We start from the raw sequence: 209,700 nt of genomic DNA, 5'->3' as shown, positions 1-209,700 counted from the left end.
GAGAGATGCCCAAATCAGAGCTTCTCGGTCTGCACTTCAGCACCATCAAAGGAGACTCTTTTTTCTTTTGTCCCTTCCCTATCCCACCACTGTCACTGGGCTGGTGTGAGGGGAAAAAGCTGCACACCAGAGGCAAAGGTTGCCTGACTGAAGGGAGATTAAAGGGGAACGTAACAATCACACAAGCAGAAAGCACCAGAGAGAGAGAGAGAGAGAGAGAGAGAGAGAGAGAGAGAGAGAGAGAGAGAGAGAGAGGTAACAGGACACGGCTTCCTGTTGACATTCTGGCAGCTTCTCCCTCTATCGTGTTCCTACAACTGTAAAAGCAAGTTGAGCTTTTTACTGTCCAAGAACAAATGGAAAGTAATAGGCCGGGGAAGGGGCTATGGAGACCCCTATAGTTACTATTGAGTTCCCTCTTATCCATGGTTTCTGGTATCCGCGGAGGGGAGGGGGAGAAACCTATCCCTTGTGGATACTGAGGAATACGTGTACATGAAGTATAATTGAAATTACATTGGGATAAGGCAGGGGTTCCCAAAGTGTGTGTTGTGATGCCTTAGGATGTTGCGGTACACTCACAGAGATGCGTGATGTCCCGGGTTGCCCCTCCTACCTGTTCCCCTTGTAAGATCTTGGATCTCACAAAATCTCGCAAGATCCAAGACAGTGGCATCCAAACTCTCATGAGCTCAGCTGGGAAGAAGAGTCTACAGGGGTATCATGACCCAGGTAAGTTTTGGAACCACTAGCTTAAGGAGAAGAATGTACCAAAGATTATAAGCTGATTAACTCCTTTAATAGGATAATATACTCTGCTGACTGAAGAATTGAATTCATGAAATTTTTCAAACTCCCCTTGATATCTTGGCTGCTTTGGATTGTTGTCTTTGAAATAGAAAAAGACATTTCTTCATGGGACCAGGATTTTTAGAAAAGAATTGGGGTAAATCTTTGTTATTTGAGCATTATATTGATATGTTGTCCATGCTAGGTGTTTCATTTATTGCATTATGTACCCCTGAATTATTACTTCCTCTTTCATCAGGCAAATCAGTTTGCTTCTGAATTTCTCATGCTGTTGTAAATGCAACTTTAAGCTCTTCTGTAGAGGTAATTATGGCTTAAACAGATCTTAAATTAGTAACAGGCTTCTTGTTTTATATAAATAACATATGATGAGTTGGGGAGAGGGAAAGGTGCATGAGCAGGTTGGTTTAAGTGCAAAATAAATACCCAGATGGTAGCGACATGACCTTGCCAGCTGGAAATGCTGAATGGCTGCTCTGTCTGCTGCAGTGTTATACCCAGGCATGTGTCTACTAAGGTGATTAGCAAAGCAGCAATAACTTCACCCTTAAAGACTACCAAATATCAAAAATACCAAAGCTAGCAGCTCAGAACAGAAAAAAAAGAAGAGACTGATGGTAGCCTCAGCCATGATTTTGTGCTTCTTGTGTGGTTTCTCCACTCAATTGCATATCAGTCGGTGCTGAGTCTAGGCACAGAGCATGGAACTTAAGTTTATGGCAGCGTGTATAATATTCATCTCTATAATATGACAAAGATTGGACTTTGTCTTGCTTTTTTTACTAGCATATATAGGCGCTTACCGCTTAACAACCTTCCATTTAATGACAGACCAGATATACAACAATGGTCAAAGCACAACAAAGAGGCTCTCAATGAGGCGGTCAGGTCTCCCATAGCCTGCAGCAGAGTGTCTGTTTACACAGCAAAGAGGCTCTTAATGCAACAAGGAGGCAATCTATCTCTAGCAGCCTGTTCAGCCAGCTAGTGTCTGGCAGGGAGTGTCTGTTTATACAAAAAAGGCAAGAGATTGGGCTGAATGTTCACTTAACGACCTAATCACATAACAGGGATAGGAGAACATATTCCTGTTAAGTGGCGCACACCTGTACCTGATTACCATATAAATCAGTTCACTTGGGAGGGAGTTCTTTTTTTCCATTTAATGAACATTTTCCCCACACTTCCATTTAAGAACTGCACAGTTGGTTGCCCCATCTTCCTAGACCACCAGCCAGACCTACTATCTTGCTTTCAGAGGGTCCCCCAAGGCCTTTTGGGTTCTCTATTATACTGGGATGGAGGTTTTCACAAGGCAACCTCCTTCTGGTTTCCTTTGGTCTTGGGTGGAAGCAGCAGGTATTACTGTTTCAGATTCAGGACTTGGCTTTGGCTTTGGCCAAGTCATAAGAACAGCCCCACTGGATCAGGCCATAGGCTCATCTAGTCCAGCTTCCTGTATCTCACAGCAGCCCACCAAATGCCCCAGGGAGCACACCAGATAACAAGAGACCTCATCCTGGTGGATTTTTCATCCAGAAACTTGTCCAATCCCCTTTTAAAGGTGTCCAGGCCAGACGCTATCACCACATCCTGTGGCAAGGAGTTCCACAGACCAACCACAAGCTGAGTAAAGAAATATTTTCTTTTGTCCTATTATTAACAGTATTTATATACCGCTTTTCAACTAAAAGTTCACAAAGCGGTGTACAGAGAAAAATCAAATAACTAAATGGCTCTCTGTCCCAAAAGGGCTCACAATCTAAAAAGATGCAAAATGAATACCAGCACACAGCCACTAGAACAGACAGTGCTGGGGTGAAGTGGGCCAGTTACTCTCCCCCTGCTAAAAAAAGGAGCACCCACTTGAAAAGTGGATGTTCCCTGGTTCTGGTGTTATGTGAGAGTGTAAAAAACATCTCTCTATCCACTCTGTCCATCCCCTTGTCCATTTGTATGTCTCAATCATGTCCCCCTTCAGGCACCTCTTTTCTAGGCTGAAGAGGCCCAAACGCCGTAGCCTTTCCTCATAAGGAAGGTGCCCCAGCCCAGTAATCATCTTAGTCACTCTCTTTTGCACCTTTTCCATTTCCACTATGTCTTTTTTGAGATGCGGCGACCAGAACTGGACACAATACTCCAGGTGTGGCCTTACCATCGATTTGTACAACGGCATTATAATATTAGCCGTTTTGTTCTCAATACCTTTTCTAATGATCCCAAGCATAGAATTGGCCTTCTTCACTGCCGCCGCACATTGGGCTGACACTTTCATTGACTTGTCCACCACCACCCCAAGATCTCTCTCCTGATCTGTCACAGACAGCTCAGAACCCATCAGCCTATATGCAAAGTTTTGATATTTTGTCCCAATGTGCATGACCTTACACTTACTGACATTGAAGGGCATCTGCCATTTTGCTGCCCATTCTGCCAGTCTGGAGAGATTCTTCTGGAGCTCCTCACAATCACTTCTGGTCTTCACCACTTAGTAAAGTTTGGTGTTGTCTGCAAACTTAGCCACCTCACTGCTCAACCCTGTCTCCAGGACATTTATGAAGAGGTTGAAAAGCACTGGTCCCAGGACAGATCCTTGGGGCACACCGCTTTTCACTTCTCTCCATTGTGAAAATTGCCCATTGACACCCACTCTCTGTTTCCTCGTCTTCAACCAGTTCTCAGTCCATGAGAGAACCTGTCCTCTAATTCCCTGACTGTGGAGTTTTTTTAGTAGCCTTTGGTGAGGGACTGTGTCGAACGCCTTCTGAAAGTCCAGATATATAATGTCTATGGGTTCTCCCACATCTACATGCCTGTTGACCTTTTCAAAGAATTCTATAAGGTATATGAGGCAAGACTAGCCCTTACAGAAGCCATGCTGATTCTCCCTCAGCAAGGCCTGTTCGTCTGCACTCCTGTGTCTGAAAAATTCTCTGTAATACCATTATTTATTAGGCCAGGCTATTTACTGGGTTCGGAATGGGTGCTAGCTGCTAGTCATTGTGTTCTGTGCTCCTTTGTTTAACTACCAAGATCAGGGGACACAAAATAAGTACCCTTTTTTGGGGAGATAAAGGTGGGGTAGAAATTAAATAACTAAATAAAATGAAGTTCAATATTAAAATCCTTTAACTATGTGATAGAAGGTTACAGTTTTTTCCTTCCTCCAGCAAAGACTACCATAATTGCCTTGATCCTTAGAAAGACACTCATCCCATTGCCATTCGAATTAATGTGGCTTCTTAGTTGTGATTAACTTGTCCCATTGATTTGTTGAGCTTTAATTGCTGTTAATTTCCTTGCAGCCTGTGTCTCACTCAAACAACAGTGAGAGTTTGAGTGCATGCTTAACTTGTTGGAAATGAATGTAACTTAAGCGGGTGTAACACTAGCTAGTTCATACCCATAGTTTGAAGTCAGTTTTTTCCTCGATACTTGTAAACTTCCTCAATACACACCACAACTAGACTGTATGTAATTGCAGTGGTGAGTGGAAGCAGAGCAGGAGAGGAAGGATGAAGGAGGTGTTAGAAACATCTCACCTGTGTATAGCATGTAATGCAAAGGCTTTAAGTAACAAGAATCTTGTATGCCATCGTTATGGAGTTATGCAGTGCTGGTCGAGCTGTCTCCATTCTGTAAATTAATTGGCAGTGTTCTAAATTCTGCCAAAGCTGTGAATTTTTTGTACTATATAAAGAGTATAAAGCTTTGTAGCTCAAGTCTTTAAAAACACTAAATGTGGGACAATCTGTCCTCAAGCCATACATTTAGATAGCAACATCACCATGTTGAGTTTGGCTCTTCCATACTGAATGATAAGCTTAAGGCAGGAAAGTAAATATATTTTCAAAATAAAGCCTATTTTTATGTGTTTGTTTGTGACTCCTGCAGGTGGCATGGTGTGTTCTGGGCCCTGGTTTACCACTGCTTGTAATGCAGCCTTTTTCAACCACTGTACTGTGGCACATTGGTGTGCTGTGAATGGTCCACAGGTGTGCCACAAGAATTTGGGAGAAGGTAATTAGTAGGGCCAGTGGAGGATGTGAGCCTTGTCAACTGTCAAAAACTTGATGGTGTGTCTTGACAATTTTAGTGCCATGTCAGTGTGCTGTGAGATGACAAAGGTTGAAAATTGCTGTTGTAATGTGTGGGTGGTTATAAGAGAAGTTGGGGAGAGACTATGCAAAATGAAGTCACTAGTGTAAGCCACCTGTTGGCAACTATAGCCAGCAGGATCCATAAGAACATAAGAAGAGCCCTGTTAGATCAAGCCATAGGCCCATCTAGTCCAGCTTCCTGTGTCTCACAGTGGCCCACCAAATGCCCCAGGGAGCACACCAGATAACAAGAGACCTGCATCCTTGTGCCCTCCTTGCATCTGGCATTCTGAGGTAGTCCACTTCTAAAATGCACAAACTGTAACATTCAAGCAGCCATCTTATTGTGTAGTAACCATGGGGAAAAAAAATAAATTGAGGCTGTGGTTCTATACACATTTTCCTGGAAGTAAGTTACTCAGAACTTACTTCTGAGTAGACATGACTAGGATTGCACTACTAGGGATACACAAAATTAATACTGACACTATGTTGCAGGAGACATTGTCATGTAGTAAGGATATGTATGCTTTGATACATTGTTTTCCACTTGAGATCTTGGTCTTTTAGCTTATTCCAAGAGGGCAGCTTCTTGCTCTGCTGTATTCAGTTCAGGCCTAAATGGAATTCTGGGAAGCTGTATCTGGGGTGGCGAGTAGCTTCTTAGCTGTGTGATGTTTTGCAAAGCAATCCCTGAAAAAATCCTGTGCTTGGACTGTGATACTCAACAATGTCTGTGCAATCTCTTCTTCTGCCATTTGGATTTGCATATACGTATCAATATAGGAATTTCCATAGTCCCTGTGTGAGTTGCAGATGGTGCTTCTTTCAAGTCAACACTCTTGTATTGGAAAAGTTCTCTGTTAAGTACCATTATTTACAACTTAATGAGTTGTTAGAAATCCAAGGATCAGAATATAAATTATTATCCATCTCTAAGATCAGTCCTGCAATGCAAACACCAAGCAACTCTGATTACATAACAAACCTTTAATCTGTTTGTAAAGGCTGGCTAATCTAATATTTTTAGAAATTTACATAACAATATGCAACTACACTTCTCAGCTACACAAGCAGCTGGGTAGACAGCTCCCTCCCCCAACCCCACTTGTGCTGAGAAATCTTTTTTTGTTGGGACTATGTATTTAAAGGATTCAGCACTCCAAAATTATTACCTCTAATTGTCATGCATCTTAATAGATGCTCCTGGCATATCAATTCGTTCCATAAGGGCACGATCCTAACCCACTTTCCAGCACCGACATAAGGGCAATGCAGCTCCAAGATAAGGGAACAAACATTCCCTTACTTTGAGGAGGCCTCCATGAATGCCACCCAACTGCAGGATGCAGCACATGTCCCATTGGCACAGCTGTGCCTGTGCTGGAAAGTTGGTTAGGATTTGGGCCTAAGTTGAATTGTTATTGTTTTTCTGCATACATTTGTGTGTATATCATTTACATAACAATATGGATACTATGCATCCATGTTTGCTTGCATATATTCCTAACATCAATTGAGCCTTTGAAGTATAGGCAAGATATGAATTATGATGACCCCTGTGTATGCTAGTTTGGATGTAAAGCCATGCAGCAGAATGAGTTGCCAAAATAGACTGCAGGTAGATTTTCACATTGTTAAACTGCCATCAAACATAAAATGAGCAAAAGTCTGACTTAGAACATTTCTTCCAGATTTTCTAGTTTTCTACCCTCAGAGTGGTTTTTATGCAGGAAAGTTGGAAAAACAGGTCCCTCCCAGTATGTTCTAGTTTACTGTCTTAGCATTTCATTGCTTCATACAAGGACCAACTCCTCCATGAGGCCAGCTGAAACAGTGGATTGCTAGGCTGTGCCCGTCTTGGTCTGCCTGCTTGTCTCCATTGTTTCCTCCTCCTCCTCCCACTCCCTGGATTGGAATAGGAAGAGGGGAGACAGAGAGGAAGAGGACAAGAGGGGAGATTAGTGCTGAGCTGGAACATTGGAGAGTGGGAGGAGCAGAGACTGATACATCAATGGGAGGCAGCATTTGGTTTGTTGCCTCAGGCTTTGGGAGGTCTTGAGCCAGCTCTGCCTCATAACTGCTAGATGTATAGACTAATTCTCACTAAATTAAATGCAACTTGCTTCTGACTAAGAATACATAGGATTGAGTTATATTCCTTGGATTACATCATCACTATAGACTTACAATTAGCTTCCAGCCTTTTGTTTGATTTCGTATTCACTCAAATATCCTCCTAAGGTGTGTGGCTCCCACATATGGTAGGTAGATATATTGCATTTCTCTGTAGCGCACAAGGAAAGTGGATGTGATGCAGTCCCAACTGGAGACCACTGGTGATATAATCTGTCTAGCCAGAAAGATCATATAACATTTAAAGTGGGACTGTTTTTCTTTCTGCAGAAAGATTCTTCCAGTTCTTGTGGAGTTCCACAGTTTCAGATATGTTAATCAGCTCCTCAGCTTCTTGCTTGAGCCTTCCATTGGAATCTACTAGCACCTTGCCATAGACACAGTCAGGAATCCACATTGACTTATATTCATTGGCAACATCAGGGGGGAAAAAAATCAAAACAGCCTTATTTTTTCTTTGAAAAGGCATAGTACTTAAAGCAAACAAATGACTGCCAAATACATTATTCTGATCAAGTAATTTTGGTTAATATAGGTCAGCAAGTGCAAATTGCCTCCTTTTGGTTTTTCTTTGTCTGCGGATTTTTTATCTGCGGATTTGTCTCGAATGGGGTGGGGGAACTGAAAGTTCACAAACACCTTTGCCCTTCGCTGACTCAGTTTCCAGGCAGCCCAAAACACTGCAAAAAGGCTCCAGACAGGGAAATAGCCCTGGAGCCATGGAAGAGGTTCCCCTTGCAAAGGAACAGTAACACTCTTGGAGCCCCTGAGCCAGCAAAGAGCCTGAAGAGGGGAATGGGGGGCAGAAAACCTCTGTAGCCAGAGCACGTGCAGCAAGGTGAAGTGCGCGTGCTCTCTCTCTCTGTCACTCATTCACACACACACACAGGGCAGATGCAGTAGCAACAGAGGGGATTGCTTTAAAAAACCCAGAGAGTGTTTGCTGAATTTCCCCCCCCCCATGTTGAAGGCTCTCCATGCTCCAGCCCAAAACAGCCCAGCAAGGCTACAATCCTCTCCACACTTTCCTGGGAGTAAGCCCCATTGACTACAATGGGGCTTACTTCTGAGTAGAAACGCATAGGACTGGACTCTTAAAAGCGCAGTATCCCACCTGTGAAAGAAGCTGGACAGCTGGCAATGGGAGGGCTGAGTACAGAGCAGAGGGGAGGGGATTGATAACAGCTGCCTTAGTTTCCTTCCATTCGGAAGTGTCAGGCTGCAGCGTATTTGCGTAACTCTATGGAATTTAGCACAACGTGCTGAGTCATGGAACGGAATACTTTCAAAAACTGAGCTTATCTACAACTGAAAAGCACTGGAAGCAGTCAGCCTTTTCACAGTGGGAGCTCTCCAGCTGCTGCAGTATAACCTTCTAAAAATCTGTTTCAATCAGATTCTAAACAGTTGCTTTACCAACGCTACAGTCTAAGTCCAGTTTAATCTGTGCTACATCACATGTGGGATGCTGGGTATGCATTTGGCTATTCAAGTGGAGCAATGTTTTCTGCAATAGGAGGAGGGTTGGGGGAGTGACATAACTCATGAACAGTGGTAATGCATGTTAACTGAAATGGAAGAAGATTCCCAAGTGATAATTAAAGCACTTTAAAATGCACCTCTGATTTCAGTCTAAGGTGCATTTAGCTGAAGAGAAATTACAATACATAATAAACAGTCTATGATGGCAGCAGTAATTGCTTATGCTGACATGAGGTGGGCAGTAGAATAACAGCAATGAAACATAAGCCAGCTTCTTAATGGTGTCCAAATTGCAAACAAATAATGCGTACAATCAGGCCAAAGTGAAAACTTTTCACATCTTATACATTTCAGTTGGAAAGTGCACTTGACTCACATTGAAATAAATGGGACTTAAACATGCTTTGTTTTGGCTGTATCATGCTCAATGTATTTACATATTGATGGATGATACTGTGCCAAAAATGCAGACGCCCGCCTCAATCAGTGTGGCTCTCTTCCCATTCTTCTTAGAGACTTTGCTGTTGTCATAGAAGGAAAAATAATTACAATCTTCATTTAAAAAAAATAGTGTGTGTTTTAAAGGGAGATGCACAAGTTCATGTTTTCATATAATGCAGTTGCATATTTATATACAGAACAACAAAACAAATCTCTTGGACTCCCTGGCTCTCTTTGCTTGCTGGAAAACCTATTTCAGAAGAGGGTGTTTGGGAATATAAGCAAAGTCCTGCTTTGAAGTCACAGAAGTCCACCCAGCCGCAGACCTCCGCAGCCCCGTGCCCGGGGCAAAGCTCTGCAATGACGCCCCTGCGGGCTATCGCCACCCCCTGTGCAGAAATCTGCCCCTCTACTCACCAGAGGCTCACAGAGCCTCATGCAACCTCCACCCTCAACGGAGAAACCTCTATGAGGTTTCGCAGTGCTATAAACTGTGCTTCTGGCAAACCGGAAACACAGTTTCCACCCCCATTGGGAGCCTCAGAGAGGCTTCCGCGGGGTCCTAGTGGCGTTTGCCCCATCTCACTCTATGGCAGGCACGCAACTGAGTCCATCCAGCTGAAATACCTTTGATATGATGAAGATAGCAGACCTCCATCAGTACGGTGTTCAAAATGATACCGTCTCTGAATTGAGTGGTTCTGTTTAGCTGTCATGTCAAATAATTCTTGGCAGTATATATTTCAGGGTGTGGAGAAGCAGCCAAGAAAAGCAGGCCTTTCTTGCCCTCAGCTTCCTCACTCTAAATAATCCCTCCCCATGTGCCTTTTTCCCCTGTTGGCTTTCAGATGCTTGCAAGTGATAGCAGTCATTAAAAAATTGCATTAAACTATGCTGGGGGCATTCTGCCCCTTCTTGTAGGACATGAATTTTGGATCATGTAATGGCAAATTCAGTGTTGGCCATTCTGATCCCAAGATATTTCAGTATGTGTGCTACTTGTTAGCAGACAGCTTAGACTGACAGAGAGCCTGGTGCAAGGCCACATGATAAATAGGGATTATAACCTAGGTTACCATGGTACAAGTCCATGGTACCCTGCCCATCCTGGCTATCAATTTGCAGTGCAGAAAAGCCCACTGTGTTCCACAAGATAAATGCTTCAGTCAGTACCAATACTGGATATTTTGAATAGAATTAGGAATTAAAAGGGAAGCATAACTATTTTATAAAGTTAACTATCATTTTACCCTTTTCAAAGTATTTTTTCAGTACTTAAATTGTTTTGAGTTTCCTGGATGAAGAGAAGATTGCCATTGACTTGTGTCTCCCTGGTAAACTCCCACTGATGTTCTGACTAGGCTGAAACCTGTGTAGCTTTAGTAATGTAAATGAGCATCATTTGTCCTGAGTATCTTTTGGAAGGTCTATGGGAAGGGAACCCTAAGAAAGAATTTCAAAGTGATTTTGGTTGCATGTCCAATGCCAAGCCAAGGTACCTATCCTTTCAATAGAAAGTCTACAATAACTACTCTTCCCTGAGAGGTCCAAACACTTCACATATGTTGTCTCAGTAATTTGCAAACTTATCCTGCCCCAAAGTATGCTGCTGCTGTTATTATCACCCCCAGATGCGTGCATGGTGGGGGCTAGTTTTGAGAATGAGGCACACTTGAATGTCTCAGGTTCTTCAGTGAATTTATGGCTGAACTGAAAATATCTCGGTGCTTTAACCTCTGCAACAAGCTCTTGGGCAATCCAATTCTGTCCCCTGCCAGTCCATAGCATGTAGCACCACCGATGTCGCTTGCGCTGGATACTGTTATGGGGAGGCTATCCAATGGCCAGCAAGACATAAGTAAAAATATTACCTCTTGTACTTTTATTTAAATATTTAAATATTATTGAAATACAAGTATTTTATTTTTGTAAATATTTGTTACTTAGGTTGCCTGGTCACCAATGACTCTCCTTGGACATACACCAGCTATTTTGCTGGCGTATGTCCAAGGAGAGAAAGGGGTTAGATCTGGGCCTGGAAAGGGGATAAGATCCAGCGTGTGTGGCTGTCGCCGAGATCCACCCACTCCTGCCCTTGAAACTGCCCCTCAGTTTGGGCCACTTCCCACACCAATCTTTCCACAAACCGCTCCCTCCAACACCTTACCTGCACTGGCAAAGAGTCCAGGTGGTTCTGGCATGCAGACAAAGCCTCCAGCTATCTCCGCTGGTGGCTCCGTAGTGCACAATGCTGGCTCAGCATTTGCACTGCCGCAAAGTGACTTATGACAGCAAATTGCGAGATCCACTGCCATTAATTGTCCCATAGGAATGGGCCATAAGAGAGCCTTACATGAACAAACCAGGGAATGTCTTCTCCTGGTGCTGTGGAAACCCTTGTAGAATAACATTGTCTATGTCCATGGTGCAAACGGAAAAACTCTGGTTACTTCATCAGAAAAAGATACCACTTCTTTACACAAAGAGACAATGGCAACAGGGTTTTATTGCTGCATCTATTACAGTCTCTGGGATGAATGCTTATACTGACTGAGAGAACAGTCTATGTGTTATAGGAAAACCTATAAAACAGTGCAGTAAAGAGAAACAGATCCTCAAAGGACTAACAAGAGTAATTCATTGATAGGGGAGATAAGATGCGGGTGTTTGAATAAATAATAAATTATTTATCAAGCCTTTACCAAAGAAAATATCTGGCAAATCTGAGACGTATTTTTCAAGAAAACACGCATGCTTCTGTTTTATATGGCCTGAAGGATGACTTAACAAATGTGAAGTCCTAATAGACATTTCTGAATTCTTAGGAGAGAAGTGCCATGGTTGCTTCAAGTGCCTCGATATAAACACAAGTCCACATTATTGGCATTTAACACTAGTATCAATTATTTTTCATGATATTTTCTTGAATACAATCAGGTTCACATGCTCCCAGGTAATAGTTACGCTGTACAGAGCTCAAAAGCAGTTGCCATAGATTTATGGCTGGCAAGTGGGCCTTAGGATGCACTGATCAAAACCTGTGTCCCGTCAGCCATAGTCCCACCTGTACCCTTTAGTGAAAACTGCAAAGCTACTTGTCAGCAGAGTTGAAGAGACATTTTGCATATTATGGTTTGATAACCTTTGCAGCAAATATTTGTTCTTGTAACGTACATCTTTATATGTCACAGAAAGTCAAATGGCTTAGTTCTTAGACGGTGAACCTCAAAACTGATATATTTTATGTAGTGTTTAAGCTATGAGGAGTTTGCTGTCCCTAAAATAAGAAGCCTGCAGCATTTTACTTCTTATTATACTTGGGCCCCAAACATATGGGTGCCACCGGAACAAGCATTCTGGTGGTACCAGGTGCTTTCTGGCTGTTGCAAACAATGACATGCTGGAGCCTGTGGGCTGGCTGGCTGCTGCAAGCCGCAAGTGGCCAGCTCTATGCACCTGTGGACTCCAAATGCCCACTGGCCCTGATAAGTATGCATAGGGGGTGGAAAGGAGGCAGGAGGTGGGTGGAAAGGGGTGATGATGAGGACAGGGAGGTGGATAGATTGGGCCTGGGAAGGGGATGGGTTTGGTGGCAGTGGCGGCAGCCTAAACCATACCCTCTTCATGGGCTCAGTTTGTCTTCGTTTGCCAAATGGACTTGCTTTCATTTGCTACATGGGCTTGTGCCAGTGATATTGCTTGTGCTGGTCCAAGTAGATCCACAGGGCCAGCAGGCGCTTGCCCTGGGGCAAGAGAACAAATGTCCCCTTATCCTGAGAAGGCCTCCATGTTGGCACTACTGCATCTCCATGTGGGGAGTTCCAGTGGATTGGGCTGTTAAAATACATAGTATTATACTACATAATTATAGCTAGCATTTATTAGACTTTTATCCTGTTTTTCATCCCAAAATTGTCCTTCATAGCAGCACATACCATTTGAAATTCAGTACATGATTCTAGCACCAGGCAGTGTACGCATATTCCAAAAGGGAAAGGCCTCCTGCTGACTATTGCACACTAAAAGACAGTCCAAAACAAGGAAAGGGGAAATGCAGGAAAAAAGTAGAGGAGGGTGTCTACAGAATTTACCTGTCTGTACGATGGGTAGCTCTCAGGGCTTATTCTGAAGAAGAAACAGATATTAATTCCACTTACTGGAGTAGCTGTGGGTATTTTAAAGGGACTCGATGTTGCTTGAAATGCTTCTGAACCTAACGCTATTTCATAAATAAATTAGTAGCACTATGTTATGGACCCTCAATTAAAATGGTATAAAATAACACACACACACACACACACACACACACACACACACACACACACACACAGGTGAAAACATCAAAGGGAGACTGAGGTGGTTTGGTAATGCTGTGTAGTTTTTAAAATATGCACCAAAATTTAAAATTGTGTCGGTAGAATTCTGAGTTCTCTTAACTCTGCTCTCCTGGATATTTAACTGGCTCGCCTTCCACTGATCTTTGTTTTCAGCTGCATTTAATCTATATTTCTCAGCTTTATATCTAAGACACTGTAATAGCAAGGCCATTGTCTCACTCCGGTATTTCTAATCATTGTCCTTTCCTCCTTTCATCCCCACTGTGTGACATCGGCAGTTCTACTTGTAAATGAGTTCAATGAAATATTAATGAACATATCAAGTTGTCATGTGAGTGATTCAAATCCACTTTGCAGTGTTGGTGACTCCCCCTCCCCTGCTTCCAACAATAAACATTGAAGAGGGCTAGATGCATGACTTGATTGGAAAGGTACAAAATCCAACTTAAGCGTATACTAAATTGAACCCAAGGTTACTGTGCCATTTGAGAAACCACAATAATTTTTCCTCCAAATGTAAAGAAGGTGAGTTTCTGTATGAAGTAGGACAACAAAGTAACAATAACAAAGCTACATCTTCAAATATTTATCTCTAACTCTAAGCTGAGGGCCAGTCTTTCAGGACCTGGTTGTGCTATCACCTTTACAGCTCCATATGAATCTACCTATCCATTAATATCTTCTAGAGGCAGACTGCTTTGTGCACTAATTCCTCCAGAAGTTCAGTTGCCATGTATAATGGACACAATCTTCTTGGCTGCACCCAGGTTCTGAAACCTCCTCTGTTGAACAAAATTGACTGTTTTGGTGTTTCTTGAAGGACCTGTCTTATCTGCCGGATAAAGAGGGCTGGGTTTTTTTGGACTGATCATCATTCTGTGGTTTTATTTTATTGTTTTGTTTTCTATTTTATTTTTCCAGTTGTATTGCTTTCACAAGCTTGTGAAAAGTGGCTAAGAGCCCCATCCACTTGGGCCTCACTACTGCAGCAACTACAGTTCCGGCAGAGATACCTGCCTTATGGCAGTTGCAAACAGCACTCCGGCAGCATGCAAGACCACTGATCGGAGGAGATAGCGCAGGTCTGAGGAGACCCATCGACAATTGGGAGGCTTATGGAGGAGTCAAGGAAAATAATTTTCCTTTCCTGCCCAAGCCTCCTATTCTGCCCCTCCCCACTATAGCATACAGTGCAACCCATTTTGGCACAACTGCATGCTATGGTGGGGGAAAGAACTGGGCTCTAAAACATTTAACAACTGAATAAATGTTGGGAATCATATGCAGGTTGGACAGTCATACCTGAATTTTTGTCATGACGAGGATTGTGATCCAACAGAGTGAGCTCTATCCTGCTTCTCTGTCATTTAGTTTCCTGTTATGTGTTGTGTAACCAGTGCTGTGTCCCCTAATGGGTGCAGAAGAAGAGTAAAATGTAGTTTATTTCCCTTTTGCTGCTCATGTAGGTCTCAGTGCTAGTTCTGTTGCTTCTCTTTCCTTGGGAATATAGCAGGTTTCTTAATAGAACTCCTCACACTATACAGAGATGTTGCAAAAGACCTGCAGAGAAACTCTTGTGCTTTCAAACTACAGGTCCAGCACTTGGAGTATCACAGCTCAATCTCACATAAATTCACACACAGTGATGCCCCAATACTGCATCTACTGAATTCTGCAAGGGTATTTCAGCTTTGGGAGGCCTCCCTTCCCCTGGGATAAAATCCCTGCAGGCCTTGTGGGTCAACAAGGACTTGTGCCAGCGATATTGCTGGTGCAAATTCACAATGCCCTCTGAAGTCGGATCAAGTCTGGGAATGGGGTTAGGAATCAGCAGATGCCGCTGCCATCAAACCCACCCCCTTCATGGCCCCTGTCCACCAACAGCCATGCCCCATTCCCATTCTACCCACTCCTGCCCCATTCCACCCCCTCCCTGCCCCTGCATGGCCTTACTTGAGGTGACAGGCACCCATGGTCCCTCGCTGTGCAGACCTGCTTCTGGTGGTGGCCAGGCTGTGTGCTCCAGTGTTGTCATGTTTGCAATAGCTGGAAAGTGTGTTATGCCTCTGGAATGCATGTTCTGGTGGTCGAACAGCCAGTTAGGATTTGGCTGTTAATTAACCATTTTTTGTGTTTGCATGGAAAGGATGGATTGAGTTCTGCTACTTGCATTATTCATTAGACATACTCTTGGAGGAAGTAATGGGGAAATCTTTAAAATTTGTGAGAATATAATGGAAGGGTAGATATTTTGTTTGGTAAAAAAATGATACAGGAAATCTGGAACTGCTTTTGATGTCTTCACTGCTGTTCCTCTTCCCTCTGAGACAGCTGCATTAAGCATTATGTGGTTGTGAATCAAGACTTCACAATGCAATGTTTAAAAAGTAATATGCATGATAGCTCTGATTGAAATAGGCTTCAGCTATGTACAGTTCTTGCAGTGTGAGAAATCCTGAGAATGTGAATGTGATTCTGTTTTGCCAACAACTAAAAAAAAAAGTTTCTAAATTAACTTGAAACACAATCTTATGCTCACTGTCTGTTAACTAATCCATCAAGTCCCAAACACATGGGTGGCGTTTTTGAAGTACATGCCTGGAATGCTGCTTGTAGCTGAAGCAGTTTTTTGTGTTTTCTTAAAAGTAAGAGTAAATAATGTGTGTGTGTGTGTGTGTGTGTGTGTGTGTGTTTAAGGAAATGTCTGCAAGAAGTCTGGGCACCAGCAATGAAAGATGTAACACTTGTCTGTAATATCTGCTGCTACTTTACACAATTTGAAAGTTTGGTTTGATGCTACCTTACGTGGTAATATAGGTTCCACAGAACAGAACAGCTGAAGAACGGTACACTAAACTGAGAACCGGTTCAGATAACAGTGCCAAACTGTGGATTGATGCTATATGAATGAACCTCAGGTTCACACGGCCCCTTCTTGTCTTACGTTTTGTAATCCCTGCCTTTACTTCCTATTTTGTGGAAATCCATAGTTGGCCATAATAGCCAAACTGGCAAACTGAGCACATGAGCCTAAAGCTCAATTTACACACCATCAAACTCTGGCTTGGTACTGCTTTGCAACTGAATCTGAATCTAATTCATCCAAGCTGCATCTTATTATAACTCCACTGACTTGAACCATCGATTGGCTAAGCAAAACCTGTTTCCACACGCTGCTTTGGATACAAGCCAGGTTCCTTGCTATGTTGCATATTACTCATGTTGCCAAAAGGACAGAAAGAAATGCACATCTGTGGCAGCAGCTCTCAGTAGCATATTTCTTTTTAATTACCTTTCCTGCTGTGAGAGGGGAGCATGGAGGAGATTGACAGTACCTGTAATGTTTCTGCTTCTTTATTTGCTCACTTTTCCTCTTCCATATAAGAGAAAAGAATGTCAGTGCCTGGAATAACTTGTGAATAGGCAGCTTTACAGAGTTAATAAGTATACAGACTTCATGTTATTGCCCACAGGTTCTGTAATCATATTCAGAATTTTCATCCTGCATTCTCTGTTCATTATTGTGTAAAATACTGTTTGTGATTATTGAAAAAGTCAATCCCTCTTGCCCTAGGGGTAGTAGTATTAATGGAAGTAGTATTAATGGAATAGGTATTTTTTCCTCCTTTCAAGCATCAGTTGCTAAAAATATCTTATGTATATTTCATAGCTCAAAAATGCACAACAAAGAAGAGGAAATTTATATTTTCCTTCCATAGTTATTCCATCTTGATCAATTCACTCTAACTTTTTAAATAATTTATTACATATGTCAGAGATCAAGTGCTGGAAGAAACCTTTGGTTTCAAATTCTCTAATGACCTAATAATCCTATTTGGATGCCTCACTGACAGCACTCTGACGTGAGCACAATGACTGTTGTATCCTAAGCTCATCCAGGCACTACCACATTGGCTCAGCCCTTCCAAGTAATACTGACAGTGACCATGGAAACCCTGACACAGCCTGCTGCTGCTTGACAATAGCATCAGCCACACCTGTTCTTTGGCTTAAGATGCATATTTGGTGTTTGTGGCACCAGAATGTACAGACGGTTGTGTCCTGCTGGGGATGAGCGCACTGACAATCCTGAAGAGTTATTATTATGTGCATGTGTGTGTGTGTGGGGGGGGGGGGAATAGAGATATGGAATAGCATGCAAACATCGATACTTTGCAGCATGGGATTCCTTCCCCTCTGTCGCTTATATGAGTGAGATGCATTGTCCAAACCTCCCCTGTTGGGCTGGTGAGGCAAGAGGTTCCAGATGGGTGCCTGTTTGTAGAGTCCTCTTGGGGCAGAGTTCCTGTAATGAGAATTCTGAGATGGCAAGTGTTAACAAAATATTTTGCCATTTGTGTTGTGCGGGACAAGAGATTGTTCATGTAAAGTGCTCTTACTGTGTGCCAAGCGCCTTTTCACCATAGTTCCCATCACCAAAGTTCTCATTTGAGAGAACCGCAGAGGTATAGCCCTCTGCTGCACATCTTCTAATTGGAGTTGTAGTTTCTCTGGCAAGGGTTATGTACTGGGGTTGATGTGCTATGATTGGCTGTTAAATGTAGTCTATATCCTATGCTCCATTGTAGGAAAGTGAGCAGGGTGGGAGTGGCACTTTTCTGGTGTTTTTTCCCTTCCCATTGTTCCCTTTGGATTTACTCCTCCTTACACCAGGTATCATTTGTGTAGTATTTCCCAGCATTTGAGTTGTGTCTGTTGGTGAAGGGGAGTTAGGGTATGGCATATGTCAGCTCCTCCTTGTCCCTCCCACATCCCTCCCATGTTATGCCCCAATCTCCTCCCTGTTTTGGTCTGTCCACTGGTAGGGTGTATCTGAGCTACATCAGCCCTGTGTTTTCTGGTGTTCCATGGACATTCACTGGCATATCTTGAAAACAAGATTGGACAGTAAATTGTTTAAGGCTCCTGACAAGTAAATCCATTCTTGAAACATCAATGGAATGGATATCTGCATAAGTTTTTGCTGGTTGTCACAACTCTCTAATGCTAAGGAGAGCCTTTTTCCTCTCCTTTTTTTTTAAAGAGAATTTTTCTTTTTTTAGAGTGGGTTGAAAGTGGATTGAGAGAGGCATTGTTTTCTGTAATGTGAACACACTTTCTCTTGTCCCACTGTCTCCTCTGGTCAAACAGATTTGTAGGCTTCTAAAAAGGTGCATGTAAAAATTGGATAAGCAGCAATCTCCCTTTTGAACTGCCTTCAACTTTCTGAGAAAAACAATCTACCCTCTATCTCTAGTCTAAAGTGGTGTTAAATTATAGGGCTGGTTAATTCCGAGGTCATAATAATTGTTTTCCCACAAAAATGTTATGTCAGTATGAGCAACTGTGTTCTCTGTTGGTCCTTGTTTATCTCAATGTCTAAACCTCGACCCGGGCGCCAAATCTGACCCTCTGGAGGATTTTATCCTGCCTCCGAGCTTTCCCAGCCGCTCAGGGCTAAAAATAATTCAAAAGATGCACTTGCGGGTAAATTCCTCATTCAACCACTAAAGGTGCTGAATGTAATGCAATGGAATGGAAAGAAATTATTCCATTACATTGCATAACATTCAGCATCTCTATTGGCTGAATGAGATATATACCAATGCTGAGAGACTTGGAATATAAATGTAAATATAATGTTAGTTAAACTTAAAATGGAGCAGAAACGGAAACCAAAACAGTTTGAGATTTGCGTCATAGGTAGCTTGATGTTTTTTCAAAATCTATTCCTACCTTTTCCTGTGCAAATCAATTTTGCCCTCTGCTCCCCTCCTCCTTCCACCCCATTCACTTATTATTATTATTATTATTATTTATATATATATATATATATATATATATATATATATATATATATTTGTTTGTTTGTTTGTTTGTTTGTTTGTTTGTTTGTTTGTTTGGCTTTCTCTTGAGCTTCCCTCAGCTGAATGATCAATGCTTAGTCTTTCAAAAAAGACATTTAAGATATACTTTTACCAAGAATTTTGTGACCAAGAATTAAGTATGTAACCCAGCCTTTATCCTTTTTAAAGCAAACAAAATTGTGGATTGGAGAGGAAACATCTGCATTGTCTAATGCAGCCATTTGGTGCCTTTGGCGCTCTTCTCAGGTTCCAGGGCTCCCCTGTCAAACAAGGATACAACATAAACAGATAAACATAAAATCCCCTTTTCATACTTTTCAGTTTATGGCCCCTTTCAGATGTGCCAGGGCTCCCCAGGGGGACATATGGCACCTGTTGAGAATGGCTGGACTAATGTAATCTTTATTTTCCAAGTGAATATAATAGAAAATGTGCCTAATGAACATTTGGCTCTGTATCAGATCAGAGGTTAAGAACATAAGAACAGCCCCACTGGATCAGGCCGTAGGCCCATCTAGTCCAGCTTCCTGTATCTCACAGCGGCCCACCAAATGCCCCAGGGAGCACAACAGATAACAAGAGACCTCATCCTGGTGCCCTCCCTTAAGGTTCCTTGGCTTCCTCAGCATCCCTAAGTCAAAGCAAAATGTTTAAGAGTGCAATGCTGACCTTGTGCCCCGACGGTGCAGTACGTGCTGCGCCGGCCTAGAGTGTTGCAGACATGCCATAAGGCATGTTTCCAATGACTCTGGAGAAAGCTGTGCTGGCAGGAAGGCCTGTGCCATCCCACCAGCACCAGTTCTGGACTTGTGGCTGCTGTTGCAGGTAAAGTCTGTGCCAAGCAGCAGAGGGGTGGGGGGAGGCAGGGAGGGGGTTTTCTGGCTGGGGGGAGGATAGGACAGGAGGAAGATCAGGCCCAGGATGGGGGGTGGGATCAGCTACGCAGGCTTATGCCATATCCTATTACCCCTTCCTGAGCCTTTCCCCCAAGACTGTTTTCTTGGACTTACAGCGGTGCAGGTATGAGAAGTCCCAATGGGAGGCTGGGGCTTACAAATTACCCCAAGTAAACCTCTAGCCTTCTCCTAACCAGCACAGGATATGGTGTAGGCCACTCATCCCCACTGCACCAGTGCTGGTTAGGATTGGGCTGCGAGTCTACAATGCACCCATATCTCCCCAATACAAAGCTATTGGGCAGGAAAATCATTGCCACTTTAGAGTAGAGGTAAGAGCCACATCATGCTCTAGTCTGTGTGTGTTTTTCTCAGCCTGAGAAAAAGGATCAAGCAGGAAAGATACTCCAATTCCCTTAGGAATCATTGGAGGGCTGCTGTCAGTTTGACGACCATGACCTCCCAATATTACTCTAAATCACAGAGAATTATTCACTCAAGTGTCACTGAGGGCCATTTCTGCTTCCAGGGGTGACTACTGGAGGTACCTATACAGTGGTAAGAAATATTAAAGTCCATTGTTTTAGTTATTTTTAAAATGTAATGGATGTAGTTGCATGGATGTACTGTTTTTTAAAAAGTGCTTTATTTTGGGTGTCGGGATAATCATACTTCCTCCAAATATTTCCCTCTATCACTTCACATTAACCAGATACTGTTAACCAGTCTGCCATTAATAATAGTGATTGATTGTTATGATAAACCCGCAGAACTGGGTCATTTCTGGGACCACAACTCTAAAACATTTTACTGTACCTAATTTGAGCCTTAGGATGGCATGTACTGAAGGCTTGTTTATAATTCTGGGGGCTCCCATCTACAGATCTTGTGGAATTTGAAAGCATTCATTCGAATATGCCAGGATTACTTGATTTGAATGTCATGGCAGACATGGTTTGTTCTAAGCCTAGACAGGAAGTAAAATAATTTCATCCCCTCCCACGTGAACTGGCAGGAGAAGCATGTTTATCTGAAGCTAAGAAATGTTGAATAAAACCAAGATTCAGTAGGATTCCGCATGGTGTCTACTGCAAGCTCAAAACATCCTATGTGCCTAAATACTCTTAAGTTACTGATTTTATAGGGAGGGTTGGAGGGATCTCAACATCCAGAAATACTGGAGGGGATGAGTACCATGACTGAGGACATACATCTCAGTAACCCTGCCACAATCTGCTTCTACCTGGGGTAGGATAATATAGGTTTAAGGAGCTGGTAAGAACAGAATAACGTCTTGAGGTGCAGCACAGAGGAGTAGGTTTGGTCAGAATGTGCAACACCCCATGTAAATAGCTCATCTTCTCAAGTGAAGCAGCATTGTTGCTTTGAGCTTAACCATTCCATGACTGATCATAGATAGCCCATATGTGTGAGGGTTGGATCATAATAACTGTTTTGTCCAGAATTTGTCTTGAATTTTATTTTGTTGCATTTTAGGAACCTTTCCAGCCTTATTAAGTGCCAGTTAAGGTTCCATTGGAAGTGTAGAATATTAGTCATGTATTTGCTCACGGTGCTTTTGACACTCATCAGAAGTACACAGGAAAGGAGCGTTGTGTTCTGAAGCTTGTGTGAGGAATCAGCTGGAGCCGACAGGTCTGTAACATTTTAAGGAACCTAGCACTTAATTGCAATTCAAGGACGTGTTCAAAATTTAAAAAAAAAAAAAAAATTCAAAAAGCAACTGACAGAGGTATAAGAACACTGTGGAATAAAACATGAATAGCAATGAAAGTGTTCCTAGTGTGTTGTATGCTTATTAATGTGTCATTTCAGATATCTCAGAATCACTGAATCATGCTGTATCACTGTAGCTGTTAAACTAGACTGAGAACTCAAAAATATTTCTCTATGGATGTCCAGTTTGTAAGGTGATTTTTTTTGTTTAAGAAGATTTTTGATAGCCTCTGATATGTTTTAAAAAAGGGGGGGTAACTCACTCCCACATATGAAACATGATGCAAGAAGAGTTGATGCATTTTGTTATTACCTCTAATAATGAGCATACAACTGATTAATGACGTATGTGACTGTTGCTACCTCAGGGTCAACCCATTTTTGAGACTGACTGAGGGCCCAATCCTATCCAATTTTTGAGCTCTGGTGTAGCTACAATACAGCCCTGTGGTAAGGGAACACATGTTCCCGTACCTTGAGAAGGCCCCAGTGACTGCCCCTCCACCACAGGATGCAGCACAAACCCCAATGACACAACGGCACCAGCACTGGAATATTGGATAGGATTGGGCCCTCAGGTGGTTGTCACACGTGGTGCATTGTCCTGGGGGGTGCCTACCTCCATCACACTTCCTTTCACTTCCCAGGTTTGAAAAGGAAGAGGGGAGCACAGCAGATGAGTAAGTGCAGAAGAGAGGAGAGTGGTCAGTTAGAGTGTTTCTGACAGAGAGAAGCAACAGAGGTGGTGTCTGCTGGGCCTTGAGATAAGGGTTGGTACTCGGTTTTTTGGTGCATCACGTCAGCTGCTGGGATGTCTAAGGGCCAACCCTATCTAATTTTCCAGGACCATTGCAGCTGTGCCAATGGGACGTGAACTGCATCCTATGGTGGGGAGGCAGTCACAGACGCCTCCTCAAGTTATGGGAACATTTGTTCCCTTACCCTGGGGCTGCACTGTGGTTACACCAGTGCTGGAAAGTTGGCTAGGATTGGGCCCGAAGTTGGACCTGCTCCAGGATTGGCGTACCTGGGGACCATGAGGGGCAAATGCCCCGGGATATCACCCAGCAGCCGCAAACCGCCCTCTCACTGTCTGTATTTTTTTTTCCTTCAGGCCCATTTACAGGGCCTTACAAGGCCGTCTGAGGCCTCCAGAAGGCTTAAAAACATCCAGTTCTTGGCAAAAACTGGAAGTGATGTTTTTAGACCTGTAGGCCAGATGGGGGTGGCATTTTGCAGTCCTGGCCCCAGGCAGCACAGGGGCCAGGATCACAATTGTGCTCTAAGTCTGTAGTATGTTAGGACTAGAGATGAGTGAGCTGGTTGAGATGTGCCTCTAAAGGATTTGAAAATAATCTGATCACCAAAAAATTAGGGGGAAAATCAGGTCTTTTACCAAATCATTTTGAGATCTGTTAATTAAATGCCTTTGCCAGCACTCCTCTTTCACAAATGCCCTCCTTACCAGCCTTTCATTCCCCCAAGACAACTGTTATTTACCTCAGTTGCAGCTCCAGGCAGCTCTTCTCTCCCCCCCCCCTTCCTATGAATGGGGCAGCCAGTCTATGAGGTGAGGTGAGGTGGGTTGCATCATCAGTGAAATGCAGTGGGGGGGGCAAAGGACAGTGGATTTGGGGTGTCTTTCATCCACGCATGATGCGTGATGTTTGCTCACAAATCCTATAAAGAAAAATCTATTAGTTGGAGGCTTTGTTTTGTCTGCTGTTGAGGACAGAGCACTACATGGTCTGACTCAGGGCCCAGTTCTATCCAACTTTTCAGCACTGATGCAGCCCCAAGGTAAGGGAACAAATGTTTCCTTTTCTTGAGGGGACCACCGTGACTGCCCCCCCATCACAGGATGGAGCACACGCCCCGTTCGCATGGCTGCATCAATACTGGAAAGTTGAATAGGATTGGGCCCTTAGTGAAGCTATTCTGAGAACAATGGAATTGCAAACAAATTTGGAAATCTTCTTCTAGCCTTGACACTATCTTTGTAGGTTGGTTGCTGAAATATAAACAGTAAACCTGTTGCAGGGTGTTCCCAGATGTTGCAAGTTTCAAAAGCAAACTCAGTAAGCAAGAGTGGTGATCAGTTCCAAGCCTTTATTCCATAATCAACGTCTCAAGGGATTCCTTTCCAAGCATTGAGAGTGAATGTGAGAGTCAGAACGTGGGAAGTTGAGAAGAAGTAGAAGAAGAAGAAGTAAAGTGTTTTCCCAGTCTGAATCCCTCTCTTTTATTACAATTTTGAGTTCCCTCTTGAGACACGTACATTTTTCACTGGCTCGGGATTGGTGAGCTTAAAGTCACCAGTTGTTCAAATTAGGCCATTTCATACATCCATCATATACAAGTTACAGATTTTGAGCAGTCAGTAGGTGGTACTGCAACTTCCCTTTCGCTCAAAACTGACCTTATCTCTTGACTATCTTGATTACTTTCTTTTTCCCACTTTATGTAGCCAAAGTACCCTTGAAATGCAACTTACTTGCCATTGGTTTGCGCGCTCAGCAAAAAAATTGCTGCCTTATGCTTTTTCTCTGGGAACCTGACCTTTGATGTTAACTGGAAATGGCTTTGTTATATCTTCTTAAACCCTTTTAATGAAGTTAGACCACTAAAACTCACTTAAGATACTTTATATGTTAATTTCACTTGTTTAGGCACAAAACTGGGTTTAAAATATTGAAAAGATGGAAAAATCCATAACTAAGCTGCCTAGTGTTCTTCTATAATATAGCTATGTGTTTTGCTATAAATACTTAGCCATACTACTTGTCCCAGCATTTGTACTTTTTGCTCTTCCAAAGAACTTCAAACCGAAAAATTTTCAAACTGCAAACAATTTTTTTTCTCTTCTTTGAAAACAAAGGCCTGTTGTTCTAATGTATCCTTATCAGAATACTGTGTGATATATGGCCATGATTTAGCTTGCTTGTGATTTGAAAATTTTCAGGCCAGAGACAAAAATGATTTCTAGCATACTCTGAAACTGGACGTCTGTTTCAAAACTGCAAACCCTTTGCTCTGCAGACAAAGGCCTTTAACACAAGTGCCTCTTTGTTCGAATGTATCAACCTTGTTCTGTTGTGCGGAGAAGAATGACATGCCACCAAGATCCAGGAAAATGGTTTGACTTTTAAAACAGACAATTTTTTTTCTTTACTCTAACTTACATACAGACTGACCAGAAAGATGCTGTTTACGTTTCAGGTGAGCATTCCTGTTGAACCATAGCATAACATACCTGACAGGCCTTCCATCAAACCATCACTGTACGTCAAACTGAACCAATTTTACAACAGATTAACCTTGTGTGACCATTTTAGAAATTCTCAAAACACCATGGTTTTAAGTCAAAATGCTGAATGCTTCAGACACTGAGTAATTCAGATAATTAGTTTTCTGGTTTACTATCTAGGCACTATTTCTGTTACTAGAGAAAAAATGATTTTGGAGCTATTGTTAATGTATCTGAGGGTTTTCAAGTCTTGGAGTTTGACTTAAAGTGGTACTTCCGAATGAAGTGTTTACTCTGAAATTGCCACTTTTTGTTCACTTAATTTTTATAGGGCTTTAGTGTTGCAGGATACTACAGTTGTGTACATGGTGTTTAGTGCATGTCTAGTGCAGGCCAGTCTCATGTTGTTTTTCTTGGACTGATGGCAAAGAAATATTAGATCCCACAGGTTTTTAGTTAAAACCTTACAGCTCAATCCTATCCTGCACTGGAACAGGCCAACTGACCAGCATTGTATCCAGCACAGGGTAGGAGGCTGCTGCTGCACAACCTAGACTAAGGGAATTTATTTCCCCTTACTCCCATGGCGCAGATCCAAGCAGCCTGGTGTAATGCTGGGCTGGCTGGGAGGGGGTTAGGATACAGCCTAGGTTGCCTACGGCATTCACTCTCCCCTACCCTTCAACGAGTTGAGCAATAGCCAACATGGAGAAATCGTCATCATCAAAACCTTCAACACATTGAGAGATAGCTAGTATGGAGGAAGAAGCATCAGATGTTGGAAATGATGAGCCCTTGCTATGATAGTCCCATAGACATCAAGTAAAAATTGAGGTTCATAAAGTTTGTAGAGTGTATGGTAAAGATGGAACCTAACCCCTGGAACCTAATCCCACTTTCCCCATAAGTTCAATGATTTGGTATCTGCTAATTTGGTATCCATCAGGTTTTCCAGGAACCTAACCCTAGCGGAGAACAAGAACTGACTGTAGTACATTTCTGCTGTTACTGCTTCAGTTCATCCCTATTCTTGGGGGAATTTATGTGGAGAATAAGAAGTTCAGAATATGGACAGGGAAATCTGTGCATCAAATCTATCTATCTATCAATCAATCAATCAATCAATCAATCAATCAATCAATCAATCAATCTTCTCACCTTTCCTCTGCTGAAAGCAGATGCCCAAGGCAGCTAACAATTTATAGATTAAAAAAAATACGCTATACAGTAAACAAAATAGAAAATTCAATACAACAAAAGAAACTGAAAATACAATGGGGGGGCTGAACACCAAGTGGAGGAGGGCAAAAATAGCTCAAGGAACAGCTGTAGAGGCGCAGGAGGCAGGCAACCCCAAAGCAAAACAAAACAAAAATGCTTTAATTTATTAATTTGTTATAGTCATCTTCAAAACAGAGGAATAACTATATGCTGTGTTAATATTTTAGGCTACTGGGCACAAGGCAAACGCGTCCTTAAAATATTAGGCTTGGGGGCAATGTGTTTCTAATAAATTGAACTGGTGATGCCAGAGAAACTGAAACAACATTCAACATAACATCCAGAAACAGAATAATGTTTAATAAAGATTGCCCCTGTAATTTTGCATATGCAGAAGCTATAGGGATGAAATTCAATTTAAATCTTGCAATTTAATTTGTTAATATGTTTTAATAACTTGAATCAGGGTTCATTTGAGACTTTACATATGGTTTGACGTCTGAGTAAGCCTTTTTTTTTAACAGACCATGCTCATGAATCAGATTCCTTTGCTATGCCTCACCTGGCTATCCTGTGTTATCATTTGTACACATGATGCTCTTTTTCCCCAGCAACATGCCAGAGCTGCACATATTCTACTCTCAGACCAGCAGAAAAAGTGGATGGTGTTTTTATAGCATGGTGATAATTAGCTTGGCCTCTGAAGGATAAACAAGAGAGTATCACTGTACTGTATCACAACAGGTTCTAAGTAGAATGGAACCTATGCCATGTCTTGTGATGCATAGACAGACTTGCATGCATATACAGATACTTAAGAGTTTGTTGATTGTATCCTAATATTTGCAGTGCAAGAATATTGAACTGAAAAGCATGAAGCCAAGGCTGGCATTAGGAGAACATTCCTTCTCTGGAACGGTGTCAGTAGATCAATATCAATAGAAGCCAAATAAACATAGAGGGTTATGTATGAGGATTGCTACACACTGCATGTCTGAGTGTTCTTTGAGGCATATTGCCCATTTTGGGCAACTTTGTGATGAACTCCTCTTTATTTGCGGAGAAGAACTTTCATATATTGCTCAGTTAGGCAACTGATAGGTAGCAGTAATGGCAGTGGTGCCAGGTTGCTTTTGTTACTAAACAAAAGCACACACTAAGGCCCAATCCTAAACTCACCCAGTGCCAGCACTGAGCCCTAGCACTGGTGCTGGGTGCTGTAAACATAAATATCTATGGCACCCAGTGAGCAGGATGTGCTGGCACAGCGTCCCCACCAATCAGACCCCAAGCCAGCACAAGGAGGACCCACCACCTTCAGGGATAAGTGAGGCTGTCCGTCGTGATGTGGCCTCTGGGGGGCAGGGGGAGGAACTGAGGCAGGAGGGTTCTTTTTGTCAAATTCACTTTCCACAACTTGGCCTAGAGATCTTATGCCCACTTCAAGCTAATTATTTCCCCTCTTCACTCGAAATAGCCCTAATTCTGCAAAAGGTACTGCTGGGTATTGCCCCCCACTAGGGTGGCTCACCTGTTCAACCTGAAGAGGTCCTCCTTCCTACCCTCTCCCACCAGCATTTTCTCTGGCCACCGCAGCAACACCTTTGTTTCTCAGCAGCTCTTGGGCATGGCAACCACACACTAGTCTCTATCAGTCTTCCGCAGTCTCGGTCTGTCAGTCAGTTTGTCCATCCGCCCACTTTCCTCCAAGCTCCTTCCTCTTGCTCTCTCAGTCTTTCCAAGCTCCTTCCTTCTACAACCACCCACTCTCCCTTCTCCAGGTGCTACTTCTATACTTGAAGACCTTGTTACCCCTAGTAGCTGCAGCTATGCAGCACACCCACTGCTAAAAACCAAGTTTTAAACTCCATGCTTCCCAAATCTGCCAGAGCGAGGGGCCACTGTTGACATCACATAACATCCTATCTCCTTGAGAGATCTTATACATTTCCATTACAGGGGGGTGGGACCAGTGGAGCTCTGCTCTGCTGGATCCAAAACTCTTTTTCAGGCCACAAGGCCAGACATGGAGTCTCTCAAGTCTGTGTTGACAAAATAGCTGGCACAGACTTGAGAAGCCCCATTGTGGGGCTTGGGGCTTTCCTTGAGGAAGAGGACAAAAGTCCAATTCCCTCAAAGAGACTCCCAGTGGCTTCCTGGTGCCTGCTGAATACAGCAGTAGTCCCTTTGGTGCTGCTGCTGTAGTGGGGACCAGGAAGCTTTGGATTGGGCTGTAAATGACCAGGAAAATGACCAGTTACTAACCACACTAAATGATTAGGAAAACAGTATATATTCCTCTGAATAGTTTACAAAAGCATGGCAAAGTTCATGTTTCTTGAGTCACTTGTACTATAGTTCAATTTTCCATGGAAGAAAGCTGCATTGATTTAGGGTTAAGGTACAAATTTAATATTTGGATGAATTTCCCAAATAAGCGTTTAAACTTTGACCATGAAATGTGAACCCCTCCTAACTGGGTAAGATGCACTTTTTCACATGGGTGCTCCTCTTTTATTTAGCAGGGGGAGAGTAAGTGGCCCTCCTCACCCCAGCAGTGTTTTTTTCTAATGGCTGTCTGCTGGTGTCCTTGTGCACCTTTTTAGATTGTGAGCCCTTTTGGTACAGGGAGCCATTAGTTGATTTTCTCTGTAAACCGCTTTGTGAACTTTCTGTTGAAAAGTGGTATATAAATACTGTTAATAATACTTTTGTGATTTTTTTAAATAATATTTTTAAACTGGGGGTTCTTAAAACTTTATGATTACAGATCCCCAATGATTTGTCCAATATGTCCCCGTACCCCTTCACCAGTCTTGAAATCATCATCATTATCATCATCCTATAGGTACCTGGCAAATTGCAAATACCTCAGTAGTGCACTGTGCATGTTCTTGTATCATATTTCAATTATTGTTAATGTTTCACTTCCTAGTTCCAAAGCTCTCAAGACTGCTTATGACAAATTTTAAAACAGTCTCACTTACCCAGTCCATTTTTCCTTTGTCTCCACAGGATTGAAAAAACGTACAAGGAAGGCCTTTGGAATACGGAAGAAAGAAAAGGACACTGATTCCACGTGAGTATACATAATTAAAAAGTAAACAAAAAACCATTTCTGAATGGTAAAAAGATTACCACATGAAAGGTGCTATTTGACAGTCAGTGCAAAATTGGCAAACAAGTGTTCAATTACCCATACTTTTAAATACACTCTAATTGTTACATGAATGAGAAAATCTGAGGCCTTAAAAATCATATTTTTTCAAGTCATGATGGTGATCTTTGGATTTTTTCTAGTCATTTTAAAAGTCTGTGGGTTGAATCATATTCTTCTTCTGTTTATGTAAAGGGGCTTGTGCACATGGAAGAGATAACACAGGGTTCTTGCGCACAGAAGTTCAAATGGAATCTCGATTTGATTTTGTGCTTGCACAATACACCATGCCTGAAGTTGTCAGTAACTCATTGTTGTGTAATTTCTTCTGCATTCAGTTGTGCAATTGCATAAAATGCCACCTTATTTCTATGTGTATGCTATATTTATCCCTTGGAAATCTAACACATCTTTGATGGGTTAGAATCAGAACTATCTTCTTTAACTACTTATGGGAGGGGTCCTCCTGAAAATTCTTGCCCTGCTAACTGGGCAAAAGACACTTTTTGAAGTGGTGTTCCTCTTCTGTTTAACAGAGGGAGAGCAGCTGTCTCCATTCAGCTCAGAGTAACCGTTTTCCAGCAGCTGTATGCTGATATTTCTTCTGCATCTTCTTAGATCAGGGGTGTCAAACATAAGGCCTGGGGGCCAGAAGCGGCCTACGGAAGCTTTTTATCCGCCCTCAAGCTCTCAGCTGCTGAGCAGTACTAAGGAGTTACTGCTGAAAGGGCAGCCCACATGAAAATTGCCTCTCCCATATCTTGAAATATGATCAAGATTTGCATATTTTCTCTTCTGTCATTTGCAGCAAATGAGTTCCTAAGTGAGGAAAAGGTGTTTATTTTTGTTTAAGACCTGTTTAATGACATCACTTCCTGCCTAATGACATCACTTCTGGCCCTTAGCAGGCATCATGAATGCTATTCGACCCTCTGTATGAAATGAGTTTGACACCCCTGTCTTAAATTGTGAATGCTCTGGGGACAGGGAACCACTTATTTTGCTATGCAAACCACTCTGTGAACATTTTTTGTTGAAAAGCGGTATATAAATGTCCATATATTATGCAGTAATTCATAACTGCTTAGTTCTGTCTCAACGGAGAGCCTTGACAGTAGGTGAAGGCCATCTCTTGGAATAAAAAATTGTCCTACTTTTCAGCTGTACTTCAGTGTCAGGGTGATTATTCCACTACTGAGATTTAGAACATAATGGATTGGCAAATAGCTTTTGATGTTATGCTGTTTTATAACATGCAGTACTTTCAGTTCTTGGATGAAGTGGGAAGAAATTATTCTGAGTTTTTCCCATTTTCTGTTTCTTGATGAGATTTTTTTGGTATAAACTAATTTTTTTAAGGGCTTGAATGGAAAATATTGATGCAGAGAGAGCTAAAAAGATTGGACAATAACAAGAAAATGTAGAATGCTTTTAATATCTTGTATTAAGATGTCCTCAGTGATGCTTCTGGACATCCTGTATCTGTCTTTTTTATTATTTATGATTATTGCTGGCCAGTTTGCATGGTTTTTAGACTGGCTATTGGGTTTTTTTCTTGGCAAGTTTAAATTTGACTTAAGTAGAGTAATTTCTATAGATAAAGGTGTGGGGGAGGGATAGAAGGTCTGTGCAATAGCATCTGTCTGTTGCTCATGAAAAAAAGAGAAAACCCATCAAAATCAAGTCAGGAAATTTTTTTTGATGGAGAACCTGAAATGATATACGTTGCAAAGACCATTTTTATGCCACAAGAAATGGCCTATCTGTTCCAGGTACAGGAGACAAATGCTTCACCTGTGTGTGTGCGTATGTGTGTCTGTGTTTATGTGGTAATATATATTATGCTACTGGCCTAACTACTGAACGGGTTGCTTAGCAACAGGTAACAGTAGGTTTTTACAGCTCTACTTGAGGTCCACTTAAACTGACAGGGGAATATCATTCCCAGCCCAGTCCTATCCTTCCCCCCCCCCCCATAATGCAGGCATGCTAAAAGGCACACACTGTATTGGGGGGGGAGGGTGGATTGGGAGGCTTCAGAAGGGAAAATAAATTCCCTTTCCCTTTCATAAACCTTCCGCTCCACAATGGGTCTCTTCAGATCTGCACCAACAAAAGGGGGTAGGGAGGCTGCTGCCAGAAGAGATTGGATCTAGCACACACTATTGCCACCAGACCCAATTCTCCTGCAATCTCCCTGCCCCCATTCCTTCCCACTTCTTGCCCAATTTCTCTCCTTCCCTTCACCTCCCTCTTCCCGTTCCTCCCTCCCCCACCCTTCCTGCCTCTCTCCCGCCTCCCCTGCTGGCTTACCTGCTCCACCAGGTGGCCAGTAATCTGGCGACATGTGCAGGAAAACCCTGGCCTTCCAGGTTGCGCTCCAGCAGTGTGCTAATCTGCACACTGCTGGAATATGCTTATGGATGCTTTGCAGCAGTTTGTGCTGGTGGAATGCAAATTCCAGCACCAGGGCAGCCCAATAGGATTGGTCTGTCAGTGTCACATTCTTTTCTTTCAAGACTGACTTCTAAAACATGTAACATAAAGATGATAGTGCCTCTGAACATGGGCAGAATACCTCTTCCTCACGACGAGCAAAAAACTACTACCATCTAACTAACGCCCATCTAGCCAGCAGAGCTGGTCAGGCATTGGCACATCCATGCAATGACCCACCCGAAATGACCCAGCCATGCAAGTAACAACAATATGAACTAAGAAAAAAGAAATATTCCTCTTCCGGTTAGCCCATTCCCGAGTTCATTTAACTGGGGTAGGGTTTGCATAGTTTGATGTGTGTTGGGAATTACATTAACATCATTTGGATTAATAAATTGTCCTGTAGCTTCTGGATTATATTTTTGTTAGTGAGGAGTAAACATGCTTTAGTGAAGGAAATGGAGACAAATCAATACATGTTTTATTATATTTTTAACATGACATTTCTATCCATTGGGAAAGGAATTTTAAACTTTCTAAGACTGCAATCCTATCCTCACTTACCTGGGAGTAAGCCCCTTTCACTGTATTGGGAATTACTTCTGAGTAGGCTTGCAAAGGATTGGGCTCTTGCTACCCTAGTGGGTCTACTGAGACCTGTGCCAGTGATTCTGCTGGTGCAAGTCCAAGTGCATCTGGCTTCGTGACCAGGAAGGGGGATATTGGCAGAGCTGCTGCCATCAGTAACCATCCCCTTCCTAGCCTCAACACACCATTGTCCCTGCCTGGTTTTTCCCCCTCCCTGATGTACCCAACCCCACACCAACTTACCAGCACTGGCGCACCCTTGGTGGCCAGGCTCTACTCTATGGAGGGTTGCATTTTGCTACGGTCATAAAATGTGCAGTGTCGCTTAATGTCTGTTCTGGAGATGCAACAATGGGATAGGGTTGTGCTGTGAGTTTGCAATCCTATACACAATTTCCTGGGAGTAAGCCCCACTGAACACAATGGAACTTACTTCTGAGTAGACATGCATGGGATTGTGCTGTGCAACTGCTAATTCCAAAGACCATCATGGCTTCCCCATACACGCTTTGCACATGGTGTTGCTGTACTGAAACAGTATAGAGGCAACAAAAACGATCCTAAATATTTTGTTCTGAAGGAAATTAATGAAAGAACAGCTAGATTTACTACATTGTATCAAGTCGGATGCCAGTATAATCTTTAATCATTTATATTGCCCTTTCTATGTGCACTCTGGGAGCTTTAATGGTATAGCTTACAGATAACAAATTGTAAAGTGGAAGTGTGTAATTATAATGGGTTGTTTGAAAGCACAATTTTGAAACATAAATTAGCAGAGGCACTAACTGCAGGAATGCATTGTCCTATTTTCCTGTCCAGACATGAAGCACTTTGTTTCTGTATGCTACAGTATGAATATCTAAATATGGAGATCTACACATTACTAACATTTTTTAGCAGACAGAAGAATAAGCATCTGCTCTTGGGAAGCAGTATAGCGCTGGACGCATTATAAGACAGGTGAAACTGCCTTATACTGAATTACACCGTTGGTCTGGCTACCTTGGTATAATCTAGTTGTCTGACAGTGGCTTTTCAGTGATTCATATCTGGAGATGCCAGAAACCTCGTTCTGCATGTACAGCAGATGTTGTACCACTGTACTGTAGTGATGGCGATACTTCTTGTGTTGTAGTATTGGAATAGACACAATCCCTATTAATGTATAGCACTCTTGATTTGTAAGAAGCTTTACAATCTCCTGTTATGTCCAACCTGAGAATAGCCCTATGCCAATAGTTTGTTGTTTCCATTTCACAGACAGAATTCTGAGCCAGAGAAAGAGTGACTTGGCCCAATCTTCACTTTGCCACCTAATGGTGGTGAGGCTTCTACAACAGCGCTGACTGCTGTAAGGCAGTCAGCACCTGTCATAAGAGGTGCTCCAACTGCATGCGTGTTAGCATGCTGTCGGGACCTCAGCAGGAAGGCCTGTACCATCCCGGCACTGCCAGCAAGGGAATGCCTGCGCACCAGAGGAAGTAGGATGATGGGCAAGATGGGAGGGTAAGGCAGGAGGGCATAATGGAGGTTGGGAAGGGGCAGAACCGGGCAGGGAGGGAGGCATAACAGGCAGGGGGTGAGGAGGCTGTGAGAGGGGAAGGATCTGTCGTGGGTGGCCTGCAATGGATTTTAACCCTTCTGGCAGAATCTCTCTTCGGACTTGCACTGGCAAACTTGCCAGCACAGGGCCAAAGGAATCCATTGTGGGTCAGGAGACTTATGCGGGGGTAAACTCCTTTCTCAGATGAAGCCTCCTGGCCTCCCCCCCCCCCCCACCATGGATGCAGCATTTGCCAGTTTGGCCTGGCTGTGATGGTGGGGACAGTGAAAGAATAAGATTAGGCCCCCAGTAGCTTCTTTCTAATACATATGGATCTTTTGGATCCCAGTCCAGCTTTCCACTGCCTAGAATAGGTTTAAACAGTGAACCTAACTCTGTTTACTTAGATCTAAACCTGTCCTTTGGCTGTGCTTGCAGGTGAATCATAGTTGCTAATAATTTTGTGACACAGCAAATTAAATCAACAAGGATAAAATGCAGAAACTAATGTTGGTTGTTTGATCCTTTATGGTAATGTTGCATACTGTCTTTTTGTTGTAGGGGATCACCAGACAGGGATGGAACTGTAAGTATTTAAAGAAATTTCTTTTATTCTGAATTTTGGATGTATCTAATGGAAAATGCTTCTGCTATCCCGAGAATTGTCATGAGCAATTAACCCTTTGCCCTATTTCTATTTTGCCATATTTAATATATTAAGGTTATTGGTTTCAATACCCTACCTGATTTTTGCAGTGTTAGCAAATCTGCAATCTAATCCTCAACACCTTTATTAAGGACAATATTTTCTCTCCCTTTCTTTCTAACATCTTTGGCCAAAAGGGAGCAATCAGTACATTTTTTTCTTCACATACGTTTCATAAATGTTCTATGTGAAATAATAATTACTACAATGAACAGATATAACTGAATGCATGGAACCTTTTAAAAACATTTACTGTATGAAAGCATTGATAATAAATAGCCCACAGGAAATAACTTGGAAAATTATAGGCAACCTTACTGTAAAGAATAGAAATAGGAGAAGGGTTGTACCTAAGTTACTGTTGCTTTTATTTATGGATTTAGATTTTCTGTCTTGGCTAGAACTGGATTTTAGCAGGAAACCTAACCCTTCAAGCTATTAGACTTTGTTTGCAATGAAGAATGTTGGGCTCAGATATAGACATTACTTCGTTTTCTGTTGATTCTTGCTTTTAAAACTCCTGCTTGAAATTTATCTAGTGAAGAGTCTAAGGGAAATTGGAGCAGCTGTTTACTAGTGCTCTTCACCAGGTTTTCAGCAATGGAATGGAAACACAAGCAGCCACTCTATGTCATTTCTCCCCTAAAATTCCAGGAATTGGACTACTAGAGGGCCTTTCCAGATGATCATTTGTTCAGTAGATGAGCGGCTCTTGCATTGCTTAGAATCCAGATGGTGTCTTTCAAGAAAATGCATCTCCTTCTGAATATTGCATTTTACCAGCATATATACTGTCACTGGGAAAATGTAGTGCAGCTATCATGTCCCTTGCCATTGTGAGTGCTGTCACATGGTAATGCGTGAGTGCCATGGCTGTAGATAGAACCTTGTGGCAACATTAACATACATGCATAAACACATGAGTGTGCGCACACGCAAATCTTCAGCTCTGTTTTTTATTAACTAGTTTTTATTAACTTGTTCAGAGGCTGAATGCCTTCTCTTTGTACAGGTCCAATGCAAGTGCATTTACCTAGCTTACAAAAAATATATAGTGACAAGCACTAGAAAGTCTGCTGCTTATCCCTGCAATGATGTTCCATTGTTAGTGTTTTGTGTCCCCTCCTTTCTTATTTAGTTCTTAAAAGGATATGCTGTTCCCCTTTCTAGCACAGAAGCACAAATCTGCCCAAAGCTCTGGTTCTTAAAGATCTAAACATCTGTTTTCCATACAACAAGATTGAACATCCTACCCTTAGTCTCAATCACTTACAAGGGGATGGATATTATGCTATTGGTGCTGGATTGGGGTTAACCCAACTGTACATTAACAGTAAAATTGGGGGAGGAGTCGTCTTCTGGAAAGGCCCTAATACATACTTTAACAAGCCTTTTTCACTTCTGACCCAAGATCCTTACATCCCAGTCTTAAACATGCTTACTTGCAAATAAATATTTTTGATTTCAAAATTAACTGAATGGAAAAAATAAATGTGCTTAGGATCACAATTGTTGATTGAAAAAAAGAAGAAGCCTGCATTCACCTGCCCTTTTGCATCCCCATTGCATTCTGTCAAGTGCTTTTAGCTTTAAAAAAAAAAAAAAGGCATATCGCATTTGGAACTCTGAACTTTATTTACTGGTTGGATCAAGGCTCTGTTCAGCAGAAAAAAAATTGTCCTCCCATTCTGATCCCCTTGCCTCCACGCCAAGTTTGTATTGCAGACTGGAAGAAATACAGGTCCTGTACCAATGCACCAGTCTAAACAGGAAAAAAGAGACACCACTACCCAGTGCAACAGGTTATGATAAGATCTTCCAATATCTGTTTTTATTGTTTAGAAGCTATTGTGAGGGAAATGATTTTGTAATAATAAAATAATAATATTAACTTTATTTTTACCCCGCCTTTCTCCCTGAAGGGACTCAAGGCGGCTTACAACAGGTTAAAACAGATTAAAAACATTAAAAACCCAGATTAATCTGGGTTATAAAGCTAAGGAACAAATGATTTAACCCTTTCCTCTTATGGCATTTCCCCAATTTAAATTGCCCCTTTCACAACTGCCATTAGTCATGAAGGAGAAATTCAATAATGGAATTTATCTTTTTGTCCTCTGCAGCTAATAGTCCTCTTTTTGTCCTCCGCAGCTAATTTTTTTTTTTTTTTGGGGGGGGGGGGGTTCACCACTTCTGAGAATTATAGCTCTGTAACAAATTGGGCCCCTAAGTGTTACTTTTAGCCAGAGAAAAAGACATTGGCAGATCCAGGCATGGGTCTCCAACTTCATGCCCAATTTGTCTGACAGTCTCTTTGTTTCCACCAGCCCAGCTAAGCGGGTAAAATGGTTATAGTACTATCTCTTGTTTCTTCTGTTTTGCATTGTTCAGGGGAGCCTGCTGCTCTAGGACAGCCCAAAATAATCAAGTCTTAGTCACTTGAAAAGCTATGCAGTGTTAAAGGCAAGCTTAGTAATCAAGCAATGCAGCTTCCCTGGAGTTTCTTATTCCTGAAATATTGGGCATATTTGATATAGGTCTCTGGCCTTGCTTCCCTTGGCCCCCCCCCCCCCCGTTCACTGCAATATACTAGCAATTTTTCCTTTCTTTCAGTATCTGTAGATTTAAGATGTGCACTTCTCTGAAGCTGGTGTTCTTATGTAATCATCTGGTCTTTTCCTTTCTGACATTGTCTTTTGCTGTCCTGAATCTGTGAGAACTGTGGTAACTATATTTCTCATGTATTTCTCGTTTCTCTACTTGTAGAGAAATAACACCATATTTCCTTTTAAAGTATGTGGGAGGAAAAGAACCTAACCTACATTTGTGCTATTCTCTTCCAAAGCTAAATCTAGGAAGAGGTGCTATCTTTGTGAAACACACACTTGAAGAACAGCACTGACTGATGCCCAATATACTACATTTATGATGCTGTAGTTGTTTTTTTATGCTCCTTTTATGAACTGGTTAACTTATCTCTCTTGAAATTAGCCTATTCTTTATTACTTTAGAGTCACAGATGATTATATGTTGTGAAGTGTAGGAGCAGAGCTGGCACAAAGAAAAACTGTATCTCCTGGAACAGTTAAGGATAAAAAATAGTTAATCTCTTTCTTGTTCAAATTCAGAATGAAAGCACTCAGGGTCACCCCTGAGGTGCATGTTCAACTAAAAAGAGATAGGAACCTACCTCATTCTGAGTCTGACCATTAGTCCATGTGATTCAACATTGTCAACACTGACTGCCAGCAGAGCCGTAATGCACTGCCCTGTCACCTGGGACAGTGACATTTTGTGACATCACTTCCTGGTTCTTCCTGGAAGAGGGAGCATTCGCTGATCCAAGGGGAGCCCCCACAGGAGAAGGAACAGGTGGCACAAAGCCGCTAGTGCCTCTTTCATAATTAGGGTGGAGCCTGAGGGATAGTCATGCACCTCCTCTTGGCAAAGCACCCAGGATAGGTGCCCCTCAGGCTACACCCTAGTTACATCTCTGACTGGTGGTGAACCTTTAGAGTTTCAAACAGAAAATTTTCCTTACCTTACCTGTAGTTTGAAACTATAAAAAGTATGTGCCCTACCACTGAGCTACAGCCTTTCCAGATGCTGAATTGTATCACAAGACTATGAGCTCCCAGTGTTAGGTTTGCCAGATTAAATTATAGATTGTTCTGCAGAAGAGAAATTCTACAAGGGTGCAGGTCTAAAATACCTTACTTAATGGTGTGTCTTATAAATATGTTCTTAAATAAAGGACAGTTTTAAAAATCAGTAACGTTTATCCACGCCACTCAGACCTCAGTTCTGCTGAACAGAGCCCTGTGATATACTCTGAAATAAAGTCTGCTGACTACTACATTTAAACTGGTCAAAAAAGACTTTTGAAAAGTGCTTACTGAGCTTGCTTGCTCCATGTAGTTTCATTTCATGTGTTTTTTAAAATCAAACCACCCAATACTTTAACCCTTTTTCTATAAAAACCAAAATCCATTCCAGCCACCCAGCCCTCATCCTCATGAACCATCCTCCAATAGCAAACCAGAGTGTGCACAGGAAGGAGGAAAAACAGTTTCGGTAAGGATATGAATATTAGTTTAAAGCTTCCAGGGGGTTGGTTGGAACAGTGTGTAAGCCTGGCAGAGTTTGTTTACATCTGTTGTTGGCATCCTTCCGTCTCGGAAGACTATGGTGTCACGCTCTGAATGGTGATTCTGGAACAGAGTGTCCTCTCCAGAGCGCGAAGCCTGGGTAAAGTAGGTATGGAGGATAGGCTGTTACCCATGCAGCAAATCCCCCCTCTCCACGTCACTGAAATGGTCCAATGGAAAGGCAGAGGCCAATACGGTTGGTTCCAGCAGCGTCGCAGGAGTTGCCAGAACGTGACTGTGTTCAGCCATGACCTGCCTCAGGGACTCCGGCTCCGGATTTTGCCTCGAGGTTGACTCCTGAAGCCTTTTCCATAACTGGATGTAGCCACAAGGCAGTGGAGATTTGGGATCAGAGTTTTCCTTCTCTCAGATGAGCTGCCTTCACAGGCTAACGAGTCCCATCTACCCGGTGGCTGTTTAGTCGCCTCTTATGACAAGTACAGCCAAACTGAGGGCCTATTCTTATCCCCAGCCCCCAGGGGTAACATATTGTTTACATATACTGTACTTAAGTGCGTGTTTGGAATTGATTAATGTATCACTCATTTTTTTCCAGTGTATTTCTTGCTCTTGGTGCTCCAAATAGGATGCCTATAGTTTTTCCTGTGGTACTGATCTGTTACATACATAGAAATATTGAGTCACCTATTGGTAGAAGCTTCTTCTGTTGGTGGAAGTTTCAGTAAGATTTATTTGGATCATTTGTTATGGATAATGATCAGTGAAAGTGGACTGTCTTTTTTTGATGCCAGGTGTGACTTGTAAATGATATTCATAACAGACAGCTATTAAATGCATAATATACATTTGGAGATTAGTTGATTCTTCACAAACTATTCAATAAAAATGGTCTGAACATGACTGTATTTAAAAGGCATTCTTTAAACTTCAAAACATGTGTTGAAATGAAAGGTCTGATTTGCATCTGCCTAACTTTGTGTCGATAAATTGTCTTTTTCAGTCAATTTGTGAATGGTTCACAAGGGTCTTACTAAGGGCTTGATCCTATCCCCCAGCAGCCCATTACATGCAGTGCCACTGATGGAGTACATGCTGCATGCTGTGGGGGGAAGGGTGACCAGAAAGCCAAAAAGAGATAATGAGAAATCTTTGTTATTTATTTCCCCTTACGCTGCCTGGCCTTCAATGGGCCCCAGCATGCACAAGTCTGGGACTAACAGACTTACAGTGGCGGATCACAAGATCCACTGTACGATCCCAATAAGATTGGACTGTAAGTCACCTCAACTTTCACTTTGAAGACTTTGGAAATGAACCATAGTTTAGGCTCATTTTAATCTACATTTAAATTAGAAGTTTTCTTTTTAGCCATCAGTTTAGACCAGGTTTAACTCATAACACTTTCTGCGTTGCATATAGGCTTGTGTTACCACTGTAACCCCTGCTTGGTTCTTCCAAAACTTCACATTTTGGCTGTTGCTTTCTTAAAGAGAACAGATGGACCAGTAAATGTCTTCATAAATGCAGTTTATTATGAAACCCCAGTCCACATTAATTCAGTAGCCAGGCGGTGCAATTCATATTGAATACTTGTGACTGTGTAATGTTGCCTAAGATATCAGTGCATTTTGTTGCTCTTTCTTTTTTAATTTAAAAAAACAAACAACTCATCCATTTTAACTGTGTATTGCAGAAGAGAACAAATGGTGCGCCAAATGGGTTTTATTCAGAAATTGACTGGGAAAGATACGTAAGTAAAGAATAACCAGTTTTACATTCTTACCCTCCAGTGTTCTCAGGGAATTGTGATATCCTTGTCTTTGCATTTTTATGTAGTTTTCATGGTGACTTTTTAAAAGACTCTTGCAGAGCATGCCACCGGCAACCATTTTCAAGCCGCTGTGGTATAAAGCATCAGCAGCCTGCTGCCATAGCTGGCAGCGTGTCCAGCGCAGGCAAACCAGTGTGAGGAGTGGTTCATGGGCTAGAAGCGGCATAATGGGATGAATTGGGGGAGGGACCAAGGGCTTGTTGGGGAAGGAAGGGGTGGATCAAGTAGCAGTCACGCACACTGGATCTTATCCTCTCTCTTCAAATCTTCCCCCCCTTTCTCTCCTCGAACATATGCCACCAAAATGGCTGGTGTATGTCCATGGAGATATATAGATAATGTTTAGGCTTACATGAAGTGAAGATGCTTTTTTACTAACCTCTTGTTTGCCTTTAAGTTGCCCCCTCCCCCCGTCATCAGCGCATGCCTTTTTGGCTTGGAATTTGATCATGGGCAGCCCAATCCTAACATGTCCTGGCATAACCAGGACACATGGCCTGTGCTGTACCCAGCACAGATTAGGAAGCGGCTAGAGGTCTCCTCAGGGTAAGGGGATATTTTACCCTTTACCCCATGTTGAGCCTTAGCCTGCCTTATGGGGCTTCTTGGACCTACACCCGCTATTTAGCTGGCACAAATATGGGAAGCCTGGTGCACTGCCAGGACGGCCAGGATTAAGAAATGGCAGATGAGGTATCTGCCGATCCTGCTATCCCCTCCTGAGCCCAATCTTCCCCATTCTGCAGCTTGGCATCTTTCATGCTTGTGCCAATGGCCAGGGACTTTGAATGCAGCATCGGCATGCTGGTGCAGTCCTCCCCACCAGTGTCCCTTGAGTCATCGCAGACATGACTTACGGCTCATTTGCAACTCTCTTAGCTGGTGCAGGAACCGCTGTGCCAGCTCAGGTAGGTAGAATTGTGCTCCAAGTCAGAGATCCCTTATGTCACATCTGTTTCAGACCTAATTCTTAGTTTCTTCTTTTTAATTTAATAACCAAATAATCAAGGATATTGCAAAAATACATTCTTATCCCCTCACCTGTTTTTAGAATGTAGTAAGGAGACAGGTTCAAAGTACCAGAATAGATAAAATTAGGAATTGTTAAAGGTAAACGACTAGAGGAAGTAATACATTTGTGGTGCTTCATCACTGTGGGTTTGTATTTGAATCTTCATTTTACTTCTGAATATATATTATGTCTTTATGCTAATTAGATTGGGTAAAACTGCCTTGGAAGAACTGAGCCTATAAAACATTAAAGACCAATTATGCAGATAAGGAGAGTCCCATTTCATCAGACACATTGTGCTGTTGGTGTGGAAGATTGTCCAAACTAATTAGAAGAAATTAAAATTTAGAGTGGAAGACTTTTAGCTTAGTTTAGCTGAAAAGAAGCTAAAAGTATTCTTGCTGGCAATTTTTACCATTAATATACAAACAGCTGAAGAGTTCTTTCATTGTATTTTTTTGGGAATATAGAAATATTACTACTATTTATTAACAGATTTATGGTATTCAAATATATATATTTTGTAAGATGTCTCTGAGGGGATCTGATGATTTGGCTTGGCTAAGATAGTATGTGATAGGATTGATGTCTATTTATTTATTTATTAGATTTGTATTCCGCCTTTCTCCCCGAAGGGCACCCAAGGCGGCTATGCACTGTTTTTGATGTAACAGTCTATGCACTGTTTTTGATGTAATATTTATATGCCACTCTTCTACAAACAAGTTTGCGCTCAGAGTGGCTCACAATGGTATCAGACAGGAAATACATCATAAAAATGATAATAAAAGAAAAATAGAGACTCGACCTGTATATCCCCAAGGCTTTTCGAAGAAGCCCAGGTTCCAGCAATAAAAATAAGCAGGGTTCTCACTAGGATCCCATATCTTCAAGCTAAGATCTATTCATGAACAAATTTCATGAACAATTCAGGTTAAAACATCCTCATCGCAGCCCGAATAATCAAGTCCTCATGGCAGCCAGAATAATGTTTCAAGGGAACAAGTGTTGCCCCCTTCAGTAGTGACCATCTCAGGTTGATGTAGGAGGTTAGTGAGAAAGTAGTTCAAACTGGTCTTTCTAGAATGAGCTTTTGAGGGGGAGCGTTCCAATTTTGTGTGTGTTTCTGTAGAAAAGGCTGGTTCTGTTGTGAAAGGTGAAATAGTCATATAAACTATGGTGGAAGATATATTTCACTATTTATGAATCAACTTGATCTAGTAAATAGGGTCCAACCTGTGCAATCAATTTACTATCCTCTGCTTACTTTTCCGTAAAAGTGCAATTATATTGAAAGGCCTAGCAGGAACTGAAAGATTGCCCTTCTTTAACAAGAGTCATTAATACAAATATATTGCTAACGTTTTCTAACTCCTTTTCTATGTGTGTGACTCAGAAGTAAGTCTCATTGGATTCAAGTTAAGCCCTTGCAGTTGGGGAAGCGTTATGATGCCAAAAGATTATTGAACAAGTTCTTCCCTGTTGAAGAGATATTAGTGGGGAGGGGGGGAAGTGATGGATATTTTGTTTTTCAAATCTGTAATCTAATTGTTATATTTCCTAAAACAGAATTCACCAGAGCTTGATGAAGAAGGATACAGCATCAGACCAGAAGAACCAGGCTATATCCTTCATTGTTGGTTTTTTCATCAGAATTTACAAACTCTAGAACAACTGTGGTTCATGACATAATCAATGTAGATACTCCTCCATATGTAATCACCTGAAACAGAGTGCTTTAACTGTGGCTTAGATTTTGTTGTAAAAATAGCAGTAAGGAATGACCATTAGGAAAATATATTGAGCTCAAATTGGTGCACATGTCACTATAAAAGTCAAATGTGGTAATGACTTCTTTCACTAGAAACCAGTGCCAAACCTGACCTATGAAAGCTTGTGCTACAATTAACACGGCCCAATCCTGTGGGTGTACTGTGCCACTAGAATTTACGTTCTGGTGGCATGCTGTGCTTTACAGCAGTTGCAAAAGGTGGCATGCTTTTCAGCACAGCAAGGCTTCTTGCAGGATGCAGCACACACACACTAGTGGTGCTGTTACATCGGCAGGAGGGTTTAGACAGCATTGAGCTGTTCGTCTTTAACATTCCACTGTACCATTGTAATAAAAACTAACAGTCCAATCCTAACTAGGACTCAGTTGCCCTAACCTGTTCCCTGTCTCCTTCCTTACTGTCCTCAGACTTGTCCCAGCAAAATAGTTGGCGCCGATAAGGGGAAACTCTTTGGTACCGTAGCAGCTTGCCCCGGGATAGGAGAAAAAAAGTTCCCTTACCTTGAGGAGGCCCCCAGACACCCCAACACCCCCCCCCCCGCAGGATACAGCATATGCTCCATTGGTGTAGCGGCATCAGCAGGGGGAGGATTTAATTAGGATCGGGCTGTAACATAGTTATCCCTATAGAACTGATCACTGATAGATTTCTTCTTCCTATGTTTTCCTATTTTATTTTTTACAATCTATTACTGTAATCACTTTTATTCCCCCGTGCCAGTTAATTCAAAGGGTTATATTCCATGCTTTGATTGCTTTTCTCTTTAACTGTGATCTACCTACCAAAGGAAAGCACTTTTATTCCTCAAGTGAATCTGAAGAAGAAGAGGAGGCACACAAGAAATTCAACATTAAGATTAAACCCCTGCAGTCTAAAGATGTTCTTAAGAGCGCAGCAACGGTTGATGAATTGAAAGCTTCTATAGGCAATATTGCACTTTCCCCATCTCCAGTGGTAAGCAGAACGTGCATGTTTTGATCTACGTATATCTTTACAAAGGGAAGGGGATGGAATTTCCCCTCTTCTTACCAATATCTAAAGAAAAGGCATGTGCAGCACATATTCATCAAACTAGATTTCCAGTTCTGTAACTTTCATTATTCACAATCGGGTCCATTCCTCCAGATACTGCTTAATTACAGTGGCCATGAACCAGAGATCCATACAGTGGTTCTGTGAGCCCAGGAAACTTAGACTTTTCTCCCTGGAAAAGATACTGTCCATGCTGATCTATCTTTGGAACTGAAGAAAGTTTCAAAAAGCTGTTGTGATATGAGGCAGAGGGTACAGCAGGTCTTGTTGAAACAGAAAAACGTTTTTAAAAAATTACATTAGTTGTTCAACCCTTTTGGCTTGCTGTAAAGCAGGGATGTCAAATTCATTTCATGTAGCAGACCAAAGAGCATTCATGGTGCCTGCTGAGAGCCGGAAGTGGTGACATTAAACAGGAAGCGACGTCATTAAGCAAATGGTGACCAGAAATACGCACTTTGTCCTCACGTAGCAACTCATTAGCTGAAAATGGCAAAAGAGAAAATGTGTAAAACTTGATCATATTTTCAAGATATGAGAGAGTCCAATTATCATTTGGGCTGCTGTTGCCTCTGCCAAGGCGTCACTTTGCAGCTCAGCAGCTGAGAGGTGGTTTGCAAAGCAATGCGTTGGCAGAAGAGGCACAGTTGAAAGGACAGCCTGCGTGATAATTGGGCTCTCCAAGTGCCTCAACAGCATTCCCTTTCTCTTAACCCCCTTTGGCCTCCCTCTTTCCCCTGTAGCTTTCCTTGCCTTATGAAGCCTCCTTCTGTCTCTCCCTCCCAGAATCTTTGCAGAAACAGTGCTGCTAAAAGGGGTTGGATAATTATCATAGGGGCAGGATAAAGAGCTTCCATGAGCCATATTCTGCCTTTATGCCTTATGGTTGATACCCTTGCTTTAATGGCATTGTCTGGATTTTGGCAAAGAATTATTACTTGAACAATCTGAACAGATGGTTAATCTCTGTGAAATAATCAAATTAGTCATTTCATAAGGAACCAGAGAATGAATGACAATTCTCAGGTTTGGTCTCTTACAGCAGAACTACATGTTGTGTGTAATGAAACACAAGGTGCAGTTTGTAGGGGAAAACTGAAGAATCATTCTTCTTACCCTATTTTTGTACTAAAAGGTGCACACTCATCCCCTAGTTGTTTTTAACTCCATGGGGGAAAAAGAGAGAACCTCATAAACAGGCCAAAGGCCCATCTAGTTTCTTGTATCTCACAGTGGCCCACCAGATGCCTCAGAGGAGCATATGTGTATTTAACAGGCCAATTCTGTCCATTTTTTTTTTTTAAAGTTTGGTCCCACTGAGTTATTGGCTGCTTACTGGAATGTACATAGACTGCCACCCTGATGTGTTTATGGAGATGGATGAGCTCTCCAAGGCCATCTCAAATGAGCTTGGAAAAATTCAGAAAACCTCTGAACTTTTTTCTGAACCATACCAGATCCTGCAAAAGTGATCAATTTCTCCCCTTCACATTGGTGGTGAATTCTGAGGAAAACACTGAAGGTAGGAAAGCAAATCTCACCAGGAGAACTCATGTGAGAATTGGCCCCCCTTCCACCCACAGGCCTCTGCAGCCTCTGAATTCACCATTCATTCACCATCCACTCTGAATTCATTGTTCATTGCCCATTTAGGGTAGGTGGGTGGGTGACATGTCAGAATGGGCCAGATCACATGATACATCCAACTAGCCCTGCCAACTATATAATGATGTACAGAAGCATGCGCATCCTGCTTAGCCTCCTGGGATACTGTTCTGTTTTGTATAATTATATTGGTGCAGTTCATCTGAACTGTCCCTGAAAATACAGGTGGTGCCTTGATCTGCGAGGCATCCATTTCCAGACCCCCTTTGGATACCAAAAAACTGCGGATAAAAACATCCATGGTTAGGCACTCCTTAATGCTACTGAAGGTTACTGGAGCTGTGCTCCAGTCGTCTCCAGAGGCTTTTCTGAAGTCCATGGAAGCCTCTGCAGGCCTTAGAAGGTCACTTCTGGTTTAGGCACAAAACTGGAAGTGACATTTAAAGGCCTTATAAGGCTTTTGGAGGGCTGGGAAAGCCCTCCCAGACCCTCCAAAGGCCTTGTAAGGCCTTAAAGTGTCACTTTCAGTTCTACTTCAAAACAGGAAGTGACTTTCTAAGGGAGCCCTTAAAAGACTTCTTAGGCCTGTGGAGACTTCCTCAGGCCTCAGAAGAGCCTCCAGAGATTATCAGAACACAGCTCCGAGTCACCTTTGGAGACTTTAGGTTGGACCAAATCTGGCTCAACGCGGGTTCTCCCCTCACATTATGCAGTGGCAGGGCAGGACTCTAGGTGGAAGGGGAAACCTGCCCTTATGCATTCCTTTCCATGTGATGCAGAGGGGCTGATGGCGTATTCTCTATATTGGGCTGTGTCGTCTTCCTGGAAACAGAAAAAAAATATATCTGTCATATTTTATGAACTGCGGTCCCTGTTCACTTCTAATAATACTAACTTCTTTATAATTCATGTCTGGTACTGTGATAATGCGCTATGAGGACATAATTGCCTAAGAGCTTTTGAATTTCCAATTGAAGATAATAAATGTTCATTGGCTGTTTTAATTTGCAAGTAAATAAAGATTTTCAGTTTTGTTTGACTTTTTAGCAACTGCATAGGGATCCAACTCTGTTCCAAGAAGTGGATGCCAATGCTGGCTTGGATTTTGTGTTTTCTATTCTGTAAAGCCAAAGTGAGGAAAAACTGAAACTGCATTGTGAATATTGTTTAGCCCTACTGATGAAATTGCAGTTATACTTTTTCAAAAATTTGCTTCTCCAGGAAACCTCTTGCTTCTGTCTCTGAGGTCTTAATGCATATATGGCTGCTGTTTGCCCCACTAAGTGAGTGTTCCAGTCACCAGGCTGTTGCAGCTGGGCTTGGGGGCAGAACAACAGTGTATTATATTGTTGTATGTGGAAGCCAGGTTCAAGCCTTGTTTTGTGACTATGAAAGATGTGGGAACAGTAAATCAGAATGATGACTTTGTTATACTGCAGAGAGTGCAGCTTTCTGATCTACTGATGTTGTATGTCTTAGGGAAGCCTGCATGTGGGTTGAAATACTTTACATAAAATGCAGAAGGAGGCTGGACAGAATAATAGTATAATTACACCATACAGTACCTTGGGGTATATGCCAAGCAAATGGCCATTGATATAAACTCTGTAATGGAGCAAATCTTTGTATGTTTTGGAGGGGGTGACGGTGATATTTCTTCAAATTATCATTAAATGGTGCCAGTTTATTATTCTTGGAGGTACAGCTATGTTTAATGCTAGATACTTTATTCTATTTGACCAATAGAAATAACATCTGGTTTACTAATGGAACACCTAGTTGGCAAAAATTCATTGGCTTTAATCTAGTTTATGAAAGCATAGGTAGGTTTTGTAGGTTTTGTTTTTGATATTCTGATGGTAAATAGTACTTGTAATCAGTTCTCCATGGCACCATCCTATAGTAGATCCACATATATTTTATTTAAAATTTGCCTTTGTTGGAATTTTGACTTGACAAATTTCCAATTGCTACAACACACTTCTGCATTGCACAGATTATAAAGGCCATGTACTTCTGACTGCATACACATGGGTGAGTGTGTTCACACACAAAAGTCATTTGCAATGGTTTGGTGGACATCATTAGGTCACTGGTTCAAATTTAAATAGAATGATAGAAAGTAAGCAAAGCTTAAGGTGGATTGTTCAACAAGGAACGGATTGGCACGGATTGTCCAACAAGCCAACAACTGCATTTTTTGACACAGGCAGTCAATGTATGACTGGATTTCTTCAAATAAGTTATCTTCTTTAAAGTTGCTTTTTTCTTCCCTACTGTATTCAAGTGATCATTCTCACTATTGCAGTGCACTTCAGAGAAAAGTTTTGCTTTGTCTATAATACAAAACCATGTAATTATGAAACTCAGTGGTGTAGCTAAGGGAGTGCAGAGGGTAGCAGTTGCGCCGGGCATCAAGCTTTAGGGGGGCAATAAACTGAGTTTGACACTAGTGACCAAAATTGTGAAAATCCTGGTATGCATGAATAATACCATCATGTTATATATCATTGGAAAGGTAATTTAATGCAGAATGCAATGAAACAAACCGCATTGGAATACCTGTATTCTATTAAAAGTTATGGCCAATTAACCAGAAAATGAAAATACAACTGCCTTGTGGAACAAAAAATGGATTTGTTTAAGTCCAAACTGACCTATGAGACTGATTGTTCTGAGTGCCTGTGAGATGTTGTTATGATACAGCATGGAACCAATAACTTTTTATTTACAGTGGTACCTCGCATAACGAATGCTCCGCGCAGCGAAAAACTCGCATAACGAAAGCGTTTAGCAAAGTTTGGTAACTCGCACAACGAATTTTTATGACCCGTGCTTCGCAAGATGAATTTTTTTTGTTTTTGTTTTTGTTTGTCTTAAGGGGGGGATCTTCATGCCAGTTTATGCTCACATTCACCCTAAGGAAGGGGGAGGATTGTCATGCTGGTTTATGCTCACATTCACCCTAAGGAAGGATGATGAGTTCTTGGGGTTTCCTCGCGCAGCAGCGGGTCAGTCAGCATCCCTTCCTCCCTCTCACACACACACTTACGCTCTCTTCACCACCCCTCACTCACTCACTCACTCACAGGGCCAGGCTCCTGTGTGCCTGTCAGGGGTTGCACATTCTTGCTCCCGCCCGTTTTTGTGCCCCCCGCAAGCCTGGAACATCACAGCCCTCTCTCTCCCCAAGTCTGGAGCATCGCAGCCTCTCTCTTCCCCCCCCCCCGCAATCCTGGAGCATCCCAGCCTCTCTCTCATCTCAGCCTAGGGAGTGAGCTTAGGGAAGGAGCCCAGGGAGTGAGCCCAGGGAAGGAGCCCAGGGAACCCAGGGAGTGAGCCCAGGGAGTGAGCCTAGGGAAGGAGCCCAGGGAGTGAGCCCAGGGAGGCTTCTCTCCTGTCCACGCATCCCTGGAGTGAGCCCCATTGACTCTACTGGGGCTGACTTACCTTTCCCCTGTTTTTGCACTGGTATGTATGGAGATCTCCCCCCCCCCCCAACTTCCATCTGTTGGTTCTGTGTGCAAGGGGTTTTGCACTGGTCTTGCTGTGATGTCTATTTAGAGATCTTCCCTCCCCCACACCTTTCCCTTGTTTTTGCACTGGTCTGTATAGAGTTCTGCTCCCCCCCCCACTTGTATTGGAATCAAGCTCCCCACTCAGCATCCCCCTGTTTTTGAAATCCTCAGTACAGTATGTATGCCTTTAAAGAGCACTTAATAAACACTTTGTAAACCAAATTTGACTTTGTTCTGACTTTTCTTGCCCATAGGAACGCATTAATTAAATTTCAATGCATTCCTATGGGAAAACGCGCTTCGCAAAACGAAAAACTCGCATAACGAAAGGACTTGCGGAACGGATTAATTTCGTTATGCGAGGCACCACTGTACTTAATTAAAATTGATTTTGCCATGCGGGGGGTTACAAAATCTTCTTTGATCCCAGATAGCAGATAGATTTCTTAGCTATGCCACTGACTGGAGGGAGGCAGCAGAGCAAGTGGGTGGTGAGCTGCTGGGGGGAGGAGGTGGGTTCCTCCCAATTTTCACTTTTTAAAAAGCCCAGGCATGATGTCACTTCCAGTTGTGACATCACTTCCGGGGTAACATTTTGAGCTTGGCACCGTGCTACATGATCATTAGCTACGCCACTGATGAGACTAGCTTAAGTATTAAAATGAATTCCAGAATATATTTCTGGTGTAATGGCAGGTTTACTTCTTGTTGACTTGCACCATATAACTTGAATACTTGGTTTGTGTATTTGAGTGCGGGAGAGGTAGCTTTTAGACCTGTCTGGCTAAAGTTTTAAATGCCCCTGGTTATGGTTCTTAGCAGCCTACTCAAATCTTGTGATTCCTAATGCTGTTCCCCACTTCTTTATTATTATTGTTATAGTTTCTTATCGTTGGGTAAGACATTGGGTATGCATTTTTAAATAAATAAATTAATTAATAACATGTTATTTGTGAGTCTCTACCTGACCTCCTGAATGCCTTCCTAAGGAGCAAACGTGCATGTTGCAAACATAGGCTGACCTTTCGTTTCACACCTGCCCAATATATACAGCCCAAGAGGCTAGGGGGCTAATAGTTGGAGTTAGAAAATTTTTGAAATCTATAGCTGTGCTTTCTTCCAAGAAGGCAGAGAACGACTTTTGAATCTAGTCTCACAAGTGCCTCTTAATGTGAATCTTCTGCAGTTATGTAAGATAAAGCATACCTGCCTATTAGATGAGCTAGGATAAGTATCAGAAGTTAGAACCAACATTTAATCATTTACTTACTAGTTTGCAGTTCTATGTTCTATATGGTTTTGTTAATATATCTATCTTTTAAATTAACAAATTTGCTGTGCCCTTATTTAGGGGATTCTAACCTACCTCCTCCTCCTCCTTCTTCTTATTTCACTGTATACGTGGCACTTGACAGAGTGAAAAGACTGGTCCTTGTCCTGAGTGACTTACAACCTAGATACTGATACAAGGGAGGGTGTGCTGAGAATCAGGAGGCAGGGGCCATCAGAGAAAGCATTCACAATTGTACCTCATTATTGTTACTTGCCCCACATTATTGTCACAGGCCTCTTAGTTAGCCTACTATAAAGGTATGTGGTGACCTTCTGAAGCAGTGTTCTTCAACCTTGAGTTTGGAACCCAGTGGGGTCGTGAAACCTCAGTTGTGGTGGCATGGCAACTTATGGGAATGAAAAAGGTTGAAGATCACTGGACTAGAGCATCACCAAGTAAAGGGAGAGGGATCTGATGTACCCCTTCAGGGACAGGGGGCTGTGTCCCAGTCCTGCTCAGGTTCTTGGCAATTGTGCTAAAATAGCTTTCATTTTAGCACAAGGTGCCAGGCTTCATGGTAACTTTTTCTGTTCTCTCTAATAAGAATATTTGGCTATGGTGAACAGTGCAAGGAGAGTGGGGAGTGGGCAGTTAGGGACTGGGAGAGGGGCGGAATCAAAGGTGGGGTCCAAGTCGTTTGCTTGCTTGCTCGCTAAAGTCGTGGCACAAAAAGGTTAAAGACCACTGCTCCAGAGGAGTTGGGTGGGGAAAGACTGGAAGCTGACAGAGCAGTGATTCTGTACCTCAGTTAGGTCCTTCCCCCATAACACTTGGAATTCCTACTGCTCCCTAACTCAGTAGGTGATGGCACATTGATTTTTGAGATACTTTGGGGTAAATCCAGTCCCATTATTACAGCTTATAGTATGCTTCTGTTACCAGGATGTCTTCCTGGATGCTCCAAAGCATTCTAAATGGGAATCAGACATGGCTGAAAATCCAAAGATCCGAAATTTGTCTATAGAGAATAAGAACAGTTTTCCATGTTCAGCGAGACTTGATGCTGTCAATTTAAAAAATGGGTTCATTTTTAACCTTACTTTCACATACTTTTGGATTCCTTCCTTGTCTTCTATCATACTATTTCTTTTACCTAGAATAGCTCCTCTCACTATGACCTTCTTATTCAACAAAGCCTTCTCAGAACCACATTAGCCCTCTCACCTTAAATGCATTCTCTTGGCTCTCCTCAGCCCATCCTTACTGCTTGCTCATTGTTAACTCCAGTCTTTTGTAACCCTCTCTGAGATTTTTAAATAGAAAATTTAGGACTGAAAGAAATGCAGTAATGGCAACTGTGGGTTTTTTGTTTTTGTTTTTTTTAAAAAAAACGTGTCTTCCTTGTTCACCTATAAAAGGGGAGGTGGTGGAAGTCCCTAACAGTGAAATGAGCATGTAGGGGACAGTGCTGAACCTTTCCCCTACCCCACCTTAATCCCCCCCCCTCCACATACACACAGTTAATTGCTTCAGCCACATTTCTCCATTTCTGGTTATCTTCTAGCACTGGAACTGAAAATGGAGAAAAAGGTAAGGAGCAACCAACAGCAAAATGTGACACATGATGGGAGAGTGGTACAGCTCTCCTGTGCCTTCTTTGTCATTTTAAAATAAGACTCACCATTGAACTAGACATGTGTACAGTGGCCCTGCCAAATTTATTTTGACCCAAAAAGCACATTTCATTATGCACTGTTCCTATTTTTATTTATTTAACCAGGCATTTGTATGCTGCCTTTGAGAGCCCTAAAAAGGCAGATCATAATTAATTTAAAATACGTAACAAAAATAAGAAAACAAAGAATCAGTAAAAAGTAATATTTACAGTGTCAAAAAAACAACAACTAATAACTGAGAACCAGTGCAGGATTATACACTCATGGGAGGGGAAGAGTACCATCAGTCTAAATTAAATGCCCAGTGTTCACCAGATGTCAAAAATTCAAAGGTGAGGGATTGGTGGGAGGAGCCTCGTGGAGCAGGGAATCCCACAACCTAGAGCCCTCTCAATTGTGGTACCTGTCACTTGTCTCCGCCGCTAGGGGAACATGGAGCAGGGCCTCTGATTTTAAATAAAGTTGGCAGACAGACTCATAGGAGGAGAGGTGGTTCTTCAATGAAACATGCAATTTCTAAATATTATCAGTGTGGCATAGGGAGTGCAAACACTTATTTTTAAAAATGAATGTACATTATATGAATAACTGAGAGACTGTTGACTGAAAGCGTTTGAAAATTGTGCACGTATGAGACTGTTGCATTCCTTTCTCTACCAAAATCTTATTTCAATGTTTTCTCCATTTCAACCTTTTTCTCCATTTCCAATGTAAATATGTTTGAGTTTTGTATAGTACCACTGTAGATTTTGTATCATTTGTAACATATACAGAACGCATTCCTCCAAGGTGGTTTTAAACTTAGATGGAATTACTGCCAACCTCAGGGAAATTACCACATAACTGGAGTAACAGATTAGTAAACTGAGAATTCTCATATCAAAGTCACCGTTCAGAGATAGAACATTTCTTTTCTGCTTTTTCCATGGCCTATTTTTATCTTTTGGATATGTAGTCACTTCTCCCTCAGTGTCAATTAAGCTAATAGACTTAGTAGTGCTTTGCTCTGCCCTATAGCCTCCTTCAGACAATGGCCATCTGCTCAAACATAGAGAAGTACAGTGGGGGGCCTGTCATATCTGTATTTTGTTGCTTTAGCACATTGGAAGCATTTAGGACTTGTTGGGTATTGTAATATCTGAAAATGAAAAGAATTGGGATAATAGGTAAGAATCGATGTGTTTGAAAATGAAAGTTGTTACCAGAAATGAACATATTAGATAAAACCTCTGTTGGTATGTGAATTGCATGAGAAGAATGATCTTGTGAAACGTGCTCATCCTATTCCGTAAGCAGATGGCCAGTGAATCACTTTTTATTGACAATGAGGTTCAATGAGAGACTTCTTCCTGTGTAGGATGTATTCAGAGCCTTCTGTTGAGCTGTAATCGCTTTCTATTAGATTACCAGAGGAAATGCAGTGCTTTAATGTCCAGTGATGTGGTAGACTTGCAGTGCTAGCCTGCTTAGGCAGAGGACAGAATTATGCAGGGAACCCAAATCCTTTCACTTCCAGGACTACATCACTCAGGCTACAATCCTATGTGAACTTTCTTGAGAGTAAGCCTCACTGAACACAAAGGGACTTAATTCTAAGTAGCCTGTGCATAGCTTTGTGCTGTCGTTCTTTCTGCTATGATAGGCTAGAGTGGGTCAATTACAGAAGATAATATATAAAAAATTTTTTACAATAGGAGAAAAATGTTCTGCTATTCTCATAAAATATTCTCCTATTGCTGTTACTTGCTCTCAAGTACTTGCATGCTCTCGCTCTCCCCCCCCCCCCCAAAGTGGGTCTCTTAGCTAGAGTGACCCAGTCAATCAGTTCCTTCATTGTGTGAGAGGAGTAGGGTGCATGGTGGTGGAAGAGGAAAGAAGAGGAAGGTTGGGGGGGTGTTACCTGGGCGCAGTCCGGGTGGCCAGGAGTTCCCTGGGAGCAGGGATCTCCTCTAGAGTTGAGGCCTACTCGGGAGCAAGCCCCAAGTGTTATCAGGACTGGGGGCTCTTGTAGAACACCTACCTGGGAGTAGGGACAAGGAACAGCTGGGGACAGGCAGACACCTGGTCAGGAGGGGTGGGGCTGGACTGACCTGAGGTTGGCCTCATAAGGAGCCTGGAGAGGGAAGAGGGAGGTTGCTCCTCTCCAGAGGGGTGGAAGGTCAGAGTGAAGCCAGAGGGGGAAAGTCTCCCCTGCCTGAGGGGAAAGAGAGAGGCCTCCAAAGGGAAGGGGCTGTGGTCCAGCCTCTGGAGAGAGGAGGCTGGGGCAGGGACCTCCCTGACCCAGGACCTGCCCGGACCCAGAGGGCGTACCCTGGAAAGACTGGGTTTTCGAGCCAGGCACTTGCTGCCAACTATACCCCATGGTGGCTAACTGACTGAGGATCCAGCACAGAGGTACCGTGGGGCTTCCCAAGGCCAGCCAGCCTGACCCCAGCCAGCAGGGTTGTGGCCCTCCAGAACCCGGGCTCTGGGCCAAGAGACCCTGGCCAGGAAGCTTGGGTTGGAACCGCCAAGGAGCTGGAAGGGCCGGGTCCTGGGCCGATCAGATGACGACGGCACAAGTCAGCATAGAGTGCAGTGGGCCGTGCAGTAACGGTCCACATGAATGTAAAACGGTTGATGCAATTAAACCGCCTGTGTAGAGCTAGCATACCTGCTTCCCATCCTTTAATTCACTGCCAACCACTACTCATCGACTGGGTAAGCCCCTCGTGCTTGGTAACAACCCCAGGGAAGGGGCCTCCTCCCTCCATGGACGTTACAGGGGGATTGCATGTAATTATAATGCTGCAGGGCAGAGCAGGCTGATCAAAATGTGCTGTTGGGCTGGATGCAGTCCATGGGCCAGAGTTTGGGGACCCCCAGTTTATGCATGTGTCTTTCATTGCTTTCTGAATTTCATCTCTTGTTCTCTGATGGTTTATTTTAAAATCCTTATTAGCTGGGGTAAATCGGTTGACAGTAACCAAGGACTGGCATTTTCCAGGTGTTTTCTTGTGTCAAATCAACTGTACCGGTATCTGTTTAGCTGACAAAACAGCTGTAGCTCAAAGCAGAGATAAGCAAAATGCTTATGCAAGAATTAATAGCAAAGGTTTAATTTTAAAATCAAAGAGCTTCTCGTGGATCAGATGCAAATAAACTTTCAGTCACTAGCTTTCAATCACACACAACTTTCTTGCCAGTACCTACTGTAAAGAAAATGAAAACAGGTTCACTATTTTCCAAAGGGCACAACTTCTGAAGATCATCAGACTGACTCCCAATTTGTTTGATGTTTGTCTAGTAATATGGTATCATGGCAGTTTAGGGCTATACGCATATTTTAAAAACATTTTTGTTTGGGGTTATAGTTTTCTGTTTAAATGTAATTAATGCTTCCTTGATATACCAATAATATTTAACTAGGCTGCAAAGTTTAATGAAACTTACTTTGGAGTAAAGATGTATAGCATGGGTCAGGCTGCATATATGTTGTTTGCATTCCTTTTAAATAAGGACTCTTACATGTGTTTCTTTATTCTTGTGCATGTGTTGTTAAACTTAAGGCTGTTAATGTTTTAGCTTGCTTATGTTGCAATCCTAAGCATATTTACCTGGAAATAAGTTCATTGAAATCCATAATATGTACTTCTAAGTCTGTTCAAGATTGGACTATTAAGATTGGACAATGTCTGTTGATGTCCCCTTGGCAACTGCTTGTCCAGTATTGTGGGATTCTTTTCAGCTTGTGCAGCCTGAGGATGTGGACAGACTCCTTTGGAGTGTGAGGCCGTCTGCCTGCCTGCTTGACCCTTGCCCAGCTTGGCTGATTAGAGCGGCCCGGGGGGGACTGGCTGAGTGGACGGGGAGGGTGGTCAACTCTTCTTTGATGGAGGGGACATTGCCGCTCGCCTTGAAGCAGGCAGTGGTTCGCCCCCTCCTGAAGAAGCCCTCCCTGGATTCCACTGTGTTGAATAACTATCGGCCAGTCTCCAACATCCCGTTTCTGGGCAAGGTAATTGAGCGGGTAGTGGCGTCCCAACTCCAGAGGGTCTTGGATGAAGCGGATTATCTGGATCCTTTTCAATCTGGTTTCAGACCGGGCTTTGGGACGGAAACTGCCTTGGTCGCCTTGGTGGATGACCTACGCCGGGGACTGGACAGGGGGAGTGCGTCCCTGTTGGTCCTGCTGGACCTCTCGGCGGCTTTCGATACCATCGACCATGGTATCCTTCTGGGCCGATTGGCCGAGTTGGGAGTTGGAGGCACTGTTTTGCGGTGGTTCCACTCCTACTTGGAGGGTCGGTCCCAGATGGTGGTGCTGGGGGATGCCTGTTCGACACCCTGGCCCTTGAGGTGCGGGGTGCCGCAGGGTTCAATTCTGTCCCCCATGCTATTTAATATCTACATGAAACCGCTGGGAGAGGTCATCCGGGGGTTTGGAGTGAGGTGTCATCAATATGCTGATGACACCCAGCTCTATCTCTCCTTTCCTCCAGACTCCAAGGTGGCGGTTGAGGGCCTGGAGCGCTGTCTGGAAGCAGTGAGGATCTGGATGGGGGCTAACAAGCTGAAATTAAATCCGGATAAGACAGAGGCTCTCCTGGTTCAGAAATCCTCGATGCAGGTGCTGGATTATCAACTTGCTCTGAATGGGGTTGCACTCCCTCTGAAGGAGCAGGTTCGCAGCTTGGGGGTCCTCCTGGATTCGCAGCTGCTCCTGGATTCCCAGGTGGCGGCTGTGGCTAGGGGGGCCTTTGCTCAGCTTCGGCTGGTGCGCCAGCTGCGACCGTACTTGGATCGTGCAGACCTGGCCACGGTGATCCATGCCACGGTGACATCGAGGTTAGATTACTGTAACGCGCTCTATGTGGGGCTGCCCCTGAAGACGGTTCGGAAACTACAATTAGTACAGAATGCGGCGGCCCGTGTGGTCACCGGAGCCAGGCGGTTTGACTCTGTCAGCCCGCTTCTCCGGGGGCTGCATTGGCTGCCCATTCGTTTCCGGGCCCAATTCAAGGTGCTGGTTTTGACCTTTAAAGCCCTATACTGCTCTGGGCCAGGATATCTTAGAGACCACCTACTCCCGTACAATCCGGCTCGCCATCTCAGGTCATCAGAGAAGGCCTTTTTGCAAGTGCTGCCACCCAAGGAGGTCCGGGGGGTGGCTGCAAGAAATAGGGCCTTCTCGGTAGTGGCACCAACATTATGGAACTCCCTTCCCCTTGACTTGAGAATGGCTCCCTCTCTTGAGAGCTTTCGGCGAGGCCTGAAAACACTGTTGTTTAAACAAGCCTTCTGATTTCTGGCCTTCTTAACTTTTTATACATCTTTTAGTTTTACAGGCTTGATTCCTCGGTGATCTGCTCTTTTACTCTTTTAATCTGACTACTGTTTTTATGGCCCTGTAGTGTGTTTTTAAATGTTTTTATCTGTTTGTATTAATGTTTTTTAAATTCTATTGTTTTTTAATATGTTGTTAGCCGCCCTGGGTCCCGTTAGGGAGAAGGGCGGGATAAAAATAAAGTTTTATTATTATTATTATTATTATTATTATTATTAAGTTTCTTAATTTTTCATTTTATGGTAATTGACCTTTTATTTTCATTTAAGTTTCTTCTTGGTAGAAAATACCTTATATTTTTCTTTTATTTGTGAATGCATTCTATAGAGGAAAAGTCCGGTAAGAGAACTTTTATTTTTCCCTAACTTCTCTATCATTTTTCTTGAAAGTATTGTTTACCTATAACTTTTTAAACCTATAGGACAAAGTCTTTGTCTTTCGAATCAAGGATGTAAAATTCAAAATTTTATTATTTATGGGTATTAGCTTCTGTTCATTTGGCTTACACTATGATTGTTTTGACTATATTTTGTGCAACTAACATTGCATGTAAAGAAATATGTAGATTATACAGTAATAGCTTTGGGTTTACTTCTGTGAGGGAAAATACTGAATAGGAAGTTAAATGTTGATATCCTTATAATGTTTGAATAAATGTGTACTCCATACATTTTCTGATCCAACCAGTAGCTCTACTGCTGATTTTTCTAGCTTCTTCAGAAAACATTTGGTCTTTTAAGGCTCACAGGTTTTCTAGGACTTTTATTAGTTGGTGCCATCACTGAAAAGCACCTGTGCTGAGAAGTGCTCAGTTAACAATTTTTCCATAATAAAGGTATTAGATTTATTTGTTTTAAACCTCCCTAAAAGGCAGCTGAATCACACAGTCCTTGATGCTTTGTATCAAAATTTAAAATCCAAATGGTTCTACTCCCCTGGTGGTGAAAACTGAATATTAAACTAAATAATTCACCATGTGCCATCCTTTAATGCCCAAAAACTCTTACTTCAGACACACTGATCCTGGGCTAGTTTTTCTCATTTCTCTACTTTAATCTCTCATGTGAAGTTTCTCAACAATATGAAGGCTACAGTGCAGCTCAGAGACTTGATTGTATCATGCTTTGTTGGAACATAGCTGCTATCTGTGCTGTTATGTAGAAGTAGTAGCCTTAAATTGTATGCGCTTGTGGTCTGGGATTCCACTATTGGGAAATAAAATGTTAATGTAATCTGAGGCTATGGGATTGTTCAGACAACCCAGCAAACTAGTTGTGAACATGGCTCAGAATCTGACAGCTCTCTTCCCCCCTTCCCTTATCTCAACTCCTAAATACAGGTGTGCGCAGCTTAACAACCCTTGGATTAATGACAGTCTGCACCTATGAAGGTGGTCAAAGCACAATAAAGATGCTCTTAATGAGGCAATTGAGTCTCCCATAGCCTGCAACAGAGTGCCTGTCTACACAACAAAGAGGCTCTTAATGCAAAGAAGAGGCTATCTATCTCCAGTAGCCTGTGGAACCAGCTAGTGTCTGGCAGGGAGTGTCTGTTTACACAACAAAAGGCAATAGATTGGATTGAATGTTCACTTAATGGCCTAATTGCATAACAAGGGGGAATAGGAGAACATATCCCCATCCTTAAGAGGTGCACACCTGTATAAATGATCTGTTTTTGTTGAACCACACAACTCTATGTATCACCTGAGCTCAGGAGTTGTGGCTTTCAAACAACAACAAAAATCTTGGTTTCCCATCATGGTTTGTAACCCATAATTAAACCACAACTCCCTGGTTTGGACAATATATGCAACTGTAGTTAAATGAAACCATGATCCCTAATGCACAGGCTCAACAAACTTTGGATCAGGTTGCCTGAATTGGCCTATTTTAGTGGCATTTACTAGTTTGTACTCTTCCCCGAAACATAACCTGAAATGTCACTGTTTATTAGAAATGACAGTCAGTTGTTTAGTGGAAAGAAAGAGGGGAAGATAGGTATTGACAAATTCTTGGCCAGTGTACGTTGGCATAGTTCCATTGAAGTTAATGAAACTGTGTGAGAGATGAGCTGAAGAGCTCACAGCCAACAATACACCCACACTGTAGCTTCAATTGTACTTAATCATTTACTTAGCAACTGTTACCCTGCAAATGCCTGATCTCGTCTGATCTTGGAAGCTAAGCAGGGTCAGGCCTGGTTAGTACTTGGATGGGAGACCACCTGGGAATACCGGGTGCTATAGGCTTATACCATAGTCTTTCGAGACTGAAGGTTGCCAACCATTTACTTGAAATTCTTTGACTTGTTGTTCAGGATGATTTCAGATTGATCCTTGTGCATTTTGAATGCTGTTGTCCTTACAATCTCATCAAAATTAGTAATGAGGAATCTAAGACCCAGAACAAATGTGCAACTATTCCATGAATCACATCCATGCGTTTCAACTCATATGGAATTTATGACCACATTTTCACTGCAGTCCAGAGCTATCTTCATGACAAAAGTCACACTAATCCTTCGTCCTGTGCTGCCAAGCATCCTTCAGCAGCCTTCCTGTGTCTGCATATATCCTGGCATGAATCCTGGCAGCAATCCTATGAGAAATCAACTCTGACTGTTCAGTGGAAGGACAGATGCTGAAGCTGAAATGATTTGGTCATCTCATGAGAAGGAAAAGACTCTAATGGTGGGAAAAATTGAAGGCAAAAGGAGGAGGGGACGGCAGAGGATGAGATGGTTAGATAGTATGGTTAGATAGATAGTTAGATAGCATGAACATGAATTTGGACAAACTCTAGAAATTAGTGGTAAACAGGAAGGCCTGGCATCCATGGGGTCATGAAGAGTCAGACATAACTTAATGACTGAACAGCAACAGCCTCCTGGCAGCATTTGTCAGCCAAAAGGGGTTGGAGCTTCCCCTGAGGGTTTGCTGTTCTGTGGGCCATAAACATCCTGCTGTTGCCAGTGACAGCAGGATTCACATGCTGTTTATTTTCTGTGCTTTCTACTGCGTACACACACAGGATTGTGTCAGAAAACCCCTTTCCTTGCTTTTGGAGAAAAAAGTGTAGTGCCACTGTCTTGCTCTGTGAATCAGTTGGAATTGCAGGCAGGGAGGAGAGCTGGGAAAGCCTTCATCCATTTGCTTTGGAACAGAGGGGGTGAGAAGAGGACACAGCAGTACCTTTTGCACAGAGCTACAGTTCTCACCAGCTGCCCTCTCTTCACCTCTCTGCACTGAGCATGTGTGTGTTTATCTCCATGATGCAAACTTCCCTTTCAGCTCTGGAAAGCTTGCTGCACAGGCTGCTGCTCTGATTGAAGCACTCACCTCCATCCTGTAGTTCATGGCATGTAAAAGAGATCAGCATGGATCTCTTGAAAGAAGGAATCAAATGGAAGTGTTAAGCAAGGGTGCAAAGTACAGTCACACACACCCTGTTCTGCTTTTAGCCATGCTTTGGAAGATGGTTTCTCTGTGAAGGGAACGGAGCATGGGTGCAGGGCAGCAGGGGGTAGGGAGAAGTGATAGTTTCCAAGACAAATTGTGAGCCTCCTTTCCCCCGACTTCCCTCTGCAATGCTATACACCAGGAGTTCTGAGACTGGTGGGACATGACACTGGCTCCTGTCTCTGGCCCCTAAGTCCTGTCTCTGGCCCCTAAAGTGTCAGGGAAGGCAACAACATAATCCCCAGGATCACACTACTGCTAGGGACAAGGGATTTTTTCCACTTACCTACAGCCAGTGCCATCCTCCTGGGGGGTCCGAGAAGGCTGCAAACTCCTGCAGGGCGCCCCAAGCCTCCGAAAGTCTGCGAAAAAAGTAGGAAAAACCACCCGGTTTCACTTTGAAGATAGGAAGTGGGTGGTGTTGTTGTTTTTTTCCAGACATTCAGATGTTCAGGGAGACCTGTAGAGGGGTCTATAGCCTCTCTGAACCCCCTAGGAGGCTGGCTCTGGCTATAGGCAAATGGAAAAAAAACCCTCGTCCCTGGCAGCAGCACAGTCCTGGGGATCACGCTGCTGCGTTCCCCCATCCTCCACAACAATATTACCTTGGTTTTCAAACTCCCTGAGAGTTTGAGAATCACTGCTATACACATTTTCCTGGGAGTAAGTCCCACTAAACACAATGGGACTTATTTCTTAGTAGGTATATGTACAGTTATATAAACAAATGACACTTCCCCCCACAATGGAAAGAGGATTGAAGCACTGTTAACTTCTCCCTCCTTCTCCCTCCCTCCCTCCATCCAATCAGATAGAGCAAAAGATCAAGAAAAGTCATTTTCGCTGCTGTCTCTCCAACTTGCCACAAGCAATGAGAAGAGATACTTGCCCTTTAAAACCAAAAACAGGGAGAAAATGCTGTGTGACTCTGCTGGGAGCCAGTCTAGGGCACCATCTCACCACCTTCAAAGATTCAAAACCACTGGCTTACCTAGAGGGGGGCAAACGGGGCAAATGCCCTGAGCGCCAACCCTCCAGGGGCGCTGCCTCAAGCCTTACCCCTGCAGCCCACCCACCTGCTTTTTTTTTTTTTAAGTGAGAGAAGCCGGCAGCTTTGTCGGCTTCTGTCCCTTTAAGAAAGCCTCCTCCTGACAGAGGAGGGGTGCCCAGGAGCACTTCTGGAGAGGCAGCAAGAAGCTGCCTCTCCGGCAGCGACTCAGGGCTGGACTGGGCTGCCCCCCAACCTCCTCCTTTATAGGAGGAGAAGGCAGGGGCACCCTAGAGCACCAGCACAACTCCTGTCGCACTGATGCTCTGGCCCGGGCACCTCACCCTCTTGCTGCCTCTGGAGGCCTCTACGGTGGCAGAGAGAGGGCGGCCTAGAGTGTCCACGCTGATACTGGCCAGGGCGTGTTTTCTTGCAAAAAACTCGTAGATGTCTCATACATAAGAAATCCATATGTGTTTTGATCAAAAACATGGAGTTAGCCTGTGGGAAATATCCATTGCACATTTGGTCTTGGTTCAAATTAAGGAAGTTTTTAAATAAACAATGAAAAACTTGGATTGTATTTCTGAAATACATTGATTTCAGAGGCATAATTTTCATAAAGGCATTCATCAGATGCCCCATCTATACTCTTCAGCTGGGCAATCATATTACAGCTTGTTAAAGGCCTGTAGCCAAAACTGATTGATATAAATAGTACATTGTTATTAGTGATGTGCAACACCCCCCCCCCCTTATCTCTGAAAACTATCTGAACATTCCTGCTGATTGTTAGCAGATCCTTTAGGGTCATATATAACTACTCTCCCTTGCTAGTTGTCCTCCCCATACAAAAAAAAAATGGTCTTATCTTTATGAAGGGGGAAGACTCAACAAAGGTGGGGAGGACTCCCTAGACAAACGTATCCGCCTGACTGCTGAGTTTAAAATTATACTGCTGAGTAGGAGTGGGACCAGCAAATCTGCATAGTTGAACATGTCCAAATTCAGGATCCTCTGAAACTGTAGATAGCTGACAGCTCTAGCTGATAGTTAAATAGAAGAATTTATTTATTTATTTATTTATTTATTTATTTATTTTATTATATTTCTATCCCACCCTTCTCTCTGAAAGGACCCAAGGTGGCTTACAACATAGCTTAAGTACAAATAAAACATAAATCACAATTAACACAATTAAAACATTAAACCCACCACAATTTAAAACATCTTTAAAAAACAACAGTTTGACAATATACAATAAAAAAGAGCATCAGCAGCAATTTAATAAAACCCCAAGCCTGTGAAAACCAGATATTGAAAAAGATGTTAAAGAGGCTGAGAACTCAGAAGTCTTGTCTAAAAATGTTTTCAGGCTGTGCCAGACCGTTTCCAGGGAGGGAGCAGTTTGTAGGTCAAGAGGAATTTAATTCTATTAAATATAATTCTATTCTATTTCTAAAACTTCTGTTTCAATTCTTCTATTATTCTAAGACGAATAAAAACTTCAAAAGGGTACTGGTACTTTGTATTCTTTTGCTGCCCACAATGGCTGGAAGCAGAACCTTCTAATGATTCTTTAGTCTGATGATGGCCCCAAGGAGCGGTTGTACTACATACATACTCTGGCAGCATTGACTGTAATGGGTTCAGCCTTGATACACTCACTTTTAGGGGACACTTTTTTTGTAATGAACTTGGAATCAAGAATGGAGATGCATTTGTGGGTCTACCTACATAGGGGAGAAGCCTTGGAAATGTCAAGAGGGCTCTTCAGCTGCATTAGACATGCAGAAGCAGATTATTTCAATAATGAACCTGTTTCACTTAATGATTTAGTCTGAGCTTGGTTTTCTATTGATGTCCTGATCTCAGGTCACTTTATGGCTAACTTCTTTCCAAAATTTCAGCAAACAGCTGGGTGAGCCCTTTGGGATGGGGAACCATTTGTTTAATCCTGTAGACTGCTTTGTGAACTTTTTGTTGAAAAGCAGGATATACAGTAATCTTAACAATTATTTTTCTTATTATTTTTAAAAGAACACAAAACAGATTAAATTTCACAGCACTGGAGAGGGGGAAATTCGGCAAAAGTTGCCTTTTGAAGATGCTGCTATATATAAAGTTAGGGGAAGCTCTCATATTATCCAAAGTCATCTTTTGTTTTGGTTTGGTTTAGTTTTTCATTGATCTATCACTCTCTGACTAGGTATCTGTTTTCTCTTTTTTGCCAATCACAGAGGCGTAGCCCGGTAAGTTAAAATTTAAAAGTTAAAAGTTAAAAAAAAGCCCTTTTCAAGTTAAAATCAGTCATGGAAATGACTGGGGGTGATCGTAATCCAATGTTAATTGGTTTCGGCAGCAATCCTAACCATACTTTCCTGAGAGTAAGCCCCATTGAACAAAATAGAACTTACTTCTGAGTAGACCTGGTTAGGATTGTGCCCTTTGTGAACTATAAGTACAGCAAATTAAGCTACATTTAAGAGTGTAAAAATTAAAGATTTTTTCATGGTGTGTATAGCTTTCTATAGCATTACCTGTTTTTATGTGAACATGAAGTGACACAAGGAAGTACTGCAATCAAAGGTTTGAAAGAAAAAAAAATGAAGCCAAAGTGTAGTGACCTGCAAGTTGCATGCCACAGTTGAATCTCTGTTTTTTCTCTATCAAAAGGACTTTTGTTAGGGTTATTTTATCAAAAATGAAGTAATCTGTTAGTTCTCATGAGTGTGGAGAACTATTTCATACCAATATGTGCAGGCCTTCGGACATGTAGACAAGTGAAATGAAGCCCAGGTTCAATGAACTAAAACTGGTTCTAAGATGTTTGAGGGGGTGTGCTTTTGAGGTACTGACAAGGTTTTTCACATTTGGTTTACAGTTCCAGAAATAGAATCAATGTGCAACGTGCACTAGCTTTATCCACATTTGTGTAGCATATCCTGTCCTTATGATTTAGTGTCCATTTCTGATTACAACAATGAAATCGTACATGTAACTAAAATATGTAAACAGTGCTGACTTTGCAGTTCATTCTTGGTTTCAAAAGAATGTGGTGAGTCATTTTTATGAGAGAAGAGAATGAGTAATCTCACTGCCAAGTCACGTGCTTTACATATATTGTAAAAATTTTGTAGTAGTATTTCAAAATAACTGTTGATAAGGTAGGCTTGACTAGGACCATTTAATCAGTCTTCTGCCTTCTCTGCTAGCAATAATTTTATTCTTCTTGATAATATCTCTTCCTTGGTCTTTGGTGTTTCTGTCACTTTTCTCTGGTATAAAAATTCTTCCAGATATTGAGACATGGTAGATGATTTAAAGAGAGCTATGTGCGAGCAAAAGTTTCCTTGAAAAATTCTCACCTTAGTAATATATGCAGAAATGTGGCATGAATAGTGTGCTGTACAACGGTGACCACAGTGTGAAGAACAGTAACTCACAGGAAGTTTGTCATGTGTTTGCCTGATATTATGGAGAGCATATCAGCAATCATTCTGACACTTCCTTCAAAATATGCTTTTTGGTTTATTCTCCTACTGCTTTCAGAAGTGTGTTCTTGTTTGTTTCTCTTATATTTTTATTTTCTGGAATACCTTAGGGCCCAATCCTTTGGAGTGCATGCCAGCTCACCGCTGGCACGCACTGTCGCAAATGTGCCATAAGGCACTTTGGGGGCCCTCACGCTGGTGCTTCACCGCTGCTAGCCCAGCTCTGGTCGAGCACCAGAGCTCCACTGTTCAGTGGTCGCACAGACCGCTGAGCGGCAGAGGTGGGGGGAGGTGGGGAGGAGGCATTCCGGGGCAGGGGGAGGTGGAAGGAGAGTGGGGAGAAGGTGGGGAGGAGGTATGCCAGGGGAGGAAACAGGGAAGGAGGAAGGCCGGTCCGGTGGGGCTTCGCTTGTCCTAGAATCGAGTAGACCCATTGTGGGGCTACTCAATTTAGTTGCAGGAAGGGGACGAATGTCCCCTTATCCTGAGGAGGAGGCAGCAGCTGCCTGGAGTGCGCAAGATGCTGGGCAGCTCAGAATTGCATCTTTACAATTAAAAATGCTGCATATTATACATCTTGTAGTGTTAAGAACCTGAAATCATTAGGCACTGTATGCATTACTGTTTATCAGATCTCCAGAAAAGCTGTTTATCAGCTTTTCTCTTGTGTGTGAATGAATAGAAAAGGTTTCACAAACATGCACACTTGGAGGATATGAAACCAAATTAATATTTCATTTTCTGTCTTTCCAACAGAACCACTGTCTTATACACCTGCCTTGAACATACTCTAGAAGTCCTAGTTTTTGTTTTTAATTTTAGGGTACAATTAAAAGAAGTTTAATTGTATTTTTTGTTTTTAATTTTAGGGTACAATTAAAAGAAATTTATCCAGTAAGTACATATTTTCTAACTTTTAGGGTATTTCTCTGGAAGGTGGATTTGCTTAGGATCTTCAAAGATGTTATAGAATTGCTTCCTAATTTTCAAACCCTAAAATTTCAATAACTAATTCTTGAGAGGTTGCATTCGTTCAATGGTATGGTCCTCAATGGGTTTAGTCCTCAGTTGTCCCACATACTAGTATTTAATTTAGCATGAATTTATAGCACTTTTGACAGTCTCAAAATGAGAGGACACATTTTGAATTGTAAAGCATATGAAGTGTTTCCATTTGGCAAACAGCCCAATCTCGATGGTGGGGGAGGGGTTTATAACAGCAGAAGAGTCTTCTGCTGTTGTAAAATGGTTGCTGGCAGAGCGCACAGTGCTCTGTTGACAGCCATTTTGGGACTATTGTCACAAGCAGCAGTTAGCGCTCCTCATCTGTCACTAGTTCCTGCACACTCACTGGACCAGGTAAGGCAGCAGCAGGGGTGGGCAGGGAGGGGCAGAACTGGGCAGAGAGGGAAAGGAACAGGGGGTGGGGAGGCGGCAGGAGTGGGTGGATCCAGTGACAACAGCACGCACTAGATCCTATCCCTTCTTTTTCAAGCCTTCCATCCTTCTTCTTGGACTTGCACCATGGCTAGCATAGGTCTGAGGAGACCCATTGTAGAGTGAGAGGCTTATGGAGGGCTAAGGGAAAATAATTCTTCTTTTCCCAAAGCCTCCCAAACCACTCCCACTCCAATACACTGCTTGCTTTTGGCTCGACTGTATTAGCCGGGGGAGGAGGATAGGATTGAATTCTAAATGTACAAACCAGTACAATAGGGTCTAAAATAGCAGATGTTTAGATATCTGGAGTGGTGAAAGGTATTGGTGAAATAGTTGTTAAATTTTGTCTGCATACCATTATTGTGTTTAAGCACATCATGGTTCACGTTTGTACCTATTTTATAAGGTACTACATAAGCAATAAAAAATAAAGTGCATTGGATATATTAGGAGCAGACAGCATCATCCTCTATTGTTATTTCTAATACAAATCATTCAAATATCACTCTATGCATACACAATGCTAAATGATGAAAAGGAGCCCATTTGGGGAGGAGGCATACTAAGGTGGCTGATTTTCTTGAATCATCTTGTCTATCCTTTGAGAAAATTGTGTATTTTGTACCAGGTGAGGAGATAGCAAGACCCAGGCGGTCAACACCAACTCCGGAGCTTATAAGGTGAGGATACAGTCATTTACTCAAGTCATGGAAAGTATGGGATCCCTGTATTCAAAAAGAAAAGATGTGTTGGCAAGTCTGTCACCTTTATAACAGTTAACCTACATATTTTTTCCAAAATGCACCCACTACATAACCACTCATAACCATGAGTTGATAACCCATGTGGGTCTCAACTCCACCCAATACAGCACCTTCATTGTCAGGGAGATTGAGAAACTACAGCCAGGTACCAGAGAGGAGGGGTGGACAGAGCAGCTGTGAGGGAGCATGTACAATGGATAGCAGGGTTTAAATGCCTGACGAATGATAATGAAGAGCAGAGGTGGCTTGAAGCTGAAGGCCACTGTAGGTGGACCAGCCTGGAATGGGAAATCTACCCTAGTGCCCAGGGAAGCCTCTGAAGCCCCACTGTGGAGAAGGACAAGGGTGCAGCCACAGTCCCCTCTGAAGTCAGGGGGAAGATGAGGGGTTAAACCTCCCCAGTTTGCCTCACTCATGGTGCAAGAAGCCCAGTGCCTTTGCACAACTGATTATGGGGGGGTAGGTCTTCTAACCCATTGCACCCCAGTACACAGTTAAGAAAAATTTTCCAAATTCCCCCAGATGCAAGAGAAGGGGAGGGAAGTGCATGCTCTGTGAGTAGTGCACATCTTTTACCATGTGAAGCTGATTATACTGGTAAGCATCATCTGAACCAATTCTGTATGATTTAATTTCCTGCTCTTGGGGAAAGACTTCTACAGCCCTTTGGTTCTGTCACAACTGGTGATTGTCAGATTATGCCTACAGCCTACTGGGAAGGGAGATTGCAGTGTCTTTCGTAACAGTCATTGCTGTGTTTATAGCTGGCAGATAGCTGAGGACATTGTCCATTATATGTACCATTTTGCCCATCCATTGTATGCAGTCCCAGTGAGTGATTCCTGGGCACAATTCCTGGTAGGTGTGCTGATAATAATTGAGTTGATAAAATTCATTCTCTTATCAAATCAAGGCAAGCTTGTAACAAAATTGCTTCTCATCAGGTATCAGGTTTTCAGTGTCATGACTCAACCCTGAAAACTATACAGTAAGAATAGATAAGAATGTCTCTAAGAAGTGAATAATTTTTTTTCCTTTACCACGGAGAAATTAGAGATCCATTGCACACCAGGGGTTAAAGGAAGGGCCTTCGAATCAGTTTTTTAAATGTATGGAATCTTTATTGGCGTAAAACAGCATCAACAACCATAGTCAAAGATATGTATACAGACAAAAACACACAAACAAAAACATTCTAACAGCTTTAGCAGTTATACAATAGCAAATGGATCAGACGTATAAACTTTCCCAGATTTGATTTTTCTAGACAATCCCAAACCTATCCCAGCATTTTGATTTATTATTTAGAAATTAAGACACAATCCACTTTCTAACTTCTGAATGTATTATATCTCATACTTAAAAGAATTTTGCAAGAAAAGTAGAGGTAATAATCATTAATCACATTCTAGCATGATTGAGTGCCCCAGTCTCTCTTGGCTCCTGCTGCCTCATGCCATAGTGATGAGCATCTTAAAAGAATATTTTCCCTCTGCAGACATGATGTCCCATTGACTTCCCTTTCCAGATTTAGAAACCTTATGCCCACTTTAGGTTAATTCACTTCCCTTATCCAAATATAGCCAGCCTTAGTTAAATGCAAAGCCCTGGTAAACTCCACCGCCTCTGGAAAGCAATTGGCAGGTAGCTCGCCTGTTCAAGCTGCAGAGGTCCTCCTTTCTCTCCCCAGTCTCCAGTACCTGCACTGTGGCAATCCTTGTTCTACCTCCACCCCCTCCCGCCAATGATTCTTTCACCTTTATCTCCAAAGTCCTCGTTATCCCTATTAGGTTACAACTGTAAACCACACCCATTGCAAGCAAAAGTTCTGGTGTTAACTTTATACTTCCCAGACCAGTCAACACAAGGGGGGCACTGTTGACACCACACACTATCTTCTCAGGAGTATCTTCTGCATTTCCACTACACATGATAAAGGCAAATTTATAAGAAAAAAAATTACCAGCATTTAAAACTAGGTATGCCAGCAACATTTTGTTATGCAAGTATCTGGGATCATAAGCAAAGCCTTGTCTCTTACCATATAAAATAAAATCTCGGCCTCTCCTCTGCTAAAAAAAAGGCTTCCTGTGTGACTAATTATCATGCAAAATCTATATTGCACTGCAGCAAAAAGGCCCCAGAAGATCATGCGGTTCTCGAGCCACTATTTGGACCTCCTCTGGAGTCTGCATTTGAGGAAGAAAAGTTAGAAGGTAGGTGAAAGTCAAGTGTTGCTGACTGCTGATGTTACAACACTGATTTGGCTGTTAACTTTATTTTGGTTTTTGTGTCCGTCTACTCAGTGTGAAATAATCAGAAAATGGTTTATAATTTTTTTATATCAGTTTTTGACTTGTTGCATGGGGCACATTACAAATGGTTGTAAAGCAGTGGTTCTCAAACTGTTCTCAAGTGGTTCTCAAAAAGTAAAGCAGTGGTTCTCAAACTGGGGTGTCACGTCACCCCAACCAGAGAGCCCTGGCCTCTGCCCTGTTAAGGGGTGGGGAATGGGGTAGTCAGCAACGCGATCACCAGGATCGCATCACTTTGGAGAGGCTCAGGACTTGGGCTCAGGACTTACCACTGCAGCCTCCCAGGGGTGTGGGGAGTCCCACACCAGCCTCCACAGGGCTCCCCAACATGCGGAGACTGAAAATAACAATTGCGATCCACTTCCGGTTTCACGATCATTGCTGCCTCCCCCTGCCCCCACAAGGATTTACTGCAGAGCACAAACTTCTTGCAAGTTTGTGAACCTCTGGAGTAAAGGCACAATACCAGGCATGTCTACTCAGAAGTCCAATTGTGTTCAATGTGGCTTACTTCCAAGAAAGTGTGGATACAATTGTAGCCTTTGTGAGATAAACGCAAAAAAAAAAAAGGTGAATTGTGTATCTGGGAACAGAAGTTAACTGGTCAGTAGACATACATGGACACTTGTGGTGATATATGAGTGGGAAAGGAACTGCTTAGCAGTTGCTAGGTAACCATGTGATGCAGCTCCCTCACTGTATTCAATGGGGTTTACTGCCAGGAAAGTGTGTATAGGACACTTTTTCTCTAAAGGTCTGTGGGACATAATGCTTCCTTGCCATCAGCCTTAGCAAAGCAACATGAGACTGGCCTGGGTCTTGCTCACTTGGCATGCACTCAACAACACAAGTGTATATAAATGTATCGGGGAACACCCCTCTCAAGCACCTCAGAATGGCCCAACACTGTCTTCTATTGAATTTCTGCTTTGCAAATGGACAGACTTGCATGAAAGGACAATTAGGTTTTTGAATTTTATGGTGTATTAACTGTGTCCTGGCACTGATTCGGGGCAGTGAATGAGCCAGTTTAGATCTCAATCAACAGCTTCCTGTTTTTAGTATACAAGAGTTTCTTCATACATTTTTCCATATGGATTTTGATATTGGAAAAAGCATGTAACCTATGCATGGACAACACAAAGAGTTTTTTCACCTTGGTTTCTTAGATCACAGAGACATTGCTTTCTGCAGTGCACTACACAATGCATTTGTCCAGGCTGAAAAGGGCATTTTCAATGGAATTCTGCATTTTGAGTGATAGATGCATTTCCAAACATGGAGAGTAATTTGTGATTTAAACAGTAACAGCTTAAACAGGTCTAACAATTCAGCATAGGATTCAGTTGATACTGGAAAAGAGAGACTATAGATGGAATCAAGTTCTCATGTTACTTTTAGATTTATATGCATCATGTGTATATATCTGTGACTTCAGCTCCCATAGATCAACCTGAGGTATGGGGTTCTGTGCGATCAGCAAATCCAAGTGTAGAATCTCCAAATTCATCACGACCATTTCCATCTGGAAGTAAGTTGAAGTACCTCCTATTTGAAAAATTGTTGTTTTTACTACACAACACTGAAACATTGGATGCAAGTAGCATAGTTAAGGGTTATTGCTCATTGTAGCGTCATGGAAACAAAGTGATATTAGTTGAATTATGCATTGGAAACCCAGCTTTTAGAGTGGGCAAAGAGGAGAAAAGACTCTGTTTATGTGATCACAGTTATCAAAGCTAAACCTGACTCCTTGTCAGAAACTCAATCAGTTACCAAGCAGTGCAGCATGCCATAAACATGTGAGCTCCTAATGAACCCCCCCCCCCCCAAAAAAAAAAAATTGATTCACACCTCTGCATACAACACATCAGTCAGCCTTGGAAGTGCAAATAAATGCCATGGGATCAAATACTAGTCCCCTAGCATCACATTTTGGAGTCAACCCTCCAGGTAACAGCCACTGTGTCTCCATTCTCCAACTCATCCCCTAGAAGGATACCATGATGAATAAGTGTAGAAGTCTACTGACTATCTCTAGGAAAATCAGCATGGTCACATTGATCACCTCCTGAACTCAGCCAGCCAATTCCACACCACACAGGCACCCAACATTATTAACCAGAATGGGCAAGCGTCATGTAGTATGTGGTAGGCAGCACCACTCCAAAGACTTTGTCACATCCTAGTAGCATAGCTGGGGGGAAATGGTGTCACAAATCGCCATGTAAGCAGCCCCTCCCACTCACTGTCGGAGCATTCTGGGCAGTGATGGCAATGCACAAGTGCTCCCCAAATCAAACTGCATCTCTTGTGTGTTGCTATCACTACCCAGAATGCTCAGTAATGAGTAGGAGGGGCCACTTACATGACACAATGCAGTGTCTGTAGTACTTACCATTTTGCCTCACTCTAGCTATGCTACTGGCACATGGACTGCAGCAATTGAAAATCATTCCACAAAGCAGAAATGGAAGGGGCTGTGAACACATCTGAAGACCATACTGTTGAATGTCTGTTGTCTAACTTGCAGTGGATGCCAGTGATTTTGTTCTCAAAATGTTTAGTGAAATTGTCCATATGAATTTCTAAGGGCCACTCTGCAAGCCAGCTGAAGTAAACCCCACACCACTGAGAAACTTTTACTAGATGATATTCAGAGGAAGGGTGCAGTGGTAATGGTGAAGTTATCTTCTTTGCCACCACCGCCTCTACATGATCATATGTTTTTACCTGTATGTGGTCATATTCATGTCAGGTTTTACACTGCTAGCCACCTCTCAACCTGCTGTCAACCAAGGAGCTGATCACACTCTGCATGTTTTACTAAGTACCTGAAGTTTGCATAAGAAATTCACAGATATGAATTGTGTGCTAATGGTATTAATAGCTTCTACTGTGAAATGTTAATATGGTTTGGGGAAGGAGAAGGATAAAATAGACCATTACAGAGAGAAAAGGAGTCTGCTTCAGGAAATATTGACATATTCTGACAATATGATACAGCAGTGATACACATTAATTGACCTGCAATCACCATCTAATAGAGAAGCCAGATTAACATATTATGCCATTATAAAATAGCACTTGTATTCCTTATCTTTGGCACATTGCAGATTTGTGACAGGTGTGTTGTAATTAACCTTTGCCGACACTGCCTATTGTTCACTGAGAATGTGGATAGAAACTACTGAAATAAGCTCTTTTTTTTGTCATGCTGACTGTATGTTTGTTGTTTTCTAATATTATTTTTAGAATAAGTTCCTGGATATAAGAACTATATTTGTGTAATACTTATTTCTATGGATTAATGGGAGTGGATGCTGAGAGGGATAAGTGAAACTACTCATGTAGTGGGACTTTCTTGCCCCCCCCCCTCACACACACACACACACACCAGCCCTTCACAGCTCCTGAAAGAATAACATAGGGTGTGGTGGACGGGGGTGAGGCAGGACAGAGAATTGGCAAAAATCGTTGGGGCTTCCTTAAGTGGAAGTGTCTTTTGTCTACACAAGGGATCCTCTGGATTCCAGCCATGGTTTGGCTGAATTTCTCCTTGTGACTGGATTTTATAGATATTTATTTTATGAACTATGTACTCCTCTTAATTTTTTTCCTTTTGTGTCAACATTTAGCACCTCCACCACTTCCACCTAAAAATATTCCAGCTACGCCTCCCCTCCCAGGTTCTCCTTTAACTATCGGAGTAGGTAAGAATATTTGATACAAATATCTATTATAAGGTATAAGGTCTGTATTATGCTACTGGAGACATATTTTACAAATATGTTTTTGTTGGTTTCTGTATATGTTTTGAATTCTTTAACCTAATAAAACCTGAACCCATATAATCACTACTTTATAATCATGTAATAAAACACATTTTACATACATAACACCCATGCATTTAATATATCCATTTGTCTTCAGCTATCTTAGCAGATTTTCCCTTTCCTGGAAAAAGTTTGGTATAAGTCTAATGTGGCATCTTTTTTCAAGACCCTTTGAGGCTCTGAAATGATAATTTGTTATCTGATGTGTTTAGATACTGTACAGATTAACCCTAGAAATGTTGCTATATTAATAAAATATTTCAGGAACAATTTGTCATTAGAGTACTAATTAATGTGCTATACTGTACTCAGAGCCCAATTTTCCCTCACTGCCCAATGACGGCAAGGCTCCTGTGACAAAGTTGACTGCCGTAAAGCAGTCAGCGTCTGTTGCAAACGGCGCTCCAATAGCAGAGCACCTTTACCCCCTGCCATCATCAGAATCCCCGCTTGCTGGAGTAGGTAAGATGATGGGAGAGGCCGGAGGGCGATGGGAGGGCAGAATGGAGGTGGGGGGGCAAAACCAGAAGGAGAGAGGGGCGTAAATGGTGGCAGTGAGGCTGCAGGAGGGGAGGATCCATCACGGAAGGCCCATGTCAGATATTATCTATCCCCTATGGCAGCAACCTCTCTGCCCCTTTCTCTCCTTAAACCTGCACTGGCAAACTTACTGATGCAGGTCCAAGAAGATCAGGAGGCTTACGCAGGAGTAAGGGGATTTAAACTCCCCTTTCTCCGCTGAAGACCTGTGGCCCACCAACCCCACCATGGAATGAAGTGTTTGCCGGTTTTCTGTCACTGCGATAGTGGGAGGGGAAAGAATAAGATTGGGTTGACAGTTACATGTAAAGAAAGGAGTCTGGAATCTTTAGTGAGCTGCCTGTGCATATTCAGGAGTTCTGCTGATATCAGCAGGAGGCCTAATTGAAGAACAGAGTAGTTTCTATCTTGAAGTTAGGACTTTGTATAGAGTTATAAGTAAAATATGTGTAGTTAAAGATGATTTATGGCGCACAGAAGAAACAGGGTTCTGACAGGCATAAAATTCATGAATGTAACTCTTAAGTGTGATCTGTATGTTCCAATAAAATGCAAAGATGGCTTCTGAAAAGATGTTCATAGTATGAAACACAGCTTCTTAAATGCATATAATACTGTGTTAACAGTGCTTGTATATAGATATATGCAGTGCTTTTTTTGTAAAAAAAAAAAGGTGCAGGAACTCACAACTTGTTAATCTTTTATTTATATATATTTTTAAAAAAGATTTTCTATTCACCAATCATTTTTTTGCACAAGGTTGTTGTAAGTCTACAATCACGCATGCCACCCTTGGTGGCTTGGATGGACAAGAAGGTCCAAAATAAAATAGCTATCATACTGCCCTTCTTCCAAGGAGCCCAGGGTGGTGTACATAGCTCCTGTGTTGCTTTTGTCCTCACAACAACCCTATGAGGTTGAGAGACAGTGATTGACTGGCCCAAGGTCACCCAGGTAGCTTCATGGTTGAGCAGGGATTTAAAACTGGATCTTCCAGGTCTAAGTCCAGGGTAACCAGATGTCCTCTTTTTCCAGGACGTGTCCTCTTTTTTAGCCTTGTGTCCTGGAAAAGAACTTCAGTGACCCTGTAGTTAGCTCACAGCTTTCTTGTCCTTAATAAATTCTATGTAATATAGTTTTAAATTTAAATCACAAGTAATCTAGTGTTGAAACTAACGGCAGGAAAGTGTGGTTAGGCTGCAAACCTAACCACACTTTCCTGAGAGTAGACCCCATTGAACAAAATAGGACTTACTTCTGAGTAGACCTGGCTAGGATTGTGCCCCATGAGTATTTTTAGCTTTTATTTGGCCGTGTGCTATATTTTTCTCGGATATCCTACTTTTTGGGGTGCCTGGTCCTCTTTTGGGGTTCTGACATCAGGTCAGCCTGGCTAGGTCCAATTCCCATACACCATCCTGGCGGCCCCCCACCCACCCCACTGTTGTGATGATGAATTTCATCCCCACTTTTGGGGGGCAAATTGTGGCTGTTATAAAGCCACCCCTTTGCAACCAAGCCCTTCCACCTGGAGTGAATTAGATCCCTTCCGAGCATCTCATTGCTGGGGGGGGGGAGGAAAAGCCACTGGCTGCAGTCCTGTGCTCACTTTCCTGAGAGCAAGCCCCATTGACTTTTACGGGGCTTACTTCTGAGTAGACATGCCTAGATTGGGCTCCAAGAGGTCTTTCCTCTCCCCCTTGTCTCTTTCTGGTTAAATCTGGGGGGAGGGAGCCCTTGATTGCCCCCCAGACCTGCCTGGGAGGGCAGCTCAGCCACCAGCAGACGCCCCAGTGCCTCGGAGGGAGGATCCCAGAGAGGACCAGAGCGGAGGCAGTGCAGCAGGAGGAGGAGGCGCCGTCCCAGGCCCCCTTGGAGAGCTCTCCACCGCGCGCCCTGCTCGCTTCTTCCTTCCAAGCGCAGGGCAGGGAGCCTGATCCAGGACCAGTTCCTTAGGCAGTGCCCTGGAGGGAAGGAGGGAAGGTCCCTGGAGAGGCGCGCTGCCCTCTGGGGCCCCTCCAGGGGGAGGTGGGCTGCAGGCAGAGCCCCTCTCCAGGGGGGCTTCGGTGCAGGGGGACTCAGACTCCTGAGAGGGAGGGAGGGAGGGGGGAGATGGAGCCCAATGCAGCTTCTGGGTAGGGAAGCCAGAAGTTGGTGCCAAGTCCTGCTGGCTTCCCTCCCCCCCCCCCGCAACATCCATCCATCCATCCAGTTTGCTGATGACCCATGGCAGTGATACCAAACTTTTTAGCACCAAGACCCGCGGCGCTGCGGGGGACTGCATAAAAAAGGTGCCGGAACGCTGTTCCGGTGCGTTCCATTAGAAAAAAAAGCCCTGGATATATGTAACATTTGAATTAAAATGTATTCTATTCATTTTATTTTATTCAGATACACACTACCATTTCTACTAATATGGTAGATGTAATGAGTACTTGCAAACAGTAACATGTACAAATCAACAGTAAATCAAAGTGTTATCATTTATTTTCAGGACTGGCTTGTTCCACTTTTTACATGAATTGTGAACTGAGTTTTTCTGTTCTTAGCAAAACCCTACATGTATTCTCTGATATAGTCTTCTCTGTGACCATATTGATTGGACACCCTTTTAGACTACACAGAGACAGTACAGACTTCCCATTCAGTGAATCTAGACAAGGGGTGCCCAAATCCCGGCCCTGGGGCCACTTGCGGCCCTCGAAGACTCCCAATCTGGTCCTCAGGGAGGCCCCAGTCTCCAATGAGCCTCTGGCCCTCCAGAGACTTGCTGGAGCCCGTGCTGGTCTGATGCAACTGCTCTCAGTGTGCCAGCCAACTATTCAATCTCTTGTGTGAGTTGTAAGACAAGGGCTCCCTCCATTACTTGCTGTTTCACATCTGTGATGCAGCAGTGGCAGCAAAGAAAAGGCTGCCTTGCTTTGTGCAAGGCCTTTTATAGGCTTTGAGCTATTGCAAGACCTTCATTCATTCATATAAGTTCCATCTCTAATGTATTCATTTATGTAAATTTATTCAAATTTGAAATGTAAATTAATTCCTTTTTTTGCCCCGACACAGTGTTAGAGAGATAATGTGGCCCTCCTGCCAAAAAGTTTGGACACCCCTGATCTAGACCAGAGGTGTCAAAGATAAGGCCTGCAGGCCGGATCCGGCCCACAGAGCCATTTTGTACGGCCCCCCCGGCTTTGGGGCTGCCCCACACCTGCTTGCTGCAACAGCGAGCAGAGCTCTGCGGCCAGAGAGAGGGCTGGAAAAGCCACGTGTAGCGTCTCCGGCCCTCCCTCTGGCTGCAAGTGGGTCTCACCCGCGGCTGGAAGGGGCGACTGAGGGCTGGAGCACCCGCGCGCTGCGTCCCCGGCCCTTGGTCCTCCCTCCAGACGCAAGCAGGGCTCACCCGCAGCGGGAGAGAGTTCCGAGGGCTGGAGCAGCCAGGAGCGGTATCCCCAGCCTTCAGTCCTCCCTCCAGCCATGGCCAGAGTTCTCCCGGGCTTTGGTGACTGGGAGGCTTGGCTGGCTGGCGGGCAGGGGATGTTTTGTGGTAAAATGGGGGATGGGGTGGGGTGTAGTAGCAGAGCGAGGGGGAAGCCTCAGCTGTTTAAAAAACAGGAAGTGATGTTACAAGTGATATCACTTCCTGTGTTCAGGTCAATTCCGGGTGCCACATTTGGAGTTCGGCCCTCAGCAGGTGCCCTGAATCAAATGTGGCCCCCAGGATGAAATGAGTTTGACACCCCTGATCTAGACTAAAGGATAGAAAGCTAATTGCAATAGGGAGAGATGGATGAAAAGTTTTCATTATTTTAGAATTCTTTTAAAACCTTTTAGAACCTTTTAGAATTCTTTGAAAAGGTCAAGAGTCATGTGGATGCAGGAGAACCTGTGGACATTGTATATCTGGACTTTTAGAAGGCGTTCAACACGGTCCCTCACCAAAGGCTACTGAAAAAACTCCACAATCAGGGAATTAGAGGGCAAGTCCTCTCCTGGATTAAGAACTGGTTGAAGACTAGGAAGCAGAGAGTGGGTGTCAATGGGCAGTTTTCACAATGGAGAGAGGTGAAAAGTGGTGTGCCCCAAGGATCTGTCCTGGTACCGGTGCTTTTCAACCTCTTCATAAATGACCTGGAGACAGGGTTGAGCAGTGAGGTGGCTAAGTTTGCAGACGACACCAAACTTTTCTGAGTGGTGAAGACCAGAAGTGATTGTGAGGAGCTCCAGAAGGATCTCTCCAAACTGGCAGAATGGGCAGCAAAATGGCAGATGCATTTCAACGTAAGTAAGTGTAAAGTCATGCACATTGGGGCAAAAAATCAAAACTTCACATATGGGCTGATGGGTTCTGAGCTGTCTGTGACAGATTAGGAGAGAGATCTTAGGGTGGTGGTGGACAGGTCGATGAAAGTGTCGACCCAATGTGCAGCAGCAGTAAAGAAGGCCAATTCTATGCTTGGGATCATTAGAAAAGGTATTGAGAACAAAACAGCTAATATTATAATGCTGTTGTACAAACCTATGGTAAGGCCACACCTGGAGTATTGTGTCCAGTTCTGGTTGCTGAATCTCAAAAAGGATATAGTGGAAATGGAAAAGTGGAAATGGAAAAGGTGCAAAGGAAGGCAACTAAGATGATTGCTGGGCTAGGGCACCTTCCTTATGAGGAAAGACTAGGGCGTTTGGGCCTCTTCAGTCTAGAAAAGAGACGCCTGAGGGGGGGACATGATTAAGACATACAAAATTATGCATGGGAAGGATAAAGTGGATAGAGAGATGCTCTTCACACTCTCACATAACACCAGAACAAGATGTTTAAAAGCCTCTGTGACTGCCCCTCCACTTCAGGAGGCAGCACACGCACCTTTGGCATGGCTGCATTAGCGCTGGAAAATTGGATAGGATTGGGTTCTCCTGTGACTAACTGGGTTCAATCCTTATCCTACTTACTCATGCTGTTCCATGGTCCTGCAGCAAGGTGAGTGTGTGAGCCTCCAATGAAGCATCAGATGCTTCTAACATTGAATCTGAGCAAATGTGCTCAACGGTATGTGTGACCTCGCTTCTTATGACTTGTTGGCTTGAGTATGAGGGTGTAAGCAGAGCTCCTGAATTTCCCACTCTTGGACATTAGGTGGACTTCCCGGTCCAGTGAACTGACTCAAAACTGATTTTGTTTAGTTGGGCAAAAAGAACATGCTCAGTGATAAACAAGAAAGATAATGGCTACTGCATCTGGATAACCCAGCAGCTTTTTAGGATGCTGAGACTTCACAGAAGCCTTGGAGGTGCTAGAAAGGTGAAAACTGGAGAGAAAATTTGAGATTTTCACCATATGTGCTTAAACCCTACTGATCTCAGTGGGGATTAAACCCACATAACTTTCTTTAGATGACATTCAGTCAACACCTGATCCTGATCCCTGGGCAGAATGCTTATGTTGAACATCTAGAGCAGGACAGTCCAATTTCTAGCAGTTGGGGGACAGTATGACCCCCGACTGTGTCCACTTAGAAATAATTGGGGGTGACGTGATGATATCACTGCCAATTACTTCTGTGTTCTGAGCCACCAAAGTCGTTTTGCAGGCAGAGGGAGAGGTGGCTGTGGTGGGGCTTTTCAATTTCCCTACCCCACCATTTTAGCTTCTCATTCTCCAGTGGAGAAGCTGGAAAGATACAGCAGGGAGATGAGAAGATGCAGCAGGAGAAGGCAGTGAGGAGGGGGGGACTGCAGCAGGGCTTTCAGGAGACACCAAAAAGGCTGCATGTTGGACCACCATAATCTAGGTATTTCCTCTCACATATAATAGGGTTTAGTTTAGTGTTACTATTACAAGCCTCAGAATTGTATGTGAAAATCAGTAAATTCAACCCTGGGTTTAGCACAAACTGGGGTGTGCCACTGTATTCAAACCTGGCAAATCCGGACTTCTTCACATATTGGAATTTGCCAGATTCAGGCACATTGGCAATCCCTGTTTTGTGTTAAGCCGGCACTGAAAGTTGCAGGTTTTCTCTCCTTGCATATGAAAGACACAGGGAACTGCACAATCTTGAGGTTTGTGGGAGTAACACTAAACAATGATACAACTCTAATATTTCATAGGCTGCAATCCTATACACACTTTCCTAGAAATAAGAAGTCCCGATCCTACACATTGCATAGGATCGTACTATTACAGTATCTTTTTTCAGCAAGAAGGACAGATGGAAAGAGTACAAAGTCTATTTTCTCTGCTTTAATTATCTGTATTGATGATTTATGTCTTCTTATCGATTACAAGGCTACATTATTCCAGATGTAAGATATAGTAATGATAGTTCAGTTCAAAAATTGTCTTACAGTATCTACATCCTTGCTTATGCCAAAATGATACCAAAAATATGCATGGTGTGTTTGTATTTTCAGTGTAAGTATTTATATCTGCATGTTTTGAATTTCAGGTTCCTGTGAAAATTTTACTTGTAGTATTTCCTAGATAATTTATATATGCCACTTGGTTATACTGAAATGAACACGATTTGTAGGCAGTATGCACATCATACTGATCTATGTGAAATGTACTTAATAAAGTATGTATATCATAAATTTCACCTAACCATATTTATGCATATGAATTATATTCCCAATAGCACCTTATAACTGTTATTAAAATGTCTGTGCTAGAATGTAGCTGATGTTAACAGTCCCATAAGTAAGTAGAGCATTCGTGCAATGTAGTTGTACAAGTTAATGTTAAAAGTTTAAAATCAACTACTTTGACCACAGGAAGTGACCAGACAGCAACAGAGGTCAAAAGTGACAAACTACCATCAATCAATGACTTGGACAGCATTTTTGGCCCAGTATTATCCCCCAAGTCTGTTGTTCCTAATGCGGATGATAAGTGGATCAGTTTTTCTGATCAGTCCCCGGAAAACGTAACTCCAGAGGTGACTTCAAGGGAACAAGTGGTGTCCCCACCTGTGGCATCAGAAACCCCAGATGAGCCTCCAGAGGCTGAAACCTCTCGCAGTGTTCCTTCTCCACTCAATTTAGAAGAGGTTCAGAAGAAAGTTTCTGAGCAGACCCACGTTAAAGATGATAACTTAGCACCAGCAGCATCTCCTAAAGATTTTGGGGTGGGACAGAGAGCAACACCACCTCCCCCACCACCACCTACCTACAGGACAGTGGTGTCATCACCCGGACCCAGCTCTGGCGGTGGCACAGGAAGCACCAGTGGTATGTCAAAACAGCTTTGAGTGTGCTTCAGTGTGGCCGTGAATGCTGCCGTGTGAACACAAAACCTTTTTAGCTGTTCTTAGTTGGTTGGCTTTTCAGCATCAGTCATTCCCTCTGTTTGATTGTACTGTGCCCAGTGGCTCTTTTTAAAATATTATTTGGTGCTGTTGTGGTACAACTTTTAACCTTGAACCCTTGATGCCATGTGTTCTTTCCCTGCCATTGCTGAATGTCTAGTGTTTGTGAGGAGCCTTACTTCTTTAATACCAGACATGGATGGAAAAGCTGTCTATTGCCTTACATTTAGAGAACTCATGATTTATCAAACTTTCTAAATGTTTAATAAATCAGATCCCCTAAAGGGGGGAAACATCTATCCCTTCCCACTGTGTAACTGTACTTCCTTTCTGTCCACCAACTTCTAGTTGTTCTCCAAGTAGTTATCAGGGGTGCCTTGCCTACCGATGACATTGGTGGCACTCAGTGCACCATCAGGAGGCAGGCAGGTAGCCCAGTGCAGGGCTTTGCTTCAGGGCCCTCAGCAACCTGGCAATGGTACTATAAGAAGGAATGGCCAAAGATACTCCCTTTTGCTGGATGACCTCAGACTCTCCTCATCTTTCCACTGAGAAGTGAAGAAGCTTTAATAGGCCTCCTTCCTACTCTTCCAATTTAGAATGAGTGGTAATGTATTGGACAATAGACATGTGGGAAATGCTGTGTGGGCTACCAGGGTGAATCTCATGCTTCTCAAGCAAATTCCTCCTGAACCGTAACATCCAGTAAATACAAATGTCCATTAATGTTAAGCTTTTTCCTTCAGGTATCTACTTACAGTGTATGTGAATAATAAAAATATGTAAGAACTTCATCTTTGTTTATTGTTTCACCAATGGGATGTGTGTGAGAGAGAAATTCAGGTTTCTGCTGAAGAGCAGATGAATTTTCCATCTTGCCCTAAATGATTTAATAATTTGATGGAGAATGTATCCTTGAAGCAGATACTACATTTTGTTGAGGATAATGCTGCTGGTGGAGTTAGGTTGCTACTCTACCTTTTTTAAAACATACCTGCTGTTTTCTATTTAGGGAAAGAATGACTTGTTTATATCCTTATGTGACTGGTTTAAGATGGAGTATGGGAGAATTTAAGCAGACATATTGATTAGAATCTCTGTAGGAAATCTCATTTGCACCCAAGTATTCTGGGATGAAGAAAGGCTCTTCTCACAGTTTTCATAAGATAAGGTCCAGCCAGGGACAACTTATCCATTAGGCATAGTGCTTAAGGCCCATGATATTTTTAGGGTCCCACAAAAATGTTTTGATTTCTTTTAAAATCAAAAGGGTTGAAGAAAATGTTTCAATTTTGGTCTCACATCAGAAAAAAAAAATGAAATTTTTAGGGCCCATGACAGTCTGTTAAATTTTGCCCCCCCCCCCCAAAAAAATCCAGCAGTTCCTCTGGTCAATTCCCAGTGCTAATTGAATCTTACAGACTTGTTTCCATGTGTTGATTGCTGTAATTGGATTGCAGCTAAAGGACTGTATCCACTCAAGTGGAAAGAAATTCCACCAACAGTATTGGGATCTAATCTTGAACATGTATGTCAAAACACTGCAACCTAGATTAAGAACTTCATGGTAGAATTTGCAGAGAACAGTTGGAAACTGGACACATTTGCTTCATGTTTGGAGTAAGGAAGGACATATAATTACGTTTCTCAGTTCTCGCTGAAACAGCTAAGCTTCTTTAGAGTTTAGTACACTATTTTAAGGGGTGCAATTTTCATTAACAACATATTCCATATCAGCAGACTTAATGGGCACTATTTTTAATTTTAGTTATTTCTATAGTACAGTATACCATAAATTATGACCATTTAAAGCTCAGTGAGTCTAATTTTGATGTGGATGACTATTTTCAGTTGAGTCACCACTGGGGGTATATATAGAAAAAAGTAATAGTAATGTCTCCCCCTAGAAAATAGTTTTGTTTTTTTATTTATGAGAGATCTGCAAATTTTGTCAGAATAAATTTTATGACCATTTGCAACATATGGTAGATGTAAAGTTACTATATATTGGTGTTTCTAAAATCTGTTTTAATCCGTCATTGAGCTAATTGTTGTGTGTACGCACAAAACACCTATCTGTTCCATTCACAGGACAGATTCTTGGTGGATTGTGCCCTCTCTGATACAGGACCACACATGCTGATATAGTTTTTAATTTTTAATCACTGATGGCTTCAGCACTGTAAAGTTTTCCAAACTGTATACAGAGTATACACAATTGAATAGTGCCCTGGTATTTTAGCTTCTCAGCAAAAGGGAAGTCTCAAGCTGATTCAATAACCTAAAATTAATACTTTGTTGACTTTTTATGTATTCTATTTTATTTTATATTTAATTAACAAAAGACGTTTTGTGCACACAGGATTTTGCTCTTGTAAGAAGCATGGGATTTTACATGTAGCAATCTATAAAAAAAGTCTTAAATAGACAAAGCTTTTCCAAGTCTTTTCCTTACTTACCTTGAGTAAGGGAAGTATTTAGAGCATGTTTAGCAATTGTAGCATCATTTCATATTTATAGTGCTGCTGTATTCTTAAAGCTTCATCCACTTCATCTCCCAATAGTTGTGTTCTTCTATATGTACATTCAGCTGACTGCATGAAGCATGTGATCAGTCAGAATTTGGGATCAAGTCTGTATTGATTACATAATAAACCAGTGCATACACAATTTCCTGTTTGACTTTAAAGAATCAACTTTAGTACTTATCAAAGAAAACATGAAAAATCTATATTTGTGATTTGTTGAATGTAGAATATGTTCCCCTTTCCTTTTTTATTTCAAATATGTCATTGTCAGTTTCAGAGATTTCTGTTCTTTTGATTTTGGAGGGAGGAGGAGACTTGTTAAAAATACTGTGCACTAGAATGCCTGAATGCATAGTCACAAAAAAATATTCCAAGCCCCTTTTTATCTTCCTTTTAGCAGCATGACTGACACTGCAATTTGACGTCATCCTATCTTACTCAGTAATGTTGGAAGTTCACAATATGTGGAAGGTGTCCATGTTGTGTACCTATCCCATGCTGCCACTGTTCCAGCTGGTGCAATGCTAGAATGGGAAAAAGATTGGCAGTCCAATCCTACCTCAGTTCCCCCACGCTGATGCAGTGGAGCTAGCACAGCCTGTGCTGTATCTCCCAGGGGGATTTTGCAATCTGGAGGTGTCCTCAAGTAAGGGGACATTTCTCCTCTTTGCCCAGGGAAAGCCTGAACCAGCACAGCATCTTCTTGAACCTAAATTGCTGGTACAAGTCTGAGTGGCTCCATGTCAGCAGATTGGACCCTAGAAGGGTGGTAGGATATGGCACATGCTACTGTGGTGATCCCGCTCCCTTTTCTGGGCCTGATCTGCCTACCCCTTGCCCTCCCCCTTCGAATTCCACCCCATCCCCACCCTCTTCCACCCTCACACTGGTCACAGAAACCCTACCTGATCCAGTGCACACTGTGTCCTGCACTGGCACCACCGGGATAGTGCAGGCCTTGTCTCTGGCGCATCCTGTAGGCACGCTGTCGCAATGTGCTTTACAGCATGTTTGCAGCTGTCTGTGCCAGCAGAGGGCTTAGAGGCACAATAGGATTGTGCCATGAAACTCACACATGAATTCCTCCTGTGTAACAGTGAACCCCGATGTCACTAAACAGCATAGGGAGGAGCAACACTGCAGCAACAGAGATGCCAGGAAGGATCCTTACGTAATAGTCCTTCCACAGTCACTTTCTAAGATATAGTCTTAAATTTAGAGAAGTCTCTGTTGTGGAGAGGAAGGGGTGGCACCCAGCTTGGGTGACTTGCAATGGATGCTATCCCTTCCAGGAGCAGCCAGCATGCTCCTTTTGTCTCCAAGGACTTGCATCAGCTAATGAGCTGGCACAGGTCTGAGACCCATTGGTGGTTAGGAGGATTATGGATGAGTAAGGGAAAATTTCCCCTTTTCCTTTACCCTCCTAAGCTTCCCAGTCTCACTGCCACCAGCATACCATACAGTGTGAATACATACTATGGTCGAGAAAGGAATAGGATTGGGCTCTAAAATTTATAAGATGGTATCATGTTGCTGAACTTTATTCTGATGCCTGTAAATAATCTCATTTATATCAGCATGTCACTGAAACAATTTAAATATCACCCACCGCATTTTCATTTATTAAACTGCTTGTTGTGGATACAACAAGGTGTCATCATTGACAATGTGAAATTTTTTTCATATGCTTTGGGGAAAGAGAATATTTCCATTTCTTAAATGCCCATATTCTGTTCCAAAACAGCTTGCAACATCAGTCCTCTCACCATTCTAGTACTTAGTTATTCTCTGATTGGTTAGAATCTTACACTCCTGTGAAAAGAACACTGCAAGTTTCATCCTTTTCACCGCAAACCCCTGTTCTTTGCCTAGGTACTCATTGTAACATGGTTGCTTCTTATAGCTTCCCCAGTTTGCATAACAAGAACACATTGTGATTTGGTGGCATTCGAGTATTAGAGAAAGGAAAGTTTCAGAAATACACAAGAAACAAGACAGAGTTGTGGTCTGTTTGGCAAACATCTTCCATCTAAAATGGGCACAGTCCACCAAGTACTGTTCCCTCATTTAAGCTAATGAGGTTTATACAAGAGCAGTGCATGAACTGCAGCCACAATGTCTTCATTGTCAAGTGCATGTGAAAACTCCATTGTCATGGCAGCAGAGAAATAAGCTTTTCTGTTTTATTGTGACTACTTCAGTTGTCAACTTTTTGACTTGGTCCAGTTTCCATCCGCACATATGAATGGTTGTGTCATGCAGTAGTCGACAGCCTAAGTCAGCAGCTGGTTTGGCAGTTGTTTGCTTGATGGTGTGCTATATGTAAGGATTGGGTAGGGGGCTGGGATCTTGTAGTGTAAGAATAACTTAATGTCCTATTTATAGCGTTTGTTTCTTTCAGGGTCCTCCTCTCCTGCCCGCCCTGCAACTCCATTGGTATCCTGCAGCAGCACGACTCCTCCTCCTCCTCCCCCTAGGCCCCCTTCTCGTCCAAAATTGCCTCCAGGGAAGCCTACCGTTGGTGATGTGGTATGTTGAACTTTTTCAGAACTAATTACACTGCTCTAGCATGGTGCAGATAAACAGAGAAGAACAAATACTTTTTAATTAGCAAATGAGATTTGCCATGTCTCTAGCTCGTATTCTGTTTCCAGCCTTTTTTATTTTAAACTCTATACAGAATAATCTCTATTCATGACAACGGATCAGCAGATTGTTATGAACAGCCAGTAACTGAAATTGTGGACTCGGTTTGTTGGTTTTGATACATAATTGATTGTACAAGAAAGTGAACCAGAATTCAGTTATGAATGCACATGGGTAGGAATACAAAATCATTTTAATGCAAATCTAGAATATTTTGTCAAGAAAACTATTCAGAAATAGTGGTCCTTATTAATTCAAAATTTCTGAGAAGAGTTACAGCATATACCTTTTTACATTTTCTGCAAGAAGTACAGTAGACTTGTACATAAGTGCAGCTTTCAAGTGTTACCTTTTTCCTATACAAACAGTGCTTCTGTGTCAGAAGAAGTATGAATACTGCAAGTAGTTCTCCTTATGAGAAAAATGTACTTGCATGTATTTCTCTGCATGTACACAACTGGGGAAGTCACAACCCATCATGAATTATAAACATACATACACACTGTGAGATTCATATATCACCATGATCTGTGTCTGTCTACATGTTGTTTTCATCCTACAGAACTGCTTTCTGTATAAGGAAAAGTCTAATATTTGACACTCCCTGTATCTTGAGATATCAAATGCCCTTGCAGAATCTGGAAAGAAATTTCTAGCATGGATTCCCTTGGTGAAATGAATGCATCAGTTTTGTTTTATACAAATGTACATTAATTTTGCACTTCTGAAATGCTTCATTTGCACCAGTTTTCCTATTTCACATGCATCACATGCAGTAGTTGCGTTCTACAATTTCTAGTTCCTCACCTCATATCTCCAATACAGATTACGGGCATTAAAGAACTCAGTAAAAAGTGCAGTCATCCAAGTGGAGAAAGCTAGTATGCAGTGAATAGCAGCTGAGAAATCTGTGTGTGTGTGTGTGTGTGTGTGTGTGTGTGTGTGTGTGTGTGTGTGTGTATTTAACGAGTATGGATTAATTCTGGGTAAACAGAGGCCTAAGAAAATAGGATTTCTAGTTGGACCTTGGGATCTGTGGGGGATTCATTCCCAGATCCCCCGCAGATACCAAAACCCATGAATCCACAGGTCTAATATGGTGCAACCAACGTTGCAACCAACGTTCTCCAGTTGTACCCAGAGGTGATTGGATGCCTGGAGATGCTGTGTGTGGCCTCTCTGGTCCTCAGAAAGGCCTCTGGAGGTGCCAGAAAGGCACTTCTAGTTTTCCTAAAAACCGGAACTGCCTATCTGACACCTCAAGGGACTTTTCTGAGGCCCACAGAGGCGCAGCCTCTGCAGGCTTCAGAAAGCCTCCCGGACACGAAAGGAGAACACCTCCAGTCATGAATGGGAGTTCAGGTCCAGCCCTCCAATGTGGGTTCAGAACCCGGATGAGTTAAATTTGCAGGTTCCAAACCTGCAGATAAAGAGAGCGGAATATACTGCATAGTTATGAGTATTTCAGCTGAACATTCACACTCAGTGAAAACGATACAATGTGTATATTTTTAATCTTATTTTGTGTTTTATCTACAGTCCAGACCTTTTAGCCCTCCAATTCACTCATCCAGCCCTCCTCCGATAGCACCATTAGCTCGTGCTGAAAGCACTTCTTCCATATCGTCTACCAACTCCTTGAGTGCAGCTACCACTCCTACAATTGGTAAAAAAAAAGCTTTTTTCATTTGAAGAATCATTTTCTTGAGCGGAATGGCTTAAATTTTTTTGGTTTCTGAAACCCTTTATTTGATTTTATTTTTGGATTTTTTTTTCCTTTTGTCCATAGTCATGTTCTGTTGAAGCACCTTTTTAATGTAAAAGAGAACCATGATTTTGATGAGCTTAATTTCACTGTCTCTGTGATATATGTATGCATATATGATGACGTGGATCTAAAGGGGCACACACAAGTATACATTCTGTACATGCACTCATTCGCTTTCTAAGTAACATATACAAAATGCTCTTCAAATAATTCCCCGAATGTTCTTTTAATTCCACTGAGATCAAAAAGTGTTTTTGTTTTTGTTTTTCACTGAGCATTTTGCAAGAGCTTTCAAAGGGGGAAGAGGGGCAGCAGAGGAAATAGAGCTCATGCACAATCAGATGTTCCGCGTTGTAAAACTTTGTACCTAAAAACCAAACTGCTTCGTAAAATGGGGAATATTCAAATAACAGTTCTGGAAATTAGGTGGGGTGTTTTCCGGTCTAAGAAAACAGTGCACTCATGGAGCTGCTGTGTGAATCCCTTTGGTTCCTTTCTAGTATAAAAACTGTGTCATTCTAGTGGCTGTGAAATAGGATGAACCTTTGGTAATAGTACAGTGCATTGCTCAATTAGTTGGATGCAGTTTTAAAAAAAAAGGACACCACATTCTTTTAGAAAGGAAACAGAAAAGAATGGTAGAAGATGAAGCAGACTTTAGAATCACTTATTGTCAGAAGGTGAGGTTATAAACCGAATGTACGTATTTGCTTTTTGGATAGCGGAAACTGAACAGCTGCAAAAATTTCAAAAACAGTTCAACATGTTCCCGATTTGAGGTTTGGTTACACATAAGAGCATTAAGTGACTAATGTTCTGTGGCTGACAGTGCCTCGCTTTTGCTGCCTTTGGTTTTGTTTCATTCTCTGGCCTTCTCTTCCTGCCACACCACTCAGACCAACATATATTTGAGTTTGTTCTGCTATTCTTAATTTCATTTGCAATACTTGAAAACCACCTTCTTCTCTCTGATTTGGCTCTTTTGTGCGGCAGACTCAATTTTCCTTTTTGACCTGCCTTTCCTTTCACCAGCTCTTCTGCTTTTCTACAGACCATCTCTGTCTCCTACAATTCTCATTGTATGCCAGGTTGTTTTCTTTGAATGTTTGTTTTTCCTTATTTCACGTACCTTTGGACCCGTTCTGCTATTAGTCTGAACTTTGTTTTGCTAGCCTTCCTGCCAGCCAGATCCTATCTCCATTTTCTCTCAACCGTTTTCTCGTCTGTGTGGAAAAGAACCGGCACTTGGAACTACTATTTAAATTTATTATTCTTAATGAACTTACAGTGGCAACAAATTAGATATTCCTTCCAAGAAAGCCAAAATTGACAATCTAACCAATAAACCAAAAAGTTAGACATCAAACAATCCTAATATTTTAGACATTTGTGTTGCCTATTAGAAGACTAGGTTGCTCTGAACTGGAGCTTATACTGTATTCAAAAATCTGAAGTCACTTAAATTTCTTCCTGCCTGTTGTGTGTGTGAAATGGTGGGGGGAGTGCTTGAGGCATGTTTCTGACACTTTGCGTTTCTTTCTCCGTATCTGTGTCCTTTGTTGCTGAGTGCTGTTGTTCAGCACAACTACCCCAGTTATGTAAATGTTTATCAGTTGATAGATCAGCAGCATTTTGCTAAGACCTACCTTACAAAGAGGTTTCTTCATTGGTGACTCAGCCCTTCTGTGCAAAGTATTATATGGGCAGGTGGAATTCTCTGAACCAGATGTTCAGCAATGTAGTCTTCATGAGACATATGATCAGTAATTATGTAAATCAAGGTTCTGAATTGTTCGTACAAACTGATTTGTGTAAAGTGCTACTTTTAGTTGAAATATTAGTTTAGGGTTTGTACAGGCATAACAGGTAACAGATGGAAAAATTTATGATTTTCCATTGAATTAAATATTCTACAAATATGGTATCTTCCAAGGGTAGTTTTATACTGTATATATTTTCCATTAGTGGAGGTTAAGTCCCTTTGTACTTGTGTTTCATTTCCATTCTGCTTCTGCCAATGTAAAATATTTCTGAAATACATAGAATAGAATGTTCTAAAGAAATTATTTGATGCATTAACAAGAAATCACTACTGATATGCAATAACCATTGCTGTTTTCTACTTAATTTGGGATTGCTACTGTGCAAATGAAAAAAGAAATTCCTGAACTGTGATGTGACATAATTCCACAAATTTGGCTATCCCTCAAATTAATGTTCAGAGATGTGTCATCTGCAAAAATGTCAAACTATTATTTTGTTAATATTGTCCATAATTTACCAAGTTATCAAAAGCAGCTACCAGTCCATCCAACTTGTAAATATGATATTAAAAAAAATCAAATGGAAATTGAAATGTAAACTTCCGTTAAGAATATTCATTAGAACAAAGTAAGGAATGAGCTGCCTAAAAAGGAAGGATTTATAATCTTTCCTAAATTAGTTCTAGCAGATCGTCTTCTTAAGCTTTTCAGTGGACACAATCAGTTGCCTCAGTAAATAAAAGCCAAGAAGGCTCTTGGATATGCTTACGTTGAATATTAATAGGTTGCTTAAAAGCCTTATGATTAACACAAATGTTAAAGTTTGGCTGTGATGGAATGATGAGAACACTCTAAAAAATGAGGAGCTTCATGAAATGATGCTTTAACTCAGGGGTCTCCAAACTTTTTGGCCAGAGGGCCGCCTCAAATATCTGGCATGGTGTTGAGGGCCGGAAAAAGAATTTAAATATAAAATTTAAATAAATAAATTAGAGATGGAACTTAGATGAGTGAATGAATGAATGAATGAATGAATGAATGGGCTCATTCATTCAACCTTTCTGGCCCTCAGAACACCCTCCACACACAACCAAAGCACAGCTGGTCGTGTTCAGTTGAGTGGGCCAGAGGCTTTCAGGAGACAGGAGCCTGGCTTGCGGGCCAGATAGAGGCTTGCTGCGGGCTGCATCTGGCCCCCAGGCCGGGGTTTGGAGACCCCTGCTTTAACTAATCAACTGAGTACATGATTCTGTGTCAGGATAAGAACATGATTTATTAACCTGTAGAACAATTGCTGTGTATTTTAGATCTGATCAAATACTTGTAACTCGGTCTCTTTTGTCAAAGTTACCAAAGTGTACAGTGACGTCTTCCACAGTGGCCTGATAGTCCTTGTAAGACTTGGTCAGATAAATTGTGTTATAAAGAGGGACTGTGATACAAAATGCTTGAAAAAGCATCTAAAAATGCAGAGTTGAAATGGCCAATAAGGAATTAATAATCTGTACTTTATAATTTCACCTGTGTTTTGTCATTGTTTGTTTGTTAATAGCTAATTGCATGAGAATTGTTTACACTGACATCTTAAGTTCAAGACTTGAATTTTAAAACTTATTTAACATGTATTAATTTAGGCAACTCACTCAATTTCTCAACTCTTAAATTGTTGGGTGCTTAGTTTGAGTACCCCTTCCTACAAACTTGAACTGATTTAGGAGCTTGTGCCTAGAAATGGCCATGATAGTGGTCACAGAGCAAACCATATGACCATGAGAATGGTCACAAAGCAAACTAGAGTGGTTTTTCAAATACACTATTAAAGACAGGCACATTTTTTCCCGGGTCCAATTTGTTTTGTCCTCTGGAATTGTTGGGTGTTTGTGGCTGTGTGTAGAGAAGTGTGTTCACTGTAGTAAATAAAAGGAAAGTCTCACTAAATGTTCAGATTCTGTGTACTCCTCAGAGGCTGTCCCTGAGTATGGATAGAGAGATGTACCATCTTTCCCACTGTCCTCTTGGTTTTAATAACCCTCCTTCAGTTTCCCCAGTTCCTTAGGAAATACTTGACTGTTTTCCAGAATGTACTGGCTTCTGAGATCAACTACTTCTGGAAAATAGGAGTGTCTATCTATTGACAACAGTGATCACCTGTTTGGCACTTCCACCTGTCCAAAAGCAGAATTGATAATGCCAACTATGTATTGAGGAGGGGTTATGCATATACATACATACCCCTCTTTTTATTTATTTATTTATTTATTTATTTATTTATTTATTTATTTATTTATTTAATGAATATCTACCCTGCCTTTTTCCCAGTAAGGGCACTCAGGCAGTTTACAACATATAAATAATGCCATACAATGTGCTAATTATGTTGAACAACTTGGAATATAAAGAGCTTATAGCTCAAAGCAGGAGCATGGCAGTGAGGACGAATGTCTAGTGAGGGAACAGGTCTAGCTCAGGATCAAATAAGCCACATCAGGCCTATTGAGTTACTTCCAGCCCAATCCATTGCAACACCCCACATGGCAATGCAGCGGCACCAACGCAGCATCCACTGACCCGCTTACCATGGGGCAAGAGAACATTTCTTCCATTGCCCCAGGGTAAGCCCCTGCGGGCCTAGTGGATCAGCGTGGACCTGCACAGCGTTATCACTGGCACAAGTCCTTGTTGAACTAGGATGGTGGATCAGGCTCGGGAAGGGAGTCAGAATTTGGTGGACATTGCTGCTGCCAAACCCTCTCCCTCCCTGGGCCTGGTCCACCTTCTTCCCCACTGCCCCTGTTCTGTCCTCCCCCCACTCCATTCTGCTGTCCCTCACCTTCCTCCAACTCTGTACATGGCCTCACCTGGGGCCATCTACATTCCAACACTGCATGGACCTGGCCACTACAAGTAGCAAAACTTTGCTCTCCAGCTGAGTTGTGTTTGTGACTGCCGGAAAGCACTATATCCTGGCAGAATGCACAATCCAACAGTATAGTGCAGCTTTAGAACTGGATCCTTGGTTTTTATAAAATTTATATTTGGGCCCTTGGTTTGTAGAATCGGCTGTGAGTTTCTAAAGTATACTCTAGGACATCAGTTCTCAAACTGTGGGTTTGGGACTCACCCATGGGCTTTGACCCAATTTGGGGTGGTTTGTGAAACTGACAGGCCGGATGGGGGCATCAAGGCTAAACAAGCTGCTACTTGGGGGAAGCACTGCTGCCCATTCACCGTTATTGCCACACTCTTTGGCATTTATAAATCAAGCAGCAGCCTCTAGGGTCTCTAAAAAGTTTGAGAACCACTACCTTTAGAAATTTGTGGCCTTATCCCTTGTATTTTGGAGGTGGAGATTACTTTCACACTGCTGTGATTTGCACAGTTCAGTAGGATTACAAAGAGGGAAGTCATTGAAACAATGTCCCAGGTACAACAAAGCAAGTTTGAGTTAAATACTGGGCGATGCCTCCTAATTGTAAGAGTGATTGGCCAGTGGATCACAATGCGTGGAAAAACTGAGCAATCTTTTTTTTTCTCAGTTTTTGTAAGGAAGATTGAACTTTAACCAGATAATGACTTGATTTAAGAAGTCTTGCTGTTGCAGTGGGCTGGAATAGATGAGGGGGAAGGGCTTTTCAGTTGCATGAAACCAGTACATTGAAGGTATTGACTACTCATCAGTTGTTTCAATCAGTCAGTAATGCTATACTGTTGTGTGTTACACTCCCAGTTGTAAAAATTATCTTCTGGATTTTGCCCAAGAGAACATGGCACAGAATTATTTCATTTACTTGTCTATCCTTTTTTTTTTTGTATTTGATTTTGGGTCCATGTGGTGGTGGTTGCATATGAGTTTGATAATAAAAAGATATGTGTCCACCATTTCTATGTCTATGATCCTTTTTTTCATTGTAATGTTTGTGTTTTGGTTGATAAGCAAGCTACTTGATTTTCATTTGGAATTTGTGTTTTCATTGTGTGTTTTTTTTTTTACGTTTCTTTTGCTCATGGGTTTCAGAAGATGATGCTTATGTTGACAAACTGCCCACGTTTGAAAGGCACTGTGAAACGCCTGCAGGTACTGTGCTAGCAGAGTGGTTTCAAGAAATTTGGATTAAAAATCCAAGCCATTGTCATCTGAATGCCTCCACTACCACCCTCACCACCATGAGTGTGAAAGTGCATACAAATACCTAACAGTGGAATTTGCACCACACACAAAAACATGTAGCACATTGCATAGCAGTTTCCCAGTGGCAACAGTTTGGAATAATTGACATACTACTGATTTGTGATTCCTTTGTATACAAGGAATAATGTAACTACTCAAGACAGTCCCATCAAATTTCTTTCATACGTACCCCACACTTCCTCTTGTGAGCTCAGACCAGCTAACCTTTTTGTTCCCAGAATTACAAAGCCTGGTTAGCTTAGCTGCAGTTGTAGGACTTCATGTGTGTGTTCTTGTTTCCCGAAACTTTTTAAATAGTGCGAGTCAAAGTAACTGGCACTTTTTGGTTAGGACACAAAAGTATACTTTAAAAATCTCTTTGACATGGATTATATGAAGTGTTACTTTAAATAAAATCATTAATTTAATCAGCATCACAGAAATCCAGCCCAGTAGCTTGTTAATTCCAATTTAGCATTTTTAGGGGGCACACCACTGGAAACAGATGTTAATGCCACCTTGGGAAACCCATACATGTTCAAGAGCCATTAAAACATTATTTTAAAATTATAATGGATGGATGTCTCAGGAAGAGTGCATGTGAACTCCAGAACCATTACTAGATTTTTCCCTTGTTCAGTTTTTTCTCTCATAAATTATCTCATGAAAAAAGTCACATTTTCAGATGTCTTCACACACAGAAGTGCCTCCCAAGATTGCAATACTGGCCTTAAAAGTGACCTTGGGTGGCAAATTCCATCCCAAGCTAGTGTAGCTAAAACAACAGAAAGCATCTGTCCACCCCCCCAATGCACACAGCTGCACCCACTTCAGACAGCTAACCAGTGGGCAAAAAGCCTCTGCTATCTATGATTTCATAGCTTGCTTTTTTGCTTTCTGTTTCCCGAAACAAAACAAGAACATTGTTTTAAACTCCCCTCCACTTCTCCTTGCACGTTAATGGCTTGCAGCGCCTCTTCTTCCCCTGTAGTGAGATTAATGACCTGCTTCTGTGACTCACACTTATGTCCTTCTCTCTCCCTCTCCTTAACCTTTCCCATCCCGCTTCAACTCCTGGCCATACAGAGAATGAACAGCCTTCCCTCGTTTGGTTTGACAGAGGAAAGTTTTATTTGACTTTTGAAGGTAAGTAGTACATAGCATACTGGGCTGGAACTTTCAATTCCCCTTTGCTCTTACTATTGAATAGAAGCCCTTTGGTTTCCTTTAAAACAAACAAACCCATTTTACCTTTCTGTATGAAAATGCTATGGCTACTTAGATGACATGACAAGTTCAATCAGAATAATTTCAATTTGGTTTGTTCAGCTTGTGTCCCTTCAATTGTATATTTTAATTTAAAAGGAAAAAGGGGGGAAATATTTAACAATTACAGTTCAAAAATTGTCTTCTTCAGGACTACCAAGGAACTTGACTCTGTCAACCAGGGCTTCTTTGTATACACTTTGCAAGCCACTTGAGAATTTTTTAGTGTCCTGTAGTAATTTTTTATAGAGTTTTCCTTGCCTCATATTGTAAATCTTGAATCCTCTACACACGCAGTACATGGAATACTTTTGAGAAATATATTTAAAAATTTGAATTCAGTATTTGGGTGATGTGTTCTCTATAATGGGCAACCCAATCCTATTCTGCTCTGGCACAGCAAGGCTGCACGGCCCAAGCCATATCCAGTGCTGAAATTGAGCCGGCTGGAGGTCTCTGTAGGGCTAGGGAACATTTGTTCCCTTACCCCATGTTGACCCAAGCCTGCCCAAAGAGGCTACTCTGATCTGTTCCAGCTAAATGACACAATTCCCTGTAGGGCTTCCAGGCCCAGGACAGGTCCCCACCCCCCTTCCAGCCTGAACCACTCCCTCCCCACCCTCCTTCACCCTGAAACACCCCCTCCTCACCTCAGTTCTGCCATCCCCCACATCTGTGCTACCCAGTACTGCACTTATCAGCACCAGTGGCTGTTTCTCCAGATTCAGTGCTGGCAGGACAGCGCAGGCCTTCCCACCAGTGCTGCCCTGTTTATAAGTTGTCACAGACGTGCTGGCATAGCAGTCACTGCACTAGTGCTGCACATATAGGATTGGGCTATATCAGTGCCTTCATTAAAAAAAAATATTAAACAGTACTTTCTTGCAAATACTCAGTTAAAACTAACAGCACAATCCTATGCATGTCTACTCAGAAGTGAATTCCATTTATTTTAATGGGACCTACTACCAGTGTGTGGGCCCAATCCCATCCAATTTTTCAACACCAATGTAGGTGCAACGCAGCTCCAATGTAAAGGAACAAATATCCCCTTACTTTGAGGAGGCCTCCGTGACTGCCCCCCACCATCACAGGATGCAGTAGCACAACTGCACCAGGGCTGGAAAATTGGATAGAATTGGGCCCTGTGTATAGGACTGCCTAAATTATCTGTCCAGTATTTTAGTTTGGCTCAGTTAGTTCAGTTGTTCTGCTCAATTTATATATGACCTTTTCCCACTCTGCTATAATGAAGATTTAATGTTGCCTATAATAGCCCAATCCTGTACTTACTAGTCATTGTTGTTGTACCTCGTCTGCAGTCAGCGCCAGTCATAAAAGGCACTCTAGCAGCGCGCTACTCAGCACGCTGCTAGGGATGCTGGTGGGAAAGTCAGAGCCTTCCTGCTGATCCTGGAATAATCATGGGGAGATAGAAGGAGGTGAAATGAGTCAGTGATGGGGCAGGTGGTGGGGTGGGTAGGGCCCACAGGAGGGCAGGTTTGACAGCAGCAGCTACTGAATCCTAACACCCTTCCCAGACCTGAACCCATGCCAAGTCAATGCAGACCTGCGCCAGCTATTTATCTAGGGCAGGTCCAAGTAGACCCCTTCCCATGGCATAGAAGGACTGCCCCCCTCCCTCACTGCCAAATACAGCTGTAGCCATTTTTGTACTGCTGCATTGGTGGGGTGGGGGAAACAATAGGATTGATCTCTCTAAGTCTTTGATTTCATGAATGTGTCTCTTTCTGTTGTAAATGGCTTCTGGAAGAGACATGCTTGAAGACAAAGTAAAATTGTGTTTGGCATTTTAAGCATTGCTGTTTGTGTTGGGAGCAGAATTTTTTTTGGTGAAAAATCATTAAAGGAGACATATTACTGACCTATGGCACAATCTTATGCATTTCTACTCAGAAGTTAGTCCCATTGTATCCAATGGGGCTTACTTCCAAGTGTGTAGGATTGCAGCCCTAGGTTTGTTTAAATTATGACATCCCCTAAATATTGATAGGTTACATGTTTGAAAATGTTGCACTAATTGTACCACAGTTGTTTCATCCCTCAGTCTTCATGTGATATTGACCAAATCTTGGGGTGACTTTTCTCAATGTTTTTTACAGGGTAATATCACCATGAAGCAAAAACTCTGTATAATTATTCTGGACATACTGATCCTTATAAATTAATATATGGTGAAGAAGAGGGGAAAAATTACATGAAATACAGTTATCTATAAAATTATTTAATGTATTTGTTATCTCAAATTATCACCTGGAATGACATTTATAAGATGTAAGCACTACAGAATAGCTGTGATTTATTTATTTTTTTAATCTCATGGTGCCTCTTTTTTCTGTCAGAAATTGATCATGTAAGTAATATACTCCTGATAAAATATACCACATTAATTTGATGGCACCAAAAGTGGAACAGGTCATTTTCTCTCATATTGTACAGGAAATTTTCCCTTACTTACCAGCCAATCAACCTCTGCCTAATTTTATCAGGTACTAATATGCCAGTGTGATTTGCAGGTACTAAAATGGTCCTTCCAGTATCCTTAACTGAAGAACAATATACCCTTCCCCCATTATGCTTTATATGTCTGAAATGTGTGTCTTGGAAATACCATTATGATAATATCATTCCCCCCCCCCCCCAATCAGTGTTATACCAGGCTGGGTAACTTGTCAACTGCTTTATTTATATATAACATAATAGAGACAATTCACATTGCTTCTGTAGGAAAATGGCTATGAGAACAACCTTAATCACCTACCTGTGTGTGCGTTTTGTTGACCCAACAACTCGTCAGTCAAGCCTTTTTCAGTCCGTAGGGGAGAAGGGAGGTAACAGTTCTGGAGTTGGTTGCCCTGAATGCATAGCTGGCTCATCAGCGAAGCGAGCAATGCAGTATGCAGTGGGTCGTGGGGAGCAGCAAACAGATTTGGAGTACCTCCAGCCTTCTATGGCCACTTTAATCTGCTTCCCTTTCAATAAAAGCAAGCAAGATGCAGACTGGAAACACTGCTTCCTGCTTTCCTGCCCTCTTACTGCACTCCGTACTTACACAGTCATTGCAACAAAACTGGAAGTGCAAAACACACTGGAAGCACTCCCCCAGTATATCTTGCACTTCCTATTTTGTTTAAAGGGAACACACAAGGTAAGGAACTAGGTGGCCAGATTGCTGTCTTCTGCACCTTTTTTTTTTTTTGCAGGGTGTGTGTGTCAACAGCATTTGTATCCATTTCAATCAGCTCATGGGCTTGGGCTAAGGCTAGGCCCTCCCTGGGGGACTCTCAAGTTGCTAACACTGTAAACACATGTCTAATCAGGTAATGGCAAAATGCTGTGGTAGTTTTATTCCGCTGCACACCTTGTTGTTTGAATCTATGCATCTGCAGATATGTAAGCATAGACACAACTTTAGTTGTGTGTTTTGTTTTATTTTCATCTACTGTGAACAACCTTGTGCATCCTCTATGGTCAAGAAAATAGGCTGGAAATGTTTTAAATAAATACCGTAATAAATATTAAGTTTTGCTTAAGGTATGCAGACTTTGCTTAAAGTATGTGGAGGCAGTGTTTCAGGATAAGTGTAGCAAGCTTCACCTCAGTCCCTACACATTGTATTAAGGTTGATAGCAGGTCCTATGACCGTAATCCAGATTCCACCACCACCTCCCTCCCCCCCCCCGCGCGTGTTGATGGTACTTACCTTTAAGCAAGCCTCAATAAGGCTTCCAGCTTTGACAGTCAAAAAGCAAACATCTACAACAGGTTGAATTATCAGCAAACATCCTGCAATGTTCTTATGGTAGTCTCGTGATTTATGATAGCATTACTGAAGCACTTGCATCTTTTAAGGACTTGTACTCTAAGAATTAGTTGTTTCCTTGTTAGAACTCAAGCATGTAATTTTAAATTTTGAATAATCTTTCACTAATTTCATTGATTGGGAGGAAGCCCAATTAAAACAATGAAGTGGGGTATTTAATACATTTTTGGTTACTATGGTGCTCAATTTTTCAGTTAAAAGTCAGATATTCTAGCCACATGAGGATCAAAGGACTTTTGCATTACTAATCTCTGAGGTATGAAACAAACAGCCCAATCCACTGTAGCTCCCCTCATGACAGAGTAGTGTTGCCAACTTGGCACCTGCTATATCCCGCAGGGAGGTTTCAGCCTCCTGAGACCTCCTCAGGTTAAACCTGTCCCAGCCCACCAAGTCTACTCAGACCTATGCCAGTGATATTGCTAACACAACCCCATGTGGACCAGAGAAGACAGATCAAGGCTGGGAAGAGGCCACTGAAACCACCTTCTTCCTGGACCTGATCTGCCCTCCTCCTCACCCTCATCACCACCCCCTTCTGCCCACCTCCATCCTATTTCACCTGCTCCCTATGTACAGTCACTGGGGCTGGCAGGCATCTCTCATCCGGCACACAGAGCTCGCCACTTGTTGCTTGTGGCAGTAACCAGACTGAGTGCTCCAGCATGTCACCTTTAAGATTGGGGCCAAACATGGTGAGACTGAGGGCCCAATCCTATCCAATTTTGCAGTGCCGGTGCAGCTGTGCCAGTGGGGCATGCACTGCATCCTGTGGTGGGGAGGCACTCACAGAGACCTCCTCAAGGTATTGGAACATTTGTTCCTGTAGAAACAAGAAAGCTTCTAGAAAGTGCTAGAAAGGTTTCTAGAAAGGTGCTAGAAAGTTGGTTAGGATTGGGCCCTGATTCTACACACATGGAGCAGCAACAAAAATCAGCAATAAAGAAAAACAATCAACCCTGGCTGCTCATGTTAACCCAAAGGCACTGGGAAAAGGCCAGTAAAAATATCCCCCAGGAGGGTGTTGAAAACCTAGAGGCAAGCACCTAAAATGCCACAAAATGTTTGTGTGTTTTATTTTGAATGGAAACTGTTTTATTAGTTTTATGATATTTTTATTGTTAAGTGCCTTGATCTTTGGGAAAAAAATCTTTGAACAATTTAAATTTTTATTATTATTAAATAAAGTGCAGGCATGAACAATAGTTGTTGTTTTTTTAGCAGTGGCGGTCCAAACCACTGTGCTACCCCAGGGTGAGCCTGGAAGTGCTGCCACCCCCATGTTGGTTGCGTGACCTCCTGAGGTCTTCTGAAGGTCTTAGAAGGCCTTCTGAAAGTCTTAAAAAGTCGCTTCCAGCTTTCCCTGAAAAACTGGAAGTGATGTTTTAAGGCCCTTAGACATGCAGTCTCTCCGGCCCTCAGAGTACCTCCGAATCTAGAAGCAGTGGGCGTGGGCAGCATGGCCCCCCAGCAGTGCCACCCATGAGCACTTGCACCTATGGACCCCCCAGGTATGCCACTAATTTTTAGCATAGGTTTTTAGCTACAATGAGAATCACTAATTTTCTAATTTTAATTTTTTATTTTTTATTAAGCACTAATTTTACTAGGAAGCTGTAAATTATTATCCTACAACTGCAGGTTCTTTTTATGTTACAGATTCCCCCTCCATCCATTGTTGTTTCTCAATATATAGATGAGTTGTTTCCCAACTCAAGGTGTATATTAAGGAAAAAATAACATTATTATTGGTATAAGTACTATACCAATATAAGAGCTATAAGAGCTATCATATAAGTGTACAAGTCATCTTGGGTAACATTTGGGGAGAAAGGTGATATATAAATTGAGTGAATGAATGAATTAATGAATGAACTCTGCACCCCTATATATGCTGTCATTTTATTAACATGCAGTTCCATGAGGACATACATCTGTGTGTTTCAATCCATGTGGGATTTGTGGCCATGCATTTGCTGCAATCTGGGGGTTTTCTTTATGGCAAAACTGTATTAGTCCCTACTTGAAAAGTGCTTGTTTCTGTGTCTATACTACCCCCAGCAGTTGAATGCAGTTCTCAGACTGCATGCAAGTGTTGGCTTAAGGCACCAAAGTTGAATGCCTAAAGGGAGAGGAAAGCAATTGGGAATCTCTTTAAGGGAAAGCATGGTCTTTGGTTCAAAATGCTGGGGTAAGATAGCTACTGAAGAACTATTGTTAGTTCCAACTGGTTTTGGTAATTATACGCCAGTTATATAGGAATTGCCACTTGAGAGCTACATTTAGAACTACTGGTTAGGAAGCATATTATGTCATGCTGATATTGATGGTATTGTTTCTTAAGAAATATTGCTTCTCATTTATTGTGAATGCCTTTCATAACTCCTAATTGCTGTGATGGCCAAATGTTACAGTCTTTCTATGGATCATGAATATTGCTGCCCTAGTTTTCTTTCCTGAATTCTTCGCAGTTTAGATGGAACAATCACAATCCTAAGACTTAATCCAATTTTAAATTGGCAGTAAGTTATCCTTGCTTAGAAGACCTCTAGCTAAAATTTACTGCTTTGCAAATATGACAGTTGGTATGTCTGTATCACTTTATGCTTATTGCAGAATTTGCATCCTGAAGTGCTTGCTGAAAGCAAAGCTAAAAATGGTGCTTTAGTCTAGGAGTCAGTAACTGGAGATATCTGGGCCAAAGCAGGTCCCAAGCTGCAACTTAGCAGCAAAAGAGAAGTGAAGAAAGTGGTATCTATGGCAAATGTTTAGAGTTTTTGGATGTTGAGAAAAGTTTACTCTGTTTAACCCATTTTGCTAAAAACTGAAATAAGCTTTGTTCTTGATTGTGCTTTAGACTGGTACACAACTCGTATAGTACTCATCAAGAAGAGAAAAGGTTTAAAATCTCCCATACGCAGATATCACGATTTATGATGATATAACTCAAAACATTAAATATTAGAAACATAAACTAAACAGGTAATTTCATATTAATTGCATGGCCATTGTTTTAGCATTTGGGTACCTATACCAATAAATGAGACTTAGGGCCCAATCCTATCCAGTTTTCCAGCACTGATACAGCCATGCCAATGGGGCATACACTGCATCCTGCAGTGGGGAGCAGTCATGGATGCCATCTGAAGGGCAGAGATTGTTTGTTCATTGCGGTGCATTAACCCTGAAAAATTGGATAGGATTGGGCTCTTACAGCTCACTCCTACCCAACCTTTCACTGACAGAACTTGCAGCCACAGTGATGGCGCATGGGCTGGGACTGCCAGTGTGAATGGCTGGCAGTTCCAGGTGCACACCAAGAGAGCACCCAGCCCTCACTGGAATAGGCAAATTGGCAGGAAGGGCATTCTGGTGGAGGCTGGCTAGGGGCATGTCAAGGGTGGACTGGAGGCAGGTTTTAGCAGCAGCAGCTCTGCCAATGTCCTGTGCCCCCAGCTCTGTCTCAACATGCTCCTCTGGACTCACATATCAGCCAAAGAGCTGGAGCAGAACTGAATAGGCCCATTGAGTACTACGGCGCAGCAGATTACATAAGTGAAAAAGTTTTTTACTTACTTCTCTGTCACTACCTAGTCCCCAGTCCCGCAAAGGATGCAGTGGAGACTTCATCACTGCTGCTGCACACTATGGGCCAGCCCAGGATAGGCTTGGGCTGTTGGTCATGTGTAGATTTGTCTTGACTATTTTGCATTTATTTGTTCAAAATCTGTGGGTTTAACTTTATCAGAGAAACAATGAATAAGCTGCAGGACAGAACTTACACAACTATGGGTACAATCCTAACCCACTTTCCAGCACCGACATAAGGACAATGCAGCTCCAAGGTAAGGGAACAAAATTCCCTTACTTTGAGAAGGCCTCTGTGAATGCCCCCCAACTGCAGGATGCAGTACATGAACCATTGGCACAGCTATGCCAGTGCTGGTAAGTGGGTTAGGATTTGGGCCTCAGTCTTATTGTTCAAGCCATCAACTCCTTAAGAACACAGCTGTACGTAGCACACACTTCTGCAATTCTTCCTCTTTTTTTTTTAAAGAACATTCATGGGAGGCTGAACTTGAGAACCAGCAGTATGGGGGAAGAGCTGACAGTGTTCCATCAGCCTACTGTGGCTGCTTAGAAAAAAAAATTATACATAGTTGGATCCAGGCATCCATGGATTTGACTCAACACAGATGCTGTGTTTAAATGTCTTTAAATAAATTTTTTTTAAAGTACATGAAAATCAGGTTTCTTACCCTTGCATGGCAAAACCGCATCCTTTCCAAGTATCTTGTGCTAAAAATAGCTTTAAAGATCCACTTCCAAGTCTCCCAGCATCTCCCCAAAATGCATAAGTATAGAGCAGGGGTGTCCAAACTTTTTGTGTTGGGGGCCGGGAATAAAAAAGAATTAATTTACATTTCAGATTTGAATCAATTTACATAATTTGCATAAATGAATGTATTAGAGATGGAACTTATATAAGTGAATGAAGGTCTTGCAATAGTTCAAGGCTTATGAAAGACCTTACACAAAGCAAGACTGGCCTTTCCTTTGCTGCTGCTGCTGCATCACAGACGTGAAACAGCAAGCAGTGGAGGGAGCCTTTGTCCCACAGCTCATGTGAGAGTTCAAACATTTGCCCTCACACTAAGAGCAGTTGCATCGGGCCAGCACGGGCTCCAGCATGTCTCTGGAGGGCCAGAGGCTCATTGGAGACTGGAGGCTCCCTGCGGGCCGGATTGGGAGTTCTCAAGGGCCGCAAGTGGCCCCCGGGCCGGGGTTTGGGCACCCCTGGATAGAGCTATACTGCATTCAGCCACTAGATGGAGCTGAATGTAATGTAATCTAATGGAATAATTTCATTCACTTAAATTACATTATATCCAGCCCCATCTAGTGTCTGAATACAGTATAACTCTATACCTTTCCATTATGGGGTGACACTGGGAGACCCCGAAGTGGGTCTTTAGAGCTATTTTTAGTCATAGAGACTAGGTTTTGCTATGCGAAGGTAGGAAACCTGATTTTCACATGCTTTTTGCATTTAAAGACCTTTAAACAGGGCCCCAGCATCCACATTGTCAAATCCGTGGATGCCGGCATCTGCGAATGCCAGGCTTCCCACTGTATTTGAAGCACTTCCCATGAATTAACTTGTGTAAGCCTTACAACAACCCAGTAAAATAAGAAAGAATGATGCCTATTTGCAGCTGGGAGCTGAAGCTGAGAATGAATGATTTGATGAAGGCCACCTAGTGAATTAATGGCAGATTTGAGACTCAAACTGGGGAAGTCCTGATTCATAGCTCTATCTCTTAGTGGCTGTATATTCCCTATAACAGTGGCAATCCTGGCCCCTGTGTTGCCCAGGGCCAGGATCACAAATTGCTGTCTCCACCAAGGAAAATGACACCCCTGGCCGTGTCCAGAGGCCTTCTGAGGATCTGAAAATGACACTTCCTGTTTCTTGGCTCTCCAAAGGCCACATGAGGGCTGGGTGGTCGCATGCAGACTCTCCAGCCCTCAGAAGGCCTTTGGATGGGTAGGCAGCAGGTGCAGGCAGGTGGGGGTGTGGCAGCATTCCCCAGCTGTGCTGCCTGGGAGCACTTGCATCTGTGGACCCCATCCCAAGTATGCCACTGCCCTATGAAACATTTGCTACGCTTGTAAAAGAAAAAGTTGGAAGAATCGTAGAACTGCCTGTCCCATGTAGTATCTTGCAGTCCTGCACTTTTTCTCCATCCATTCACAATGGGAGATGCTTTAAAACCACAAAGTGAGCATGTTCCTCAGGAGCATATGCTTTAAGCTTATACAGGTTATAAGCTGTAAATCAATTAAACTCTTAGTAAACTGCCATATTAACCTGCACAGGAATAGGGGAAGTATTGTGAGTATGTGAGAGAGGGTGAATGCACCTATGGTTCATTTAAGAACAATGATATTATTAATAACTATGAAGAGGATGGCTTTATATTCCCTACAAAACATTTTAATCATTTTATTCTATCCAGTGAGTTGTCAATACCAGAAGAAGACAAGATGATTAATCAGATAAATGGATCTTAGAGACTTTGATTAAAAATTTTGCTCAACTTTGAAAGCTTGACTTTAATTCTGTATCTCTAAATTGGAACAATAGTGCTTTATCTTGCAATCTGATTGAGGATGACTAAGAATTACTAAGCACTTCGTGCGTGACAAATATTATACATGGAAACCTAAATTATAAAGCAGAAGAAATGATAGAAGCAATACAAGTGAGTGTTGAGAGAGCCACATTCTAGAGTTACACTGATGTATATTCAGATATGCATCTTCATTACAATATGCATATTGATGTAAGGTATCCTGTGACAATCTTATTGCTGTGCAGAATTATGTTCCAAAGATCTGACCTAGCTTGTTTGGTGTGTTACTGCAGATTAGCCTGGCTACATTCTTCTAAGTGCCCAATGGATTTTAAATGTACACTACTACTAAAAAGTGACAGGAGCATTATGTCCTGGACAACTGTGTCCCAGTCAAATGCGTTCCTGTATTGGACATTTGCATCTGTTCTTTTTGCATCCGGAACATTTTTGTCCCAACATTTGTGTATTTATATTAGATGCATCCTCAGAGTTAGGGTTGGGACTGGGATAAGATGCTTAGCTATATAGCATGAGGCTTATTGTTGCCCACTTACAGTTTGTTTGTTGCCAGGACACAAAAAACTATAGTTTGATAGTGACCAGGTTGCAAAAAAAAAAAAAAAACAAACCCAGATGTGAATGTCCAGAGACGCCAATGACTAGAACGCATTTGACCAGGGTGCAAATACCCTATTATCCTATTTTTAAAAGTTTAAAAATGTACTATAAAAATACTACACTTAAGGCCCAGTCCTGTCCTTTAAGTGCACTGGCATTGCTATTGGGTTGTCTTGTGTGGGTTGTGGTGCAGCTTCTGCTGCCTTCCCTCTTCCCCAGGCTTTGCTGGCCAGGCTTAGGATATTGCAGATGCTGTCCGTGCAATATCAGCATGACATCTGTATAGGACTGGGCCTTTAGACCAAGTTTTGCTTTAAAATCATGCAACAACCTGACATTTTGCTATCACAAACTGGAAATAGTCTTGTTACCTAATGGCAGCTAGAAAGAGGTGTGTGCCGCTTAACAGCCTTCCACTTAACAACATATTGCATATATAGCAGTTGTCAAAGCACAACAAGGAGGCTCTTAATGAGGCAGTCAGGTCTCCCATGGCCTGCAGCAGAATGTCTGTTTACACAACAAAGAGGCTCTTAAGCAAAGAGGAGGCAATCTATCTCCAGGAGTTTGTGCAGCCAGCTAGTATCTGGCAGGGAGTGTCAGTTTACACAACAAACACACATAACATTCAGCACTAGGTTGGACTGACTGTTCGCTTAACAACCAAATTGCATAACAATGGGGATAGGAGAACGTATCCCCAACATTAAGTGGCGCACACCTGTAATTAAATTTACAAAGCTCGTGTCCACAAGCTTCCTTCTGAAATGTTTGCCTTATGCACTTAGTGTTGACACTGAATAATGCATTGCAGTACTCTGGGCTGGATTTAATACTTGGACAATAAGCAGTGACAGCCGTCCATTGATGAGATGATAAAACTAATTTCTAGTGTGGCGGTTAATGCCACCGAAAAGGCTTGGGCAGCCATCAGTAACAAAAATAATTGTGAAGTGTAAGGATTGTTTTTATTTCCTTATACTAGTGGTTCCCAAACTGTGCACCTCAACATCCCCAAGGCGCTGCAGCAAATTCAGAGGGGTGCCGGTTCCCCCGGGTGCTGCAACCTTGGCTGGGCTGAGATTGTGCAAGATCCAGTGCAATCTTGCAAGAGTTCACACAATCTTGCTAGATTTTGTGCAGTCTTGGGGAGTGTTAATGGCTGTCCTATCCTCCTGCAGAGTGGCACCATGATGACAGGGTGCCATGAAAGAATTCCTGCTACACTAAGTGTGCCCTGGCCCAGGGAAAGGTTAAGGTGGCTGCCTTATGCTATAACAGGGGTCTCCAAACTTTTTGGCCAGAGGGCCGCATCAAATATCTGGCGTGGTGTTGAGGGCCGGAAAAAAATTTAAATATAAAATTTAAATAAATCAATTAGAGGTGGAACTTAGATGAATGAATGAATGAATGGGCTCATTCATTCAACCTCTCTGGCCCTCAGAACACCCTCCAGACACAATCAGAGCACAGTTCTGGTCATGTTCAGTTGAGAGGGCCAGAGGCTTTCAAGGGACAAGAGGTTGGCTATGGGCTGGAAAGAGGCTTGCTGCGGGCCGCATCTGGCCCCTGGGCCGGGGTTTGGAGGCCCCTGTGCTATAAGATAGAAAAGGCTTAAATTGATGCCACCGCTCTGTTAGGTATGTAAAGGGCCAAACATCTAAAGCTTATGGTTAAGAAAAAAAAACCATATCTAGTCTTTACAGAGTAAAGAGTTTAGTCTTTATAGAGTAAAGCGTTTACTGTTTACTGTACAGTTTACTGTAAAGAGTTTACTCTTTACAGAGGTGAAATGGGAGAAATTGCATTAAGCATTTAACAGCCCAATCCTATCTAAAGGAAGTGCAAGCACAACACGTATTCCACTAGTGCAGGCTTCCGCAAAAGTGCTGTAAAGCATTTTGTGGCAGCATAAGCTATTGGTATGCTGGTAGGAAGGCTGGAACTTTCCCATGTGTGTCAGTGGACATTGGGAGGCTCGCCGGAACAAATAAGCCCATGCAGGGGGTTGGAGGGAGGTGGAGAAGTGGTTGAATGGTGCAGGGAATGGGTGGAACTGGGGAAGGGTGTGCAGAAAGGGGCACTGACAGGCAGGGAAGAGGAAGGATTGAACCTGAGAAGGGGGTAGGTTCGGTGGCAGCATATGCCAAACCCTGACCCCCTTTTTGAACCTGATCCGCCTGCATGGATTAACGCAGATTTGTGCCAGTGATATCACTGACGCAGGTCTAAGTTGATTGATAGCTGCTGCTAGGAACAAATTACCCTACAGCAAGGGAGACAAAATGCATGGAGCCCTATGGAAAGTGAAACTGAGCCAAGTGGCATGTTTACTCATGAGAAGCGAACTTGACTTAGTCCATTAGAAGGGGTAGGCTGAGAGGAATTCAACAACACCAGAATGATCCTGATCCGATGAAGGCAGCCCCCCAGATGCACCTGAGAAGTTAGTTCCTACCTCCAAGCTGACGAATATATTGAGCCCTATGGAAAGCGATACTAAGCCACAGGGTCATGTTTACTCATGAGTAAGCAAATGTGCCTTGGCTCATGGTCAGCTCAGGCAAAGGGAAATGCGAGGCCACCAGAATGGTCCCAATCTGTTCAACAAATGCTCCAGAAGGCAGCCCCCCCATAAAAAGAATAAAACAGAGGCTTGAGCTGGTAAGGTGAATTTTTTCTATTTTAGATTTGTAAAGCTGGGTGAATCCTGATAGTGATATGGTTTGAATATAAAAACTTAAATTAAACTGGGCACTGCATAGGGCTGAAAATCTCACTTATTTTTTATTGGGGGGGGGGGTGTTTGGTTCTGATTCAATTCAATTCTGATGGAATTTTCCATCAGAGAAAATTCACTTGATGGAAATAAGGGCTGGCTTCCCTTATTTATTTGCTTTTCTTTAACTATTTATAATTATTTATTTTAATTTGCTTGATGATGTCACTCCTAGACATGACATCACTTCTGGTGTGTCCCAGACAGATTGTCATTCTCAAGAGTGGGTCCCGGTGCTACAAGTTTGAAAACCATTGCCTCAACTCAAAACAGACCAATGGATTAACTTGGGGAGGGGATGATACCCTAGTGACCAAAACTGTGGCTTTTAGGAATAATACCATCGTGTTATGTACCATCTGGTGCAGAATTTCATCCATTGGTTGTGGGGAAATATTCACTGCATTTATTTTCGGGCCATTATTATTAATTTAATGTCATGACTGTTACTATCTACCTACCTCACAGGGTTGTTGTGAGGACAAAATAAGGGGACAAACCATGCAAACCACCCTGAGCTCTTTAGAGGAAGGGTGGTGAAAAAATTAATTTTGGGGGTGACAAAAATTTATGGGCCCCGGATGTCAAATGACCTAGCTACGCCACTGCTCCTTAAATCTGCACCAGCTATTTTGCTGGCATGTAACTAAGGACAATAAGGGAGAGGAAGTGGGGGAAGGAAGAGAGCTAGGATCCTAGTGCATGCTGGTGCCACCAAGATCCACCTCTCCCTGTTCCGCCTCCTACCTACCTCTCCCAGACACTCCCTTATTACTCCCCTGCCCCACCCTGTTTCTTCCACTGCTTGCCCTCACTGCCAAGTTACTGGTTATGGTGATGGGTTGCTCTTCAATTGGCACACATACATGGCTGCATTATGCATGGCATGGACAGAGTGAATAAGGGGATGTTCTTTTCCCTCCTGCGCGACACCAGAATCAGGTGATATCCACTAAAATTGAGTGAGAGGAGAATTACAACAGACAAAATAAAATTTCTTTACATAGCATGTAATTAGTTTGTGGAACTCCTTGCTACAGGATGTGGTGATGGCACATGGCCAAAATGCCTTTTAAAAGGGATTGGGCAAATTTATAGAGGAAAAGTCCAGCACAGGTTACAAGTCATGATGACTGTATGCAACATCCAGGTTTTAGTAGTAGGCTATCCCAGAATGCCAGGTGCAAGGGAGTGGCAACAGGATGCAAGGGTTTTGTTGTCTTGTGTGCTCACTGACACATCTGATGGACCACTGTGAGATTCAGGAAGCTGGACTAGGTGGGCCATTGACCTGATCTAGCAGAGCTCTTCTTGTGTTTTTAGGTTCTTATGTTCTTCAAGGCTTCTCTTCTTGTGATATATTACTGGATTTTTTTTCAGCTTTGAAAACAAATGAATTGTTCCCTTGTGACTGTGGGCATGAAAATAAATAGCTGCAAAATAATAGCTTCACGATTGTACAACCTTCTGGGGTCAGTGTTCACTAAAATTAAATTGTTCTTTGTTCACTCACTGCTGAGTATATGAACCTTACAATTCAAAGCACTCTCAAAGGAAAGCTGGATGAATGGAGGAAGGTAAAAATGGATTAAATAGTATTAAAGAAGCAAGAGGAAAGGGAATTAACTCATTTCTGCCCAGCCCACATTTAGTCCCTGTTGCATATATGCAACGTTGGGCAGAAATGGCTTAAATACTCACCCAAGAAATTATTTTTCAGAACACTTCATAGTGGAGGGAACCAAAATGATGGGGGGGGGGCCCTGGAGATTTCATGAAATATTACCCTCCAAAGCGCTCTCATTTTGGTCATCTTTCAGGGGCAACAAAGTGTTCACGGTAGTCCAGTGTAGAGCACAATCCAACTATGCTTCTTGGCAAAAGGGGGAAGGTCAGAGATCTGCATATATGCTGTGGTTCGACTCACCAACCGAAAGCAACTGCAGCAGCCTTTTCAAGGAAGACACACACATTACACGCAGTAATGTGATTCACCCTCTTTCTTGCCAAAAGCAGGTAGATTTCCCTCCACAAATGGAATGTAGGTTCCAAGGAGATCACTTTCCTTATTCTGGCAGTTATTTCACCAATGATCTGAGCATTGTAACAAACAACAGTTTATTTCTGGGGTGACCAGTGTTCATCTGAAGCCTGAAATGTCATGTAAGAACATAAGAACATAAGAACATAAGAACAGCCCCACTGGATCAGGCCATAGGCCCATCTAGTCCAGCTTCCTGTATCTCACAGCGGCCCACCAAATGCCCCAGGGAGCACACCAGATAACAAGAGACCTCGTCCTGGTGCTCTCCCCTACATCTGGCATTCTGACTTAACCCATTCCTAAAATCAGGAGGTTGCGCATACACATCATGGCTTGTACCCCATAATGGATTTTTCCTCCAGAAACTCGTCCAATCCCCTTTTAAAGGCGTCTAGGCTAGACGCCAGCACCACATCCTGTGGCAAGGAGTTCCACAGACTGACCACGCGCTGAGTAAAGAAATATTTTCTTTTGTCTGTCCTAACCCGCCCAACACTCAATTTTAGTGGATGTCCCCTGGTTCTGGTATTATGTGAGAGTGTAAAGAGCATCTCCCTATCCACTCTGTCCATCCCCTGCATAATTTTGTATGTCTCAATCATGTCCCCCCTCAAGCGTCTCTTTTCTAGGCTGAAGAGGCCCAAACGCCGTAGCCTTTCCTCATAAGGAAGGTGCCCCAGCCCCGTAATCAGCTTAGTCGCTCTCTTTTGCACCTTTTCCATTTCCACTATGTCTTTTTTGAGATGCGGCGACCAGAACTGGACACAATACTCCAGGTGTGGCCTTACCATCGATTTGTACAACGGCATTATAATATTAGCCGTTTTGTTCTCAATACCCTTCCTAATGATCCCAAGCATAGAATTGGCCTTCTTCACTGCCGCCGCACATTGGGTCGACACTTTCATCGACCTGTCCACCACCACCCCAAGATCTCTCTCCTGATCTGTCACAGACAGCTCAGAACCCATCAGCCTATATCTAAAGTTTTGATTTTTTGCCCCAATGTGCATGACTTTACACTTACTGACATTGAAGCGCATCTGCCATTTTGCTGCCCATTCTGCCAGTCTGGAGAGATCCTTCTGGAGCTCCTCACAATCACTTCTGGTCTTTACCACTCGGAAAAGTTTGGTGTCGTCTGCAAACTTAGCCACTTCACTGCTCAACCCTGTCTCCAGGTCATTTATGAAGAGGTTGAAGTTTCTCTCTAAAATACAAAACCTCACAAAAATTTAGCTGTGCCCTACTTTGTGGCTCTTCATAATGCATTGATGTGAGTTTAAAGCCCTTTGCACGTGTCAGAAACCATGTACAATTTGATATGGAAGGAGTGAGGAATTGTGCCCTTGGGTGTTCACAGAACTGATGGTGGCATGGAATTTGGAGGATGGGGCAATTAACATGATTCCTTCCACATGTTCACCTTACATGGTTTTCAACTATGGGGTTTCAGCTATGGATTTGCTTTCTACACAAATTCCACTGATTTTACTGGAACTTCTAACCTTGTATTTCAATTGTATGTAGCTTCTTTGGAAGTGCACAAACCATGGCTTAATGTTTAGTGTATTTTGAACATTATAACAAGTTGTGAGCAATTCTAATGCAAAATTATAACATCACTAGACTCTCCTTGGAAGAAATTTAGAATCGCCATGATACTTGGTATGTGTCTTCTCTGCACATTGAGGATTCTCTTCCTCTTGTTCTCAAATCTTTATTGAGCTATGAATGGTCACATCCCAAATGCAAAACTATTTGTATTTCAGGTCTTACTTGTACCTTTGTTGCTTTAACATAGGTTTAAAGCAACACATGTAAGGGAGATGGTTTGGATTAACTGCCCCACTCTTGATTACAGGAAAAGCTCCAAATGCGTGTACACACATCTCGTATTATGTGAGGCCAATTTGGGCAATAAAATACCATCTGAACCAGCCCTATAGATACCTCCAACCAAAGTGGCTTACCAGGAGTGGTGCCTGAATTGGAAAGGAAGAGAAGAAACAATCAGTCCTCAAACTTCTGGTTCTGTAAAAATACACAGAGAATTGACTGCGCTGCAATCAGCTGTAGCTGCAATTGCAGCTGGGCTCTTACCCCTGCCAACGTAGTTGTGCTGCCAGAGTATGCACTGTACCCTCTAGGGCAGAGGCTCCCAAACTGTGGGTCAGGACCCACTGGCGGGCTGCAACCTAATTTTTGGTGGATCACCAGAAGGTGATTGAAAGATAAGTAATTGCCTCAGGCCTTGAGGCTATTCAAAAATTAGATACTGTAGCTCTGCCGTTTTCAGCCACTGTGCCATAGCACACTGGTGTGCTGCGGTCTGCAGGTGTGCCGCAGAAGTTTGGGGGAGAGTCATTAATTAGTAGGTCCATTGGGGGTTGTGAGCTCCACACTAATAGCATGGTGCGCCTTGTCAATTGTCAAAAAACTGATGGTGTACCTTGACAATTTTAATACCTTGTCAGTGTGCCATGAGACGAAAAAGGTTGAAAATCACTGCTGTAGCTGCTAATTGCCCTGCAAAGATCTCAGCTCTTGCAGTTTGCAAGCATGTGTAAATATAGGGAGATAAATATTTGAGGGTCTTTTTTCTGGTTATTATAACATAAATACAATATCTAGATCTTCTTTTTTAAAAGTCTGGTAAGTGGGTCCGGATAGAGTACTGTTTTAAAAAGTGGGTTCTGGTGCTAAGAAGTTGGGGAACCACTGCTGTATGGGACAATTCCAGAGGTCTGCTCTGGGTAAGAAACCTCTTTTGTCTTACCTGGGTATAAGCCTCAGGCTGTAGAACAGGCAGTGGTGTCACTAAGAATGTGAAGAGGGGTGCGAACCACACTGGGTGACACGCACAGGGGGTGACACCACTACTGGCCAAATTTTTTTTTTAATCTTGGTATTTTCGAATAATACCATCATGCTATATGTATAATTTGATGTGTGATTTCATGCAAAATGCCAAACTGTGTTGAAATATTTCTATTCTATCAAAAGTTATAGCCAAAAAACCAGTGGGGGGTGGGGCGACGGTGCATTGCCACACCCACCGCTTGGGGTGTTGCACTGCCCACTACATGGGAGGAGGGCCATCATGGGGGGTGACACGCTGGCCTCCTGCACTAGGTGACGCAAACCCTAGTGACATCACTGGGTCCAGGTCTACTCGATCCTGTACCAGCAATTTTGCCGACACAAATCTGCATGGAATCAAGAAGGCATATCGAGGCCTGGGATAGGATATCTGTGGCACTGCTGCCACCTTCCAGGCCTTGATTCACTTCCCCATGACACCCCATCTCCACCCCACCCACTTCCTGCCCTGTTCTACCCCTTCCCTGCCTATGTCCCCACCTCCCTCCCACCCCCCAATGTTGATTTACCATAACTGGGGGAAGTGATGGCTCTGCTAGTGGGCCTCTGCTGCTGCTCGTAACTGGCAGCAGCAACCCAGCTTCTTTCTATAGCAGGTCATGTTTGCAATCATCATAAAGTAATGTATGGTGCCAGAACATGAGTTATGGCGACGCATGGGCAGCATAGGATTGGGCTGCCTGAGAGATAAGAGAATATGGCTTGAAGAAGTCCTGCTTCATGCTATGTGGATCATGAAGTTTACTATCTGAAGTCCTTATAAACTCAGTCCTCTTTCACCACATTCAGTAAAAGTCAATTCATGAGTGTTAATCTAAAAAGGAGCTATAATTATTACAGGGGGACTAGAGGAGGCCTGGCCCCTTAGCTGTATTTTAAAGAGGGTACAAGTTGGCCATGTTTGCTTTAAAATTGTAGGGACATTTTGGTGGGACTTAACAATTTCAGTAAAGCATCTCTACATTTTCTCCCATAATTCAAGGATGGATGTGCATATTTTTTTCCCAGGCCATTTGGGAACATTCCACAAAATTGTAGAAGTTTTAAAGGATGCAGGCTGTGCCTTTTATCAAAATACAACTCTGATTGTGACACAAGTTGGGCTCCTTGAAATAAAAGTTGGTTTAGCCTCTTCGTGTGTCTTGACAGTGGTGATTTTTTCTTTTTTTGACTAAGAACATAAGAACATAAGAACAGCCCCACTGGATCAGGCCATAGGCCCATCTAGTCCAGCTTCCTGTATCTCACAGCGGCCCACCAAATGCCCCAGGGAGCACACCAGATAACAAGAGACCTCGTCCTGGTGCTCTCCCCTACATCTGGCATTCTGACTTAACCCATTCCTAAAATCAGGAGGTTGCGCATACACATCATGGCTTGTACCCCATAATGGATTTTTCCTCCAGAAACTCGTCCAATCCCCTTTTAAAGGCGTCTAGGCTAGACGCCAGCACCACATCCTGTGGCAAGGAGTTCCACAGACCGACCACGCGCTGAGTAAAGAAATATTTTCTTTTGTCTGTCCTAACCCGCCCAACACTCAATTTTAGTGGATGTCCCCTGGTTCTGGTATTATGTGAGAGTGTAAAGAGCATCTCCCTATCCACTCTGTCCATCCCCTGCATAATTTTGTATGTCTCAATCATGTCCCCCCTCAAGCGTCTCTTTTCTAGGCTGAAGAGGCCCAAACGCCGTAGCCTTTCCTCATAAGGAAGGTGCCCCAGCCCCGTAATCATCTTAGTCGCTCTCTTAGACTAGACTCCTGTTTACTACTAGGTTTATTTTATTACTGGAAAGGTATTAGAAATCTTGCTTATATTGTAAAGGGATGATCTGCAAGTTTAATTATTTTACCAGTACCGTAGTGTGAATTAAAGAATAAGGATAAGTTATGTAGAGCGGTTTGTGCTAGCTGAATCAACGGTCCTTATTCACTCAGGGAAGGTGCCCTGCATAGCAACTCTGTTTGAAACCAGAAACTCGTATTCTGAGAAGCTAGGCTTTTCTCCTTGAAGTAGGCCTCTGTTTATGTTTTGTTAGAAGAGTGAGACTGTATAGCACAGTGTTTTTAAAATTGTGGGTCAGGACTCACTTGGTGGGTCAGGACCCAATTTCTGGTGGGTCCCACAAAGCCAGTGAAAACACAGGTGATGGAAAGATCAGATATTACCTCAAGTCCTGAAGTTATTCAAAAATCAGGTAGCTGCTAACAGCCCAATCCTAAAGGCGTTTGCTTGTCAGAAGGTGAGTGGAGCGTCTCCATTTGTGGGTCCTCACACCAGCCCATGTGTCTGTTTGCCCTGAAGTGGGCCTCCCGGAAGCAGTTGGTGATGACATCATCATGTCTTTGCCACCTACATCCAGGGGCCACCATTTGTGGGAGGCACTGTCGACCCTGGGCACGCCTGCCACTCATCTGGGTGATTAGGGGGCTGCACGAAAACCAGTGTTACATTGGGCCCTGCAACTCCTAAGGCTGGCCCTGATTGCAATCATTTGTTGTGGCATCTAAACCATGCAGAATCTATTGTTTATCTGGTTTGAATGTAATGGTGCACTGTGACAAATGTGAAAAGGAGTCAGAGAGGAATCTGAAGCACATGAGAGGAAAGGGGAAGAAGTGCACAAACCAGATGCTCAGTAACCATAGTTTGACATTTATACATAAACCAGCACTAAAGTAGATTAAGAGCACCCGCATGTTACTTACATTATAATCTACTATTTTCATCTAAGACAGGAGCTGTCCTATACATATGCAGCTAGGCAACTAGATTTTTTGTAAACTGAAATTCATACAAGGATAAAGAAATAAGTTCAGCTTGTGTTTTGGTGATTCATTGTAACCTGTTGAATTCCTTGATACAATCTTCTATGACAGGGTTTCTCAAACTGTGGGTCAGGACCCACTAGGTGGGTCACGAGCCAATTTCAGGTGGGTCCCCATTCATTTCAATATTTTATTTTTAATGTATTAGACTTGATGCTACTATTGTATGTGACTGCCTTTGGGGAAACGTTACAGACCTGTACTTTTAACAAGCTACTATGTATATGCTTTTAACAATGGTAGTCAATGGGACTTACTCCTGGGTAAGTGTGGGTAGGATTGTAGCCTAGGATTGTTAAAAAATTTTCCTGCTTGATGATGTCACTTCTGGTCATGACATCACTTCCAGTGGGTCCTGACAGATGCTCATTCTAAAAAGTGGGTCCCGATGCTAAATGTGTGAGAACCACTGTTCTATGACATTTTCACTTTTGAAATCTTTTAATTCTACTGCTTGCCTAGACCCCATAATTTGACATCTCTCTGGTCTTGATATGTGTTTCATTTGGAGGTGATCATGAAGGAGATCATCATCTTTTATTGTAGCTGTTTTTGTTCAATTAAACTTCACATCAATCTTGAATCTAAGCAGATAAATCCCTTCCTGTATGCTTATATATTCACCGAGAATGAATACACCAAAAAGCCACTCTTCAGCTTTTGAAAACATCAAAACTATGTACCTCATGATCTTTTATTTGGCTAGTTCTTTCTTGCTCTTCTTTAGATTTCAGCCTTCACCTCTTACAATAAACATTAAACATTACCAACATATATAGAGAATACAGGTGCAGCCTATTTATCTACTGATTTTTTATCTGTGGATTTGTCTCAACCCCAATGGAGTGGGGAACTGAAAGTCACACACACCTTTGCCCCCTTTGCCCTTCCGGGCATCTTACTCCTTTTCCAGGCAACCCAAAACACTGCAAAAATGATCAGGCTCCAGCCTACGGACACAAAACAGCCCAGCAAGGCTACAATCCTCTCTACACTTTCTGGGGAGTAAGCCCCATTGACTAGAATGGGACTTACTTCTGAGTAGAAATGCATAGGACTGGACTCTCAAAACGTCAGCATCCCACCTGTGAAAGAAGCAGGGACAGCTGGAAATGGGGAGGGCTGAGAACGGAGGGGGAGGCTTACTTACCAGTAAGTTAAAAAAAACCTGCAGGTATCTCTCATACCCCTTTGTATGTGGCACTTCAGACGTGGAGGTCACATGTGAATAAATTTGTCTTCCTTCTTCTTGTCATGGCAATTTCTTTGACAGGGACCAACAGAAGGTCACAAATTACCATCAATTACAACACAGTGCAGTTCTCTATGGAACATTTTCCAATACTCTACTATTGCTAGAGTATTATATACTCCATGACAGGGTTTCTGAAACTGTGGGTGGGGTACACTAGGTGGGTCGCCAGCCAATTTCAGTTGGATCCCTAGTCCTTTCAATATTTTATTTTTAATATATTAGACTTGATGCTACCCTAGTATGTGACTGTATTTGGGGAAATGTTACAGACTTGTACTTTTAACAAGCTACTATGTATATTCTTTTAACAATTATAGTAAATGGGACTTACTCCTGGATAAGTGTGGGTAGGATTGCAGCCTAGGATTGTTAAAAAATTTCCTGCTTAATGATGTCACTTTTGGTCATGACATCACTTCCAGTGGGTCCTGACAGATTCTCATTCTAAAAAGTGGGTCCCAGTACTAAATGTGCAAGAACCACTGCTCTATATAGCTATTGGGTGCTAGTCTGCTTGTTATGCTAGTTACTTGAATATTGTCCTCATGCCTAGACTTTTAAATGCCCAACTGCTTTGCATCTATCCGCCTATGTTTTGAGAATTGAAACATATGCAGGCTCCCAGAATGAGCATACACTCATGTTTATTTATCAAAACCTGTTATAATTTGCCAGAAGTTAATCAGATACGTGATTGCTGCCAGATATATTTTATTTCAGTCTGAGTAAACCAAACATTTCCTCTGGTTTTCAGTATGGAAAATCTAATATGTAACATTACCAGGTGCCTCCCCCCCCCCAAAAAAGCATAATTTATTCTATTCCTCTAATTCAGTGACAAACCTGAAATTCTGAAAGACCACTAGTTTGGACTTTGGACCACTAGTTTGGACTCCTGGATGAACTGGACCCCTGGATGAGCTGCAGAATTTACATTACTATCTAAAGAGGAATCAGGAGGAGAGATCCCAAATTCCACTTCAACAGCCACCTCCCTCCACTCCTTAAAGGTCAAATGAGAGTGTTTATGATACATACACAGACATAACACTATTCATATGGATGAAAGTGATTCTCCATGTTCTCATATGGTCATTTCCATTATCTGGAAGAAAACTTTAAGCACCAGATAACTACCTCTCCAAACAGAATTCCCCTGGGAATCTGTTTTCCCTCTTTTAATACGCATTTGTCTGTGTGCTCTGCCTCATTAGTGCTGGAGTGCAATGTACCTTATTTAAATGAGAAAAGGGGGGGTGAATAGAACAAGACTACTACCCCATACAGCAAGACTACATCTCCCCACATGTATGGAAGCCGGATATTGTGATCAAATGAGACTAGAACTGCAGCAGTACCAACTTTTGCCAACCAATGGCAAAAACAAGATTTGGGGTGATAGGTTGTTTGTTGAATACCATCGTCTGGTGGGATCCTTACCTCTCGGGCTAACTGCATCCTGGCACCAGCATACCTGGTCTATTGTATTCTGTCTTGATGGATCCATACATTGCAGCTTCTTTCCTTTACAGACATTAAAGCAAAATGGATGTTCTATTTTTCATTATAGGGAGATTCTTCTTAGAATAAACTGAAATGCCACCCCATCTGACATTACTAGAACATTCCAATGAATTGTAGAAAGTGTCAAAACAACCCATTCTCCCCACCACTACAACCACACACACACACTTTTCAAATAAAATGCACTACAAGTTCTTTTTGCTCCTTTTTTTTTAATGGAAAATTTAACTTAGGACACAATCCTAACCCACTTTCCAGCACCGACATGAGAGTAATGCAGTGCCAAAGTAGGAGAACAAACATTCCCTTACTTTGAGGAGGCCTCCATGAGTGCCACCCAACTGCAGGATGCAGCACACATCCATTGGCACTGCTATGCCAGTGCTGAAAAGTTGGTTAGTATTTGGGCCTTAATGTTTTAAGACTGATTTACTAAAAGGATAATATTTTGCTTAAAGGAAAAATTGTGTATTTTGTAGATTTGAAACGATGTTGCTATTTATGCCTGTACATCACTTTCATCAAAGGACTATTTCAGCTTTCTCCTTTGATCTCCCCAGGCTCACCATTGTGATATGGATTTGAAGTGTGTGTGTGTGTGTGTGTTTGGGTAAAGACTCACTGTGTTTCATTGGTTACAGGTTCATCTCGTGGACCCAGCCCCTTAACAATGGGTGCACAAGACACACTGCCTGTAGCTGCAGCTTTCACTGAAACGGTTAATGCATACTTCAAAGGCGCAGACCCCAACAAGTGAGTATCATATTTTTGCTCCCACCTTTTCCCTGCACATCAGGCTATTCAGAAGCAGTCTTGTACAACCAGTTTCCTTTGGAACATAGCAAAAAAGCTAAGGAAACTCTTTACTTACAACTGACAAGTAATTCAATCAATAAATCTCCAAGTAGGCAGGGGACACAGGGACCTGTCATTTGCCAAGCAGCCTGCTAAATAATAGTTCATCCTGTTTCTGTGAGTAGGAAATATCCATTATTTATCAGAATTCATTTTATACCAAAAGATTTCCCAGGGTGATAGCTTCAAAGATGGTGTTTCCTTAATTTTGTTCAGACTATTCAGAACCATTGGAGCAAATGTGTGAAATTTGTGGTGTAAACCCATGCAGATGTTGTTGTGTAACAACTCCAGCAAAAGCACATTCCTATGCCAATATGCTCTGTGGGTCTCTGTCTTCTCTGCGGAGGAAACCAGGAAGGAGATCTCATCATGATTCTGGAATGGTGAGAGCCCAGCATTCTGAATCGTGAGATTCTCTCCATCATATTGTCTCTGCCAGCAAATGCTTTAAGTGGGAAGGTGGGGCTATGAGGCATATTGGTGTGGGGCGGGGCTTGCCAGTACACTCTTGTCAGAGTGCTAACTGTAGATGCTATCCACAGTTATAATAATATCTGCATGGGGCAGTAATGCACAAATTGAAATCAAGGCATGAGTCTGCATTCTTAACAGTACAGTCCCACACTGTGTTCAGTAGAGCTTACTCCTGGGTTAATTGTACATAGGATTGCTGCCTATCTTTTTTCCTTCAAGACATACAACAGTCCACATGAATCAGTGGAACATAATGACCTTGGGAAAGCCCAATGAACCTTCTTTTTTTAAATTCATGTGCATGTTGCTCATACTCTTGTTGTTCTTCGAGTCAGAATTTGCATTTGCAGGAAATAAATGCAATTTGTTCATTCCAATGGATGCATTGGGTATATACAGTACTTTTGAGACTGGGGTTTAAAGGGCAGCATAGCTACGAGAGGCCTTGTGTAGGGTGGACCTTGGGGGCCTAGGTGGCCTTGTGCAGGGGCAGCCTTTTCATGAGGCCAGATGAAGCAGTCCTCTGAGGCAGCAGGTGCAGGAAGGGTAGCAGATACTGGCACCCAACTCCCCTGTCTCCTCGCCACCTGCTCCATCTCTCCTCTCCCCTGTATTCTTTTGGGCAATGCTCCCCATCTGTTACCACTGCAAATCTCCTTCCTGAAGAGAAAGTGATTTGAGATTTACCTTTACCTATCATGCATAAATGAAAGACTTTAAAAAAGAAACAAGAGTCTGTGACCAGAAGTAAGGTACTCAAACAAGATTAGGGATGTAACATCCACTTATCAAATGATAAAGTTCCCAAAATTCTAACTGGATGTTTCTCATTGAAATCAGTGAGTAGCATTCCATTTCTGCTGCTAGAGACTCCCTGCACAAATGGAAATTCCCTTTGTGAGCAGAAGGACCATTCTGCTTGCAGGAAGGGATCCTTTTGCAAGTGCTTATAGACAAACTGAAACGATGATTCTGCTTTCAAAAAAGATTGCTGTCCACTATGCACAGTGTATTTTTTTTCTTTTGCTCAAAAACAATGGTACAATAGCCATTATGTCTGGTAATGTGACTACTCACTGATTCAGTCTAAAGCCAAGTTAAAACAAGGCCAGAACAAAAATAAAGCGAAGATCCCTCTTTGTTTGTGGTGTGTAGACACTACCCTTATTCATGAATTCAGGCACTTCATTTTTTATTTATAACAAAAATGCATAATTTTCTTTCAGCACATGGATAATACAGCAGGTAGCTCCTCACATCACAGCAACAATCATGAGAAAATCTATGGTTTGTTAATAAGGAATAAGACACTTTAAAATAGTTAAAGTGAAATAAAATAGTGAATAAAATAGTAAATGAATTCAAGTGAAAAAATAGTGAAATAAAAATAGTGAATAAAACAGTAAATAGAATAGTGAATTTTGAATTCATTGGTATAATTTTCTTAAAACATTTTTCCAAATCTAGTTCCATATTTTCATATGAATTTCATTCCCTAGATCTTCCCCCAATTTAGGTCCATTTAGGTTCATTGTTTCTATTGTACATAATCAAATCACTTTTTTTGTATGTATCCTCTACTAGCAGTTTGAAAATGCAGACTTTCATAATGGGGTCTTCAAATAGGGTAATTCATAATGAGGAATTAATATATATTAATACTGCAGCAGTGAGGTGGATCTGAAAATAATGGGACAGATACAGTATATCAAATCCCACCTTTCCACTAATTTCAGTAAAGAGTAATGTGATATCATCCTTAACAATATATCTTTAAAAGACAAATCCTTGTTTTTCTCCATGATGAAAAATTGCCCAGCAACTCCCTTCTATCTAGTTGTTTCTTATAAGGGTAGCATAAAGTGGAAACTCTGATTATAATTCAAATTTAGATTTCTACCATATTTTGAGTGTTATCATGGCTTATTTTCAACTTCATCAATTTAGGGTACAATCCTAACCCCTTATGTCAGTGCTTTCCAGCACTGGCATAGCAGTGCCAATGGGATGTGTGCTGAATCCTGCAGTTGGGTGTCACTCACAGAGGCCTCTTCAAAGTAAGGGAATGTTTGTTCCCTTACCTCAGAGCTGTATTGCCCTTATGTCAGTGCTGGAAAGCACTGACATATGGGGTTAGGATTGCGCCCTTGCTTATTTACTCACAGGCAACCCAATCCTATTCAGGGCTGGCGCAGCAGGGCTGCATGGCCCACATTGTATCCAGCACTAGTTAGGAGCAGGCTGGAGGTCTCCTTGGGATGAGGGAACATTACTCTTTGTTGAGCCCCAGCCTGCCCAATGGGGCTACTCAGATCTGCACCCATTGCTGGTGCAAACCCAAGAAACCCAGGCTCAGGAGGGGGTATATGAGATTGTGGAGGCCTCCTCCACCAATCCTGCCCCCGTCCTGAGCCTGATCCACTCCCATCTTCACTCTCCCTCATCCAGAAACATCCCCCTGCCCTCCCCCCACTCCTGCACTGCACCAAGCAGCTCTTACCTGCTCCAGTGGCTATGGCTCCAGATATGGTGCCAGCAAGATAGTGCAGGCTTTCCACTGGTGTTCTTTACCTGTGTGGTGCTACAAATGTACTTCATAGTATGTTTGCAACACCCTACACAAGAGATTAGGATTGGGCCATTGCAGTATTTATTTATAGTGTGAAACCTGTGCATATGTTGAAGCAGAACTCTAGCAGTGGTACTCTGCTCTGCACTGTTGCACAACTGCTTGCCGAAGGGGAACTTTTTAGGTTGTGCAAGGGGTAGTGCATTGTGTTATGCAATGTTTCAGCTTGCACAAGAACTTCTGGAACAAAGAGTAGTTCTCTGCATTACAAACTTCTACAATAGCTTTTTGCTAGTCAAGAGCATTTCTACAAACAGAATTCATTTCTAAATGCCACCCATAATCTGTTGGAAAAAACTGGACCAAATTACACTTTAAACATCTTTCTTTCTTTCAATATCACAGAGGTGTGCAGTTCCCCACAAACCCACACCCCAAGACTTTTACCCCACTGTCTCAGTTGTTCATAGTTCCATTTCTTTTGCATCTATATATATTTTACCTGTGGATTGATTTAATTCCTGTAATGTTACTGTTACTCTCTATAAAGAGGGGCTGAAATGACCAGTTACTGCTTCTAGTTTCTAACAGTGGGACCCGGGACATGGGGGACCCACTGGGTCGCAGGAGGCAGCCGTAGAGAACCAAAGGGTCTGGTCTTAGTGATGTCAGCCTGGCCCAATTGGCCTCACTAGGGTTGTAGGGGAAGGGGGTTGCATTACCCAGGTCCTTCTCCCCACCATCTAGGACTCTCACAGCCCCAGGCTGCTTTTGCTCATGCGCTAACCGGGATCTGATCCAACCGGTTGCCTAGCCAATTCTGCTTTCATCCCTGACCGAACTGGGCTTAATGCTGCGGACCCAACTTTATGCCAGGGGTCAGCCCCCTTAGGCTCTATCCCTTCCTCCCTGGGAGGGTTATAATGCTGGCTACCTGAGCTCTTCTCACCTGTGCCTCTCCCTCCTGCTTTGCCTGCCTGCCAGGTTGCAGGGACTACTGCCCACACCCTCACCCCTGGAGTGGGCTGGGCTTGTGGGCCGTGCTACCCCTGCAGACTGGCAGGCAAGAGGGCAATGGCGAGCCCTGGAGCTGCGGGCAGCCTGCCAGAGGCCCGTTTAGCTGGTCAGACACTGACTTGGTTCCCCATGGCCCCAGAGCCTGGCTCAGGAACAGGCCAGGATTGCCACTGAGTGCCCTCTTGCAGGCTAGCTGCAAAGTGGCTTCTCGAGCCACCATGGAGGCCACTGGAGTCAGCCTGGTTCTGCATGCCCCCTCCTCTGCCCTCTCCGAAGCTCAGAGGGGTGGGGCTGCAGTCAGTGCCCATGTAAGTCAGGGGAACTCTGACACTCACACTTGATAAATTCCAGCCTCAGCAATTTATTCTGGGGAGATAGAACTAATAATAATATAATAATAATAATAACGGGTATTTATATACCACCTTTCTTGGTCTTTATTCAAGACTTTATTCAAGGCGGTTTACATAGGCAGGCTTTATTTAAATCCCTTATTAAATAGGGATTTTTACAATTTGAAAAAAGGTTCTTTCTTTCAAGAACCACTACATTCAGGTGTTTCATTCTGATCTGGCTTCACATTCTGGCCTCCATCCTCCCATGCTCAGAGCAGATGGAATGGCTCGGCTTCAGCTTGTCAGCTGCTTCAAGGTCGCACGGTGCCGGTGGCCTCAAACTGGCGACCTTGTGGATGTTATCTTCAGGCAGACTGAGGCTCTACCCTCTAGACCAGACCTCCTGCCCAACTATTGTAGCACAAGCCTATGCTTGTATGCTCAGAACTAAGTTGCTCGGTTTCATGGGATTTCCTCACAGGTAAGGGTGTATATGTATTGAACTTGTGGCTTTAGTGTAATTATAGTAAACTAACAGCCAAAATCAAGACTACCACAATACAATCACATAGCTACTAGTTGCTAGGTCAAGTTACAGCTGAAGCCTAACCCCCTTCCCTACTCACATTACTTGCATTGCGCTGGCAGAGGCTGCTTTATTGCTGTTGCAAAATAGTCTCCGTCAATGTGCACTGCATGCTCGTTAGCAAGGAGCTCATAGCGGCCTCCCGCATGCTGGACCCACAGACACCCTCCAAAGCAGGTAAACCCATGCAGGGGGTTGGAGGGAGGTGGGATGGGGAGAAGGCAGAACAGTGGAGGGTTGGGCAGAATAGGCCAGCAACAGGGGTGGGGAGGGAGCAGATCAGGCCCAGGAGGGGATAGAGTTGCAGCAGGTGTGGTCTGGTGGTTGAGTAGAAGACTGCTGGAAAAATGCCAAACAGGAGCAATCTTGGTTGAATTTTGGATGGGAGACTGAAAGCTGATAACGCTGTGCTAACTCAACAGAGCCAGGAGGAGTCGATGTTTACAACTTGGCCAACCTGAAACTAGTTCTGGAAGTTCTGATGCCGGATGTGAGAACCACACTGTGAAGGATTCCATCTGGAACAGAAGGGTTCTACAAGCTGCTTGTAGAACAATTATTGTAAAAACTCATTTGCACTCTGCTATGGAGCATTGTAAGCTGCCTTGGGCATTTACTTTGGCATGCGAAAGGCAGGATATAAATTTCTCAAACAAGCAAACGAACAGAGTTAGTGACAGTGGTGCATGCTGAATCCTGACCCCCTTCCAAGGCCTGATCCACCTTCTTGGAGCAACCCAAACTTGCACCAGTGATTGAGCTGGCTTAGGTCTGAGAGTTGCCCCATAGCAGGTGCTGGGGTTTACCCCAAGGAGACATCCAGCAGGCAAAAATCCCCCAGAGGATGCAGCAGAAGCCGTGCCGGCACCACTGCATCACCTTGCGGAAATCTAGGTAGGACTGGGCTGTGAGTGATTGTTAACATTTTTACATCAAGAGGAAAGCAAATGAATTGTGTTTTCTTTCCCTTTTGTCTTTCTTCTGACGTTGAAGATGCATAGTGAAGATTACTGGAGAAATGGTGCTTTCATTTCCTGCAGGAATTACTAGACATTTTGCCAATAACCCTGCCCCATCTGTTCTAACGTTCCGCGTGACAAATTACAACAGGTTAGAACACGTCTTGCCAAATCCCCAACTTCTCTGCTGGTAAATATCATTCTATGCAAACTTTTAGAGATTTCTAGGAAAAAGTTACTTTTGTAGCCTTGCTCAGGGATCTTTTCAAGAGTATCAATAGTGATTGAAAGTATTGTCTTTTTCTATTTAAAAAGTTTGTGTATATTTCTACAAGTCAAAATGTCCTAGCTGAGCACCTGTGCTGTGAATATGTCATTGTCAAAGCCACTAGTGCTTTCAGGTATTGAAACACCAATAGTATGTTAGACTGAAATATTGAATTCTGAAATGTTAAGTATTGATCGCCCATATTGACTTTTTCCTCATTGGTGGCTCCAGAATAAAAATTTTGGTAGGGGACACAGAAAGAGAAAAGTTCAAGTGGGGCACAAGGTTTGCTCCATATGTTACATTTATGAAAAGAAATGATGTATTTCACATTAACACTCCCATCCTGGACTCTTTCGTGTTGCTCTTCGGCAACAGCTGAGCCTCCCTTGGGCTGGGCTATAGCATGACTGAGGTGGGACAGCCGGGGCGGGAATGACACTGGTACCCCTTAGCACCCTCTTATGGCTGGTACCTGGCTGGTACCCACACACCCTCATTGCTACACCACTGGCTGCACTAAACCTATTCCATGTTGTTTATATAGGAAAGTGGAAGTGTTAATTTTTGAAATGAGATCTTCTGCTGTCGAAGGAGATTGCTGCCCCTAAGTGCTGTGTTCCATAGCAATTATGCACTTGATCTAAAACTATGATGACTAATCAATAATTCAGACAAAGCCAAGTGAAATAAAAGCCAAAATACCAATATGGCAAAACAGCAGCAAGTAGCTTTGAGGTTGAGGAGGAGAGCAGCACCAGCACGGTACTGGGAGGCCTCACTGGTGCAAACATTGGCACTGGGCCACTGGACCACTGGTTGGCATATCGTGGGTACAGGATGGCATGAGGGGAAGCAGGCCCAATGCTAACCAGAGCTGGGAAGATTGCTACTGAATGCCGAACAGAGTCCTGCTGCCCGAAGGATCATGTCAAGTGGGGTAAAGGGAACTTGGAGCCACAGGCACTGGTTTGGTGATGCTATCCTGCCATCCAGGGTGGAGGTGGAGTTGGCTGAGACCAAGAATGCCCAGCAGCAACTTGAGGTAGCACTTCTCAACAGCCACTGTTGCCACTGATGGAGCAGCCACTCTTCCACGCTGACATTGCTCAGGTGAATTTGGGAACATGCACAGAGCTGCCAGCACAGCACATGTGTGTGGCAGCACCTAGGAAGTGGGGGGCAGGGCAGTATCACAGACTTACCTGTCAAGTGGAGACATATAAGCATGAAGTCAAGTTTACTTTTTTATATGAATAGTAAACTATGACCACGGAGTGCTGATTATTACATGTTGATAAGCGTAAGCATGCAAATTGCTAATTCTTCTTCCTTTTATGTAAATGGCTGCAGTGACACTACACAAGCTGATGCCAATACAAAGGAATTCTGGGTAAACATGCCAAATTTGATGACTCATTTGAAGAAAGTGTCTGAACAGAAACCACAAGCAACGTATTATAATGTGGACATGCTTAAATATCAGGTAAATTTGACTGGCTTATTTTTATGAAAAAGACAGCAAATGCATCACTTATTAATAAGCATTTTGTGTTTTTTTTATTTGCCTAGAAGGATAGGATATAGTGCATTAATTTTTCCTTCTCGCTATCATCCTGTGATGTATCCATTCATGAAAACACTGGGGGAATTCTGTGTTCTGCATCCAGCGATGGCTTTTATAGTTTCATTTCTTCAGCCTTCATGCACACCGAATGTTCTCTTTCTGTCATTTCTATAAGGTATCAGCCCAGGGAATTCAGTCTACTCCACTAAACCTTGCAGTGAACTGGCGGTGTGATCCAACAAGCACTGATCTACGGATTGACTACAAATATAATCTAGAGGCAATGACTACACCAGTTGCGTTAAACAATGTGCAGTTCCTTGTTCCCATAGATGGAGGAGTAACAAAACTTCAAGCTGTGCTTCCACCTGCCATTTGGTATGAATTACAACTAGCCCCCAATCTTTTATTATCCTCAGTCCATCAATGCACTGTTCTTAATGGCTTAATGGCCAGTCTTCTGGACAACCTGACACAGATCCCAGTCATCCATTTTATGAGAACAGCAGGGTGATTAGAATATTTTTATAGTTCTGTGTGACCTTCTCAGCACTTAAAGATACCTGTTAACCTCTGCTAACTGGTTAAGAGGCGCTTTTTCAAGTGGGTGCTCCTCTTTTATTTAGCAGGGGGGGAGTAACTGGCCCACCTCACCCCAGCAGTGTCTTTTCTAGTGGCTGTCTGCTGGTGTTGCATCTTTTTAGATTGTGAGCCTTTTTGGGACAGGGAGCCATTAGTTGTTTGGTTTTTTTCTGTAAACCACTTTGGGAACTTCTTGTTGAAAAGCGGTATATAAATACTGTTGTTGTTGTATGAATGGAGTGTAAACAGCCAGTGGTGGTCCTGACCCTTGTGCCACTTCGGGGCGTGCCTGAAAATGCTGCCTCCCCAACCAGAAGTAATTGCAGTAATGTGATGACATGACTGCAGTTACCTATGGTACAGTCCTATCTCAGCATCTTTGGGGGTTCCTTTCCTGAAACCCCCACAGATGATCTGCCTGTAAGGGCCCTGCCTGACCTCCGGACGTGCATGGCCTCTCCAGCACTCAGATCAACTCCGGAAGGACTTAGAAAGGTACTTCTGGTTTAAAAAAAAAAAAAAAACTAGTTTCCAGTTTTCTGGTTTTTATTCCCTTGCTGCCCAAATGGGTCCACTCAGAGGCTGCCCAGATAAGCCTCCGCTGCCCAAATGGGTCCACTCAGACCTGCATCAGCAATTGCTAGTCCATGTGAACCCAGGAAAGTGGATCAAGGCCAGGATTGGAGCTAGGTTACACAGGCCTACAAAATTGAGGGTCAGAAAGGTTTTTCCCAAACTTTATGGTGATTTGATATGAATTAGGGGTGCCGATTCAAAAAATGACATCCGTTTTGCCCTATCACATCTAGTTTTGGAGATATAGTATAGCCTCATTAGTGAATGGTTCAAGCAGCTTCCTCATGAGGAAGCCATGTTGTAGGCTAGACGTGATAGGGCAAATGGTGTAGCCATGGTGTAGGCTATGCGTTTGTTTAGCTCGGTATCGAGAGAAAGAGTGTCGGAGATTGTTGAGCCAAGGTACACAAAGTCATGGACAACCTCCAGTTCATATCTGGTCCAACAAGAAGCTGCCGGAACATACCAAGATCCAGGTCTACAGAGCTTGCGTCCTCAGTACACTTCTGTACTGCAGCAAGTCATGGACTCTTCGCTCACAACAGGAGAGGAAACTGAATGCTTTCCACATGCGCTGCCTCCGACGCATTCTCGGCATCACCTGGCAGGACAAAGTTCCAAACAACACAGTCCTGGAACGTGCTGGAATCCCTTGCATGTATGCACTGCTGAAACAGAGATGCCTGCGTTGGCTTGGCATGAGAATGGATGATGGGCGGATCCCAAAGGATCTCCTCTAAGGAGAACTCATGCAAGGAAAGCGCCCTAAAGGTAGACCATAGCTGTGATACAAGGACATCTGCAAGAAGGATCTGAAGGCCTTAGGAGTGGACCTCAACAAGTGGGAAACCCTGGCCTCTGAGCGGCCCGCTTGGAGGCAGGCTGTGCAGCATGGCCTTTCCCAGTTTGAAGAGACACTTGGCCAACAGTCTGAGGCTAAGAGGCAAAGAAGGAAGGCCCATAGCCAGGGAGACAGACCAGGGACAGACTGCACTTGCTCCCAGTGTGGAAGGGATTGTCACTCCCGAATTGGCCTTTTCAGCCACACTAGACGCTGTTCCAGGACCACCTCTCAGAGCGCGATACCATAGTCTTTCGAGACTGAAGGTTGCCAACAACAGGTGTAGGCTAGACGTGATAGGGCAACTAGACGTGATAGGGCAAAATGGATGCCATTTTGGGAATCAGCACCAAAACATACCCAGGATTTGGTGTAACGTTTAAGGAAGCAAAATGTGTATTGGCCTGTGTTATCAGTGGCACAGCTGCTGCTAATACCATCCTCTTCCCAGCCTTAATTCACCCCCTCCCTGCCCCAGTCTCCATCCTGTTCCACTCTTTCTGCCTGCCTCCCACACTGACTTATCAGCACAAGGGTTTGTTGGAAGGCCATTGGCGTACAACTGCTTGCCACTTGCAATGGCAGCCCAACTGCGGGAAATGACCTGTTGAAGTTTGTGACAGCCGTGAAGCACACTGCACCACCAGGACGTGAGTTCCAGTGGCATAGCGTGGCCATAAGACTGTGCTGAAAGAGAGATAATCCTAATGCAATAGTTACTGCTGCATTTATCTAGGTCAGGAGTGTCCAAACATTTTGGCAGGAGAGCCACATCATCTCTCTGACACTGTATCAGGGGCCAGGAAAAAGAGAATTAATTTACATTTAAAATTTGAATAAATTTACATACATGAATATATTAGAGGTGGAACTTATATGAATGAATGAAGGTCTTGCAGTAGCTCAAGGCCTATAAAAGGCCTTGCACAAAGCAAGGCCATCCTTTCCTTTGCTGCCGCTGCTGCATCACGGATGTGAAACAGCAAGTAGCGGAGGGAGCCCTCATCCCACAACTCAGGTGAAAGGTCGAACAGTCATCCTCATGCTGAAAGCAGTTGTGTTGGGCCAGCATGGGCTCCAGCAAGTCTCCGGAGGGCCAGAGGTTCATTGGAGACTGGGGGCTCCCCATGGGCCTGATTGGGAGCCTCTGAGGGCCACAAGTGGCCCCCGGGCCGGGGTTTGGGCACCCCTGATCTAGATTCACTGAAACCAATGGAATTTACCTCAAATAATGGTGGATGGGATCATGCAGATGGCCCAGCCACAAGGCAAACTGAAGCAGCTTCTTTGAGCCCCAGGCTAGAGGAGATAGTGAACTGACAATAGGCACTTAATGCCAGCCTGCTGCCTTACTCAGCCTGCCACCCACCCGGTTGTTTCAATGTGCATTCCAATTCTCTTCTTACTTGCTGAAAGCAAATGAGAGAAGGATTGGGGTAGCGGCAAGCCACCACTGCCACAAGCAATTGCAGCGGTGGTGCAGGAGACAGTAACTAAGAGTTACAGGAGACAGTAGCTAAGCCATGGGTGGAGAAGGGATCCACACCTTTGTCCACCACACACCTTGCTCTTTAAATTTGTGCCTTCCACTCCCATTTCTTATGGGGATCTGCACTTAAGGAGACTAGTCTGTTGCTGTCATGCCTACTGTGGTCTGTTCAACATCCAAGAGAATTTCATCTTTAAATGTTTGGTGGGAATGCAAGCTTATCTAAAGGCATATGAGTATGGGAACTTCCTGCATTTCAAGTAATAGGAGGCACTGAAAATATTCCTTGCTGAGGGGCATTAAAGAGTCCTGTATCGGCATCCTGCTCTGGCTCACGTACTGTGCACAGCCCGTACTCATTTCAGATTCCTCATTTCCTGCACTCAGCTGAAGCATGGTCTGAAGATGTAGCATAAGCAGATTCGGGCTGGACATGCAACATTAAATGTGCTTGCTGCCTTTCTCAAAATGCAAATGTTGTGGAAGGGCTTCTTCAATATTATTAGTTCTGATATGAGCACGTTTTCTTTCATCTTGCTTTTAGGAATGCTGAACAGCAGAGGATATTGTGGAGGATTCCAGATATTTCACAAAAATCAGAAAATGGAGGTAAATAACACAAATATACATTCTCAAATGTCGTTGCCCGTGGAAACATTATAGCTTCACCTTGTCTTGTGCCTTCTACAACTATGATGTGAACTCATGAAAGACCTTTCATTTATGTCTTGATGATCTATATCTCTTGATTAGGTTGGTTGTCTCTTTTATCTTGCATCTTGCCAAGGGCATGGCAATAGACTTCTTGTCTGCAAATAAGGCATGAGATTTGCCATGAAACCGGTGGGGGTTGAAGCTGAAGACACTTCTTCAGGCAGCCCAATCCTTTTCAGTGCTGTTGCAGCGGGGCCACATAGCCTATGCCATATCCAGCACTGAAACTGAGCAGGCTGGAGGTCTACTTCCCTTGCCTTGTGTTGATCCCTAGCCTGCCTAATTGGTTTACTCAGTCTGTGCCAGCTAAATCACTGGCGCAAGTCTGAGAAGCCCCATGTAGGGCTTTCCAGCCCAGGATGAGGATTAGGATATGACTGAGACTTCCTCCACTACCCCTGCCCCTCCCAGACTTAAAATGCCCCTTCCCCACCATCCCCCCACTGCCAAACAATCCTCTTTGCCTCCATTCTGCCCTCCCTCTGCCCCTATACCACACAGCTCTTACCTGCTCTCATGGTCGTAGGTCCAGATTTGGCACCAGCAAGATGCCACAGGCCTTCCCGTCAGCACTGCTTGAACTTGTTGAAAAGCACTTTACAGCACTAGGTAACTGTAGTATTGGGCTGTTAGTTTACTTCAGTATCAGGAAGCTCCCAGAATATGGCTTGTTTACAGATTTAAATCTGCTGACCAGGCAGGTGTGACCAGCCATGGAATTTTCCAGACTGGGAAAGAAAGGATTCTCCTGAGCTATCCAGCTTGGGATTGGAGAATTTCTCTGACAAATCAAAGTTTGGTTTTTCCTCTAAAATCTGTGGGACCTGATGCAACCATGCCATCAGCCAAGTCAATTTACATCAGCCTGACCTGGGTCATGTTCACCTGGCATGCACCCAGCACCACTAACACATGTCTAAAAAGAACGAAGTGTCAGAAGACAATGCCCTTACATCATGAATTTCTATGTCTCCTTTTGCCAGTGACCACCATTGACATGGATTGTAGGTGAGCAAGTTCACTGTGTGATGCTCCTGACTCATGCTATATGTTCTGCTTTCACTCTGTGGAAAAGGAATGGGAAACTCATAACAGGGATGTCAGTCCTAATGACAAAAGTGATATTTAAACGGGCTCTTAGTTTTCAGCCTTAGAACATAAACCTTCTAGGCAGGGACCAAGTCTCTTAACCCAGAGCCATAAATTCAGCATGCTGATGTTTAACTTTAAAGTGGGGAACACCTTTTCAGAACCATCCCATCAGAACTACACACCCTCCCTGGGATGAAGTAGTTAGGGGGTTTATATGCTCCTTCAAGCATCACCCCCACAAAAACCAAGAGCCAATCCTAATTCAAAGGATGGGCCAATCCTAGAAGTAACCAGTAGACCACTCAGCAGATAAGAAGTCAATGTTGTTTTAAAAGAGTCAGACCATTCTTTAAAGTTGTACAGAGTTTGTCTCCAAGTTACTGTTGTTTCTACTCAAGCTCCAAATGTTCAACAGAAAAGGAGATGGAAAGGGCTGCTGGCCTCACACCTACCTGCATGAAGGCTTTTCCCAGTGTGGCCTTCTCAACAGAAAGCTTTATATATGCATGCGCAAATGTCATTATAATATACCTGCTGAATTTTCTCCCTAAAGGTGTGGGTTCTTTGCTGGCACGATTCCAATTATCTGAGGGACCAAGCAAACCTTCCCCACTTGTCGTTCAATTCACCAGCGAAGGGAGCACTTTGTCCAGCTGTGATATTGAACTTGTTGGAGCTGGGTATCGATTTTCACTTATTAAAAAGAGGTTTGCAGCAGGTAAGCACATAGTCATTTCTCATCTCCACAGTAGGTGAGGCTGTATATAAGTATTAGTAAAATAGATGATTAGATCTGAAGAGTGTGGTTTTCAGTGTTGCCTGGGCTAGATATCTGCATCCGGCTGTTAAAAGGTACATGGTCTATCTAGTAGCTTAGGATTTTGGATATGAAACTGGCCATGTTTATTATTCATTATTTGTCCAGTATTCATTCCTGTCTTAAGCCATCTGTAGGAAACTGGGCTTCTACCAGTCAAAAGTTGCAATCTTTCCAGACCTTCTTTCAGTGCCAGTGGCAGCCCTTCAGTCAAAGCCCTAACTGGGTCCCCCTTTGATACGTTACCCCCACCACCACCACCACCACAACCTCTTGGCTTACTGGTAGGCAGTGACCTCTATAGAGGATGATATTCATTATTTTTCAGTTATTTTTCATGCTTCTATACCACCCATCCTCCAAGGGACTCAGGGTGTTCCTTTTTTTTTAATCCTCACTACAACCCTTGTGCAGTAGTTTAGGCTAAGAGATAATAACCAGCCCAACGTCACCCAGGAAGCTTCTTGGCTGAGTAGGGATTTGAACCTGGATCTTCCATTTCTCCCACACCACTGCACCATCCTGGCTCTGACGACATTCATCGAAATTGAACTTAGACCATTTAGAAGTCTAGAATCAATCAGATATGAAACATGTGTGAATCTCCCTCCTGTGCCCTCCTTGAGAGACTTCACCTAGTTTTGAGACATCTTTGCCTCATGCATTCATTCAGTCTTTTCGAAAAAGAAATGGGCACTCAGGCATGCATCAGTAGATCACTGAAGAAACCATTAGCAGAACTTTCCCATAAATAAGAACTTAGACACCATTGCAAGATGGAAAATGTGGCCAGTTTTTTTCAGCTAGGTTTCTTCTTTTGAAATCTAGAGGCTAGATTCACTTAGGGCGCAATCCTAACCCCTTATGTCAGTGCTTTCCAGCACTGACACAAGGGCAGTGCAGCTACAAGGTAAGGGAACACACATTCCCTTACTTTGAGGAGGCCTCCCAACTGCAGGATGCAGCACACATCCCATTGGCACCGCTATGCCAGTGCTAGAAAGTGAGTTAGGATTTAGGCCTAAGCCTGCTTTAACGGAATGTACAAGTGGTGTCTTGATATCTGCGGGGGATGCATTTCCAGACCCCCTGCAGGTACTAAAAAACCACTGATAAAAAATCTGTGGTTACACACCCCTTAAAGCCTCCAAAGCACAACTCTGGTTGCCTCCAGTGGCTCTTCTGAGACCCATGGAAGTTTCCATGGGCCTCAGAAAGCCTTCTAAGGTCTCTGAGACACCTTAGAATGTCACTTCCTGTTTTGCATCAAAACCAGAAGTGATGTTTAAAACCAGAAGTAATGTTTAAAGACCTTATAAGGCTTTTGGAGGGCTGGAGAAGCCATCCCAGGCACTCCAAAGACCTTTTAAGGCCTTAAAATGTCACTTCCTGTTTTCATGCAAAATTGAAAGTGACCTTCTACAGGCTCCCAGAGGCCTTAGAAGTCTTTCTGTGGCCCTTGGATGCTTCCACAGGCCTCAGAAGAGCTTCTGAAGGCATCTGGAGTACAACTCTGGTCCGAGGCTTCAGGTTGGGCCAAATTTGGCTCAACACAGGTCTGGGAGACCCACATTGAGCCAGATCCATGGATACAAAATCCATGGATAAGTAGGCTCAAAACTGAAGAAAGACTGTATGTGAAAACCCACATTTCACAATGATTTGTGACAATGTTCATCAACCATTCAGGCCTGACCCTGATTCCCTAATTAATTGATTCCAGTTTAAATAACATGAGCCTTTTTATATAAATAATAATGGTTTTTGCCATTTACCTTACAGGAAAATACCTGGCAGATAACTAACAGAAGTTTATGCAAGTATGTGGAAAATCCATATAACTGAGGACTGCTGTTGGCGAATGGGTTTTATACGCTGTTTGAGGAAAAAACTAAATCCTGTAATTGGGACATTTCTGTTGGAAGTGGCAGCAACTTTCAACGTTTCTCCCTCAGAAAATGCCGTGTTGACCAGTCCTGCAGTATTTACTTCTAGATGTAATATTGTTAATGTTTTAAATTGTAATTATTGTATTTGTAAATTGTACTCATTCCAGTAAGGCTGTATTTTGGCAATTAGACACTTGAGTTTTAGCATTTTACCATTCATGAAATGGGTGTAATTTAAACTGTGGTATATAAATTTAATAGTAGTACTGTTGAATGGCACAATGCTTTCAGAGGTAGATAACATTTTGTCAATATATACAATTTGAATACAATGTTAATAGCTGTGAGAAAGGGGGTGCCTCAAAAAGGAATCTAACTAGAAACCTGAACATTAACTTGATCTTTCTCTAGTCATTAGTATAGCATATAAATAGTTCTGAATTAACTAAATATTTAGAATGGCTTCTAAATATTTAGTTGATTTAACTCCAGAACTTTTCAGTAAATGTTGAGGTGGTGATAACTTATTTCCCTGAATGACTCAAATGTCATTTTCTTTTCCTCAGATGGCTTTTTCATATTTTCCTCATAAGAATATCAGCCTTTTCCAACAAGATTTTATTAAGCTTTCCGATAAACTATTAGACATGCCAGCTAAGATTAGGCATGTGCTGGAATAGTTTTCAGTTGTTTCCCACAAATTTGATCCAATGAAGATGTGGAAATGAAGAGCACAGTCCATAAGAAATATCCCTGTTATTTGGCCCCTCATGAAACAAATCATAGTGCAGCCAAGTAGTGAAGCAGTTCCAGTTGTGTTCACCCTGGTTTTCATAGGAGTTTCTGGTAGTTCACGCTCAAAGTGAGGAATTTAAAACATAGAGTGTCAACTTTGTACATCTCACGACTATGAAGAAAGAAAGAACCTCAAAGTGATTTAGGGCACAATCCTAACTTGGACTGGAACAGGCAGACTGATTGGCCTGCGCTATATCCAGTGCAAGGCAGGTGTGGGCTAGAGTGCAACTCAGAGTAAGGGGATATTTTTCCCCTTACCCTGTGTTCCACGCTAGCAACCCCTATGGGGCCACTCAGATCTATGCCTGCGATTTCCAGGGCACAAACTTGAGCAGCCTGCAAAACACCACTCAGGCCAGGGATGGGGGTTGGGATTCAACCTAAGCTGCTGTGGCTGGTTCAACCCTCCTCCCCAGACCCAATCTGCCTCCTGGTTTGACCTCTCCATCCAAAAAAAGCCCCTCCCTGTCTCTGTACCACCCTCCTGCTACCATCCTCTGTGCTGGCCTTCCTCAGCCAGCACAAACTTACTGGCTCAGGGTCTGGATTTAGCCTTGGGAGCCAGTGTTGGCCCCTGTGCCAGCTTCCCCAACTCGGTGCAAACATGCCTTATGGCACACTTACCACGGAGGCTGGCTCAGGGGACCTGCACCAGCTCAAGTGCCAGTCTGGATTGTTCTGCTCATCTCTTATATATAAAAATGTGTAGTCCAGTACAGAGAATCATTACCTGAACGTAAAACTAGGCAGAAGAGAACCTAGAGGTTTTTTTTTTGTCAGAATTGGTAGCAAAATCTTTAAAGCTGAGAATTCTATGCTATTGCCTGAAGTATTTAGTTGCCAGGACATTCTGTTTTCTTCAAAATGTGTTTATGCTTCAAATCAGTTGTGAAATATAGTTATACCTATCATGAAGGAGATCATAGCTTGAAAGAAAGAAAAAGTGAAAAATGGTCAAATGTCCCCATGTGGCTCAAATGTTTCCTAGGTATCCTAGAGCCCACTCCTACATAGCAGTAGTGTTGATGGAACAAGGCAGTCGGCGCACTTGCAGGAAAGCCGGTGCCTTTTCGTGCACAACAGTGGGTGGCGGGAGGCTCATTGGAGCTGGTTAACTTGAAGCAGGGGGTGGAAGAAGGGCGGGAGGGAATGCAACAGGGCAGGTGGGTGGAACAGGGAAGAAACGGGGCAGAGATTGGGTGGATTGGGCCCGGGTAGGATCCATTGTGGCAGCATCCACCAAATCCAAACCCCCTTTCCTGGTCTGATCTACCTGCACAGGTCAGCATGGACTTGCACCAATGATATCTCTGGTATAGGTCCAAGTTGAACTACAGTGGCTGTTGGGGCTTGCCGTAGGGCACGGGGACATCCTCTTACCCCAAGGAGACCTCAAGCAGCCAAAACTCTCTTGCAGAACACTGCAGAGGCTGTGCCAGCATCACTGCATTGGTTCAGGGGGGTTTAGGTAGGATTGGGCTGCCCATCAATATTTGAGCGTGGTGGCATTTGTTCATTTGGCAGTTAAACTTGCAGTCTGAATTATGATAGGAACAAACTGGGAGGAATATTAAAGGGCACAGTGGAATTATGCAGAGGGCCATGATACTAGTGGTTGGTATTCATATAGCTTTCTGTGTGCACACAACTAGAATTTTTGTAAACTGAGCGCTAAAAAGGTTGGCATCCAACTGTTGCATTTGCATGTGAAAATGGCTGTCCTTGAGAAACAGCTGTGTCTGCACTAGAATTAGCAGACTAAATTAGAGGTTTCCCTGGAAATCTGGCCCTAAATATGTCTCTTCAGAAACAAGCACAGGAAACTTAATATCCTACAGTAGTAGAAATTAACGTTCCACAAACTTCAGAAAAGAACACTAGAGTTCTTCTTTTTATGAGTTTTGGATTCAAAACCAGAGGAATTAATAATTACAGCGAAATAAAATGCACAACTCAGAAAAAAAAACCACTTTTCTTTGACTTCACTAGTTCTCTCTGTACCACTGATGAATGCGATGACTGTTTATTTTGGAAATTGCCAAAACGCAGCATGGTTTGAGATGGAAAGCTACATGTTGCTATTTTAGAAGTGTGTCTGATTCTTTTGAGTGAAAGTAAAGCTGACCTGCTTATGGCTTCTGCTGACATCCATCATGATGCTTAACACTGCAAAAACTGGAGTTATAGAGGGCAGGTTTCTACCCTGCTTTAACATATAGAAACCTTTGCTGATACAAATTCTGAATTCAGAGCTCTGCTAGTGTCCCTTCACTGCCACCAACAAAATGTTTACAAATTCTGATTTCAATTAAAAGCTTAACTTCATGCAAATGGCACATAGTGTATACCTGAAAAAAAATATTCATTCATTTACAAATGGGAATCCAGTGGTGGGAAGGAATGCATTTTTCAAAAAGAATGCTATAAACCTGATTAGACAATCTGATAGAAAGAAATATTATCTAAGTTAATTGTTTCTTTAGTGTTCAACATAAAGGTCTACCCCAATTTTACATTAAGTAAACGTATAGATTCTCAAAATGTTAGAAAGCAAATGATTTCTAAATAATAATAATAATAATAACTAGGTATTTATATACCGCCTTTCTGGTCATCGGATTACTCCTCTTACTTTAGTCAAGGCAGTTTACATAGGCAGGAATTTCTAAATCCCTCAAGGGGATTTTTACAATCATAGAAGTTTCTCTCTTTCAAGCACCAACAACATTTCAGAATGGATCTTCCTGGTTTGGTCTCACTTCTGGCCTCTGGTTCTCCCACACAGACTGACAAGCAGCTCCATCTCTCACATGGGGGGCAGCCAAGATGCTTCTTGCTCACACCAAGAGCAGGTGGAATCACTCAGCTGGGCTTGTCAGCTGCTTCAAGGTCTCGCCATTCTCAGCCATTCAGGGAGCTACCGGTGTCCTCGAACTGGCGACCTTCTGATGTTATCTTTGGGCTAATGGAGGCTCTACCCTCTAGACCAGACCTCCTACCTTCCAAATAGAAGAAAAATATTTTTGTTGTTTGCTAATCTTGAAGTTATAAGCCATCTAAATACAAGTAGTGGTTCTTACATCTCTTAGGAATCGGACCCAACTCATAGCCAACTTTTCCTTGATGCTTGCATACTCCTTATCTCTTTGTTACAATTGTCCCATATTAGCTGATGACAGCCCTGGAGATCCATCCAGATGCATCCCCTGACCGTACTTGAACCACCAATGATACAATCGTTGAAAGAGAAAAATGAATACATGCCAGTCATTAAAAATTTAGAACAAATTTTTTTCCAAAACTCTTGCAATAAAATAAGCCTGATTTGTATTCTTGTTTCATCGTAAACAGGTGCAATAGCCAGAGGCTTTACTAAAAACCTTTACATGTATATTAATCAATCATTTGTCAGTCCAACTATGTTTATTATAAAATACTGATCATGTAGTGGAAGATCGGCTGCTCTTGAAGATGCTGTCTCCCCATCCTAGGAAGGGATTGCAGCAATTGAGAACATTAATGTCATGCTGAACTTCATGCTAGACTTGCAGTGCAATCTTAGGAATGTCTACTAGGAATGTAAGTTCCCCTGAGTTCAGTGGGATTTATTCCCAGGTACATGTGTATGAAATTGGAGCCTTGTTTACTTAGAAATAAATCTTGTTCCTTTTAACAGTACTGTAATTAAACTGTAAATGTTTCTTCAAATTGTGTATGAAATTTGGATCAGCAGAGCCAAAGAAAACAGTTTGCAAAATAAAAAAGGTAGTTCTGAAGCCATTTTTCTTATGCTTTTAACAGAAAGGCAATAATGAACACAACCTGCTACTGCAATTGGCTTGAACACTATTCCTTCAATATTAAATGCATCATTTTTCTACCAGCCAAGGCGCAGCATCCAGCAAAGAACGCACTAGCTTAAATTTCTGCATAACCTTTTATACCTTTGAAGTTTCATAACGTAATCATTTGTGCAGGATCTTCAAGGCTCGTCTTTCTAAGGAATTGGGTATATCCTATAAAGAGTTTCAGAGCTCTTAAAGACCAGTTCAGAGACTATGGAGGCATAATTAAAATTTATACTGCCTTCATTTAACATTTCATGTTTTGACTGTAAATTAGATAGATCTAATGGCTGAAGAAATGACTGGGGAATATCTAGAGCAGCTGTGAGGAATACAAGTCATTGATGGGGAGAATATACAGGATTAATGTATCTGTACTAATAGATTAATCCACTTTGTGGAAGGCAAATTCAGAAAGGTCTGGCACTTCTTAAATAAATAAATAAATAATTCAAAACCGCAGCATGCCCTTCAAGCAAGCTATTAAACTGGAAGCACATATTTGTATATTGCATGCAAAATCTCTAGATGAAAGAAAGCAGTAATTATTAAAAGTGTATGTAGGCCTGCAATCTTGTGCATGCTTTGGAATAAGTTCTACAAAAACCATGGGACTTATTTCCACATAATCATGCATAGGATTGGGCTGTAGGTTTTCTACAACTAGATTATAAAATAAGTTTATATAATTATTTATATACAACATTGAGATTACTTTTTCTCTAAAGAAATTCTAGAGTTAGATTGGATGATACTTATTCTGTGGTCTATTTTGTTGCATGGAGGGGAGACAGAGCATTGTCAGACAGCTCCATTTTCACTGTCCTGAGAATGTCCAAAAATGGTGTATCCTTTGTTAATTACCTGATTAGGAGGTAATTGACCCCCTAATTGATTAGGGGGTTCCTATGTAATTTTTGACCTAAATGTATAGCCTTTATGGTGACAGGCTCTCTTCATACATTCCATCCCTACATCAAAGTACAGGGCCAGAGGGTGTGCTCCAGCTCCCTTTCACAGGATAGGATGGATTGAGGGACAGATGCAATCCAATCAGCCACAAGTTTGCAATCATTAACCTAATTTCAGGTAGTGCAACAGAATGAGTGAATTACCCAAGCTTTTCTTGAGTGCAATGCAGGTTGTGTTCTAAGACCATATTAAGAGTAGAAGGAACATAGGTAATATTTAGGACCCAATCCTATCCAGCTTTCAAGCACTGATGCTTGAAACAAATGGGAACAAATGTGACAGTTCCCCCACTACCACAGGATTCAGCATATGCATAACTACTGGGAAGTTGACTAGGATTGGGCCCTTATACCCCAATCCTAAACTGTGCTGGCACAACCAGGCCACATGGCCTGCACTGCAGGCAGTGCAGCTCAGGAGGTGGTTGGAGGTATTTTCAGGTTAAGGGAATATATTACCCCAGGTAAAGCCCCAGTCACTCCTATGGGGCTTGCATCCACGCAGCTATATTTCTGACACAAATCTGGGAAGGGAAGCCCAGGAAGGATGTTTGGATGCAGCTTATGACAATGCCAACAATCCTGTCCACCTTGTTCCACCCTCAAGGAATGCCCCTTCCCCAACTCCAACACAACCTCCTGCCATCGTCTTACAGCCCCTGCACCACCCAGTGCGACCTTACCTGTGCCAGGCGACGCTGGGATGGGATGTGGTGCTGGCAGGCTGGTGCGGGCTGGCTGTTGGGCCAGTGCTGCTGGCTCAGGAATAGCCTTATGGCATGTTTGCAACTTTCTGAGCCGGCTGTACAGGCTCAATGAAGACTTAGGATTGCGCTTTTAGTTAACCAGCTAGATTTTAGTGTAACCACCTCTCTTTTTGAAATTTATAAAACATGTTTCTTTTAAATGGAAATTTAAATAAAGTGGTAGATTTCTACCAAATTTCTTTCATGACCTAATGCATACTCTCTTAATTCATTTTTTTTTTGTGGCACCACTATATTTGAAATGTCTTCCATTTTAAGAAGCAAAACAGCCAGTAGTTCTGTTATTTCAGCATTATGCCATAGACTAACATCTTTTTCAGTCATAACTTATGTAGACGGCTGGTTCCAATGAGCAGAACACTGTCAATTATTATTAATTGTGTTGAACTGTTCGTGATTATCTTAATGGTGATAAACTTTCAGTGCTTGTGCAAATATGAAATAGTACCCTACAGCGAGTGTCACACTTTTTAAAATAATTCCTTGATACATAATTTATCCGTAACATGAAAATATTTGAGATAAAGTACCATCTGATAAAAAGGGATATGTATTTTTATGTGTTCCTTATGCAGTTTAGGCTTCCAAAACAAAACAAATGGAAATGTTGTGCTTTGCTTAGTATTAGGACTGTACATGTGGTGGAACATGAGTTTGTGCATGCCCCACCTTTTAAACTACATGTATAGTGTCACAAATGATGGGTGAGTACACCTATATGCCATCTCCACACTGCAACACATTAAATCTTGTACACATGTAGGAGACACATGCAAGCCTGAAACTCAATAGCACTCCCTGTCATGTAGAGTATCTATATGCCAGGAGCCTATGTGAACACGTTCTTAGATTATATTTACTTAACCTCCAGTAGTTTAGATGTAAACTCTTGTTTTTTTAGCAGCTGGACATCACTCTGGTTTTTTGTTGTAAATTGCTTAATTGACCTGAACAGAACATTTGATTTCTTAGGAATAAGTCTAAGCAAGCACCATTAGATAAATACTCTACATTTTAAAGGAGAGTGAGACTATGAAGTGTTGGGTCCGAAATTTTGTGTGATCAGATTTTTTGTTTTTGTCATTTATAGGCCACTTTCCCAGTGAAGCATCCAAAATACAACTACCAATACAAAATACAAACACACCCAATTAGAACTATAAGAGGGGAAAAAAATCCCCATTAATTCATGAATGAAATTCAATTGGTTCCACTGAAGTTTTCTTGTTTGTTGCCTACAAGTTATAGACATTATATTCTGAGAGCTAGCCGCAAGGGCACCAGCATATCAAAGGTTGTACATTCAGATGACATCTTTTTGACACATACCTCCAAATGAAATCTATTTACTTTTATGCAATAAGTCAAATGAGACCTGAAACTGTTTTGCCCTAAAAGTGGGGAGGGGGAGAGAAGGTTTGATCTTGAAATTTGAACAAATGAAACCACACATTGGGACAACTGGTGGGCAACCTTCAGTCTCGAAAGACTATGGTATAAGCCTGCAGCACCCAGTAGTCCCAGGCAGTCTCCCATCCAAGTACTAACCAGGCCTGACCCTGCTTAGCTTCTGAGATCAGATGAGGCCCCAATCTCAATCCTTGTGTGGTGAGCTCCTTCAGAGAGTCCACTTTCCTTTTTCAAGAGCAGCTCCTGTGCACCACCAGATAAGCTGCTCTAGAGTGCAGGGGCACTTCACAAGTGGCATCCAACATGGCACAAAGAGACTTCTGCTGGGAACAAACATCCCAGAGAAACCCTGCTGTGCACACACTCACTCTCGCACAGCCTGAATAGGGCTCTTGGGATCCCCATGAATCAGCTCAAGTGCTATTCTTGGATAGATTTTTGCTGGAAGCCACTCTTGAATGACCCCACTGCTAATGTTTTGATGGTGCTTTCTGATATTCTTCTAGCACGATAATTACACAAACAATCACTGCTATATCTTTTCTATGAATAACAATTTGAAATGGCTGGATCATGACGAAAAGGCATCAATATTTTTAAACAGCCTGTCAAGAAAATTGAAATAATTCTTTTACTTAAAGGTTCAGAATGACTGTGGTGACAGCTTCCCTGTCATCTTATTCCTGTTCCTCAACCTTTTCTATGTTTACAGTTGCTTAATAAGAAAAATCAAGCATTTCTTTCTGTGTACAACTTTATTAAATACATTATAGCTCTGCATATATAGATGACTCTGGAAAACTTCAGATTGTTGGGGTTTTTTTAACTAAGCATAGTTCAAAACACTGTCTCAGTCAAATATTTGACATCTACTTGGATGCTGAGTCTGTTCAGTGTACTGAAATGTAGACTTATTTGTTGTTTTTGTGCATTGTTTAACATGCTTTTCTTGTTCATTTCAAAGCTTACCATGATAACCAAAACGTGTAATTACTTCAAAATGCAATATCACAATAATTTTTTTTTCTCCATGGGGAAAATTCCAGTCTTGGTCTGTTCCAAAACTGGAATTATTTTCTTACAAGTTTACCATTAAGAGTCATATTTATTGACTAAACCGGTCAGTATTGTGCACCATTTGATGTTGTTACAAATCTATGATAACAGAGCAATTGATCTTTCTCTATTTCTAGGAAGGATTACTGCTGCTAAACTCTTAAGGCTGCATCCAGAGTAACACTTCTGTGAATGGAAAAACGCACTCCATGAATGCAAGTTCTTTCTGAGAATAGAAAGAGGTTTCCGCTCGAGCAAAGGCCCCCTTCTGCTCACAAACACAAGGGTGCATTGAGCAAGCAGAATGCCCCTTCCACTCTGAGGGAGCCTGCATTCATGGGAGCATTATTCTGACAACAACCCTGTCTTTTGGTTTCAAGTGGTGGTGTGGATGATGTTCAAAGGTTTACACATGAGCAGGATTTCACTACAGGCCAAGCAGTATGTGAAAGTCTAGAATCTGCCTTTTAGTGACACTGAGAATGTTAATGTGCATAAATGTGTACTTCAAATTTAGTGCATAAGTGAGATACGGTTGTTTCACTCTTACATCTTACATGGGGTTTACAACACAACTATATCATTTTTTCAGCTGGACACCTAAGAATACACAAGTCACACTGGTGTTTTAGAAGGGGAGATTGCTTTTCAAAGGATTTGTTTTATGGCAGAAACTTTCTTTATAGTTGTGTATTTTTTGTTTACAGGCTCAGGCAAACTAAAATGCTAAACTCCCCAGTCCAGTTCAATTGTTGTGCACAAGCATTCGAAGACACTATTAACTTGCATGCAATTCAGCATGTAGATACTAGCATTTGCAGGCCTTGGGTCTTAAGTCTTAGCTGTGACCCAACCCTAAAGGACGTTTGGGACCCCAATTAGATACCCTGGTGTTTTATCAGATATCAAACTATATCATTTTATATTTAAAACAAAAATTTAAAAAAAACAAAACCTTGTGTATAAACTGTTTATAGATATTTGTGGACTTAAATTCACATGTATATTTTTAAACATCTAAGTCTGGACTTCTCAGCCTATACGTGCAATGAAATATCCTATCCTTTTAGTCTAGTTGGCCCTATTTACTGCTTAGTCTGTGATGAAAGCTTTGCTGCTAACCTGATGGTCTCAGAGTAAAATTGTAAACTATGTAAAAGATTTGTTGCATCCGAAAGACGGCAGCAAAGCTTGTATCTGACCACTGGTGATATGAATGTGTTGTACTGACTTGTTGAAGATAATCATAAAAGCTACATATTTCCAATGTTTCTTTTGTCATAGACTAGAATACAAATGTCTATTTTTTTTTGTAAATAATGATTTTTATAAGTGTATTTCCCTCATGATTTCCCCATTAATCCATTTCACAAAATCCCAAATATGCAATTATTTATCATACATATTATACAACAAATAGGGTCCCCATTTCAGAGCAAAGTTTATTAAATTGAAATTCTATACATAAGAACAAAATGAAATAATGAATAAGTTGTAATTGAAATGTGAATTTTTTCTTGAAAATAAATGAGATCTAAAAAGACAATGTTATGTTTAGACTGATTTCCCCCCCCCCCAGTGTTTACAATATATTTAATAAAAACTTATCACATGCCTACAAGACTTACAGCACAATCCTATGCTTGTCTACCCAGAAGTACCATTGTGGGGCTTATTCCCAGGAAAGTGTGTATAGGATGCAGCCTTAGGCACTGTACATAGAACAAGGAATTAAACATGAATTCTTGCCCACACTATTTATAATTTAAAGTAGGCCAGACACATGAGAAAAGGCGGAGTGGAGCGGGATGGAAACTGAAAATGGGAGATAAAGACTGAAGTGGTGAGAAGGAAAGAGGTTCTGCATAAAGAAAAGTATACAGACAGGAGGCAAATAAAGATGAACCCATGCAAGTATCAGGAGAGGATAGGGAATTCCATAACAAGATGGGCAGCCCAATTCTGAACTGCCCAGCGCCCAGAGAAGCAATGGCACCAAAATGCGGCTCCTCATCCCCTTCCCCTGGGTAAGGGAGAAGGCCCTGCAATGGGGCTATTCAAGTCTGCTCTGGCTATTTAACTGGCACAGAGTAAAGTAGTCCTGTGTTGGACTGGCAGAGCAGAACTCAGTCGGTCCTGGCGCACTACCTCCCCCCGCGACACCTGCTGCATTGGGGCCCCTTGATGCTGGAAAGTTGGTTAGGATGCTCCCTTAAGGCAGTGGTTCTCAAACTCTCCCTGACAGTTTGAGAGCCACTAAGTCTTTGCCTCAGAAGGCAGGGGGCAGGCAGAGATGTGATGCCCAGCATCCTGCCTCTGATCTGGGCACAGGGGCAAGCTGTGACTCACTGCAGGAGTGACTTGCCTGCAGGAGCCTCCTGGGGGTCAGGGGAGTCCTGCGCCAGCCTCAGCTGGGCTCCCCATGCAGCGCAGAGCCCTCCAGAAGGCAATCGCGTCTACTTCCTGTTTCTTGATTGCTAAGCCAGAAATAGTCGCGATCACCTTCTGGAGGGCTCTGCGCTGCTTGGGGAGCCCAGCTGAGGCTGGCGCCGGGCTCCCCCCGACCCCTGGGAGGCTCCTGCAGCTGGTGGTGAGTGGCAGCATGCCCCTGCGCCTAATCAGAGCCATGATGCTGGGCATTGCGTCTCTGCCTTCCCCTACTCCCCGCCCCTTAAGGGAGAATTGCCCAGGTCTCTCAGGCTGGGGTGTTGTGACACCCCAGTTTGAAAACCACTGCCTTAAGGTGCAAGACCTCTGTCAGAGGCCTGGAACAGCTGCTGCCCTTAAAACAGATGTGCCAATGAACATGGAGGGGAATACAAAAACATTCACTTTGAGCAAGATTGAAACCTGAGAAGAATGACAGAAAGATCATTAGAAATATCATTGTCGTAAAGTTGATCAGGCTTCCTCTCTGCCAGATTGTTTACTTGCCAAACAAACTCCAAAGGTCAATTCTATGGATTGTTTTCCTTCTGGTTGAGAATCTCCTGGTATGACCATCTCAGGATTCCAAGAAGTTCGTAAGGACTAAAAAAAAAAAAATGTCACCAGCCAAGCAGTCTGAACTGATGTAGTGGCAAAAAAAGAATGCTGGAGACTTGCTATCCCATTTTTGCCCCGCTTACAGGTGTACACATTTGATCCCTGTTGCATATGTGCAACATTGGGAAGAAATGGCTTAAACGGACTTGAAGAATGGACTGACACTGAAGAAGCCAATGGGAAGCTGGGCTCAGGAGCAGAGATAATCAGGTTGTATTTTCTTGTAGTTCATGTGATGCATAGGTCTGCCTCAAACCACTTAAAAATGTGTGCAATTTATTAAATACTGTTAATAATTTTTAGCTTTTATTTTGTCATGTCCTACATTTTTGTTGGATGTCCTACATTTTGGGGGGTGCCTGGTCTTATGACATATGGTCACCCTGTGTGCAACCATCCATCCCGGTGGCCGGTGCTGGGCAAAAGAGCCCCCGCTGATGAAAGCACAAGGGGCCGCTGGAAAAGGGAAAGGCGCACCCTTCTCCTTGACCTCTGCAAGCTCTCCCCTGCTGGTGGCAAGGGGCTGACGCGTGGTTGTGCATGCTGGGAGACAGTGCTTCAATCCAGAGGCTGCCAAAGGTGGTGCGGCCAACAGAGACCCTCAGGCAGGACAGCATGTGGTTGGTCTGTGGAACTCATTGCCACAGGATGGATGCCTTTAAAAGGGGATTGGACAAGTTTTTGGAGGAAAAATCCATTATGGGTTACAAGCCATGATGTGTATGTGCAACCTCCTGATTTTAGAAATGGGCTATGTCAGATGCAAGGGAGGGCACCAGGTTGCAGGTCTTTTGTTATCTGGTGTGCTCCCTGGGGCATTTGGTGGGCCGCTGTGAGATACAGGAAGCTGGACTAGATGGGCCTATGTCCTGATCCAGCGGGGCTGTTCTTATGTTCTTATGACAGGATGGGCTCTGCCAGGAAGCCAGCATGCAGTTGGAAGGCAAAGACCTCAGAGCCAGGGTGACCAGATGTCCTCTTTTTTCCAGGACATGTCCTCTTTTTCAGCCTCATGTCCTGGAAAAGAACTTAAATGTCCTCCTTTTCCCTCTGAGCAACCCCTGCAGGCAGTGCAGAGCCTTCTTATAATTAATAAATTGCATGTAATAAATTATATGTAACATAGTTTTAAATTTAAGAATTTCAATTTAAATTAACCACTTGAAAAACAATCTATAAGGTTTTTTTGTTTGTTTTTATGTTGTCATGTCCGACATTCTTCTTGGACGTCCTACATTTTGGGGTGCCTGGTGAGGACATCTGGGCACCCTGCTCAGAGTCCAATCCTGTGCTACTCAGGTCAACTCAGAAGTGAGTCCCACTTTACAGTCCATGGGGACTCCCCATGAAAAGTGGGGACACTCCCAGGAAAGTGTGGTTCGGACTGTAGCCCCTGGCTTCGATCCGAGACACCTGGGAGTATCTCCTTACCTGGGAGTCCATCTCTCATTGGGCTCAATGGGACTTGCTTCCAAGTAGACACGCAGAGGGTTGTGCTCCCAGGTTCTCCTTGGCGATGAACGTGTCCTGGCAGAGACCGGCTCAGCGCATGGCGGGGCGGGGCGTGCTCAGTGCTGCTGCTGCTTTTGCGCGCGGGTCTGCAGCCTGAGCGCTTGCTGGGCGTGCAAAGCGGGAGCCGGGGGGTGCCCGGTGCCCACCCTCCTCCTCCTCCTCCTCCAGCTGGCTGGGCGGGGACAGATCTGCGCCGGGGCTGGCTGGTAGCCCTGGAAACGGCAACAGCGCCGGCTCGGTCGTCGGGCTGCTGCAGGAAAGGGAGGACCGCGCCACGGGAAGAGGCTGGTAAGTTCGGGGGCTCTGGCGCCAGTTGTGGGCGAGGAGGGAGGTGGTGCTGCTGGGAGCGTCGCAACGCGCCTGGGGCGCTACCAGGCTGTGCGGGGTTCCAGTGCCTGGCCCAGCGGCAGGACAGGCAGCCGGTCACCTGGTGCAGCTCCCCCCCTTGGCCTGACCTTCGAGCCTGCAGGCGCCTGTTGAAGGCACAAGCCCCCAATTCAGGGGGTTGATGCCCTGATGGAGGGGGAGTGACCTCCAGCATCATCAAGTCACCCCGACCCTGGCTGGCCCAGCAGGTGGAGAGTTCTGGGAGTCACAAGCGCCTCGGACCAGCTGGCAGCTCCTTCCTTATGACTCTGGACTTTTTCGTGCCAGGTCTCCACACAGCTCCTTGAGAGGCAGAAGTGCTTCTCAGGAAGATTTCCCCATCATTGCATTTCTAATCCTGGGAAGTTCCCTTCTGTTAGATTTCTGACCATTGCATTGCTGTTAAAAATGGCAAGGACTGGCTGAAATGACATTGGCAACCCTGCAGTTCTGGGCCCTCGGGTGCAGCTCTAACCTGGGAAGATTCACATCCCAGACAGCGGGCTGGATTGAATAGAGGCCTTCTAGTTTCAGCCTACCCATTTTATTTGATCTGTCAGTCTTTTCATAATTAAATGGTCTAACACTTTTGACCAAGACCATATGGCCAGCTTCAAGGGGCCCTTCCAATGCACAGCTATAGATTCCTTGCTGGTATTCTCTTCTGTTTGCAAATACTGTAATACTTTTTGTGGTGAATGAGGACCTTACTGGAAAAACCCCACTGTGTATGGAAAATGGCACTGGCTTGAGTAAGTCAACAGAATTCATCTTTGCCATTCTAACCTCTGACACCGGCACCACCCCAGCAGCAACCTGACTGTGATGTGGCTTGAATGCACCAGTGTGACCAATACCTGGCTCCTACGGAACAAAGGGGCCAGGAAATATACAGTAGCATCCCATTGAGTTTGGCATCCATACGCCCATGGGCCAGATCCAAAGATCTGGTTGTGGCTAAGGGTCAGTTCATGAGGTTGACCCCAAGTTTCCTGCCTCTGGATTAACCAGCCAGAACAGTAGAGGCCGAGTTCAGCTGGAACTAGCTCATTTGACTCTGGGTATGTCTTCATTCAAACATTTAACAAAGGTAACCTGTCCACTGCTGATGGCCCTTGTTACATGGATGTGAACAAGGAAATTACATTGAAGCAAGTACCTTCCTAGGCAACATTTCTGTCTAGTTAAAACCTTGTCAGGTTTTTATCGTTTTAATTTTGCCTCCAACTCTAAAAATGATCTGTTTTTATCCAATTGCAAGAATCTGCCTTTGCCTGCTTTTATCAATACCCTTTTCTTTCTTTCTTTCATTTTGTTTTCTTTTCAGTTAATACTCTTTTGTTTTCCCCAATTGCTTGCTCAGTCTTTCTGTCTGAGAGAGCTATCTCCACTTGCTCCTGGTAGCTTTTCAAGACTGTTCCTGCCAAGGGCAAATGAGAGTTCTTAGGATGAGGGGTTCACCTGGTCTATGGACTTCCCACATTGCTCCTACAGCATCTTGCTTCCATATTAACATAAGAACATAAGAACAGCCCCACTGGATCAGGCCATAGGCCCATCTAGTCCAGCTTCCTGTATCTCACAGCGGCCCACCAAATGCCCCAGGGAGCACACCAGATAACAAGAGACCTCATCCTGGTGCCCTCCCCTACATCTGGCATTCTGACACAACCCATTCCTAAAATCAGGAGGTTGCGCATACACATCATGGCTTGTACCCCATAATGGATTTTTCCTCCAGAAATTCGTCCAATCCCCTTTTAAAGGCGTCTAGGCTAGACGCCAGCACCACATCCTGTGGCAAGGAGTTCCACAGACCGACCACACGCTGAGTAAAGAAATATTTTCTTTTGTCTGTCCTAACCCGCCCAACACTCAATTTTAGTGGATGTCCCCTGGTTCTGGTATTATGTGAGAGTGTAAAGAGCATCTCCCTATCCACTCTGTCCATCCCCTGCATAATTTTGTATGTCTCAATCGTGTCCCCCCTCAGGCGTCTCTTTTCTAGACTGAAGAGGCCCAAACGCCGTAGCCTTTCCTCATAAGGAAGGTGCCCCAGCCCCGTAATCATCTTAGTCACTCTCTTTTGCACCTTTTCCATTTCCACTATGTCTTTTTTGAGATGCGGCAACCAGAACTGGACACAATACTCCAGGTGTGGCCTTACCGTCGATTTGTACAACGGCATTATAATACTAGCCGTTTTGTTCTCAATACCCTTCCTAATGATCCCAAGCATAGAATTGGCCTTCTTCACTGCCGCCGCACATTGGGTCGACACTTTCATCGACCTGTCCACCACCACCCCAAGATCTCTCTCCTGATCTGTCACAGACAGCTCAGAACCCATCAGCCTATATCTAAAGTTTTGATTTTTTGCCCCAATGTGCATGACTTTACACTTACTGACATTGAAGCGCATCTGCCATTTTGCTGACCATTCTGCCAGTCTGGAGAGATCCTTCTGGAGCTCCTCACAATCACTTCTGGTCTTTACCACTTGGAAAAGTTTGGTGTCGTCTGCAAACTTAGCCACTTCACTGCTCAACCCTGTCTCCAGGTCATTTATGAAGAGGTTGAAAAGCACCGGTCCCAGGACAGATCCTTGGGGCACACCGCTTTTCACCTCTCTCCATTGTGAAAATTGCCCATTGGCACCCACTCTCTGCTTCCTGGCCTCCAACCAGTTCTCAATCCATGAGAGGACCTGTCCTCTAATTCCCTGACTGTGGAGTTTTTTCAGTAGCCTTTGGTGAGGGACCGTGTCAAACGCCTTCTGAAAGTCCAGATATATAATGTCCACGGGTTCTCCCGCATCCACATGCCTGTTGACCTTTTCAAAGAATTCTATAAGGTTTGTGAGGCAAGACTTACCCTTACAGAAACCATGCTGACTCTCCCTCAGCAAGGCCTGTTCGTCTATGTGTTTTGAGATCCTATCTTTGATGAGGCATTCCACCATCTTACCCGGTATGGATGTTAGGCTGACCGGCCTATAGTTTCCCGGGTCCTCCCTCTTTCCCTTTTTAAAAATAGGCGTGACATTTGCTATCCTCCAATCTTCTGGCACCGTGGCCGTTTTGAGGGACAAGTTGCATACCTTAGTCAAGAGATCTGCAACTTCATTCTTCAATTCCTTAATAACCCTTGGGTGGATGCCATCAGGGCCCGGTGACTTATTGATCTTTAATTTATCAATGAGGTCTGAAACATCTTCTCTTTTAACCTCTATCTGACTTAACTCCTCGGTTAGGAGGGGCCGTTCGGGCAGTGGTATCTGCCCGAGGTCTTCTGCCGTGAAGACAGATGCAAAGAACTCATTTAATTTCTCTGCCATCTCTAAGTCTCCTTTTATCTCCCCTTTCCCTCCCTCACCATCCAGAGGGCCAACCGCTTCTCTGGCGGGTTTCCTGCTTCTAACATATTTGAAGAAGCTTTTATTATTCCCCTTAATGTTGCTGGCCATGCGTTCCTCATAGTCTCGCTTGGCCTCCCATATCACCTTCTTACATTTCTTTTGCCACAGTTTATGTTCCTTTTTATTCTCCTCATTAGGGCAAGACTTCCATTTATGGAAGGAAGCTTCCTTGCCCTTCACAGCCTCTCTAACTTGGCTGGTTAGCCATGCGGGCACCCTCCTGGATTTAGTGGAACCCTTCTTTCTTTGCGGTATACACCTCTGCTGGGCCTCTATTACTGTTGTTTTAAGCAGCCTCCATGCACTCTGGAGAGAATGGACTTTTTTTACCCTCCCTTTCAACCTCCTTCTAACCAGCCTCCTCATTTGGGGAAGTCCGCCCGTCGGAAGTCAAGGGTTTTTGTTAGAGATTTGCCTGGTATTCTTCCCCCAACGTGCACGTCAAAACGGATCGCAGCATGATCACTGTTCCCCAATGGCTCAGTAACGTTTACATCTCTAACCAGGTCCTGCGTACCACACAAAATTAAATCCAGAGTCACCTGTCCTCTGGTGGGCTCCGTGACTAGCTGATCTAAGCCACAGTCATTTAGCACGTCAAGAAATCCGGTTTCCTTATCGTGACCAGAACACAAATTGACCCAGTCAATATGAGGATAATTGAAGTCCCCCATGATTACAACCCTGTCCCTCCTTGTCACCTCCCTGATCTGTTTCCTCATTTCAAGGTCCCCATCAGATTTCTGGTCTGGAGGACAATAGCACGCCCCCAGTATTACATCGCTGCACAAGCCTGGTAATTTAACCCACAGAGATTCTACGGTGGAGTCGGACCCACCTTCAATCTCTACTTTGCTGGATTCTATCCCTTCCTTAACATAAAGGGCCACCCCACCTCCAACATGCCCCTGCCTGTCCCTCCTGTAGAGTTTATAGCCCGGGATTGCGGTATCCCACTGATTCTCCGCATTCCACCAGGTTTCCGTTATGCCCACTATGTCAATATTTTCCCTTGTCACCAGACATTCCAGTTCTCCCACCTTTGCTCGTAGACTTCGGGCATTCGCATAAAAGCATTTATACACGGAATGCCCCAGGATGGACTGCTTATTCGCTTCTTTGTCCCCGCATCCTCTCATTGTGCCAAACCGTCTATCACATCCCAACACGCTACCTTTCCCAATTTCTTCTCCTACCCTGCCTTTGTCTTGTTGTTCTCTAACCTCCCCATCCTCATCCCATAGGGATGAGGAGTCCCGAACCGGATGCCCCTCGGCTCCTGTCGGCCTTCCCCCAGGGATCAGTTTAAAAGGTGCTCTGCCACCTTTTTAATGTTATGCGCCAGCAGTCTGGTTCCATTCTGGTTCAAATGGAGCCCGTCCCTCTTGTACAGGCCCCGCTTGTCCCAAAACGTTCCCCAGTGCCTAACAAATCTAATATTGAGGAAGCCAGTGGCCCCTTGGGCTGTATATCCTATATCCTGGCCCCTTGGGGCATATCTGAGATGGAAGGTGAAATGCAGCAAGATACCCCAGCTCCTCTCCAGATTTGCGGGTGCAGATTTTCCTTCCTGGTGACAGCACATCTACAGAGATAAGTTATTCTCCCCATCCAGTGGGCTGCAAAGCTGGACCATTCCCCACATCTCCATTGTCCTGTTTTGTAAAATGGACATGCCTCTGTATTGCAACTGTTAACATCTTTTGAGGTTGTTGTTTATGCAATAATTGAAAATGTATTTCTTCTGTCTAGAAGACATGTCAGACACAATGAAAGAAAAAGCAGCCCGCCTGTTAAAGAAGAGAGGCAGCATATCCTCATTAGGGAGCCATGAGCTTAAAGCAAAAGAATATTTTGGAAGAACCAAAGAGTGAGTAATGCCTTTATTGTTTTCTGACTCCTTTCTCCACAAACCCTTTGGTTGCTTTTTTGGACTACTCCAGTGTCCGTAATATTAATATTCTTAAGTCTTTTACAGATGCTAGCTTAGGGCACAATCCTCACCAACTTTCCAGCACTGAGGTAAGGGCAATACCGCTCTAAGGTAAGGGAATAAACATTACCTGATCTTGAGGAGGCCTCCGTGATTGCCCCCCAACTGCAGGATGTAGTACGTGCCCCATTGGCACAGCTATGTCAGAGCTGAAAAGTTGGTTGGGATTTGGGCCTTAGTTGTTGTTTTAAGGTAGGAGTAACAGATGATGGGTAGGAACTTAAGGCTGCAGTCCTATGCACACTTACCTAGGAATAAGCCCCATGAAAAGAATGGTACTTAACTTCTGAATAAATGTGTACAAGATTGTACTGCAAGTGTCTTTTAATTTTGTAACCAGCATATTTATTAGAGGTGAGTTGATTGGTGTGTGGTGAAAGGAACTTTTCCCCTTGTTCAGTTCGAAGTGCAGTTGTCAGCTGTGTCTGGCTAGCTTGGATTTCACTGGGTGGAGGGAGTTAAAATATGGTTTGTTCCCTCTCTCTCCAGATCGCTTAATTACTTTACACAAAAATGTTTAAGCACTGATGCACAGCAGGATTGCATAGGCCAGCAGATGCACGCAAACCTTTGAAGTAGGGTCTCCTTCCGTATACAGGCATGGCTTTTAACTAAATTTTAGTATGCTGCAAATGATACCTATGTTACGCGATGGTACCACTGTGCTGCAAAGAACACCAAAACCAAGGACTGAAAGGACTAGTGTACTTTTTGCTGCACTTGCAGCATGTGAGCAATGGGTCACCGGGTGCTCAAGTCATCACATTTGTGTAAAAGGTGGTTTTTTGGTAAAAGAATATATATATTGGCGAGGGATAGACCTGTATGCTGTATTGGAAAACAAGTTTTTCCCAAACAAACTCTGCTGCAAGGATGGAGGGAGGCATTTGATTTCATGCTGTACCTATTCCCCAACAAATGCCCCACAGGCCAGTGGTATAGTGTTGTTTTGTTTTTGTTTTTATCCAAAGCAAGGCCTCGTCCAGTCCTAGAGTCTGACTAGAAGCAAGAACTGTGTTAAAAAACAGATGGAGGGGTTTGCAGGGAAGACTCCACAGATGTGGGAACGGTTCAGTCCCCAATTCCATTTTCCAGGTCTGCAATTCTTCCTCGTGCTGGTGTTAAGATACAAGTAGGTTGGTGTTAAGAGTTTAAGTGCAACTGTGTATGCTGCAACCATCATTTGCTATTGAAGGAGTGATGAGCTGAAGGAGAACCAGAAGGACTGATATGGGACATGAAGGTTTTGGCAAGCTTGCAATCCTGTTCTGTGCATGTTTACACAGAAGTTTCACTGGTTTAAATTGGAGTTCCTCTCAAGGAACTGTGTAGGATTTCAACCTTAATATTGACTGCTGCTTTGTTGAAAAATACAAGTACCAAATGTAATTGTAGAGGACATTTGAACCATCTGCCAGTTTGTGTAAAGTTAGCTAGCTCTGCTCTTCTGTATTACTATCTAATGAATATGTGAAATTTCAGGCAGTGGTTGATATGGTCTCTTCTGTAAAATGTAGTGTGGACAAGCCCAAAAATAAGTTTAACTTATTGTGAACACGTTGCTCAAGCAAGACTTGTACAATGTGGTGTACTTCTCAAAGAGGTAGTTCTAATTAATGTAGCTTTCAACAAATAGCAATTAATGCAGTTATTGTTGCATTTAGCTCCATGAGTACTGTGTCTTACATGGATGAACCTGGCCACCATGATGACATTTCTCGCCCTGCTGTTCAGATGGAGAACACATATCGGTTGAGTAAGTATCACTTCTCACTTCCATGCTAACAGGCTAATTTCACGTGTAAAATACTTGAGCAGGGGTGCTCAATAGGTGGATCGCGATCTATTGGTAGATCGCGAGGCAAAATGAGTAGATCGCGGAGTGCCAACCCCCCCCTTTCAGGTGCCTCTGGGAGGAAACGCCGGGAGTAAGGCCCATTGTACTCAATGGGGCTTACTCCCAGGTAAGTGTGGCTAGGATTGCAGCCTCACAGTCTAATCCTAGGCATGTCTACTCAGGAGTAAGTCCTGTTATACTCAGTGGGGCTCAAGGTACACCAACATACATTGTACACATAAATGTTATATGTTATGATGGCGCGAACATTGTAAAAAAAACTTTGGTAGATCTCCGGGCCTTGCTGGGTTTCAAAGTAGCTCTCGAGCCAAAAAAGTGTGAGCACACCTGTACTTGAGGATCAGTATATTCTCCAGATGCTAGTCACAACCTGCAACCTGCATAGATGGTCAGGTTCTGTAAGAAATTAGCACCCCCTAGCAGTAAGGACTTCGTAAATATAGAACACCTGTGCTCATATGGTATAAAGACATCCTTTATAATGGGTGGCTAAGGAATGAAACTACTTCCTGAAACATCTCCTTAAGGCTTAGTGGCCTGTTGCCTTTCCAACATTCCCATATAATAGCAAGGCAATAACCTCTGAAATAATTAGTGTAGCTAAGGGGGTGGAGGGTGGGAGGAGAGTAAAGGTCCCTGGGTCCTAGGCCTCTAGGTCATGTGGGTGAATGCCACTTCTCTAGCAGGGAGCCTGACTGAGACCAGTCCGCCATATCCTCCATTACCCTCCAGCAGCAAACATGTGACTTCCCCACACCACCTCCTGGACATGACCAGAACACTCTGGGGGTGTAAAAAATTTTGTGTGTCCCCAGGTGCTAGATGCACCCCCTTAACTACACTGCTGTCTAAAATAGTCATTTCTTTTTTCCCTCACCAGGGAAACTGGAAGCAAAATATTATATTGCATCTTTCCTAAAATTAGAGATGTGCAAGAACACATTCTGTAAGCTCTATATGTGCATGTGGGGATAATAATATTGATGGCCTTAACAGGGATGTTGTAAGCATTGATGAGATAATGAACGTGAAACATGTTGAACCCTAGATCTGAAGCTCCCTATATATGTGAACTATGAGTAGCTGCAGACACATTTTCTAGGCATGCTGTGTATTGAATGCATTGCTGAGGAGCTGACAGGAGTAGAAATGTGTCAAATAATGTATTATTTATTATGGTAATGGCCCTAGGATAGAAGTGGCATTACCTCCTTAAGTGACTTCAGTAGGGGCAATTTATCCCAAAGCATTTAAATATGGTGTTGTGGAGTTTAGTGGCATAAAGCTCCTGAATCTCCAATAAATAAAAAAATCTGCCATGTATGTCTTTGTTTTGAGGGACAGAAGCCATAGAGGCAGTGCAAATATAGAACCCAATTTAGGAAACCGTCTGCTTGAGGCAAGCTCTGCTCATAAGCCTCTTGACAAGTTGCCTGTTGGTAATTCTGCAAGTCTCAGTGACAATCTATTTTTGGTACCAAACTGCCAAAAAATTTTCTCTTGAGTTAGTAAAAGAGATGAATAAAAAAATAAACTTGACTATGTGTGTTTGGTAGATGGACAGAGTGATTTCCTTATTAATGGCCCAGTTCTATGCAGGAGTGGCATGTTGGATGCAAAGCCGCCGGCATGATATCTGCTGCATCCAAAACGCTGTCCCATTGTAGAGGCCAGTCAAGAGAGATGGGAAGGGGAATACTGCTGGAACGTCCCAGTCACTACATAGTTCCGTATGGGACTCCTCAGAACTATGCCAGCTCTGTTGCTGGTGTAGTTTGGAGTAGCCACTGGAAGCATGTCCCGCCAGGATGGAGATTCACAGTCCGGTGGCCAGTGGCTTGACCTGATTCCACCCCACTCCTTGCGCCTTTACTGATATTCCACTGGCAGGGTTGTACTGGCGGCCATGCCGCAGCCACCAGCAAAAGGGCTTCTGTGATGGCCAGGCTATGTTTGTGTTTCCCAGCCATAAGATTGGGCCTCTCAATCTCAAAAATATTACCTCTCAAAAATATTATGTTTGAGTATCTATGCACATTTTTTACAAATATTGTAGCAATACTATTTTAAGCAGGAAATAGAAAGGAAAGTTTCATTTTTTAATCGCAAAGAATAAACTTGGTTTCCATTGTACGGTCAAATTATTGTCTTCAAAATAAGTGCTGCCTGTTATCCTGTTTGAAACATTTCTTTATCACAGAGAGACTAGCTTGCATCCTTACACTTAATCATTTTCCCACTAGTTTTATTGCAATGTGGACTCCACTCCAATAAATAAAAGTGTAAAAAATCACTTATTGATACAAGTCAGGGCAAGGCAAAAACAGCCGGTGCTCATTGAATCTTTGAACTGCACAGGACAGAAAACCAAATCCTGAGCTGCCTGGAGTGCGGGGCTGCTGCGGTGCCAAAATGGCTGCCATGGCATCCAGTGCATCCCAGACAGCCTCTGCCACCTTCTCGGGAGAAGGGAACTCTTATCCCCTTCCCCCAAGTAAAGAAAGTACCTCCTCAATGGGTCTACAGAATTCTGCGGCTGCTCTGGAGCCGGCACAGAATCAGAGAGTCCTGTGTCGGACAACGCATCCCAACACAGGGCTCAGGATTCAGTGGAGCTGAATGACACTCCCTCCCTTGCCACACCTCCCTCCCACCCTCTCCCTGCCTTCTCCCTCCACCCCAGAATGCCAACTGCTTCCATGTTACTTGTGACACTATTTGAAGGAAACAAATTGCATGGTTGGGGCCAGTATTACATCGCTGGGGAAGGGCCAATGCAGCTGGTGTGAGAAGTAACCACACTACCAGCCCCACCAGTGTTATTTACTACCTTCATATCCTACTGAGAGAAGCATTAGGAAATAGCTGCATTAACTGTCTGAGGGCGCAGTCCTACCCCCTTATGCCAGTGCTTTCCAGCACTGGCATGGCGGTGCCAATGGGATGTGTGCTGCATCCTGCAGTTCGGTGTCACTCATGGAGGCCTCCTCCAAGGAAGGAAATGTTTGTTCCCTTACCTCAGAGCTGCATTGCCCTTATGTCAGTGCTGGAAAGAGGTTAGGTTTGCGCCCGGATTTGCTTTTATATTTGTGCCAGGAAATTTTAAAACAAATCTAAAAACAAATCAAATTGTGCAGCTGTTTTCTAAGATGCTGTTATAGTTAAATTAAAAAAAAACAGTGTTTGGTTTGTGACAGCTTTGTTCAAAATTTTTATGTATTTTGCCATTATCGTAACAGCTGTGAAGTTTACTTGGTCTTTTCATAGGAAGGCCTTCTGAAATAATGCCATGAGTTGTCTCTATATACCAGGTCCTACCAAATGCTTTCCAGTGTTCATTGTGAATAATATCTTGAAGGATGTGGTAACAAGTTATCTTCAAGAGGAAAAATACGAAGCAGAGCTGTGTAGACAAATGACAAAGACCATCTCTGAGGTACAAATTTCATTGTAAAGCACTTTTTAAAAAATATCAGTAGATTTTTTTTTCTTAAAAAACCCCACACCACCAGAAAAATCAACACCATCATATAGGTGCCTTGCCTTGGGCCTCAGTTTGGGAACTGCTTTTCAGTGCCAGGATTGTGTCCTATGATTTCTGAACTATGAGTTGGGATATTAAGACATTTGCATAAGGAGATGATGATCTTGTTATACAAATTAGGCTTCCCTCAGATGAACAACATATTCACCAGTTATGATGTATCCAGGACTCAATGATGGAGTGAGTTTCTGTATTTGCTGATGTCATTTAGGAGTTCTGTTTCAGCATCTTGTATTGGAACCCAAATCTCTTGCATTATGCAATGCATTATCTACTATGATATTTTTTATTCTTGCTAGGTAGAGGATTATTTTTGGATATGTGCTGAGCATCCTGCCTTCCTTCCTGAATCACCACAACTAATTTCTATGTTCATAAACTAACACAGGAATAAGGGGTTATGGCTTCCACAGAGTTTGTACCACAGATTTTTGTTAACAGGTTAAGCACTGAGTGTTCATGTGTACTGAACAGGCCTGCAGAGCCACTCCATCCTATTTCCTTCCTCCTGAGGGCTCTCTTGAAATGGTCTCTACTTCCTAAGCAGGGCCCTCATGCAGTAGGAAGTGGAAAAGCTCTGTTCTTAGAGGACCGTTGTGGGGAAGGAAGGAGGGCAGAACAACACTGAAGATGGAGCCCTCTCTTGTAAGTGAGGGAGGGGGTTGAGAGGTACACAGGTGTCTTGTTAACAAACACTTCTTAAAGCAGGAAACTTAGTTAACTGGGATCTCCACCCATGTCTCAAGTGAATGGAGATGCTACTTAACAAAGTGCCAAGCAAGCTTTACTCTGTGTGGGTTACAGCAAACATTTTCATCCAGCTGTCCCCTTCAACAAACTAGTGGATTCATTATAGGCTAAAAGCTTGGAGTGCTCTAGTAGCCACCTTTAAAATGTGGGATCCTGCCCTCCCTCACAAGTCCCTACTTGTGTTAGGACTTGGTCTGTTAAGGGTGTGTCTGCCTAAATTTCTTTCTTGCAAGTAATTCTCTTTACTGTACTTTGCACGTATTTCTGGAAGCTAACAAAATGGAAACTTAAAACAAGGTCTAGTCCCAGGTACAAGGTACAGTCCCAGAAGGCACCATTTATAGCTGTTTGCTGTAACTTGGGTGGAGGAAGACGTTTAGTGGGGAAAATAGCATAAGCTTTAAACCAAATTGTGGTAGACTAAGGGCGCAATCCTAACTCCTTATGTCAGTGCTTTCCCTCACTGACATAAGGGCAATGAAGCTCCGAGGTAAGGGAAGAAACATTGCCTTACTTTGAGGAGGCTTCCATGAGTGACACCCAACTGCAGGATGCAGCACATGTCCCACTGGAAAGCACTGACATAAGGGGTTAGGATTGCGCCATAAACCAACTAGATGGTAAACTCTCCATCGTTGGAGGTCTTTGAGCAGCGACTGGGTGGTCATTTGTTAGGGATGTTATTCCTGTGAACTACTTGCATTGGCAAGAGTTTGGACTAAAAGATCTTGTAAGTCCCTTCCAATACTATGATTCTAAGGGCGCAATCCTAACCCCTTACGTCAGTGCTTTCCAGCACTGGCATAGCGGTGCCAATGGGACATGTGCTGCATCCTACAGTTGGGTGTCACTCACGGAGGCCTCCTCAAAGTGAGGCAATGTTTGTTCCCTTACCTCAGAGCTGCACTGCCATTATGTCAGTGCTGAAAAGCACTGACATAAAGGGTTAGGATTGTGCCCTAAATCAAGTCAGTTGAGGATGCCCAACAACTGCTTTTGGCTTAAAAAAAAGATATTGGATATCCCAGGCACTGGATTCAAAGTCACATTAAAAGTAATGTCCCCTTGGCCCTTAAACTACTGTAATTCAGGTTAAACAATGGATCCATGTAATAATTTACAGATACTATACATTATCATATCTTAGATACACTTCGGCTGTAACAGTGAGCATGTGGTATTTGTATGTGACAACATGTGTTTTCTTTCTCTTTTAGGTCATTAAGGCTCGGGTAAAAGACCTGATGATACCAAGATATAAAATTATCGTGACTATACATATTGGGCAACTAGACAAGCAGAGTATGCAGATTGGAAGCCGGTGCCTCTGGGACACTACAAGTGATACCTTTTCTTCATACTCCTTCAAAAACAGATCACTCTTTGCACTTGCAAATGTCTTTGCTGTTTACTTTGAGTAATAATAGAAAGTTCAGTGTAAAATTGAGCAACCTATATGCACAGTTAGATAATACTTTTTAATGTGAGTTTACTGAACAGCCACAGGAGTTATATTTCATGGGCACTAAGCAGAGCAATTATGCTGGTGATAATGGGGGTTAATACTACTGATGCTGTCTCACTGCTGGTGTGTAAGCTTACAGCCCTATCCTATTCAAAACATGTGCTGGCAGAACATATGTTCCACTGGCACTGGCTGCCGTAAAAGTGCCGTAAAGCGCTTTGCTGCAACACAAGCTGCTGGTATGCTGGAAGGAAGGCCAGAGCCTTCCCATGCACACCAGTAGACATCAAGAGGCCCACAGGAACAGATAAGCCTGCACAAGGGGTTGGAGCAAGGGGGAATGGAACAAGGGGGGAATGGAACAAGAGGGTGGGTAGAGAGTGGGAGGCAATAGGTGGAATGGGGCAGTGATGGAGGCAAGAAGGAGGGTGGGTCAGGCCTGGGAGGGGGATTAATTCAGTGACAGTTGTACATGCTGACTCTCAACCTCCTTTCTGGGCCTGATCCACCTGCATGGATCAGTGCAGACTTGCACCAATGATATTGCTGGCGCAGGTCCGAGTTGACCCACTGCAGCTGTTGAGGCTACCTCAGCAAATGCCCCTTTACTCTGAGACCTTCAGTAGCTAAAAATCCCCTATGGGATGGAGCGGAAGCTGCAATATTATTGTATTGCCATGTGGAGATTTAAGTAGAATTGGGCTGCCTGTGTATGGTCACATCAACCTTTCTGAGAAAGGGCTTAATATCCCTGGTATCTTACCAATAATGTCATAATGGTTTTGTAAATGAGGCCTAATTAATGTGTTTCCATGTTTACATTCTTGAAAAATTACTGAAATGTATAGCCAGACTACATTTTGTTTATAAGTGCTCATAAGGTGATTCGTTCGAAACATGTGCCTGTTGCTTGAACTTGAATGAGGGTTGGCAGGCCTGCACAGATCAACTTGGACTTGTGCCAGCGAAATCACTGGAGCAGGTCCAATTTGACCCAACAAAGCTCCTGGGGTTTACCCTGGGGCAAAGGAACAAATGTCCCCTTAGACCTTCAGAAGCCAAAATTTCTCATTGGACGAAGTGTAGCCCTCACCAGTGCTGCTTCATTGCCCTGCATTAGCATGCAGGAATTTAGTTAGGAGTGAGCTGTTAGCTAGCTAAATTCTGTAGATGAAAACTCCAGATTTTGCCTTTAGATTTTTAGTTTCAGCTTGTACACTGATGTGTATGTTGTCTAGACTTGGAGAAATGCGGCCTGCCTATCTCTCCCCATGGAACCTGACTTGAGTCTGGTCAGTTGTAGTTTCTATGCGCTATCCTTTTCTGCTTAGGCTTAGCGTCATAGTATGGTGTGGGCAAGAGGGCCTAGGAGGAGTTATTTGTCCATGATAACCATGATCTCACATCATTATCCAGTTGCAGATCTCGCAGCATTACCCAGCATTATCCACTAATATTTGTGCAAACACATTTACTCCATACCACCATGACTCTGCTAAGTGGGATAAAATCACCGTTCTTTGGCAATGTTAAGTGCTGGGAAAATGTGATACCCCCATAAAAAAAGAGCTCCTTTTACTTTAATAATGTCTGGCACGCATGCAACAAATGGGCTTCAGTTACTTATTTGTTGCTATAAACCGACTACCTAAAAATTCTGTAAGTGGTTGATCCTTCTAGTGATAAATATAAAAATCACATATAATCATTTTTTTCCCTAACTAGGAAATACTTCCTGCAGCAGTGATGTTTTGCATCAGGTGTGTGTGTGAAATGAAACCTAATTTGATGTATTAGACCTGAATAGCTGAACTTCTTACAGATTGGTGGTGCGGATTGTGAATGTAGCATGTGACCTGTCAGCAGCGCAGTTGGGCTAGCAGATACCTGACTCCTACTGCTCTTTTTTCTTTAATTAACTTTCCCCTACCTCCATTAATGTAGAAGTGCTCAGATTTTGCTGTAATTTAAAATGAAGCACAACAACTGCCACTGGTTCAAATCCATCTAGCCTGGTTCCCTGTCTCTTGACAGTAGCCAGTAGGAAATGCTTAAAAGGAAGTATACAAAAGAAATTTCAAAGATTTAACTTGTCTTTCTAAATGGTAATTTAACTATATGAGCAGCAAAATAAATTATTTAATACTCTACGCCAGGGTTGTCCAAACTTTTTGGCAAGAGGGCCACACCATCTCTCTGACACTGTGTCAGGGGCTGGGAAAAAGGAATTAATTTACATTTCAAATTTGAATAAATTTACATAAATAAATATATTAGCGATGGAACTTACATAAATGAATGAAGGTCTTTCAATCGCTTAAGGCCTGTAAAAGGCCTTGCACAAAGCAAGGCCGGCCTTTCCTTTGCTGCCGCTACTGCATCACAGATGTGAAACAGCAAGCAGTGGAGGGAGGCCTCATCCCACAGCTTACATGAGAGGTTCAACAGTCGCCCTCGCACTGAGAGCAGTTGCATTGGTCCAGCACGGGCTCCAGCAAGTTTCGAGAGGGGCAGAGGCTCATTGGAGACTGGGGGCTCTCTGTGGGCCGGATTGGGAGTTCCTGAGGACCCAAGTGGCCCCTGGGCCAGGTTTTCGGCACTGGTGCTCTACGCATTAAATTTATCTAATTTGTTTGAAAAATCCTATTAAGTGGCATGCGATGGCATGAGTTCAATGAAGTTCATTCTTCCATTTGAAATTATTTCTATCAAAAATAAAAGGCAAATAAATAAGCTCACCGTTTATTTTCCTTAACTCTAAAAGATGGAGCAATAAAGAAATACATCATTTTTATACCTGCAATTTTAATCTGAGTTCATTTTTTATTATAGTATTAAGTCAGATATTCATTGTTACGGTTAACTTCAGCCTCAAGATATACCAACACATTGCTTAGACAAGAGCTTCCAGATTAGGCTACAGCATTGGTTCCCAAACTGTGAGTCATGGCTTCCTGAAGACCTGCAGAAACCAGCCAGGGCAAATGTGGAATCCTTGCAAAAAACCCACCACCCTAAATAATACATAGGTTTGTGGCCCTAATAGGTTGCCACAGCCAATGGCCCAGGGAGCCACCTGTCAAAAAACCAGACACTGGGCTACTGTCTTAGCTTATAATGGAATATGGTTACAGGGCAGTTATGAGAACCGCCAGAGAAGCAGTTGGCCCTCTAGATGGTCAGGGAGGGAAGGGGGAGATAAAAGGACACAGAGATGGCAGAGAAATTAAATGAGTTCTTTGCATCTGTCTTCATGGCAGAAGACCTTGGGCAGATACCACTGCCTGAATGGCCCCTCCTGACCAAGGAATTAAGTCTAATAGAGGTTAAAAGAGAAGATATTTCAGACTTAATTGATAAATTAAAAATCAATAAGTCACTGAGCCCTGATGGCACCCAAGAGTTATTAAAGAATTGAAGAATGAGGTTGCTGATCTCTTGACTAAAATATGTAACTTGTCCCTCAAAACAGCCACGGTGCCAGAGGATTGGAGGATAGCAAATGTCATACCAATCTTTAAAAAGGGAAAGAGAGGGGACCCAGGAAACTATAGGCCAGTCAGCCTAATATCTATGCCAGGTAAGATGGTGGAATGCCTCATCAAAGATAGAATCTCAAAACACATAGATGAACAAGCCTTGCTGAGGGAGAATCAGCATGGCTTCTGTAAGGGTAAGTCTTGCCTCACGAACCTTATAGAATTCTTTGAAAAGGTCAACAGGCATGTGGATGCGGGAAAACCCGTGGACATTATCTATCTGGATTTTCAGAAGGCGTTCGACACGGTCCCTCACCAAAGGCTACTGAAAAAACTCCACAGTCAGGAGTCGGGCAGGTCCTCTCATGGATTGAGAACTGGTTGAAGACCAGGAAATAGAGAGTGTGTGTCAATGGGCAATTTTCACAATGGAGAGAGGTGAAAAGTGGTGTGCCCCAAGGATCTGTCTTGGGACTGGTGCTTTTCAACATCTTCATAAATGACCTGGAGACAAGATTGAGCAGTGAGGTTGCAAAGTTTGCAGACGACACCAAACTTTTCCGAGTGGTGAAGACCAGAAGTGATTGTGAGAAGCTCCAGAAAGATCTCTCCAAACTAGCAGAATGGGCAGCAAAACGGCAAATGCGTTTCAACGTAAGTAAGTGTAAAGTCATGCACACTGGGGCAAAAAATCAAAACTTCACATATAGGCTGATGGGTTCGGAACTGTCTGCGACAGATAAGGAGAGAGATCTTGGGGGGGGGGGTGGACAGCTCTATGAAAGTGTTGACCCAATGTGCAGCGGCAATAAAGAAGGTCAATTCTATGCCTGGGGTAATTAGAAACGGTATTGAGAACAAAACAGCAAATATTATAATGCCGTTATGCAAATCGATGGTAAGGCCACACCTAGAGTATTGTGTCCATTTCTGGTCACCACATCTCAAAAAGGACATAGTGGAAATGGAAAAGGTGCAAAAGAGAGCGACTAAGATGGTTACTGGGCTGGGGCACCATCCTTATGAAGAAAGGCTAGGGCGTTTGAGCCTCTTCAGCCTATAAAAGAGACGCCTGAGGGGGGCATGATGGAAATATGCAAAATTATGCACGGGAAGGATAGAGTGGAGCTCTTTACATTCTCGCATAACACCAGAACCAGGGGACATCCACTAAAATTGAGTGTTGGGAGAGTTAGGACAGACAAAAGAAAATATTTCTTTACTCAGCATGTGGTTGGTCTGTGGAACTCATTGCCACAGGATGTGGTGATGGCATCTGGCCTGGATGCCTTTAAAAGGGGATTGGATAAGTTTCTGGAGGAAAAATCATTATGGATTACATGACATGATGAGTATGTGCAACCTCCTGATTTTAGAAATGGGCTATGTCAGTTGCAAGGGAGGGCACCATGATGCAGGTCTCTTGTTATCTGGTGTGCTCCTTGGGGCATTTGGTGGGCCACTGTGAGATACAGGAAGCTGGACTAGATGGGCCTATGGCCTGAACCAGCAGGGCTGTTCTTATGTTCTTATGAGCTAAGGAGACAATGACTCCTTCACAGGCATATACAGTATAGCACTTATATAGGTCTGATTTCAGGTTTGGAGACCCAGGTAGTTAGTTTAGTTCAGCTTGATATTCTTTCTGGAAGCCAATAAACCTACATGTTGCAGTCCAAGAATGAAGACAGAACTGACAATTTAATTTAACCTACCTTGGACTACTGTTCCTAGTATAAATGCTCATTAAGTCCATTCACTTTTGTGGTGTGATTATATTTTTTTGTCATTTACAATAGATGCAATTTGGAAGAGATCATTTTCACATTGTTTCTTGATTCACTTTCTAACGTTGAGTGGCAATCTTTGTATTACATATATCCTGAAAGTAAAATGGCTGTTTGCAAAATTGCTTATTAAATGTTATTAAATATAGTTATTTATAGTTATTAAAAAAGTAAAAATGATCTTGAAATATACAGTTTTGTATATCTTTTTGGAATATTGATCTGGCTGTCCTAGTGATTGCTGGACATGACAAAAAAAAAAAGACAAATGAAGAGATTTAATTATTCCCTCTTGTGCTTCTGTGACTGCAGTACAACACAAATTTAAGGACATTTTAAATAGATTTGATGGGCATACATGCATTTAATTCTGTAAGGGAGTGTGGCCACCATGCTGGCCAAGAGCTCATGAGTTACCAACCATTGGAAATATTGTTAAGTCCTTTTGATTTCGTATCCTGGCTTCTGAGTTTTTGTGGAAGCCGACCCTTTGTTAGGCTAGAAATCAGGATTTCCCCCCCCCCCCAATCATGGCTATGACCATTCTAATAATTCAATTGGGCAGTTGCAAGAATGAGAAATGCTCAGTGTTGGTGAAAGTGTTGAACTCATATGCCAACTCTCTTCTGTAGGCTACGCGTTTCATTATGCTGGTGGGCACTGAGGCATTCATAAATTTCAAAATCAACCTCAACGCACTTAATGTTAACTCATTGCATGGAAATATTCTATATTACAGACTTCTCAAAGAGCTGAAAAGAGCTTCTCATGATGCCTGGAAACACTGCATTGAATACCCATTCCATCTTTATCAGGTAGCATTTTGTCATCGTGAAATCAGTCCAGGCATGTTTAGACAGAATAAATTAACATGGGCTAATTTTTATTTCCTTTCAAACTGGCCTTCTTTCCGATGACGCCCTGGGGAATTGCAATGTGTTCAATTCAAGAAGATTTTTTAAAATTGCCAGCTTAATACTGTTCTTATGCACAGACAAGAAGTAACTATGGAAGCCATGTACTGAACTGCAAATTTATTCCAAAAGCAAAAGCAGGTGCTGAAAACAGACAGCTGATATCCTTACAAGTTTGAAATTCAGATGTTACAAAAATGTCAGTTTGTACAATATACATCTAGAATGAGGCTTAGAATTGATTCACAGTTGGGGAACGCCTCATTCAGCTACAAAGTAAGAAGGTATCAGAGTTGCCTATTTCTGGACAAAACGCTTTATATTCTAATAATCCATTAAAGCGCTGGAATAGACTCCATGCCAGCATCTGATACATTTTTTTTAGCACAGTGAACTTAGTTGGCTCTCACTGCAGCCAATAGTACAGCAAGAAACTGTGAGCTGAGTGACATCCTCACGCCGTTTCTGCATAGACCTTTGTGGCTTGCCCTGGAGATCTTTTTCAGACTCTGATCTGGACTGGATGAATTCTCTGAAGTGGGCTTCTGGCTTCTCAACGTCCTTTTCACTGGCATCTGTTGAATCAGGTGGTAAATATGGGTAACATGTTTCAACTGTTGCATGGAAAGGATTTAGATAAAGTGGGAGAGGGCAAACTTTGGACAATACTGAACCTCCAGAGACAACTGAAATAAGAGACTGTGAAGTCAAAGTCTGATCTAATTTAATTTTCATGTGTTTGGAATCTGCACTATTCATGTTTGCAACATAACTGGAAAATTAATCCTAAATGTATTTAGATAGAAATAAATTCCATTGCTTTCGTTGAAATTTATTTTTGAAGGAATGGATTCAAGTTGGAAAGTAATTTCAATAGGATTATCCTAGCTGTGCTGAAATCTGTCTTTAGAAGCAACTAGGATCATTCCAACATGTGGGAATCCATGTTTAGAGAAATACGTACTTATTGTGCTGTGGAAAGAGGCAATTCACCAAAACATTTTGGGCTTATGGAGATAAAATTTTATAGTAAATTCTATTTCATTTTGACTTTTTTTTTTGGCATTTGCTTCCTTCTTTCCTTTCACTGCTGAAATAGATTCTACCTTCAAGACAAGGGTTGGAGGTGGGAGGGAGAGAAAGAGTTCTCCCCAGGTCAAATGGAAATTGAGTCCAAGACCACAGTGACCAAAGCACCTTCTCAAAAGCAATCTGGCTGACATCAATGGGACTTGATTTTCTGATCAATTTCCAAATATGCCTATAAGCTGACTCTCTTAAAACCTCTGGACTCAAGTCACAGGGATGTATTAGGTAAAGCTCTGCTACTTCATGTATCTATGTATATAACCCTGCAACTTCCAGAGTTACAAATAACTTGTACTCGTATAACCCAAAATTAAATTGGGTTGTGTGTTTATATTGTGCACATGATGCCACTGATTGAACTCAGTGAGCCTTTACATGCATAAAGGGCTGAGTATTTGGACAGCTTATAATTCAAATTCTTACCCAAAAGATCTTGTGGATAGTCAGTCAGTTGTCTTCTCCAACGAGATCCTCCGCAAATAGAGATGACTGTTCTTACAAAGTCTCTCCCACAAAGTCTAACAAGTCTTCCTTCTGTGCTGACTTCAGAGATAGCCATGGAGAGAGAGAAGAAAAGCAGTCCTAGAACTATGCCCTTCATTTTGTGAGAATAGCACCTAATCTGTCAGAGCAAGAAAGGAGATGGCCACTGAGGACTAGCCAAGCCCTCTGAACAATTTATACCATATGCTCATTTTTTCAAATGACCGGTTTGATGACACGTCAATGTTTGTCAAATATTTTGTGTAACATTTAAAGTGCTTTAAGATTTGCACTTAGTGTTCCTAAATTGTAATTATGATTGTTATGTATTGCTCTGTTGACCAGCAATAGCAATGCACATAGTAGTCTGGCATATTTGTAAAGCCTCTGCCCCATTAGATCTACCCTGCAAATGAATACTTCCTGCAAAACCTGGTTCAGAGTTAATTATTACATTTGTCAGGAGAGAACTTGGGGAAGTTTTTAAAAAGGCTCTTTTAAACCTATCTTTAAAAAGGGTTAGAGGGGGGACCCGGGAAACTATAGGCCAGTCAGCCTAACATCTATACCGGGTAAGATGGTGGAATGCCTCATCAAAGATAGGATCTCAAAACACATAGACAAACAGGCCTTGCTGAGGTAGAATCAGCAAGGCTTCTGTAAGGGTAAGTCTTGCCTCACAAACCTTATAGAATTCTTTGAAAAGGTCAACAGGCATGTGGATGTGGGAGAACCCATGGACATTATATATCTGGACTTTCAGAAGGCGTTTGACACGGTCCCTCACCAAAGGCTACTGAAAAAACTCCACAGTCAGGGAATTAGAGGACAGGTCCTCTCATGGATTGAGGACTGGTTGGAGGCCAGGAAACAGAGAGTGGGTGTCAATGGGCAATTTTCACAATGGAGAGAGGTGAAAAGCGGTGTGCCCCAAGGATCTGTCCTGGGACCGGTACTTTTCAACCTCTTCATAAATGACCTGGAGACAGGGTTGAGCAGTGAAGTAGCTAAGTTTGCAGACGACACCAAACTTTTCCGAGTGGTAAAGACCAGAAGTGATTGTGAGGAGCTCCAGAAGGATCTCTCCAGACTGGCAGAATGGGCAGCAAAATGGCAGATGCGCTTCAATGTCAGTAAGTGTAAAGTCATGCACATTGGGGCAAAAAATCAAAACTTTAGATATAGGCTGATGGGTTCTGAACTGTCTGTGACAGATCAGGAGAGAGATCTTGGGGTGGTGGTGGACAGGTCGTTGAAAGTGTCGACCCAATTTGCGGCAGCAGTGAAGAAGGCCAATTCTATGCTTGGTTTCATTAGGAAGGGTATTGAGAACAAAACGGTTAATATTATAATGCCGTTGTACAAATGCTCAGAGATTGTAATGCAGGGAGGTGAGTCCACATCCTGAACCATGACCTGTGTTTTCTTCAGGCTGATTGTCAGTCCAAAATCTTGGCAGGCCTTGCTAAAACTATCCATGAGCTGCTGGAGATCTTTGGCAGAGTGGGTATTGACAGCTGCATCGTCGGCAAAGAGGAAGTCACGCAGACATTTCAGTTGGACTTTGGATTTTGCTCTCAGTCTGGAGAGGTTGAAGAGCTTTCCGTCTGATCTGGTCCGGAGATAGATGCCTTCTGTTGCAGTTCCAAAGGGACAGCGAAGAAAATCCCAAACAAGGTTGGCGCAAGAACACAGCCCTGCTTCACTCCGCTTCAGATGGCAAAAGGGTCTGATGTGGAGCCATCGAAGACAACAGTGCCCTTCATGTCCTTGTGGAAAGATCTGATGATGCTGAGGAGCCTGGGTGGACATCCGATCTTGGGGAGAATCTTGAAGAGGCTGTCTCTGCTGACCAGGTCGAAAGCCTTTGTGAGATCTATGAAGGCTATAAACAGTGGCTGTCGTTGTTCCCTGCATTTCTCCTGCAGTTGTCTAAGGGAGAATACCATATCAGTGGTGGACCTGTTGGCTCGGAATCCACACTGCGATTCTGGATAGACGCTCTCTGCAAGTACCTGGAGCCTCTTTAGTACAACTCGGGCAAACAGCTTTCCTACAACGCTAAGGAGAGAGATGCCGCGGTAGTTGTTGCAGTCACCCCTGTCACCTTTGTTCTTGTACAGCGTGATGATGATTGCATCCCTCATGTCTTGAGGTACTCCACCTCCTCTCCAGCAGAGACAGAGGATTTCATGCAGCTCAGTGACGATGATCTCTTTGCAGCATTTTAGGACTTCAGCAGGGATGCTGTCTTTTCCAGGTGCCTTGCCAAAGGCAAGGGAGTCCAGGGCCACGTGAAGTTCTTCTAGGGTTGGTTCACTGTCAAGCTCTTCCAGCACAGGCAGGCACTCAATGTTGTTCAGTGCTTCTTTGGTGACTACATTTTCTTTCTGAGCATGAACTGGAGGTTGTCCATGACTTTGTGTACCTTGGCTCAACGATCTCCGACACTCTTTCTCTCGATACTGAGCTAAACAAGCGTATCGGTAAAGCAGCTACCACGTTTTCCAGACTCACAAAGAGAGTCTGGTCCAACAAGAAGCTGACGGAACATACCAAGATCCAGGTCTACAGAGCTTGCGTCCTCAGTACACTTCTGTACTGCAGCGAGTCATGGACTCTTCGCTCACAACAGGAGAGGAAACTGAGCGCTTTCCACATGCGGTGCCTCCGACGCATCCTCGGCATCACCTGGCAGGACAAAGTTCCAAACAACACAGTCCTGGAACGTGCTGGAATCCCTAGCATGTATTCACTGCTGAAACAGAGACGCCTGCGTTGGCTCGGTCATGTCGTGAGAATGGATGATGGCCGGATCCCAAAGGATCTCCTCTATGGAGAACTCGTGCAAGGAAAGCGCCCTACAGGTAGACCACAGCTGCGATACAAGGACATCTGCAAGAGGGATCTGAAGGCCTTAGGGATGGACCTCAACAAGTGGGAAACCCTGGCCTCTGAGCGGCCCACTTGGAGGCAGGCTGTGCAGCATGGCCTTTCCCAGTTTGAAGAGACACTTTGCCAACAGTCTGAGGCAAAGAGGCAAAGAAGGAAGGCCCATAGCCAGGGAGACAGACCAGGGACAGACTGCACTTGCTCCCGGTGTGGAAAGGATTGTTACTTCCGGATTGGCCTTTTCAGCCACACTAGACGCTGTGCCAGAACCACCTTTCAGAGCGCGATACCATAGTCTTTCGAGACTGAAGGTTGCCAATATATGTACAAATCTATGGTAAGGCCACACCTGGAGTATTGTGTCCAATTCTGGTCACCGCATCTCAAAAAAGACATAGTGGAAATGGAAAAGGTGCAAAAGAGAGCGACTAAGATGATTACTGGGCTGGGGCACCTTCCTTATGAGGGAAGGCTACGGTGTTTAGGCCTCTTCAGCCTAGAAAAGAGGCGCCTGAGGGGGGACATGATTGAGACATACAAAATTATGCAGGGGATGGACAGAGTGGATAGGGAGATGCTCTTTACACTCTCACATAATACCAGAACCAGGGGACATCCACTAAAATTGAGTGTTGGGAGAGTTAGAAAAGACAAAAGAAAATATTTCTTTACTCACCGTGTGCTCGGTCTGTGGAACTCCTTGCCACAGGATGTGGTGATGGCGTCTAGCCTGAATGCCTTTAAAAGGGGATTGGACAAGTTTCTGGAGGAAAAATCCATTACGGGGTACAAGCCATGATGTGTATGCGCAACTTCCTGATTTTAGAAATGGGTTATGTCAGAATGCCAGATGCAAGGGAGGGCACCAGGATAAGGTCTCTTGTTATCTGGTGTGCTCCCTGGGGCATTTGGTGGGCCACTGTGAGATACAGGAAGCTGGACTAGATGGGCCTATGGCCTGATCCAGTGGGGCTGTTCTTATGTAAGTCATTTATTTTTACTATGCTCTAATGCAGGGCAGTGCAAGTAAGTAAGGTGGCTGCATGACCCTGATGCTCCTTCCAAGTGCACAGATGAAAAAGTAATTGCAGAAGTTATGATGTTGCCAACAATTCTGGGTTCTGGGTCACCAAAGCAGGTGGCGGAGGAAGAGGTGGCGGTAGTGAGTGTGGTGGGGCTTTTCCATTTCCGCACTGTGCCATTTTGGCTTTTTTCCAAAGGAAAGCAAAAATCCACTGAAGCAGAAGTTGGGTGATGGGATGGGTGTGGCTGGGCTATTTGAGGACCACCAAAAAAGACCTCACTGATCCCATGTGGCCGCAGGCCTTGTGTTGGAGCACCCTGCTGTAATGCACATTGGCTATAGAATGTTCCACTGATGGCCCAATCCCTTCAATGGCCTACTGCAGTGAATCTTATCTGCTACCATAGGCCCCATTGCAGCAGTGTAAAGCCACACCACCATCGCATGTGCTAGAGCCATTGACAGAAATGGCCAGCAGCTCTGCATGTGCACTAGGCTTGCCTGGACACTCTGCTAGCCCAGGTAAGGTAAAGGAGGGGATGGTTTGTGGGTAGTTTGGGGGAGAATCAGGGCAGGGAACAGGTTGGAGGGACTGACAGTCCAATCCTGAGCTCCTGTGGCATGCAGCTTTGGTGGCATCGAAAACGGCTGCTGCCACATCCTGCACACCACAGGCTACCACAGGCAGTATCTCAGCAGAAGGGGACTTTCGTCCCCTTCTCTGGGTTAAGGGAAGTGGCCCCGCAATGGTGCTACTAAGGTAAAAGCATTCCTGTAGGGTGCCGAGTCCCACACAAACGGACAGGATCCGCTCCACCGGACCTGCCTCCATCACTCCCTGCTCCCTCCCCCTGCATGCCTCATGCCCTCCCTGCCTCCAGCCTCCCCATTACTGCTCCTCGCTGCCCTCTATTTGCCCTCTGCCTGCCTTCCCCTTCCCGTGCTGTGACTCGATAGCCTGTGCAACTGCCAAGTAGTGGAGGACGAGCACCCGCCAGGCACTAGCCCAGCGCTGGCCAGTGCTGGGCTAGCACGGGCACTGGTCCAGCGGTAAGCCTCACAAATGTGTCTTATGGTGACAGTGTGCACTGGCGGTAAGCTAGCACGTCGAGCTCAGGATAGGGCTCTAAATCTTGGCAGCAAACGCACACATCAGATCCTGTCCTCCACTTTCCAATCTGCCCTACCCTTCTCTTCCTTGGGCTCAGAGCTGGCAAGGGTCCGAGGACACTCACACGTGGTCAAAACGCCTACTAAGTAAAAAAGTTCTTTATTGACTTCTCATTCTCATTGATCTTTCATTTGCACCCCATACTATATTATTATTATTATACTGCTTTTCAACAAAATGTTCACAAAGCGGTTTACAAAGAAAATTAAATATCGAATGGCTATACTATATATGCTATATATACTATAGTATGACAGGGATAGAACTGGGCTGTTAGCTTTAAGTAGAGGACTGCCTTTGTACTTCTCTCCCCTTCCCCTATCTTCTTCCTGTAGAAGGCTGCTACCATTGAGACAATAGTAATTGGTAAGGAAAATAGGTGTAGAAAAGACAGTTGACAATACTTGAGGAACTGGCTCCAAGTCAGTGTTACCTCTCTCACACACAGGTTCTTAACTTGCCAGCAATCCTCCTGAAGGGGAGAGGGCAAAGGCTGAAGTGGAATGCCTCCAGCTAACAGTTTATCAGCAGTCAATGCTGCGTAAACGAGGAGAAGCAGTAGGATCCCCTGAAATCCAGTGTGAGCTGATAAAGGAGACTTCAATATACAGCACTTCCCCAGCAGGAAGCAAACTGAAAGGGCATTTTTCAGTACAGAAGACAAAAGGTGAGTGATATGTACAAAGGGACCCATCTCAGAAGGTGACACATTTCAAGAAGAACCACCCCGAAAGGGTTAACAGAGGCAGAACTCTTCCATCATGTTCTCCCAACCCAGCTTGCATAATCAATGCTTCAGTGTACCACTGTGGCCAATAGTAAGGTGTGTGAAGGCTTGTGATGAATTGGGGACTATAGTAGTTGCTACCACTTCTTATACACGATAAAATTCCTTTATTATATTTCTAACTGGACTTCGACTCCCAACAGGAAAAGGAGATCTATGCTAAGCAGTGAGCATGAGCAATCCTAAGGCCCCGCCCTCTCTAGCCCCTCTTTGGGTTACATGTGAACTAGCATCCAAATATCATCATGACAGTCCCAGTTCTAGGCTGCACCCTCACTCTGCTTGGTTTACTTATTATGCTACTTGAACACCAGCTTACTTCATGCTTATTTTAGCAGAACTGTGATTCAAAACAAGATTTGCTTTAATTACCTCTGCCTATTGAGCTATGATTTCTTTTTCCGTTTTCTTTATAACTGCATGTAGTAAAATCTTGGAAAGTACCCATTCTTGAATACCAGGTCAGGTTTGGTTTAGTGCAAGCATATGGGAAACCCCATAGTAGTCTAACATCAGTTAATTTGGGATAATTTGGGCAGGAGGTCTGGTCTAGAAGGTAGAGCCTCCATTAGCCCAAAGATAACATCAGAAGGTCGCCAGTTCGAGGACACCGGCAGCTCCCTGAATGGCTGAGAATGGCGAGAACTTGAAGCAGCTGACACTGCTTCACTTGAAGAGCTGAGTGATTCCACCTGCTCTTGGTGTGAGCAAGAAGCGTCTTGACTGGCCCCCATGTGAGAGATGGAGCTGCTTGTCAGCCTGCGCGGGAGAACTGGAGGCCAGAAGTGAGACTAAACCAGGAAGATCCATTCTGAAATGTTGTTGGTTCTTGAAAAAGAGAACCAACCTCTATGATTTACCTCTATGATTGTAAAAATCCCCTTGGGGGATTTAGAAACACCTGCCTATGTAAACCGCTTTGAATAAAGTCAGAGGAGTAATCCGATGACCAGAAAGGCGGTATATAAATACTGAGTTGTTGTTATTATTATTTTATTATTATAACCATGGTAGTTGTTTTAACCATGTAATTTGTCATCCTGTAACAGATAAAAGCTGAGGTTGCAGAGAATTAAAAATTAAGCAAAAAGTCTCTAGATCACTAGAGGTTCCCAATCTGGAATTTCTGGAATCCATGTATAAGCTCTGACAGTCCAATCCTAACCAGCATTCTAGTGCTGATGCAGCCAAGCCAACCGGATATACACTGCATTCTGTAGTGGGGCAACAATCATGGAGGCCTCCTCATGGTAAGGGGCTGCATTGTGGCTGCATTGGTGCTGGAAGTTTGTTAGGATTAGGCTGGGAGATTCTCTGAATCATAAGCACAAAGCAAGGCTGATTTTACATAAAACATAACAGCCCTTTTCGGTAACATTTTTTATTGGTGGAGAATGGTGGGCAGGCATGTGTTGGTTTTGCCACATGTGATAGAGCTAGCATTCTAATTGGTGGAAAAGCCATGTGTTGGTGATGCCACGTGTGACAGAGCTAATACAGGATCAGACAGTAGTTCTGCAGAGATTCTTTTGGAAAAACCTTGCTGAATGTTAAAGGAAGAAAGCATAGGAAGTAGGAACATAGATTTGAGAAACGCTAGTCTCACAGACTTGTGATTTTTGGAGTTGGGTGGAGTACCTGAATGCAGGCCAGGGAAAATTTACACCCGTGGTTCTGGTTAACAGTCTGCAAGAATCAGACCCTGCAGTATTCTTTGTGGACGGTAGTAACTGTTGCAGGACAGTGAATAATACGTCTTTTTGCTCCTAAACCTGCTAAAAGGAGTCAGCTATGTGCTCTTTATGAGTCAGCAAGCCTCAATAAAAATTCCTTTCCAGTGTGCTTTTAACTGAAGCAGTTAGCAAGCACAGTATATGAGAGGAAAAAAACAAAAAACAAAACCATGAAAATGAACGGAGAAAAGGCAGAAGCTAAAGAAACCCAGAACTTGTACACAAGTTCAGGAGTTAATTGTCTAGAGAAATGGTTAGGAAAAAAGGGACAAAGCCCCTGGACATTTGGATGCTTTGAAGTCGATGATATTTGTGGAAAGATGGTTGATCTTTGTGAGGAATATAAAAAGAAATACAAACCAAGAGGAGATAAGAAAGATGCTGTTTTTGCCATGCTTTGTGGAATGGTATTTTGACCTTCCAGAAAAGCATAGAAATAAAAGATGCCCAGATAGCAGAAGCTAAAAGAGATCAGGAGATTCAGTTAGAGAAGAAAGATGACCAGATAGCAGAGAAAGAGACTAGGATCTGAACAGGCAGTTACAACATTACACCCTAGAAAGGAGAAAGTTAGTAGAAGAGTATGCAGAGGTTCATAAATATGAACAAAAAAATAGTAAACTAAAGGAGGATCTAGAACAGACCAGAAACTTAGTATTAAAACTCATGACCCAGGCCCAACAAAACGAACAAGCTGTAAGCCAGAACTTACAACTTCTTGTGAGTTGCCAGAACCAAATACAGCAATTAAAAGAGACTCTGAATTCCCATAAAGCAGCCATTGCAGCAGTATATGGGAGTGGAGCTGAAGAAATCTTTGAATTGGAGCAAACTTTGCCCTCTGATGCAGTGCCTGAGAATCCATTTAACCCTCAATGGGAAGGAGAGGCACAGTGCCCAGTTAATCCTGTTATACAAAGCAAATCATGGCTAATAATCACCAGGGAACTAGTCTATGCCCCATGGAAACCCTCAGAATTAGAAGCTGTTGCCAGAGAACTGGGTATTTTATCAAGAGTCAGCTGCCTTGACTGGATGTTCAAAGTTTACAGGCGCTATCCCCATTTAACAGGTATAGACCTCACTCCCCTAGCACAAAAATGCACACAGGGTCAAGACAGTGCAGCTCTGGACAGTCTTGTGGCTGCTCAGGACCTGCATGGTTTAGAAATGCTCCCTTGGATGAGATTGGTCTTCCACACCTTGGAACCGGGCACCTCAATGATAAAAATGTACCATAACACTGAACAATATGAAAATGAGAGCCCAGCTGCTTTCTTAGAAAGAAGGAAATTAATGGCTCTGCTAGTTGGTGCAGTTCCTCAGGTAGGGGGCCAGTATGACTTCGATGTAACAGATTTCATATCTGGAGTTGATGATGCTTTAAATAAGCAAACTAAAATTCATCTTGGCCTAATCAATACTGCCCATCTGACCTATGCTAGACTGCAACTTAAGCTTGATCAAGCATCTGAATTGATGCGAGTTACTGGAACAGGGTGCGCAACACACAAACAAACAAAGGGAGATTCAAGAAGAACCAATCCAGGTAGTAACCTTCTCTAATTATGGCCCTCACTCCCAATTTGGAGGCACTAGGAACAACAGACAGAACTGGGAGAGAAATGGGAAACAGAGATTCAATCCTTTTAACAGTCAGAATCAGGGCAGAGGAATAAACAAACCCCCTGAAAAGGACAATGGACCAGAGGCATCTAAAGCTTTCCTAAGAAATGGAAGCCAGACATTCAATCCATTTCACAGTCAGAATCAGAGTAGAGAAATAAATAATTCCCCTGAAAAGGAACTAGAACCAACTAAAGCGGTTATAAGGAAAATACTAGCAGAGAGAGGAGTCCCTAAACAGTTTTGGGACAAAGCTACTCTGCAAGAGTTAATGGAATTAGCCGCAAAATACACTCCCACAGCTCCTGGGCCTGTAGCAGCTGTCCAACAGGTAGAACCGTCTGCCCCCGTAAGCAGCTCCCTCGCAAACACACAGTGAGGAGGCCCGGGTCCTCATGAGGCCACCCCCTCAGTTATAGCAAAGTTAGATTACGACATTTGGGGGCACCCTACAGTGGAGGCATTTTTTAGGGGACCCGGGAATTAAAACTACTGTTTTACTAGATACAGGAGCCTCCTTAAATGTTTTGACTTGCCCAATTAATTCTGGCCACCCCACAGGGCAGCACAAAATAATTGAAGGTTTCACTGGAAGGAAGGAAATAATTCCCATTTGGGAAGACATTCCCTACACCATAGGCAAAGCAACTGGCTTTCTGACAGGAGGTTTAAAAAAAGGCGAAGGACCCAGCCTCCTAGGAAACCCTTTCTTTGTAAAAGAGAAATTCACCATAGACCTTGCTAATGGATGGCTATGGAAGTGGGAAAAGGGACCAGACCTGATTTCTGCAATTCATTGGTATGCAGCTATCGAAGCACCTATGCCCTTGTGCACCCTCACTACAGACCCTTGGGTGTCTTTCTTACCAGAGGTATGGTCACCCAGACAAGGCAGCCTGTGGCACTGTTCCAGCAGGGGTACTTATAGAAGGCCCTGACCCACCCCCTCAAAGACAATACAAATATCCCACAGAGGCAGAGGAAGGAATAGGGAAAACTATTGAAGGGTTACTCAAATGGGATGTAAATCACCCATATGCCTTCAATTTGCAATGCTCCTTTGTGGCCAGTTCTAAAAGCAGATGGAATGACCTAGCGAATGACAGTAGACTTTTGAGCTCTTAAAGCACTGGCACCAGCTCGACCTGATCCTCACCAGATGCTCCAGCCTTCCCAGCATCAAGATCACACGCAGTTATCATGGTGCTGCCTGCGACACTGACCACTCCCTGGTGTGCAGCAGAGTGAAACTGCAAACAAAGCGACTGTATCACACGAAAAAGGAAGGAAGACCTCGCATGGATACCAGCAAGACCCGGGATCAGAGAAAAGTGGAGGAATTTGAACGAGCACTTGAGGAATCTCTTCCAGGCGCGGCCGACGCAAACGCATCCAACAGATGGGAACATTTCAAGAATACCGTTTACAACACTGCCTTGTCCATATTCGGCAAGAAGACCAACAAGGCGGCAGACTGGTTTGAAGCCCACTCTGAGGAGTTGACACCAGTCATTGAGGAAAAGAGGAGAGCTCAAGCAGCACACAAGGCCTGTCCCAGTGAGCACAACCTGCAGGTCCTCCGAACTGCTCACAGCAAAGTCCAACAGACTGCCAGGAGATGTGCTAACAACTACTGGCTCCAGCTCTGTTCCGAGATACAGATAGCAGCTGACACCGGCAACATCAAGGGGATGTATGATGGTATCAAGCAGGCCCTAGGTCCAACACAGAGGAAAATTGCTCCTCTGAAGTCTGCCACAGGCAAGGTCATCCAGGATCGGGTGCAGCAGATGGAACGCTGGGTGCAGCACTACTCCGAGCTATATTCCAGAGAAAATGTAGTCACCGAAGAAGCACTGAACAACATTGTGTGCCTGCCTGTGCTGGAAGAGCTTGACAGTGAACCAACCCTAGAAGAACTTCATGTGGCCCTGGACTCCCTTGCCTTTGGCAAGGCACCTGGAAAAGACAGCATCCCTGCTGAAGTCCTAAAATGCTGCAAAGAGATCATCGTCACTGAGCTGCATGAAATCCTCTGTCTCTGCTGGAGAGAAGGTGGAGTACCTCAAGACATGAGGGATGCAAACATCATCACGCTGTACAAGAACAAAGGTGACAGGGGTGACTGCAACAACTACCGCGGCATCTCTCTCCTTAGCGTTGTAGGAAAGCTGTTTGCCTGAGTTGCACTAAAGAGGCTCCAGGTACTTGCAGAGAGCGTCTATCCAGAATCGCAGTGTGGATTCCGAGCCAGCAGGTCCACCACTGATATGGTATTCTCCCTTAGACAACTGCAGGAGAAATGCAGGGAACAACGACAGACACTCTTTATAGCCTTCATAGATCTCACAAAGGCTTTCGACCTGGTCAGCAGAGACGGCCTCTTCAAGATTCTCCCCAAGATCAGATGTCCACCCAGGCTCCTCAGCATCATCAGATCTTTCCACAAGGACATGAAGGGCACTGTTGTCTTCGATGGCTCCACATCAGACCCTTTTGACATCCGAAGCTGAGTGAAGCAGGGCTGTGTTCTTGCGCCAACCTTGTTTGGGATTTTCTTCGCTGTCCTGCTGAAGCAGGCCTTTGGAACTGCAACAGAAGGCATCTATCTCCGGACCAGATCAGACAGAAAGCTCTTCAACCTCTCCATACTGAGAGCAAAATCCAAAGTCCAGCTGAAATGTCTGCGTGACTTCCTCTTTGCCGACGATGCAGCTGTCACTACCCACTCTGCCAAAGATCTCCAGCAGCTCATGGATCGTTTTAGCAAGGCCTGCCAAGATTTTGGACTGACAATCAGCCTGAAGAAAACACAGGTCATGGTTCAGGATGTGGACTCACCTCCCTGCATTACAATCTCTGAGCATGAACTGGAGGTTGTCCATGACTTTGTGTACCTTGGCTCAACGATCTCCGACACTCTTTCTCTCGATACCGAGCTAAACAAGCGCATCGGTAAAGCAGCTACCACGTTTTCCAGACTCACAAAGAGAGTCTGGTCCAACAAGAAGCTGATGGAACATACCAAGATCCAGGTCTACAGAGCTTGTGTCCTGAGTACACTTCTGTACTGCAGCGAGTCATGGACTCTTCGCTCACAACAGGAGAGGAAACTGAGCACTTTCCACATGCGCTGCCTCCGACGCATCCTCGGCATCACCTGGCAGGACAAAGTTCCAAACAACACAGTCCTGGAACGTGCTGGAGTCCCTAGCATGTATTCACTGCTGAAACAGAGACGCCTGCGTTGGCTCGGTCATGTCGTGAGAATGGATGATGGCCGGATCCCAAAGGATCTCCTCTATGGAGAACTCGTGCAAGGAAAGCGCCCTACAGGTAGACCACAGCTGCGATACAAGGACATCTGCAAGAGGGATCTGAAGGCCTTAGGGATGGACCTCAACAAGTGGGAAACCCTGGCCTCTGAGCGGCCCGCTTAGAGGCAGGCTGTGCAGCATGGCCTTTCCCAGTTTGAAGAGACACTTGGCCAACAGTCTGAGGCTAAGAGGCAAAGAAGGAAGGCCCATAGCCAGGGAGACAGACCAGGGACAGACTGCACTTGCTCCCGGTGTGGAAGGGATTGTCACTCCCGGATTGGCCTTTTCAGCCACACTAGATGCTGTGCCAGAACCACCTTTCAGAGCGCGATACCATAGTCTTTCGAGACTGAAGGTTGCCAATACATAATGCTTCTTAGTTTTAGACCTTTCAAACACTTTTCATTCCATAACTTTGCACCCAGCTTGTTGGTACAAATTTGGGTTTCTATATCGAAACAAACAATTCGTATTTAAAAGGACCCCCCAAGGCTTTCACTCTTCCCCCACAATTTGTCACGTATTTGTAGCTCAGACGTGGGAGAAGTTGAAACCGGGGCACAAGAAGCATGTGGCTTCTTACGTGGATGATATTTTGATCCACTCAGAATCAAAAGAGCTCACTACTGAAATCACAAAGGAAGTGTTGCAAATCATTCATGAGACTGGTTTCACAGTGAATAGAGAGAAAGCACAGCTAGTGCAGGAAGAGGTCCATTATTTGGGAATAGCTCTAGGGCAGAATGGGAGATCCCCTATCAAACAGCGGGTAGAAGCAGTAGCTAAAATGCCAGCCCCAACAGACGTGCACACCCTCTGAGCCGCCCTAGGCACTTTTGGATTCTCTAGAGAATTCATAGAGGACTATGCTGGAAAGTCCAAGCCACTGCTTAAGCTTTTAAAGAAGGGTGCAGTATGGGATTGGGGTACCGAGCAACAAGCAGCATTTGCAGAGTTAAAGAAAAGCCTTTTAAAGGCACCTGCACTCGCCAACCCAAACATGACTCTACCATTCTACATTCAGTTAGCCACCTCAGATGTAGCTATAGGTGCCACCCTGATTCAGCACCAAGCATACAAACCTCAAATTATAGCATATGCTTCCAGAGTCCTCACAGGAGTAGAAAGGAAGTTCAGTACATGTGAAAAGGCCTGCTTAGCAATAGTGTGGAGTTTGAAACACTGGGAATACATGGTACGTGGATCTCGGGTGATAGTGCAAACATCACACTCTCCCCTCAAGTACATCATCTCAGGTAAAATACAAGATGGGCAAGTTTCAAATCCTAGAATAGCTCAATGGACCCTAGCATTGATTAGCAAAGGTGTAGAATTCAGAAAGGAACTCAGGAAGACCCCATCAGCTTATAGACTCATTATAGAAGGAGAGGAACATGAGTGTCCAATTCCAGAAGATGAACCCTTATTATGGCCTGTAGAATGGGGCAAGTCCATAGAAGAAGCCAGAGAGGAAGGCTTCTCCATCTGGTTTACTGATGGATCCTCTTACTATGTGGATGGTAAACCAGTTACAGGATATGGAGCTATTAGAGTGAATGATCAGTTCCCCTTATCAGGAAAAACCCTCCCCCACTCCAGCCAAGCAGCAGAAATAGACGCCCTTATGGCCGTTCTCCAGCACGAGGCACGTGATTCTCCCTTAGCTATTTACACTGATTCAGATTTCTCTGCTAAAGCAGCAGTACAATGGCTGCCGCATTGGCTGAAAAATCAAATGAAGACTGCTGAAAACCAATCTGTTACACACTCAGCAAAGTGGGAGAAAATAGCAGACCTTTTAAAAGCACGTACCGCAAAAACCTGGGTGGCACATGTCAAAGGCCACCAAGGAAGTAGCTCTGAAGCGGGGAGATGGAATGAGCAAGCAGACTCTATAGCAAAAAAGGCAGCTATTAATTCCAAAAATACAGTCCAGCCTGTAGCCCCAGTTCGCACCAGGCAACAACACAAACCAACACCCAACAATCCATCATTATTAGATCTACAAACCTTACAACAAGGAGATAAAGAAATACAAGAGTTAGAGGAGATAGGTTCAGACAAAACAGAAAGATACCGCATAGAAAGACAGGCTGGTTTAGTGTGGGCAGTCGATTCCAAAGGAAACAAACATTGGATTGTTCCCACTGAGGTTCGGTCAGACCTCATCCAATTTGTTCATGAACAAGGACATACAGGAGTAGATAAAACACTATCGCGAGTAAGAGATACTGGATGGTGGCCCTCCATAGGAGAAGATGTGCTCAGATGGTGCAAAAATTGTCTGGCCTCTGCTTCAGTAAATGCTGATCATTCAGGGCTTAAGGCTCCCATTAGCCACCAGAGAGTGGAAGGCCCTTGGGCTAGGTTGCAGATAGATTTTATCAGGCCTCTGCCCCTCACCAAAAACCAGAACCGCCATTGTCTAGTGATAATTGACCCCTTTACTAAATGGGTTGAGGCATTTCCATGCAAAAGGAATACTGCTGCTACCACAGCCAAGATCCTATTTAACTCTTGCTTCTCCAGATGGGGACTTCCTAAGGAAATTTCAAGTGACAGGGGAGGCTCCTTTATCCGAGAGGTCATGCAAAAACTCTGCAAAGCACTAGGGATCAAACAGCATTTTCACACTGCCAGGCACCCAGAGTCATCAGGATTTGTAGAGAGACCTAACAGAGTAGTCAAGGAAGCCCTACGCAAACAAGTTAATTCAGCAGGAAGAGACTGGGATGAAAGACTTCCACTCATCTTGTGGGCCCTCCGTGGGCCAAAGGCTATACATGGACTTACACCTTTTGAAGTCATGACTGGGTGCAAAATGCGAATGCCTGAAACCTGGTGGTTAGGTACAGAAATTCCTAACCAATGGGAAGCTAAGGTGGTCTCAGATGAATGGGTGAAGAGCCTTATAGAATCTCTCAATGAAATACATAAACATGTAGCTGTTCAACTTGGATTGGCACGGGATAAAATAGACAAACACTTAGGCTGGGTACAAAACCCTGTTCAATGGGAGGAGGGACAACAGGTCATGTATAGAAAATTCTCTGAATCAGACCATTCCCTCACTCACAAATGGGAGGGGCCAGTACCCATCACTAAGAAATTTAGCCCAGCTGTGTACCAAGTTCAGCTCACCCATGGAGGGAAATCATATTACAAGTTCTTCCATGTATCTCAGCTGAAGGAGTGGAAAGGTTCACCAGTAGCTACTGCCCCGTTAGCATCACTCATAGAAAAGGAGAAGGTCCCATCAAAACCCTTCGTTCTGCAAGAAGGATGTTGGCCAGAGTTACCTGTTATAAATCTAGCAGAAACTGTTGTTTTTGACCCAGGAGGAGACACCCTCTAATTCTAATGTTTGCAGGAGGCTGAGGGAAGGATCCAACAACCATGCGCTTCTGTGATTTGGTAAGAATGTTCCATATTCTGTTTGCTCTAGCAATATTTCATTCAATTTCAGGGAATATCCCTGCTTGCCACACCCAAAATTATTCTCATGATTTCAAACTTTCTTTGGATGTGTACGATTGGAATGCCATAAGCAGAGACACTAATTGTTTTGGGATATTAAATTACACAGTCACCATTTGGGTAACAGTGGATATAGCATGTCCAAAAGCTACTGCTCTCCGCATTGAACCCAGTTTTAGACCCACAGATGGTGGTCTAGCTGGTAATATTCACATTCCCACATATGGCAACGTGTCTCTACACATCCTAGTCTCTAATGCAACAAGATGGGAGTGCCACCCATACAGATTTGGCTTAAACGTTAGCAGTGGAGATACTGGTTTTGGGACACACACCCCCAAAACCAACCCTTCAATTCCTACAACCAGTTGGTTCAAACTATTATACTCAAATACATAAATACCTAGATAGCGGTAAGTGGATGTTTATCAGAGGATTATGGTTCTGGAAAATCCAGGTCTACAGAGCTTGCGTCCTGAGTACACTTCTGTACTGCAGCGAGTCATGGACTCTTCACTCACAACAGGAGAAGAAACTGAATGCTTTCCACATGCGCTGCCTCAGACGTATTCTCGGCATCACCTGGCAGGACAAAGTTCCAAACAACACAGTCCTGGAACGTGCTGGAATCCCTAGCATGTATGCACTACTGAAACAGAGACGCCTGCGTTGGCTCGGTCATGTCGTGAGAATGGATGATGGCCAGATCCCAAAGGATCTCCTCTGTGGAGAACTCGTGCAAGGAAAGCGCCCTACAGGTAGACCATAGCTGCGATACAAGGACATCTGCAAGAGGAATCTGAAGGCCTTAGGAGTGGACCTCAACAAGTGGGAAACCCTGGCCTCTGAGCGGCCCACTTGGAGGCAGGCTGTGCTGCATGGCCTTTCCCAGTTTGAAGAGACACTTGGCCAACAGACTGAGGCTAAGAGGCAAAGAAGGAAGGCCCATAGCCAGGGAGACAGGCCAGGGACAGACTGCACTTGCTCCCAGTGTGGAAGGGATTGTCACTCCCGAATCGGCCTTTTCAGCCACACTAGACGCTGTTCCAGAACCACCTTTCAGAGCGTGATACCATAGTCTTTCGAGATTGAAGGTTGACAACTACTTATGGTTCTAGAATATGGGATGCAAATTTGGGCGTCTTACTAATGTGCGTTTCCCTAAACCCTCCATTTTATTACAGAGAAACAGACCTATCACATATCGTGAATCACCAAACATTGTCGAAACTACCATTATAGTACATTGGAGCAATCTAGAAATTGCTAAAACGTATCCAGAATGTCGCCCATATACTAAGTCATTATGGCAAAACTGTAGCAGAGCCCCTAAATCTAGAATCAAGCGTGATGGGTTAGATACGTCACTAGGAGGGATAGGTACAGGAGTAGGAATGTTAAACTCATATGATGTTGAAGTCTTAAGAAACAAACTGAGTAGGTATGGTGAAATCAATCATAGAATTATTAATGGGGAACAGAGCCAACTGTTGAAAGTGGAATCTATCACTGAAAACCATATCAACGTATCACTTGATGTAATAAGACACATTCAAACCCTTGAAAACTTAACAGTAAAATCCTTGCAGCTCACAACTGAATGGGCCAATGCAGCCATGTGGTGTATTACACTGCAAAGCTTGGCCATTCAAACTGCTCAGAGGCAGATTGATAATGTTCTGAATGGGGAAATTCGAGTTATAGAACAAACATGGCCCAACCTATGGGGTGACAGCAAATTTCACAGGAAAGAAAGGTGGACAAAACTCGTCCACTCAGAGGTAGACCGCAGCATGTTAATTGGTAGAATGATTGGTAGGTTAATTGGTAGAATGATTGTAAAATCAGTAGTTCACCCAACTCCGAGGGAACTCACTGCTTATGAAATCCAAGTTCTTCCCTCGATTATCCAAGTTCTTCCCTCGATTATAGAAAACTCCCTATGGAGGCCTCTCATAAATTCCTAACTTCCTAAATTCCTAAATTCATAGTAAATTTGCAGGGAATGATGGCACTATGCTAATAGAATCAAATCATTGTGATGCATGGAGTCCCACACAGTCCCACACAGTGGATCTGTCCCACTCTCACACCTGCTGCTGAGCCTTGTGACTTAAACTTATCCACCAGTACATGTATATGGGAACACATGGAAACTAAATCCCCACTAGCATTCTACAATGGAGTTGATTGCTTATGCATATTTTCATTCCAAGTTGTTGAATGGGAGGATGGCACTGTGAGTGCCCCTCCCCCCCAGAGCAGGAATGCAAATGCAACACAACCTATTGTAGAATTGAGGGACACACTTACTCCATCCCCTGGCACACACATGAATGTTTATATTACAAGCCGGAAGTACTAAACTTCACTTTAGTCCTAGGAATCCACTGGGAACAGTGGGAAAAATTAATTAATAAATCTAAAGCTCTACTACAAAACATGATCGACTTAGCCCACAGAGCACAACTAGCCAAACTGGAGATTATACTTCAAAATGGTCAAATTTCCTGATTAAACCAAAAGGGAAAAGAGCTACTTGTATATCACTGGTGGGACATTTTCAAAGGATACAGTCCCTCAGCAAACAATCTCTTAATGTTGGGGCTTCACCCCATCGTGATTACCATTGTTGTCCAATTATTATTTTGTATTTTCTTAATCCTGCTTATATGTTGGCAAAAGAGAAAGTATAACCAACTCTCAAAGCTGGCACAACAAATCCAGATGCTCAACCAAAGCCAATATTATAGGAAATAACTTCTAAGCCTAGAAAGAAGACCTTCAAAGCTTATTAAAAAGGTCTTTATAATTTTTTTTTTTTGGTTCTTTGATGCTAAAAGTCAAATAGATCATAATGGCCGTTGCAACTCCCTGCCACTGTGCCAGCAACAAAAGCTTGACTAATAACTTCATGTTCCTTGAAACTTTCCAGGTTTCTCATGGATACAATGCAAGAAACCAATGCATTGTTCCTAAGGAAAAGAAAAGCAGGAGGAACTCTCCTAACCTTTGTGCCTTAGAGCATGTACAGAGTGCAAACTAGTAGCAATCTTTTGTTTTAACCCTTTTTTTGTTGTTGTTCCAGCAACTAAATGCAAGAGGCATTGTTCCTAGCAAACAAAGAAAAGCCTCTAAGGCCTAACTTAGCAATGGCTATCATTTGTTTTAACCTTTTTTGTTTCAACAGCAAGTAAGAACAAAGAAAAGGAACAAGGACAGGTCCTCCGGAGGACATGTCCTCCAGAGAACAAATGTCCTCCAGAGGACAAAATTTACTTGATCTCAATTTCCTTTACAGGAGCTAAGCAATGAGCCTATATCTGTTTTTTTTTTAATACTAATGAAGTATTTCCTTTTATAGTAGAAGGATTCTCATGACAATTTATTTTATTTATTTACAAATAACACCCCACTTTGCCTGTTGTATGTCACTCACAACAGACACTTTTCCTGATGGACAGTGCGAGACTCCGAATGTTTATCAGCCCACCTGACTCTCAGCCAAATCCAGTTTATAGAAAATTGGCTATCCAATGCTAATCTGGTACTGCAGCACAAATTGGGTGATAATAAATTCTAAAATCCATTTTGTTTTTTCTCTCTCTCTCTCTCTCTCTCTTCACAATCTCTATACCTTATGCATGTAACCGGTATTCATGTAAATGTAACCCCAACAAGTGTACCTCATGTGTCCTGTTCCAAGGAAGGCAACCTGAGATGCAGTGAGCAGAAGGAGAAGGTTTTGCATGAAGAAACATTTCTCCATGAACTCAATAGCTAAAACCAACAGACCTCCAAGCAAAACAGAGTTATGTTTGTTTTTTAAAGTTTTTTTTAATGTGCATTTAACTCTTGTTTCACTCAGAAATCATGAATGTTTCAGCATTATTTCATGCAAGTGATATCTTCAGTATCTAGGCGGGGAAAAGAATGCCACTGAAAAAGACACCTCAAGCATCCTGTTGGCGGGCACAAGTTGAGCGACCTCGCACCCCTGGAAACTCTGGTGTGGACCACAAGACAAGCTGGACCCGTGCTCTGATTGGACTGTACTTCGTCTTGGAAGCAGCATGGCTGTCAGAACAATCTGACTCTTCACTCGGCCTGTGGACTCTCTCTCAGCAGGCAGCAAGGCTACAAGGTGACAGCAAGCCATGGTGATCGCTCCGGATGAATAGGTCCATGTGTGGAAGGGATCCACACACTTCCCAGGTTCAAGCTGTGTCAGACGCCACCCCTTTGAGGAGGACAGCAACTTCCGTCACCTTGATGCTGGAGAAAAGCAGTTTGTACCGCCCATAGACACAATGCACGATACTAATAAGCTGTGTTCTAAGCATACATGATTTCTCAGCACAAGAGATTTTTATTATTGATGTTGTGTTTTGTTTTTGCTATAATTTTGTCTTAATGTGTTCTGCTTAGTTTGACTTGGTGTGGGGCCATGAGACCACTCACATGATCTCGGCCCCAAGGCGGGGAATCCTATTACGTGAAAATCCCCTTTTCCCTTCCAAGTTGTGATTTTATGGACTAAAATATCATGCAGGCAAAAACCTCAACATACAGGCCACAATCAAGTCACAAGCGTATGGCTACAGATCATCATTCTCTAGGGACAAGTAAATGTCTCCTATTCTCCTAAATGTCTCCTAAAAATGTGTATTGTTTAACCCAATCACTGTGTCTCCTGATCCAATCACTGTTATGCAAACCCATTAAACCTCAACACACAGGACAATCAAGTCAAGTCAGGCTCAGGGTGACGACAAGGAGTCTGGCATAGCTCCTATTGTTGTAGCTTAATCACTCTTAAGTACTGCCTTCCCCCCCCCCAGGAGGTCAGCATGGCTGATAGCTGATTTCCAGACCCTTCCACTGTTTTACATACTCCACGTGTCCCACTGTGTACTGAGCATGCGCATCTAGGACAGCTCTAGGCCACATCCGGATCATTCACATCCAGCTTCCAGGTCAGCAAAAAGCCTTTTAAGAGAGGACTTCGCCACATGCTCTCTCTCTCTCTCTCTCTCTCTGGGCTCCCCCCCTTCCAAGGCAGATGGTCCTCCATAGGACTCTCTATCCCCCCCCCAACTGCTTCTCAGGACAGGTAACTATATCTTGTGTCTGGAATCATTTCCCTCCTTCCACCCCCCCCCTTCTTTCTACATCTTTAGTCAGCAACTTGGTTGGTAGATCAGGGACCCCTAAAATCCTTCCCTACAACCTATCCTTTTCTGATTCCATCTTGGATGCACCAAATACACGGCACGTGCAACCATCATAAAGCTAGGTACACAGGATCCAAGTACTAGGAACCAAGAAACATATACTTACCATTTTCCATGTGCATTATGTATACCTGTGTGTTTTTGTAATAAAAATATAATCTTTGATTGAAAGTTATCTTTCTCCCAGTCTCCTCTTTAAGCTAAACAAGGGATTTTCTCTGCATTACACTATTTTGTTATCTAGCCTGTGATCCTGAAGTTTCCAAAAGGGTAATATAATGATTCACCTTAAAACATAATAGCCCTTTTTGGTAACAGCTGTGAGATACAGGAAGCTGGACTAGATGGGCCTATGGCCTGATCCAGCAGGGCTGTTCTTATGAGCTAAGGAGACAATGACTCCTTCACAGGCATATACAGTATAGCACTTATATAGGTCTGATTTCAGGTTTGGAGACCCAGGTAGTTAGTTTAGTTCAGCTTGATATTCTTTCTGGAAGCCAATAAACCTACATGTTGCAGTCCAAGAATGAAGACAGAACTGACAATTTAATTTAACCTACCTTGGACTACTGTTCCTAGTATAAATGCTCATTAAGTCCATTCACTTTTGTGGTGTGATTATATTTTTTTGTCATTTACAATAGATGCAATTTGGAAGAGATCATTTTCACATTGTTTCTTGATTCACTTTCTAACATTGAGTGGCAATCTTTGTATTACATACATCCTGAAAGTAAAATGGATGTTTGCAAAATTGCTCATTAAATGATCAAATTGCATAAAAATGATCTTGAAATATACAGTTTTGTATGTATTTTTGGAATATTGATCTGGCTATCCTAGTGATTGCTGGTCATGGCAAAAAAAAATACAAATGAAGAGATTTAATTACTCCCTCTTGTGCTTCTGTGACTGCAGTACAACACAAATTTAAGGACATTTTAAATAGATTTGATGGGCATACATGCATTTAATTCTGTAAGGGAGTGTGGCCACCATGCTGGCCAAGAGCTCATGAGTTACCAACCATTGGAAATATTGTTAAGTCCTTTTGATTTCGTATCCTGGCTTCTGAGTTTTTGTGGAAGCCGACCCTTTGTTAGGCTAGAAATCAGGATTTCCCCCCCCCCCCAATCATGGCTATGACCATTCTAATAATTCAATTGGGCAGTTGCAAGAATGAGAAATGCTCAGTGTTGGTGAAAGTGTTGAACTCATATGCCAACTCTCCTCTATAGGCTACGCGTTTCATTATGCTGGTGGGCACTGAGGCATTCATAAATTTCAAAATCAACCTCAACGCACTCAATGTTAACTCATTGCATGGAAATATTCTATATTACAGACTTCTCAAAGAGCTGAAAAGAGCTTCTCATGATGCCTGGAAACACTGCATTGAATACCCATTCCATCTTTATCAGGTAGCATTTTGTCATCATGAAATCAGTCCAGGCATGTTTAGACAGAATAAATTAACATGGGCTAATTTTTATTTCCTTTCAAACTGGCCTTCTTTCCGATGACGCCCTGGGGAATTGCAATGTGTTCAATTCAAGAGGATTTTTTAAAATTGCCAGCTTAACACTGTTCTTATGCACAGACAAGAAGTAACTATGGAAGCCATGTACTGAACTGCAAATTTATTCCAAAAGCAAAAGCAGGTACTGAAAACAGACAGCTGATATCCTTACAAGTTTGAAATTCAGATGTTACAAAAATGTCAGTTTGTACAATATACAGCTAGAATGAGGCTTAGAATTGATTCACAGTTGGGGAACGCCTCATTCAGCTACAAAGTAAGGAGGTATCAAAGTTGCCTGTTTCTGGACAAAACACTTTATATTCTAATAATCCATTAAAGCGATGGAATAGACTCCATGCCAGCATCTGATACATTTTTTTAGCACAGTGAACTTAGTTGGCTCTCACTGCAGCCCATAGTACAGCAAAAAACTGAGAGCGGTGTGACATCCCAATGCCTTTTCTGCATAGACCTTTGTGGCTTGCCCTGGAGATCTTTTTCAGACTCTGATCTGGACTGGATGAATTCTCTGAAGTGGGCTTCTGGCTTCTCAACGTCCTTTTCACTGGCATCTGTTGAATCAGGTGGTAAATATGGGTAACACGTTTGAACTGTTGCATGGAAAGGATTTAGATAAAGTGGGAGAGGGCAAACTTTGGACAATACTGAACCTCCAGAGACAACTGAAATAAGAGACTGCGAAGTCAAAGTCTGATGTAATTTAATTTTCATGTGTTTGGAATCTGCATTATTCATGTTTGCAACATAACTGGAAAATTAATCCTAAATGTATTTAGATAGAAATAAATTCCATTGCTTTCGTTGAAATTTATTTTTGAAGGAATGGATTCAAGTTGGAAAGTAATTTCAATAGGATTATCCTAGCTGTGCTGAAATCTGTCTTTAGAAGCAGCAGCCTTGCTAGGATCATTCCAACGTTTCCATGGAATTCCACATTCCATGTGGGAATCCATGTTTAGAGAAATACTTATTGTGCTGTGGAAAGAGGCAATTCACCAAAACATTTTGGTCTTATGGAGATAAAATTTTACAGTAAATTCTATTACATTTTGACTTTTTTTTGGCATTTGCTTCCTTCTTTCCTTTCACTGCTGAAATAGATTCTACCTTCAAGACAAGGGTTGGAGGTGGGAGGGAGAGAAAGAGTTCTCCCCAGGTCAAATGGAAATTGAGTCCAAGACCACAGTGACCAAAGCACCTTCTCAAAAGCAATCTGGCTGACATCAATGGGACTTGATTTTCTGATCAATTTCCAAATATGCCTATAAGCTGACTCTCTTAAAACCTCTGGACTCAAGTCACAGGGATGTATTAGGTAAAGCTCTGCTACTTCATGTATCTATGTATATAACCCTGCAACTCCCAGAGTTACAAATAACTTGTACTCGTATAACCCAAAATTAAATTGGGTTGTGTGTTTATATTGTGCACATGATGCCACTGATTGAACTCAGTGAGCCTTTACATGCATAGGGCTGAGTATTTGGACAGCATATAATTCAAATTCTTACCTAAAAGATCTTGTGGATAGTCAGTCAGTTGTCTTCTCCAACGAGATCCTCCGCAAATAGAGATGACTGCTCTTACAAAGTCTCTCCCACAAAGCCTAACAAGTCTTCCTTCTGTGCTGACTTCAGAGATAGCCATGGAGAGAGAGAAGAAAAGCAGTCCTAGAACTATGCCTTTCATCTTGTGAGAATAGCACCTAATCCGTCAGAGCAAGAAAGGAGATGGCCACTGAGGACTAGCCAAGCCCTCTGAACAATTTATACCATATGCTCATTTTTTCAAATGACCGGTTTGAAATGTCACGTCAATGTTTGTCAAATATTTTGTGTAACATTTAAAGTGCATTAAGATTTGCACTTAGTGTTCCTAAATTGTAATTACGATTGTTATGTATTGCTCTGTTGACCAGCAATAGCAATGCACATAGTAGTCTGGCATATTTGTAGAGCCTCTGCCCCATTAGATCTACCCTGCATATGAATACTTCCTGCAAAACCTGGTTCAGAGTTAATTATTACATTTGTCAGGAGGGAACTTGGGGAAGTCTTTAAAAAGGGTCTTTAAACCTATCTTTAAAAAGGGTAAGAGGGGGGACCCAGGAAACTATAGGCCAGTCAGCCTAACATCTATACTGTGTAAGATGGTGGAATGCCTCATCAAAGATAGGATCTCAAAACACATAGACGAACAGGCCTTGCTGAGGGAGAATCAGGATGGCTTCTGTAAGGGTAAGTCTTGCCTCACGAACCCCATGAGGCCACCCCCTCAGTTATAGCAAAGTTAGATTACGACATTTGGGGGCAGCCTACAGTGGAGGCATTTTTAGGGGACCCGGGAATTAAAACTACTGTTTTACTAGATACAGAAGCCTCCTTAAATGTTTTGACTTGCCCAATTAATTCTGGCCACCCCACAGGGAAGCACAAAATAATTGAAGGTTTCACTGGAGGGAAGGAAATAATTCCCATTTGGGAAGACATTCCCTACACCATAGGCAAAGCAACTGGCTTTCTGACAGGAGGTTTAAAAAAAGGCGGAGGACCCAGCCTCCTAGGAAACCCTTTCTTTGTAAAAGAGAAATTCACCATAGACCTTGCTAATGGATGGCTATGGAAGTGGGAAAAGGGACCAGACCTGATTTCTGCAATTCATTGGTGTGCAGCTATCGAAGCACCTATGCCCTTGTGCACCCTCACTACAGACCCTTGGGTGTCTTTCCTACCAAAGGTATGGTCACCAGACAAGGCAGCCTGTGGCACTGTTCCAGCAGGGGTACTTATAGAAGGTCCTGACCCACCCCCTCAAAGACAATACAAATATCCCACAGAGGCAGAGGAAGGAATAGGGAAAACTATTGAAGGGCTACTCAAATGGGATGTAATCACCCCTATGCCTTCAATTTGCCATGCTCCTTTGTGGCCAGTTCTAAAAGCAGATGGAATGACCTGGCGAATGACAGTAGATTTTCGAGCTCTTAATGCTTCTTAGTTTTAGACCTTTCAAACACTTTTCATTCCATAACTTTGCACCCAGCTTGTTGGTACAAATTTGGGTTTCTATATCGAAACAAACAATTCGTATTTAAAAGGACCCCCCAAGGCTTTCACTCTTCCCCCACAATTTGTCACGTATTTGTAGCTCAGACGTGGGAGAAGTTGAAACCGGGGCACAAGAAGCATGTGGCTTCTTATGTGGACGATATTTTGATCCACTCAGAATCAAAAGAGCTCACTACTGAAATCACAAAGGAAGTGTTGCAAATCATTCATGAGACTGGTTTCACAGTGAATAGAGAGAAAGCACAGCTAGTGCAGGAAGAGGTCCATTATTTGGGAATAGCTCTAGGGCAGAATGGGAGATCCCCTATCAAACAGCAGGTAGAAGCAGTAGCTAAAATGCCAGCCCCAACAGATGTGCACACCCTCCGAGCTGCCCTAGGCACTTTTGGATTCTCTAGAGAATTCATAGAGGACTATGCTGGAAAGTCCAAGCCACTGCTTAAGCTTTTAAAGAAGGGTGCAGTATGGGATTGGGGTACCGAGCAACAAGCAGCATTTGCAGAGTTAAAGAAAAGCCTTTTAAAGGCACCTGCACTCGCCAACCCAAACATGACCCTACCATTCTACATTCAGTTAGCCACCTCAGATGTAGCTATAGGTGCCACCCTGATTCAGCACCAAGCATACAAACCTCAAATTATAGCATATGCTTCCAGAGTCCTCACAGGAGTAGAAAGGAAGTTCAGTACATGTGAAAAGGCCTGCTTAGCAATAGTGTGGAGTTTGAAACACTGGGAATACATGGTACGTGGATCTCGAGTGATAGTGCAAACATCACACTCTCCCCTCAAGTACATCATCTCAGGTAAAATACAAGAAGGGCAAGTTTCAAATCCTAGAATAGCTCAATGGACCCTAGCATTGATTAGCAAAGGTGTAGAATTCAGAAAGGAACCCAGGGAGACCCCATCAGCTTACAGACTCATTATAGAAGGAGAGGAACATGAGTGTCCAATTCCAGAAGATGAACCCTTATTATGGCCTGTAGAATGGGGCAAGTCCATAGAAGAAGCCAGAGAGGAAGGCTTCTCCATCTGGTTTACTGATGGATCCTCTTACTATGTGGATGGTAAACCAGTTACAGGATATGGAGCTATTAGAGTGAATGATCAGTTTCCCTTATTAGGAAAAACCCTCCCCCACTCCAGCCAAGCAGCAGAAATAGATGCCCTTATGGCCGTTCTCCAGCACGAGGCACGTGATTCTCCCTTAGCTATTTACACTGATTCAGATTTCTCTGCTAAAGCAGCAGTACAATGGCTGCCGCATTGGCTGAAAAATCAAATGAAGACTGCTGAAAACCAATCTGTTACACACTCAGCAAAGTGGGAGAAAATAGCAGATCTTTTAAAAGCATGTACCGCAAAAACCTGGGTGGCACATGTCAAAGGCCACCAAGGAAGTAGCTCTGAAGCGGGGAGATGGAATGAGCAAGCAGACTCTATAGCAAAAAAGGCAGCTATTAATTCCAAAAATACAGTCCAGCCTTTAGCCCCAGTTCGCACCAGGCAACAACACAAACCAACACCCAACAATCCATCATTATTAGATCTACAAACCTTACAACAAGGAGATAAAGAAATACACGAGTTAGAGGAGACAGGTTCAGACAAAACAGGAAGATACCGCATAGAAAGACAGGCTGGTTTAGTGTGGGCAGTCGATTCCAAAGGAAACAAACATTGGATTGTTCCCACTGAGGTTCGGTCAGACCTCATCCAATTTGTTCATGAACAAGGACATACAGGAGTAGATAAAACACTATCGCGAGTAAGAGATACTGGATGGTGGCCCTCCATAGGAGAAGATGTGCTCAGATGGTGCAAAAATTGTCTGGCCTGTGCTTCAGTAAATGCTGATCATTCAGGGCCTAAGGCTCCCATTAGCCACCAGAGAGTGGAAGGCCCTTGGGCTAGGTTGCAGATAGATTTTATCAGGCCTCTGCCCCTCACCAAAAACCAGAACCACCATTGTCTAGTGATAATTGACCCATTTACTAAATGGGTTAAGGCATTTCCATGCAAAAGGAATACTGCTGCTACCACAGCCAAGATCCTATTTAACTCTTGCTTCTCCAGATGGGGACTTCCTAAGGAAATTTCAAGTGACAGGGGAGGCTCCTTTATCCGAGAGGTCATGCAAGAACTCTGCAAAGCACTAGAGATCAAACAGCATTTTCACACTTCCAGGCACCCAGAGTCATCAGGATGTGTAGAGAGACCTAACAGAGTAGTCAAGGAAGCCCTACGCAAACAAGTTAATTCAGCAGGAAGAGACTGGGATGAAAGACTTCCACTCATCTTGTGGGCCCTCTGTGGGTCAAAGGCTATACACCTTTTGAAGTAATGACTGGGCGCAAAATGCAAATTCCTGAATCCTGGTGGTTAGGTACAGAAATTCCTAACCAATGGGAAGCTAAGGTGGTCTCAGATGAATGGGTGAAGAGCCTTATAGAATCTCTCAATGAAATACATAAACATGTAGCTGTTCAACTTGGATTGGCACGGGATAAAATAGACAAACACTTAGGCTGGGTACAAAACCCTGTTCAATGGGAGGAGGGACAACAGGTCATGTATAGAAAATTCTCTGAATCAGACCATTCCCTCACTCACAAATGGGAGGGGCCAGTACCCATCACTAAGAAATTTAGCCCAGCTGTGTACCAAGTTCAGCTCACCCGTGGAGGGAAATCATATTACAAGTTCTTCCATGTATCTCAGCTGAAGGAGTGGAAAGGTTCACCAGTAGCTACTGCCCCGTTAGCATCACTCATAGAAAAGGAGAAGGTCCCATCAAAACCCTTCATTCTGCAAGAAGGATGTTGGCCAGAGTTACCTGTTATAAATCTAGCAGAAACTGTTGTTTTTGACCCAGGAGGAGACACCCTCTAATTCTAATGTTTGCAGGGGGCTGAGGGAAGGATCCAACAACCATGCGCTTCTGTGATTTGGTAAGAATGTTCCATATTCTGTTTGCTCTAGCAATATTTCATTCAATTTCAGGGAATATCCCTGCTTGCCACACCCAAAATTATTCTCATGATTTCAAACTTTCTTTGGATGTGTACGATTGGAATGCCATAAGCAGAGACACTAATTGTTCTGGGATATTAAATTACACAGTCACCATTTGGGTAACAGCGGATATAGCATGTCCAAAAGCTACTGCTCTCCGCATTGAACCCAGTTTTAGACCCACAGATGGTGGTCTAGCTGGTAATATTCACATTCCCACATATGGCAACGTGTCTCTCCACATCCTAGTCTCTAATGCAACAAGAATGGGAGTGCCACCCATACAGATTTGGCTTAAACGTTAGCAGTGGAGATACTGGTTTTGGGACACACACCCCCAAAACCAACCCTTCAATTCCTACAACCAGTTGGTTCAAACTATTATACTCAAATACATAAAAACCTAGATAGCGGCAAATGGATGTTTATCAGAGGATTATGGTTCTGGAATATGGGATGCAAATTTGGGCGTCTTACTCCTGTGTGTTTCCCTAAACCCTCCATTTTATTACAGAGAAACAGACCTATCACATATCTTGAATCACCAAACTTTGTCGAAACTACCATTATAGTACATTGGACCAATCTAGAAATTGCTAAAACATATCCAGAATGTCGCCCATATACTGAGTCATTATGGCAAAACTGGAGCAGAGCCCCTAAATCTAGAATAAAGTGTGATGGGTTAGATACATTACTAGGAGGGATAGGTACAGGAGTAGGAATGTTAAACTCGTATGATGTTGAAGTCTTAAGAAACAAACTGAGTAGATATGGTGAAATCAATCATAGAATTATTAACAGGGAACAGAGCCAACTGTTGAAAGTGGAATCTATCACTGAAAACCATATCAATGTATCACTTGATGTAATAAGACACATTCAGACCCTTGAAAACTTAACAGTAAAATTCTTGCAGCTCACAACTGAATGGGCCAATGCAGCCATGTGGTGTATTACACTGCAAAGCTTGGCCATTCAAACTGCTCAGAGGCAGATTGATAATGTTCTGAATGGGGAAATTCAAGTTATAGAACAAACATGGCCCAACCTATGGGGTGACAGCAAATTTCACAGGAAAGAAAGTTGGGCAAAACTCATCCACTCAGAGGTAGACCGCAGCATGTTAATTGGTAGAATGATTGTAAAATCAGTAGTTCACCCAACTCCTAGGGAACTCACTGCTTATGAAATCCAAGTTCTTCCCTCGATTATAGAAAACTCCCAATGGAGGCCAGTGATTCATAGTAGATTTGCAGGGAATGATGGCACTATGCTAATAGAATCAAACCATTGTGATGCATGGAGTCCCACACAGTGGATCTGTCCCACTCTCACACCTGCTGCTGAGCCTTGTGACTAAACTTATCCAGCATTACATGTATATGGGAACACATGGAAACTAAATCCCCACTAGTATTCTACAATGGAGTTGATTGCTTATGCATATTTTCATTCCAAGTTGTTGAATGGGAGGATGGCACTGTGAGTCCCCCCCCCCCCAGAGCAGGAATGCAAATGCAACACAACCTATTGTAGAATTGAGGGACACACTTACTCCATCCTCTGGCACACACATGAACGTTTATATTACAAGCCAGAAGTACTAAACTTCACTTTAGTCCTAGGAATCCACTGGGAACAGTGGGAAAAATTAATTAATAAAGCTAAAGCTCTACAACAAAACATGATCGACTTAGCCCACAGAGCACAACTAGCCAAACTGGAGATTGTACTTCAAAATGGTCAAATTTCTCGATTAAACCAAAAGGGAAAAGAGCTACTTGTATATCACTGGTGGGACATTTTCAAAGGATACAGTCCCTCAGCAAACAATCTCTTAATGTTGGGGCTTCACCCCATCGTGATTACCATTGTTGTCCAATTATTATTTTGTATTTTCTTAATCCTGCTTATATGTTGGCAAAAGAGAAAGTATAACCAACTCTCAAAGCTGGCACAACAAATCCAGATGCTCAGCCAAAGCCAATATTATAGGAAATAACTTCTAAGCCTAGAAAGAAGACCTTCAAAGCTTATTAAAAAGGTCTTTATAATTTTGTTTTTGGTTCTTTGATGCTAAAAGTCAAATAGATCATAATGGCCGTTGCAACTCCCTGCCACTGTGCCAGCAACAAAAGTTTGACTAATAACTTCATGTTCCTTGAAACTTTCCAGGTTTCTCATGGATACAATGCAAGAAACCAATGCATTGTTCCTAAGGAAAAGAAAAGCAGGAGGAACCCTCCTAACCTTTGTGCCTTAGAGCATGTACAGAGTGCAAACTAGTAGCAATCTTTTGTTTTAACCCTTTTGTTGTTGTTCCAGCAACTAAATGCAAGAGGCATTGTTCCTAGCAAACAAAGAAAAGCCTCTAAGGCCTAACTTAGCAATGGCTATCATTTGTTTTAACCCTTTTTGTTTCAACAGCAAGTAAGAACAAAGAAAAGGAACGAGGATAGGTCCTCCGGAGGTCATGTCCTCTAGAGAACAAATGTCCTCCAGAGGACAAAATTTACTTGATCTCAATTTCCTTTACAGGAGCTAAGCAATGAGCCTATATCTGTTTTTTTTTTTTTAATACTAATGAAGTATTTCCTTTTATAGTAGAAGGATTCTCATGACAATTTATTTTATTTATTTACAAATAACACCCCACTTTGCCTGTTGTATGTCACTCACAACAGACACTTTTCCTGATGGACAGTGCGAGACTCAGAATGTTTATCAGCCCTCCTGACTCTCAGTCAAGTCCAGTTTATAGAAAATTGGCTATCCAATGCTAATCTGGTACTGCAGCACAAATTGGGTGATAATAAATTCCAAAATCCATTTTGTTTTTTCTCTTCTCTCTCTCTCTCTCTCTCTCTCTCTCTCTCTCTCTCTCTCTCTTCACAATCTCTATACCTTATGCATGTAACCGGTATTCATGTAAATGTAACCCCAACAAGTGTACCTCATGTGTCCTGTTCCAAGGAAGGCAACCTGAGATGCAGTGAGCAGAAGGAGAAGGTTTTGCATGAAGAAACATTTCTCCATGAACTCAATAGCTAAAACCAACAGACCTCCAAGCAAAAGAGTTTGTTTTTTAAAGTTTTTTTTTAATGTGCATTTAACTCTTGTTTCACTCAGAAATCATGAATGTTTCAGCATTATTTCATGCAAGTGATATCTTCAGTATCTAGGCGGGGAAAAGAATGCCACTGAAAAAGACACCTCAAGCATCCTGTTGGCGGGCACAAGTTGAGCGACCTCGCACCCCTGGAAACTCTGGTGTGGACCACAAGACAAGCTGGACCCGTGCTCTGATTGGACTGTACTTCGTCTTGGAAGCAGCATGGCTGTCAGAACAATCTGACTCTTCACTCGGCCTGTGGACTCTCTCTCAGCAGGCAGCAAGGCTACAAGGTGACAGCAAGCCATGGTGATCGCTCCGGATGAATAGGTCCATGTGTGGAAGGGATCCACACACTTCCCAGGTTCAAGCTGTGTCAGACGCCACCCCTTTGAGGAGGACAGCAACTTCCGTCACCTTGATGCTGGAGAAAAGCAGTTTGTACCGCCCATAGACACAATGCACGATACTAATAAGCTGTGTTCTAAGCATACATGATTTCTCAGCACAAGAGATTTTTATTATTGATGTTGTGTTTTGTTTTTGCTATAATTTTGTCTTAATGTGTTCTGCTTAGTTTGACTTGGTGTGGGGCCATGAAACCACTCACATGATCTCGGCCCCAAGGCGGGGAATCCTGTTACGTGAAAATCCCCTTTTCCCTTCCAAGTTGTGATTTTATGGACTAAAATATCATGCAGGCAAAAACCTCAATATACAGGCCACAATCAAGTCACAAGCGTATGGCTACAGATCATCATTCTCTAGGGACAAGTAAATGTCTCCTATTCTCCTAAATGTCTCCTAAATGTCTCCTAAAAATGTGTATTGTTTAACCCAATCACTGTGTCTCCTGATCCAATCACTGTTATGCAAACCCATTAAACCTCAACACACAGGACAATCAAGTCAAGTCAGGCTCAGGGTGACGACAAGGAGTCTGGCATAGCTCCTATTGTTGTAGCTTAATCACTCTTAAGTACTGCCTTCCCCCCCCCCAGGAGGTCAGCATGGCTGATAGCTGATTTCCAGACCCTTCCACTGTTTTACATACTCCACGTGTCCCACTGTGTACTGAGCATGCGCATCTAGGACAGCTCTAGGCCACATCCGGATCATTCACATCCAGCTTCCAGGTCAGCAAAAAGCCTTTTAAGAGAGGACTTCGCCACATGCTCTCTCTCTCTCTCTCTCTCTCTGGGCTCCCCCCCTTCCAAGGCAGATGGTCCTCCATAGGACTCTCTATCCCCCCCCCAACTGCTTCTCAGGACAGGTAACTATATCTTGTGTCTGGAATCATTTCCCTCCTTCCACCCCCCCCCTTCTTTCTACATCTTTAGTCAGCAACTGGGTTGGTAGATCAGGGACCCCTAAAATTCTCCCTACAACCTATCCTTTTCTGATTCCATCTTGGATGCACCAAATACACGGCACATGCAACCATCATAAAGCTAGGTACACAGGATCCAAGTACTAGGAACCAAGAAACATATACTTACCATTTTCCATGTGCATTATGTATACCTGTGTGTTTTTGTAATAAAAATATAATCTTTGATTGAAAGTTATCTTTCTCCCAGTCTCCTCTTTAAGCTAAACAAGGGATTTTCTCTGCATTACACTATTTTGTTATCTAGCCTGTGATCCTGAAGTTTCCAAAAGGGTAATATAATAATTCACCTTAAAACATAATAGCCCTTTTTGGTAACAGCTGTGAGATACAGGAAGCTGGACTAGATGGGCCTATGGCCTGATCCAGCAGGGCTGTTCTTATGAGCTAAGGAGACAATGACTTCTTCACAGGCATATACAGTATAGCACTTATATAGGTCTGATTTCAGGTTTGGAGACCCAGGTAGTTAGTTTAGTTCAGCTTGATATTCTTTCTGGAAGCCAATAAACCTACATGATGTAGTCCAAGAATGAAGACAGAACTGACAATTTAATTTAACCTACCTTAGACTACTGTTCCTAGTATAAATGCTCATTAAGTCCATTCACTTTTGTGGTGTGATTATATTTTTTTGTCATTTACAATAGATGCAATTTGGAAGAGATCATTTTCACATTGTTTCTTGATTCACTTTCTAACATTGAGTGGCAATCTTTGTATTACATACATCCTGAAAGTAAAATGGATGTTTGCAAAATTGCTTATTAAATGATCAAATTGCATAAAAATGATCTTGAAATATACAGTTTTGTATGTCTTTTTGGAATATTGATCTGGCTATCCTAGTGATTGCTGGTCATGGCAAAAAAAATAAATACAAATGAAGAGATTTAATTACTCCCTCTTATGCTTCTGTGACTGTAATACAACACAAATTTAAGGACATTTTAAATAGATTTGATGGGCATACATGCATTTAATTCTGTAAGGGAGTGTGGCCACCATGCTGGCCAAGAGCTCATGAGTTACCAACCATTGGAAATATTGTTAAGTCCTTTTGATTTCGTATCCTGGCTTCTGAGTTTTTGTGGAAGCTGACCCTTTGTTAGGCTAGAAATCAGGATTTTTTTCCCCTAATCATGGCTATGACCATTCTAATAATTCAATTGGGCAGTTGCAAGAATGAGAAATGCTCAGTGTTGGTGAAAGTGTTGAACTCATATGCCAACTCTCCTCTGTAGGCTACGCGTTTCATTATGCTGGTGGGCACTGAGGCATTCATAAATTTCAAAATCAACCTCAACGCACTCAATGTTAACTCATTGCATGGAAATATTCTATATTACAGACTTCTCAAAGAGCTGAAAAGAGCTTCTCATGATGCCTGGAAACACTGCATTGAATACCCATTCCATCTTTATCAGGTAGCATTTTGTCATCATGAAATCAGTCCAGGCATGTTTAGACAGAATAAATTAACATGGGCTAATTTTTATCTCCTGTCCAACTGGCCTTCTTTCTGATGACGCCCTGGGGAATTGCAATGTGTTCAATTCAAGAGGATTTTTTAAAATTGCCAGCTTAACACTGTTCTCATGCGCAGACAAGAAGTAACTATGGAAGCCATGTACTGAACTGCAAATTTATTCCAAAAGCAAAAGCAGGTACTGAAAACAGACAGCTGATATCCTTACAAGTTTGAAATTCAGATGTTACAAAAATGTCAATTTGTACAATATACAACTAGAATGAGGCTTAGAATTGATTCACAGTTGGGGAACGCCTCATTCAGCTACAAAGTAAGGAGGTATCAAAGTTGCCTATTTCTGGACAAAACACTTTATATTCTAATAATCCATTAAAGCGATGGAATAGACTCCATGCCAGCATCTGATACATTTTTTTAGCACAGTGAACTTATATGACTCTCACTGCAGCCAATAGTACAGCAAGAAACTGTGAGCTGAGTGACATCTTCATGCCGTTTCTGCATAGACCTTTGTGGCTTGCCCTGGAGATCTTTTTCAGATTCTGATCTGGACTGGATGAATTCTCTGAAGTGGGCTTCTGGCTTCTCAACGTCCTTTTCACTGGCATCTGTTGAATCAGGTGGTAAATATGGGTCACATACTTGAACTGTTGCATGGAAAGGATTTAGATAAAGTGGGAGAGGGCAAACTTTGGACAATACTGAACCTCCAGAGACAACTGAAATAAGAGACTGTGAAGTCAAAGTCTGATCTAATTTAATTTTCATGTGTTTGGAATCTGCATTTTTCATGTTTGCAACATAACTGGAAAATTAATCCTAAATGTATTTAGATAGAAATAAATTCCATTGCCTTCGTTGAAATTTATTTTTGAAGGGATGGATTCAAGTTGGAAAGTAATTTCAATAGGATTATCCTAGCTGTGCTGAAATCTGTCTTTAGAAGCAGCAGCCTTGCTAGGATCATTCCAACGTGTGGGAATCCATGTTTAGAGAAATACGTACTTATTGTGCTGTGGAAAGAGGCAATTCACCAAAACATTTGGCTTATAGAGATAAAATTTTATAGTAAATTCTATTACATTTTGACTTTTTTTTTGGCATTTGCTTTCTTCTTTCCTTTCACTGCTGAAATAGATTCTACCTTCAAGACAAGGGTTGGAGGTGGGAGGGAGAGAAAGAGTTCTCCCCAGGTCAAATGGAAATTGAATCCAAGACCACAGTGACCAAAGCACCTTCTCAAAAGCAATCTGGCTGACATCAATGGGACTTGATTTTCTGATCAATTTCCAAATATGCCTATAAGCTGACTCTCTTAAAACCTCTGGACTCAAGTCACAGGGATGTATTAGGTAAAGCTCTGCTACTTCATGTACCTATGTATATAACCGTGCAACTCCCAGAGTTACAAGTAGCTTGTACTCGTATAACCCAAAATTAAATTGGGTTGTGTGTTTATATTGTGCACATGATGCCACTGATTGAACTCAATGAGCCTTTACATGCATAAAGGGCTGAGTATTTGGACAGCATATAATTCAAATTCTTACCTAAAAGATCTTGTGGATAGTCAGTCAGTTGTCTTCTCCAACGAGATCCTCCGCAAATAAAGACGACTGCCCTTACAAAGTCTCTCCCACAAAGCCTAACAGGTCTTCCTTCTGTGCTGACTTCAGAGATAGCCATGGAGAGAGAGAAGAAAAGCAGTCCTAGAACTATGCCTTTCATCTTGTGAGAATAGCACCTAATCCGTCAGAGCAAGAAAGGAGATGGCCACTGAGGACTAGCCAAGCCCTCTGAACTATTTATACCATATGCTCATCTTTTCAAATGACCGGTTTGATGACACGTCAATGTTTGTCAAATATTTTGTATAACATTTAAAGTGCTTTAAGATTTGCACTTAGTGTTCCTAAATTGTAATTACGATTTTTATGTATTGCTGTGTTGACTAGCAATAGCAATGCACATAGTAGTCTGGCATATTTGTAGAGCCTCTGCCCCATTAGATCTACCCTGCAAATGAATGCTTCCTGCAAAACCCCCTGGTTCAGTTAATTATTACATTTGTCAGGAGGGAACTTGGGGAAGTCATTTATTTTTACTATGCTCTAATGCAGGGCAGTGCAACTTTTAATAGTAAGGTGGCTGCATGACCCTGGTGCTCCTTCCAAGTGCGCAGATGAAAAAGTAATTGTAGAAGTCATGATGTCGCCACCAATTCTGGGTTCTGGGTCACCAAAGCAAGTGGCGGAGGAGGAGGTGGCAGTAGTGAGTGTGGTGGGGCTTTTCCATTTCCGCACTGTGCCATTTTGGCTTTTTTCCAAAGGAAAGCAAAAATCCACTGAAGCAGAAGTTGGGTGATGGGTGTGGCTGGGCTTTTTGAGGGCCACGGAAAAAGACCTCACTGATCAGATGTGGCCACAGGCCTTGTGTTGGAGCACCCTGCTGTAATGCACATTGGCTATAGAATGTTCCACTGATGGCCCAATCCCTTCAACGGCCTACTGCAGTGAATCTTATCTGCTACCATAGGCCCCATTGCAGCAGTGTGAAGCCACACCACCATCGCATGCACTAGAGCCATTGACAGAAATGGCCAGCAGCTCTGCATGTGCACTAGGCTTGCCTGGACACTCTGCTAGCCCAGGTAAGGTAAAGGAGGAGATGGTTTGTGGGTAGTTTGGGGGAGAATCAGGGCAGGGGTAGGGGCAGGGGACAGGTTGGAGGGACTGACAGTCCAATCCTGAGCTCCCATGGCATGCAGCTTTGGTGGCATCGAAAATGGCTGCCGCCGCATCCTGCACACCACAGGCTACCACAGGCAGCATCACAGCGGAAGGGGACTTTCGTCCCCTTCTCTGGGTTAAGGGAAGTAGCCCCGCAATGGTGCTACTAAGGTAAAAGCATTCCTGTAGGGTGCCGAGCCCCACACAAACGGACAGGATCCGCTCCACCGGACCTGCCTCCGTCACTCCCTGCTCCCTCCCCCTGCATGCCTCCCACCCTCCCTGCCTCCAGCCTCCCCATCACTGCTCCTCCCTGCTCTCTATCCACCCTGTGCCTGCCTTCCCCCTCCCTAGAACGCCTCTTCCCCACCCCCTTCCCGTGCTGTGACTTGATGGTCCGTGCAACTGCCAAGTAGTGGAGGCCGATCACCCACCCGGCACTAGCCCAGCACTGGCCAGTGCTGGGCTAGCATGGGCACTGGTCCAGCGATAAGCCTCACAAATGTGTCTTATGGTGACAGTGTGCACTGGTGATAAGCCAGCACATCAAGCTCAGGATAGGGCTCTAAATCTTGGCAGCAAACGCACACATCAGATCCTGTCCTCCACTTTCCAATCTGCCCTACCCTTCTCTTCCTTGGGCTCATAGCTGGCAATGGTCTGAGGAGACTCATACGTGGTCAAAAGGCCTACTGAGAGGTAAGTAAAAAAGTTCATTATTGACTTCTCATTCTCATTGACCTTCCATTTGCACCCCATACTATATTATTATTATTATTATACTGCTTTTCAACGAAACGTTCACAAAGCGGTTTACAGAGAA

At 43.1% G+C, this 209,700-nt stretch overlaps 2 protein-coding genes and 1 pseudogene across 2 annotated transcripts; all 3 read left to right on the top strand.

Annotated features, from left to right (window-relative positions):
- Positions 1-593: 593 nt before the first annotated feature.
- SGIP1 (SH3GL interacting endocytic adaptor 1) lies at positions 594-136,625 on the top strand. Its single transcript, XM_066624593.1, has 25 exons — positions 594-732; positions 29,266-29,353; positions 34,566-34,590; positions 38,707-38,784; positions 40,513-40,569; positions 43,232-43,286; positions 44,234-44,409; positions 64,574-64,585; positions 66,697-66,721; positions 67,896-67,947; positions 70,162-70,247; positions 71,785-71,877; positions 73,985-74,059; positions 81,488-81,943; positions 86,950-87,077; positions 88,734-88,860; positions 94,741-94,800; positions 95,980-96,039; positions 120,718-120,829; positions 126,909-127,064; positions 128,496-128,628; positions 128,885-129,087; positions 132,742-132,806; positions 134,557-134,721; positions 136,603-136,625. The coding sequence occupies exons 1-25, from the start codon at positions 594-596 to the stop codon at positions 136,623-136,625; spliced, it is 2,649 nt and encodes an 882-aa protein (XP_066480690.1).
- Positions 60,017-60,136, top strand: LOC136650209 (5S ribosomal RNA; annotated as a pseudogene).
- Positions 136,626-155,654: 19,029 nt separating the features above from the next.
- On the top strand, positions 155,655-163,463 carry DYNLT5 (dynein light chain Tctex-type family member 5). The gene is made up of 4 exons (XM_066626364.1): positions 155,655-155,767; positions 157,555-157,646; positions 161,060-161,184; positions 163,260-163,463. The coding sequence occupies exons 1-4, from the start codon at positions 155,655-155,657 to the stop codon at positions 163,461-163,463; spliced, it is 534 nt and encodes a 177-aa protein (XP_066482461.1).
- Positions 163,464-209,700: the final 46,237 nt, after the last annotated feature.

Source organism: Tiliqua scincoides, chromosome 4 (assembly GCF_035046505.1).
Source record: "Tiliqua scincoides isolate rTilSci1 chromosome 4, rTilSci1.hap2, whole genome shotgun sequence".
Classification (NCBI taxonomy): domain Eukaryota; kingdom Metazoa; phylum Chordata; class Lepidosauria; order Squamata; family Scincidae; genus Tiliqua; species Tiliqua scincoides.
Note: the sequence above shows the minus strand (reverse complement) of the source record. Positions and strands in the feature narration are given on the sequence as shown.

Excerpts from the sequence above, each read along its gene's own strand:
- SGIP1 (XM_066624593.1), top strand. The coding sequence starts at position 594 with ATGTCCCGGGTTGCCCCTCCTACCTGTTCCCCTTGTAAGATCTTGGAT. Across the intron at positions 38,785-40,512 it reads AAGGAGGAAAAACAGTTTCG|AAGAGAACAAATGGTGCGCC; the intron begins GTAAGGATATGA and ends TGTGTATTGCAG. Across the intron at positions 127,065-128,495 it reads AATCCCCAACTTCTCTGCTG|TGACACTACACAAGCTGATG; the intron begins GTAAATATCATT and ends AAATGGCTGCAG.
- DYNLT5 (XM_066626364.1), top strand. The coding sequence starts at position 155,655 with ATGTCAGACACAATGAAAGAAAAAGCAGCCCGCCTGTTAAAGAAGAGA. Across the intron at positions 155,768-157,554 it reads TATTTTGGAAGAACCAAAGA|CTCCATGAGTACTGTGTCTT; the intron begins GTGAGTAATGCC and ends TGTTGCATTTAG. Across the intron at positions 157,647-161,059 it reads GGAGAACACATATCGGTTGA|GTCCTACCAAATGCTTTCCA; the intron begins GTAAGTATCACT and ends TCTATATACCAG.